Source organism: Lactuca virosa, chromosome 5, assembly GCF_052849685.1.
Source record: "Lactuca virosa cultivar CGN04683 chromosome 5, Lactuca_virosa_CGN04683_v6, whole genome shotgun sequence".
In the NCBI taxonomy this organism is placed as follows: domain Eukaryota; kingdom Viridiplantae; phylum Streptophyta; class Magnoliopsida; order Asterales; family Asteraceae; genus Lactuca; species Lactuca virosa.
This window is the reverse complement of record NC_136430.1, coordinates 320737647-321026004: the sequence shown is the minus strand read 5'-3', so window position 1 is coordinate 321026004 and position 288358 is coordinate 320737647. Positions and strand designations below refer to the sequence as shown.

The 288358-nt window shown below is 38.5% G+C and overlaps 2 protein-coding genes across 2 annotated transcripts; one reads left to right on the top strand and one right to left on the bottom strand.

Moving 5' to 3' along the window:
- Positions 1-143377: 143377 nt before the first annotated feature.
- Positions 143378-144167, bottom strand: LOC145115532 (basic form of pathogenesis-related protein 1-like). The gene has a single exon (XM_079051827.1). The coding sequence runs from the start codon at positions 144113-144115 to the stop codon at positions 143606-143608; it is 510 nt and encodes a 169-aa protein (XP_078907953.1). The 5' UTR covers positions 144116-144167; the 3' UTR covers positions 143378-143605.
- A 115896-nt stretch (positions 144168-260063) lies between these two features.
- Positions 260064-263424, top strand: LOC145115310 (DUF21 domain-containing protein At4g33700-like). Its single transcript, XM_079051582.1, has 11 exons — positions 260064-260518; positions 261160-261236; positions 261322-261405; positions 261519-261632; positions 261718-261804; positions 261999-262138; positions 262233-262320; positions 262468-262541; positions 262623-262750; positions 262880-263148; positions 263231-263424. Exons 1-11 carry the CDS (start codon positions 260341-260343, stop codon positions 263273-263275), a joined length of 1284 nt encoding a protein of 427 aa, XP_078907708.1. The 5' UTR covers positions 260064-260340; the 3' UTR covers positions 263276-263424.
- The last annotated feature ends 24934 nt before the right edge of the window (positions 263425-288358 follow it).

Genomic DNA, 288358 nt, shown 5'->3' with positions numbered 1-288358 from the left:
ATGAAGTATTAAGGTGCTTAAATAGGGTGCAAACCCTGAAAATTGGGGTTTCATTCCGGCAGCCCTACTCGTCGAGTTGAGGCTTCTCAACTCGTCGAGTAGACTTCAAGTCCCGCGTCCAAATATCTGTTTCTACTCGACGAGTTTGGGGCCTCCAACTCGTCGAGTCCCTTTGCAAAAATGAATGATTTAATTTAAAATACATACCAGGATCCGGACGTTACAATTCGGGTTGGGAGAAGTCATGAAAAGTCCAAGGAGCTGAGAGTGGTAATATTGTTATGATTATTTGTCTATTAATAAACTATAGTAATCTTAAGTTTTCTATTTGATTAAGAAAGGTGGCAACGAGATCCATATGATGAGATCCGTTACTATACTAATTGACAATGAGATAGTTGAGATAATTCTGATAGTGGTGTTGTATACAATTGGGAATGAGGATCGAGGATAACAAGGAGTGAGTACTTAGAGGGCAGTGTAATGATAACACTTTGAATATGTGGTGATGATTTATCTTTATATTAAACAAAATGGTGACTATGTGACTTGGAGTAGAGAGTTCGGGGAATTGCTCAAACAATGCATCACTAAATGATTGAATTGTTGTTGAGGTCTTGTCGACCTTACTAGAGGAGTTGCCTGGTGTCAGTAGGTGGATTGATGATAAGCTGATAAGTAGCTCTGATTGGTCGGTATTCATGTTTAAGGAGCGGATTACCGTTATGCATGGTATTAATAAGAGTGATGTGGCGACTCGAAAAGATAGACCTTAGCTTGGAGACGCAGCTGGGAAAGAGGAAGTGGGTGCGGGGCCCGACTCTACTGACAAGTATCTAGAAGTTTGACATTGTTTTGTCAAGAACCAAAGGTCAAAAGAATCACAGCCTTTGTGTTAATATTAGAAGACTCACGTGTCCCTACGCCGCAAGTTTAAATGTGGCTGGTACGAACGGAAGGGTCATGCTCGTCAGGGCTTTTCATTGGAGGTGGAGTTATGTCTTGGTTACATTAGGGTCAAATGCGGGTGTTTAACATTGGGAGTGGCACTGGTCCCGGTACCTGCGGTTTGCAAGAAATATGGATTATGTGTTCTTCGTGTTGTAAGTTGTTATTATATCCTCGTTATTATTGATAGGTTTTGATACAAAATATAAGTTTGTTTTTCACAAAAACCGCAACGAAAGACTTATAAAAATCAAAAGTTTATTTTTAGTTTATAACAAAAACAAACCGTCATGGATCCATTTATAGAGGTTAGAATGAAATAAAAATAAACAATGAGTTTTTAGAATGACAACCTTTAAAGCCTTTGAACCCACTTGGTTTTGGGGTGTTGATGAAAATAGCAAAAATTCAAGAGTATAATTTCTCTATGTGTATCCACCATCAAGAGAAAGAAACTTGGAATGCTAGTTCCTTCTTGTATTCTTGAGTATCTTAAGTCTTTAAGTGCTTAACTCAAATAAGCACTAAAGGAGACAACTCAATGAAGCTTTTAAACCACCAAACTAACTTTAAAAGAGAGAGAGAGAGAGTGAGAGAGAGAGAGAGAGAGAGAGAGAGAGAGATGAGGAAGATAAAGACAAGTTTCAGCCATGTGTTTTAATAGAGGGATTAAGACCAAAAACTAGCCAAAAAAACATGCAAGACACATCCTTTATATACCCCATGCAAAGTAAGGGCCTTATAATAAAGTACTCTAAAGTATTTGTAGCCTTTAGAAGCATGGGGAGACAAAGCATGGAGGTTGACAAAGAACCTCCATATTTGCTTAATAAATTCGGCCATACCTTTAATTGTAAGAAAGATTCTTCAATTTTATAAACTCAATGTTTATCAAATATAAACTTTGTTTTTAGGTAAAAGACAAAAATCCAACTAGTCCAAAAGGTTGTGCATGACTTATTAATACATACCATATGAAATAATAACTAGTTATACTCTCTTATAATTATTATTTTCACAAAACAATAATTATTCCTTAATTAAATACAAGAATTGATATTATTTATTAATAATCATATTAATAATAAATATATATGTATGTGCCAACTGTTGGGTTATGAGCAAATCGTCAATCCTATGTTGCACATGCAAACCCTAAAGCTTTGGATCTAGTTTTTTTCTATTTGTATATGCAATAATCATCCAAAGCTTGTAAACCCTAATCTATCATACAACAAAATCGAAATCTACAACTAATGAAGAGTTAGGATATTACCTTTGATTGTAGCTTGACGATCTTGAGCTTTTGAGAACCTAGCACCTTAAATGTGACACCTCTAGTAGATCACAAACACCAAAGCAATTGGAGAATGCAAGAGAGAGAGGGAGGAGGCTCAAAATCGGCTCTAGTAATCCTTAGAGGGTTGTGGTCGCTGAAAATTGGATGCCTAGGGGTTCTATATATAGGTGAGGGATTAGGGTTTCAGCCAAATACCTAATCTGGTTGCTTAAGCCCTAAGCAGCCCATAGGAACATTCCAGAACCCTAGCCTTGGACGAATTCTTATGGGCTATCCATAAGATTTTTCCCACCCCTATCTTTAGGGATCCTCAGCCCATATTGCAACTATCTCATAATTACAATATCAGTCCCCTTAATTCAATTAATCTCTTTTGACTACAAAATTAATTCTAAATTAATTCTTGACCAATATTAATTGAATAATATGATTTCTCTTTTAATAAATTATTCATATAATATATTAATAAACCATAATAACCTCTTTCTCCATTATTCATCCAGTCAAGTTGCTTTGGTGAAGGCAACCCAAAAGGACCATGCTACAACCGGGTCGAGTACATACCAAATATAGTTATGGCTTAGACACCTAATCCAACAGTCTCCCACTTGGATAAGTCTAATAACTATAAATGAAAGTACGACTTCAAAATCCAATTAGCAATCGTAGCTCTCAAAAGCTGCTGTTGAACTCTGACACGTCCTATAGATAAGGGATCGTATAGTCCTCCGTTCTCAAGATATCGTGTGGACAATCACATGGAACATAGTCATACTTATTTTCGAGCAGTTTGTTTCTCGATATCTGATTTGTCTGACATAGAAGTTAATTGAACACATCAATTCAGTCCTGACCGGGCCCGAAACATAAGTCAAAACAAAATCATCGAGGGGCCTAAGATATCGCTTTTAGCCACGTAGGATAAAAGGAACAGATAAACTTCGACTTATATGCTTGTACTATTTACTCATCAAATCGTACAAAACAATGTGTTTTATAACATCAAGTTACTGATCTGTTTACACATTATCAATGCACATCCGACTCGTAAACTGAAGGGTTTTGAGCATTCTAACACTCCTAAGTGTACATGCAACCCTAGAAAACCTTGGATCTACGTTTGTCTAAAATACATGCAAAATACTTTTTCCAAGGTTCATAAACCTATCTGGCTTACATGGGGAACTTTAATCATAAAAGATGGCTAGAATTACATACCTTGTAGTTGTTATGATTCCTTGAAAACCTTGAGAGCCTAGTACCCCAAGTGTGATGCCTCAAATGCTTCACACAACACCAAATGCTTCGGAATGACTTTAGAGAATATAAAACACTTGTAAAATTGGCTTGCCCTCACTTGTTCTTAGTGTATCCGATTTTGGTGAGTAACATAGTCTTTATATAGTGTGTCACATCTAGGGTTACACCATGTAAACCTGATGTGACATGAATCTTCATTTCCATGACCCATGAGTTTGTAACTCCCATGGAGCCTTATAAGTGTGTATATTACCATCCATGTCGGTCTTATTCTTGAAATCCGCTTGCACCCAACTGTCTTACGACCTGGTACATTGTCAACCAAGTTCCAAACTTGATTGTCATACATGGACTGTATCTCGCTGTCCATTGCCTCTTTCCATTTGGCAGACTCGGGCCTGCCATGGCTTCCGCATAGCTGTTAGGTTCATCCAGACTTACCAGTGTCTCATCACTGATAAGTTTCTCACCTTCCACAGTAATATGGAAACCATAGTAGTGCTCAGGTGTATTCCTAACCCTTGTGGAACGCCTCAGAGGTACAGACTTGTCAATTGGATCAACATGAGTTTCCTCCTCAGGTTGACTGCTAGGGTTTGAGGTTCCTTCACCACTTGACTCTTGAAGTTCTTCAAGGTCAATTTGCCTCCCACTGTTTCCTTGGCTTATGAACTCTCTTTCTCGAAAGACACCCCTCCTTGCTACACAGACCACATTCTCACTCGGTCTGTAGAAGAGGTAACCAAAGGATTTTTGTGGGTAGCCGATGAAAATACTGTTGGATTAGATGTCTAAGCCCATAACTATTAATGGTATGTACTTGACCCGACCCGGCATGGTCCATTTGGGTTGCACTTCACCGGCACAATTTATATGGATAGTCTTTTGAGAATAGTATATTTATGATTTATATTAATATATTATTAGTTCTAATATATTAATATGGAATCATATTATTTAATTAGTATTGATCAAGAATTAATTTAGAATTAATTAAGTGATCAAAAAGAACTAACTAAATATGGACTCTTATATATATATGGAATGGGCCAAGTTCATTTAGGTTGGGCTAAGCTTTCATGAATGGTCCATGGAGCTTTTAACCCATGGATCCTATGTAAATGAAAGGTCATGGGTATTAGGGTTTACATGGATGTAACCCTAATCCTCCATAATATATAAAGGGGTCCTTGGCTCACAAAATTGGCACAAGTGTGTGAAAATAAGAGTGGGCCGATTTTAGTGTGCATACATATTCTGTCAAGTTCTTCTAAGGTGTTTTGGTGATTTGTGATTCCATTTGAGGCTTCCACACTATTGGGGCTAAGCTCTTAAAGCTTGAAGACATCAAGCTACATCAAAAGGTATGTCATCTAACTAGAACTTTGTAGTATAGGTGCTTCATAATATGCTAGTTAGGATGAAACCTTGGAATAGTTAATATTTGCATGTATAATAGAGAAAACATAGATCCAAGGTTTATAGGGTTGCATGTACACCATAGGAGTGTTAGAATGCTCAAAACCCAACAGTGGTATCAGAGCCATGGGTTGTTTTCTGTTATATTGATGCAAATATTTTCAAGTTGGAAAAAAAAAGAAAAAAAAACATGACGTTTGTCAAATTTTAAGATAATTACTTGTTTTGTGAAAAACGAATTATTTGTAAAATTTGAATCATTTGTTATATGAGTTGAATTAGGTCAAATTTAGTAAAAGATAAAATGATATGATTATTTTATTAGTTTTAAAAGTTTGATCTAAATGTTTTAAGGAGTTACATATTTTGTCATAAAATTTTGGAGCTCAAAAGTTTTTTTAAAGTTGTGATCTTAAGGGTTTTTGAAAGTTCCATAAGTTATGGATATGAAAGTTTTTTTTTTAAAAAAAAAAAAAAATTTTGATTCAAAGTTTTTATGGAGTTACAAAATTTGGTGTTAATGTTTTAAAGAATTCCATAACTTGTTCTTAAGTTATGGAACATAGAAAGTTTCATCATAAAACACCATTAATTCCATAAGTTATGGAATCCAAAGGTTTTCAAGAATTACAAAACTTGCCGTCAAGTTTTGGAATTTGAGAAAAGTTTTTTATGAAAAAAAGAATTGAATTCTAAAACTCTTGGGTTCATAACTTAAACCATTAATTAAATGGTTTTAATTTTGAGTTTAATAATTGGAATTATGATGTTTTGTTGAATAGTTCAAATTAACTCTTATGGACTTTATTAATAGTTAATTAAAGCGTTTAATTAAAAGAGTATTATTAATCCATAAATATATGGTTTGAGTTTAATTAAATTAAAAGTCTAGTTTAATTAATAGATTAAACCACCAAGTATTTTAAATGTCTAAAATACACCCTTATACTATTATAATATTAAAAGTTTAATATATTATATGTATAAGAGCAAGTCGTCTTACCATTAGTAGGCCTCATTCACGAAGCCGGTCTATAAGGGGGGTATAAGGTTACTGCCTATAAAATGGCAGTTTAATGGGTGTCCACTCTCACCCACCGCTTCCTTGACTGGTGGAGGGTCGTTAGCCGAACAGGTAGGACAAGGACTATAATTCTCCCTTCATTAAAAGTATTAATGATAAATACTAAGTAACTAAACTTTTTATAAATTCCCAATCTTAGTTACTTAGGAAAATGTGAATAAGGTGCTAATCCATGAAATTACACTTTGCACTTTGTGTAAGCTGTTAGTGGAGCGTGTGTGGTTAACCGGCACACTAACCTGGACTTAACAAGGTAGGCAAAGGGTAACTTAATGTTTATCATAGTATCGTTGGAGCATGTGTGGTTAACCGGCACATCGATTGAGGGGTAAATATTAAGGGTACCAAGTATATTTGCATGGTTACTTCACACCTTGTTTTGTGATCCTCGGCATCCCAGTCACAAAACCTGAAGGGCACACTGGAGATTGAAACATGCCATTGAAAAGTTCAATGAATCTCAAAAGAATCTAGGAGTTTCAAAACCAATTAAAACCTAATAATACATTTCGTTTATCTTGGTGGAAATTGGTAAATCGTCATTCACCTACCTTCAAATATTTTATAGCTTGGATTACGACATCCCTCTTCCAAGTTATAAAATAGTTTGTTGGGTCCTAGCCTTAATATATCATATTGGGTGTTATATTAAGGACTTAAATCAACTTTACGTGAATTTCTCCCATTGTTGATGTCTGGTTTAGACAACAATGATCTTCCCAAACCAAGCTTTCCTAATGAATATAACTTCCCGAGTTTGGCTCATGGAAGTCATACTTCTCTTCCTCCACCGGGAGAGTTGGGTGTCAAAGTCTTGAGAAAGTTGGATGTTCAATCACTTTCTAAGTCACATAGTGAGTTCCTTTGGGACTACTATGAAACAGACTATGACATGAACCTTAATGATCATATCTATTTGCTTGGTGCTGCTGAATCAGCAATGATTTGGAACGATAGTAAAGAAAATTTGATTAGAAGATCAACTTCCCAAAAACTTTATGGACAGTGACAATGGTGACACTGGAAATCCAGAAAAAGCATTCTCTTCCCAATGGAAAGGGATTGGCAATAGTCAACCCGGTTGACCAAATGGTAAAGAGAAAGGCTAAGTCTGAGATAGTCCCATTACCAAAGGGTCCATATGTTTATTTTGCCAAAGGAAGGGGCGTTGATTGCAAAGCTGCCAAATTTACCTAAGGATGTTAAAGTCAATAAGTTTGACTCTACATTAGGTAGAGCCCATTATCTAACTATGTTAAGTTCTATTCTGAGATCCTCATTACATGATGTGACTGGGTCACATGTTGATGTTTTAAGAATCAAAGAATAGAGAGAAATCTTAAAGGAAGTATATGCTGATTCTGATCGCGAAGGTGGATTTCGATCGCATCATAATTTTGAGCAGTTGCTTAAGAAGTTATGATATATTGCTAAGGAATAGATAACAAAAATTTTCCATGTGGATTGTAAGGATAAGTTTTTCCGCAAAGTTTTAAAATAAAAGAAAATTGTTTAATTTTATTTATTTGAAGTATGCTTACAATGGCATTTGTGGAAAATTGTTGCTTATATGATTCCACTGACAGCAATATTGGAAAATGGATTTGATTCTTTCATTTGTGGTAGTGTCTAAATTTACCAAATCAGGAAAGTTCCTCATCACCCAAGTTTCAATTGGACCGAAACTTGGAATCATGCAAGTTGAATAGTATGATGAATGAGAACTTTCAAGCATTGGAAAATCAAGACTAATTACTTGTTCACATGGATGTGTGAGTCAAGTGAAGGACTAAAGGGATCGAGTACACATTCTTGTGCACTGGTCATGTCCACCACAAAGCTCGTTAAGACTATTTGATTTACTAAAGTTTAGTAAATATGGTTATACTTACAAGTTTAAGTATAATTCCGAAACATTGGAAAAGTCTCAATGTATGGCAGAACGAATGGGAATAATCAAATTAGGTAGAAAGATAAAAGTTTCTCAAATCTGAAAAGATGGGAGAGTACTTTAGTATCATGTTTGTGATCATCTTAATGATTTAGAAATCATATCACAATTAGTCCTCTAAAGGTCATCTTAGTGCATTCTTATGACTAAGAAGAGGAGTCATGAATTGTTGAAATGGTTAGATCAGGAAGATGAGTCATACTTCGTTCCAAAACAATTCTTAGAGTCATACTCCAAGATTGTAACTTGAGTGACATATCTTAAAGAAAGGTTTAAAACACTTGTCAAATGTAAGAGTAAAAGTGTCCTACTCTTGTACATTTGAAATTGGTAAGTTGTGATGTTTTGGATAAAACAAAGACCAACTAAGGCCAATTGTGTGAAGTGTTTGTCTTGATAAAGAATCCGCACTATCTCTTGAATATTTGGCAAGATAGTCTTATATGTCAAGAGGATAGTGGGAGTCTTAAAGATCCTAAAAAGAATTTCAAGAACTAATCAAGAATAAAACCTAAGGTTCTTCACTAGCACACGACTTGAGGTTTATAACCTATCGTGTTGACATATTCTGTGCCCATTCCAGTTAAAGTTGGCTTTGCATAGGAGTTCTGAAAGTTCTCAATTGGTTGCATAACAACTTGGAAGCAATGGCAGGCCCTGTACTGCCAGGTGGCAAGAAGTTAAGATTGCATAAGTTCAGTCCATATGAGTTTGGATTTGTCATTATCCTTGTCTTGTGACTATGGTTTTGACGATTCACATGGATAAGAACACATACACCATAAAATCTAAGGGTCATAAGGTTTCTCTCCGATTCATGAAAATGATGGTGAGGAAACACTTCCACCAAGTAGATTTGAAGCAGATGGCAAAAAGGTCTAAACAATTGAGACTATGATTACGACATCCCTTTTCATAGTTCTGAAATTGTTTAGACACACATGCATGCTATCTAAGGAAAGGTGTATGATTTTGATAAAGTTTTATCAAAGCATCTCGTATCAGAAATCTGAACTTTGGTAAGAAAGTCAATAAAGTATTGATTTCTAGAAGTCCAGCTGATTTCTGAGTACATGTCAAAGCTAGTGGGAGCATAAGTGTTATGATAATAATCATCATGTTAGTGGGAGCATGATAATTATTGTTAGTGTTGCAAGTTAGCAATGTTAATTATAGAAAACAAAAGTTTCAATTCGTGAGGCTACAGGGATTGAAAAAGTTGTTTTGCTATAATTAAGGGAGAGGATATACTTCATTTCAGTTCTAAAGGCTTAGATTGAGACCTTAATCATCTTTAGTCAATAATATATATATGAATTTCATGTTGGATTGGTTCAACTTAAGGAAATTCTATATATTGCGTTCTCAAAATTCGATTATGATTACGGCATCCCTCTTCATAGTCAAATTTTGAAAACATGGCAAATAAAAATATTGTAGCAAAACACTGGTCTGGAATCATGTCTTTATGTGAGACATAATGAATCGTGTACCATTTGCTTTGGGTACAGGATCGATTGCATGTGCTATAATATTTGTCATTTCTAAATTTTTCCAAATGCCCAGAGGCATTAAGAAGGGAAAAGGTCTAGAATTGGATATGACTAAAATGATTAAGCAATTGTCGAGGACAATCTGAGGTTTACCAAAGATTGGTTGCTCAGGGACAGTTGGAAGTATAGTGCTAATTTTGGAAGGACCATATTGACATATTCTGAAAAGAGGCATCTCTTATTCAGAAGTGATAGTCAAAATGAGAATATGGAGTTGTCTCCATAGGTGGAAGTTATCTGTGTAAGATTAGAAAACTTAATGCAAGAAGCATGTCCAAAGCAATGTACTTTGAATATGAGACTTAGTTTCCATGGAGTTGATCTCCATTGGAATACCTTATAATGACTGTTGACAAGTCTTTGTGACTTTGTACATATTCATTACAGGAGGGTCAGTGCATATAAGTTTAAAATCTAAACAGATTTCGATAAATGATAGGAATTTGAAATTCTCACATTTTTCGATAAGGATTTGGGAGTGTGAAATTAGAATCATTGAAATTATGTTCAATTGGTTTATTTCACAAAGTAAGGATCATAGACAAACATAGAGTGCATACTTGGTGTATGGCAAAGCTATTGTTTAAGAAAAACATAGTGTACATGCTTGGAGCATGGGACAACTAGTGTTTTTAATTCAAGTATAAAGTTGATAAAACCGAAACAATGAATAATGAGTAATCAGTATGGTGATAAATAAAAGTGTTTATTTATATTCATAGGGTTTGATACCATATTTGATTCATTTATTCTTGTGTTTCACTTTGCATGTTTTGACTTCCAGTATAACTAAGTCGCTCTTCCTGAATGATTAAGTTATTCAAACCATCCACAGTCGGTCATATGTTGGAAGTAGATATGAATCAAGACTGTCATGGGTTGGTTTGTAGAGGTCCAAGTTGGTGGACAAAGTGGTGCTACAACACTCATGAGTGCTCATAAGTTCTGAGTATTGGATTCAACCCGCGCTCATTTGAATCACTTCATGGATTTTATCAAGAGTGATCATGAGACGATAATATCTTATATTCTTCAAACCTAGAGATATGAGTTGTAATATGAGTTGGTTATACATTGATTGCACGAAAACGCATTTGGTAACTCGATGTTATAAAACGTGCCTTTGTGTATGATTCAACAAGTAGTAGAATAAGCCATATGAGTCGAAGTTTATCCATTCCTTTTACCTTCGGGATAAAAGCGATATCTGTGGGCCCCTCGATGATTTAGCGATGACACATGTGAGTGCTTGGCCAAGCCAGGATTGATTTGATTTGTTCAATCAGTCAGTCATCATAAATCGAAAATCGGGAAACAACAAATGGACAGAGAGAATGATTATAATCCATGTCTCAGTCCATATGATATCTAGAATGGAGGAATATATGATCCCTTATCTAATGGACACGTCATTGATTTGTTCAGAGTTCGACAGCGGCTTTAAGAGCTACGATTGCTAGTCGGGTTATGAAGTCGTACTTGCAATAATAGTTTTAGACTTATCCAAGTAGGAGACTGTTGGATTAGATGTCTAAGCCCATAACTATTAATGGTATGTACTTGACCCGACCCGGCATGGTCCATTTGGGTTGCACTTCACCGACACAATTGATATGGATAGTCTTTTGAGAATAGTATATTTATGATTTATATTAATATATTATTAGTTCTAATATATTAATATGGAATCATATTATTTAATTAGTATTGATCAAGAATTAATTTAGAATTAATTAAGTGATCAAAAAGAACTAACTAAATATGGACTCTTATATATATATGGAATGGGCCAAGTTCATTTAGGTTGGGCTAAGCTTTCATGAATGGTCCATGGAGCTTTTAACCCATGGATCCTATGTAAATGAAAGGTCATGGGTATTAGGGTTTACATGGATGTAACCCTAATCCTCCATAATATATAAAGGGGTCCTTGGCTCACAAAATTGGCACAAGTGTGTGAAAATAAGAGTGGGCCGATTTTAGTGTGCATACATATTCTGTCAAGTTCTTCTAAGGTGTTATGGTGATTTGTGATTCCATTTGAGGCTTCCACACTATTGGGGCTAAGCTCTTAAAGCTTGAAGACATCAAGCTACATCAAAAGGTATGTCATCTAACTAGAACTTTGTAGTATAGGTGCTTCATAATATGCTAGTTAGGATGAAACCTTGGAATAGTTAATATTTGCATGTATAATAGAGAAAACATAGATCCAAGGTTTATAGGGTTGCATGTACACCATAGGAGTGTTAGAATGCTCAAAACCCAACAAATACACCTCTCACTTCGAGGTTCGAGCTTGTCGTGAGTCTCGCGTCTCATGAAAGCTTCGCAACCCCAAATCTTGATGTGGGCTAGACTAGGAACTTTTCCAGTCCACATCTCGTGAGGTGTTTTGGCAACCTTCTTTGTAGGGACCAGATTAAGGATATGAGCGGCAGTCTCTAAGGCATACCCCCAGAATGAGATTGGTAGCGAAGCTCGACTCATCATGGAACGAACCATGTCCAACAAGGTTCGATTACGCCTCTCAGCTACACCATTCAACTATGCTGTCCTGGGAGGTGTCAATTGTGAGATAACCCCACATTCCCTAAGATAGTCGAGGAACTCTGTACTAAGATACTCACCACCACGATCGGATTGAAGCATCTTAATGTTCCTGCCCAATTGATTCTCAACTTCCTGTTTAAACTCTTTAAACCTTTCGAAAGTCTCTGACTTATGCTTGATTAAGTAGACATATCCATATCTACTATAATCATCTGTAAAAGTCACATAATAACGATTAGCATCCCTTGTGGCAGTTTTGAAGGGTCCACACACATCCGTGTGCACTAGATCCAACAAACCTTCACCCCTAGCACAAGAACCTGTGAAGGGTGACTTTGTCATTTTTCCAAGTAAGCATGATTCACAACTATCATTTGACCTTAGGTCAAATGACTCCAAGACTCCAGCCTTTTGGAGTTGGCCTATGTGTTTCTTGCTTACATGTCCAAGACGACAATGCCATAATGATGCTTTATCCAAGTTATTATCATTAGTAGAATCAATGCACAACACATTATTTCCTAAATTATCTACAACAGACACAGCTTCATACACACCATCACAAGGTAATGCTTTAAAATAAAACACATTATTAAAGAAAACATTTATTCCACCAACTTCATTATCAAAAGAAAAGGTAAAACCTTGTTTGTACAAAGAATGAAAGGAAATAACATTTCTTGCCATTTCAGGCGAATAACAACATTTATTCAAATCTAAAGTAAACCCACTACTTAGCAACAAAGTATAAACTCCAATCTTGGTGACAGGTGAAACTTTCCTATTCCCCATGATCAAGTTTATCTTTTCATGCTCCACATTCTCACTTGTTCTTAGTCCCTGCAAATCAGAACAATTATGAATACCACAACCGGTATCAAGGACCCAAGAGTTAGAATAGGGTGAGTTATTAGATAATATAGTGTAAATACCTGCATGGTTGGGTTTCACTTTCCCATCCTTCAAATCTTGCTGGTACTTTGGGCAGTTCCGCTTCCAGTGTGCCTTTTCATGGCAATAGAAGCATTCAGCCTCTTCTGGGTCAGCAGAAGGAGTGACAAAACCTTTCTTGGTTCCGCTTGAAGAGGAGCCATCAAGGGTCTTACCCTTGGTACCCTTCGAAGGGTTCTTCCTCTTCTTCCCTCTACCTTTCCCGATTGCCAGGACAGGTGCGGAGTTTGGAGTAGGAGTAGAAGTGGTAACAACCGTCTTACCTTTAAGACCTGATTCTACGGTCTTTAGGAGTCCTTGAAGTTTGCTAAGTGTAACTTCCTCCTTGTTCATGTGGTATGTCATGCGGAATTGATCATAACACGAAGGTAAGGAGTGCAAAATGATATCTATTGCTAACTCCTATGGGAAGTTCACATTCAACTTCATCAAACGATCCACAAACCTTTGCATTTTCTACATGTGGCCCGTGATGGGTTTACCATCTTTCATTCAGGTTGTTATCATGGAGGAGATGAATTCATATCGCTCTTGACGAGCACTCTGATGGTAGCGGTCCATCAAATCCTGGTGCATCTCAAAAGGATAGTAGTCCTCATAGGACTTTTGGAGCTCGGCTGTCATAGTGGCCATCATGATGTATGCCACTTTGGTAGCATCTCTTTCATGTGCCTCATATTCAGCAAACTCCTCAGGAGTAGCAGTTGGCTCGGGTACCTTAAGCTCCTTGTTGAGAACATATTCTTTGTTCTCGTATCGAGTGACCATCTTGATGTTTCTGATCCAATTTGTAAAGTTGGACCCATCAAAGATGACTGTTGAATCATGGAAAGTGACCCTCTTGAACTTCAGCTACCGCAGCCCACAAGGATCCGCAGTCAAGGTTTCATCAGCAGCCTCACCCGAAGTCATCATCAACCGCAGTCACTCCTAGCTACTAGATTACTTTACTTTGTCTACTTTTATTTGTAATACTCTCTATTGTCCAGTATGCCTTGCATGGCTACTCTTAGAGACGTGATCTAGTGTAATTCTTGAGACTCTATAAATAGAGCTCATTCTCACTTACTCAATACAACTTTTGATGCTATCATTTTCTATCTCTCTAAATTACGCATCTCTCCTTACTCTCAAAATTCACTAGAACATAACTGTATACAATCTCTCTTCGGAGCAAGTCACTTGTGACTTAATCACTAAGTTTGATATCACTTACTAACTTGGTCTGAATGCATTCCAAGTTATGAATCAACTTATGTGTATACTTGATACATCACCTGCTTTCATTTATGTTTCCTTACATTTCCGCAACTAACTTTCTAACCTTCTAACTCTAACTTATTAATATTATTGTTGAGCTTTTAGATCCTTCGAGATAAACTATTCCGCAATTATACTTGTTCTAACGTTTGTTCAAGTGTGTCTCAAAGTTTTTCTCTCAACAATTGGTATCAGAGCCATACTGGTTGCTTTTTGAAAAAACAAAACTCTGATTTTCAAAGGGCCTTCTATACCACTGAAGCTCATTTCTTATAAATTTTTTTTTAAAAAAAAAAACAAGGAAAAATGGCACAATCATTGTCTCTGAATGTTTCCAACAGTGTTGGTCGTTCAAATCGAGCCCCAATATTGGTGGCAAATGAATATCATCACTGGTCCCAGAGAATGGAAAGATATTTAAGAAGACTTGGTAGAGATGTATGGCGATCCGTAGAAGAAGGACCACATGTCCCAGTTCTTACACCAGTTCAAAATGACGGCGCCATAGCCAGACTAGGAGGAGGTCAACCAGTCATGAATCGTACCACTAAAGACGATCTCGATAAAATGGAAAATGATGTTGTTGCTTTTTATGAAATCTCTTGTGGAGTTGCTCCTGACAACTTCGACATTATCATAAATTGCAAATCAGCAAAAGAGATCTGGGAGGTTCTCAAAAACCTGTATGAAGGCTCAGAACAAGCTCAAGACAAGAAGCTCACAACTGCACTCAATGAGTTCAACAATTTCAAAGCTCATACTAGTGAAAGTTTGGAAGACTCCTTCAAAAGGTTCAACCTGATAGTCACCAAGTTATCCAATGCGGGCACCATCCGCAGTAACCATGAAACAAATCTTCAATTCCTTAATGGTTTGGGAAGACATTGGACTACTGCTAAGATGATAGTTCAAGGGGATAGAAAGATTCACTCTTTGTCTCTCTACAAGCTCTACGGGGAACTGTAAGCACAAGAATCCACCGTACTCAAAGACTGTGCTGACTTCGGAGGACCACTGGCTCTCATAGCACAAGCTCCACACAATCAATCCTACTCTCCCTCGTATGACACTACACCGCAGTCATACGAAGCTGACTCAGAGTATGATGATGAAGAAGAATTCCAGAAAGCAATTGCTCTTGTTAGCCAACAGTTCAACAGACTACCACCTTCTTCCTTTCGTAAGAATCAGCAGTTCAACAAACCTCCATTCAACCGTAACTTCAACCCACAAAATAACCATTCTCGTTATCCCAAAAGTTCTCATCCATCACCGCAATCTCAAAATACTCAACCAAAGGAGGCACCGCAGTCCATTCAAACCACTGACTCCGGCACTCCCTCAGAAGACAAAAGTGATGTTGTAATCTGTCACAAATGCAACAAAGAGAATCATTTTACAAAAGACTGCAAGGCCAATGTAGTGAACGACAGAGCATTGTACCTGAGAATGGCTCAAGAATTGGAAGAAAAGGAAAAGGCCAGGGCATACGTAGCTCATGTCAAAAGAGACCATCAAGTTTGGTCATCCGGAGATGAAGAAGAAGCCATCAGCAGTGTCAAAGGAAAAGGCAAAATCTGTATGCTGGCAACTGCGGATGATGATGGGTCTACAAAGATGGAAAAGAACAACTGCTACATGGCAAAGGATGGAACTCTAAGCATCGTCGAGCAGGTAAAACTCATGATTCAAACTCTAAATTATAGCATGCATGACTGTCAACTTTTCATAGACAATCTTTATGACACATGTGCTGCCGTCCTTACAGACTATAACAAAGCCTTAGATGAGAAGAACATTGCGTCCCAAGAGATGTTCCATGTAAGAGGACGCCTGGACAACAAAAGACTCAAAATGGCTATGTTAGAAAAGGACTTAGAGTTAGAGAAAGATGCAAGAATGTTAAGTGAAACACAACTAGAGATAGCTTTGAACCAAAGAGATTTAGCTCAGAGTGAGATTGTACGCCTAAATCTTTTAATTGAAAAATTGTTCAATGAAAGTGAAGCTATTGAAAATTTGGTGAATAATGGAACTGTGGACAATACATACAATTGGGGTTGGTCCAATGGATATCCTACCGCAAAGGATTCCTTACCCCGGTTTAACAAAGATCGACTGTATGTCCCTCCGGACTGAGAATTTCATTTCCCAGTCAATGACAAGACTTTTGCCGAAGATATCAGAACACACTTCGGTAGACTTCATGATCTAAGTAATAATTGTGTCATAGAGGAAATCGTGCCTGAGGTTTCGGGTCACACAAGTGATCTGACTCCTATCTGTGGCACAATCCATTCAAATTCTCAGACCTCATCCGTAGTTGATGAAGAAATTGTCATTGAGGGCCCCGAAGTCTCGAAAGACTTCCCATCTCTGCCCTCAGACCGCAGTGTCTCACACTGTAGTCAGAAGTCCCACAAAAGTCCCACTGAAGTCCCAACTCAGACTTACTCTGCGGTAGTCAAATCATCCTTATCGAAGTCCTCAATAAAAGGCTCTGTGACTCTCCAACCAATTCATCATGAATTACCCATATAGAACTTTGAAGTAGGTCAATGCTCTCAAAACCCTGAATCTTCAAGTTCAGATGAGTCAAGCCCTCGTCCTCAAAAAATTTCTAAATATTCCAGGAAACCACATCTGAACACCAATGACTGCGGTTCTCCAAAAACCTTAGCAAAAAAGGCTTTCAAAGAGGAAATTCGATCTCGAGGCACAAGTCGACAAAACTTTTCTAAAAACAAAAAACATATCAGATTTCCAAAATCTAAGAGTCCAGAAAAGTTTGTTTTCTCTCACTATTTTTCAAAAAACTCTCCAATCAAGAAAACATGCAAAAAGGAATGTACAGTTTCATCAGTCATTCCAAAGTCATCTGACACAACTCAAAAGAAAGAAAGGTCTTTTCTAAGCAATGGTTTTCAAATCTATTCCTCAGATGATCCGAAATGGAAGGGTATCTTGCCCACTCCAACACTTTTAAAGTCACATCAAAATTTAGACAAGGGGAAGGGTATTTTACCAAATCCAACAAAAAGGTCCAAAAGATCTACACGTGCTCAATCTTTTTCGAAACAAACTTTTTCAAAATCCAACAGCACCAATGTCAGATCTTACCAACCTCGGACCGGTCACAAGTCTACTCCATCGTTTAGACCGCTGACCAAACAAAGAGTCAGAGCACAAGACAAAATTTCAGCATGTCAATGTCAGTGTAGGTGTCAAAATCGCTCATCTCATGTCAAATCTAGTTCGTTTCAGAAACCTCGTAACTTTTCTAAAAAACACAACACTCCAAAAACTCACAAACACCAAGGACTAGGATTAAAAGTTGACACGAAACCAGTCCATGCATCATTCAGAAACTCATCTGTTGTCCCAGGCTCCAAACTAGTTTGGATGCCTAAACTAACTGTGTAATTCTCAGGCCTTGTGCAAGGAGGAACAAGAAGAAGAATGGTTAATCGACAGTGCCTGCTCCTTGCACATGACCGGAAGGTTAGAGTACCTTCGGGATTTCAGGCCAATTTGCAACGGGAAATGTCACATTCGGCAACAATGCGAATGGGATAATCCGAGGTTATGGTGTTCTTACTACAGGAAACTTCTCTATTCAAAAGGTTGCCTATGTAGAAAGCCTTAAACACAATCTCATCAGTGTTGGCCAACTATGTAAGGCAGGCCATCGTGTTGAATTTGATGACTAATTTTGCTATGTAATGACAAGCGATAGGAGCACTTGTTTGATCAAATCCAGATCCGAAGGTACTATGTATCCTCTGGACGTCTCTCTGATCATAGGTAAACCACATTTATGCTTCCTATCCAAAGTTGTATCCGAAGTCAACTGGCTTTGGCACCGCAAGCTAGCTCATCTCAACTTTTGATACATCAACAACTTGGTCACCGGAGAACTAGTCAGAGGTCTTCCAATCCTCAAGTTCAGCAATGATACTCTATGTCCTGCATGTGAATGTGGAAAGCAATCCAAAGCAAGTTACCCCATGGTGATTGACTCTTCAATTTCTGAACCACTAGAACTCCTGCACATTGATCTCTGCGGTCCATCCACCGTAGCCAGTCTCCACCACAAGAAATACATACTAGTTATAGTTGATGACTTCACACGGTTCACCTGGGTCTATTTCTTAAGACTCAAATCAGAAACACCGCAGATTCTCATCAATTTCATCAAGGAGATAGAACTCCAGATCAAGCTGCCAGTTCGACGCATCCGAAGTGATAATGGAACCGAGTTTACTAATCATCTCCTAAACAGTTTCTTGGTTTCAAAGGGTATCACTCACAACTTCTCCGCTCCCTACACACCGCAACAAAATGGGGTAGTAGAGCGAAGGAACCGCACTCTAGTAGAAGCAGCCAGATCCATGCTCAACTTCGCACACCTTCCTCTCTACTTCTGGGCCGAAGAAGTGGCCACCGCATGCTTTGTGCAGAATCGAAGTATTGTATGCAAGCGACTCAGCAAAACACCGTATGAGTGACTGAACAACCGCAAGCCAAACGTCCGCTTTTTTCATATCTTTGGGTGTAGATGATTTGTGATCAACAACAGAGATCATCTTAACAAGTTTGCATCGAAGTCTGATGAAGGCATCTTTCTTGGCTACTCCACTAACAAAGTTGCTTACAGGGTTCTCATTAGATGCACAAGGCTAATCATTGAAAGCTTCGATGTAAAATTTGATGATTATCACATCCGCAACACCGCTTCATCAACCGAAACAACAACAATCCTATAAAGTGATATTCCTGCCTCTTCGGGACCACTCAACCTAATTGAAGTAAACTATGACGATCTTTTCGACCTTGTTGAAACAACCAAGTTATCCGAAGTTCTTGTATCCCAGGAAGCTCAGCAACAGCATGCTGATGTATCTGATCCATCTCTATCCGAAGTAGCATCTCTCAATACTTCCACCTCGCCGGTTGAGGGGGAAAGCTCTACTCCGGATCAAGCAACAACCATCGAGGTTCCAGTACTAGAAGATGCAGATCCAATCCCTATCCGCAAAGATTTTCAACCATCAAACGTTTCTTCAGACTCGGATGATGACATCATAGAAAACATAGACACAAGAACAGACTCGAGGATTATCACACTCCCGTCCGCAATCCAGGGGAACCTTCTCAGGTTCAAAAGGAACTCCCGTCAGCAATCCAGGGGGAACCTTCACCATCTGCCCAAGAAAACTCTAATCCCACCTTCCCAGTTCAAGAAAATTCAGCAGGATGTTCTCAAGTCCAGGGGGAACTGCCATCTCCATCCGCAGAGTCTTCCAATATTGAAGACATTCCCTCTACCGCAGCTGCTGATCATCTGCAACCGCGTCTACATGTTTGGACGAAGGACCACCCACCAGGTCAAATCATCGGCAACCCATCCGCAGGTATCCGGACTCGATCTTCCAAGGACTTATCTGATCACTGTCACTACGCAACATTTATGTCCTCCGTCGAGCCCCGATTGATTAAAGAAGCATTACTAGAACCAGACTGGATATCCGCAATGCAAGAAGAGCTAGAAAAATTCAAAAGAAACAAAGTGTGGCAACTCGTACCAAAGCCGCAAGGTCACACTATTGTTGGTACGAGATGGGTGTACAAAAGTAAGTTGGATGAATCTGGTGCGGTCGTCAGAAACAAGGCAAGACTAGTTGCCAAAGGATATAGTCAACTTGAAGGTATTGACTATGATGAAACGTATGCTCCGGTAGCACGAATGGAAGCCATCCAAATCTTCTTAGCATATGCAGTTCACAAGAACATCAAGGTTCATCAAATGGATGTAAAAAGTGCTTTTCTCAACGGTGAATTAAAAGAGGAGGTTTATCTTCAGCAACCTCCGGGCTTTGAAAGTCTTGAATTCCCATACTACTGCTACAAGCTTGAAAAAGCAGTCTACGGTCTAAAGCAAGCCCCAAGAGCGTGGTACGAGACTCTCTCTGAATTTCTCGTCTCGTCCGGACACAAAAGAGGAGTGATTGATCCCACTCTATTTAGAAAAGAAAATGGTGATAATCTCATGCTGGTATAAATATATGTGGATGATATCATTTTCGGATCAACTGATCAAAAAATGGTGAATGAATTTGCTAAGCTCATGACCAACAAGTTCCAAATGAGCCTGAATAGAGAGATTAACTTCTTTCTAGGACTTCAAGTGAAACAAGTCCCTCAAGGGATATTCATTCATCAGGAGAAATACACCACAGAACTATTAAAGAAATATTTAATGGACAACTGTTCTTCGGCTAAGGTCCCCATGGCCTTCGGATATAAGATATCTGATGATCCCTCAGGTGAATCAGTGGATCATAAGACTTATAGAGGTTTAATCGGATCTTTGATGTACCTCACCGCAAGCCGTCCAGACATCGTCTTTGCAACAGGTGTATGAGCAAGGTACCAGGCTGACCCAAAAATGTCACATATGACCGCAGCCAAGCAAATTCTAAGATACTTAAAGGGTAGCAAGACTCTTGGCTTATGGTACCCCGCAGGCAATGACTTCAGCCTTCAAGCATTCACTGATGCGGATCACGCCGGATGTCGATTAGATAGAAAAAGCACCTCCGGTGGATGTCAATTTCTGGGTGGAAGACTCGTTAGCTGGTCATCAAGAAAACAAAATTGTGTGTCACTATCTACCGCAGAAGCTGAATATGTGGCCGCAGCCAGCTGTTGTTCACAAGTTTTATGGATGAAAACACAACTCATGGACTACGGATACAGAATGTTGCGGATACCAATTTATTGTGACTCTGAAAGTGCTATAGCAATTTCCCACAATCCAATTCAGCACTCCAAGACTAAGCATATTGAACTACCGTATCACTTCATCAAAGATCACATCCTGAAAGGTAACATTGAACTCATCTTTGTCCATACTCATGAAGAGATTACTGATGTTTTCACAAAGGCACTTGACTCTACAAAACTCAACAGTTTCTTACAAATGTTAGGAATGATGAATCCGGACCCACAATTCTTTTTGAATTGATAGGTACCGCAGGCCATCCTTGGTCTCTGTTGCGGTCCTAACTGAAGTTACTTATGATAGATGATTTGGTATATCCTGTGTACCGCAGTTTGTGTACCGGAACCATATATCATAGTTATCCTGCAATGGTCCTTACTGTTTGTTGTTACTAATTTTTTGTTCAAGTGTTCTCCTCAGTCATTCTACTGCAGTCATACATCCGATCCATCCGCAATGACATCCAATCCATCCACAATGAAGTCTCAATCCGCAACCACACTAATAGTTTCTCAACTGTTCTATTAATTCTTGGTTCATGGTGTGCTATTTAATGATCCTTTTTTAAATAAGAAAATCATTAACAAAAAAAAACATTCCTTGAGTAACTGTCCCATTCTCCTCTTTTTGAAAAACCTTGTGTCAGACCTATTTTAGGTATGATGACAAAAAGAGCGTTTTCCCATAAACTAATCCTTTTAACCTGTCCCTTCCTATTTCAATACGTCCAATCCGTTACAACTTCTCTTTTGTACAACGGATTAACTTCACCCTCAACACATGATCACAGACGTGACGTTTTACGTCTGACACTTCATTAATTGCAACCCCTTTTTAGTAAATATAAAAAAAATTAAACCTTTTCATAATCTGTGGCTGAGATTTCACCTTCCAAATCGCAGAAAAACTCCCAAACGTTTTACCTATTTTACTTTCACCAAGGGTAAAATCATTTACCTTTCAAATCCACTCCTATAAAATCCTTTCTTCTTCCCCAAGAACAGTTTACGCTCTCTGAATCTTAAACTTTCTCTCCATCTTTCTTGCACTCTGTTTCTGCAACCTTTCTCAAACTCTCAACAATGGTGAAAGCAGGCATCTCCAAGAAAATCTCCAAGTCTTCTGCCTCTGCAAACCCAACTGGGTCTGATTCTGAAACAAGAAATCATATGCCTTCGATTGCTTCAAGCAATTTTAGGGCTGTGTTCGAAGAGCATTCCTCCTACAATGCTCCGATCAAGCTAATGATCAAGTTCTTGACTAATCACCCTCTGTTTGGCCCCTTCGATGCATTCACAGATGTAATTCCTCTTTCAACCTTGTTCAAGTGTGCATTTTTTGCTTACAAACCCCTCGAGAATCCACAAGAAGTGCATCTGAACTTAGTCAACGATTCTTTGGTCATTCTGAACAAAGAAAATTTCTCAACGCCATTAATCTGCTGGTTCATCCTTCAACCAAGATTTTCACTCCTAGTATGGCCGACATTCTCTCAGCTCTCTACCAAATGGGTTACCAGAAAAAGATCAAAGGAATTGGCGAATTCAAGAAGAATCAACTGCCTGCGGTGTGGCAATTCGTTTGTCACTTCGTCATCCGCAGCCTGTCAGGCCGAACCGGAGGCACTGACAATATGGGTCTCAAGCTACTAGAGCTGGTATGGAGCATTTTCACTGGCCACGACGTTAACTACGGTCAGATTTTATGGGATGACTTCCTGCAGTACATTCCCAAAGAAAGCCCAAGGGAAAACCCTACCGAACTCACTTTTGCAAGGTTCTGGTCTCTGTGCATCTCAGATCTTCATGCGGATGCAGGAATTAGCATGGGCAACGACACCAACCTCTTAATTACTAAAGATCTCTAAAGGTACAATCCCTCCAAAGACCAATCTAACTTCGGACCTATAAGACGACTACCAGTCCACATTCTGACATCACTTGGTCTTGAAACCCCTGAAGTCACAGACCATATAGAGGCTACGGAAGGTATTAGCCCATATCTTTCTACCCCGCCTCTACAAGCCACAACCGCACTCACCAATCCTGGTAGTACCGCAGTCCCATCCTCCACCACTCTCTCCAATCTTTCAAACAGACGCAAACAGTTGGCCTCATCCCGTCAAGGTCCCCGCAACGTCTCCAAGAAACAAAGAACTCCAAAGAAAGATGCTCCCAAACAAGCTGACCCCTCAAAGAAGCGAAAGGTCATACAAACTAAGGCCTCAGATGACGAATCATCTGACCATCAGTCTCCCTCTTCCTCCAATGATTCTGATGATGACACCCAACCCATTGCCATTCTAAAGAAAAGAAAAACCAATCCCACAGACCATATGCGTGACCGGACTCATGCCGCAGCCTCTCAAAAGGCTCCGGTAGTCCTTGGGGTGGCCGCAGACCCATTCAATACCACTATCGAATTCCACTCAGACACAAAAAGTGTGTCTGTTTCACCTCATCGTGGAGACTCACCCCCAGTTCACTCCCAAGAGGATGACACTGGCTCTCGCCCTAAGGTCTCCAGGGATTCCCGACTTCATTTCTTTTCTCCTGAGGAGTTGAACTCCATCCTCTTGTCTGTAATCCAAACACTGCAAACACCTTCCCAACCGCAGGGCAATTCTTCCGCCCTTGCCAGAACTGAGCCGAGGCCAGACTTGACCACTGGTCAAGGAGACCGAGGAAGCTCAGGAAATCCTACTCTGCTTACATTTGTTACAGGTGGTTTAGGCACGGTGAGCACCAATGTGCAAGGATCCGTGAACCCGAAGGACACTTCAGTGCGATTCCAAGGACTTGACGGAGATGAATCGAATGATTCATGGTTACATTACACTCCGGTGTCTGAGTCCGATATCAAAAAGTATGATGCCTTCCGTAGGGCATTCCAAGCAAGGAAGGATCAACAAATCAAGCAACTGCAACAAAAGCAATAGGAAATTCAATCTGTAGCTAAATATTGGGCAGACGCAATCAACAATGCCAATACCGTAGCCACCATCCTGAAAGTACAAGAATGGATGACTGAAATGGCTGAAACAATCCGCAAGGCTCAGTCCACTCCTGATGGTGTAGGTGCCTCCAAAGTCCCTCCAACACCAACTCCAATTGTTCAAGAATGTCAAGAAGAAGGAACCGCAATCGAAGTCAGCTCAGCCCCACATTCAGCTTCGACGACTTTGATATGAATGAGGTAAATCAACCCCCTCCTTCTGATGATGATTTGATGATTTTCGATGAAGAAGAAGAATCGAGTGGTTCTCAACACTCAACCTCCAAGCCAAAAGCAAAGAAGAAGAAGAAGAAGAATGCAGTAACCAGAAAAGAATTCCTCAGTCTGCAAGCTAAAGTAGATCAAATCCTGGCTGCGGTAAAGCCCACTCAACCGCAACCAGAAGACATTCCAGGACCGCAGTCCTTAATTGAATGAATAGAAAGACTGGAAACACGTGAAAGATTGGCTGCTGAGCGTATCTCCCTGAAGGTTGAAATGGGAATCCGATCCCTGGATATAAGTCTCCAAGCTGACCACAAGCAGTTTATGGCCACTGTGGAGCGCCTCATCTCATAGGTATCCGCAATCAAAAAAGATCTTCAAAAGGCCATTGCGAACCAGTCCTCTCACTCCCAGACATTGATCGATGAGACTCACACTGCATATGAGTCCACTATCTCAGTCCTTCAATCCACCATCAACAGACTCCAACGCTCTCTTTCTTTAAACTTCCATGGTCCCGAAATTCTTCAACTCACAAAGGAGATTCACCGGTTGCTCTTCAACTCCACCATCCCAGACAATCAGCAACTGGCTGATGCTCTGAAAACCCAATTCTAGGAGGTATGTGCCAAGGTCGATGGTCTCAAACAATGGCTTGAGGAAGCTCTGGTGTTGCATTCCTCAAGAGGGGGAAGTGATGAAGAAGACCATCATTCTAACAGCATTTCCCATCATCAAAGTCCCCCCCCATCACAACTGAGAAAATTCCATCACCACATCAGTCACCACCGCATCAGTCTCCACCGCATCAATCTCCACAACAAAAGGAGATCACTCAAAAAGATCCCTCTCCTAAGCGACCAGAGACCCCTCCCTACTTCAAAAATCTTGCATCCAACCTGTCATCCGAACACTCAAATGACTCCCCCGCAACGCAACAAAAGAAAAAAGACTGGAAAGCAGCCAAGTTCGCGGAGCTCATCTGGAGATAAAACGGTTTCGACATTACTATGGATGAATCCTTAGTAAATTCTTGGATCTATCCCCACCGCAGACTCCTAGATGATGACTACAAACCATACCTTACCTATGTTGAACCCTCCTCTGATGGTTATTGGGATGTTCCAATCTGTCCCAATGCTAAATACTTCACAGTATTTGAGCCATTTAACCGCAACCTACCTAACCACTAGAGACTGCCTATGGAATTCGAAAGACTTAATCGATTCTATGCCAAACATGCTTCCTCCATAGAGAAAATCTGGTCTAATGATAGACCATCCGCATTCAAGAATTACAAGCCCCGGAAGTTCATGAAAGCTGAGTTCATCCAATACACTCTCACAAGAAGGAATCAAGACTATGTCCGCACCCAGGCTGACTTCCCATGCATGAACCCTGAAGAAGTCTTTCTGATAGCCAAGGTGTTCCTAAACAAATCCGAAAAACACGCAAAGATGAAGAGAGCACTTGAGAGGGCAAGTATTTTCTTAAAGGAAACTGTCTGCGACTTTGCCAAAATTGAAGCAGACATTCACCCCATCCTAGCCACAAAATTTGATCTTCCACCACTTGACCCCGCACCCATGATAACTGAAGGATTCCAAGAAAGATCCCTAGGTGCAACAAACTTCCCAGACCTCGGAGTCATCTTCAAACGGAAACTCAATGATACCAAATACTTCATTCTGTTGACTGCCGTGAACTGCCTTACAAGAAAGCAGATTGAAGTTTGTCGAACCGCAGTAGAAAGGTCAAAACACACAACTGCTGAAGTTAAGTTCGAGATTTTGAGAAGGATCACCTGGTTGGAAAATATCAGGAAATTTTGGTGGATACTGATCAAGTTTCTAAAGCTTGACAACTGAAGAGAAGTTAAAGAGGTCACTTAGGGGGAAATTATTGAATCATGAAAAGTGACCCTCTTGAACTTCAGCTACCGCAGCCCACAAGGATCTGCAGTCAAGGTTTCATCAGCAGCCTCACCCGAAGTCATCATCAACCGCAGTCACTCCTAGCTACTAGATTACTTTACTTTGTCTACTTTTATTTGTAATACTCTCTATTGTCCAGTATGCCTTGCATGGCTACTCTTAGAGACGTGATCTAGTGTAATTCTTGAGACTCTATAAATAGAGCTCATTCTCACTTACTCAATACAACTATTGATGCTATCATTTTCTATCTCTCTAAATTACGCATCTCTCCTTACTCTCAAAATTCACTAGAACATAAGTGTATACAATCTCTCTTCGGAGCAAGTCACTTGTGACTTAATCACTAAGTTTGATCTCACTTACTAACTTGGTCTGAATGCATTCCATGTTATGAATCAACTTATGTGTACACTTGATATATCACCTGCTGTCATTTATGTTTCCTTACATTTCCACAACTAACTTTCTAACCTTCTAACTCTAACTTATTAATATTATTGTTGAGCTCTTAGATCCTTCGAGATAAACTATTCCGCAATTATACTTGTTCTAACGTTTGTTCAAGTGTGTCTCAAAGTTTTTCTCTCAACAATGAATCTCCCACAAAGCTTCATCAGAGAAAAGGAGCCGGTAGGGTTTGAGCCAGGAGCAGCATTGTTGGTAGACATCTGAAGAAAAGACAAGTTTAGTTTAGATATAAAGATAGTCCTTAATAAAACACCCAAATATAATATTAAGGCTAGGATCCAATCACAATAGGTTATAACTTAGAAGAGGGATGCCGTAATCTAAGCTAAAACATATTTGAAAGGTAGGTGAACGACGATTCACCAATTTCCACCATGAAGACGAAATATAAATTATTGGGTTTTATTTGGTTTTTAGAAACTCCTAGATTCTTTTGAGATTCATTGAACTTTTCAATGGCATGTTTCAATCTCGAGTGTGCCCTTCATGTTTTGTGACTGGGATACCGAGGATCACAAAACAAGGTGTGAAGTAACCATGCAAATTACTTGGTACCCTTAATGTTTTTCACTTAATCGATGTGCCGGTTAACCACACGCGCTCCACCGACCTATGAAAAACCTTAAGTCACCCTTTGGCTACCTTGTTAAGTCCAAGTTAGTGTGCCGGTTAACCACACACGCTCCACTAACGACTTAATCAAAGTGCAAAGTGTAATTTCATGGGTTAGCACCTTATTCACATTTTCCTAAAGTAACTAAGATTGGGAATTTATAAAACATTTAGTTACTTTATAATAATCATTATACTTTTTAATGAGAATTTTTTTTAAGTCATTGTCCTACCCGTTTGGCTAACGACCCTCCACCAGTCAAGGAAGCGGTGGGTGAGAGTGGACACCCATTAAGCTGCCATTTTATAGGCAACTACCTTATACCCCCCTTATAGATCGGCTTCGTGAATGAGGCCTACTAACGGTAAAACGACTTGATCTTATACATATATATTATTAAACTTATAATATTATAAAGTATAAGGGTTGAATTTTAACTTTTAAAATTCTAGGGGTTGGAACTAAAGTTTATTAAGATGGCCTTACATGTTCCAAAACTTGAGGGCAAGTTTTGTAACTTTACAAAACCTTTCAATTCATAACTTATGAGTTATTAAAATGAAGACTCTTCATTTTTGTAACTTGTGTGTTCTTTTAATGGAATTAAACAAAGAGACTTTTTGTTATCCATAACTTGAGGACAAGTTATGGACTCCATTAAAACACATAAAGATCAGGAATTCAGCATTAATCAAGCAATTCCTATGATCTATCAAGAACTTATAAGAACATGAACAATCATATCAAAATTTCAAGAACATATGAACACATATAATCATATAATTTTGATATTAGCCATTGTAAATGGATTAGAACAATCATTACACCATCTAAAACAAGTTTAATAACACCAAAACAGTTTAGGGTAATGTTTCTAATCCATTTCCAGCAGCAAAAGTCGAAAATCTGCATTCTGAGGCTCCTACTCGTCGAGTGCACGAACCTACTCGACGAGTAGGATGAGTTTAGTCATGGACTCGGCGAGTTCATCATGCAGACAGCAAGAAAATCGATTTTTTTTTCACTATTTTGCATCAAGTATCAACAACCAAGCCTAGGCTCTGATACCACTGAAGGGTTTTGAGCATTCTAACACTCCAAAGTGTACATGCAACCCTAGAAAACCTTGGATCTATGTTTATCTAAAATACATGCAAAATACTTTTTCCAAGGTTCATAAACCTATCTAGCATACATGGGGAACTTTAATCATAAAAGATGGCTAGAATTACATACCTTGTAGTTGTTATGATTCCTTGAAAACCTTGAGAGCCTAGCACCCCAAGTGTGATGCCTCAAATGCTTCACACAACACCAAATGCTTTGGAATGACTTTAGAGAATATAAAACACTTGTAAAATTGGCTTGCCCTCACTTGTTCTTAGTGTAACCGATTTTGGTGAGTAACATAGTCTTTATATAGTGTGTCACATCTAGGGTTACACCATGTAAACCCTAATATGACATGACTCTTCATTTCCATTACCCATGGGTTTGTAACTCCCATGGAGCCTCCATTGAGCATCCAATGGGTTTAACCCAACTTGATAATCCATGGAGCCTTTTAGCCAACTATACAAGTTATGGATGATTTACATAATCAACCCATATATTTAATTAGTCATCTTTTGATCACTTAATTAATTCCAAATAAATTCTTGATCAATACTAATTAAATAATACTATTAATATATATTAGAACTTATAATATATTAATAAATCACAAGTGTTATTTCTCTCATTAAGTCTATCCAAATGCATGATGCCATGCAACCCAAATGGACCATGCCGACTCGGGTCAAGTACATACCAAAAATAGTTATGGATTTAGACACCTTATCCAACATAAAAAACAACTCATATATCTAGGTTTAAAGACTACATGATATTATCGTCTCACAATCACTCCTGATTAAATTCCATGAAGTGATTCATGTGAGCGCGGGTTTAATCCAATACTCAAATCTTATTTCAGAAGCACTCATGAACGTTGCAGCAAACCCTTTCTATGTCTAAGCGCTTATACAATCTACAAGCAAATTCATGACAGTCTTCTTTCATACTTACTTCCAACATATGATCGACTGTGGATAGTTTAAATAATCTTATTATTTAGGAAGTCAAAACATGCAAAGTGAAACAATAGAAAATAATCAACATAAGACAGTAACATTACTTATAAATAATACTCCTTTATTTAATCATCAAATGTTAATTACAATTTATCTATTACAAGTTTCTAAAAGCTATCTAATCACTAAAACTAATATCGTCCTTCAGCCCAATGCTCCTAGCGTGCTGCAAGTGCCTAACCCTACTCAGTCCCTTCGTAAGGGGATCTGTTGGATTATCTTCTGATGATACCCTCTTCACTATGAGGAGTACTCTTCTACCCGATGTCTAATGAAATGATATTTTCTGTCGATGTGCCAGGATCTACCATGATCCCTCGGTTCCTTGGTTAAGGAAACCGCACCTTCGTTATCGCAGAAAATCTCCATAGGCTCCTTTATAGCCTGTACAACTCCAAGGTCTCCAATGAAGTTCTTCAGCCATATTGCCTCCTTTGATGCTTCGCTCGCTGCTATGTACTCTGATTCGCATATTGAATCAGCTACAGTCTCCTGCTTGGAACTTTTCCATGTCATTGCTCCTTCATTCAGGGTAAAGACCCAGCCCGACTGAGAGCGGAAATTGTCTCGGTCGGCCTGAAAACTGGCGTCACTATACCCTCGCACTCTCAGTTCATCACTCCCACCAAGGATAAGAAACCAGTCCTTAGTCCTCCGCAGGTACTTAAGAATGTTCTTTACCTCATTCCAATGAGCTCTACCAGGATTCCCTTGATATCTGCTGACCATGCTCAAAGAGAAGGCCACATCAGGTCGAGTACATGTCATAACATACATGATTGAGCCAACTGCGGAAGCATAAGGTACTCTGCTCATCTCTGCTATCTCGACATCAGTACTCAGACTTTAAGTCTTACTCAACTTGGTATTGCTTTGTATTGGTAACTCCCCTTTCTTGGAATTCTCCACGCTAAAACGTTTTAACACTTTATCCAAGTAAGTACTTTGACTAGGTCCTATTAGTCTCTTACTCCTATTTCTCAATATCCTTATCCCTAGAATATAAGCAACTTCTCTGAGGTCCTTCATAGTGAACACTTCCCAAGCCAGGACTTAACCTCTTGCAAGGTTTGGACGTCGTTTCCTATGAGCAGTATGTCATCCACATAGAAAATGAGAAAGCTAACTATACTCCCACTGGCTTTGACATATACACAGGACTCATCGTCGCTTCTTGAAAAACCAAACTCTTTGACTTTTTCATCGAAACAAAGATTCCATCTGCGAGTTACTTGTTTCAATCCAAAGATGGATTTCTCAAGCTTACACACTCTATTAGGGTGCTTCGCATTGACAAAACCCTCTGGCTGACTCATGTAAACATCTTCAGCCAGCTTCCCATTAAGGAAAGCGGTTTTGACATTCATCTGCCATATTTCATAATCATGAAACGTAGCTATGGCTAGCATAACCGTTATAGACTTAATCTTCGCAACTGGTGAGAAGGTCTCATCATAGTCAACTCTGGGAGTTTGAGTAAAGCCGTTCGCAACCAATCACACCTTATACGTGTGTACTTTCCCATCCATGTCGGTCTTCTTCTTGAAAATCCATTTGCACCCAACCGTCTTACGACCTGGCACATTGTCAACCAAGTTCCAAACTTCATTGTCATACATGGACTGAATCTCGTTGTCCATATCCTCTTTCCATTTCGCAGACTCCGGGCCTGTCATGGCTTCCTTGTAGTTGTTAGGTTCACCCAAATTTATCAGTGTGCTATCACTGATAAATGTATCACCTTCAGTAGTAATATGGAACTCAGGTGGAACACTAACTCTACTGGAATGTCTAAGAGGTAAGGACTCGTCAATCGGTTCAACAGGAGTTTCCTCCTCGGGTTGAGCGCCAGTGTTAGAGGTTCCTTTATTGCTTGATTCTTGAAGCTCTTCAAGATCAATTTGCCTCCCACTGTCCTCTTGGCATATGAGTTCTCTTTCTCAGAAAACCCCTCTCCTCGCAACGAAGACAACATTATCCCTCAATCTATAGAAGAGATATCTAAAGGACTTTTGCGGATAGCCGATGCAAAATCCACCCCTCACTTCGAGGTTCGAGCTTGTCGTGAGTCTATCGTCTTACGAAAGCCTCACAACCCCAAACCTTGATATGTGCTAACAAGGTAATCTTCCCTGTCCACATCTCATGAGGTGTTTTGGAAACCTTCTTACTTGGGACTAGATTAAGGATATGGGCAGCAGTCTCTAAAGCATACCCCCAGAATGAGATAGGTAACGAAGCTTGACTCATCATGGAACGAACCATGTCCAATAAGGTTCGATTACGCCTCTCAGCCACACCATTCAATTGGGGTGTCCTAGGTGGAGTCAATTGCGAAACAATTATGCATTCTTTGAGTTAGTCATGGAATTCAATACTAAGGTACTCACCTCCTCGATCGGATCGGAGCATCTTAATTTTCCTGCCCAGTTGATTCTCCACTTCTTGCTTAAACTCCTTGAACTTTTCAAAGGTTTCTGACTTGTGCTTGCTTAAGTAAATATACCAATATCTGCTATAATCATTGGTAAAAGTCACATAAAAGCGGTTCACATCCCTTGTGGTGGATCTAAAGGGCCCACATACATCGGTATGTATGAGTTCCAATAAACCCTCACCTCTTTCACAAGTACCAGTGAGGGGTGACTTGGTCATCTTTCCAAGTAAACAAGATTAGCACGTGTCATCCGACTTGAGGTCGAATGACTCCAACACTCCATCCTTTTGGAGTAGGGCTATGCGTTTCTTGTTGACATGTCCAATACGAAAATGCCACAAGCATGATTTGTCCAAACCATTGGATGAATCAATGTGCAACACATTATTTCCTAAGTTATCTATAATATTCACAGTTTCATATACTCCATTACAAGGCAATGCTTCAAAATAGAAAGTACCATTCAAGAAAGCATTAATAGAACCAATTTCATTATTAAACGAAAATCTAAAACCTTGTCTGTACAAACCATGAAAAGAAATAATGTTTCTCGCCATTTCTGAGGAGTAGCAACAATCATTTAAATCTAATTCTAACCCACTATTGAGCACTAAAGAGTAAACTCCAATCTTGGTGACAGGAAACACTTTCCTATTCCCCATGATCAGGTTCATCTTCCCATGCTCCACATCCCTACTTCTTCTTAGACCCTGCAAATAAGAACAAATGTGAAAACCACATCCTGTATCAAGGACCCAATAAATAGCATGTGATGAGTTGTTAGATTGAATAGTATAAATACCTACGAAGGAGGGCTTTATCTTCCCGTCCTTGATGTCCTGCAGATACTTCGGGCAGCTTCATTTCCAATGTCCTTTGTCATGACAATAGAAGCACTCTGCTTCTTTTGGGTTGGAAGAGGGGGTAGCAGAACCAACTTTGGTCCAATTAGAAGAGGATCCATCATGGGGTTTACCCTTATGGCTCTTAGAAGGAGCCTTCCTCTTCTTTCCTTTCCCTTGCCCAATAGCTAAGACAGGGGCAGCAACAGTAGGAGCAGATGCAACAGATTTGCCTTTTAGACTACTCTCAGCAGTCCTTAGCAGGCCTTGAAGCTTTCTCAGAGTGACCTCCTCCTTGTTCATATGATAGGTCATATAAAACTAGTCGTAACAAGGAGGCAACGAGTGTAGAATGATATCTATGGCCAGCTCCTCGTCGAAGTTCACGTTCAACTTTAGCAAGCGGTCCACAAACCTTTGCATTTTCTGCATGTGGGCCGTGATGGACTCTCCGTCCTTTATTTTGGTAGTGATCATTGAGGCAATGATCCCGTACCTCTCCTACCTAGCACTTTGATGGTACCTTTCCATAAAATCTTGGTGCATCTCGTATGGATAGTAGTCCTCGTAGGACTTTTGGAGTTCAACAGTCGTTGTTGCGAGCATGATGTAATGACCCTTCGTAGCATCTCGCTCATGAGTTTCGTACGCAGCAATTTCCTCGGGAGTAGCAGTGTTCACGTTGAACTCCTTCAACTCCTTATCGAGAACATACTCTTTGTCCTCGTAGCGGGTGACCATGCGTATGTTGCGGATCTAATCATTGAAATTGGTTCCATCAAATATCACCCTTCCACACAAGTTTATGAGTGAGAATGAGCCAAAAGGGGTCGAGCCAGAAGCGTTGTTGTTTTGAGTAGACATCTGAAATAGAAAAAGAACAAAGGTTAGATTAGATAATAATCCCTAATTAAACACCCAAATGAGAAATTAGGGCTAGGACCCAACATGATTATTTACAATTCAGAAGAGGGATGACGTAATCTAATTGCAAATAATATGAAGGTAGGTAAATGAAGATTTACCAATTTCCACCATCAAAAACGAAAAAGGATTTTAAGTTTTAAATGAATTGAAATTCCTAGATTCTTTTGAGATTCATTGAACTTTTCAATGGCATGTTTAAATCTCGATTATGCCCTTCAAGTTTGTGACTGGGATACCGAGGATCACAAACAAGGTGTGAATAACCATGCAAATGTACTTGGTACTCTCTATGTCATTTACTACCTAATCATTGTGCCGGTTAACCACACACGCTCCATTGATATATGATAAACATCGAGCTACCCTTTGCCACCTTTGCTAGTCCCAAATTAGTGTGTCGGTTAACCACACACGCTCCACTAACGACTTGGCAAGGTGCAAAGTGTAATTTCATGGAATAGCATACATTTTCATATTTTTCCTAAAGTAACTAAGATTGGGAATTTATAAAAACATTTAGTTACTTTATATAATCATTATACTTATTAATGAGGAATTAGTTGCCCTATCCTACCAGTTCGGCTAACGACCATCCACCAATCAAGGAAGCGGTGGGTGAGAGTGAACACCCATTAAACCACCATTTTATAGGTAGTAACCTTATACCCCCTATAGATCGACTTCGTGAATGAGGCCTACTAACGGTAAGACTAGTTTATCTTATACATATATATGATTATTAATCTTATAATATTTTAATAGTATAAGGGTTGAATTTTAAACTTGTAAAATTCTAGGGTTTGGGATTTAAGTGTTTCAAAATTAAAACTTTTAATTAAAAATTTAAATCCCAAAACTTGAGGGCAAGTTTTGAAACTTCTCAAAACATTTTTTAGATCAAATTTGAAAAATAATTAAATAATCATATTATTAATCTTTATCACATAATTTGACCTAATCTATTTTCTTAACAAGATAATTCAAATTAAAATACAAATAATTAATCTTTATCATATAAAACAAGTAATTATCTTATTTATGACAATTATCTTTCAATTGCATTAGGATAATCAATACCATATTGAAAAAATCGAATTTTATCAGTCAAAAACGTTTTTGGTAATTATCCTAATTCAATTTCAGTCAAAATCCCAAAAAATCAGCCAACAGACGACCCGACTCAGCGAGTCATAGTCTGGACTCGTCGAGAAGCCCTGACTCGTTGAGTTCATCAAGTGACTCGGCGAGTTCATCATTCAAATGCAAAAAAAATTTACTTTTGAGATTTGAACAATTTAGCTATGCATCAAATACAAAAGAAAACCGACCTAGGCTCTGATACCACTGTTGGGTTATGAGCAAATCATCAATCCTATGGTGCGCATGAAAAACCTAAAGCTTTGGATCTAGTTTTTTTCTATTTGTATATGCAATAATCATCCAAAGCTTGTAAACCCTAATCTAGCATACAACAAAATCGAAATCTATATCTAATGAAGAGTTAGGATATTACCTTTGATTCTAGCTTGATGATCTTGAGCTTTTGAGAACCTAGCACCTCAAATGTGATGCCTCTAGTAGATCACAAACACCAAAGCAATTGGATAATGCAAGAGAGAGAGGGAGGAGGCTCAAAATCGGCTCTAGTAATCCTTCTAGGGTTGTCGTCGCCGAAAATTGGATGCCTAGGGGTTCTATATATAGGTGAGGGATTAGGGTTTCAGTCAAATACCTAATATGGTTGCTTAAGCCCTAAGCAGCCCATAGGAACATTCCAGAACCCTAGCCTTGGACGAATTCTTATGGGCTATCCATAAGATTTATCCCACCCCTATCTTTAGGGATCCTCATCCCATATTGCAACTATCTCATAATTACAATATCAGTCCCTTAATTCAATTAATCTCTTTTGACCACAAAATTAATTCTAAATTAATTCTTGACCAATATTAATTAAATAATATGATTTCTTTTTTTAATATATTATTCATATAATATATTAATAAACCATAATAATATATTTCTCCATTATTCATCCAGTCAAGTCGCTTTGGTGAAGGCAACCCAAAAGGACCATGCTACAACCGGGTCAAGTACATACCAAATATAGTTATGGCTTAGACACCTAATCCAACACCAACCTAATAAAGGTGTGACCTTATAGGATCATATATTATTAGCAATTTCACTCAATAATGATTCTTGGGTATATAGATTCAACAATCTCCTACTAGCACAAGATTAATTACAGACTAACATAGACACTAGTTGACGTGTAGGAACGGGCTACTGCCCCTAACAACATATGAAGGGTGCCATCTCATCAACAACCAATTACAGGAGCTATAAGCTATAAATGTTACTAAAGGTGTGGTATCAATTATTCCTTTGTCTCAAACATCATGATGAACATGAGATGTGGATTGCCATTAATCTCATTAAGTGTTCAATTTTTAGTAAGGTCTTAGATGTCTAACTCTCAATGAATAAGAGAGACAAATCCCATCTTGACTACATATTCCCAACAATGTCGTTCATGTCATACCCAACACTTCATGTCCCAAATATACATCTCAGGTCTAAGAATACAAAGATACAACCTTGATCAAAACATCACTCTAGAGTACGATCCATAAAGTGATTTTGATGTGGGTCAGGTCCAATAATTATTCTCCTAATCAAGTACCTATGAAGTTGGTAGCAACTCTTGCTATTTTCATCTCCATGAAAATCCACCAATAGACTCATATTAGTCTTTCCTCATAGATGTTCCTACAACTATGAACGACTATGGACAGTTAGAATAACTTAGTTATTTAAGGATTTAAACATGCTAATATAGAACACAATAACTATTTAATGAAAGACTCATTTCCAATATCTCAACTCATTACAAAATATGTTGCTTTTATTGTTCTAATATCAAAATACTAAATTTCAATCAAATACATCTACTTATATCAACAAGGCCCTGTAGTACTAGTTGGACTTTCATGATTTAGCTAATAAAGGATTTGAAAAACCTAATTTTTATAAACTTTGTTAATACAAACATTTTCAGTTTTATATATATAACTTATATATATATATATATATATATATATATATATATATATATATATATATATATAGAAAACTATTGAGAATGTATTAGATGTTTAAATATGACTTAGATACCAATACTTGCGTAATGGGATTACTCACAATAATAATGAACTATTCATTAAGCATCTTTGTATGTGGATCTCCAAACCACAATGTACTTAAACTATGATGTGTAACTGTAATTAAAATCTACATGGAATCACTTCACATGTAACTTTATCTTCATTAAAAATGAGGACACGCCCGATTGTGACTGAGAGTCATCTCAATCTATTTGGAAGTTCAACACCTGTGTAACATCTTTAAACATAGCTTTCTTTCAAATACTCTGTAGATTAGGAATATATCTCTAGTTATCGCAAGTACTTTAGAATGTTCCTATAAGCCACACAATTATTTGTTATCAGATTATACTGGCATTCGATATGCTTTAAGCATACAACTTATTTGGCCCTTATTCATAATTATGACATATATGATTAATCCAATTGCAGCAGCATATGGAAAACCAAGGTTCTAAATAACGTAAGGCGTGACTTGGCGACAATGTCAACCTCGAGCTTTTCCGAGCCTTGGCGAGTCACGTCGTTTCTAAGGCGTGACTTAAGGCAGCAATTTTGTATACAATTCATATTTTTATATGTATTTTCTACTATTGTTCATTTTTATACACATATATGAGTCTAGGCGGTGTTTTCGTAAACTTTGGCGGCACATACAAGCCTTGGAGTCATGGCGCTCCATGGCGGAGCTATGGCGAGCTTTTTAGAACCTTGTGGAAAACAATCATATTATCTAGTTTAAAAAGATTTGTACTAGGATTTTTCTCAAAATCATGTCATGTTGTATTCTACAAGATAACTCTCTTAGAGTCTGTAACACCCGCATATTTGGGCTAGTCAATTAAGATATAATAAATGTTAAAAATGATTTTTTTTATAGAAGATTATCTAGGATAAATAATCTTAACCAATGTAATAGTTAGGGTCAACAATTGTAACCTATTTGACGTAATAAATAAGAGTTATATGAATATTATGTGTTTCATTGTTATTATAATATAATAAAATAGGAAAAATCAGCCGAATCGCCTGTAAATCGTAAAAGTAAGTGCGCCAAAGCACACACACACACACACACACACACACACACATATATATATATATATATATATATATATATATATATATATATATATATATATATATATATATATATATATATATATATATATATATATATATATTATTTATAAAGTACACGTCTTTCCAATCCCGAAAATATAAATTTTGTAGAAATCCGACTCTGTATGAATTAGATATGATTTTTATAATATATATAAAAGTCAGCCGCGCACAAAGAATATGTGACGTAAAAAGCTACGAAGAGAATGGTTGAATTTTAGCTAAAGCCACCAAAATGAAAATCATAGTACTCTTTAAAATAACAATTTTGAGAAAAAGAATGCCAAAAACGGAGTCCTTACGAGAGAATTATGATTTTAGCAAAATCATTTAATTTTATAAAAATATGGACGAAAAAATAAAGTCAAAATTAACCGATGGAGTCTAAACGAAAGTTGTAGATCTTGTCGATAGCTACGCATGGATATAAAGAATGTCAAAAACGAAGTTTATATGAACGAGTTATAACTTAAAATAGCATATTTACGTATTAAAATAAAGTAAAAATCTTTAATACGTATACATATATATACATATGTATATATCACTAGAAATGTATCGACGATGCGGTCGTTATAAGACTAGTGTTGAGTACTTTCGACATTAGTTTGGTACAAATATTGTAAATATATTTAAAATAGTATTATAAAGGGGTGTTTAGTGTTTAAATAAATATAATGTCATTTAAGTAACTATAGATGGTGGTTTTTGAAAATTCAATTGCTATAAATAAGAGGCTCTAGGCTCTCATATTTCATGCACCATTCTCTTTATTCAAGAGTCTTTCTCTTCTTATCCCCGAGCATTTTGGTCCCTTGTGATTCAACTTCTCTTTATGTAGTTTTATTATAGTAAAGTGAGCACTGAAGCGCTATAAGAATCTTTTTAGAAAAAAAGATTCAACGATGAAGTTCTGACCACGGAGCTCTAAGTTTACACTAGAAACACTGTAAGTTGAGCTACACCAATTACGCTTTAAGTATAACTTATGTTTAAGTTCATTATCGTTATTATGAACCTATAAACAAGATTTATCAGTGATTCAAAGTCGTTATACGGATTGATCTACTTACGGGAGAGGTGTCTGAGAATGGTCACGTTGGCTTGGTTGGTGGGTTTCAGAAAAGCTATATGCCGAAATGGTCCTGCCTCCCAACTGTCCTGCCCGGCTGATCCTTACTTGACAGATCTTGAAGTAGACTTTGAGTTAATAATGAATCTACACTAATAATTAGTCGCAATAAATATTAGACTAAAACTTAGCGATAATAATACTAGGTTACGTCAAAGGAAAAGACAATTGCTAGAAACGAAGTGTTGTCCAAATTTCGAATCATCAAGTGAGTGCATAGTTACTTTCATCTTACCCATTGATATGAAGTATTTAATATTAATACATGATATATGTGCTTATTATCTGTGTTCCTGATATCTATGCTAGATGAACGATTTATACATGATTTACGTGATTTAAACTGTATGTGTATTTTTATACCTATAAATATATGGGGTAAAGATGGGTAGATGAATGATGAGAGATGAAAGATGATATAGATGATGAAAGGTAAAAGATGATGAGAAGCCTTGACTTTAAAGTTGATCCTGTCATCTAGTAGAGTATAGATGACGACCATAGACTATTCTAGACAGTCCCGTGGAATGCTATCAGGCTCTGTAGGTGTTTGTTAACGAAGTGTTCACCAAATATACTCTAAAAACCCTAGCAGCCGTGGACTTAGTGCCTTACAAATGAACATTAGCAGTTGTGCCTAATAGATAACATCCGTAGCTATGGACTTAGTGCTTGTTTGATAAACCCTGGCAGCGTGCACTTTGTGCCTATTCCTTAGGACAATCCTTAGGAATAAATAAATGAGAAATATATCATTCTTATGGTAGATCCTTAAGAATGAAGAAGATAATGGTGATGCGAAATTTGGTTAATTGTTTGATGATTAAACATAATAATTATATTATTGTGGGTTGAAAACCCTAGGTACTCACCAGGTTTCCAAATCTGGCCCACTCAGTTTATTGGATCACAGGTAGCAATACGAAAGATACATTTTGCTGAGAGATTCAAGGAGTTTTAAGCCATTAGTTTAATTGTTGTAAGGCTTGTAATATTTCGTTATACTTATGTTTCTGTATTGACGATGATATCCCAAATGTTTTAATATAAATAAAATACATTTCTTCGGAAATGTTTTGATAATAACATTATCATGTTTTTTGGAACAAATTCTGCAATATTATTCTTCAAAAGGATACTCTGATTTTTAAATAAGCATGGACAAATAAGTCTTTTTTGGCTGTGAAAATGGGGATGTCACAGAGTCCTTTATCTTAAGCTCTTTAAGATCCTTGACAATTAATGCAATTTTACTTAATCCTTTAAGTTTCCATGATCTATCTATATAGATCTTTATTCCAATAATTAGTATGCCGACTACGTATAAGACTAGGAATGTTACTACGCTCCCACTAACTTTGTACAAAACACAAGAGTCTTCTTGGTTTATAATAAAATCACACTATGTAATTATCTTATAAGAAAAAAGATTCATACTTTGAGACGTTAGCTTAGATCTTGGAAAGAATTTCATTCATGTATGTTTTCTCCTCTAAAAACTCACTTACTCTTTATAGTCAAACTATATTGAGGAAGATTAATCAAGCCCATACTTCATAATCATACATGAATGCAACTCCATGTGTTTTATTAGTTTCTAATAAACTATTGAGTTGATTCAACAACAGTTGAAAAGTTGCTAGTTTTAAACTATGATACATTTAGCTTATGGTTCTTTTGCTCTTAAAGTTCCATATTTCCCCCACTTAGAAAAAGAACTTTCCAAGCACTTGTCTTATGGAATGACAATTAGTGGGATTAGTAGAAACTTCATCTGTGACAACCGTCAAAAATTGAGTCAAGTCCAAGTCAAACAAAGTCAACAAGTCAAAACCAATCGACTCAAGTAACCCTTGTATATTAGGGTTTACACTATGTAATTACTGTACAATGCAATATTTTAATGAGAGAAACATCATTTGGAAAGTTCGTGTGTTGAATTTCCTAAGTCTCAAATGCAATAAACATTGAACCAAAACGATAAAACATTATTGCACACTCATCGGGAGTGTGTACGACACTAAAACACGGTTTAACGGGGTTTACGAACCTTGCGTTATGAAGCCGGACACTCAAATTAATCACAAACGAAACCTCTCTAAATCGTTTTCACTCTATCTCTTTCTATTTGAAATCTCTCCCAAATCTCTCTTAAAAGTTCCCATAACTTTTTGGAATCATTCGGGTCATCCCGACCCTTAACCGGGTCAAAAACCACTTGAAACGGGGTAAAAACGGGTAAAATAGCCTTAAGGACCCAAAACGGAAACTTCATGACCGAAGCCTCTCATCCGAAGGGATCAGGATCCGAAGCTCGCAGGATCCGAAGCTCTCAGGCTGAAGCCCCAGGACCGAAGTCCTTGTCCGAATCCGAAGTCTCGGCCCCCATCCGAGAGGTCTCGCAGACAGCCTATTTTTACCGGTTTTTCGACTACGATTTCGTTTTAACTCCGTTTTTCATTATTTTAACGTGGGATTTTCACCCAAAACTTTATTTTATAAACTAAGGCCCCAAAATATATAAATCCCCAGGGTTTTTATAAAAATATATTAAAAGAATTAGTGGTTGAACTAATTATTGAGGGAATATTTGCTTTTCCTTAATTTATGGAAAAAGCAAACCACCACCACCTCACTCTATGATCAGCCACTCTTTCCCACTACTCCTTGTCACCTTAGTGGACCTTTACACCCAATCTCCAGCTCTTCCCACGTTCTAAGAGCTGGAGGATTGATCCTCTCTCCTCATTCTCCATAAAGTCCTTTCATTCTACACTTAACAACCAAAGAACACTCTCCAAAATTCTCTCATCTTTTCTCTCAACTTCAAGGCTTTCTCCAGGGATTTATTTCTTCAATTAGTAAGTATCTTCATCATTCATATAATTATTACACTCCATTATACTCAAATCAATGATATCTTACACAAATTCCATCTTATTCGGTGTTAGATTCTCGAATCATCAAGACATCTTCTTAGTGTTCTTGGGTTGAATACTTCCTCTCTCTCACTTTCATCTACTGAAACCACATAAGGTGAGTTCATACCCCTACATTTACATGTTTTCTTAAGTTTTAAGGGGGGAATACAAGTAAAATCATCAAGAACACAATTAAACGTTTTCTAACAGATTACATGAGAAAAGATGGACTTTAATCACAGACTGTTTTGGTCAACTTAAATATTTTAGTTTTCAAAACTGTTCCAGGTGCAAGTCGTTCAAACTCTTAGCTTTAAAATGGCTACTTGTACATCTCCATATGATGTTTCTACAATTTATGGTGATTTTTACAAAACTGCCTATCATTTCAGAGGCAAACCCGGACCAGCCTGTGATTATGGACATTTTGACCTCTGTTAGAGATCACTAAAAATCATGATAAAATTTATGAACAAACTAGACTCATATTCCAAACTCTCATAATTTGTGGATTTGGATTTGGAGCTTTGATGATTTTTCTATAAATTTTCTAAAAACAGTAACAGAAACTGTATTCAACGAAAAGTTGCTGTCAATTTCATTTCACCTTGTAACATGTTGAGCAAGGTGTATATCTTTATGTGATTATATGTTATTGCAATATATGACATTTTATCTTAATATTTAGACACACATCAGTTTACAAATGGATTTGGACATATAAAATATAAAGAATAACAAGTGATTATAATCAAAGTACAACCGATACATTCAAACATTTAATAAACTATTTTGAATATAGTTTGCATACATTACTACGTACTACCCTTGGTTGATACACTATAATAGGTATAGTTTATGATACATTACATAACACATACATTTAAAAAGGGTACATTTATACAAAGGATATTTTCATTAACAAAGGTACGGCCATACGGTACCAAGTTTTCATAACACGTAATTCCGTTAATGACTTTGTGAGACATTTACTTCAAATTACCATTAAGTCCTGTATTGTAACCAGAATCTCCTTGAGGGAGAGTGTGATAGTTGTGTATAGATCTATATTGGGTTTGACAAACCCACACCTAAACTGCATGCAACAGTTAGACCGATAGGTCTGGGGTGACAAATGTCATAACATTTCCGACGCCTGAAGAACGTCGTTTTAGGCAACCTTGGTCATAGCATGGTTATAATAAACTCACATAAAGTATTAATAAACATTGGAATTTACGGGAAATTCATTAAAATTTAACGAGTTTATGTCGATTTAAACTTACATTATTTATTATAAGTAAGAAAAGTTACTTATACATTCCGGTCTTTGAATTTAAGACTACATATACATTTTAAGGAAAATATTGGATTTTCTAACACAAATACTACTTTTACAAACGAAAGGCTTTTAATAATACCAAACAAAAGCTTATGAACTCACCAACCTTTGTGTTGACACTTTTTCAAACAACTTGTATTCTCAGGAAATCATTAAACAGGTAACCAAGTGCTTTTGAGGATGGGGCGCTAAGGCGTCTACTATTTCATATTTTGTCAACATATTGTAATTGATTCGTAAACATGTAATTCATACAATGATGTAACTTTTTCAATTATATATATGTTGGTTGTGTTTGCTTCAATTACTATTACAATTGTTGTTATGATACTATACATGAAGTCCTCCACCCCTGGACGTTTCCGCCATCCTTGGTTTGGGGGTGTGACAGATTGGTATCAGAGCACAGTTTATAGTGAATTAAGTATATCACACCACATAAGATATACAAACTATAAACACAATTGGGACTAATAGTCTCTGATTTGTGCATTTTTCAAATAAATATACTCTTAGAAAATAAATGATTTTCTTGATTAAAGTATACATACATACATTACATGCTCGCATGGTATCATAACTAGCGAAAACATAAAGCAAAAGAAGAAGAGTTGAACATTTTGAGTATGCCTTAGTATATGTGGATTAAATCTGGGAAGGATATAGCCTGATCAACTATATATGTCCGGGAATTGACTTGCATATACCGGGGGATGGTCAGGATGGGCAACAAATCTAACAAACCTAATTACACACTACAAAGGATACTTTAATAACTCAAAACTAAACATTTACAAATACTATAAGAGTATTTTGTGTTACTATAATAAATTATCTGAGAATTAAATAGGTCTTTATTTATAGATCAATAGCTGCTAAGTGGATGCGCTAAGGTCATATGTAACTAAGATGCTATAGACTTAGAATTTATGTATCTTTGTTTCACTTCCTGTCCTTGTTTGGTTGTGGTCTTGGAGTTAGGGTCATCTATTCGAAGGACTATTATATCTTAATCACATATGACTGGTATGCACTTTGCAACTAATGAAGTAACCGATAAAGATCTTTTTAAAACATAAATATATTAATTATGTCCCGACTAAATTAGTATGTGTGAAACTTTTACAAACGGTCATATACTTGGAAACAAGGAAACTCAAATAAAATATTTTATACTTTCATTTTACCTCATAACCCAATGTATTGGGTCAATTAAAAGTATAAAATCGTATGTATCGTAAACATACCGGAAAACAACGTAATAATATACTTTATGTATAAAATATTTTCCTATAAATATACTTTTACTAAAAGAACATTGGTTTACAACTTATGACAGAACCATGCCGCCAAGGAAGGAGACTAGACTATCTAGCAGCACAGCACCACCCCCACTACCACTACCAACACCACCATCACCATCACCGACAGTTCCACCACCACTACCAACACCACCATCACCATCACCGACACCTCCACCACCATCACCATCACTGACACCTCCACCACCATCACCAACACCTCTGCCGCCGCTTCCACAATTTGATCCAACAATACTCCAAGCTGCAATAGCAGCAGCAGTAGCGGCAGCCGTGTCCCAAATTGTCTCTAATGGGAATGGTGGATCTGGGCCAGGTGTTACACCCTCTAACCAGGGCGACAGATGGGTGCGCACAAGAGAGTGTTCTTACAAAGACTTCACCAATGGCAAACCCGACAGTTTCAATGGGAGCGGGGGAGTCATCGCTTTAATGCAATGGTTTGAAAGGACCGAAGTAGTCTTTCAAGTGTGCTCTTGCCCCGAAGCGAACAAAGTTAAGTTCGCAGCCTTCACATTCATCGGTCGGGCCCTTACTTGGTGGAACTGACGGATTAGTTCACTTACTCTCGAAGTGGCTAGCTCCATAACCTGGGCAGAACTAAAAACCTTGATGATGAAGGAGTACTGCCCAAGAGGCGAAATTCAAAAGCTGGAACAAGAACTTTGGAACCTCAGGATGACGGGCTCCGACCTTGAAACCTACACCACCCGATTCAATGAATTGGCCCTCCTCTGCCCAGCAATGGTCACTCCAGAAGATAAGAAGGTGGAACGATACCTCTGGGGACTAACATCCCGGATTCACGATAGCGTACTAGCCTCGAAACCCACTACTTTTGCAAGTGCCAAAGAACTGGCACAACAACTTATCGACCATAGAGCCAGCCAAGGCACTATAGCGACCACCACTGATCAATCAAAAGGGGGAAACAACAAAAGGAAGTTTTGGAACCAAAAGAAGAGCCAACCAGCACAAGACCCCGCTAAGAAGCAACAAACTGTTGCTGTCTATGCTGCCACTACTGCTACCACTCCAGCACCACCGAAGCAATATGCTGGAACCCTACCCAAGTGCAACAAGTGCAACTTTCACCACAATGGTGCTTGTAGGGAGATGCACTGTAACAACTGCGACAGGAAGGGGCACACTGCTCGTTTCTGTAAAGCACCGGCTCGACCAATCAACCAAGTCGCCAGTACGGGGGCAACCCGAACCTGCTACAACTGTGGAGACGCAGGTCACTTCAAAAGAAACTGCCCCAAAGCACAAGCCCCTAATGCTGGTGGAGTAGGAAGAATCCTGGCAATAGGACATGGGGAAGCAGTTGAGGATCCCGCGGTGGTTACCGGTACGTTTCTCCTCAATAACTCTTATGCATGCGTACTATTCGATAGTGTAGCGGAGAGGAGTTTCGTGAGCCACCAATATAAACAATTACTTGAACAAAATGCCCAATCACTAAAGGATACTTATGTAGTAGAAATGGCAAATGGGAAAGTAGAACGCACTAGCGATATATACTCAGAGTGTACTCTCACTCTAGACAACCATACATTTAAAATTGACCTGATGCCGGTCACCATAAAAAGCTTCGACGTAATCATCGGGATGGATTGGTTAGTTCCTCACCGTGCCGACATTCTATGTTACGAAAGGGCCGTTCGCCTCAATCTACCAAATGACGAAACCCTTCTCATCTATGGTGACAAACCTAGTGCGAATTTACAAATCATCTCATGCATCAAAGCCCAAAAGTATCTCCGGAAGGAGTACCACGCCTTCTTGGCCCACGTAGTAGACAAGAAACAAGACGTGAAAGACATCAAAGACATCCCCGAAGTGTGTAACTTCCCGGATGTGTTCCCAGAAGATCTTCCTGGTGTACCACTCGCACGACAAGTCGATTTCAGAATTGACTTAATACCCGGAGCTACCCCCGTAGCCAGAGCTCCATACCGCCTCGCACCAACAGAAATGCAAGAGTTTTCCAGTCAGTTGAACGAGCTTTTAAGCAAAGGGTTCATCAGACCAAGCTTCTCACCTTGGGGAGCACCGGTCCTTTTTGTAAAGAAGAAGGACAGATCCTTTCGCATGTGCATCGACTATCGGGAACTAAACAAACTCACCATCAAGAACCGATATCCTCTACCCCGAATCGACGACCTTTTCGACCAACTCCAAGGAGCAAATTTCTTCTCAAAGATCGACCTAAGGTCACGTTACCATCAGCTACGAGTTCAAGAAGAAGATATTCCCAAAACTGCATTCAGAACTCGCTATGGGCACTACGAGTTTGTGGTGATGTCCTTCGGTTTAACAAACGCACCTGCGGTATTCATGGACCTAATTAATAGAGTGTGTCGACCCTGCCTAGACAAGTTTGTAATCGTATTCATCGACGATATCTTGATCTACTCGCGAAGCGAAGAAGAGCATCGCCTACATCTACGCCAAGTGCTAGAGACACTAAGAGCGGAGAAGCTTTATGCTAAGTTCTCTAAGTGTGAATTCTGGATTAGAGAAGTGGATTTCCTTGGCCATGTGGTAAGTGAGAAAGGCATACATGTGGATCCCTCCAAGATCAAGGCAATCGAGAATTGGTCAGCACCCAAGACGCCAACCGAAATTCGACAATTCCCTGGGCTTGCTGGCTACTACCGAAGATTTATACAAAACTTCTCCAAGATTGCGAAACCACTCACCACCTTGACGCAGAAAGGTGTGATATTCAAGTGGGAAAATAAACAAGAAACTGCTTTCCAAACGTTAAAACAAGCCCTATGCAGCGCACCGATCTTGTCTCTCCCAGAGGGAACCGAAGACTTCGTAGTGTACTGTGATGCTTCGAATCAAGGCCTCGGATGTGTGCTCATGCAGAGAGGGAAGGTTATCACGTATGCATCAAGACAGCTTAAGACGCACGAGGTTAATTATACTACGCACGACCTGGAATTAGGAGCAGTGGTATTCGCTTTGAAGATCTGGAGACACTACCTCTACGGCACGAAATGCACTATCTTCACTGATCACAAAAGTCTTCAGCATATCCTCAATCAAAAAGAGCTCAACATGCGACATAGGAGATGGGTAGAGTTGTTGAATGACTACGAGTGCGAAATTCGTTATCATCCGGGCAAGGCCAATGTAGTGGCTGATGCTCTAAGCAGGAAGGAGTACTCGGGCCGCCGAGTAAAATCCTTAACAATGACGATCCATTCCCACACGACCATACAAATCAAGGAAGCTCAACTAGAAGCTTTGAAACCAGAAAAGGTGGCAGGAGAGACATTAAGGGGAATGGATAAAAACTTAGAAGTCAAGGATGATGGAGTACGTTATCTCATGAATCGAATCTGGACACCGAAGTTCGGTGGACTCCGAGACGTCGTCATGAATGAAGCACACAAGACTCGATACTCCATCCATCCCGGGTCAGATAAGATGTATCTGGACCTCAAGAAATTATACTGGTGGCCGAACATGAAAGCTGAGATTGCTACCTATGTGAGCAAGTGTCTGACTTGCGCCATGGTCAAAATCGAATACCAGAAACCATCCGGGCTATTACAACAGCCGGATATACCTGAGTGGAAGTGGGAACGAATAACCATGGACTTCATAACGAAGCTGCCTAAGACATCGGGCGGGCTTGACACCATATGGGTAATCGTAGACAGATTGACCAAATCAGCACACTTCCTACCGATAAAAGAAACCGACAAGATGGAGAAGCTGACTAGAACGTACATCAAAGAGATTGTACGACTCCATGGTGTGCCGATATCCATTATCTCCGATAGAGATAGTAGATTTACCTCACGGTTTTGGCAGTCTCTACAAAAATCATTGGGAACTAGGCTTGACATGAGTACGGCCTACCACCCACAAACCGACGGACAGAACGAACGAACCATTCAAACGTTGGAAGACATGTTAAGAGCTTGTGTGATAGACTTCGGTAAAGCATGGGATACCCATCTACCGCTTATCGAATTCTCCTACTATAACAGCTATCATACTAGCATCAAAGTCGCTCCATTCGAAGCTCTTTACGGTCGCAAATGCAAATCACCCCTGTGTTGGGCTGAGGTGGGGGATACACAGCTAGCTAGAGGGCAAGTCTCTAATAGCACCCTCACTGGCCCTGAAATCATAAGGGAAACCACATAAAAGATCGTTCAAATTCGAGAAAGACTGAAAGCGTCCCGCGATCGGCAAAAGAGTTACGCAGACAAACGACGCAAACCCTTGGAATTCCAGGTGGGTGATCGTGTACTACTAAAAGTTTCCCCTTGGAAAGGAATGATACGATTCGGCAAACGCGGGAAACTAAATCCAAGGTACATCGGGCCATTCGAAATCCTTGCTAGGATTGGGCCAGTAGCATACAAACTTCGATTACCTCAGGAACTCGATAAAGTACATCCCACATTTCACGTGTCGAACCTAAAGAAGTGTTTGTCTGATGAGACACTCGTAATACCACTCGACGAAATCGAAGTTAACGAAAATCTCCACTTCGTGGAGGAACCAGTCGAAATCATGGATCGGGAAATCAAACGAACGAAACAAAGTCGTATTCCCATCGTGAAGGTCCGTTGGAACGCTAAACGAGGGCCTGAGTTCACCTGGGAACGCGAAGATCAAATGAAACAAAAATACCCACATCTTTTCCCAAACTCTTGATGTCCCAGTCAAATGCAAATTTCGGGACGAAATTCCTTCTAACGGGGGGATGATGTGACAACCGTCAAAAATTGAGTCAAGTCCAAGTCAAACAAAGTCAACAAGTCAAAACGAATCGACTCAAGTAACCCTTGTATATTAGGGTTTACACTATGTAATTACTGTACAATGCAATATTTTAATGAGAGAAACATCATTTGGAAAGTTCATGTGTTGAATTTCCTAAGTCTCAAATGCAATAAACATTGAACCAAAACGATAAAACATTATTGCACACTCATCGGGAGTGTGTACGACACTAAAACACGGTTTAACGGGGTTTACGAACCTTGCGTTATGAAGCCGGACACTCAAATTAATCACAAACGAAACCTCTCTAAATCGTTTTCACTCTATCTCTTTCTATTTGAAATCTCTCCCAAATCTCTCCCAAATCTCTCTTAAAAGTTCCCATAACTTTTTGGAATCATTCGGGTCATCCCGACCCTTAACCGGGTCAAAAACCACTTGAAACGTGGTAAAAACGGGTAAAATAGCCTTAAGGACCCAAAACGGAAACTTCATGACCGAAGCCTCTCATCCGAAGGGATCAGGATCCGAAGCTCGCAGGATCCGAAGCTCTCAGGCCGAAGCCCCAGGACCGAAGTCCTTGTCCGAATCCGAAGTCTCGGCCCCCATCCGAGAGGTCTCGCAGACAGCCTATTTTTACCGGTTTTTCGACTACGATTTCGTTTTAACTCCATTTTTCATTATTTTAACGTGGGATTTTCACCCAAAACTTTATTTTATAAACTAAGGCCCCAAAATATATAAATCCCCAGGGTTTTTATAAAAATATATTAAAAGAATTAGTGGTTGAACTAATTATTGAGGGAATATTTGCTTTTCCTTAATTTATGGCAAAAGCAAACCACCACCACCTCACTCTATGATCAGCCACTCTTTCCCACTACTCCTTGTCACCTTAGTGGACCTTTAAACCCAATCTCCAGCTCTTCCCACGTTCTAAGAGCTGGAGGATTGATCCTCTCTCCTTATTCTCCATAAAGTCCTTTCATTCTACACTTAACAACCAAAGAACACTCTCCAAAATTCTCTCATCTTTTCTCTCAACTTCAAGGCTTTCTCCAGGGATTTATTTCTTCAATTAGTAAGTATCTTCATCATTCATATAATTATTACACTCCATTATACTCAAATCAATGATATCTTATACAAATTCCATCTTATTCGGTGTTAGATTCTCGAATCATCAAGACATCTTCTTAGTGTTCTTGGGTTGAATACTTCCTCTCTCTCACTTTCATCTACTGAAACCACATAAGGTGAGTTCATACCCCTACATTTACATGTTTCTTAAGTTTTAAGGGGGGAATACAAGTAAAATCATCAAGAACACAATTAAACTTTTTCTAACAGATTACATCAGAAAAGATGGACTTTAATCACGGACTGTTTTGGTCAACTTAAATATTTTAGTTTTCAAAACTGTTCCAGGTGCAAGTCGTTCAAACTCTTAGCTTTAAAATGGCTACTTGCAAATCTCCATATGATGTTTCTACAATTTATGGTGATTTTTACAAAACTGCCTATCATTTCAGAGGCAAACCCGGACCAGCCTGTGATTATGGACATTTTGACCTCTGTTAGAGATCACTAAAAATCATGATAAAATTTATGAACAAACTAGACTCATATTCCAAACTCTCATAATTTGTGGATTTGGATTTGGAGCTTTGATGATTTTTCTATAAATTTTCTAAAAACAGTAACAGAAACTGTATCCAACGAAAAGTTGCTGTCAATTTCATTTCACCTTGTAACATGTTGAGCAAGGTGTATATCTTTATGTGATTATATGTTATTGCAATATATGACATTTTATCTTAATATTTAGACACATATCAGTTTACAAATGGATTTGTACATATAAAATATAAAGAATAACAAGTGATTATAATCAAAGTACAACCGATACATTCAAACATTTAATAAACTATTTTGAATATAGTTTGCATACATTACTACGTACTACCCTTGGTTGATAAACTATAATAGGTATAGTTTATGATACATTACATAACACATACATTTAAAAAGGGTACATTTATACAAAGGATATTTTCATTAACAAAGGTACGGCCATACGGTACCAAGTTTTCATAACATGTAATTTCGTTAATGACTTTGTGAGACATTTACTTCAAATTACCATTAAGTCCTGTATTGTAACCAGAGTCTCCTTGAGGGAGAGTGTGATAGTTGTGTATAGATCTATATTGGGTTTGACAAACCCACACCTAAACTGCATGCAACAGTTAGACCGATAGGTCTGGGGTGACAAATGTCATAACATTTCCGACGCCTGAAGAACGTCGTTTTAGGCAACCTTGGTCATAGCATGGTTATAATAAACTCACATAAAGTATTAATAAACATTGGAATTTACGGGAAATTCATTAAAATTTAACGAGTTTATGTCGATTTAAACTTACATTATTTATTATAAGTAAGAAAAGTTACTTATACATTCCGGTTTTTGAATTTAAGACTACATATACATTTTAAGGAAAATATTGGATTTTCTAACACAAATACTACTTTTACAAACGAAAGGCTTTTAATAATACCAAACAAAAGCTTATGAACTCACCAACCTTTGTGTTGACACTTTTTCAAACAACTTGTATTCTCAGGAAATCATTAAACAGGTAACCAAGTGCTTTTGAGGATGGGGCGCTAAGGCGTCTACTATTTCATATTTTGTCAACATATTGTAATTGATTCGTAAACATGTAATTCATACAATGATGTAACTTTTTCAATTATATATATGTTGGTTGTGTTTGCTTCAATTACTATTACAATTGTTGTTATGATACTATACATGAAGTCCTCCACCCCTGGACGTTTCCGCCATCCTTGGTTTGGGGGTGTGACATCATCCTAAAAAATCATTTAGGATAATCTATATAAATGTAGTTAGTAGATTCTAGAGTGGTTAAGCTTATTGTCAAACATAAGCTCTATAACCCCATACCTTTTAGATAAGGATAAACCATTACATCCTTAGTCTAATGAAATTATTTAATCTACTTGTTTGGTTGAAATATATATATATATATATATATATATATATATATATATATATATATATATATATATATATATATATATATTCAATATATATTTGTTGCAGTGAACATAATTTCAAAAAATTTATAAAGTAATTAGTTCTTTTAAAAACATTATATAATAGACTGAAAGGTCTATTTTTATCCTTTTCAAAAACTTGTACTATCTACATTCAGCTAGTGACCAGGTGACCCTATTCCACTAGAGAATACGACGGCTACCTCGTGAAGGGTTTTGAGCACTATAACAATCCGATGGTGCACATACAACCCTAGATGCTTTGGATCAAAGTTTTTCAAGTTATACATGCAAGATCATTTCATCCAAAGCATACACCCTAGATAGCATGCAATTTGAGATATACAACATAAAAACTAGTTAGATGAATACCTCTTTGTTGTAGCTTGTAGAACCTTGCCTTTCAAGAGCTTAGCACCTCAAATGTGATGCCTCAAATGTGTCACAAACACCAAATGCAAAAGGAGGCTTATGAGAGAGGTTAGGAATCACCAAAAAATCAGCTAGGGTTTGCTTCTAGGAAGAGTTGGCCGATTTTATGATGCTAAGGGGTTACTTTTATAGTGTGAAATTCCTAGGGTTTCATACATGTAAACCCTAATTCATCATGACCCTTCACATTTTGATGGCCCTTTAGACTAAACCCTAATGGACTCTCATATAGGTTTAGTCCATGCCTAATCAACATCGATCATTAGCCCAAACTATAAGTATCACTGATTTACCAAATCAGTCCCTGTAAATTTAACTAGTCTTTTTTTATCACTAAATTAATTCCAAATTAATTCTTGATCTATACAATTTAAATAATATGATTTCTCAATTAATATATTATTCATATAATATATTAATAAATCACAAATAACCTCTTTCTCAAATATCCATCCTATCAAATTGCTTCGGTGAAGGCAACCCAAAAGGACCATGCCTATCGGGTCAAATACATACCAATTATAGTTACGGGCTTAGACACCTAATCCAACAGTCTCCCACTTGGATAAGTCTAATAACTATAACTGCCAATGCAACTTCGAAATCCGATTAGCAATCGTAGCACTCAAAAGCACTTTCCAACTCTGATCAAGTCAATGAATCATCCTTTAGATAAGTGATCATATAATCCTCCGTTCTTCATGATATCGTGTGGACAAAGATATGGAATAAAGTCATACTCATTGTCCAACAGTTTGTTTCCCGATTTCTGATTTGTTTGACATAAAAGTTAATTAAACACATCTATTGAGTCCTGATCGGGCCCGACGCATAAGTCAAAACAAAATCATCAAGGGGCCCAAGATATCACTTTTAATCCTATTAGGATAAAATGAACAAATAAACTTCGACTTATATGCTTGTACCAATTACTTGTTAAATTATACACAACAATATGTTTTATAACATCAAGTTACTGATGCTTTTTCGTACTATCAATGCACAACCAACTCGCAATCAACAACTCATAGATCTTGGTTTGAAGACTATACGATATTATCGTCTCACAATCACTCGAGATGAATTTCATGAAGTGATTCATGTGAGCATGGGTTTAATCCAATACTCTAATTCTTATTTCAAGAGTACTCATGAACGTTGCAGCAAACCTTTGCTATGTCTAAGCACCTTAGACAATCTACAAGCCAATTCATGACAGTCTAACCTCATAGCTTACTTACAAAGTATGATTGACTGTGAATGGTTTGAATAATCATATTATTCTAGAAGTCAAAACATGCAAAAAGTAAAATATAAAATAACCAATTGACAGAAGATAGTAAACTTTACTTATAAATAAAACCCTTAATATTTAATCATCAAATGTCAATTATATTTATTTATTACAAGTTTTTAGCTGTCTATCTAATCACTAAAACTAATATCGTCCCTTAGGCTAATGCTCCTAACATACTGAAAATGCTTAGCCCTACTCAGTCCCTTCGTAAGGGGATCTGCTGGGTTATCCTCTGACGATAACCTCTTCACTACGAGGAGTCCCTCTTCTACTCGATGTCTTATGAAGTGATATTTTTTGTCGATGTACTTGGATCTGCCATGATCCCTAAGTTCCTTGGTTAAGGCGACCGCACCCTCGTTGTCACAGAAAATCTCCATAGGCTCCTTTACAGCTGGTACAACTCTAAGGTCATTGATGAAGTTCTTTATCCATATTCCCTCCTTCGACACTTCGCTTGCTGCTATGTACTCTGATTCGCATGTTGAATCAGCTACAGTCTCCTGTTTGGAACTTTTCCATGTTACTGCTCCTTCATTAAGGGTAAATACCCAGCCCGACTGAGAGCGGAAATTATCTCTGTCGGTCTGAAAGCTGGCGTCACTATACCCTGTCACTCTTAAGTCATCACTCCCACCGAGGGTAAGGACCCAGTCCTTAGTCCTCCGCGGGTACTTAAGAATGTTCTTTACTGCTATCAAGTGAGTTCTACCAGGATTCCCTTGATATCGACAAACCATGCTCAAAGCAAAAGCCACATCAGGGCGAGTACATTTCATAGCATACATGATCGAGCCAACGTCGGAAGCATATGGTACTCGACTCATTTTTGCTATTTTCGCATTGGTACTCGGACTCTGAGTCTTACTCAGTTTGGTATTGCCCTGGATAGGCAATTCTCCTTTCTTGGAATTCTCCTTGTTGAAACGTTTCAACACCTTGTCCAAGTATGTACTTTGACTAAGTCCTATTAGTCTTTTACTCCTATTTCTCAATATCCTTATCCCTAGAATGTAAGCAACTTCCCCGAGGTCCTTCACAGCGAAACACTTCCCAAGCCAGAACTTAACTTCCTGTAAGGTTGGAATGTCGTTTCCTATGAGTAGTATGTCATGCATATACAATAACAGAAAGATAATTATACTCCCATTAGCCTTGACCCTATACGCAGGACTCATCCTCGCTTCTCGAAAATCCAAACTCTTTGACTTTCTCATCGAAACAAAGATTCCATCTGCGAGATGCTTGCTTGAATCCATAAATGGATTTCTCAAGCTTACACACTCTATCAGGGTACTTCACATCTACAAAACCCTCTGGCTGACTCATGTAAACATATTCAGCCAACTTCCCATTAAGGAAAGTGGTTTTAACATCCATCTGCCATATTTCATAATCATGAAATGCAGCTATGGCTAGCATAACCCTTATAGATTTGATCTTTGCTACTGGTGAGAAGGTATCGTCATAGTCAACTCCAGGAGTTTGGGTAAAGCCATTCGCAACCAATCGCGCCTTAAATGTGTGTACTTTCCCATCCATGATGGTCTTCTTCTTGAAGATCCATTTGCACCCGACCGTCTTACGACCTGGTACATTGTCAACCAAGTTCCAAACTTGATTGTCATACATATACTGAATCTTGCTGTCCATCGCCTCTTTCTACTTCGCAGACTCTTGGCCCACCATGGCTTCCTTGTAGTTGTTAGGTTCATCCAAATTTACCAGTGTGCTATCTCTGATAAACATATCACCTTCGCTTGTTATATGAAAACCATACAACACAGGTGGAACACTAACTCTACTGGAACGTCTCAGAGGTAAGGACTAGTCAACTGGTTCAAAAGGAGACTCATCCTTAGGTTGATAACTAGTGTTAGAGGTTCCTTCATTGCTTAACTCTTGAAGCTCTTCGAGGTCAATTTGCCTCCCACTATCCTCTTGGCATATGAGTTCTCTTTCACGAAAGACACCCCTTCGTGCTACGAAGACCATGTTATCACTAGGTCTATAGAACAAATATCCAAAGGACTTCTTTGGGTAGCCGATGAAAATACACCGCTCACTACGAGGTTCGAGCTTGTCGTGAGTCTCTCATCTTACGAAAGCCTTGCAACCCTAAACCTTGGTATGTGCTAACGAGGGAACCTTCCCTGTCCACATCTCGTGAGGTGTTTTGGCAACCTTCTTAGTTGGGACTAGATTAAGGATATGGGCGGAAGTCTCTAAGGCATACCCCCAGAATGAGATAGGTAACGAAGATCGACTCATCATAGAACGAACCATATCCAACAAGGTTCGATTGCGCCTCCCAGCCGCACCATTAAGTTGCGGTGTCCTAGGCGGCGTCAACTGTGAAACAGTTCCACATTCCTTAAGATAGTCGTGGAAATCAATACTAAGATACTCACCACCTCGATCGGATCGGAGCATCTTTATTTTCCTGCCCAATTGATTCTCCACTTCTTGCTTAAACTCTTTGAACTTTTCAAAGGTTTCCGACTTGTGCTTGATTAAGTAGATATATCCATATCTGCTGTAATCGTCGGTAAAGGTTACATAGCAACGGTTAGCATCCCTTGTGGCGGATTTGAAGGGTCCACACACATCTGTCTGTATGAGATCCAACAAACCCTCACCTCTTTCACAAGTACCAGTGAAAGGTGACTTGGTCATCTTTCGAAGCAAACAACATCCGCACGTGTCATCCGACTTTAAGTCAAATGACTCCAACACTCCATCCTTTTGGAGTTGGGCTATGCGCTTCTTGTTGACATGTCCAAGACGACAATGCCACAAAGCGTTGCCTTGTCCAAACCATTGGACGAATCAATATGCAATACATTATTTCCTAAGTTGTCTACAACCATCACAGTGTCATATACACCATTACAAGGCAATGCTTCAAAATTAAACATATCATTATAAAAAGCATAAATAGAACCAATTTCATTGTTAAATGAAAATCTAAAACCTTGTTTATACAAACCATGAAAGGAAATAATGTTTCTCGCCATATCAGATGAATAGCAACAATTATTTAAATATAGTCCTAATCCATTACTAAGCAATAAAGAATAAACTCCAATCTTGGTGACATGCGACACTTTCCTATTCCCCATGATCAAGTTCATCTTCCCGTGCTCCACATCCCTACTTCTTTTTAGACCCTTTAAATCAGAACAAATGCGAAAACCACATCCTGTATCAAGGACCTAAGAATTAGCATGTGATGAGTTGTTAGATTGAACAGAGTAAATACATGCGAAGGTGGGCTTTATCTTCCCATCCTTAATGTCCTGCAAGTATTTAGGCCAACTTCGTTTCCAATGCCCTTTTTCATGACAATGGAAGCACTCTGCTTCCTTTGGATTGGATGAGGGAGTAGCAGATGCACCTTTGGACCCACTAGAAGAGGATCCATCACAAGAATTTCCCTTGTGATTGTTTGTAGGAGGTTTCCTTTTCTTCCCTTTACCATGTCCAATTGCCAGGACTGGGGCATCAGTAGTAGGAGTGGGTACAACAAACTTGCCTTTCAAACTTCTTTCAGCAGTTCTCAGAATGCCTTGAAGCTTTCTTAGAGTGATTTCCTCCTTGTTCATATGATAAGTCATTCGGAACTAATCATAACAAGAAGGTAAAGAGTGTAGGATAATGTCAATAGCCAACTCTTCGTCAAAATTGACATTCAACTTAAGCAAGCGGTCCACATATCTTTGTATCTTTTGCAAGTGGGACGTGATGGACTCTCCATCCTTTATCTTTGTTGTTATCATGGAGGCAATGATTTCATACATTTCTTATCGAGCACTCTGATGCTACCTTTCCATCAAATCTTGGTGCATCTCGAAAGGCCAGAAGTTCTCGTAGGACTTCTGAAGCTCAAAAGTCATAGTGGCTAGTATGATGCACGATACCTTTGTCGCATCCTTCTCATGAGCCCTATACTCAACCAATTGCTCAGGAGTAGCAGTTTCTTCATCAATCTCCTTTAGCTCATTATCGAGGACATATTCTTTTTCCTCGTATTAAATGGCCATGCGGATGTTACGAATCCAGTCGTTAAAGTTTGAGCCATCGAAGATTACCCTCCCACATAAGTTCATGAGGGAAAAAGAGCCAGAAGAGTTGGAGCCAGAAGCATTGTTTGAATTACACATCTGAAAAAGAAGAATAAGTTTTATTAGATAGAAAATCCTTAATATAAGACCCAAATGAAATATTAAGGCTAAGACCCAAACACAACAATTCACAACTTAGAAAAGGGATGCCGTAATCTAATTGTAAATTATTTGAAGGGAGGTAAATGACGATTTATCAATTTTCACCACCCAAAACCAAAATTTAAAAGAATTAAGTTATATGAAAATCCTAGATCTTTGAGATTCATTGAACCTTTTCAATGGCATGTCTAATCTTGATTATGCCCTTCAAGTTTGTGACTGGGATACCGAGGATCACAAACAAGGTTTGAATAACCATGCAAATGTGTTTGATACTCTTGATGTCATTTATCACCTAATCAATGTGCCGATTAACCACATACGCTCCATTGATCTATGAAAAACATCGAGAGTTGTAGGGTACAGTGATGCTAGCTTTCAGACTGACAGGGATAATTTCCGCTCTCAGTCGGGCTGGGTCTTTACTCTAAACGGAGGGGCAATTACTTGGAAAAGTTCCAAGCAGGAGACAGTGGCTGATTCCACTTGTGAATCAGAGTATATAGCAGCAAGCGAGGCAGCAAAGGAGGCTATATGGCTAAAGAACTTCATCAGAGACCTTGGAGTTGTACCAGCTATAAAGGAGCCAATGGAGATTTTCTGTGACAGCAATAGTGCGGTTGCCTTAGCCAAGGAACCAAGAGATCATGGGAGATCCAGACACATTGACAGAAAATATCACTTCATCAGACATCGAATAGAAGAAGGAATCCTCGTGGCAAAGAGGGTATCATCGGATGAGAACCCAGCAGATCCCCTCACGAAGGGACTGACTCGGGCTAAGCATCTCCAGCATGCTCGGAGCATAGGGCTGAAGGATGATATTAGTTTTAGTAGTTAGATAATCTTGAAAATTTTAAAATGTAATTGACATTTGATGATAAATAAAAGCTGTTATTTATGAGTAAAGTGTTGCTATCTCTTGTCAATCGTTTACTATTATTTCTTTTTGCATGTTTTGACTTCCAGAATAATTATGTTATGGTTTATATCATATTATTCAAACTCTCCACAGTCGGTCATATGTTGGAAGTAGATATGAATCAAGACTGTTATGGGTTGGCTTGTAGAGGTCTAAGATGTTAGACAAAGCGGGGCTACAGCACTCATGAGTGCTCATAAGTTCTGAGTATTGGATTCAACCCACGCTCACTTGTATCACTTCATGGAATTTATCTCGAGTGATCGTGAGACGGTAATATCATATAAGTCTTCAAACCTAGAGATATGATTTGTTGCCTATGAGTTGGTTATGCATTGATTGCACGGAAACACATTGGTAACTCGATGTTATAAACCGTGCCTTTGTGTGTAGTTCAACAAGTAGTAGAGCAAACATATGAGTCGAAGTTTATCTGTTCCTTCTAGGATTAGAAGCGATATCTGGGCCCCTCGATGATTTTGTTTTGACCTATGTACCGGGCCCGGTCAGAACTAAATTGATGTGTTCAGTTAAGTTCTATGTCAAACAAATCAGAAATCAGGAAACAAATGCTGGACAATAAGCAAGACCATGTTCCATGTATTTATCCGACTGATATCTAGAACAGAGGATTATATGATCACTTATCTAAAATGGCGCTTCATAGTTCAACAAAGTTTTAAGAGCTACGATTGCTGATCGGTTCCTGAAGTCATACTTGCAACTATAGTTATTAGACTCATCCAAGTGGGAGACTGTTGGATATAGTGTCTAAGTCCATAACTATATTTGGTATGTACTTGACCCAACCCGACATAGTCCATTTGGGTTGCACTTCACCCGAACAATTTATGGATAATCTTTTGAGAATAGTATAAGTTATGATTTATTAATATATTATAAGTTCTAATATATTAATATAAAATCTTATTATTTAATTAGTATTGATCTATAATTAATTTAGAGATCAAAAGTATGACTAATTAAATATGGGCTCTTGTATTTATATAGTGTGGGCTAATGCTTATTTGGAATGGGCTAGGCTTGCATGGAAAGTCCATGGATACTCCATGGAGCTTTAACCCATGGATCTCATGGAAATGAAAAGACATGGGTATTAGGGTTTACATGGATGTAACCCTAATCCACCACACTATATAAAGGAGGCTTTGGTTCTTGAAATTACACTAGTTGATGTGTGTAAACTAAGAGGGCCGATTTCAAGAAGTTTGTGACTATTCTCTCAAGTTTCCAAGTTTGTGGTGATTTGTGACTTCCATTTGAGGCATCCAAATTATTGGTGATAGGCTCTCAAACTCCAAACAATCAACTACTACTACAAGGTAAGTAATTCTACTAGTTTTATTTGATTCAAGTACCCCATGCCATGCTAGTTAGGATAAGAACCTTGGAAAAATAATTATTTGCATGTATCTTAGTCAAACATAGATCCAAGGTTTCTAGGGTTGTATGTACACCATAGGAGTGTTAGAATGCTCAAAACCCATCAGTGGTATCAGAGCCTGGTTTGTTTATTTGATACTTGGTGCAAAAAAAAAAAAAAAAAAAAAAAAAAAAAAAAAAAAAAACTTGGAAATCGAAGTTTTGTTCAAAAGCTCTTATCAAAATTTCAAGTTTTGTATATGTACTTACGATTCTTGAAATTTTTGATATGAACATTCATAAACATATGAGTTTAGAAGATCATAGAAATTATGTGCTAATAATTGATTAGATTAATTCTTGATCTTTATGTGTTTTAATGGAGTCCATAACTAGTTCTTAAGTTATGGATAACCAAAAGTCACATTTATAAATAACCATTAAAAGAACACATAAGTTACAAAAAATGAAGAGTCTTCATTTTTAATAACCATTAACTCATAAGTTATGAGAAATGAAAAGTTTTGAAAGTTTACAAAACTTGCCCTCAAGTTTTGGAACATGTAAAGTCATATTAAAAACTTTAGTTCCAACCCCTAGAATTTTAAAAGTTAAAATTCAACCCTTATACTTTATAATATTATAAGTTTAATAATATTTATATATGTATAAGATCAAGTCATCTTACCGCTAGTACGCCTCATTCACGAAGTCGGTCTATAAGGGGGGTATAAGGTTGTTGCCTATAAAATGGCAACTTAATGGGTGTCCACTTTCACCCACCGCTTCCTTGATCGGTGGAGGGTCGTTAACCGGACGGGTAGGACAAGGACTTATAAATTCTCATTAAAAGTATAATGATAATACTAAAGTAACTAAACTTTATTGAATTCCCAATCTTAATTATTTTAGGAAAATGTAAATAAGGTGCTAATCCATGAAATTACACTTTACACTTTGTTTAAGTCGTTAGTGGAGCGTGTGTGGTTAACCGGCACACTAACTTGAACTTAACAAGGTAGGTAAAGGGTGACTTAATGTTTATCATAGTATCGATGGAGCGTGTGTGGTTAACCGGCACATCGATTGAGGGGTAATACATTAAGGGTACCAAGTAATTTGCATGGTTACTTCACACCTTGTTTTGTGATCCTCGGCATCCCAGTCACAAAACTTGAAGGGCACACTCGAGATTGAAACATGCCATTGAAGAAAGTTCAATGAATCTCAAAGAATCTAGTAGTTTCTAAACCAATTAAAACCTAATTAAATATTTCGTTTTTCATGGTGGAAATTGGTGAATCGTCATTCACCTACCTTCAAATATCTTATAGCTTAGATTACGGCATCACTCTTCTAAGTTATAAAATATTGTGTTGGGTCCTAGCCTTAATATTACATTTGGGTGTTTTGTTAAGGACTATCTCTATATCTAATCTAATCTATTCCCTCTTCTTTTCAGATGTCTTCCAATAACAATGCTTCTGGCTCAAACCCTACTAGCTCCTTCTCTCTCATGAATCTTTGTGGGAGAGTCATCTTTGATGGGTCCAACTTTACAGATTGGATCAGAAACATCAGGATGGTCACTCGGTATGAGAACAAAGAATATGTTCTCGACAAGGAGCTGAAGGTGCCCGAGCCAACTGCTACTCCTGAAGAGCTTGCTGAATATGAGGTACATGAAAGAGATGCTACAAAAGTGGCATGCATCATGATGGCCACCATGACAGCCGAGCTCCAAAAGTCCTATGAGGACTATTATCCTTTTGAGATGCACCAGGACTTGATGGACCGCTTCCATCAAAGTGCTCGTCAAGAGCGATATGAAATAATCTCCTCCATGATAACAACCCGAATGAAGGATGGTGAACCCATCACGGGCCACATGCAGAAAATGCAAAGGTATGTGGACCGTTTATTGAAGCTGAATGTGAACTTCCCTGAGGAGTTAGCAATAGACATCATTTTGCACTCCTTGCCATCATGTTATGATCAATTCCGCATGACATATCACATGAACAAGGAAGAAGTCACCCTCAGCAAACTTCAAGGACTCTTGAAGACCGCCGAAAGTGGTCTAAAGGGTAATTCGGTTGTTACTACTCCTACTCCTACTCCAACTACGGCCAATGTCTTGGCAATCGGGCATGGCAAAGGGAAGAAGAGAAAGAACCCTTCTAAGGGAACCAAGGGTAAGACCCTTGAAGGCTCCTCTTCAAGCAAAACCAAGAAAGGTTTTGTCACTCCTTCTGCTAACCCTAATGAGGCTGAATGCTTCTATTGCCATGAAAAGTCGCACTGGAAGTGAAACTGCCCAAAGTACCAGCAAGATTTGAAGGATGGGAAAGTAAAACCCAACCATGCAGGTATATACACTATATTGTCTAATAACTCACCTCATTCTAAGTCTTGGGTCCTTGATACAGGTTGTGGTATTCACATATGTTGTGATTTGCAGGGACTAAAAAGAAGTGAGAATGTGGAGCAGGGAAAGATAAACTTGATCATGGGAAACAGGAAAGCTTCACCTGTCACCAAGATAGGAGTTTATTCCTTAGTGCTAAATAGTGGGTTTACATTAGATTTGAATAAATGTTATTATTCGCCAGAAATGGCAAGAAATGTTATTTCCTTTCATGATTTGTATAAACAAGGTTTTACCTTTTATTTTGATAATAATAATGGTAGTATTGATGCTTTCTTTAATAATGTTCTTTATTTTAAAGCATTACCTTGTGATGGCGTGTATGAAACTGTATCTGTTGTAGATAGTCTAGGAAGTAATGTATTGTGTATTAACTCTTCCACTAGCTTAGATAAAGCATCCTTATGGCATTGTCGTCTTGGACATGTAAGCAAGAAACGCATAAGCCAACTCCAAAAGGACGGAGTCTTGGAGTCATTTGACCTAAAGTCAGATGATAGTTGTGAATCTTGTTTGCTTGGTAAAATGACAAAGTCACCTTTTACTGGCACTTGTGCTAGGGGTGAAGGTTTGTTGGACCTCATACACACGGATGTGTGTGGACCATTCAGAACCGCCACAAGAGATGCTAATCGGTTCTATGTTACTTTTACTGATGATTTTAGTAGATATGGATATGTCTACCTAATCAAGCATAAGTCAGAAACCTTTGAAAAATTCAAAGAGTTTAAGCAAGAAGTGGAGAATCAGTTGGACAGGAACATTAAGATGCTTCGATCCGATCGTGGTGGTGAGTATCTTAGTACTGAGTTCCTTGACTATCTTAAGGAATGTGGGAATGTCTCACAATTGACACCTCCTAGGACACCACAGTTGAATGGTGTAGCTGAGAGGCGCAATCAGACCTTGTTGGACATGGTTCGTTCCATGATGAGTCGAGCTTCGCTACCAATCTCATTTTGGGGGTATGCCTTAGAGACTGCCGCCCATATCCTTAATCTAGTCCCTACAAAGAAGGTTGCCAAAACACCTCACGAGGTGTGGACTGGAAACGTTCCCAATCTAGACCACATCAAGATTTGGGGTTGCGAGGCTTTCGTGAGACGCGAGACTCATGATAAGCTCAAACCCCAAAGCGAAGGGTGTATTTTCATTGGCTACCCACAGAAATCCTTTGGTTACATCTTCTACAGACCCAGTGATAATGTGGTCTTTGTAGCAAAAAGAGGATTCTTTCGAGAGAGAGAATTCATGAGCCAAGGAGACAGTGGGAGGCAAATTGACCTTGAGGAAATTCAAGAGTCAAGTGGTGAAGGAACCTCAAACCCTAGCCCTCAACCTGAGGAGGAAACTCTTGTTGAGCCGACTGAAGAATCTATACCTCTGAGGCGTTCCACCAGAGTTAGGAATGCACCTGAGCATTATTATGGTTTTTATATTACTGCAGAAGGTGAGACACTTATCGGTGATAACACACTGGTAAATCTGGATGAGCCTAACAGCTACACGGAAGCCATGGCAGGCCCTGAGGCTGCTAAATGGAAAGAGCTATGGATAGCGAGATACAGTCCATGTAGCACAATCAAGTTTGGAACTTGGTTGACAATGTACCTGATCGTAAGATAGTTGGGTGCAAATGGATCTTCAAGAAGAAGACCGACATGGATGGTAATGTACACACTTATAAGGCACGACTGGTTGCAAAGGGTTTCTCACAAACTCCAGGAGTTGATTATGATGAGACCTTTTCACCAGTGGCCAAGATTAAGTCTATTAGGGTTCTGTTAGCCATTGCTGCATTTCATGATTATGAAATATGGCAAATGGATGTCAAAACCGCTTTCCTTAATGGAAATTTCGCTGGAGATGTTTACATGGTTCAGCCAGAGGGTTTTGTTAGTACAGAGTACCCCAGTAGAGTGTGTGAGCTCGAGAAATCCATTTATGGATTAAAACAGGCACCTCGCAGATGGAATCTTTGCTTTGATGAGAAAATCAAAGAATTTGGCTTTTCAAGGAGTGAAGATGAATCTTGTGTCTATATCAAGGCTAGTGGGAGTATAGTCAGCTTTTTGGTACTGTATGTGGATGACATACTACTCATAGGAAATGACATCCCAACCCTGCAGGAAGTAAAGTCCTGGATTGGGAAGTGTTTCGCTATGAAGGACCTTGGAGAAGCTGCCTATATCCTAGGGATAAGGATTTTGAGAAACAGGAGTAAAAGACTAATTGGACTTAGTCAAAGCACCTATGTGGACAAAGTGTTGAAAAGGTTCAACATGCATAACTCCAAGAAAGGAGAGTTACCCATCCAGAGTAACGCCAGATTGAGTAAGACACAAAGCCCTAGTACTGAGGCTGAGATAGCAGAAATGAGTCGAATACCTTATGCTTCAGTTGTAGGATCGATCATGTATGCTATGACGTGTACTCGACCTGATGTAGCCTTTGCTTTGAGCATGGTTAGCAGGTATCAGGGGAACCTTGGCAAGGCACACTTGACTGCAGTAAAGAATATCCTCAAGTACCTACGGAGGACTAAGGACTGGGTCCTTACCCTCGGTGGCAGTGAGGACTTGAGAGTTGTAGGGTACAGTGATGCTAGCTTTCAGACTGACAGGGATAATTTCCGCTCTCAGTCGGGCTGGGTCTTTACTCTAAACGGAGGGGCAATTACTTGGAAAAGTTCCAAGTAGGAGACAGTGGCTGATTCCACTTGTGAATCAGACTATATAGCAGCAAGCGTGGCAGCAAAGGAGGCTATATGGCTAAAGAACTTCATCAGAGACCTTGGAGTTGTACCAGCTATAAAGGAGCCAATGGAGATTTTCTGTGACAGCAATAGTGCGGTTGCCTTAGCCAAGGAACCAAGAGATCATGGGAGATCCAGACATATTGACAGAAAATATCACTTCATCAGACATCGAATAGAAGAAGGAATCCTCGTGGCAAAGAGGGTATCATCGGATGAGAACCCAGCAGATCCCCTCACGAAGGGACTGACTCGGGCTAAGCATCTCCAGCATGCTCGGAGCATAGGGCTGAAGGATGATATTAGTTTTAGTAGTTAGATAATCTTGAAAATTTTAAAATGTAATTGACATTTGATGATAAATAAAAGCTGTTATTTATGAGTAAAGTGTTGCTATCTCTTGTCAATCGTTTACTATTATTTCTTTTTGCATGTTTTGACTTCCAGAATAATTATGTTATGGTTTATATCATATTATTCAAACTCTCCACAGTCGGTCATATGTTGGAAGTAGATATGAATCAAGACTGTTATGGGTTGGCTTGTAGAGGTCTAAGATGTTAGACAAAGCGGGGCTACAGCACTCATGAGTGCTCATAAGTTCTGAGTATTGGATTCAACCCACGCTCACTTGTATCACTTCATGGAATTTATCTCGAGTGATCGTGAGACGGTAATATCATATAAGTCTTCAAACCTAGAGATATGATTTGTTGCCTATGAGTTGGTTATGCATTGATTGCATGAAAACACATTGGTAACTCGATGTTATAAACCGTTCCCGGTCAGAACTAAATTGATGTGTTCAGTTAAGTTTTATGTCAAACAAATCAGAAATCGGGAAACAAATGTTGGACAATAAGCAAGACCATGTTCCATGTATTTGTCCGACTGATATCTAGAACAGAGGATTATATGATCACTTATCTAAAATGGCGCTTCATAGTTCAACAAAGTTTTAAGAGCTACGATTGCTGATCAGTTCCTGAAGTCATACTTGCAACTATAGTTATTAGACTCATCCAAGTGGGAGACTGTTGGATATAGTGTCTAAGTCCATAACTATATTTGGTATGTACTTGACCCAACCCGGCATAGTCCATTTGGGTTGCACTTCACCCGAACAATTTATGGATAATCTTTTGAGAATAGTATAAGTTATGATTTATTAATATATTATAAGTTCTAATATATTAATATAAAATCATATTATTTAATTAGTATTGATCTATAATTAATTTAGAGATCAAAAGTATGACTAATTAAATATGGGCTCTTGTATTTATATAGTGTGGGCTAATGCTTATTTGGAATGGGCTAGGCTTGCATGGAAAGTTCATGGATACTCCATGGAGCTTTAACCCATGGATCTCATGGAAATGAAAAGACATGGGTATTAGGGTTTACATGGATGTAACCCTAATCCACCACACTATATAAAGGAGGCTTTGGTTCTTGAAATTACACTAGTTGATGTGTGTAAACTAAGAGGGCCGATTTCAAGAAGTTTGTGACTATTCTCTCAAGTTTCCAAGTTTGTGGTGATTTGTGACTTCCATTTGAGGCATCCACATTATTGGTGCTAGGCTCTCAAACTCCAAGCAATCAACTACTACTACAAGGTAAGTAATTCTACTAGTTTTATTTGATTCAAGTACCCCATGCCATGCTAGTTAGGATAAGAACCTTGGAAAAATAATTATTTGCATGTATCTTAGTCAAACATAGATCCAAGGTTTCTAGGGTTGCATGTACACCATAGGAGTGTTAGAATGCTCAAAACCCATCAGGCCCTTTGGACTAAACCCTAATGGACTCTCATATAGGTTTAGTCCATGCCTAATCAACATGGATCATTAGCTCAAACTATAAGTATCACTGCTTTACCAAACCAGTCCCTATAAATTTAACTAGTCTTTTTTATCGCTAAATTAATTCCAAATTAATTCTTGATCAATACCAATTAGATAATACGATTTGTCAATTAATATACTATTCATATAATATATTAATAAATCACAAATAACCTCTTTCTCAAATATTCATCCTATCAAATTGCTCCAGTGAAGGCAGCCCAAAAGGATCATGCTACTATCGGGTCAAGTACATGCCAATTATAGTTATGGGGTTAGACACCTAATCCAACACCTCGAACATTGTAAGGGTCGAATTATTGTAATTAGTCGAAATGTATTTTGAACTCTTCGAATATTTTGTAATATATTTTACTAGGGCGCTTTCATTCTAAGCTTAAGTGTCTAGGCCTTAGTATATTTTTTGTACGCTTTCTGTTCCCTATAAATAAGGATATTTTACTAGAGTTAGATAAGAGTTTTTACAGACCTGTCTATTTTCTCTGTAAACATTCAAAAGCGTAAATCAAGCTGAAACAAGATCATATTTACATCCGGTGTTCAATATCGCATTCTTACTTGAATTCATACTCTGATTAATTCAATACTCGATTCATTGGTTCATCAATTGGTATCAGAGCAGGAATCATATCCCTGATCTGATTTTCACGCTGTTCAAAAGGTTTTTGAATCAACTTTTTGATTCAAAAGTTTCCGCACTTTTTGAAAGTGAAAAATTGTCTAGATCTTAGTCTGTGATTCGATTCTGCATTTGAATTGTTGAATCGAGTGTTATTCTCATCAATTCGATTTGATTCATCTAGTTTGTTTTCAAATTCTCAAATCTTTTCAAACTTCTCAAAATCATCTTCCGTACAACAATGGCGAGTTTCAATCTCAATTCGATGACCTTGTTTTCTTATCTGTTAGGTTCATCAACCAAAATTCCAATGCTAATCCCTGAATACTATGATCAGTGGGCTGATCGTATGCAGGATTATCTGAATGGTCTTGATGAAGAATTATGGACATGTATCACTGGAAATGTCAATGTTCCAGTGAATGTTCAACCAATCGGATCTTCTACAACAAATTCTGGTGTTAATAATCAATCTGATCGTCTGAAGAAACTGGAGAAAAGGTGTTTGAGGGAACTGCGAGGTGCTTTACCTCCAGTTGTGTACAATTACATTAGGAGTTGTACAACTGCAAAGGAGGTCTGGAACAATCTGAAAGATAAGTGTCAAGGAAGTGAGAAGACGAAAATCAATTCAGTCAAACAGTGTTTAGTTGAGCTGAAAGATTTCAGACAAAAAGAAGGTGAAACAATTGAAGTCTACTATGATCGACTGAACGAGTTAATCTATCGTTGTAATCGCTATGGAATTACCAGGACTTCAATGGAATTCAATCTCATATTTGTGATGGGTCTTCGAAAAGAATGGAGAAGCGTAAGTATGATGGTGAAGAATCAGCAAAGTTTTGATACATCAACTCTCAATGATTTGTACAATCAGTTGAAAACACACGAAACTGAGGTAAATGAAATTGCTGAAGAAACGAAGCTGAATTTGGGAGGTCCAATGGAACTGGTATCAAAGATATCTGAGAAAGAAGCTGAAAATGATGATTCTGAGGAAGAAGAAGGATTCATCATGAATCGGATGATGAGGCAATAGCTTTTTACTCGAATAATCGTGTTAAGAAGTTTTTCAAAAAGCCGTTCAATCCGAAAACTAAGCTTGCTGAGGGAAAAGGAAGTGTTGTGAGTAAAACTGCTGATGAGGAGAAAAAGAAAGTTGAGAAGAAAGATTCGAAAATGTCTGAAGGAAAGATTGAGAAAAATTTGAAAGGTGATGCTGGAATAGATTGTCATTATTGCAACGGTGCAAATCATCTTGCAAATGACTGTATGCTTCGAAAGAAGGATGAGAGGAAGAATAAAGTCAAGGATGAGGCGTATTATGCAGAGAAGCTGGAAGAGGTTCGTGCGAAAGCTAAGAGTTTGTCATTAGTTGCAAAGGGTGAACATGAGGATGAAGATGGAACTTATCAAATCTGGTCATCTGGATCAGACGATGAAGAAATGCGAAATCCGACACATGGAGCGTTGTATGCGAAAATGGAGGAGGACTCAGATGATGAGGAATTTGAAGTGAAAGGACGATGCTTCGTATCCAAAGCGGCAGACAAATCTCCAATGACAACAAAGGTACGTAAAATTCTCGAATCTTTTAATATTCCTACTCATGCTTATGATTCTGAACTAATATCTTTTGATGAGACGGTTACTTACTTTGATTCAATTGTTGTGTCTGCTAGTAATGAGGCCAACAAATTGTCCATGGAGTTGTTAGAGACCAAAAAGAGATTAGACTTGAAAATAAGCAAAATTGAATGTTTGGAATTACAAATTACAAACATTATGTGTGATAGAGATACTTTAACGAGTGAAGTCAAACTTTTTCTAGCACAAAGAAACAATTACTGTAATTCTGCGAAAAGACTTTATGGCAAATTAACTGATTTACATCATTCAAGTGACATAAGTAAAGAGCAACATAGAAATTTACTACCTTTTCTAGCATTCGAAAGAGCTAAGGTAGATAATATTTCGTATGATTGTGAGCAAATAATAGCTGATTTTGACAAAGTTTCTGATGATAGATATAAATATGGAATTGTCAAAATTGATGAATGTCTTGATGCAAAAGAATTAGTTAACATCGTGAATGATACTTTGACTAAATCTGAACAAATTCAAATTTTGAAAAAGACTGAGAATTCAACATCTGATTCTCAATCTAATTTTGCTGATATTGAAGATAATTCTGACAATATTAGTGAAATTAGTGAACTTGAAGATGTTGATTGTTCTCAGTTGTCTGTTATTAATGTTGCATCAACATCTAAAGGGAAAGAAAAAGTTAAGGATTTGATGGTTGAAAATGAAACCGATATACCCTCAACTTCGAAAGTTAGTGATATGAACTTCGTGGATCTCAAAGACAGTCAAACTGATGATAGTGATGATGAAGATGAAGAGAAAATTTCAAAAGAAAAGAAATCTTCAAAGGAAGTAGAAAATCCACGAATAGTGGTTGATCAGGTGTATGGTGATACACAAAAGTTCGAAAAAGTGATGAGTGAAAAAGGTGAACACTATCTTGAAATGAATACAGTGGTTTATCCAAATTTCAAGTGTACAGATGATGTCATTTTTCGAAATCAAGTTTTCGTAACTACTGGAAATATTGAGAAAATTAAACCAGAATTAAAGAAGTTAGTTGAAGAGGATAATTCAAAAACAACTGATGAAGGTTTTTTCGCAAATCAAAGCATAGTTGAAAACAACTTAACAAAGAATTCGTATGTTTTCCAACGTCAAAAACCACAAAGAAAATGGGTTGAAAAATCAAAAATTGAAAAAGAGAATTCAAAACAAGTTGAAAAGGAATGTGAAAAAGTTGTCAAATTAAACTCCAAGGAATTCAAAGATCAAATTGACAAATTTTCGAAGGAAAACAACATTTCAAAAAGACAAGCAAGAAAGAAAATATTTTGGCAAAATGTTGAGTCTCAAAAGGTGTCTGAATCACAATCACCCAAAAATGTTTTCAAAGCTAAAAATTCATCTTTTTCAACAAAACCTCAACATTCATCTCAATCAAATCATTCAAAGTCTGAAGTGAATAAACAACCAAGGTTTTCGAATGTTTCAGAAACTAATATTCCAAGAAAATTTTCAAATAACTCAAATCCAAATCAAAAATTCTTTCAACGTCAACATTTTAAATCAAAAGTTGATACATCATATGCTAAATCTTTTATAACAAATCCAAAAGTTGATTTTGTTCCTAAAAAGCCAAATTTTCCAAATCAAACGAAGAAAGAAACTATGAAAAGTTCACGAGAAAAAGGAATGACTTCAAGGAAGAACATTGATCATTGGCTTGAAGGCAAAGGAAAGATGTATCAATCGAATACATTTTCAAAGGAGCAAATTCACGAAGCATATGAGAAGTATGTGAATACTTCATCGAATGGCAGTTCATCTTCTAAGGATTCGAACATTTCAGTCAAAGCTTGGAAACCAGTAATAAAAGCAAAGAATGTTCATTCACAAACTCAGAATTCGAAGGGTAATGTCAGTGAACATTCGAAACCATCAAAAACTTATGTTTCGGTTCCTTTAAATGAAGATGTAAACTTAATTGATAGTCTCAAAACAAAAGTTTGTGATTTGGTTAAAAGTTCTTCATTGCATTCGAAATTGAAATCTAATTTCCAAGGACCCAAAAAGCCTTGGGTACCTAAATTTTTCCATTGAATGTAGGTACTATGTGACGAGCAATATGATAACATGTGGTACATCGATAGTGGTTGCTCTCGTCACATGACTGGGAAGAAGGAGAATTTACGTGATTTTCGAAGTCTCAAAAATGCTGGAGTAGTGAAGTTTGGGAACAATAAAAAATGTCAAGTCAAAGGATATGGGAAGATCACGAATGGACAATTCACAGTGAATCGTGTGGCGTATGTTGAAGATCTTCAACATAACTTGATAAGTGTTTCTCAACTTGTTGTGGGCACTGGCAATCAAGTTCTTTTTAACGAAGAAGGAAGTATTATTTCGAATGTCAACACAAAAGAGGTGTTACTGAAATCCAAAAGGAAAGGTGACATGTTCACTTTGGACATCAATCCGATAGTAGGGAAACCTGCTATATGTCTTCTTTCGAAAGCAACATCAGACTTAAGTTGGCTTTGGTATCGAAGACTATCTCATCTCAATTTTCGAAACATCAATAAACTTGTGGTACAAGATCTGGTAAGAGGTTTACCTGTACTTAAATTTGACAATGATTCTTTATGTGCAGCTTGTGAAGTTGGCAAGCAACATAAACAAGCTCATCCAATTACGATTGATTCGAAAATAGTTGCACCTTTGGAACTCTTACATATTGATTTGTGTGGTCCTTCAACTGTTTTCACTCTCAACAAGAAAAGGTACATTTTAGTGATTGTTGATGATTTTTCCAGATTTACGTGGGTTTATTTTCTCAGGCTTAAATCTGAAGTTGCACAAATCATGATTGACTTTATCAAAAAGATGGAAACAACATTGAAGAAAATTGTTCGAAAAATTAAGATTGATCATGGAACTGAATTTAAGAACAATGTTCTTGATTCATTTTTGGTGAACAAAGGAATTTCGCATAACTTTTCATCTCCATACACACCACAAAAAAATAGTGTTGTTGAACGAAGAAATAGGTCTCTATGCGAAGCGGCAAGGACTATGTTGGCATATGCGAATCTTCCACAATACCTTTGGGCTGAAGCAGTATCCACCGCATGTTTCACTCAAAACAGATCTTTCATTCATCGTCGCTTTAACATAACTCCATATGAAATTCTCAACAATCGAAAACCTAACGTCAAATTTTTTCATGTTTTCGGATGCAGATGCTTTATTATGAATCTCAAGGATAATCTTACGAAATTTCAAGCTAAAGCAGATGAAGGGATTTTCTTGGGATATTCGCATAATTCAGTCGCATATCGTGTGTTGAACAAACGAACACGAAACGTTGAAGAAACTTTTAATCTTACATTTTATGATTACTACATTAAACAAACTTCCTCACAGTTTGAAAATCATCCTATTCTGAAAGACATACAAGATGAATCTGAATCGTCACAAACATTCGATATTGATTATGACTTAATTTTTGGAATTTCAGATCATGTTGTTGATGCTGAAATAAAAGCAAATGATAATCATCTCTCTGAACTAACAAAGCTTAATGATTATTCGACATCAACTTCTCCAGAGAAATGAGAAAGTATGCAAAATAATCCAGTGGAGGGGGAGCAATTGGATTCGAATACTATAGTTGAGGGAGAGCATTCTTTCGAGGGGGAGAGTGAAAGAATGAATGCTGATGTTGAGGGGGAGCATAATGTTGAGGGAGAGCATTTAGAAAACATTGAGAATAATAATGATTTTGATGATGTTTGTTCGATTGCAGGTTCAGAGAATGAAGATATATACGAAGATGCACCTTTGGAATTTGATCCAGCATATCCGCCAATGGAAAAGTGGACAAGAGATCATCCGAAGGATCAAGTAATTAGGAATCCACAAGAGGGAGTTTTAACAAGAGCTCAAATTCGTGCAAAGAATGAGGTATTGAATACTCATCAAGAATTTTGCATGTTCAATGTTTTCATCTCTAAAATTGAACCAAAAACAGTTAAGATTGCAATGGAACACTCAGATTGGGTTGTTGCAATGCAATCTGAATTGTCTGAATTTGAACGAAACAAGGTTTGGAGATTAATTCCTAAACCTGAAAATGTTTCGATTGTCGGGTTAAAATGGATTTTCAAAAACAAAACCGACAAAGATGGAAATATTGTTCGAAACAAAGCCAGACTTGTTGTTAAAGGATATTCACAACAAGAAGGAATCGACTATGAAGAAACTTTTGCCCCTGTCGCAAGACTCGAGGCGGTTCGTATATTTCTGGCTTATGCAGGTCACAAAGATTTTGATGTTTATCAAATGGACGTGAATTGTGCATTTCTAAATGGATAGCTTGAAGAAACTGTTTACGTGGAACAGCCCCCAGGTTTTATTAACGAAGAATTTCCAAATCATGTTTATATTTTAGATAAGGCAGTTTATGGTTTGAAACAAGCACCACGAGCATGGTATGCAACTCTTACTTCATTTTTGAAACAATCTAAATTTAAACAAGGATCTGTTGATCCCACATTATTTCGAAAGAAAGTTGGGAATCATCTAATGCTTGTTCAAATTTATGTTGATGATATTATTTTTGGCTCAACTTACCCTGCTTTATCTAGAGAATTCGAAGATTTGATGAAAAGTAAGTTCGAAATGAGCATGATGGGAAAAATCAATAATTTTCTTGGTTTGAATATTCGTCAAAACAGAGAAGGAATTTTTATTAATCAAGAAAAATATAGGAAGAATCTGTTGGAAAAGTTTGGATTGACGAATAGCACGAAGTTACGAGTTCCAATGGCAACTGGCATAAAGTTGACACCTTCGTTAGATAAACCTGCAGTTGACCTAACTCTTTACAGGAGCATGATTGGTTCATTACTTTATCTTACAACAAGTAGACCTGATATCATGTTTTCTGTGTGTAATTGTGCTAGGTATCAGTCAAATCCACGAGAACCACATCTCACTGCTGTGAATAATATATTTCGTTATCTTAAAGGAACAATTTCGTTAGGATTGTGGTATCCTTCGAACACTGGGTTCTTTGTACAAGCATATTCGGATGCAGACCTGGGTGGTTGTAATCTTGATCGAAAAAGCACAAGTGGTGGATGTCAATTTCTCGATGGCAAATTGGTGAGCTGGCAGTCGAAAAAGCAAACATGTGTCTCAATATCAACAGCTGAAGCAGAATATGTGGCTGCTGCTGCTTGCACTTCACAAATTATATGGATTCAAAGTCAATTGTGTGATTATGCAATTAATATGAAAAAGATTCCATTGTATTGTGATTCTCAAAGTGCAATAAGAATTTGTCGTAATCCTGTGCAGCATTCGAAGACTAAACATATAGCACTTCGTTATCATTTCATCAAGGATCACGTGGAGGATGGGAATATTGAAGTACATTTCGTGAAAACAACTGATCAGTCTGCTGATATTTTCACGAAACCTTTAGATGAAAAATCCCTTGTGAGAATTATAGAGGGACTTGGAATGATCGATGGAAATTCTGTTCCATGTGAAAAAGAAGAATGATGCATGATAAGGACTGATTCAGAGGCGCTGAATGAAAGACAAAGCAATATCCGTCAGCATTCAGAGGTTACTATTCATAGTCAACGCTTCGACCCCTTCGAATTCGTAAATTTGTCACTTATTTTAAGGGTTGATTCAGAGGTTACTGTTCATAGTCAACGCTTCGACCCCTTCGAAAATTCAAAAATCCAAAAAGATTTTCGTTTGTTTTGTCATTTAATATTCGAAAATTCAAAAATCCAAAAAGATTTTCGTTTGTTTTGTCATTTAATTTCGAAAATTCAAAAATCCAAAAAGATTTTCGTTTGTTCTGTCTTTATTTTTGAAAATTCAAAACAACAAAAATATTTTGATTCTTATTTCTTTTTAGAACTTTGTTACAGACAATCTTGAAGACACAAACTGGGTTATGCTTTGCAGTTCTAGGGTCAGGTACATTTTTTTCGTATGAATCGATAATTTTTTCATCATTTGAACTAGTTAAGTTGTCCCTAGAAGCATGCTGCTGCATGTTGTCCAAAAGCCTCAATTGACTCAATGTGTGTGTACGAAAGCCTTAATGAAATTTGTCATACGAAAATTTCTTCCCAATCAAGCTTATATTCACATTAGTCTCTGAGCTACCTGACTCTTCTCAAAATGAGTTAAGAGTTTACTGTTTGGTCCACACATAACAGAGGTACTTTTCGTGTCTTACATCAATCTTTTTCATCCATAAAGTTCTTACATGATCACACATGAAGACATATGTCCGAGAGGTCTCTGATCAAACCCATCGAGACTTAGACATATCAAAAATCTGTGTTTATGATCTGACATCATGAGACCGTGATGAAAGTTAAACCCAATTTTCACTACACTTTTAAGGCATTGACGGGGAACAATGTTCCAGATTTTCACGAAACTTTTGTTTCAGTACCAAAATTCGAAACTCCAAATCATATTCATTTCGAATAAGTGGTCTTGATCAAACATTCGAAACCCATGATGTTTGTTACCCAACAAGATCGAGAACAAATTTTTTTTAATGAATATGATTTCCGTGTGAGTTTCATTTGAAAATCCAAGTCACTTAAAATTTTTCAAAACATACTTGTCAATGACTTCACTGGTTAAACAAGTAATTTCTGTTATAATTTATCACCGTATGTTTAGGTTGATATGTAACGAAATTTTTTCCCTACCCACGAAGCATTATAAAAGAAGCCCTTTGATACTTATCAACAAGTATTCTATTGTAATTCACGGGAAACCACATAAGCTATTGATCATTTCTCTTAATGATTAATGAAGTAATCTTTGCCCGGGATTTCATCTGCTTTTGTGTCAATTGTTTGACATCACAATATCCTAAATTTTTCTAATCTTTGTTGCTCATCTACATTCTTTGGAACACTGCACTCACGAAATCCTTGAGGTTCTGAGTAATACCAACTCAGGCTGATGATTTCGAAAATCTGGCATATGACTTCGCTTTTCATCCCAAAAGTGAAAGAGCCTTGCTTACATTTGAAGGGTTCTGACGGTTACAATATTCTTGGGGATTACAAGACAGGCTGTTTATAAATGATGTATGGTATTCTGTCCGTTTTTCAAGGCGATGTGACAGCTACTTTTTGACGCATGGCTACTTTTACGCAGTAATGGTCCGATTTTCAAGGTGCCATGTCAGATATCATTAAATACCTATCCCACTTCAAATTCAAACTTCAGGGTTACATATAAAAGGGGATTCAAGGGTTCATTATTCGTTTACGCGATCAAAAAGCAAAATTACCCAAAATTCTCTGATCATCAAAATCTTCAAACCCTAACAATGGCGACTTCTGCTCATGTTGATTCTCATACCACTGAAGATGTCTCTTCATTACCAATAATGAAGATTCAACCAACAAACTATCACTTGGAGGGTGATGTTTCTCAATATCCAGAAGAACTGAAGATGCTCATCGTTGCTTTGAAGAACTCTGTGTTGTCAAAGGCGATGTTCAGTTCATTTTCTGTTCCAATGTCATGGCTGTCTCAAGTAGGATCTACTGCTACATATAACAAGGCTTCTGATACGATTACTTTTTATCTGGTGAACGACAAAAAGGTCAGGCTATCCAAGAAACTCTTCTGTCAAATTCTTGATATTCCGAATACACCTCCATATGTTGCTTTCACATTCCCCCAAATCGTTAACATGTTTAATGAGATGGGATATCAGCCTCCATTGTCCAAAATAAGTGATTTTAAGAAATTTGGTCTTCCACAACTATGGAATTTCTTATTTGGAATCTTTCTACGATGTTTAACTGGGAGAAGAGTTGGTCTTGATAAAGGAAGAATGGAAGTTTATGCAATGGTTGCTGGAATCTACTATGATCTTCAAGTGGATTATTCTACACAATTATGGAAGGAATTCCAAAAGGGTGTAGAACATACGAATGTTATTCATGGTATTTCGTGTGCAAGGTACTAGAGCCTAATTTTGCAATACTTTTATGAAAAGGAAGGGATTTTGGTTCCCATTGATGAAGAAAGAGCCATTTTCCAATCGTAGCACTATCCGAAGGATGTCACAGATAGTGCGGAAGTTTTTCCATCAGTTGCTCGTATTCCTGATGCAATGCTTAAAACAGTTGATCCTTCGAATTCTGTTTTGGTGGCATATTTGAAGACTATTGATTCTACAATTGAAACTGGCATATTATTGGGAGGAGATGATAAGAAATCCAAGAAGACGAAAAAGCCAGAGACAGAGATCAAATCTTCGAAATCTCTCAAAAAGAAGCCTGAAACAGTTGAGGTATCTGTTGATGAAACTCAAGTGATTGAGCCCATTATTGAAGAAACACAAGAGAATGTAGCCATTCCTTCGAAGACTGGTATGTTTCGAAGAATCAAAATGAAGTCAACCCATAAACGCAAGTCTCCTATCCATAAAGTGATTCGAAAACCTTAAATCACTCATCAAGGTGTTTTGATTAGAGAAGTGCCAGTACCTGTTTCTCCGGTGTCTAAGAAACGAAGGGCTGAGGATATGGCAAAACAGTTATCAAAGAAGAAGAAGAAGAAGACTCGAAAACTTGTAATTTCTACTGAGTCAACAGAAGATGATGAGGAACGAATTCCAGAAACCCCAGAGATAACTCCTGAGCAGACAATCATCATACCACCCGAAGATTCGGTTGCCAAATCAGTTTCTAAGGAGGTACGAACTTCAGGCATCCCTGCACACGTATCTGATACAGATGCAAATGTCAATATGGGTGATGGAGATGCGAAGAATGAAGATCAAGGTAAATCTACTTCTGCTCCATTTGAAAGCATTGTTTCTTTGTCACAATCCACAATTCCAACTTCTTCAACCACTGATTCTCCTACATTCGAACACATTATCAATCAACCATTCACTTCAATTTTTTCTTCTCAATCCACTGATACACCCAAACCAACTTCGAATGTTCAAGAACCCATTTTTATGGAGACAGAAACTGATACAGAGGGGTTTGGAGGTACCTTTGAAGAATTGGAATTTCATGAAGAAGAAGAACAGTTTCCAGATCATATGCTAATGACCATGAAGCAGTTTAAAATTTTGAATCAGAAGTTGAATTCGATAATTCAATCTCAAGCTGATCTGGGGGTGGTTCATCTGTTTCTAGTTTGGAGGTTGATTCACTGTTGAAAATGCTCGAATCCAGAGTTGTGAGCAAAGTCTCTGACATGATTACTGATTCTGAATCTCGAATTTTGGAGAAGGTTGATTATAATGATCAAAATAATGAACTTCGGATCAAATCTCAAACTTCAATGTTTACCAGTGATGTGAAAAATTTGAAGAATGTCACAAAGGAAAGGCCTGTTCTTTTTGTGCAAGAAGTGAAGAAGGTCAGGGAGGATGTAAATTTGCAGATTCACGAACTTCGTGAAGACATGCAAAAAGAAGTTGCTACTGTTCAACAAGATTATGCATCCTTGAATCAAAAGGTTGATATAATTTGTGATGCAGTCACAAGATTTGTTAAATTGTATGAAAATTTGAGTCCGCAACTTACTCAACTTTCAACATCCGAAAGAACAAGCTTTGAGGAACTGATAACTTTGCTCAAGGAGTTAAACGAAATTTATGACAGGCCGGTTTCTTCTTCCTTGATCACTCCTGAATTTTTATCACAGAAGTTTATCCAATTCGAAGCCATTCTCAACAAACAACTTGCTCCACTCTTTCGCATATCAAGTCTTCTTCCAACAACGCATGCCCCGCCTGTTTTCACAAGGGTGCAAGGGGGAGAAAGAAAAACTAGTGAGTCGAAGACTAGTGGTGAAGATGCGAAAGTTGTAGGAAAAGTATTTTCTTCGAAGATCCCAACAACAAAGCCAGTTATTGTGTCTGCTGGGATGGTTACTTCAACAGTTGTTACAACGCTACCTATTACAAGACCTTTTACGAAAGGAATTGTAATTGGTAAATCTACAGAGACTTGTGAAAGTGGTTCTAAACCAAAAGAGGCAATTGACAATCCAGCCATGAAAGATAAAGGGAAATCGATTGTAGTGGAAAAATCGAAAGAAGAAAAGAAGGCTGCAGCTGAAGCTGAAATTGAAAAACTCAGGATGATTCCAAGCATTATGGTTCAGCGTGCTGGTGATCCGAAGGAAATGGACAAAGGTGATCCTGCCAAACACTACAATTATGAAACAATCGAGGCCAAGGTAGCGTATAATCACATGTATTCGTTTGAGAAGAAGCCAAAACAGAGTTATTTGGTTACGAATACTTATACAAGCCAGCTGGATTTTCCGATAAACGAAATGATGTTCATCATGCCTCAGTTCAAGGCTGAAGGAAATTTTAAAGAAAAAGATGAAGGTATACACATGAAAATTCGTTTTCATGCTGTTCTTGCAAAAGCCCCTGAGGAAGTGTGGTCACTGGTTAAAATCAAGAAAGTGATTAGTATGAAAAAGGATGTGATATTCGAAAACACAGTCCAAAATTTCAAGTATGTGGTTGCCAGGGCAAATGGAAATATTTGCGAATTCACTGTTGCATATTTTCCATTAATTAACTTGTATGATCTTATACAAGTTGCATTACTTTTGAAAGACAAATCATTTTCATACCTTCAAAACACAGAACCCGATGAATTCAAGCTTGGAGTAGCTCACATCAAGATTTTTATCGAAAACTATTATGAGTGCTTGGCACTAACAGATGTTGAATTAGCTACTGCCAAAGGAATGGAAATTAAAGCTCTGATGGCTCCAACGAAGACTCAAGTAGAATTGAAAAAGTATGCTGATGGTGAAATCTGCTTGAAGCCTTTTGGAATGGTATTCGCAGGAAAAGACAAAGCTGGAAAAGCTAAACGGTTCTTATTCCAAGCAAGCGAAGTGGAGAGATATTCAACATCTCAATATACGAACTTGATTGTTCGTATGAATCATTGCAAGAAAAACAATGAAGGAGATAAGAAATAGCTGAAGAAGATTATCTCCTGGTACACGGAGATTCGAAGAGTGTTACTGTATTCTATCACGCTTCTTACGAATTGAAGACTTCGACTATGATTACAAAGGGGGAGATTGTAAGGGTCGAATTGTTGTAATTAGTCGAAATGTATTTTGAACTCTTCGAATATTTTGTAATATATTTTACTAGGGCGCTTTCATTCTAAGCTTAAGTGTCTAGGCCTTAGTATATTTTTTGTATGCTTTATGTTCCCTATAAATAGGGATATTTTACTAGAGTTAGATAAGAGTTTTTACAGACCTGTCTATTTTCTCTGTAAACATTCGAAAGCGTAAATCAAGCTGAAACAAGATCATATTTACATCCGGTGTTCAATCTCGCATTCTTACTTGAATTCATACTCTGATTAATTCAATACTCGATTCATTGGTTCATCAAACATCAAAAGATAGATCAAAGTGACCAGGTTATCTTGTGCCACAAGAACCATACTAATGACAAGTGAGTGTTTTTGACGGAATGAGTTGTGAATTAATTCCACAACTCCTAAGATGTTCCAAGAATACTTGGTTTACAAAACTCATTTTCTTTATCACAACTAAAGGTCAATGATGATCTCATTAATTTGTATTTCAATCTTCACTATGAAACAATTTGAGCAAATCAAAGGTTTCAACAATAACGAATAAGAATCGTCAGTGAGATTGCTTAAGTATCTATCACCTATTCATGGATTGAAAAGATTACATACATCACTTATTTATAATCCTTTGACGAACCTTTTGTTCTTTAACTACTAATAGATAAAGACACTTTCGAATCATCTTCCCATATAAATAGGATTCACATATATCAAATTAATTAAGCTCATTTTCCTTAAAAAAATTCATCCTTTTGAAGTTGGTATATGTGTTTCATATTTATATAGTCATGATGATAATGATATAGATAAGTTTCAATCAAATATCAGTTGATTATATATGTGTTATGATTAGAACTATCAATTTAACGAAATATTATATATTTACTTCATAAATGACATTATGAGAAAATATTCTTTAATACAGAATACATCGTTTCAGATCATAAATGTGAACATCCATTAAACGATACGTAAATGTAGATTTATTCATAAATTACAACTGTTACACATTCGTATAAGAATAGGTACACAACATCTACTTTTTAAATGAAGACTATTACATCACTTGTTATATCTTCAGCACGAAGTACATTCATTTGTAATCAGTTGATTACTTCTTCCAATCATCAACATATAATATTAATTATTAGTGTCACATGAAGTATAACATACTCAAGTGAATGCTAGAAAAATAAGTAGTTCTATCATACAAACATTTGAAGTCTTGGTTAAGCCAGACTTCCTCAACTTGGTGAGATAAGAAGAGTAGTTCCACTTTTAATGTCCAATTTCTGCACAATAAAGACAACATTAAATCACTTAGATCCTTTATTGATTCCCGGGTTTATGTTTTATTTCCCTTAACTGAACTATAAGTCTATTTGAGTATACAATCTCTTAGACTTCCATTATTTCATGCTTAAATAGACTTGAAGCATTTTCTACTATTTTAATTGAATATCTGCTTCACTTGATGAAACATCTGACATGTTTCATAATTAACCAAGACTTTCTGCAAGTCAAGGTTAATTACCCCAGTACGATGCGAGACACATCAATGTCATCACAATAATACTTCCATCAAAGTATCATGATCAGATTGAGTGGTTTGTAGAGGTTGTTCAGGTATGGGATCTTTCAATATATATAATTTCTATTTATCCTTAAGGTAGAACGTCAAGGTATTATACATGTTATAGAAATTATAACCATAAAATTGTAACACCCATAAAAATTGAGCCAAATTAAAACATTTTAATTCATTTCAAAACCATTAAGTCCATACATCTCGTTTTCAAAATAGTTTATTATCAGAGTTTTTCCCCAGAACCATATCTCACAAATCATAAAACATGAGGAGCGGTACGATCACGCCTTCGCCTTGCCACGATCTCCTGAAGTACCTGAAACATAACACTACAACTGTAAGCCCGAAAGCTTAGTGAGTTACCCCCAAAATACCAACCACACATAATCATACTCATAACATATCACAAATAGAACAGCCACGCACATCGGGTCTACTGTGTGACTGGTCCGCCCGCTCCGGGCCTTCAGTCCACCTGGTCCATCCTCCGAGTCTAGTCATATACATCGAGTTTACAGTGTGATTGGTCCGCCCGCACCGGGCCTTCAATCCACCTGGTCCACTCTCTGAGTCTACAGTATGACTGGTCCGCCCGTACCGGGCCTTCAGTCGGCCTGGTCCACTCTCCGAGCCTCGGCACGTCTGGTCCGCCGTCTTGGGGCCTTCAGCCTATCCGGACCGCTCGCTGGGCCTTCGGAACATCCGGTCCGCCCTGGGTATGTTGGCCTACAGCACAAAGCAGGACCCGCCTCAACCCAACCCCAGTCCAACAACCATGTGCACATAAACATATAATCATATACAATCCTCAACCAGACAAACAGTCTAACAGATCACATAGCATATCAATATCCTAACCAGGATTCCGACCTAACCGGTCACTAGCATAACATTACCCTATATCCCGGGTACCGACCTTAACTAGGTCTCTAACACATACCATCCTAACTACCAGGATGCAAACATAGCAAAGCAATATCATAACAACAACTACCCGGATTCCCATCCGATAAAGGGTCGGCCTTGGTGCCGTAGACCCTGTCGATATAGTGAGGATAACTCACCTTGTGGCTGCCGAAATCCTGCAAATCTCTGACTGCTGACTCGCCGGGAATCCCAACTATCACATGCAAATCATCACATTAGAATCCATCATGACTTTCTAGGCCAAGGGCCTACAACACTCATTAAGTCCATCATCCTCTTATTGAGCCAAGACCCAAAACCAAATTCTCATGCAAAGCCCAACATTGGCCCAATTTACTAAATTGGGCCTACCTCACCAAATGGGCCTAGATCCAAGGTCCATAATAATTAGTGAGTCCAAATTACTCCATCCATAATGTCCAGTCACAGCCCAAGCTCTATTAGCCCAATAACAGCCCAATCTCTTAAGGCCCAAAATGAAAACTCAACAGAGGGAGTACGCTGGGCGTACCCTTCTTGGTACGCTGGGCGTACAACGATGCTCGCGGATTGGAATCGGGACACAGACCAACTACGCTGGGCGTACTCCCATTTACGCGGGGCGTAACCTCGCTGAACTACAACTCCACATAAGATCTTAATGGCTTAAGCTCTTAAGCCCAAACTTCAGATCCATAGACCAAATATGCCTAGGATTCATAAAGTCTCAAACTTTATTACTTGGGACGTCCATAAAGCTTTTAACCCAAGGTCTTAATCCATTAAGACCTTCCTACTTCTTATATGGGACAACCAAAGCCATTGGGACCTCATTTTTCTTACTCAAGACCTCTCCAATGGTCTGAAAGGACAACTCATCTTAACCAAAACACGTCATACATCAAGATGAGGTTTTTGGGACAAGAATGGTGTCAAAACTTCACAACCAAATAGATCTATACAATAACATTGTCAAGCCAGAGACTTTTTACCTCAAAAGGGCTCCAGAAGATGATGCCTCTCCACATCTACGAGCTCCAGTCACCCCACTCCTTCTTTGACAACTTCCTCTTTCTTCTTCTTGGCTCTCCTTTGCCAAAACAAGCTTTCCAAGGTCAAACACACCCAACAATGGAGGTGGGACGGCTATCTAGGGTTTCTGAGAGTAAGAGGGCAGATATGGAGGCTAGGGTTGGAACCATAATGTTCCTTATATAGTGGCTGGCCCTAAAATTAGGGTTTTAAGACTCTGAGCATACGTTGGGCGTACGCGTCCTTGCACCTGCGGTCATTCACCCTATTACGCTGGGCGTAACCCAGCCTACGCTGGGCGTACCCACGCGTGTCCCAAAGGCATGCATGGCCTTCCTCGTCAACTCTTCCCATTAAGGGCTATAAATGTCAATATCTTCAAAGTGTCATAACTCCTTTATTCTAAGCCCGTTCCCGACGAACTTTATATCCACGCGAAGGTGGCGAGAAGCCCTACGCTTCTATCAACATACCCCGGTCCGAAACCTTCCCGAATGAAACTCATTGCCCACAAAAGACCGAAACGCCCTTACTCTTGATCTCGGAAATTCATAAATAAGTACTTTTCGAACGGGGCGTTACAAAAATGTTACTATTTCTTGAAAACTCAACAAGAGAGAGAGGGAGAGAGAGAGAGAGAGAGAGATTTTGCAAGGCGTAAGAGTATTAACAGTTATTAACAGAATTTAACAAAGTTTCATTTAGTATTTTCAATATTAAGTCTTTAAAAACTAATACCTTTTTATTGTTTCCTAAAACATTAATTTATTAAACTATAGGATCCAAATAACGGAACAAGTAAATGGTTAGGTGACCTTTATCCCATTAACTTAATCAAACTCGGTAGATAGCGATTACCAATTGCATATGCTATGTAACTCCTAGATTATGGGATCCTAAACAACTGTTGTTTAAGTAGACATGTTTATCCCATCTATGCCTCGAACCTCTCATGCTTAGGTGACCTTTATCACACAAGATTCCGATCAAGTCATCCTACTTGAAACAACTTGTATCATTGTAACTAAGTAGTGACAAGGTGACCCTTTAGAAACCAGAAACTACAAAACTACCCCGAACATCATAAGACAATCTTAATGACCAGGTAATCATGTGACACTAAGACCATACAAATGATAACGAGTGTTCTTCAAAAGGACGGAAATGACTTGCATTTTTAGAAAAGGTTTTATATATGTTTTACAATTATAGTTTATAAAAACATGGTCTCATGAATATTGCATGCATCCAACAATTCATGTACCATTTTGTAAAATTCATATCACTTGTTATGAGGTTCTTTAGGTGTCAAATAAAACTTCATTTTATTTGATATTAGCCGTGATCAATTATAAACTAAAATCCGGTATTTTAAAGTTTAGTCGTAGATCGGTTTTAAGAACCGATAATAGTCTTAATAAAATTTCATTTTATACTTAAGACTTGGAGTTTTGGATGAGTTCTAAAATCACAATTTTAAATCTCCTTTTAACAATTCAAATCTTATGACTTCATGAATTTGTAGAATGAACTCATTTTATTTTATAAACTCAATTTTATACATCTTATGATAAAAGCATATTTTGATAAACCAAAACTTGGATGATGATACTTATGTTTTAAATCGCATGTGGCATGTATAAAACATAATATCAACATGTTGCATTATGTTTAAAACACTAATATCATATAGTAAGTTTCAACGCAAAAAATAATCATTAGTTTTATTATTTGTTGTTATAACGATATAAACCGATTTTAGTCGTTTTAATAAAAACCCTTTATTTATTATAAAGACATGAAATTTATATAATGTTTAAACAGCTTTTAGACCATTTCAAATATTTTAAAGTTGGGTATATATAAGTTTTACGATAAAACTTTTTTCAACAAAAAATTGATTTTTTAACCGGTAAATCGGTAACCGGTAAAAACGTTTTATAAATGTCCATTTATAAACATATTATGTTATCTTTTAAATATTTCTTACTCAAACTCCAAGTGCTATTATCTTATGTTAAAATGTTATTTAGTTTGTAAAAACCATTTTCATACACAAAACATAACATAAAAATAAATATCACATGCGTGCATTTTAATGTGTATAAATCAAGTCATGTCTACTAATCATATTTGTGAGCCGTCACAAAAGTTATTAAGTCTTTCTTAAAGGACTTAAGGGACACTTCAAAATGTCTTCAAGCTCCCATTCGCCAAGTCAACTCATGCATGCAAACGAACCTCAAATCTTCATGTTGTAAAAGTTGTTGCATTTAAACCATTAAGACTATAATTAAACCAAAAAAACAAAAATAGAAGTTTATGGTTGGGATTATGGTCTCAACTGGTTAAGGCCTTGTTTGATAATAAGCTGATCGGGTCCAGTCAACACTTTTTGGCTAACTCGGTCCGGTCAGCCTGTTTGATAAAGTTGAAAATGGGCTAATTCGGTCAGCATTTAATGGCCCATCTACTTACCCGGTCCATGTTTTAAAAGTAGCTGACCCAAAAAATGACCGATGTTCCCTGATAAAAAGAACGCATCTCTTCGTCTATTGTTGTTCTCCCTTCGTTCTTCCACACAAGCTTCTTGACGCAGTTCCTCCCTCCCACCACTCCGAAGCCACCGTCTGAAGCAGATCCGCCGGCCTCCGCGTCTCGGCAGTGCCAACATCCGCCTATCTCCAGCGCTGATCAAGCTTCATACCCCTTCTCGTTCTCTCTTCTCTGATCCTTTCCCCTCTCGATTTAGGTAAATAGCATTTTTTTGCTGCTTTTTGTTTTGACTGAGTTTTTTTTTTGTGCTCGATTATTAGTTGTTTTATGTTTTCAGTTGGATATTTTTCATATTATCGTTTGTTATTGATGAAACTCTTGGGGTTTTGGGGTTGGTGATCACAAATCAGGAAAACTGATAACTTTGAACTAGATTCAAGTATGAAGCCAAAACAAGAATTTGATGAAAATGAATGATTATTTGCATATTTTGCCTATAAAGTTTCAATATCAAGAAATGTGAAGTCACGATTGCTTCATTTAATTTAACATAGCACTAGATTCATCGCATATTGGACCTTTTGATACAATGTATTGAATTGTTTTGTGGCCCTATTTTATGTGAGTATATTTCATGGCTATACTTTGATGTAATCATAAATTGCATGTATTTTTTATTATAAAACCTGTCACATAACATTTTTTATCATAATAGGTTCTCATGGTGCAAGAGAATGGTGAAAAAGACTATTAAAGATGGAATTGTGATGCAAGTATGAAATATGACAAAAAAGAAGTTTAATTACGATGTATTTTAGTTTTTTGCTAAGGAATTGGTGAAAAATGCTCTTAATGATGCAATATATTTTATTTTTCTTTTTTCATACATGCACTACGTAGCAATGTACTTTAGTTTTTTGGTTAGTTTCTTTGTGAAACCTACATTCGATGGAAATGTACTTTTTTGGATTTTCTTGTTCTTTTTTAAACAAATAAATAGCATTGTCATAACCGTACTATGATGGATTTGCTTGCGGCGATGTTCTTCAGGCGTCGAAGGGTTATGATATTTGTCACCCCGCGGACTGTAGCTAACAGTCAGGGCGTGGTATCATCAGTCTCATATAGATCTATACACACTTATCACGTTCTCACAACAGAGACTCTAGTTATAAAACAGGGCTTTCTAGTGGTACCTTGGCAGGTATAGTGAAGACGAATGACTCACATATTCTCAATTAAGTCACGTATTTTGAAATATATATGAATGATTTCTGAAATGATTACCCTTTCTACAGTGTTGACAAAGGCATAATAATGAGTTGTATTTTCTTGTATAAACATGATGTTATAGTTGAAATGGTTACCCTTGGCATGATGTAGTATGCAGATATATAAACAAAACATATTTCTATTTATAAAATATATTGTATCCCATGAGGGTAAAGTTGTGATGTGTGATGTTTTGCATGTTAACGACTTCATATGATAGTTATAACAATAGTATGAAAAGTATAGCAAAAGATTAATGTTTTCACACGAGTTTAACCGTGTGTTTACTTGTATTCTCCCCCCTAAAAGTGTTTAAAAAGCATTTACAAAACATTTAAAAGTGTTGTGATAGGGGCATGAACTCACTTGGTAGAAGTGACGGGTGATGAAAATGATGCTTTACACGGACATAACTTCGACCGGAAAAAAGTCGATTTCTTGGAAATCTCAGGGCTTCGAACTTCCTTCAAAGCTTGGATATGAAACCAGGGCATCGGGGTAGCTTCGAGAGGTTAAACACAGAGCAATTATAGGAGAGAGGATAGAAATGAACAGCCAAACTCGGAACCCTCGACTTCTATTTATAGGCTGTAAATTAAGGGTTCACTTCGTGAACCTCATGTTCACGTCGTGGCCTTGGTCTTATCCCTTTTGTAGACTCGACGTTTGATAGCCCGGCCCTGACACACATCAATCACCAGCTCACGTCGTGAGATTCAGTCTCACGTCGTGAGTTTCTGACAGTGTGGGGTTTCGTGCCCCGAACTTCAGAAATTCATATCTCTCGCATACAAGCTCCGATTTCGACTTTCTTTATATCCACGCGTAGGTGAGATTATGCTCTACAACTTTCGTTTAGACTCTGTCGGCTAATTTTGAATTTATTTTTAATACTGTATTTTTAACAGGCCGGGACTGGAAAAGTTCGTTAAAAATCCATAACTCCTTCATCCGACGTCCGATTTCGTCTGTCTTTTTACCGTTGCATTTATATTGTTGAGGTCTTCGATTCTCGTTTAGGTTGCGTTGATTAAAAGTCGATCGACCTCTATTTCGAGTTTTTAGCTGTCTACTGCTATATCCGAAACTTAGAAAAATCATAACTTCCTCCTATGAAGTCAGATTTGGACGTTCTTTTTATGTACGTTTACGGTTTAATGATATCTACGGCTTTCATTTAGATACCTAAGGCTGAAAAGTATTTTATTGGAATTTCGTGTTTTACGCTTAACAGTGTTTTGCCGGTTTTGTTGCGGATTTTCGATTGGTCATAACTTCTTCGTTATAACTCGGATTTTTGTGTTCTTTATATTTTTGAAAACCTTGATACGATATCTACCACTTACTACATTCACATTGAGATTTTTGAACATTTCATTTTTGACGTTATTCTTATTATATTAAGATAGGTTACCATACTTGACTTTGGATCGTTACATTGATTCGAAATATCGGGTTGTTACATCATCCCCCCGTTAGAGGGAATTTCGTCCCGAAATTATTTACAAGGTAAGTGTCTATGGACTACGGAAGAGATGCGGGTACTTTTGTTGCATCTGATCTTCTCGCTCCCAAGTGAATTCAGGTCCCCGCTTAGCATTCCAGCAAACCTTCACTATTGGTATGCGACTTTGCTTTGTTCGTTTGATTTCCCTATCTATGATTTCGACGGGTTCTTCCACAAAGTTCAGATTTTCGTTCAACTCGATTTCCTCGAGTGGAATTACAAGGGTTTCATCAGATAGACACTTCTTTAGATTAGACACGTGAAACATAGGATGTACGTTGTTAAGTTCGAGTGGTAGTTGGAGTCTATAAGCTACTGGACCAATCCTCGCAGTAACTTCGAAGGGTCCAATCTACCTCGGGTTTAGTTTTCCATGCTTCCCAAAGTGTATCATGCCCTTCCAGGGTGAGACCTGAGGGTTTTTGGTGTTCTACTTTGATCTTGGCACAAGTTAAGAACTTGCCAATGTAGGTAGCAATCTCTGCTTTCATGTTTGGCCACCAATAGAGTTGTTTGAGATCCAGATACATCTTATATGAACCTGGGTGTACGGAGTATCGAGTCTTGTGAGCTTCATTCATGACCAACTCTCTGAATCCACCAAATTTCGGTGTCCAGATTCGATTCATGAGATAACCAACTCCGTCACTCTTGATTTCCAAATTCTTGTCCATTCCTCTAAGTGCTTCATCTGTCATGTTTTCTAGTTTCAAGGCTTCTAGTTGGGCTTCCTTGATTTGTGTTGACAGGCGTGAATGGATTGTCATGGTTAGCGCTTTCACTCTTCGACCAGAGTACTCCTTTCGACTTAGGGCATCCGCCACCACATTGGCTTTACCTAGATGATAGCGAATCTCACATTCGTAGTCGTTGAGTAATTCAACCCAACGTTGTTGTCTTATATTTAGCTCCTTCTGGTCGAATATGTGTTGAAGGCTCTTGTGGTCTGTGAAGATGGTGAGCTTTGTTTCGTATAGGTTGTGCCTCCAAATCTTCAGGGCGAACACTACTGCCCCAAGCTCTAGGTCATGAGTGATGCAGCTGACGTCGTGTGTTTTTAGCTGTCGTGAGGCGTAAGCAATAACCTTTCCTCGTTGCATCAGCACACAACCCAACCCTTGATTGGACGCATCGCAGTATACTACGAAGTCTTCTGTCCCTTCTGGGAGAGACAAAATGGGTGCGCTGCATAGGGCTTGCTTCAGGGTTTGAAATGCAGCATCCTGTTTTTCTCCCCAGTTGAAAGATACTCCCTTTTGTGTCAGGGAGGTAAGGGGTTTTGCGATGCTGGAGAAATTTTGTATGAACCTGTGGTAATAGACAACAAGTCCTAGGAATTGGCAAATTTCGGTTCGCATCTTCAGTGCTGACCAATTTTTGATAGCCTTGATTTTGGAAGGGTCCACGTGAATTCCCTCTTTGCTGACCACGTGACCTAGGAAGTCCACTTTCCTAATCCAAAATTCGCACTTCGAGAACTTTGTGTAAAGCTTCTCTGCTCGTAGTGTCTCCAAGACTTGTCTGAGGTGCTGACCATGTTCTTCTTTACTCCTTGAATAAATGAGTATGTCATCTATGAATACGATCACAAATTTGTCCAGGAACGAACGACATACCCTATTCATTAAGTCCATGAACACGGTGGGTGCATTGGTTAGTCCGAAAGGCATCACTACAAATTCATAGTGACCGTATCTTGTTCGGAAAGTCGTCTTAGGAATATCACTTTCCAGGACTCGTAGTTGGTGATATCCCGATCTCAGATCGATCTTCGAAAAGAAATTTTCCCCTTGGAGTTGATCGAACAAATCGTCTATTCGTGGCAGGTGATACCGGTTCTTAATGGTGAGTTTTCTTAGCTCTCGGTAGTCGATGCACATTCTAAACGATCTGTATTTCTTCTTCACGAACATCACTGGTGCTCCCCAAGGTGAGAAGCTTGGTCTGATGAATCCTTTGATGAAGACCATTTCGGTCTTCTCGAACCATTGCATAAGTGCAATGACTCCTCCTACCCCACTGAATGTCTTTGGCTTTGCATTTGAAAATTCTTTGTATGTGCATTCCCTGGTATGACCATGGCCAGTGCCACGATTCAAGTGGTCGGTAATGCTTCCCCTTCCGCCAGCGCCGTTAGAGTTTGTTTGAATAAGAGCAGCTGCTACTGCTGCAGTGATAGCATCATGTACCATGACGGGATCATATTGTGGAGGTAGTGGCGGTGGTGGCGGTGTTGTATTGTTGACGCGTCTGCCAGATCTGCGAGGAGGCATCTTGCTGCCAAAGAATTAACAATGAAAGACAATAAGTCTTTGATGATTGAAAGTCGAGTGTTAAAAAGTTTAACTATTTTAGATTCTTTATGTATTAAGATTCGACTTAACAGTGATTTGTGTTCGATTCATAGTAGTAGTTTATGTAATAACAGATAAACTTATGAATTTGAGTGATATCCAAGGAATTAACACACAAAGCAATTACTTTAATAGATATCCATAGCGCGAATACATCGTAATGTTGGAAAATTTGACCTTATCTACCGGTCTACAGCATCGAAAGTTAATAAAAGTAAAACATTTAGCTGTGGTCCTAGTCTATAACAAAATTTGGGGTTGTGCAAGCACTACTTGCGATGCGTACTGTGCTTAGAGCTAGACTCTGCTTCCGAGTGTTTGGATCCCATTAGTCGCCTCTCAAGGAGGACTTGTAGCTCCCTCATTTCTCTTATTTCAGTGAGGGTTGCATCCATTTGGCCCTAGAGTGTCCCGATGTGGAGTCGTGTCTCATCATGTAGTTCGTCTAGGCGACATATATCGGAAGCATTGCTCTGTGCTGCTGCATTGATTTCTCGAATTCGGGTCATCGAGATCCTTGACTGGTCGATTTGGTTAGCCATTTTATCCACGATGACAGGGAGTGCCCTGTCAGCTGAACCTCCATTGCTAACGTCGTAGAAGTCTAGACACATCCCGTATGGATGGTGCACTCCTTGTTGTCGGCTCCATTGGTGAATGAGGTTTCCCCACATGGGGGTTGGTCCTTGAAAACCTCTCCTGATTGCAGGAGGTCGGACGGTTGGTGGGGGATTATACACTTCGGGCTCTGTATCAGTCCCCTCTGACTCTTCTTTTTCTTCTTCTTCCATGGGTTCCTCTTCTTCTTCCTCTTCATCCACTATTTCCTCGGGATCCTCTTCTGGATCATCTTCCACCCAGCCTTCGTTACCTTGGTTCGGGTAGTAGGGGTCCCGTGGTAAGTGAAAACCGGCCATTGAGTCTGTACGAGAATAGGGATATGAGAATTGTCTAAATACTAAAGCATATAAATTTGATCATCAAGGTTAAACTATTGCATTTACAAAATACTCCTATAGTATTCTAAATGTTATGTTTGATTCTAAAGATTAATGTTTGGTAAGTTTTAGACTTGTCGTCCACTGCAACTATTCCCTGACGTATGTTAGTCGGCTCTCGGATAAATATAGTTAATCACGCTATATTTATCCCAGTCTCGATTACATATTCCAATGCATACTTGTAGTGTACAACTCATCTATAATACTTATATATTGTTTTCCTTTTGATACTGTTATTGTTATGAAATGTATGCATGTATACTTTTTAATAAAATTTATATTTTTAAAAGTATGTCTCTTAATCAGAATGTTTTTGCCCAGTTATGTTTATAGTTGTATATCGAAAATAAACGGTTTTGATATACTTAGTTCACTATAAACAATGCTCTGATACCAATCTGTCACACCCCCAAACCTGAATGACGGAAACATTCGGGGGCGGAGGACGTCATGTACAGTATCATAACAATTGAATAGTAAAGAAAGTACACACCACCATAGCATATATTTGAAAAGTTTACATGATTGTATCTATTACATGTTTCAAAAGTCAAATACAATATGATGTTCCAAACGATGTTACTAATGCCAGAGCATTAGTCCCCAAAAGCATTTGCTAACCTCGTTTAGCGATTCCCTGAGAATACAAGTTATTTCAAAGAAAAAGTGTCAACATTTAAGTTGGCGAGCTCATAAGTAGTTATTTGAGTAAATGCATGCCATTCGAAATTTTGCGTTTGTTTTCCAGAAAATCTGATATTTTCTTATAAAATGAGTTATGAATCGATGTTGTATAAAAATGAATGTATTGAACCAGGAAAAACCTATATTTTCCTAAAAGTGAGAAGTAGTCTCAAATGCCCCAAGACTGTTTTTTTGTAAGTAAATATGTCATAATTAAAATAATGATGCATAGTTTTATTAGTAAACATAACTATAAGAAGTTTGTAATTTCACGTAAAAATAACTGTAATATTACTTTTCCCGCAAAAACATAATACCATAATTATTGTCTATCCTGTGAGTTTTCATAACCGTACTATGATGGATTTGCTTGTGGCGACGTTCTTCAGGCGTCGAAGCGTTATGATATTTGTCACCCCGCGGACTGTAGCTAACAGTCAGGACGCGGGATCATCAGTCCCGTATAGATCTATACACACTTATCACGTTCTCACAACAAAGACTCTGGTTATAAAACAGGGCTTTCTTGTAACGCCCCGATTCTTAGGTATTAAATTTTGTTATAAGATCTCTTTGAATCCAAGGTCTACTCGACGAGTCGGTTGCCTTGACTCGTCGAGTAGCAGCGGGTTGGTCCACGTGTTTAAGTGACCTACTCACCGCGTCCGAGGAGGGACTCGACGAGTAGGAGCTGGAGGATGAAACCCTAATTTCTGGGGGTTTTCACCCTATTTAAGGGATCATTTGGCCTCCACAGCCTCCCCTCTACAGTCCCTTGTCATCTCAAACCCTAACTTTCTGTGTGTGTGCTTTCTTGGTGTGATAAGCTTAAAGAAGGATTTTGGTGGGAAAAACACTTGAGGAAAACAAGAGGCTAGAAGCAAGGAAAGTGTGGGGGGATCAGAAATCTACCTCAGTTAGCATCATTTGAAGGTATCAAGTCGTCACCTTTACCTCTTGTCTTTCTAGATCTCATTTGGGTGAGGTTTAGGGTTGTTTTGGCTTGGTTATGATGATATTGTGGTGTATGAGCTAGATCTGGAGTTGCAACTTCATATCTGGACCCTTCATGGGTTCTAGGTTCATAAAGTTTAGAGCTTGGTCATGATTGAAGCCTTCCTTCAATGTAAAACTCCATTGTTAGCTTGGATTCGTCATTATGAGTCATTAGAGCCTTGCATGCACGTAAAGTTTGCAACTTTACGTGATAAACATGCCGTGGGAAGCTGGATCTGCAATATGGAGCCTTTGCATGACTTAAAAAGCATCTGTATGGTTAAAGGATTGAAGGGACTCGGCGAGTCGCAAGGTCGACTCGGCGAGTCATATGAAGATAGTCATGTACTCGACGAGTTGGATGAACAACTCGGCGAGTCCGATAAAGATGGCCTTGGGCTCGGCGAGTCAGATGTATGACTCGGCGAGTCGGCTAGGGTTTTTCCACAACCCTTTGATACGCATGAACTCGGCGAGTTGCGAGGAAACTCGACGAGTCAGTCAAGGATTTCACGACATCTTGAGTTCAGGAAGGACTCGACGAGTCGGTGAGCTACACTCGACAAGTCGAGTCAACATGGACTATTGACTTTGACTGTGGACTTTGACTTTGACCAAGAGTTGACCAGATAGCTTTTGAGGGTATTTTGGTAATTTGGAGATTTATGAAAAAGGGTTTTATGGTAACTATAGGTGGTGGAGTTCGTGTTGGTGATTCGGGAGTTGAGCCTTCTAGTTTCAGACGACAGTTGCGAGGTGAGTTATCCTCACTATACTCAAGGGTCTAAGGCACCAAGACCTGCCCTTTTGATTGTTATATGGTTATGATATGCTAGTATGATCTGTTGGATCGGTATCCTAGAGGGTAGGATAATATTTTATGATATGCGGTATGACCTGTTAGATCGGCATCCTGGTAGAGAGGATGGTGTTATGTGCTATGTGGTATGATCCGTTAGATCAAGTATTGTCTATAGACTGTTATGTGATTGTTTGTTATATGTACACATGTTTGTTTGGCGGTTGCGGCTTATCTGCTTTGTGCGAAAGCCAATAGACCTGGGCATTCCAACATGTTGGTTGTGGGCCGTGAGTATTCCATCCCGAGGATGACTGGACTCATAGTATGTAGGCATTCCAACATGTTGGTTGTGGGCCTGGGGTATTCCATCCCGAGGATGATTGGACCCATAGTATGTTGGCATTCCAACCGGATGGTTGAGGGCCTGGGGTATTCCAACCTAATGGTTGACTGGACCCATAGTATGTTGTTTATGATTATATGTGTATTGTTGCGGGTATGGGTATTTTTGGGGAACTCACTAAGCTTTCGGGCTTACAGTTTCAGTTTATTGTTTCAGGTACATCAGGGGATCGTGGCAAGGCAAAGGCGTGATCGTACAGCTCCTCACTTTTTATAACTTTGTTTCAGGGATACTCTGATATGATACATTTTGAAAACAAGTTTTGTAATGATTAATGGTTTTGGAAATGTTTTAAAAGTTTTAAATTGGCTTGAATTTTATGGGTGTTACAAGTTGGTATCAGAGTCTTGGTTTGAGGGAATTGGAGGAACATGCGTGTGAATCCAGTCTCAAATCAAGGAAAGGTTTTCAAAATGATTTCTAAAATGGTTTTCAAAATAAGTAAATGAGGATGCAGGATGTACGATCAGTCGGAGAGTAGCCCCCAAAATACCATACAGTTATTTGATTATGTGATATGTTAGAACAGCATGCTAGTGTTAGGCTAGGGATCTTCACGAATTGCATTATAGAATTGTCTGATTGTATGATGCCTGATAGCCTAGGATTTTCCTTATATGAAATTGACATCATTACTGTAGTTGCTTAGTGTATGCATCACGGCCGTACATAATTAAGATCTTATAGCCTGAGAATGTTTGATTTAGCCTTATGTTCTATTCTGGTCTGATTGGGAGCTTAGGGTAGGATTGGATATTCGAAAGTCTATATGGTCCAGCGTTATGTATGGCTAGCATACACTACTGCTGCAGGGTTGGTGGAAGTTTCATGGATGGGTGAGTTGTGTGGGACCGGTAGGTCTGTTGTGAGACGGTTAGCTTTCCTCTAGGAGTGAGGATTGAGTGCTCGCTATGTTTATGTATATTGTTAGGGTGTTGTGGTGATACTTGAGACAAATATGGGTAGGTGTGGAAGGTAGTATGGGCCCGTACTACTGAAAGCACAGGACCCATACGCGTAGCAAGGAAGTCACAACCCCTAGGGATTAGTCGGGAGTTGGTTCCCGGTTATTTATGCGGATTGTCTGATATCTTCCTGTTATGTTTCAGAATGGCAGTTACGAGGCATTTTACGATGGGGTCCGGATCAGGATCAGGATAGGGTGATCAGGAGGCCCCAGTGGCACCTGAGATTATCGGCCAGGAAGGGCCAATGTTGACAGAGGATCGGGTCAGGGAGATCATCCGCGAGGAGGTGGTCGAGATTTTCCGGGGTTAGATTCTGGAGTTGTTCGGGACTATTAAGTCCGCTATGATGGAGTATTTCGACGACAGATATGCAGCCCTCGCTGAGACAGCTGTCGCTGCAGCCACCGCGGCTGTAACAGCGGCAGGAGGGGGAGCGGGGCGAATTTTTCAGTACAGGGACTTCGATAACACGAAGCCCCCTACTTTTGATGGGACTCAGGATCCCATCAAGGCTATGAGGTGGATCTCAGATGTGGAGGGGTGTTTCTTCACCTTCTCATGTCCTACTGACCAGAAGGTCAGGTGTGCTCTGAACCTGCTAAGGTCTGGGGCCAAGGACTGGTGGAGACTTGCGACTGGGTCGTACACTGATGACCAGAGAGCTGCTGTTACTTGGGAGCAGTTCAGGGACATGTTCCGCACCCGTTACATTCTGCGGGTCGAGCGGGAACGTTTGGCACATGAGTTTTTGAGTTTGAGACAGGATGGGGAGTCGGTGACGGAGATCACCCGTATGTTCACTGAGAGGGCGATGTTTTGCCCGGAGTTTGCTTCCGAGCAGGCTCAGATGACCCGTTATCTGAGCATGCTCAAGACTGACTTTCGTCGGTTTGTTGCCACCCAGCGATGTGATACTCTTCTAGAGTTGCAGGAGGCCGCTAGACGGCGTGAGTTGGAGATTGAGCTGCAGTTGAGGTAGCAGCGGCAGGCCCCAGCACAGTCACAGCCGGTGCCAAAGCGGTCCAAGACCGCTGATACTAGGACTGGGGGACAGCCAGGCCGCACTTGTGGAAAGTGCGGGAAGGCTCATTCAGGGATGTGCCGGACAGGGAGTGGGTTCTACCGATGTGGCAAGCAGGGCCATTTGGCCAGAGATTGCAGGCAGCCGACTCCGACTTCCGGAGTCAGGCTTTGCTATCATTGTGAGCAAGTGGGCCATATGAAGGTCCAATGTCCTCTACTAGCCACCAAGCCGGCTCAGGTTCCAGCGCCGACTACCTTGAGGATTACGGATGGGAGACCAGTCGGGGCGGAGCCTCCGAAGGCTCAGGGTCGTGCCTTCCAGCTTAAAGCCGAGGAGGTCAGGGCAGCACCGGATGTGGTTGCTGGTATGTTTCTATCCTTACGCCCATTGGTTATATCTGTTGTATGCTTATCTGTTATACTTGTGATTCGGTACGTTCCTAGTGAACTCCTTACCTGCACTGGTTTTATTTGACTCGGGGGCGAGTCGGTCTTTTGTATCTCAGACATTTATTAGGGAGTTCAGAGTGCCGGTAGGCGAGCTACAGTGTCCGTTGCAAGTTTCTATCGCCAACGAACACGGGGTTTCTGCTTCTTCGATCTACCGAGGGTGCGAGATAGAGATCTTCGGGGTACCTTTTCCGATAGACTTGATTCCGTTCCCCATGGGGGATGTATGCGTGATTGTGGGGATGGACTGGCTCAGTCATTTCGGTGCCATGATTGATTGCGAGGGTCAGCGGGTAGTGGTTCGAACCCCAAGTGGGGGAGAGTTGATTATATATGGCGAGGGCACCAGATCGGGGTCAGGGTTTTGTTCAGCCGCCAGGGCTCGGCAGTATATTCAGCACGGGGGTGCAGGTTACCTAGCGTATGTATTGGATACGCGAGCCAGGGATCAGATTTCGGTTTCCGATGTTCCTGTGGTCAGGGAGTTTGTAGATGTGTTTCCGGAGGAGTTGCCAGGGATACCTTCGGAGAGGCAGGTCAAGTTTCGGATCGACCTGGTGCCTAGTGCGGCCCCTATTGCCAAGGCGTCGTACCGATTGGCGCCACCTGAGATGCAGGAGCTGTCGTCACAGTTGCAGGAACTGTTGGGCAAGCAGTTCATCCGACCTAGCAGTTCTCAATGGGGAGCACCGATTCTCTTTGTCCGGAAGAAGGACGGTTCGCACCGGATGTGCATTGATTACCGGGAGTTGAATAAGTTAACGGTGAAGAACCGTTACCCACTCCCGAGGATAGATGATCTCTTCGATCAGTTGCAGGGCGCATCTTGGTTTTCCAAGATAGACTTGAGGTATGGGTATCATCAGGTCAGGGTCAGAGAGGAGGACGTGGAGACGACCGCGTTCCGAACTTGTTATGGACATTACTAGTTCGTGGTGATGTCGTTTGGGCTCACCAACGGGCCAACAGTGTTCATGGACCTGATGAATCGGGTCTGCAGACCGATACTCGATCGCTCGGTCATAGTGTTTATAGATGATATCTTGGTGTATTCCAAGACCCGAGAGCAGCATGAGGAGCATCTACGGGAGTTATTGGGAGTTCTGAGACGAGAACGGCTGTACGCCAAGTTCTCGAAGTGTAAGTTTTAGCTACAAGAGGTCCATTTCCTCGGACATCTCGTTAACCAGGAGGGGATTTTTGTCGATCCGGCCAAAATCGAGGCGGTTATGCAGTGGGAGGTTCTGAAATCTCCCTCAGACATCATGATCTTTTTGGGATTGGCAGGGTACTACCGGAGATTCATACAGGATTTCTCCAATATTGCAGTACCCCTCACTCTTCTGACGAGGAAGGAGGTGGATTTCCGGTGGGGCCCTGAGCAGCAGAGGGCGTTTGAGACCTTCCAACAGCGGTTGTGCGAGGCCCCAGTCTTGACACTCCAGGAGGGAGTTGAGGATTTTGTGGTGTTCTGTGATGCATCCATCACAGGTTTAGGGGCGGTCCTCATGCAGAGAGGACGAGTGATAGCCTACGCATCGCGGCAGCTGAAGCCGCATGAGACGCGATACCCTACGCATGATTTGGAGCTGGGAGCGGTGGTGTTCGCCCTCAAGATATGGAGACATTACCTTTATGGGGTCCGTTGTACCATTTACACGGATCACAAGAGCTTGAGATATATCATGGATCAGCCGAACCTGAACATGAGGCAGCGTAGGTGGCTGGATATAGTCAAGGACTACGACTGCGAGATCCTTTACCATCCTGGTAAAGCGAATGTGGTTGCGGATGCTTTGAGCCGCAACTCAGCTGGGTCTTCCACCCCCGCGGTATGTATGAGGATAGCGGTGGATTCTCCGCTTGTGACTTTGATCAGAGATGCCCAGGTTGAGGGCATGCGCCCGGAGAATTGGAAGCTGGAGAGGATCAAGGGTGAGAATACCCGGTTTGTGCAGGATAGTCGGGGATTAGTGACCCGATGCGGTCGGGTCTGGGATCCGATGTCTGGTGGGGTCAGCCAGACGGTCATGGAGGAGGCTCATAAGTCTCATTTTTCTATTCACCCGGGGGGCACCAAGATGTATCGATACCTGAGTTTGAGTTACTGGTGGCCATGTATGAAGCGAAAAATCGCTTGGTATGTCGAGAGGTCCTTGACCTGCAGGATGGTCAAGGCCGAACACCAGAGGCCGCATGGTAAGCTGCAGCCTCTAGAGATTCCCATGTGGAAATGGGAACAGATCACGATGGATTTCATTACCAAGCTGCCGAGCACGGCGAAGGGATTTGATGTTATATGGGTCATCATGGATCGATTGACCAAGAGCGCCCATTTCTTGGCGATTCGGGAGAATTCGTCGGCCGAGAAGTTAGCCGACATGTACGTTCGCGAGATCGTGTCTCGCCATGGGGTTCCCATTTCCATTGTCTCTGATCGGGATATCAGGTTTACCTACCGTTTCTGGCAGAAGTTCCACGAGGAGCTGGGCACGCGGTTGCACTTCAGCACAGCATTCCATCCGCAGAATGACGGTCAAAGCGAGCGGACCATTCAGACCCTCGAGGACATGTTGAAGGAGTGTGTCATTGACTTCGGTGGGAGCTGGGATTCCCACCTACCGCTTGCCGAGTTCGCCTACAACAACAGTTATCATTCCAACATTGGTGGCCCGTCTTTCGAGCTGTTGTATGGACGGAGATGTCGCACCCCAGTTTGTTGGGGTGAGGTGGGACACAGGGTGATGGGGCGGATGGAGGTAGTCTTTCAGACTACTGAGAAGATTCAGCAGATAAGGCAGCGATTGCAGACCGCTCAGAGTCGGCAGAAGAGTTACGCCGACAGCCGTCGATCTGAGTTAGAATTTCAGGTGGGTGATATGGTTCTCCTGAAGGTCTCACCCTGGAAGGGTGTGATCCGCTTCAGGAAGAGGGGGAAATTGGGTCCCCGTTACATTGGGCCGTTCAGGATCATTGCCAGGGTTGGCAAGGTGGCTTACAGGCTAGAGCTACCGGAGGAGCTTAGTCAGATCCACAGCACTTTCCACGTTTCGCAGTTGCGTCACTGGATGATATTCAGGCCGATGAACGTCTGAATTATGTGGAGAGGCCCGTGGCCATTCTGGAGAGGAAGATGAAAGTTCTGCGGAACAAGGAGATACCTTTGGTGAAGGTACAGTGGGAGCATTGTAGGGGGTCCGAGTGGACGTGGGAGCCAGAGGAAGAGATGCGGGAGCACTATCCGGAACTGTTCGTCGCGGCAGACTTCGAGGACGAAGTCTAGTTCAAGTGGGGGAGAATTGTAACGCCCCGATTCTCAGGTATTAAATTTTGTTATAAGATCTCTTTGAATTCAAGGTCTACTCGACGATTCGGTTGCCTTGACTCGTCGAGTAGCAGCGGGTTGGTCCACGTGTTTAAGTGACCTACTCGCCGCGTCCGAGGAGGGACTCGACGAGTAGGAGCTGGAGGATGAAACCCTAATTTCCGGGGTTTTTCACCCTATTTAAGGGATCATTTGGCCTCCATATCCTCCCCTTTACAGTCCCTTGTCATCTCAAACCCTAACTTTGTGTGTGTGTGCTTTCTTGGTGTGATAAGCTTAAATAAGGATTTTGGTGGGAAAAACACTTGAGGAAAACAAGAGGCTAGAAGCAAGGAAAGTGTGGGGGTCAGAAATCTACCTCGGTTAGTATCATTTGAAGGTATCAAGTCGTCACCTTTACCTCTTGTCTTTCTAGATCTCATTTGGGTGAGGTTTAGGGTTGTTTTGGCTTGGTTATGATGATATTGTGGTGTATGAGCTAGATCTGGAGTTGCAACTGTTGGGTTATGAGCATTCTAACACTCCTAAGTGTACATGCAACCCTAAATACCTTGGATCTATGTTTTCTCTATTATACATACAATTATGAACATCCAAGGTATTATCCTAATCTAGCATACAAAATAATAAATATAACAAGATAGAATACATACCTCTTTGATGTAGAATGTCTTCATGAAGCTTGAGTGCCTAGTGCCCCAAGTGTGACACCTCAAATGGTTCACACAACACCAAATACACTTGGAATAACTTGAGAGAAACTTGAACACTCCTTGAAATCGTCTAGCCCTCACACTCACACATTAGTGCACGATTTCTTGAGCCATGGGATTCTTTTATATGGTGGCTATTAGGGTTACACCATGTAACTCATAACTTTACCCATTCCTTATGCTCGATGGATTTTAACCTCCATGGAGTATCCATGGGTCACCCCATGGACTTAGTCCAACATAAGGAATCTTGGATCACAAGCCCACATATATAAGAATGAATGATTTACACAATCAACCCATATATTTAATTAGTCTCCTTTTGATCACTTAATTAATTCTAAATTAATTCTTGATCAATACTAATTAAATAACCTTATTAATATATTAGAACTTATAATATATTAACCAACCTTCAGTGTTATTTCTCTCATTATAGTCTATCCAAATGCATGATGCCATGCAACCCAAATGGACCATGCCGGGTCGGGTCAAGTCTTACCAATTATAGTTATGGACTTAGACATTAATCCAACAGTCTCCCACTTGGATAAGTCTAAAACTATTATTGCGTATGACTTCAGGAACCGATCAGCAATCGTAGCTCTCAAAAGCTTCTGTCGAACTCTTACCTTGTCGATGAACTCTGACCTTTGTCAATGACTTGTCCATTAGATAAGGGATCATATATTCCTCCATTCTAGATATCATATGGACTGAGACATGGATTATCAATCATTCTCTCTCTCCATTTGTTGTTTCCCGATTTCCGATTCATGATGACTGACTGATTGAACAAATCAAATCAGTCCTGGCTTGGCCAAGCACTCACATGTATCATCTTTAAATCATCGAGGGGCCCACAGATATCGCTTTTATCGCGAAGGTAAAAGGAATGGATAAACTTCGACTCATATGGCTTGTTCTACTACTTGTTGAATCATACACAAAGGCACGTTTTATAACATCGAGTTACCAATGCGTTTTCATGCAATCAATGTATAACCAACTCATAGTAACAACTCATATCTCTAGGTTTGAAGAATATAAGATATTATCGTCTCATGATCACTCGTGATAAAATCCATGAAGTGATTCAAATGAGCGCGGGTTGAATCCAATACTCAGAACTTATGAGCACTCATGAGTGTTGTAGCACCACTTTGTCCACCAACTTGGACCTCTACAAACCAACCCATGACAGTCTTGATTCATATCTACTTACAACATATGACCGACTGTGGATGGTTTGAATAACTTAATCATTCAGGAAGAGCGACTTAGTTATTCTGGAAGTCAAAACATGCAAAGTGAAACACAAGAATAAATGAATCAAATATGGTATCAAACCCTATGAATATAAATAAACACTTTTATTTATCACCATACTTATTACTCATTATTCATTGTTTCGGTTTTATCAACTTTATACTTGAATTTAAAACAATAGTTGTCCCATGCTCCAAGCATGTACACTATGTTTTCTAAACACTAGTCATGCCATACACCAAGTATGCATACTATGTTTGTCTATGATCTTTACTTTGTAAAATAGATCAATTGAACATCACTCCAATGATCCTCTTTTCACAATCCCAAATCCTTACTGCAAATGCAAGAATTCCAAATTCATGCCATTTACTGAAATCTGTTACATTCTAAACTTATATGCATTGATCCTCTTAATGATTATGCACAAAGTAAGAAAGACTTGACAACAATCATTACAGAGCATTCCAAAGGAGATCAGCTCCTTGGAAACATCCTTCTTTCATTAAGTTTCCTAATCTTACACAGATTGAATAATTTCTAACTTTGAAACATTTCCATATTCCATTTTGACTATCACTTCTGAACAAGAGTTGCCTCCTTACAGATTATGTCAATATGGTCCTTCCAGAATTAACATTATACTTCCAACTGTCCTTGAGCAACCAATCTTTGGTAAACCTTAGATTGTCCTCGACAATTGCTTAATCATTTTAGTCATATCCAATTCTAGACCTTTTCCCTTCATAATGCCCCAGGCATTTGGAAAATTTTAGAAAGGATGGATATAGCACATGTAATCGATCCTATATCCGAAGCATATGGGACACGATTCATGATGTCTCACATAAAGACTAAACCAGTCTTTTGCTATAATATTTCCATTTCAATTTGCCAAGTTCTCAAAATTCAGATTATGAAAAGGGATGCCGTAATCATAATCGAATTTTAGAACGCAAATAATGGACCCATATATAGAATTTCCTTATGTTGAGCCATTCCAACATGAAATTCATATATATATCCTTGATTAAATACGATTAAAATCTCAATCTAAGCTTTTAGAATTGAAATGAAGTATAATTTCATCTCCCTTAATTATAGCAAAACAACTTTTTCAACCCCTGCAACCTCACGAATTGAAACTTTTGTTTTCTATAATTAACATTGCTAACTTGCAACCTTTGTCATAATTATCATGCTCCCACTAACATGATGATTATTAGCATAACACTTATGCTCCCACTAGCTTTGACATGTATTCAGAAATCAGCTGACTTTCTTACCAAAGTTCAGATTTCTGATACTAGATTGTTTTGATAAAACTTTATCAAAATCATACACCTCTCTTAGATAGCTCACATGTGTGTCTAAACAATTTTAGAACTATGAAAAGGGATGTCGTAAGCATAGTCTCAATTGTTTAGACCTTTGCCACTTCTCACAAGTCCATGTTAGTGTGCCGGTAAACCACACACGCTCCACTAACGACTTTGAGAATACAAATATCACAATTGCTATCTAGCTAAAATCTACTTAGTGAAAGTGTTTCCTCACCATCATTTTCATGAATCGGAGAGAAACCTTATGACACTTAGATTTAATAGTGTATGTGTTCTTATCCATGTGAATTTGTCAAAACCATAATCACAAGACAAGGTTAGTGACAAATCCAAACTCATATTGATTAAACTTGTGCAATCTTAAATTCTTGCCATTTGGCAGCTCAGGTGCCTGCCATTGCTTCCAAGTAGTTGTGCAACCAATTGAGAACTCTCAGAACTCGTATGCAAAGCCAACTTGAATAGGCACACAAATTTCAACACGATAGGTTATAAACCTCAAGTCGTGTGCTAGTGAAGGACTTTAGGTTTTATTCTTGATTAAGTCTTGAAACTTTCAAGAGCTTTAAGACTCCCACTGTCCTCTTGACATATAAGACTCCCTTGTCAAATATTCAAGAGATAGTGCGGATTCTTTATCAAGACCAACACTTTACACAATTGGCCTAAGTTGGTCTCTGTTTTATCCAAAACATCACAACTTACCAATTTCAAATGTACAAGAGTAGATAACCTTTTACTCTTACATTTGACTAGTGTTAACAAACCCTCTTTAAGATATGTCACTCAAGTTACAATCTTGGAGTATGACTCTAAGAATTGTTTTGGAACGAAGTATGACTCATCTTTTTGATTTAACCATTTCAACAATTCATGACTCCTCTTCTTAGTCATAAGAATGCACTAAGATGACTTTAAAGGACCAATTGTGATATGGTATCTTAATCATTAAGATGATCATAAACATGATACTAAAGTACTCTCCCATCTTTTCAGATTTGAGAAACTTTTATCTTTCTGCCATACTTTGATTCTTCTTATTCGTTCTGTCTCACATTGAAACTTCTCCAATGCTACAGACTTATACTTAAACTTATAAGTATAATCATATTTACTGAACTTAAGTAAATCATGACAAATAGTCTTCTTGATCTTTTGTGGTGGACTTGACCAGTGCACAAGAATGTGTACTCGATCACTTAGTCCTTTCCTTATTCACATAAGGAATTAGTCTTAATTTTCCAAGCTGAAAGTTCTTATTCATCATACTATACAACTTGCATGATTCCAAGTTTCGGTCCAATTGAACCTTGGGTGATGAGAATCTTTCCTTATTTGGTAATATTAGACACTACCACAACCGAAAGAATCAAATCCATTTTTCCAATATTGCTATCAATGGAATCTTATAAGCAACAACTTTTCACAAATGCCATTGTAAGGATACTTAAAATAAATAAAATCAAAACCTTTTTCTTTTATTTTAAAACTTTGCAGAAAAACTTATCCTTACAATCCATATGAAAACCTTGTTGTTATCTATTCATAAGCAATATAAATATCATAACTCTTAAGTAATAGCCCAAAATTCTGATCACCGAACCATGCGATTGAAATCCATCTTCGCGATCAGAATCAGCATGTACTTAATAGAGTTAGACAATGGACTTTACCTGAAGTAGAGCCAAACTTATTGACTTTAACATCCTTAGGTAAATTTGGCAGCTTCGTAACCAATGCCCCTTCCTTTGGCAATAGTTACCTATGGACCCTTGATAATGGGACTATCTCAGACTTCGCCTCTCTCTTTACCATTGGGTCAACCGAGTTGACTATGGCCGATCCCTTTCCATTGGGAAGAGAGAGCTTTACTGGATATCCAATGTCATCATTGTCAATGTCCATAGCATTTTAGGAAGTTGATCTTAGCAAATAGATAAGATCATTAAGGGTCTTGTCTTAGTCTGTTTCATAGGATTCCCAAAAGAACTCACTATGTGACTTAGAAAGTAGTTGAGCCACCAACTTTCTCAAGACTTTGACACCCAACTCTCCCGGCTTGTCAATATGTGACTACATCTCCAAGATGTGATCACACCTAGACCTTGCCTTGCCAATAGGGCTTGAGTGACCTTAAACTTTTTAGGAACTTGTGGGTTAGGGAGAATAATTAGAGGAGGTGAAAGAAGTATGATATCCATGGGACATCATCTTCATTTAGGAAAGCTTGTTTCAAGAGATTTGGGAAGATCATAAATGTCTAGACCAGACATCTTTTTGGGAGATATTCAAGATAGTTGATTTAAAGTCCTTAATATGACACCCAATATGAAATATTAAGGCTAGGACCCAACAAACTATTTTATAACTTAGAAGAGGGATGCCGTAATCCAAGCTATAAAATATTTGAAGGTAGGTGAATGACGATTCACCAATTTCCACCATGAAAAACGAAATAATTTATTAGGTTTTAATAGGATTTGAAAGTCCTAGATCTTTGAGATTCATTGAACTGTTCAAAGGCATGTTTCAATCTCGAGTGTGCCCTTCAGGTTTTGTGACTGGGATGTCGAGGATCACAAAACAAGGTGTGAATAACCATGCAAATATACTTGGTACCCTTAATATTTACCCCTTAATCAGTGTGTCGGTTAACCACACACGCTCCACCGATACTATGATAAATATTAAGTTACCCTTTGCCTACCTTGTTAAGTCCAGGTTAGTGTGCCGGTTAACCACACACGCTCCACTAACGACTTAAGCAAAGTGCAAAGTGTAATTTCATGGGTTAGCACCAAATTCACATTTTTCTAAGTAACTAAGATTGGGTATTAATAAGAGTTTAGTTACTTAGTATTTATCATTAATACTTTTAATGAAAGGAGAATTATAGTCCTTGTCCTACCCGTTCGGCTAACGACCCTCCACCAGTCAAGGAAGCGGTGGGTGAGAGTGGACACCCATTAAACTGCCATTTTATAGGCAGTAACCTTATACCCCCCTTATAGACCGGCTTCGTGAATGAGGCCTACTAACGGTAAGACTGACTTTACTCTTATACATATATATAAATATTATTAACTTATAATATTATAAAGTATAAGGGTTGAATTTTAACTTTTAAAATTCTAAGGGCTAACTTGGAATTAAAGTATTCATAAGTGAAAACTTTTCAAATTCCAAAACTTGAGGGCAAGTTTTGAAACTATTCAAAACTAATTAATTCCATAACTTATGAGTTTAAAGTAGTTTTAATTAAAAAAAAAACTCTTCAAGTTCCATAACTTGAGGACAAGTTATGGAAGACTTTAAACTAATTAATAAAAAAAAAACTTTTTTTATTGTAACTTATGGAACTAATTAAGGTTACACTTTTTTTTTTATAATGAAGAGACTCTTGAACCTCCATAACTTGAGGACAAGTTATGGAGTCATAAAACCATTTAATTAGAACTAGACTCTTCATTTTGTAACCTTTGCCAACTTTTATGAGTTTTATGATTCTTAAATGTGACTTTTCATATAACTTGAGGACAAGTTACAAAAACACACTTTGGAATCAACTCTTAGATTAAAATGGATTGAAAATAACTATTTCACTCAACTTTTCTATTAATCTAAGAACCTCATAAGAACAAGATAATTCAAATCATCAATCTTCAAGAAATTAGCATGAACATACAAACTAATACAAATCTTGAAATTATGACAATTATCTTAGAAATTGGATTAGCATGAACATTACCACATCAAAAACAAGTTTATAAGTCCAAAAACATCTTAGGGTAATGTTCCTAGTCCAATTCCAGCCAAAACAATCGAATATATGCATCCAACTCGATTTTTTCAGCTACTTTTGCAAGTATAACAAGAAAACAAGCCTAGGCTCTAATACCACTGTTGGGTTATGAGCATTCTAACACTCCTAAGTGTACATGCAACCCTAAATACCTTGGATCTATGTTTTCTCTATTATACATACAATTATGAACATCCAAGGTATTATCCTAATCTAGCATACAAAATAATAAATATAACAAGATAGAATACATACCTCTTTGATGTAGAATGTCTTCATGAAGCTTGAGTGCCTAGTGCCCCAAGTGTGACACCTCAAATGGTTCACACAACACCAAATACACTTGGAATAACTTGAGAGAAACTTGAACACTCCTTGAAATCGTCTAGCCCTCACACTCACACATTAGTGCACGATTTCTTGAGCCATGGGATTCTTTTATATGGTGGCTATTAGGGTTACACCATGTAACTCATAACTTTACCCATTCCTTATGCTCCATGGATTTTAACCTCCATGGAGTATCCATGGGTCACCCCATGGACTTAGTCCAACATAAGGAATCTTGGATCACAAGCCCACATATATAAGAATGAATGATTTACACAATCAACCCATATATTTAATTAGTCTCCTTTTGATCACTTAAATAATTCCAAATTAATTCTTGATCAATACTAATTAAATAACCTTATTAATATATTAGAACTTATAATATATTAACCAACCTTAAGTGTTATTTCTCTCATTATAGTCTATCCAAATGCATGATGCCATGCAACCCAAATGGACCATGCCGGGTCGGGTCAAGTCTTACCAATTATAGTTATGGACTTAGACATTAATCCAACAGCAACTTCATATCTGGACCCTTCTTGGGTTCTAGGTTCCTAAAGTTTAGAGCTTGGTCATGATTGAAGCCTTCCTTGAGTGTAAAACTCCATTGTAAGATTGGATTCGTCATTATGAGTCATTAGAGCCTTGCATGCACGTAAATTTTGCAACTTTACGTGATAAACATGCCTTGGGAAGCTGGATCTGCAATATGGAGCCTTTGCATGACTTAAAAAGCATCTGTATGGTTAAAGGATTGAAGGGACTCGGCGAGTCGCAAGGTCGACTCGGCGAGTCATATGAAGATAGTCATGTACTCGATGAGTTGGATGAAAAACTCGGCGAGTCCAATGAAGATGGCCTTGGGCTCAACGAGTCAGGTGTATGACTCAGCGAGTCGGCTAGGGATTTTCCACAACCCTTTGATACGCGTGAACTCGGCGAGTTGCGAGGAAACTCGACGAGTCAATCAAGGATTTCGCGACATCTCGAGTTCAGGAAGGACTCGACGAGTCGGTGAGCTACACTCGACGAGTCGAGTCAACATGGACTGTTGACTTTGACTTTGACCAAGAGTTGACCAGATAGCTTTTGAGGGTATTTTGGTAATTTGGAGATTTACGAAAAGGGTTTTATGGTAACTATAGGTGGTGGAGTTCGTGTTGGTGATCCGGGAGTTGAGCCTTCTAGTTTCAGACAACAGTTGCGAGGTGAGTTATCCTCACTATACTCAAGGGTCTAAGGCACCACGGCTGGCCCTTTGGATTGTTATATGGTTATGATATGCTAGTATGATCTATTGGATCGGTATCCTAGAGGGTAGGATAATATTTTATGATATTCGGTATGACATGTTATGTGATTGTTTGTTATATGTACACATGTTTGTTTGGCGGTTGCGGCTTATCTGCTTTGTGTGAAAGCCAATAGACCTGGGCATTCCAACATGTTGGTTGTGGGCCGTGAGTATTCCATCTCGAGGATGACTGGACTCATAGTATGTAGGCATTCCAACATGTTGGTTGTGGGCCTGGGGTATTCCATCCCGAGGATGATTGGACCCATAGTATGTTGGCATTCCAACCGGATGGTTGAGGGCCTGGGGTATTCCAACCTGATGGTTGACTGGACCAATAGTATGTTGTTTATGATTATATGTGTATTCTTGCGGGTGTGGGTATTTTGGGGGAACTCACTAAGCTTTTGGGCTTATAGTTTCAGTTTATTGTTTCAGGTACATCAGGGGATCGTAGCAAGGCAAAGGCTTGATCGTACAGCTCCTCACTTTTTATAACTTTGTTTCTGGGATACTCTGATATGATACATTTTGAAAACAACTTTTGTAATGATTAATGGTTTTGGAAATGTTTTAAAAGTTTTAAATTGGCTTGAATTTTATGGGTGTTACATTTCTAGTGGTACCTTGACAGGTATAGTGAAGACGAATGACTCACATATTCTCAATTAAGTCACGTATTTTGAAATATATATGAATGATTTCTGAAATGATTACCCTTTCTACAGTGTTGACAAAGGCATAATAATGAGTTGTCTTTTCTTGTATAAACATGATGTTATAGTTGAAATGGTTACCCTTGGTATGATGTAGTATGCAGATATATAAATAAAACATATTTCTATTTATAAAATATATTGTATCCCATGAGGGTAAAGTTGTGATGTGTGATGTTTTGCATGTTAACGACTTCATATGATAGTTATCATAATAGTATGAAAAGTATAGCAAAAGATTGATGTTTTCACACGAGTTTAACCGTGTGTTTACTTGTATTCTCCCCCTAAAAGTGTTTAAAAAGCATTTACAAAACATTTAAAAGTGTTGTGATAGGGGCATGAACTCACTTGGTAGAAGTGAAGGGTTGATAAAAATGATGCTTTACACGGACAGCACTTCAACCGGAAAGAAGTTGATTTCTTGGAAATCTCGGGGCTTCGAACTTCCTTCAGAGCTTGGATATGAAACCGGGGCGTCGGGGTAGCTTCGAGAGGTTAAACACAGAGCAATTGTAGGAGAGAGGATAGAAATGAGCAGCCAAACTCGGAACCCTCGACTTCTATTTATAGGCTGTAAATGCAGGGTTCACGTCGTGAACCTCATGTTTACGTCGTGGCCTTGGTCTTATCCCTTCCGTAGACTCGACGTTTGATAGTCCGGCCATCGTGAGATTCAGTCTCACGTCGTGAGTTTCTGACAGTGTAGGGTTTCGTGCCCCGAACTTTAGAAATTCATATCTCTCGCATACGAGCTCCGATTTTGACGTTCTTTATATCCACGCGTAGGTGAGATTATGCTCTACAACTTTCGTTTAGACTCTGTCGGCTAATTTTGATGTTATTTTTAATATTGTATTTTTAAGAGGATGGGAGTGGAAAAGTCCGTCAAAAATCCATAACTCCTTCATCCGACGTCCGATTCCGTCTGTCTTTTACCGTTGCATTTCTATTGTTGAGGTCTTCGATTCTCGTTTAGGTTGCGTTGATTAAAAGTTGAGCGATCTCTATTTCGAGTTTTTAGCTGTCTACTGTTATACCCGAAACTTAGAAAAATCATAACTTCCTCCTATGAAGTCAGATTTGGACGTTCTTTTTATGTACGTTTACGGTTTAATGATATCTACGGCTTTCATTTAGATACCAAAGGCTGAAAAGTATTTTATTGAAATTTCGTGTTTTACGCTTAACAGTGTTTTGCCGGTTTTGTTGCGGATTTTCGATTGGTCATAACTTCTTCGTTATAACTCGGATTTTTGTGTTCTTTATATTTTTGAAAACCTTGATATGATATCTACCACTTAATACATTCACATTGAGATTTTTGAACATTTCATTTTTGACGTTATTCTTATTATATTAAGATAGGTTACCATACTTGACTTTGGATCGTTACATTGATTCTAAATATCGGGTTGTTACATGCGCCACGCAGCACACGCGCAGAGGTTTTGTAGTCTGAAGTCTTTTAAAAAACAAACTGATGCAAGAGGGAATGTGTTGCGCGTGTGCTGCGCCGCACAGCAAAAAGTGGTTTGAAGAGGTTTTTCTAAAAAAACAAATAGCACCTAAGGCAATTGAAATGCTAGTCTCTTCTTGTATTTTTAAGTGTCTTAAGCCTTTAAGTGCTTAACTCAAATAAGCACTAAATGAGACAACTCAAGAAAGCTTTTAAACCACCAAACTATCTTCAAAAGAGAGAGGAGGATGAGAAAGACAAGTTTCGGCCATGTCTTCTAAGAGAGGGATTAAGACCAAAAATTAGTCAAAAAACATAAAAGACACATCCTTTATATACCCCATGCAAAATAATGGTCTAATAATAAAATACTCTAGATTATTTGTAGCTTTTAGAAGCATGGGGAGACAAAGCTTCAAGGTTGACAAACAACCTCCATATTTGTTTAATAAATTCGACCATTCCTTTAAATATAAGAAAGATTCTTCAATTTTATAAACTCAAAGTTTATAAAATATAAACTTTGTCATTAGGTAAAAAACAAAAGAATTCAACTAGTCCAAAAGGTTGTGCATGCTTTATTAATTCATACCATATGAAATAATAACTAGTTATACTCTTTTATAATTATTATTTTCACAAAACAATAATTATTCCCTAATTAAATACAATAATTGATATTAATTATTAATATTCATATTAATAATAAATATATAAATGTTTTAACTTGCTCAAGTTGTGACCCTATAGGCTATAAGATCATATATTATTAGCAATGTCCTCAATAATGTTTCTTGGTCATATAGATTCAACAATTATGAATGACTAATTTCATATCATATATAGTGCGACTAAGTTTAAGAAGTTCCATAAGTAAGTCTACGTAGCCTTGCAATTCGTTACTTGACTGCCTTAGTGGTTGTTGATGGTTGTACTGCCACTCGTCTATATCGTATGCTTTGGGATCGGGTGGGTTGTGATATATGGAGTCTACTTCATTCTCTTGTGGTTGAGGTCGGCGATGATAGGATGGTGAAGGTTACATATAGTTATCAAGGGTGCACATGGAGGTTTTTGGCTAGTGGTTAATGATCAATTTATTTTGATAGTTATGCAGGAACTATGTGTGATAACATAAATATATGGATTGGCACGTTGGTACGACAATTATTTGTCGTAATAAATAGGTACGTGTTCGAACCCAAAATATGTTTACTCCTTATGAAACCATTTTTATATTATTTAAGGGCTCAAATATGTTTTAACTTGTTTCCGCAAATACATGAGTATTGCTGGTTATAAAGGCATTTATCTTTAAATATTATTAAAAGAGAAACTTTGTGACATCACTTTCAACAATCAGGGTCATTGATTGTGTTTCATTCATATCTTTTCCACCTTTAGATCGTTATGCTGACATCATCATTTGGTCAACCTTTTTTTTGGTCCACCAATTTTATGAAATCTATTAATGACAATTACTTTTAACATTAGGAAATCTATTAATGACAAATAAATCTAACCAAAAATAAAATTAAATTTAAAATTAGAAAATCTATTAATGACAATTAAATATCACCAAAAATAAAATACTTTCAAAATTAGGAAATCTATTAATGACAATTAAATCTCACCAAAATAAACTTATTTTTAAAATTAGAAAATTTATTAATGACATCATCATTTGGTCAACCCCACCCCTCATTACCCGTTTCTTTTGTTCTGGTTTGAAAATCACTAACACATGCATTATTTTCTTTTCAATTTATTGCAGGGAAGAAAATATGAAGATCAATGGTGCTGAAAGATACATAAGAAAGATTCTCCCACTAATTTCAATGATGTGTACGTCTTCTTTCACAACGATTCAATCGATTCTCTCTTCTACGACCTCGAATCCAGATACAATTTCTCGTCCCGTGTCTCTATGCGCAGACAATCCATAATCTTATCTCTTTGATTCCTCCTTATGTAACCTCGAATCCCTTTCATGTTATGATTACAATCGCAAGCACTCATCTATTTCGTCTCCTTCCCTTTCTTCATATGTCTTGCGTTTCACCTTAGGGCTCTCCTTCTTCCAGTCAGTTATTTGTTTCTCCGCACAACGACTTATAATTGATTTGTTATGTTTTGATTACTAGTGTTTATTTCTCAATTTTGATGAAAAAAACCTAATTTCTACACTTGCTTTCAGGAATTAAGGGAATCGCCGCTCCTTCTCCGCCTCCCCCTTTCTATCTGTTGCAGAAACTAGAAAGACGACATACACACACAGTTAACGCATTCATCTTTTTGATTTATTCATAGGTTTGTTTTCTACACCATTCCAACCTCTTGCTTTGCATTTTATACGATTTTTGTTACTGTTTTCTTCTTTTCCCTCATTTTTTTCACCATTTTCTGTTTATATATATATATATATATATATATATATATATATATATATATATATAGCTTTTGTGTGCTTACTTTTTTTTTCAGGGCTATCTTGATGTTGATTTTGGGTTTTTGTTGAACACAATTATGATATGTGTTCTTGATGTCAACCTCAAGAACATCTAACACCATCTTGCAAATACCATTTTTTATGGTATCAGCAGATGAAGATAAATAAAAAAGGGAATAAAAAAAGGAGTCGAATTGCATCAAGTAGCAATTCAATCTTCAAATATGTTTCTTGCTAGATTTTTTTTGTTGTTAGTGATGGAACAAGTAATATGATAATTAACTATATCTCTTTTTTGTATTTGCTTTTAGTTGTAGAAAACGATAGAATAGACAGAGAAGTTGTCGTCAAAAGATATTAGGTGAGTTATTAGTTCTAGAGTCATATTGATTGAGTAGTTGGTAAAATAATATAAAAAAGTGGTCAACATTTATCTGTATGATCATAAAAATAGAAGTGATCAAATAATTTTATAATTTTGCCTCTAAAATAAAATGAAACTTTTCTTTTGAACTAAAAAAGAGTGTCGAAAAACTCCCAAAATAAGACGTCCAACACTCAGATGAACACGCTTATTAAAAAAAAATAAAAAATGCTTTTAGTTTTTACTGAATTTTTAATATATTTTTCTTTTATGTAGATACAAACCGGTTTCTTTCATGTTGATCCTCATTCTAGAAACCTTGCAATTGGCTCGGATGAATCATGAATCATTAATCATTAATATACTATGATTTTGGTATGATGAGGGAGATTAAATCCTTGACCAGAAAACGATTGATAGATCTTTTCATGCAATTTATGAAAAAGTTGCAAAAAAAGGTATGAAATTTTTTATTTATTTTTCTAATACTGTAAAGCAGGGACACTATAATGTAGTTTTTTAGGTACTCGAATAGAATTTATATTTGGATTAAGATTAAAAAGTATTATGTTATCATTATAGATTATGAACAATTTCATAAGTCTTGAAGAGCTTCAACCCATTGGAGACATGCCGTCAATATGTAAAAGTTGAGAGAAGAAGTGTGAGAAGAATATTTGAAGCTCTGGAGCATTTGAGGTTATTAGGTATGTATTGTATGTAGTTCTTTAGTTTATATTCATATCCTTAAGCCGTTATTAGATGCTTAAGCTATTGAGAAAAAAACAAATTGTAATGACCGTGTACTATCAAAGTTTATCATCGGGAAGATTTGGGATTTTTATGTATAGAAGGTTGATTATCAAAACAGAATATATCCACTTCCAAGAATTTATAAAATTTATATATTTTTTTAGTATAACCAACGAAAGAATGGTGTTTTTCCATCAAGTTCCATTTGTCCTTATTTCTTACTTTCTTAGATAATATACCATCGAGGTAATGGGATACAATCCCCTTCACTGGAATAAAAAAACCAACCGTGGGACACTATACTTGGGAATCTTTGTAGTTAGGTCACTCTTAAGATTCTTACATTTGAAGACCAAACGTGTTCTAACCTTATTCCATAATATGCATGCTTTCTAAAAGTGCAATTCTTATCTGATTTATATGGTTGTATAACTTTGTATTTTTTAACAGAAGCAAGAATCGCACATGATGAGAGCCGAAGTATGTGTAAAAGGGATATGAAAGTGGATGTTACCCAAAAATGGATGTTGGAAAATCAATTCCATATCCTTCACTTGCATTAACCAATATATTTTCTTTCCAAGATCCAATATAGTTAAGTTGGATGCATATGTTGTAAAAAAGGATCTCAGGTTTGGCTTATTTATTTGTTTTTAATTTCCTTATAGGTAAATTGACATTTGCATTATTAAAATAATGTCTGTGTGAAGTAAGTATGAACAAAGAGCATTTCTTTTTTGCAGCCATCTAAAGTTTGGTAACTGACCCTTTTACACTTCTTTTTAGGGCGTTTTATTTTCATTTTTTGTAAAATCTTTTAACTTTTCCACTATAGGATTATTGATTATGGACTGCACATCTATACGAATTATTCTAACTTCTTGACAGCTCAATACGAAGTCACCTCATAGGAATTCGACATTCAAAAAGCTTTTTAACTTGCCACCAAAGGAATTTCTCATCGGTGATTTTGTCATGATCTCCATGAGAAAATTAGCCCTTTAGGTATGCCCGAACGGTTGGATTTGATTACGGACTGCACATCTACACGAACTGGTTACTTATTATAGTTTCCAATTTCATTTTTGAAGACTAGACTCTTCCTATATTCAAGAACTGTTGAGTTTTATGCCAACTTATTGGTACACAAAACAAGGTTATCATTGAAACTACTTTTTTATTCTTTTATTTGTTCTTTTAGTGTATGATACAAAATTAGATGAGTTAGGCCAATGTTATGAGCTATCATTTTAGGGTTTTATACCAATTGTAGCCTTGTACTCAGAATTTTTTCATACAACGAAATTATGTTGTTTTTCCTTTTGTTTAATCCCAAAAAGAACTTAAATGAAAATGAAAAATAACAGATAATTCAACTACAAAGACAACTTATAACATTTCAGATTCTAGAGAACATTTGACAGTTTTCATATAGGTCACACTTGTGTTCTCCAGGTTAAAGTTTTTTGCAAACTCAAGAAAAAGGAGTATTTTGCCCCTTGATTAAAATTGACTTATATTTGGAGATATGTATAAATTGATAATAATACCCTTAATAAATGTTATGATAAATATGATGGGTTTTAGGTAAAACAAATAAACTAGAAAACAATTCCTAAGTTCACATGCAACCTACTTTGGATCTATGTTTTAACTATTGAACATATAACTTTGAATTTCAAAACAAGAACCCTAGAGGAGGATGCTATTTTCGAAAATAACTAATTAGGGTTTAAGAGTTACATACCTTTCAATTGTTATAGTAAACAATTGATAATCCTCTTGAACTTGATCTTCTTGGAAGCCTAGCACCACAAATGTAATGCCTCTAATGGAATCACACCCAAGAACTAGCAAGAAGGAAACTAGAAGGAGAGAGAGAGAGAGAGAGAGAGAGAGAGAGAGAGAGTAGGGTATGCAATTTCGGCCCTAGGGTTTCACCAAAGTAAGAGTGGCCAATTTTGGGAGCCATGAGGCTCCTTATATAGCTGAGGGATCTAGGGTTTAGGGAAAACCCTAATACTCCTTTGTTTGGGGCCTAAGCTTATCCAAGGGCCTTATCCAAGCCCCGTGGACGAAATCCTTAGGGTTTCCCCTATAGATTTCATCCACCTCCTTCCAAGGAGGTTCTGGAGCCTTCCACTCAACTATTTGATAATTGCAAACTAGTCCCTACACTTTATAATTAATACAATTAACCCCAAATTTAATTCTAATTAATTTATGGGTAACTATTAATTAAACCTTATGATTTCTAATTAATATATTAATCTTTTAACATATTAATAAATCATTTATATTAATTTATTAATCTTATAATAAATCAATATCTCTCCTTTCATAATTTCCTTGTCCAGTTGCTAGGTTTGAGGGCAACCCAAAAGGACTGTGATGCTATCAATTCAAGTACATACCAATTATAGTTATGGGCTTAGACACCTAATCCAACAGTCTCCCACTTAGATAAGTCTGTAACTATAATTGCTAGTATGACTTCTAAATTTGACCAGCAAATTGTAGCTTCCAAAAGCTGCTGCTGAACTCTGACCCAGTCAGTTACATGTCCTTAGATAAGTGATCATATAATCCTTCGTTCTGCAACATATCCCCATACATAATACATGGAATGTAATCAATATCTTTGTCCAGAATCTATGTTTCTCGAATTTTTATTTGTGATGATGTAGGACTTCTAATTGAACACATCAATTTAGTCCTGGCTGGGCCCAACACATAAGTCAACACCAAATCATCGAGGGGCCCACAGATATCGCTTTTCCGGTTAGGGAAAAAGGAACAAATAAACGTTGAATCATATGCTTGTATCTTTTACTCATCAAACCATACATGACAATCCGTTTTATAACACCAAGTTACTGATGCGTTTTCGTATCACCAATGTATAACCGAATTTGCAAATTACAACTCATATATCTTCGTTTCAAAATTATAAGATATTATCGTCTCAGTATTACTCGTGATGAATTCCATGAAGTAATACTCTGAGCGAGGGTTTATCCAATACTCAAATCTCAATTTCTGAGTACTCATGAATCATTGCAGCAATTCTATTGCTATGTCTTTCCTTAGACAATCTGCAATCCAATTCATGACAATCTTAATTCACTACATACTTCAAAAAGTACGAGCGACTGTGGAGTTTGAATAATCATATTATTCAGGAAGTAAAACATGCAAAATATGAAACACAATAATAAACAATTGACAAAAGGTAGTAACCAAACTTATAAACAATACTTTATTATTTAATCACCAAAAGTCAATTACATTTACTTTGTTACAAGTTTCAGAACAAAAACTAATCTAACTACTAAAACTAATATCATCTCTCAGTCCAATGCTCCGAGCATGCTGAATATGCTTAAACCTACTCAGACCCTTTGTGAGGGGGTCTGTTGGGTTGTCTTCAGATGATACCCTCTTTACCACAAGATGGCCTTCTTCTACTCTATGTCTTATGAAATGGTACTTTTTGTCGATATGTCTAGTTTTACCATGATCTATGGGTTCCTTTGTTAAGGCAACCGCTCCTTCACTATCGCAGAACAGTTCCATAGGCTCCTAGATGGTTGGAACAACTCTGAGATCTCCGATGAAGTTCCTCAACCAAGCTGCTTCTTTCGACGCTTCACTCGCTGCTATGTACTCTGATTCACAAGTAGAATCAGCCACCGTATCTTGCTTGGAACTTTTCCAAGTAATTGCTCCTCCATTCAGTAAAAATACCCAGCCTGATTGAGAACGAAAGTTATCTCTATCCGTTTGAAAGTTGGCATCACTGTAACCATCTATTCTCAAATTATCTTTGCCACCAAGTACAAGGACCCAGTCCTTTGTCCTTCGCAAATACTTGAGTATATTCTTAACCGCTATCCAATGAGCTCTACCCGGGTTTCCCTAATAGCGACTGACCATGCTCAAAGCAAATGCCACATCAGGGCGAGTACATGTCATAGCGTACATGATTGATCCGACAGCGGAAGCATAAGGTACACGACTCATGTCAGCTATTTCATCATCTGTACTCGGGCATTGAGTCTTATTCAATTTGGTATTGCTCTGGATAGGTAGCTCTCCCTTTTTGGAATTTTCCATACTAAACCTCTTTAGTACCTTATCCAAGTATGTGCTCTGACTAAGTCCAATTAGTCTCTTCTTTCTATATCTCAATATTCTAATCCCAAGAATATAGGCAGCTTCTCCAAGGTCTTTCATGGCAAAACACTTTCCAAGCCAAGACTTAACTTCTTTCAAGGTTGGAACGTCGTTACCAATGAGTAATATGTCATCGACATATAATACCATAAAAGTTACTATACTCCCACTAGCCTTGATATATACACAAAACTCATCTTCACTTCTAGAGAAACCAAACTCTTTGACTTTCTCAAGGAAGCAAAGATCCCAGCTGCGAGATGCTTGTTTCAATCCATAAATGGATTTCTCAAGCTTGCACACTCTATTGGGAAACTTTGCATCAACAAAACCCTCTGGCTGATTCATGTAAACATCCTCAGCCAACTTCCCGTTAAGGAAAGCAGTCTTGACATCCATCTGCCAGATTTCATAGTCATGAAAGGCAGCTATGGCGAGGAATATCCTAATAGATTTAATCTTAGCTACTGGCGAAAAGGTCTCATCATAGTCAACCCCTGGGGTTTGAGTGAAACCTTTTGCAACCAGTCGAGCCTTGAATGTATGCACATTCCCATCCATGTCTGTCTTCTTCTTGAAGATCCATTTGCACCCAACTGTCTTACGACCTGGTGCACTATCAACCAAATTCCAAACTTGGTTGTCATACATGGACTTAATCTCGCTGTCCATTGCCTCTTTCCACTTGGAAGCCTCTGGGCCTGCCATTTCTTCCTTGTAAGTAACTGGTTCATCTAAATTTACCAGTGTCCTATCACTGATGAATGTGTCACCATCTGAAGTAATATGAAAACCATACAACTCAGGTGGTACACTCACCCTAGTGGATCTTCGAAGAGGTAATGAGTTATCAACTGGTTCAACATGAACTGTTTCCTCTGGTTGAGTGCTAGTGTCATCTAAGGTTCCTTCATTGGCTAACTCTTGCATTTCTTCAAGGTCAATGGTGCTCCCACTGTCCTCTTTGAATATGAGCTCTCTTTCTAGAAAGACTCCTTTCGTGCTACAAAGACCACGTTTTCACTAGGTCTGTAGAACAAATATCCAAAAGACTGTTTTGGGTAATCAATGAAAACATATTTCTCACTTCTAGCTGCTAGCTTGTCGTGAGTCTCTTGTCTTACGAAAGCTTCACAACCCCAGACTTTAATATGTGCTAACGAGGGAACTTTCCCCGTCCACATTTCGTGAGGTGTTTTGGCAACCTTCTTTGTAGGGACAAGATTGAGGATGTGGGTGGCTGTCTCTAAGGCATACCCCCGGAAGTGAATAGGAAGCGAAGCACGACTCATCATAGAACGAACCATGTCTAACAAGGTTCGATTACGCCTCTCAGCTACACCATTTAACTGTGGTGTCCTAGGAGGAGTTAATTGTGAGACTATCCCACATTCTTTTAGATAGTCGTTGAACTCAATACTAAGATACTCTCCACCTCTATCGGATCTAAGTATCTTTATTTTCCTGCCCAATTGATTTTCGACCTCATGTTTAAACTCATTGAACTTTTCAAAGGTTTTTGACTTATGTTTGATTAAGTATATATAGCCATATCTACTATAATCATCAGTGAAAGTCACATAGAATCGATTAGCATCTCATGTGGTTGATCTGAAGGGTCCACACACATCTGTATGTATGAGGTCCAACAAACCTTCACCTCTTTCACAAGACCCTGTGAATGGTGATTTTGTCATCTTTCCCAAAAGACAAGATTCACACATATCATCTGATTTTAGGTCAAATGATTCCAACACTCCATCCTTTTGGAGTTGGGCTGTGTGTTTCTTGTTAATGTGTCCAACACGACAATGCCACAAGAATGCCTTGTCTACACTATTAGACAAGTCAATATTAAACACACTATTTCCTAAGCTATCAACACAAGTCACTGTTTCATACACACCATCACAAGGTAAAGCTTCAAACACAAAGATGCCATTCTTATAAACAGAAATTGAACCATTCAAATCATTAAAGGAATACTTAAAACCTTGTCTGAACAATGCATGAAATGAAATAATGTTTCTCGTCATCTCAGACGAATAGCAACAATTCAATAAATCTAATCTAACATCATTATTAAGAAAAAGTTGATAAACTCTGATCTTGGTTACTGGTGAAGACTTTATGTTTCCCATGATCAAGTTTATCCTCCCTCGCTCAACCTCCTCACTTTCTTTTAGCCCCTTCAAATCAGAACAGATGTGAAAACCACATCCTGTATCAAGGACCCATGAACGAGAAGATAATGAGTTATTAGAAGAAATAGTGTAAATACCTGCCGAAGATGGCTTCACTTTGACATCTTTGATATCCTGCAGATATTTTGGGCAGCTTCTCTTCCAGTGCCCTTTTTCATTGCAATAAAAGCAATCTGCATCTTTTGGATCAGAAACATGGGGAATGGTAGCATTGGGCTTAGCCTTTGGGCCATTACTAGATGACCCAGCTTGACCCTTGTTCTTCCAGTTTTGCTTAGGAGGACCTTTCCTCTTTTTCCCCTTTCCCTGTCCAATAGCCAAGACAGGGGCACTTGCACGAGTGGAGGCTATACTTTTACCCTTCATCCCTGCTTCAGCTGTCTGCAACAAATTGTGCAATTGGGCCAGTGTTTGCTCAGTGTTGTTCAAATGGTAAGTTAGGATAAACTGACCATAACAATCAGGTAATGAGTTCAAGACCATGTCAATGGCCAATTCCTCATCAAATTGAATGTTGAGCTTGACCAAACGCTCTATGTAGCGTTGCATTCTTTGCACATGACTAACAACCGAATCCCCTTCCTTCATCTTGCAAGCTATGAGTGACTTGACTACCTCAAACTTTTCTTGACGAGCTCGCTTACGGTATTTCTCCATAAGGTCCTTGTTCATCTCAAAGGGCCAGTAGTCCTCATAGTACCTCAGCAGTTCTGGGGACATGGTTGCGACCATGATGCATGCCACTTTGGTGGCATCGTCATAGTGCTTCTTGTAGGCAGCATATTCTTCAGGAGTAGCTTTAGATTCATCAATTTCTTTGAGCTCCTTTTCAAGGACATATTCTTTGTCCTCAAAACGGAGCGCCATCTTGATGTTTCGCATCCAATCGTTATAGTTAGAGCCATCCATAATGACTTTGGAGCAAATGTTGAGCAAAGAGAAGTTGTGGTTGGAGGATGATGAAGCAGAAATGTTTCCAGGAGTAGACATCTGAAAAGAAAGAAATTTTTAGTTAGATTTCAAGATACCTCAATATAATAATCCAAAGATATAATATCAAGGTTAGGATCCAACTATGAAGATTCACAACTTGGAAATGGGATGCCGAGATCCAAGTGTAAATTTCATAAAGGTAGGTGAATGACGATTCACCAATTCCACCATTAGACGAAACAAACGAAGTGAAATTCCTAATTCCTTTTGAGATACATTGAAACTATTCAATGGCATGTTTTAATCTCGGATTATGTTCTTCTATTTGTGAGTGGGATACCGAGGATCACAAACAAGATGTGAATAACCATGCAAATGTGCTTGGTAACCTCATTGTCTTTATCATTAACTATTGATGTGCCGGTAAACCACACACGCTCCACCAAAATGATAATTATGAGATACTCATTACTACTCTTTATTAGTGCCTATTAGTGTGCTGCTAATCCACACACGCTCCACTAACGACCAATAAAGCATAATGTGCAATTTCATGGATTAGCATACTTTTCACATTTTTCCTAAAGTAACTAGAGTTGGGATTTTTGTAAAATAATGTTCTAGTACTTTCTTTAATAACATTATACTTTTAAAGAGATTTAGTTGTCCTATCAAATCCGTTTTGCTAACGACCCTCCACTAATGAAGGAAGCGGTGGGTGAGAGTGGACACTCATTCAACTACCATTTTATAGGCGTACTAGCGATTTGACTGACCATATTCTTATACATATATAATATTTAACTTTTAATTATAATACATATATAAGGTGTGTTTTAAACTTTTAAAACCTTAAGGTTTATATATAAATTTCGAAAACTAAGTCATTAATTTTAAATTTAAAAATAAACCAAATAACCAGATTTAATATTTATCTATTAATTAACTTTTAATTAATTTATTAAATCTTGTAAGGATTATCTAATTAAATTAAACAATTAATTTAATCCTAATCCATATCCCTTCTAGATTTCGAAAATATGGGGATAGGATAATTTCCTTATTTTTCTCAATTATCCAATAAGGCAACAATTATCCAAAAACAAGAAACCCTAAATTACCATGTAAATTTCGAAAATCAAGGGAGGAGGCTACGGTTTTTCAAAACCCTAACCCTAATTTCGATTAGGGTTCATGGAGGCTAGGGTTTTTCGAAAACCCTTTGATCCAAAACCCTAAAAATCGAAAATTTTGGCCTTTGGGGTTTAATAGCTATAAACCCTAATTTGCAATTCAAACATTATAGCAATTCAATTTAAAACAAACAATCGCTCTGATACCACTGATGAGTTTTAGGTAAAACAAATAAACTAGAAAACAATTCCTAAGTTCACATGCAACCTACTTTGGATCTATGTTTTAACTATTGAACATATAACTTTGAATTTCAAAACAAGAACCCTAGAGGATGAGGCTATTTTCGAAAATAACTAATTACGGTTTAAGAGTTACATACCTTTCAATTGTTATAGTAAACAATTGATAATCCTCTTGAACTTGATCTTCTTGGAAGCCTAGCACCACAAATGTAATGCCTCTAATGGAATCACACCCAAGAACTAGCAAGAAGGAAACTAGAAGGAGAGAGAGAGAGAGAGAGAGAGAGAGAGTAAGGTATGCAATTTCGGCCCTAGGGTTTCACCAAAGTAAGAGTGGCCAATTTTGGGAGCCAGGAGGCTCCTTATATAGCTGAGGGATCTAGGGTTTAGGGAAAACCCTAATACTCCTTTGATTGGGGCCTAAGCTTATCCAAGGGCCTTATCCAAGCCCCTTGGACAAAATCCTTAGGGTTTCCCCTATAGATTTCGTCCACCTCCTTCCAAGGAGGTTCTGGAGCCTTCCACTCAACTATTTGATAATTGCAAACTAGTCCATGCACTTTATATTAATACAATTAACCCCAAAATTAATTCTAATTAATTTCTGGCTAACTATTAATTAAACCTTGTGATTTCTAATTAATATATTAATCTTTTAACATATTAATAAATCATTTATATTAATTTATTAATCTTATAATAAATCAATATCTCTCATTTCATAATTTCCTTGTCCAGTTGCTAGGTTTGAGGGCAACCCAAAAGGACTGTGCTGCTATCAATTCAAGTACATACCAATTATAGTTATGGGCTTAGACACCTAATCCAACAAAATACAAACAAACACAAGGGTGTTGTCGTAACTTGAGTTAAAAATCGATTTACTTACATGATTCTTGAAAAAGCATTTATGTTATTTGCTAATGTCCAATGATCGTCAACATCAGTCTTTGGTAACTTCATCATCTTAGAAAGTTGAACAATAACATCAGAGGGGAGAGGAGTGTAAACATCATATATGTCTGGAACTAAGAAAATCAATGGCTGCAATAAAAAATGCAAAAGAGCTTGAAGGAATAATTCTTTTTGAAAGGTTAATTTTTTTTAAATAACATGTTGCAATGAGTCAAATGTAATTCCCACGAGTGTTTGAGGACCCTCCTACACCAATCATATTATTATTATTACAAATCAATAAAACATTAAATCGAAGAAAATATAAAATGTTGTAATTTTTTTTAAAAAAAATGAACTTACCGGAAGATCATTAACAAATCGGCTAATAGCACTAAAAGCTCCAAATGTAGCACCAATTTGTATTGCATTAATTGATACATCAACAAGAAAGAAAAAAGACAACTGACATTGATTTCCGAACCTAAGAAGAGTATAAATTAAAAAGATATAGTATTAAAGGTACTCATATGTGACAAGGTCGTCCAACTAATAAAACAAAAAAACGTTGTTTACAAAGAGGTCTTTCGTCGGTTATAGATATTCAAGCATTTCATTGTTTTTTTCAATGTTACTAATAAAACTAATTTTATTTCTGTTACTTTCTTTTTAATTATTGTGCCAACTTTTTATACTTTTATATGTATTTTTTATATGTTCCCCGCGTTTTACGCGAGTCATAATCTAGTTATAGTATAAACAAAATTGTTTTAAGGCATTTATTATAGTAAAAGCAAAATTTTTTACTCCTTATGAATCCATTTTTATATTATTTAAGGGCTCAAAATATGTTATACCTATAGAGTTGTAAACAAATTATATACTCAGCAAATTATTCTATCGAACATTTTTTTTTATGTTTATTTATTTAATAAATAAATAAACATTGAACATTATATTTTATTTAGTTAGTTAAATCCATGTACATTATTTTTTTATTTAGTTAGTTAAATCCATGTACACGAATAATAGTCTTATGTGTTTATGTGTTCATTTATGTTCGTCAACTTTTATTATTATTATTATTATTATTATTATGTGTGTCGTTTAAACTTAACTAATTTTTCTATATTGAATGAGTTACAAATAACTTTGTCTAACGATGGTCGTGATCGAAATAATATGGTTGTTAAAACTCATATAAAATTTTATTAGTAAATTTACGTGTTGATAAACTGGGAAACGTTTTTCGATAAATCAATATACTTTATTATTCGGTTAACTTGTTTTGGCAAAAACATAATTCTTGTTATTCTTACTATTTATGAAGCCCACAATCAACGTTATCTAAGGCCCAAATTTAATATGTTATAACTTATATTCTTATAACAGGCCGTGAAATAAACATTATCAGGGGTTCTAACGCACTAACTTGTGAGGATAAAATGTAACCAACTTGGTCATGTCATAACTACGAAAGACCAAGATTATATGCACAAAGACAAAACGATTCGAGGTTTTACTGCTTATTTGACATAGTGCTTATACCTATTTGTATATTCGGTAAATACACAAAAACAAAAGGATTCGAGGTTTTACTGTTTATTTGCCAAAGTGCATATACCTATTTGTATATTCGGTAAATACATGTAGTATCATACTTTATAAATCCCGAAGCATGTTTAGATCTTAGACAAAATAAGAACGAAAAAAGAAATGGAAAAACATATATGAGCATATATTTCTTACATCCATCCAATTTTCATAATCATTTGACCAGTCACTTTAAAAATATATTTTGTGATGAACCATGCACCATTATTGCATTGAACCATTGCACAACAAAGAAGAACTTAATTGTGTCAAACAACTCGAGTATAATACCCACACCTCTTTTACGGAGCACAGTGTTTGAATTATAATCGTAAATGGTCTTCTCACCAACCTACGTGATCACAACATCTGCACCATCAGTCTCACCCAAAGGCAAAATTGTATTTTGCGAAACATAGTTTAGATATAGGGAAAATGACACAACGGCCCAATAATGTATTTTGACTTTACCCTTTCAGTTACTAAACTTTTTTCTTGCATTTTAAACGAACAAAATATTTATTGTCGGGTCGATTTGGTCCTTTAGAAAGAATTGAAGGGGTCAGCCAGTAAAATCTTTGCCACATCATTTAAAATTTCCACGTGTTACGGTTGATTGTGTTTAGTTAGGGTTTTTAATGAGGTACCGACAACAGTTCTCCCACTCTTTCCGTCTTCATTAAATCTTTCTATCGACTATCTTGATTCAACCATGGCTCTCTATATCGCTGTTGATGTGCATTTTCAAGGAATTTGAAAGGTACCCCATATGATACATTGATGGTACTACGCAGAGACTAGAGAACATTGATTTCATAGGCATGGACAAGAACAAGTGCTACTCGTTTATGGAAAGAGTCACAGGAGAAAAATGTGAGAAACTGTACTACTGTCTTCCTGATATCGATTTTCCAAAAGGTTTGAGGTTAATTAGGAATGAACTTGATTATTCCACTTTTATAGCCATTGCGTATGAAGGTGGTGTCATACTCCCACTGTATGAAGACCATTTTGGTACTATTAACATGCATGAGTGTTTCGATGAAGAAAGAGAAGATGTTGTTGATACTAATTATGAAGAAGTTGTTGATAATGCCCACAATGATGGTGAAACAGATGAGACAGGGCATATAGATGACAATGGCAACCCTCATTTTTTCAAAAAAGATAATGAGGCAGAGTGTGAGATTAGTGACAATGTAGGTGAAGGCGAACCTGTGTGAGAAAAAGATCGATCTAATGTGCAGGGGCAAGGTTTCAGAACTCAAACCTTGAGTGAATGCTTAAGATCAATGTCTGCTTGCTAATAGATGTTCAACTCAAGCCTGGAGAGACCAGTCAAGTCTTAGATAATATATTCAACAAATGATCAAGTCATTAAATGAGGAATGAGAATGAATGATCAAGGTAAAGCTAATAAATGAAGAACAAGAATAATGTTTTAAATAAACTCAGTGAGATGCCAAAAGTTGAGTGAAAGATCCGTAGTTGACTTGTATTGAATGCTCCTATAAATAGGAGTGAAGGATACAACGAATTAACTAGAATACTTACATAGGACCGGATAAAAGAAATGTCCCTGACATTCTGATTGTCTAAATACAACAAAAGACTAAGTCCTATGAAATGTCACATCAATACAAAGACAAAATAAATAAATGCACGGAGACAAAATAGAGTTGCTCCGGATCAGCATCCATTCCGGACATGAGATTCATTCCGGAATGCCTTCAGCTTCGCATCTTCTTCTTTCCTGGTCTGGACAGATTCCAGACCACTCTTCACATTTTACTCTGGACCATTTGTTCCGGAATGCAAGTACTTCCGAATCCAGACTTAGGATAGCTAGAGGTTCACTTTCAGGTTCCAACAATCTCCCCCTAAGTGAACTTAGCAATCCATCCAATTACACTGCTTCTTCTTTGATGAATGAGAAAGATCGGAACAGCCATTCTCTAACTTCAATGTACCAGGTCAATTGACTCACAAACTTTTCTTTGACTTGTTCCGGAGCTTTAGACTTTGATGCACGAGAGATGAACTTCCGGAGTGCTTTGGTCGGGACTAGGTGTTTGTCAAGGACACGGAAAAATTCCTTCTTGTTTGTCTTCTTGGTTGTGTAGACAAACCCTAGAACCGGGTCATCAATTGGACCATCTTCAAGCATATCAGCTTCCGGAAGAACATAGGTGATCTTCGCAACGTAGTCTTCAGTTCCGTAGAGATGAGCCAGCTCATAGTCACATCTGCAAAATTCCGCGAAAGTGAGCAGCAAGAGTCAGAATGTCGTTCCGATTCATGGAAGGGAAGTCCGCATCAGAAAGGGTTCGGTAGTTAGGCTTGTTTTAGAAGACGTGAAATCGAAATAATGGGCAGTTGAGTTCGAATTTCACTAGGATTTTTCTTGCAAATCCATAGACTTTGGTGATTCTCTTTCTAGTCCATACTTCCTTAAGTGGTTGAGCATTCTTGGAGTAGAATGTCTCAAGCCTTTCTCTTTCAGTCTGGAGTCCGGATCATCATTTGGGTAAAGAGGAGCAAACTTGATGTAATACTTGTTGTATGGAGAGAGAGGAAGATCGAGCTGTTCGAAATCGTTGGTAGGAACATCGTAGTACATACACGGAACGATTTCGTGATCCTGGAGAATGCCTTCATGGAAAAGAGGAGAGATGTCACACATCAGATCAGGATTATCCTTAAGAGCTTGGATCCGGATGCTGTCCTCTAATGCCTTGTTGATTTCCTCCTGAGACCATCCTTGTTTTTGCTTGAGAGGAGGTCCGGAGTGGAAGGCTTGTTGTTCAGCAGCCATTGGCATTTTGCCTTTGTTTCTTTTTAGAGCGTCCATCATGAGCTTCATGTTTTCATCCACCACAAATTCCGGAGTGGGATTCGGAAGAGGATCTTCCGGAATCTCATCAGGGATCCGAAGTGGAGAGCCCTGGTCTATTGGAGCAATTTTTGGAGCCGGAATAGGTGGGAGCATAGAAGGAGTGGTTCGGAAGGCTTCAGCTGTGAGGAGAGATTTGGCCTTGGCCATTTGAATGGCCTTTTGAAGAGCATTTGGTAAAGAGGATGGCCAAGAGGTTGCGGACCATATTCTCTTCTCTTCCTCAGACAACACCTTTGGAAATATTTTCTTTGGAGCTTCAAGGCCTAGAAATCCGTTGGTGACATATTTTTCTTTGTCGCTGTCTTCTTCATCATCAGAGGAAATTCCTAGAAGTCCGGACACAACCTGGACTTCATCGTCGGAATTCAAGTCTTCATCTCGGAGTGTGAACTCCGAGGCAGGTTTCCACGGTTGACTTGGACCTTCTCCCCCTCTTGCATCGGTGGATCTTGGAACCGGTGCAAGTACTAGAGCATCCTTTAGATCGTCAAATTTGGAGAAGACTTTCTGAAGGCCCGTTTTGAGTTGAAGAGTGAGGGTATCGTGTGCTTCAGAAGTGGGAGCTTGGGCAGCAAGGTGATCGAACAAATGACTGAGAATAGCTATCATCTCATCAAACTTCCGATTCGGAACATCAACGATGTTCCAAATGGAGCGAAGAAGCTTGATGAGGACTTGTTGAATGATCAGGTTCATTTCATCCTTCTTCTTGATCTACTTCTCCAGCCTTTGGATTTGTTTCTCATGGCGAATGTGGGTCTGCTTAATCAGATCGTTGGTAGCAGACACCAAGTCGTCATGGACTTTGAGCATGGAGGTAATGGTGTTGAGATAGTGATCAACCAAAATATCATATTTAGTTTCAAATTCCTCGATGGAGTGCTTAAGCCGGAGGGAAATTAGTTGGTCCATTTGGGCTTCTCGTTCCGCAACTGAAGGTCCGGACTGTTGTGAGAGAGACTGAAGGATGGCATCAAGTTTAGAATCCAGTCCGGAAACCTTCTGATCCAGCTTTGTGTTGAGCTCTGTTACGGATGTTTCGATTGAGGAGACCTTCTTCATCGTATCTGACACATTGGTTTAAATGTCAAGGAGAGCAAAGGGGTCAATGTGATCACCAGCAGAGGATTCTGAGTCAGAATCTGAGTGTTGCGGAGGAGCTTGATGTGATGAAGTATGTGTGGAGGGACCAGGTTTGGTGATAACATCATCTTCATGTAGTTTGGAGCTGGGTTCACCATCCGGAGTGGTTGAAGAAGATGATCCAAAGTCAAAAACAGACTTGGAAGTTGATGGCTTGGATTGAAAACCGATGGATGACATGAAGTTAGGGTCCGGAACAGAATTGCCTTCATCAGTGATCATAAACTCTTCGGAGATTTCTTCATCAGAAACAGTTCGGAATACGTTGGTGTGAGTGGTGATGGGAGGTTGTTCCGAAGCAAGTTCCCGATTGGCATCATCATCTCTAGGAGGAACATACTGAAGATTGCTTTGATGAGCTCTGTTGTACATTGAAGCGAGAGTGGCCTCCACTTGAGCTCTAGTCAGATCCGGACGTCTCGAAACAGCCATGTTAACATAATCTTCCCATTGAGGATCGTTAGCACATGGTCGTCATGTACACCTTCCGGGTATCAGACCAGTTAGGGCATCCGGAGTCGGAGGGACTGCTCCAACTCCGGAGTGCTTAGGGTCCGGAAAAGGGGTTCCGGAGTGTGTGCTTGTGTGAGAAACGATAGGGATATCAAATGAGACTTGTGGGTGTGTTCTAGGGCGCTTCAAGGAACTATTGTCAACACCAGCATCACCTTTTTGAGAAGGTGAGGGTGGATTATGTGGAGACTCCCCGTGAGTGTGTGCAGGTGATGTTGAAACATTGAGGGGTACCTCCGATGAGTGGGTAGGAGGGGTGTTCGGATGGCCAAAGTCAGCCTGAATGTCATGAGCATCTTCCTTTGGAGAGGAAGAGCTGACTTTGGTTCTCTTTTTAGGCTTTGGCTTGGTGGGAGAACTCTTTCTTTTGGCAGATTTCTTAACCTTAGGTACGGACGTGTTAGGATTGGCCTCTTCCGAAGTGGGCTCAACTGAGACTGGGGCATGTTGTGTTGGGTCAAGCACAACCGAAGTCTCTAAGTGTTGTTTCAGATAAAGGGAATCGAAAGGGATTAAGGCCAACATGTGGTCCGGAAGTCGTCTAACCGGACCAAAAGAGGATTGGTCCGGAATTCTATAGGCCTTGACAACTTTGAATGAAACACATACCTCCGGAGAAATTGCGGAGACCGGAATTGGTTTGGAAAGCTCGTTGAAGATTTTTTGAATCGTCAGTGCCCAAAATCTAGGGCTCGAAATTTCGTTGTCCTTCCTCTTGTTGGCAAATTTGCAGAAATATTGCCATAGGACCTCCGGAAGATCAACCGCGTTGTCACGTCCGGAGTAAATGCTGTAGACAACATGAAGCCCGTCCTTGCTAAGTGTATCAGCTCCTCCGTGCTTGCCGGATAACCCTCGAATGATAAAGTGTATCAGCACCGTCCATAGCCCTGAGACGGCTGATTTCTTGAAGTCTTTGGCTCTGTAATCTTGATTGTAGCCAATGTGATTCAGAAAGTTCTGAAACTCTTCAGTGATTGGTTCTTGGACTGTGAATCCTTTAGGATTTGGTTTAACACCAATTGCCTTGAGAAAAGTGGATTTGTAGATGGGAACGATTCGATCTCCAATGATATGCGTCTCCAATACACCGTCGATTTCTTTGATTCTGGTGAAAGCTTTGTGGAGATAATGAAGAGGAAGAGGTGGTTCATGAATTTTTGTGAGAGGGATGGAGATGGGATGATTTGCGATGAACTCCACCATAACACGAACCGATTCATCGTAATCTTCAGGGTTTAGGGAAAACAGTTGTGTAGTGTCCCTTAGAAACGGTTCAGTTGATGAAGATGAACCCTTTGATCGTTTCTTCTTGGCAATGGATTTCTTGGGAGTTGAAGCGGGTGGAGCAGTTTTTGGTGGGGAAGGAGGGGAAGCCATTGTTGCAGGGTGATGAGAGCTTGATGAACACGAAGAACTCAAAGAGAAATTAAGGGATTTAAAGGAGTATTGGGCGCGTAAAGAGGTAAAAGGGGGTTTTGATTGGTATTTATAGGTAAGGGAAGTAGGTCGGGTTAGTAGGGTAATAATGAGGATCCGAAGGTGAAACGGGTTGCATTAAATGAGAAAATGCTTTAGGGGGCTGAGTTGACCTGGGAGGTAAAAGGTGAGGTTGTTTGTGGCTAAAAATGGAAAACCCAAACCGGCGATTCGATGGATACTTTATGGGGGCGTGCAATCGTGTCATGAAAATCGAGGAAGATAGGATAGGATCTTCAAGAAAAGTAACCGTTGAAACAAAAACGTTTCACCTTATTATCCTTTGGAATTCCGGATGAGCGGTTCCGGACAGAGTATGATCCGGAGGATAAGGAGTTGTGTTCCGGAACATGCTTGTTTTGAAAAGAGGTCCGAAATGAGAAATAATCCGGAGCGAGTTTCGATTCCGGAGTCGAAAATTTAGTGTCATTTCAAAAAAAGATGTGTGATTCCGGAACAGAAATTCAGTTTGATTTGAAAAGGTTGGTGATTCCGGAGCAGAAATTCTGGAATAGAAATTCAAGAATTTCCGGAGTGAATTCGAAAGAGTTTCTGGAACATGATTGGGAAAGCATTCCAGAGTGAGATTTTAAATAAAATTCCGGAGCAAGATTTGTAAAGCATTCCGGGGTGAGATTTGAGAAATCTTCCAGAGTGAATTTTGAAATTCCGAAGTGCCGAATGCAATACCTTTTCCGGAGTGGAATTCCGGGATGCCAATATGAAGTATATTCCGAGATGAAAATTTGAGCACTATGACAATGTGGACTTTAAATAGCAAACAACCAGGACGAACTGTACAGCTTAAAACTCAAGTGATGGTCAGAAATAAAGACAAGTAAAATGATCCTATGTATTTAGAGAGAAAGTGGTTCCGAGATGAAAAATTTAGATCGAAACTAATTTTCTTTCGAATACGTCTATCAAAGAGAACAAGTCTCTTGAAAGAACTGAGGATCTGGTATCATCATACCCATTTTGTTCAGAAAACCATTGAATTTGATTTCGTCTAATGCCTTGGTAAAGACATCAGCAATCTCATCGTCATATGGAACAAAAATGAGTTCAATGTTACCATTTAGAACATGATATTTTATGAAATGGTACCTTATATCAATGTGCTTAGTCATTGAGTGTTGAATTGGATTGTGGGAAATCGCAATGGCACTTTGAGAGTCACAATAGACAGGAATGCGTTGAAAGCGGTAACCATAATCCAAGAGTTGAGATTTCATCCACAGAACCTAAGATGTACAGCTGGCAGCATCGATGTATTCTGCTTCGGCTGTAGAGAGTGTAATGCAGTTTTGTTTCTTGGATGACCAACTGACCAAACGACCACCTAAGAATTGACAGCCACCTGAAGTGTTTTTTCTATCAAGTTGAAGACCACCATAGTTTGAATCTGAATAGGCTTGAAGTAGGAAGCTCTCATTTGTTGGGTACTAGATTTCGAGACTCTTTGTACCTTTAAGGTATCGGAAGATTTGTTTTACAGCCAAGAGATGAGACATCTTTGGGTTGACTTGAAATCTGGCACATAAGCATGTTGAAAACATGATATCCGGACGACTTGCTATGAGATAGAGCAGGGATCCAATCATTCTGCAGTATTTCTTTTCATCAATAGAAACACCTGAAGGGTCGGCAAAGATCTTGTGTCCGAAGCCCATTGGTACCTTGGCTGAGGCACAGGTGTCCATTGAGTATTTCTTGAGGAGTTCCGAAATGTACTTCTCTTGGTGAATGAAGATTCCTCTGTTAGTATGTTTGACTTGAAGGCCAAGAAAGAAGCTTAACTCCCGATTCATGCTCATTTGGAATCGATTGATCATAAGTTTAGCAAAGTCAACAACCATAGATGAATCTGTAGATCCAAAAATGATGTCGTCCACATAAATTTGTACCAGCATGAGATGCTTTCCATTTGATCTTCGGAATAGGGTAGGATCTAGAATTCCTCTTTGGAAACCGGAGCGTTTGAGAAAATCAGTGAGGGTCTCGTACCATGCCCGAGGAGCCTGCTTGAGTCCGTAGACAGCCTTCTGGAGTTTGTAACAGTAGTTCGGAAAGGATAGATTAATAAAACCAGGGGGCTGTTGAAGGTACACTTCAGTGTAAAGTTCACCGTTAAGAAAAGCACTCTTAACATCCATTTGGTAAACTTTAAAGCCTTTGTGAGCAGCATAAGCAAGAAAGATTCTGATGGCTTCAAGACGTGCAACAGGGGCAAAGGTCTCATCGTAGTCAAGCCCTTCAGTTTGTGTAAATCCTTTTGCCACCAATCTAGCTTTATTTCGAATAATAACTCCTGCGCCATCTAGCTTTTTGCGAAATACCCATCGTGTACCGACAATGGGATGATTCTGAGGAGGAGGCACGAGAGTCCAAACTTCATTTCGGTCAAATTCTGCCAGTTCTTCTTGCATGGATGTAATCCAATCAGCATGCTCTAATGCGTCCTTAATGGATTTGGGTTCAACCATGGATATAAATGCCGAGAAATGGCATTCATTTTAGATACGTGTAGCAGAACGAGTCTGTACACCAGCATTGGGGTTTCCGATTACTTGGTTCGGAGGATGATCCTTTGTCCAAACATGTAATCTTGGGAGTTCTTGTGCAGCCGTCGATCCGATATCAACAGTGGAATTAATTTTCTCCCCTTGAATGGTTTGAATGTGAGGATGATGCTCCCCTTGAACTTCTGAACCAGAGAGATTGACATCATCATCAGAAGGGAACTCAAAGAAGTTTTCATTTTCATCAATGTTGAGAGGATTGGAATCATCGAAATCAGCAGCTGCATCTTGGAAGCCATCCACATTTGATTCAAGAGAGGGATGCGCATTCACCCCCTCAACCTGAGAAGGTTGAAATGGTTCGGAATCAAATGGAAGGAGGCTTGGGATCGGACCGGAGACGTTATGCGAGACAGGGGCTTCCGAAGAATAGATTGGAATGAGAGTTGGCCTTGTTCGAGATTATGAATCAAGATCGGTTTCGGAAGGACCAAAGAGAGTTTCAAAATCAACTTCAATAATTGTTTGGGAATTCGGACATCCTGGCGGAGGAGCATCGGAATCCATAATGTGAGTTGTAATGTGAGTTGGGCCAGAATTCCGAACGAAGTTGTCATCGAAAGTAATGTCAAAGCTTTCTTCCAGAACACGAGTTCTCCGATTAAGAACTCTGTAAGCTTTTGATTTTAAGGAGTACCCAAGGAAGATGGCTTCATTAGCTTTAGTTTGGAACTTGGTAAGCTGATCACGATTGTTCTTGATGAAGCATCTGCATCCGAAGACATGCAAAAACGAGATTGTTGGCTTCCGACCGTTCATTGCTTCATATGGTGTCATGTTGAGCCGTCGATTGATGATACTTCGATTTTGAGTGAAACAGGCAGTAGATACGGCTTCAGCCCAAAGATAGAGTGGTAGATTTGCGAAATTCAGCATGGATCGAGCGGCTTCAACTAGAGTTCGATTACATCTTTCGACAACACCGTTTTGTTGTGGAGTATAAGGAGCTTAGAAGTTGTGGTCGATTCCTTTTTCAGTGAGAAATTTCTCAATGGTGGAATTAGTGAATTCCGATCCATTATAACTTCGGATTCTCCTAACTGGGAGTTTGATAAGAACTTCTATGCCTTTGATAAAATTTATGAGCTCTGAGGCTGTTTCGGATTTCAGCCTTAGGAAGAAGACCCAAGTGAACCTTGTAAAATCATCAACAATCACAAGAATGTATTTCTTATGATGAAGACTTTATACAGTGGATGGTCCACAAAGATCAATATGTAGAAGCTCCAATGGTTCCGAAATGGATTTTTCGATGATAACAGGATGGCCCTTCTTTGATTGCTAACCACACTCACAAGCAGCACGCAAATGATCATTTTCGAATTTGAGAAGAGGTAAACCTCTCACCATTTCGTCGGATACAAGATCATTCATGTACCGAAAGTTTAGATGAGCGAGCCTTCGGTGCCATAACCAGCTGACATCAGGAATAGCTTTCGTGAGAAGGCAGAGTTGTGGTTTGCCAACAATCATGTTGATGTCGAGCGGGTACATGTTCTTGTTGCGAAGTGACTTGATTAAACACTCTTTCTGGTATTAAGTCATTACGTAGCTGTACTTTTTGCAAAATTCCACACGTCGATTTGAATAAGTGAGCTGAGCAACACTTATCAAATTATGTTTTAGATCAGCTACATAAGCCACATGTGAGATAGAGAAGTTTCCATTGGTGAGGATCCCATAACCACGTATTTGAGAGTTGGAGTTGTTGCCATATGTCATGTAACCAACATTTGGAGAAAGCTTTAGATCTCGCAGAAAATCTTTCTGCCCCGTCATGTGCATGGAGCAAGCACTATCAAAATACCATATTGTTTCTTGCTCCGAAGCACAAAGTGCCTGCAAAATTAGTGAGTAATGGAGTTTTTAGGCTCCGAATTAGACTTTGGGATGTAGGCACGGGCTTTGGACTTTGATTGTGACTTAGGAGCAACTTTGTGTTTCTGGGTGGTAATCTTTGAATTCTTTGGAAATAGACAGAAGGCTAATGTCTTTTCATTTATCCAGTAGTCATATTCAATGACTTGAAGGTTCCGAACGGTCTTCTTCGGACCTTTGACTTCCGGATTGTTGGTAACATTTGTAACCTCCGGAATTGTTGTTTCATCAATGGGAGTTTTGACTTTCCACAAAAGATTTTTCTTTGAAGATTTTGAAAAAGATGTTTTCTTTGCATTTGTGGATTTGCTTGATGACACATTGGTTTTTGAAAGATTGTGTTTAAAAATTGTGCCATCAGATTTTGCAATAAAAACAGATGAAACAGTCCGAGGAGACGTGTTTTGGACTGTCGTGGCATTCACACGAGATTTAGGCTGAGTAGAACTGTCTACTTTCTTGGGTTCTACACGACTAGGAGATTCAAAAGGTCTTTTGAGGATCTTAGTGGGAACAAAGGAGTTTTGACTATGGGTTGATGCATGAGAATTCCGGTATAAACTTGGTTTGGAGTTTGCAATGAACCTGGAATTTTGTCTAGCCTTAACTTCCTTTTTATGTGCATTTCGAGCTTCTACTTTGGGATCTACAATATCCTTCCTATTCAGCATTGGTTTTCTCTTAGGATGAGACGAGGATTTTGAGGTTTGTCCTACGGATGGATTCCTAATCTCAGGAGCAATGGGAACCAATTTAGTTTTTGAGACGACTAAGGAATCCGATTCGCAAGAATCAGAGGACACACAGCTTGAAACTTCAACTTTATCATCTAAAGATGCCCATACAAACTCGGGGGTAGTAGTTTCAGTTGTCACCGGAATGATTTCTTCAATCACACAATTGTTCACATGATTACTTCTATGAACATAATCTACGCAATTTGTAAGATTGTGATGAAAATTTGTGGTCCGATTCAGGTCCAGGTTTATCAGATGCGGAAGTGGCGTGGAATCAGGACACTTGACAACAGTTGGTTTGAACTCAGGAATTAGGGACTCAAAATGGTCTGTAGTCTCAGGAAGTGGAGACAAGGGAGAAACAGGGGTGTCCGAATGTTTGATGTTCGGAACCTCTCCCATGAATGTCAAATTTTGCAATTCCTTCAGGGGACTAACAATTGGTTTCGGAAACTCGCTTCCGAAACCAAGTTGCTTTAGACCATGGATGACGAAAATTATGAGTCATCCGAATGTCCGCTTCAAGCATGTCTACAGAATTATGCAAATCATCTATCTTTGCATTGAGACGTTTTTTTTATCAGAAATTAAAACATTTCGTTCAGAATAGGTGATTTCACATTTATCTTTCAAAATGATACATTCATCGTTTGACATTACAAGCTCATGCTCTAAAGACTCGATTTTCAACTTTTTATCCTCAGAACGTAACCTAAGACGATTTATTTCACAGTCCTTCTTCTCACTGGCTTCTATGGCAGACTCATAGGCTTTATAAATGGTTCTCATATCTGTTTGGATTTGGGTCAGATAAGGTTCACAAAGAGACAAATCAAAATTATTATCAGAGATCATAGATTTTACCTGCTGAACGATGCTTCGACCGGGTGGATTATTGGTGGCCATATAGCAGTAGTAAGGTTCAGCAACATCATCTTCATCTTCCGACCCAGAAGACCAATATCTATCATCACATTCAACCGTTTGTCTTGCCATCAGACACATGTTCCTTCCAGTTACCATATCGTCATCATCCCCGTATGACCAATATCCTTCAACATCTCTTGTAACCGTAGTTACAAAGGCTTTTTCGCTTTCAGCCATCTCTTGTGCTCTTCGGACGTAGTAAGCTGAATCCTTGATTTTTGGTTTCTGTGGAGCATCAGCCAGACAATCTTTAGCAAAATGGTTTGCATGTCCACACTTATGACACACAACTTTTGGTTTGTCCGATTTGGAACTCTGAGAGGGTTCCGGAGTAGAGTTTGGTTTAGTGATGTTTGGTTTGTATGCAGGAGGATTTTCTGAAGTTGGTTTAGGTTCCGGAGCTGAGTATGGTTGAAGATTGTTCTGGTGAGGAGCATGGAATCGGTTTTGGTATGGTTTGTAAGAAGGATTGAAAGGGCGTTTGTACTTCATTGAGAGTAGAGCGAACTCCTGTTGGAAACGGAGTTCAGAGTCCATGGCTTCGGAATCATCAACAGGATAGATTTGTGTGGGTAAGATGGGTGCGGATGTTTGAACAGATGGAACAATAGGTTTAAAGGGATCTAAAGAAGATGAGTTCGGAATGGTTGATTCGAAAGAACTGACAAGGGCAAGAGGATCTCCGGAGAGTTCCCTTATGGTTTGAGCAACATTTGACTCATGTCCTTGAAGTTCATCAAAAAGTTGATAGAGCTTCAACTTTTTCAAGGAACCATTGCTTTGGAGACAAGATTTTACATTTTCCCATCCTTTATCGAGACTGTTTATGAATTTGAGATTGTACTCCAAAGGAGTTCGGACAATCCCATGAGCAGTCATGTTGTTAACCACGATTCGGTAACGGTTGTAGGCTGAGGCCACTGATTCACCAGGAGTGGTAGTGAAAGTATCGAAGTCGTTGACAACTGAGGTGAGGCGCTTGTCTTTCATATTTTCCGAACCTTCAATCAGGTCCTGAAGAGTATCCCAAATCTCTTTGGCTGATTTGCATAGCTTGATGTGCTCGAAGAGTGAAGGAGCAACACCAAACACCATTTCTGAGAAAGCAACTTGATCAGCATGCAACTTCTCGATATCATCTGTAGTTAGAGGAGTTGGGCGAGTTCCATCTTCTAGCATGAGCTGAGCAGTTGCATCTCTTACAACTGTTCTTACAGGAACATGAGGACCTTCTTTGACGGATCTCCAGATTTCTTCACCTTTATCTTTGGCAAGTAAAAATATTTCCATTCTAACTTTCCAATGATCATATTCTTCCACAACTAGTAATGGGGCACGTGTAGGGCCACCCACACTATTTGCAATTTGCATTGAAATCATTTGCTGAGGACTAGAAGCAACCATTGAAGTTAAGATATCTTCAAGTTAAAGTGGTATATAGAAGAACTTTTATCCTTAACACAGAAATAGTTGAAATACCAAGGTAATTTCAAACCAACTATAATCTGATCTTATGGATTCAAAGGACAACCACTCAAGCTCTAATACCAATTGTGAGAACAAGATCGATCTAATGCGCATGGACAAGGTTTGAGAACTCAAACCTTGAGTGAATGCTTAAGATCAATGTCTGCTTGCTAATAGATGTTCAAGTCAAGCTTGGAAAGACCAGTCAAGTCTTAGATAATATATTCAACAAATGATCAAGTCATTAAATGAGGAATGAGAATGAATGATCAAGGTAAAGCTAATAAATGAAGAACAAGAAGAATGTTTTAAATAAACTCAGTGAGATGCCAAAAGTTTAGTGAAAGATCCGTAGTTGACTTGTATTGAATGCTCCTATAAATAGGAGTGAAGGATACAGCGAATTAACTAGAATACTTACATAGGACTGGACAAAAGAAATATTCCTAACATTCTGATTGTCTAAATACAACAAAAGACTAAGTCCTATGAAATGTCACATCAATACAAAGACAAACTAAATAAATGCACGAAGAAAAAATAGAGTTGCTCCGGATCAGCATCCATTCCGTACATGAGAGTCATTCTGGAATGCCTTTAGCTTCGCATCTTCTTCTTTCCTGGTCCGGACAGATTCCGGACCACTCTTCACATTTCACTCCGGACCATTTGTTCCGGAATGCAAATACTTCAGAATCCGGACTTAGGATTGCTAGATGTTCACTTTCAGGTTCCAACAACCTGTTAATGATGACATGAGGGAGAATGGAGATGATGAGGCTGATGTTGTTACTAATTTGCCAAATATATTCAATGAAGAGCAACCCTGGAAGGAGCAACAACATGTGTTAGGTATGAAGTTTGAGAATCCAAAACAACTCAAGTTGCTAATGGTTATCAACAATGTTTTAAGAAATGACAGTAGAAGGTTGTTAGTTAAATGTTGTGATGAAAGTTGTACATTTAGGCTTTGGGGTCATGGATGAGTGATGATAATTCTTTCCAGATAAAGTTTCTAATAATTGATCATAATTGTTCTAGGAATTTCAAATTTGGGTCAATTGTCACTTACATATGGATAGGAAGCCATTTCACCCAAGAATTTGTAAACAATCAGAAGATGAGTGTTAGGCTGTTTAGAGAGTAGGTCAAAAACACATTTAGGATTGAAGTGAGTATGAGTCAATGTAGGAGAGCCAAGAAATTTGCTTTTACTCTAGTTGAAGGTACACTTGCAGACAACTATGTGAGGCGACGTTACAGAAGGCATTTTTGGCTTAGTTATGATATGCTTTGCTTTGCGAATTTAGAGCAACAAAGTTACTGGCAGTGATTGTTTTAAGGCACCAACATCCTTTTTATACCCACTTCGGGTAATGAAGAGCCGAAACTTGCTCTCTAAGGGTGATACTCTAAACGACGTTGTATGGTCAACTTCAGTTGTGTACTACTGGTTTATGTTGCGTCATGTCTAAACGGCGTTGTTTCCTCCATATCATAACACAGCTGGCTTGATTTTGTGACGTGGCATTTGTGACCGGTAAAAATAAGTAAAAGGGACTAAGTGAACAGGTCTCTAACACATTTTGTTCCCTTAAAAGGCAAGAAAAAAAGTTTAGTGACCGAAAGGGTAAAGTCAAAATACATTATTGAGCCGTCATTTTCCCTTAGATCTATCTTGATAGATTAGTTAAATTTTTAAAAATATTTAAAAAAAAATAACCATTTGAGAAGTTTTTAATAAATGGTTAAAGCTAGTTGCGGCAAAGATAATTAGTCACACTGTGTGTTTTACAACTCACTAGTAACCGGAAGCTGTAGTTTTTATTTATTCATATATGTTTGACAAAAATAACCGTTAGCTTTTAAACATTTAAAATTAGTAAAAAACTAAAAGTTAATAGTTCTGAAAAGCTACTTGAACAAGTTTTTGAATTCAAAATTTTTATTTGAAATAAAAGTTAAAAACTCATGCTCTCCAAGAAAAAAAAACTAAAGCTATAATTTAAAAAGTCTCAAAAACTCTATATCAAATACGTTCATACAGAAATTGCAGTTACACTTAAATAACAAAAATCGACTACAATCGTATTTGTAAATATTATACCGACTTATTCTTTAATTATCATGTTATAAATAACAAAAGTGTGACACAAGAATCAATACACTTCACATCTTCAAGATCATCCTAATGGGTAGTTAAAACTGATTTTTCACCTTGCGGATATAACTTACACATAAATAGATATTACATAATTATAAATCAATGCTCTTGAACAAGGGCATCTATCCATATATATATCTGGTATAACACTAAATTCAATATGGGCGTTGACCCTCATAATTTCCTGGGGGATCATAGCTACATATAACGAACCACCAACCATTATGACACTTAAGTTTAGCACAACCAAGATGAATAGAATCACGCCAAACAACTTGTGTGTAGTGAAGGCATTCATCACCAACACACGAGTTCGATCCGTACTCATAGTATTGTTTCTCCCCGACCCACAAGTTAACAGCATCGGTTGCACTAAACTCATCACCATAACCTTCAGCTAGGTTTTCCCCAAAAGGTCCTTCTGAGTGACGCAAGTCACAGTCACCAAGTCTTTGGTATGCATACCCATGAGCATAGGCTGCAAGGGTCATGTTCCATGTAAGAGGTCGCACCCTGACCTGAGCTCGTGCTTTGTTGTGTGGAACAAGGAAGTATGAGCTTAGGTCTTGGTTGTGAGGAACAATGCCTAGTGCAATTGACAGATGTGTGAAGTATGAGAGCACGAAGAGAAAAATGGCTAGTGGGTTTATCCTGAAGAGCTCCATTAATTTCTAATAGTGTTTTGGTGCAAATGAAGCGTAATAACATGGGCAATACTTGTTGCTCTTTATATTGAATTAATATTATATTATGTTTTTGTTCTTTAATTTAAATTTCTTTCATAGAGAGGAGTCCCACTTGTATATGAGAGTAATATAACAAAACAGTGCTTTTTCATTTACTTTAAAATGATTTAATTTGGAGATTTTATTATTATTAGCCGGCCCAATTGTCAAAATTTAGAATGTTAGCTATAGATAAAATGGGTCATGTGTGTCGGATGCGGTAAGAGTTCATCCGAAGTGCACTAAAGTGAAGTTTTTCAAAACAAAAAGTTAGATTAGTATTTAAAAGCAAAGTTTATGTAATCATATGCAATATATTAATTATTTATAGTTTATAAAAAAAAGACACAAGAAAATCATGAATCAAGTTATTCGGGGTCGAATTATTTAGATTCCACATTAAAAATTTATTAGTTTTGACATGTTATTCAATTTTCAGTTTTGGTGCTCCTAACTAAATTAAAACCGTACCATGTGTTATGATTGAGAAGATAGTTTAATAGTACTTGTACTTTAAAAATTATCATATTTACAAGAGTTCAAATGTCTTATCATTTTGTATATAATTTTCAAATATGCGACACTACAATTTTGCATGATCATCGTATTTAATGATTTCCATCAAGTTGCTATTAGAATACAAATAAAAAAAATGATGATTTAGACAAGCAAACAACAAAAGTTCACATGCATATAAGAATACTTCCAGGGTATTATATATAAAAGATACATCCTGCAAATAAGGAAAGTCAATACTATCCAAGAACCACACAAAACACACACACACACTATATATATATATATATATATATATATATATTTGTTGATTTAAAATAAATAGAAATAAAATTTATAATAAACAAATATTTTTTTTAATTCAACAAAATTTTTATATATATTTCGAAATTAATATTTAAAAAAATAAAAAAAATGCATTTTTTTATGCATATTAATATTTTTTTTTTAGAAAATTCACATTTTTTTCAAAAAAAATATTTATACATATGCACATTCACAATATATATATATATATATATATATATATATATATATATATATATATATATATATATATATATATATATATATATATATTGGAATGCCTTAGATGAAACAAATAATGATCTTCTGTATTATTATTTTTTTGAAACATATTATGTACAAAAAAAAATCTCATTTTAAGATGGTTTTTAGAATTAGTTAGGTTCTAATTTGAACTTTACTCTTTTTCTCTCTCACTCTTTCTCTCCCTTTATATATATATATATATATATATATATATATATATATATATATATATATATATATATATATATATATATATATATATATATATATCGCAAGATTGAAAAAAATGAAAAGTCAAAATTTAAATTTATTTCTCGTCAAAATTCAGCGAGATGATATTGTATGTTCGTAATTATTTACGAGATATTGTTAATTTTCGACGAATATTTAAATGTTTGAAGGTTGAATGGAAAAAGGAAAATAGTATGATTTTTCCGCAAACACGCGCCTATCATGGACCCAACTCTACTCTCATGCCACTTGTCAACTTCATATTGGTTCTTGCTTTTTTTTTTTGTAATTACTTCGTTTTTTGAAAATATTAAATTTCTTTAAATTTAATTTTCTACCAAATTAATATAGTAAAACAAATTTAAAAAAAAAATTATGTTTATTAAAACCCAAAAATTAAAAATATTTTTTCAAAAATTATAAAAATTTAAGATATTCTTCTTACTTAGCATGCTAGTGATTTTCTAAAAAGAAATTTTTAAAATTATGTCTTTTAAATGGTCATAATTTAATTTCAAGGAATATTAGTTTTTAAACATATCTAAATTCAGAAAATCAAATTAAATAGTTCTTCGTCATACAGTTTCATTGAGTTTGTAATAAAAATGAAAAGTATAGTTTTTAAGGGTACCTACGTTTTTTGGGGGAATCCAAAATTTTTATAAAAAATAAGAGGTAAAAAATTTAGATTTCCTAATTATAAATCTTTTTAAATATTTCCTATATATTATATATTATACACTTTTTAAATAGATTTTTTTTGAAAATAAGGTTGCTTAGATATCACATGTTATTTTACAAGATTACATGTTTTTAAAATAGTATTGTTAAAAATAAATATGATCCAAAATAAGATGATTCAACATATCCATTATCTAAAAAAGTTATAATACAAAACTTGATTAAATTGAATATATATAATCCAAAATCATATGATTCAAATATGATATTGTACAATATACTATTATTCAAAATGATATAATATAAAATTTTATGATCCAAAAAAATTGATATCTAAAAATATTATATTGCATAATGTCTTATGATTTAAAACTTTTATAATTCTTATAAATAAATAAAAAACTCAAACCGATATTTAGTCCAAAAAAACTAGTACTAAAAACATTAAAAAACAAAATAAATAATAATAATAATAGTAATAACAATAAACAAAATAAAAAAACAAAAACAAAAAGCATATTTTTATATAAAAAATACAATTTGGAAAATATACATAAGAACTTAAAAACTCTTGGAACCATACTTAAATTAGAATTTTTGTTTTTCTACATAACAATTAAAAAAAACACATCAAAATAGTCTTATATGTGCGATTAAGAGATTCGTTAGATATTTTTTGGCAAAAATGATTTTTTTTCATATAGATATAACGTATGTGTGTATACGCATACAATATATACAAACTAGAGGAGGCCCACCCGCACCATTGGCGCTGGTTTGAAGGTCAGAGAGAGATGGGTTGGTGTTGTTTGGGAGAACACAAGAAATAGCAACATAGTTTCATTGATTTATTTATTACATCATCATACTTTCATTTCTTTTGAGACCACCATCAAGAACTTTCTACACGACTGTATGCTTTACAAAGTAACATTTGGTCACCAGGTCCCCTTCATATCTTGATATGTACTATAAAACAAAAAAATGTTTATCAATCACTTAATCTCAAGCTTTGTGTGTTGAATCAAAGAAAGACACAAACACCAAATAGTGAAAATAACCTCCCAGGTACCTATCTTGAGAAGTGATGCTAGAAAGTTTGAAGCCTTTAACTTATTAGTAGAAGTAGAAGCAACAAAAGTGGTTTTAATCACACATAATTTCCTTTCAAGTGTTAATCACACATGATTTCCTTTTTTATAAAAAAAGTCAACGCTATTCTATGAAGAGGAGTTCCCTTCAGCAAGTCTTCAAGGGAATAGTCATCTTATTCTAGCTTCAAGGGAATATTCAACGCTATTCTATGAGAAGATGAAGATGTTGCTAAAGAAATTTATTGACTATTCACCTCTCCAATCCTTTCTAGAAACAGTCTCGACAACAGACAACTTCGCTGAGGTATCAACTTGGCTGAGGAATCTATCATTAAAGACATTCTTTACGAAATGACTATGTGTATGATCTCTATTTAAACTATAGCTTACCTACACAAATGATGCATCATTTGAAGCCAGAAAATGAAGTAAAGTATCTTCTATTTTAATATGTTATGTAATGATTACGTTGCAATAAGAACAAAGTTAACAGGGTCGATCCTTTATTTATGCAACAAAGTTAATACTGTTTTTATAGATATATTAAAAGAAGTGAATTTCTTATCAATATTGGGGTTTAGAATTCTCAAAACAATCTAAAGCTCATAATTCAATGTTAAAGGGAATCATCTCCAGTTGGTAAAACTCACCAAACGAAACGTATCTTTAGTGCCATTGGGAAAAAGTACAACTGGAATAAAGGTTCAGGTTGTTGTACCAAGAGCATATGAGACATCCTAAAAATATAGTCAAAAAAATTCGTTTTAATTCATTAGTAAAAACCATCAATATCATCCATCACATAAAAGTTATAAACCATGTATCTCAAAAATATCATATATCTGTCAATGTATCAAAATCATATGTCAAAAATCAGAGTAAATCCTCTCAGGCTAAAAACTGTGGTGTGTGTCATGCAGTCATTCCGAGCTCTTCCCCTTACTAGCGGAAGTACCTGAAACCAAAACTAAAAACTGTAAGCACGAAGTTTAGTGAGTCTCCCCAACTACCACATACCATACACATATCACATAAACATATCTTGGGCCCCGCCCCTGCTACATCGAGTCAAGCTCGTCATTGGCTTTCCCAGCATCGAACCCTATTCGGCATTGGGCCCCACCCGGCATCGAGCCTCGCCCGAAATCGAGCACATCTCGGAATAAATGTGAACATAATCAAATAATACACATAAACCTAAACATATATCATTAACATTTAAACATTCCTCGGGCCCCGCCCGGCATCGGACCGTAATCCGGAAACATACTAACATTCCTCGGGACCGCCCCGACATCGGACCGAAGTCCGAAAACATACAAGTACAAACACATGCAAGAATCACAAAGACATTAAGCATACAAGCATTCTTCGGGACCGCCCCGACATCAGATCGAAATCCGGAAAAGCATATAAACCTACATCGGGCCCCGCCCGGCATCGAATCCTAGTCCGGAACTACTACTAACTAAACGGGCCGACCTTGGTGCCTTAGACCCGTTCCTACTGGAGGAAACTCACCTCGTATGCTAGCTGTGAAATCTCTTGTGAGGAATCTCTGACGAATGCTCCAACGACTCCCCGACTATCAATTTCAAAATAACACTTAATCAAAATCTCATAATCCTTCTTAGGGTAAAATGACCATTTTACCCCTGGTCAAAGTCAACATCCTGGTCAAATTCAAAGTCAAGGTCAACTCCCAGTCGACTCAACTCCTCGAGTTACCTCCTAACTCGACGAGTTCCTATACTACTCAGACTTGTGATCAATCGAGTCAACTCGTCAAGTACCTTCACAGACTCGTCGAGTTCTACCTGGCATAGAATCGGGACAACCCGACTTCAACTCGTCGAGTCCCTTTCTGGACTCGCCGAGTTCCCCTGTTTGTTTGGGCTATCATAGTGGATTAAGCCCATACACTTCATACCGAAGCTTCATACTTCACATAAACCCTGAAAATGTCCTTTTAAGGGTAAAGTTTCTAACTTTACCCATTAATACCTCTTCTTAAAGGGTTTAGCTCAAACCGTAATTCCTTGGGACCTAGAACTTGGTCCTTAAGCCATTCATACACCTAACTAAAGCTTTCAACCTCAGATCTAAACCCCTAACACTACTTGGACACGTAAAGTTCCCACCTTTTTCCACATGCATGGCCTTTTGGGGCTAAAAAGGCCAATATGACACTCTATGGCTTAAATGGGGGCTCCAATGGCATAAAGTTTGCACCTTTATGTCATAGCAGCCCCTCTAGGTCCTAGATCTGGAAGAATACCCACTGGGGTCGATCATTCTCCGCAAGCTATCATTCTTGGACCAAAACCCTCATAAAAATGGACATAAAGAGATCTAAATAACTAATAGCCAAGATAGAAACTTGATTACCAGAAAATGTATCAAATGGTGTGTAGTTTCTGGATCTACTCTTTCCCCCTTGAGCCCTTTATCTTCTTCTTCTTCCACAAGCTTCAAAAGTACACAAATATCACTCAAAATGGCTCACACTCTCAAATAAGGCTCTAGGGTTTCGTAGATTAGGGTTTGGGACATGGAGGCTGGAAATGAGGCCAAGGGGTGGGTGTTAAGGAGCTTAAGTAGGGTGCAAAACCCCGAATTTAGGGTTTCACTCTGGCCGATCTACTCGCCGAGTCGAGGGCTCTTGACTGGTCGAGTAGATAGCTTAAACCCCGCGTATATTCTGCCCTCTACTCGACGAGTTAGGGCCACCAACTCGTCGAGTTACCCTTTCAAAATAAATAAATTAATGAGTTAAATGCATACCCGGAACCAGGCGTTACAGCATACCAAATTTACCATTAAAACTCAAAATTTCAAACATTTAGTGGTGAGTTTTAGTAAAAAAGGCTTCATTAACAATTCTTTAAGAGTATCTGGTTTGTAGTAGCTTCAATAACTGCAATGGGGAGAGTAATGATCCAATCCAAACAAAACCCATGAAGTCACAAATGGAATGTAATTATCAAAAATCAAGAAATCAAAGAATCAAGTTGAAGTAAGAAGTAAGACTGAAGCCCTAACCCGATAAATTTTCCTTTAAGACTCATGCTTGTAACAAACGCTTCCCTGGGATGGTCCTGAAAAAGTCCATACAAACAACATTTTTCAATACCCAAATCCAAAGATAATATAAGGTTATATATAGATGATGATAATAAAAAATATTTAAAAAATATCAATATTTGTTACCAAATTCAAGTAAATAATACTAACTTCCTTTCCTCAATGGAAAAGAGATTGAGTTCCTCAGTAATTTCGACTGTAACAATACCAGCCAACTAAATGACAACAGTATGTGATGTATATGAATGTTAATCGAGATAAAAGGGGTTGAACAAATAAAATTCAAAATCAAACGAATACCCAAAACTGGAAAATAAAATTTAAATCAAACTCAGACTCTTTGGCATCTCCCAGGAATACATCAAAGATAACGAGAAGGTTATGTAAACAACGACCTAGCTAATGGTCGCTACCCTGTATAAGTGCTAGGCTTGGTACCTTGCCCTCGCGGCCTCGCATTTAGACACTGATGCTCTAGCGCCAAGGTCCAACTCAGAACGAGAAGATTCGGTCTATAACAAGCCAAAACAGTACCAAACGCTCCCCAGAGCGACAAGTGTAGCACTCAGAGTGATGCCCTTCAGTAGGGCTGCACAAATAACAGATAACCACTAGCAGTGCATGATCCGCCAAGAGGACGCCTCCGCGTGCTGTTGGCCCAGACAAGACAAAAGGTATTGTCGGGGACATGTTCCTACGACGACATGTATAAAAGAAACCCTTCTTCTCCAGAAGAAGGGATCGCCTCATTCTCTACCTTAAACTAAACCCTAATTCTCTCATCCAATTACTGACTAGACTGTCAGAGCTTCATTTCGGGACCCCCTCTCGGACGACGACTGACGTTGGTTATTTCTTTGTTGTGATTCTAAGGCTTAAACAGGACGGAGCTACCCCCAAACGACGTTAAGCTCAAAGCACATATCACAACATTTGGCGTCTTCCAAGCGTGTACTGAAAGTTACACAACCTTGATACGACCCTAGATGTCGGAGATGACGAGAAAGGAACCTGCGGTGTCTGGTGGAGGTGAAACGAGTCCACTCAGACCAATATCGTCGCTAGATGGCACAAAACCACTCAAGTCAAACGGATAAGCCTCCACCCACATGCCAATAACGCAGACATCAGGTCCAATAACGGGAACTGCAACAGTGGCACTCACCGCCCTATGGCGACCGTCACCCGTCATAACAAAGTTGTTGGTTACAACCACGACCTTAATGCCTCAGTCAACAACGACTCAGAAGTCGCAACGACTGACTCAACAGTCACAACTGTCGACTCAGTAGTCACAACCGACAGTTACTCAGCCGTAATTGCTACCACAGCAGGCGGGGAAGAACACTTGTTCCCCAGGGATCATACTGTCCTCCACACAATACTCAATTTCAAGCTATCAGTTCTCTCCAGTATTAGGAATGTCGCACATCCCACTTTGCGCTCAACAACCTCTGATGTTCAACCCCTATTTCCAGCAATCGCATAGATCCATCCCCCAAACACCGTCGTCACAAGATTCTAACCTCCACTTGTCATCGGCGCAACAACTCAATACCTATGCTCAACAGCCTCAGGGGTCAAATCCGAACATGCTCCAGCAACCAGAACCAAGCTCACAACTGCAGCAAAGCACGCAATCAATGTCCCATCAGCAACCATACATCTCGCAACTAGTGATGTACAACCAAGCGTACGGGAACCCGTATTACGCTCAAAAATTTATGATGTACGGTGGTTTTCCATACTCTCGCATGGAAAACCCGGTGAGAAGCACCAGTTCTACTTTTTTCCAGGAGCTCTTGCAGTATGAGATCCCACACTCGATGATTATACCAAACATCCCCAAGTATTACGGTACAACAAACCCCGACGAGCATATCGACACCCATGAGTGGACGATGACATCACTGAGGATGGACAAGCGGTTCATTTTCACGTATTTCCTTGTTGCGTTGTCAGGAAACGCCAAAAAATGTTTCAAGGCGCTGCGATCGGGCAGCATCTCGAGTTTCGAGCTGTTACGATAACTTTTCCTCAACAATTTCATGCAACCGAGGAAGGGAAGGGGAGATGCGAACTCCATAATGGAACGCAAGCAAAAGGAAGGAGAATCCATATGGGCATATTACGATAGATTCACGCCGGCGACGTTCAACATCCCGGGACATGAAGAGTTCTTTGAAACTGTCACATTCGCCCAAGGTCTACTCCCCAACCCTTTGTCAAAGAAGATGTAGGGGACAGTACCCCAGTCGAGAGACGCGCTCAAATACAGAGTCGAGAAATACCTCCAACAAATCGAGGGTAAGGAAAGGAAGGAAGCGAACCTAAAGGTCGTCGCAAATGTGTACATCAAGCAAGAAGAAGCAAACCCCCGTGTAAGCCCCAACCACCGAGACAACCATGACAGGAGCCATGATAAGCATAACCGGCACTCGAGGCACCCATTATGCGTATTTCATCCATTTGGTAAAGATGAGCCCCGAAGCCATCGAGCCGAGGTACATGCTATTAAGAAAACACCTCAAAAGGCGGACAAAGATAACGGGAAGTACTATGAGTATCACAAGAGGAAAACTCACGATATCGGTGAGTGCACGGTGCTGAAGAAAGAAGTAGAAGAAAAACAGCTAACATGTGACCTCTCGACAATCGCAAAGGACTTGAGATCCTAGTTTGACTCCGACCAGAGAAACTCTCGAGATTGGAAAGATGCTGGCAAGCGCCAAGTTAAGGAAGAGATCCTTACCATCATGAGGCCCCGTAATAGAAGGGAGTGTTGCGAAACAGATAACGACATTGAGGTACTCCCTAAAAAAATCCTCAATATTAGTTTTTCGTCAAAAGATCCTAGGATACCGGGCTGGAACCCCAGGGATCCGCTCTTGATAATTGTCTGCACACGTTAAATACAAATCAACCGTGTCTACATAGACAACAGCAGTGGTATCGACATCCTTTACGAGCACTGCTTCCAACAATTGCCGACCTCCTGGAAGGAAAGCTTAACACTTACGACCGTCGGTCCCCTCACAGGGTTTATAGGGCATAGCTTATGGCCGCTAGGTACCATACATATCCCTCTTACTATAACCAGTCATGACGGGAGAGATAGGGTCATATGCACGATAAAGTTTTCAGTTGTACGCTCCCCGGTAGAGCACGACATCCTGCTCGGGCGTCGTGCGCTTTTCCAAATACGGATCAGCCACTATCGTTCCCTTTAGCTCGCACGTGTGCTGTTACTATCAGGCCCTCGCTACCCCAGGGCTAGTCCAAACCTCAATCGATGAACAAAAAAGGGGAGAAAGTATGCGAGAAGAGAAAGACAACAAAACCTGAAGCCATAACGCTAGTAGGCATAAGCACCCCCAAGAACCGATCTCCCCTAGCTGGGTCACAAACCGAATGGAAACAAGAAAGCATGCAAAGTCACAGCGAGAGTGCATCAACTACCTTGTCCCGAGTGAGACAACCCTACTCTACGATATCGCAGGAACGCAAATGACGCCAAGTCTAGGCAGTTCATTCCAAATGAGGGGAGAGGCTAATCGTTGGATGACCAAGTAGAAACCATCTCGAATCAGAGAAAGATTCAAAAGCCCCTCATAGAGAATGAAACAACAAACAAAGAAGGATTTGGATCAGGCCTCTACCTAGAACAAGAAGCCGGAGTAGAACTCTCTCCGACCCTCGGTGTGTCTATACCTACCACCAACGGGGTTGATGTCACCCACATGGCTAGAGATTAGAAGGGCCAAAGATACCAAAACACAGAGCAAAAATTGTCGTGATTGAGCGGGGATTTCAAGGTCGAACAGACCTTCCGAGTGAAAGTTACGAGTACCAACGCTCCGAACAGGTTGCCGTCAGCATCCTTCGACCACCAATTCAAGAAGGTACCAACTGAAGCCCTCTGTGGGAAGAGACATCAACAAAAAAACAGATCATCACCACCATGGAAATTCACAATCGGCTCAAACGGTCGCTGGATCACTCCTCGTATGGGCCTCTTCCAAGCGATCTCCCAGATGACAAGAAGGTCAGTGCCAAAGTTGTGTGACTCGCAATAAGGAAGGTGCAGCTAGGAAAAGAAAGATAACTGACCTTAGAAAGGAATCAAGCAAGCAAAACCAGGTCACGAGGAGGCTTGAGAATCATTATTGGAAGTATGCCTCACCCAGGAGCACGTCAGCCCAACGTACGCAAAGACGAGATCGAACTCCCAAAAAATGTTGCTAAGGAATGTACAAAATAACAAGTTCTCATTTCTTTTCTAATCCAACACGCCATAACTCTGACCAATAGCCATTGGTCACCCGGTCAATCGGCCATAGACGCCACCCTCGTCACCCTAAGAGGAGCCAGGTTCCCTCTGGTCACCTCCAACCGTTTCATTAAGCGGGCAAGAGATAAGCATTCATTGGGATCAAAAAGAATTTGGGTCGGAGAACCGTCAGTAACGTCTCAGCTACATCACCAGGCCCCAATACCTGATGTTGGAGGAGTACCCTTCAATCTGACATGAGGCGCAAAAGCAATATTGCCACTTGAAATTGCAAACAGACCGTTTCAAGTGCCAAACTTTGATGCAAACACCAACAAGGTGAAGCAACATCCAAACATAAACATACTTAACAAGAAACACGAGACTGTTAGACTCCGCCAAGCCGCCCATAAGGGAAACGCCAAAAAATCACCACACTTGGTGTATGCGAGTGGAAAGCTCCAAAGCAGAAGACTGGGAATCGGAAAAGAATGGGTTTAGCCATGCACGACTTTAGATCAAGCTGAACGCCGCTAGGGAATGCTTGAGCAGGACCACAAACGCACACCAAGATGGAGTTTGCGTCCTAGGAGTTCAGGACGGAGGAGTCACTCCCTGGACCTAGAGTGCGTGCAGTTCACACCACCACCCATAGAGCAAGGAAAAAGGGCCAGATAAGGCGCATCCGAGGCAAGGGTAACATGATCAAACTCCGAATGGATAATCACACCCCAGCAAGCCAGCCCAGGAGCTAGGCCTTGGTTTATGTTATGATGTAGTCATCTCTTTTTCTTTACTCATTAAACAATATAGATGTTTCTGAAACATTATCAATGAAGTAAAAGGAAGTTGATTATCAAAACAAAAAAACTATCAGAACATTTTTTACTATTCGAGATTGATATCATTTACATAAGAGGTTGTACACATTTACCAAATGGTAACAAGGGCTGATCATCTACATCATTTGAGCGAAACCGTTGTGAGAATGCAACCATAGGCATCAAAGGTTCATAACCTTTCCCTAAGCATGTCAATTCAGCCCAAAAGGCCACAAATCTCGACCATGACATGAATAAAGGCCTCAAAGGCTCATAACATTTCCATTGAAAGAAATAATACATGAGTCCTAAATGCCTCAAGGTGACGATCTCGGTTTGGCGTAGATGATTAGGGCCGGAGTGCAACTCTCCAAGACTCGGGACTTAGAACAAAGTCCTATAAGGGTAATCAGTAAACCTTAGCTAAAAAGGACACCCTAACAAAGAAAACTAGACAAAAATCCCCAATCTAGAAACCATGGTCTATGACCTAAAGAAAGGGCAAATTACGAGCTCCCAACGTGAGCTCCCGGGATAAGCCCAAAGGACCCTAAACAAATATGAGTCCTAGAGTCATAAGTTGGGCAAATCTAGTAACATGGCTAAATCGCCAACCCAAACATTCGTCCATCGAGCAAGAAGACCTAATTCCTTACGAAACAAGAAAGAGGTGACCTGTAACAGCCCAAAAACCCGGTAGAAATTTTAATTTTTAAAAATAGGAGTACATAAATAATTTGTTCCCAAAAATCCATTACATCATTTTGTATCAAATATCATAGTATCAAACCAGCTAAATGTGGAAAGTGCTGGAACGTGAATGTTGTGCCATCAAGACGAGCCCTTCGCTTTTGTACCGGAAGTACCTGAAACACCCAAATAAACTGTAAGCAAAAGCTTAGTGAGTTCCCAAAATATCACATAACATACAACTACGGAATACCATGCAACATACATAAGCTGCCATGGGCTACCCCCATGGTCTTTACTTGGAATGTCATGGGCTACCCCCATGGTCTGACATCCGAGTGCCATGGGCTACCCCCATGGTCTTTAACTGAAAAGTCATGGGCTACCCCCATAGTCTAATATCCAGGTGCCATGGGCTACCCCATGGTCTTCATATAAGTGTCACGGGCTACCCCCGGGGTCTTCATACCGTCAATACATAGCAATAACAATCCTCATATCAGGTAATGGGCCGGCATTGGTGCCTTCGACCCATTCATATAGTGAGAAGACTCACGTCAATCTGCTGAAAACAATAGCTACTCGACTACCAATCCAAAATCTCACACTATATAAATATACAAATAACCCTAATTAGGATTATGACACAACCTAGTCAAGGGCCCAAAATCCTAAGTCTAAGTCCCTCCATTATGGCCCAAAAGTGTTTCTTTCATTCATGGGCCTATCATCAAAGTCCAAAACTATAATGGGCCACAAGGCCCAAAAGGCCCAATCATGCTAACAATGGCTCAATAACAAATTTGGGGCCCACTACACTAGAAAGTCCAGGCAGAAAATCAATTAGGGCCCAAAAGGCTCAAAGATCCGTCGGAAGCCCAAGACCCACTGGAAGCGTTACGCCCATCGTACCTCTTCCGTACGCTTAGCGTACTAAGCTTATGGGTTGTACACGCAGCGTACAACCTAGTATGCCCAACGTACAAGCTGCCTTGCGTCAAACTCCATTAAGTGCTTAATGCACAAAGACACCTTGTCCAAATCCTAGATCTTGGTTGTTTTTAAGTTCCTAAGGCATAAAGTTGGCAACTTTATGCCCTTACTTGCCATATATGATCCCCAACAACCCATTTTATCTCATTAAGACATTTCCGAAGGTCTTAACTCATGCATGGAGCCATAGAAGTCATCAAGTTAACATTTTTATGCTATAACCATGCCAAAGAACCTCAGATCTAACCTTCCTAACCTCTAGAGTTTCCCAAACTCATAAGATAGGATTTATGGACTCAAAACTGGACTTCTAGAAAACCTTGACTCGACTAACAAAGAGGATTAGCAAGATGCAAGCTTTTTACCTTCAAAATCTCTCCAAGATACTCTAGATGCAAAATCCTCAAGCTCTTCCCACGTTCAAAGCTTGGACACCATCTCCTTCTTCTTGCAAATCCACTAAAATGGCCACCAAAATCACCTTTAGGCTCAAAACTCACACTCTCTTGCAAATATGGGGTTTAAGGACGAAAATAGGCTATGGAGATTGTTTAGGTTTTGGTCCTAATGATATAAGTGTGTTTAAATAGGTTCCATTCCATGAAATTAGGGTTTTGGTCATTGGCCTCGTACGCCCCGCGTACATGCGCGTACGCCCCGCATACGAGCCTCATCCCCCCGATGCATGCAGAAGCGTACGGTAAGCGTACACATATGTACGCCCAACGTACGAAGGGTCCATATTTGCCAAAAATGAAATATTTCAAGGGCATAATTGGAATACCTGGATTTTTGAATGTTACAACTCTTCCCCACTTGAATTAGACTTCGTCCTTGAAGTCTGCTAACGCAAATAGATCCGGGTAATGCTCTCTCTTCTCATCCTCCGGCTCCCAAGTCCATTCGGAGCCCTTCTAATGCTGCCATTGCACCTTTACTAGCTTCACCACCTTATTACGAAGAGCTTTAATTTTTCTATCTAGGACTGTAATGGGCTTCTCAACATAGTTCAGGCTCTCATCCACCTGTATATCATCCAATGAAATAACTACAACCTCATCTGCTACACACTTCCGTAGCTGAGATACGTGGAAGTTGTTATGGATCGGACTGAGCTCATCAGGGAGATCCAACCGATCAGCTACTTTGCCAACTTGGGCAAAAATCCTGAATGGACCAATGAATCGGGGACCCAGCTTTCCCTTCTTCCGAAATCGGATGACACCTTTCCAAGGTGACACCTTCAGCAAAATAAAATCCCCCACTTGAAACTCAAGATCCGAACGGATACGATCAACATAGCTTTTCTGATGACTCTGCGCGACTCGCAGCATGTCGCGCACCTGCTGAATCAACTCAGTGGTCGTAAGCACCACTTCGGTTCTTCCCATGACTCGATGGCCAACCTCCCCCCAACAAACTAGAATCCTACACCTTCGTCCATACAACATCTCGAATGCAGGTCAATCAATACTAGCATGATAACTGTTGTTGTATGAGAACTCTGCTAGTGGGAGGTAAGTATCCTAACTCCCTCTGAAGTCTAGAACGCATGCCCGGAGAATATGCTCAAGTGTCTGGATCGTCCGCTCACTCTGCCCATCAGTCTGTGGGTGATAAGATGTGCTGAAAAGCAACAGAGTGCCTAACTTCTCATGAAACTTCCTCCAGAACCTAGAGGTGAATTGCACATCGCGGTCCGAGACCACAGATACCGGCACTCTGTGCCTGACTACCACTTCCCGCACATAGATATCCGCTAATTTTTCGGCAGATATACTCTCAGCAATCGGAATAAAATGAGCACTCTTGGTTAGCCTATCCATAATAACCCAAATAGAATCAACACTCCGCGTCGTCCTGGGTAAGTTCATGATAAAATCCATGGTGATCTGCTCCCATTTCCACATGGGGATGGGTAACGGCTGGACCTTTTCGTGAGGCCTCTGATGCTCGGCTTTGACCTTCCTGTAGGTCAAACACCACTCAACAAACCAAGCAACTTCCCGCTTCATGCAGGGCCACCAATAGCTCAATCACAGGTCTCGGTACATCTTCGTGGCCCCAAAATGGATAGAAAACTTGGACCTATGCGCCTCCTCCAAAATGTTCTGCCTCACTCCTCCAAATGTTGGAACCCAAACCCTACCATAGTAAGTAAATAACCCCCGACTGTCTCTGAAAAATAATGGAATCTGCCCCCTAATCCACTCAGTCTTCCAATTTTCCTTTTTCAATCCTTCTATTTGTGCCCCTTGATCATATCCATCAATGGTGAGGTAACCTTCATCCTCAAGCAAACATCTCGGAATAGAGCACTTGCCAACTTACGGCTCAAAGCATCGGCCACCACATTGGCCTTCCCAGGATGATACAAAATACTGCAGTCATAATCTTTCACCACGTCTAACCACCTCCCCTGCTGCATATTCAAGTTCGGCTGATCCATCAAATACTTCAAACTCTTATGATCGGTGAAAATGGTGCATTAGACCCCGTATAAGTAATGCCTCCAAATCTTGAGGGCAAATACCACCGCCCCCAATTCCAAGTCAAGAGTGGGGTAATTCACCTCATGAGGCTTCAGCTGCCTCGAGGCGTAAGCAATCACGTGTCCCCACTGCATAAGGAAAACTCCCAAACGTGAAATAGAAGCGTCACAATATACCACAAAATCATCCAATCCCTCGGGTAACGCCAGAATCGGGGCCTCACACAATTTCTATCTCAAAGTCTCGAAGGCCAATTATTGATTTGGACCCCAATGAAAGGTCACATTTTTCTTGGTCAGACGAGTCAAAGGCACTGCAATCTTGGAGAAGTCCTGAATAAATCTCCGATAGTACCCCGCAAGGCCAGAGAAACTTCAGATCTCGGATGCGTTCTTTAGAACCTCCCAACGCATCGATGCCTCAATCTTGGCTGGGTCCACCAAGATACCCTCTTGGTTGATGATGTGCCCCAGAAACTGCACCTCACGCAACCAAAACTCGCATTTGGAGAATTTGGCATATAGCCTCTCCCCCCTCAAGATCTCTAACACCTCCCACAAATGTTGCTCGTGCTGCTCCTTGGTCTTGGAGTAGACCATGATTTCATCAATAAAAACAATCACGACCGATCCAACATCAGTATGTACACCCGGTTCATGATATCCATGAACGCTGTTGGTGCATTCGTGAGCCCGAATGGCATCACCACGAACTCGTAATGACCATAACGAGTTCTGAAAGTCGTCTTCTGAATATCCTCATCTAATGATATCCTGGCCGAAGATCGATCTTGGAAAACCAAGATTCACCCTGAAGCTGGTCAAATAAGTCGTCGATCCTTAGAAGTGGGTGATGGTTCTTCACCTTCAGCTTGTTTATTTCCCGATAATCAATACACATCATGTGAGACCCATCCTTCTTTTTCACGAACAGGATCGGTGCTCCCCACGGGGAACTGCTCGGACGAATAAAACCCCTGTCTAGCAGCTCCTGCAGCTGCGTAGACAACTCCTGCATCTCAGGCGGAGCTAGACGATATGTTGCCTTGGCTATCGGAGCCGCACCATGCATCAAATCAATCTGGAACTCGACATGCCCCTCGGGAGGCACTCCCGACAACTTTTGGAAAAACATCAAGAAAGCCCCGCACAATAGGTACCCCGATCAACTCTGTCGCGGTCTCCACCCTCAAATCTGAAACATAAGCTAGAAACCCGTCACAACCCTGCTGAAGAAGCCTCCTAGCCCGTGCAGCTGAGTAGAGAGTTGATCCATGTGAGGCTCTCTCACCATGAATGACCAGTTCTCCCCCACTTGGGGTTCGAACCCTCACTAACTTCTGCTATTAATCTATCACAGCCCCATTGGGCACCAACCAGTCCATCCCAACGATCACCTTCAATCCTCTGAAGGGGATCGGTACCAAGTCGATAGGAAACCTCTCGTCGAACATGTTCAGAATACTCCTCATAAATACCCTCACAGCGCTCACAGTGCGGTCATCTGTAATCTCCACATCAAGATGGGAATCCAAAGTCCCCGGAGCATCACGAAACTTCTTTTTGAGTGCAAGGACCCCCGAATCAAAAATAACATGAGTCATCAATCCATTGACCAAAACAATCCCTATACAAGATCATAACAACATAAGCATAACAATAAAATAAATAAGATATGAATAGGTCACATACCAGTCACGACGTCCGGTGCAACTCAGGCCTCCTCTATGGTCAGCTAAAATGCTCTGCTCTTCACTGCAGGAGCCTCCACTGTAACCTAGCGGCTATCCGTGATCCTCAATGTGGCGGGCGCAGGTGCCACCACTGCTCCTCTAGACAACCTTGTGCAATCGTCCTTTTTATGGCCAGTCTGGTTGCAGTGAAAACAAATCAAACCCTTCGTGGGGCACTCCCTGTTCATGTGGCCAGGCTGGCCACAACCATAACATACCGATCATGTTACCCGACAGGCTCCACTGTGCGACTTGCCGCGCTTGGCACAACACCCCGACCCTGCTGACCTCTACTGGGAGGATCGGAGGTCTTAGGCTTTTTAGCCTGACCCACTGCCGCCTAAACCTGCTCCGACTTCTGCTTCTTCTAGAGCTCCAACTCAATTTCCCGTTCCTCGGCCTTCTTAACCATATCATTAAAGGTTTCGCACCCTGAAAAGCTCACAGTCTCCCGAATATCATCCCTTAGCATGGCATGATATCTCGTCGTCTTGATCTCCTCATCCGCAGCATACTGCGGTACCAACAGTGCGCTCTCTCTCTCTCTCTCTCTCTCTCTCTCTCTCTCTCTCTCTCTCTCTCTCTCTCTCTCTCTCTCTCTCTCTCTCTCTCTCTCTCTCTCTCTTTCTGAACCTGGCGGTGATCTCCGCCACAGACTCCGTTGTCTGGTGAAGGTCCTAGAACTCCCTCACCAACCGCTTCACCTTAATGGCCGGTGCAAACTCCCGATCAAACCTCCGCACCAACTCCTCCTATGTCATCTTAGCCACACCTACCGATCCTACCTCGCGGGTAATCTCTTCCCACCAGTCTCGCACCCGATCCCTCAGCATACAGGACGTGAACCCCACCTTTGCCGCCTCGGGGAAAAAGCTCGTGCGCTGGGCGTTCTCCATGTCAGCAACCCCACGACGACTAGCGATGGGGTCCTTAACCCCAAAGAACTCAGGCACACCTCAAGCCTTAAACTCCCGTAATGAGGGAGTTCGAGTCCCAATCTGACCCGCAACAATCTCGGCTTGAAAAGACCTGAGCCGCTCCTCCATAATCTCCATGACCCCCTCCTTGACGGTACCAAAGATCACCGGGGTAGCGTCAAGAATGTCGCGAGGAACCTCAGTTGTGATAAGCTCGCGCAGCCTCTCATCAATCGGCTCTGCACCAGAGCCTGAACCTGATCTTGATCCTGATCCCGAACCTGAACCTCCTCGTGTAATCATCACCATCCTCAACTGAAAAATACAACATAAAGAGCAATCGATAAGGAAGTTTGAAGGGATTCCTTCTCACCGGATTCCTCAGAGCTTTTGGGTACAGGTCATGTGCTTTCAGTAGTACGGGCCCAATACTACCTTCCACACCTACCTGTACCTTACCCAAGGCCATACATGATACTAGGGGTGAGCGGGGTGCGGTTCGGTGCGGTTATTGGTCAAAACCTCACCACTAACCGCAAATGAGGTTAATCCATTTTTAAAACCGCTTGGTGCGGTTATTTTTGTGGTGCGGTTAGACGGTTATTTTTTGCGGTGCGGTTTTGTTGTTTTGTGTTTCGGTTATTAAGCGCATTGATTTGGTGCGGTTATTTTTGTGGATTTTAACCGCACTTTAGAGTTTAAACAGCTTTAAGAGTTTAAACATAATAAAAAACCATAAGTTATAAGACAATTAACTTCAATTACAAACAACTAATATCTTAAAAACTTTAAATCACTAGTAATTAATAATAAACATCTTAAAATTGTCAAATTTCACCATTTTCCAAAGTTAAACATAAGAAAAAACCAACACTTTTGTCTTCTAAAATTTTATCTTTCTTTCATCCATGAAACTTGTCTTATTTTTAATATTTAATATATTAATAATTAATAAAAAAATTATATATAATATATGCGGTGCGGTGCGGTTTTTTTTTTGAGGTTTTTGAAAACTAATAACCGCACCGCACCGCAAATTTGCGGTTTTTGAAAAACAAAAAACCACACCATCGGTTTTTATTGCGGTTGCGGTTAATCGGTTACAGTTTATGCGGTTAATTTTAGTTGCGGTGCGGTTTTTGCTCACCTCTACATGATACCTCTAATTCACCCAACCACAGATAAACATGACCCACAAAACTCATCACAAAATCAGATCCTAGACTATTCTAGGATTTCTCAATCCTCACCGAACCAGAAACCTAATTCAATCATCGTAGGTTGCGCTATGCATGCAAGTTATACATAAATAGAATCACATAGTCTGTCAAATAAAGCTTCTACCCTAAGACTACAACCAAACAAAGAATAAGAAATAAGGCAGGATCCGTCATTCTAGGGCTATGCAATCCTAAACATATACAACTTTGAAAGCCTACACTTAGCAAATAACAGAGCCAACATCAATTCCAAGAAATATATATTCCTAGCATGGTTAATACATTGGGAAATACTTACTTGAGCTCGGCTGATTTAGCGCGTTTCACTTTCCTTTTTACTTAAGAAACCATCTTCATAAAAACTTAACTTTTGTTTCTTCTGAAAAAGGTTTACCGTTTCCTCAGTTTGAGTTATGACACACCCGAGAGTGTGCCTGAATCCCTCAAACTAAGGGTCTGATACCAACTTGTAACAGCCCAAAAACGTGGTAAAATTTTTCATTTTTGAAAATAGGATTACATAAATAATTTGTTCCCAAAAATCCATTACATCATATTGTATCAAATATCAGATTATCAAAACAGATAAATGCAGAAAGTGTTGGAGAGTGAATGTTGCGCCATCAAGCCGAACCTTTCCCTTATGTACCGGAAGTACCTGAAACACCCAAATAAACTATAAGCAAAGCTTAGTGAGTTCCCAAAATATCACATAACATACAACTATGGAATATCATGCAACATACATAAGCTGCCATGGACTACCCCCATGGTCTTTACCTGGAATGCCATGGGCTACCCCCATGGTCTGACATCCAAGTGCCATGGGCTACCCCTATGGTTTTTACCTGAAAAGCCATGGGCTACCCCCATAGTCTGATATCCAGGTGCCATGGGCTACCCCCATGATCTTCACATAAGTACCACGGGCTACCCCCGAGGTCTTCATACAGTCAATGCATAACAATAACAATCCTTATATCAGGTAATGGGCCGACATTGGTGCCTTCGACCCATTGATATAGTGAGAAGACTCACCTCAGTCTGCTGAAAACAATAGATGCTCGACTACCAATCCAAAATCTCACACTGTATAAATATACAAATAACCTTAATTAGGATTATGACGCAAAGGCCAAAAATTGTGATTTTTTTATTTTTTGAAATTGCAACCCGCTACTCCACTATTGCCTGAAAAATGATTTTTTACCCTCTTTAATAATGAAAAACCACTTGGAAACTTAAAAATGAAGAAAACACGATGAAAAATTGAGAAATGACAAAAATACCCCCGGGTTGCCTCCCGGTTAGCCGCCCCTTTTTAATGTCGTTGGCTCGACTTGGACCCCATCTATTTGTCAATCTTGGTACTTTGGATCCATTACTTCCTCCACTTCTTCATTTTTGACTTGAAATCCTTCATAATAAGGCTTCAAACGATGACCATTTACCTTAAAGATCTTCCCAGTTTTTTCACTTGTGATTTCTATTGCACCATGCTCAAAAACATTAGTTACAACAAATGGTCCCACCCAACGGGACCTTAATTTACCAGGAATCAATTTAAAACGAGAATGGTAAAGTAGTACCTTTTGACCTTTTTGAAATACATTGCGTGTAATCATCTTGTCATGGTATGCTTTGGTCCTTTCTTTGTAAAGAACCTCATTCTCATAGGCTTCATTACGGATGTCGTCAAGTTCTTCTATGTCCAACTTCCTCTTCTTTCCCGATTCACTTAGATCCATCTTGAACTGCTTGATCGCCCAATAGGCTCTATGCTCCAACCCAACGGGTAATCGACATGGATTTCCAAAAACAATGCGGTATGGAGACATTCCAATTGGAGTTTTGTATGCAGTGCGGTACGCCCACAAAGCATCATCAAGGCGTGTACTCCAATCTTTCCTTGTTGTATTCACGGTTTTCCCCAAAATACCCTTGATTTGTCGATTGCTCACTTCGGCTTGTCCATTTGTTTGTGGGTGGTATGATGTGGAAACTTTATGAGTAACACCATATTTCTTCAAAACACTCCCGAGCATACGATTGCAAAAATGTGTACCACGATCACTGATCAAGGCCTTTGCAACACCAAATCTGGAAAAGATGTTAGCCTTCAAGAAATCTATCACAATTTTTGAATCGTTGGTACGGGTAGCCTTTGCTTCCACCCACTTGGAAACATAATCCACAGCCAAAAGAATATAAATAAAACCCGAAGATGATGGAAAAGGTCCCATGAAATCAATGCCCCAAACATCAAAAATTTCACAAAGTAAAATGGGATTTAGGGGCATTTGATTCTTTGAGCTTAAAGGGCCCATCCGTTGACATTTATCACAGCTTGAACAAAAGACATAAGAGTCATGGAAAATACTTGGCCAGTAGAATCCACTCTCTAATACTTTTCTTGCAGTTCTTTGAGGACCAAAATGCCCTCCACAAGCATAAGAGTGACAGAATGCTAAGATAGAGGGTACCTCATGTTGATCAACACATCGTCTAATCATTTGATCAGCACAATATTTCCACAAATATGGCTCATCCCAAACGTACCTCTTGGCTTCTTTCTTGATCTTGTCTTTTTGCCATCGAGTCAAATCTGGTGGAAATTGATTTGTGACAATGTAGTTCACAATATCGGCATACCATGGAGCAACTTTTGCTGAAAATAGGTTCTCATCGGGAAATGCATCATGAATGGGAGTCGATTCATCGGGAGAAACAATCCTGCTAAGATGATCAGCTACAAGGTTTGACTTTCCGCTCTTGTCCTTGATTTCAATATCAAACTCTTGTAAGAGTAATACCCATCGAATGAGTCTAGGCTTCGAATCCTTCTTTGCAAGTAGATACCTAATTGCTGCATGATCAGAATAAACAATGACTTTAGAACCTAAAAAATATTGACGAAATTTCTCTAAAGCAAAGACAATAGATAGCAATTCTTTCTCAGTTGTTGAGTAATTGGCTTGTGCACTATCAAGTGTTTTTGAAGCATAATAAATGACATGAGTAACTCGGTCTTTTCTTTGCCCCAACACTGCACCAACTGCATGATTGCTAGCATCACACATGATTTCAAAAGGCAAACTCCAATCCGGTGATTGAAGTATTGGTGCTGATATTAACAACTTCTTCAACTGATCAAAATCTTGTTTGCACTCCTTGGAAAATTCGAATTCTGCATCTTTTTGTAGGAGCTCACACATGGGACGAGATATCTTGGAAAAATCTTTGATGAATCTTCTATAAAATCCTGCATGACCAAGAAATGAGCGTACCTCACGAACACAAGTGGGATAAGGTAAAGATTTAATGACTTCTATTTTTGCTTTGTCTACCTCTAACCCCTTAGAAGACACAACATGACCAAGTATGAGACCTTTATCAACCATAAAATGACACTTTTCATAATTCAAAACAAGGTTGGTCTCAATACATCTTTGCAAATAAAATTTCAAATTGGCCAAACATTTATGAAAAGAATTACCATAAACTGTGAAATCGTCCATAAAAACATCAATGATATCCTCAACATACTCCGAAAAAATACTTACCATGCACCTTTGAAAAGTTGCGGGAGCATTGCAAAGTCCAAAAGGCATCCGTCTATATGCAAATGTTCCGAAGGGACATGTGAAAGTGGTTTTTTCTTGATCCTCGGGTGCAACGGGTATTTGATGAAAACCGGAATACCCATCCAAGCAACAATAGTGTGTTTTTCCCGCTAATCTTTCCAACATTTGATCAATGAAGGGAAGTGGGAAATGCTCTTTCCGGGTTGAGGAATTGAGTCTTCTATAATCAATGAAAACTCTCCACCTGTTTTGCACACGGGTGGGGACTAACTCACCTTGGTCATTCTTTGTAACGATAATACCTGTCTTCTTGGGTACAACTTGGACTGGACTTACCCACTTGCTATCCGATATAGGATAGATCATCCCCGCATTCAACAACTTTAAAATCTCTTTTTTCTCAACCTCCATCATTGGAGGATTCAAACGCCTTTGAGCTTCTCGGGAAGGTTTGTAATCTTCCTCCATAAGGATCTTGTGCATGCAAAGTGAAGGACTTAGCCCTTTGATGTCGGCTATAGTCCACCCAATAGCTTCCTTATACTCCTTCAAGGTGGTGACAAACTCTTCTTCTTCTTTTGTTGATAACTTTGTGGAGATGATCACTGGTAAAGTCTCTTTCTCTCCAAGATACGCGTACTTGAGATGCTCGGGTAAAGTTTTGAGTTCCAATTCCGGTGGTTGATAGATTTGATGAAGAAGCTTCGGATTGTTGTTTCTTTAAAAGTTTGGCTTGCTTCCTTCTTTGTTTTGCAGATTTCTCTATCTCCAAATCAACTGGTAAAGGTGTACCTGTGCGAAAAGATCTTGGCATAAACAATTAGTACTACCGTATCCCCGACAACGGCGCCAATTTGTTTGGCTGTCAAACCAAGAAATAATGGGATAAAATAATAACAATAAAACTCAAATCACTGCTACTTCATACACTAAAGATAGTATAGAGTAAGCAGGGTTGGTCCACAAGAATACGGGACTCCTTATTTAGCCATATTCTCACACATTATACAAACAATATTAAAATAGGGGATTATGTTTAAACTAAAATTGAAATTCATAAAGAAATAATATTGAAAACAAAATACAGTAAAAGAAATACATTTCTGATTCTGATTCCTATATATGTATTATGTTGAAAGATGTAATAGTTATAACTCATGTTTAATCTAGGTTGGTAATTTAGATATTAATAAACTCTAATATCTAAGTTGACAAAAGTGTTTTATTCAAAACATGTTCTTCAAATAAAACATCATTTAATTGATTCAATTCAAATAAGTTCTTGCATCAAATCATTAAATGACATTGAGTTCTTGCAACAATTACCAACAATGTTCAACATTCCTCTTAAGCTTGGGATATGAACATTTAATCTTTGATTACACTTATTTTGATCTAAATACAACCAATCAAGTGCATGTTACTAACATCAAATCATAAAACATATACGAATTTTATAATTTGATTAACTAGATTGATAAGAACCCTAATTCATTGATCAAGTGAAAAAGAGAACCAATCAAACACATAATTAAGATCAAATCAAAGATTACTAGATGTTAAACATAAGTCAAGTGTAAATTACAACCTAACAACAAATACTTAAGAATTCAGAATCAGAAATGATAAAGAAATCAGCCACACATGTCTAAATTAAACTACAAATTCAACAAGTTTAAATCCTCAATTTGACTTACAAAATGCAAATTAAGGTGTTTCCAAATGTTAATCAACTTCCAAAATCTCCCCAAAATCCTTTCTCTTCTCCCAAAATACGACTTAACTTCCTCTGGAACTGGTTGTCTCTCTTTTACAAAGGATGAAACTGTTTTAAAACTGACGACACGTTTACACGGCCCGTGTAAACTAACACTGACCATTTACACGGCCGTGTAAACTCTAGAAGTAAAATGCTTAAATCTGCCATGCCTTCGAAGTACACTGCTGTTGAATATGTGTTTACACGGTCCGTGTAAACTCAAGGATTTCATTTACACGGCCGTGTAAACCTTTGTAAAGCCAAAATCTTTATTTCTTCATAACTTCCTCCTCGATGCTCCAATAGTCCCGAAACTTTGTTCACATCTTTTATTCATCACCTCAACTAAGATCCTACCTTCAAAAGTCCCTGAAATATCACAAAAGTGTGTGAATAGAATTTCATCATGAAAAATCCCGAAAAATATGCAAAATGCATGAGTTTAAACCTATATGCATTGCACTTTTATGGATTAAAACTACAAAATGAATGCATGAAATGCACCTAACAAGGGCCCAAAATCCTAAGTCCATGTACCTCCATTATAGCCCAAGAGTCTTTCCTTTATTAATGGGCCTATCATCAAAGTCCAAAACTATAGTGGGCCACAAAGCCCAAAGGCCCAATCAAGCCAACAATGGCCCAATAGATAATTTGAGGCCCACTACACCGGCAAGTCCAGGCCCAAAGTCAATTAGGGCCCAAAAGTCTCAAAGATCTGTCGGAGGCCCAAAGACCCACTGGAAGCATTCGCCCATCGTAACTCTTCAGTACGCTTAGCGTACTAAGCTTATGGGGCTGTACGCCCAACGTACAAGCTGCCTTGCGTCAAACTCATTGAAGTGCTTAATGCATAAAGACACCTTGTCTAAATCCTAGATCTTGGTTTCTTTTAAGGTCCTAAGGCATAAAGTTGGCAAATTTATGCCCTTACTTGCCATATATGATCCCAACAACCTATTCTATCTCATTAAGACCTTTTGAAAGGTCTTAACTCATGCATGGAGCCATAGAAGTCATCAAGTTAACATTTTTATGCTATAACCAAGCCAAAGAACCTCAAATCTAACCTTCCTAACCTCTAGAGTTTCCCAAACTCACAAGAGAGGATTTATGGACTCAAAAGTGGACTTCTAGAAAACCCTAACTCAACTAACAAAAAGGATTAACAAGATGCAAGCTTTTTACCTTCAAAATCTCTCCAAGATACTCTAGATGCAGAATCCTCGAGCTCTTCCCACGTTCAAAGCTTGGACACTGCCTCCTTCTTCTTGCAAATCCACTAAAATGGCCACCAAATCGCCTTTAGGCTCAAAACTCACACTCTCTTGCAAATATTGGGTTTAAGGACGAAAAGAGGCTATGGAGGTTGTTTAGGGTTTGGTCCAAATGATATAAGTGTGTTTAAATAGGTTCCATGCAATGAAATTAGAGTTTTTGTCATTGGCCTCGTATGCCCCGCGTACATGCTCGTACGCCCCGCGTACGGACCTTAGCCCCCTGATGCATGCACAAGCGTACACTAAGCGTACACATATGTACACCCAACGTATGGAGGGTCCATATTTTCCAAAAGTGAAATAATTCAAGGTCATAAACGGAATACCTGGATATTTGAATATTACATGACCCCCTAAGTCCAACATAAACCTGGGGGAAGAATCGCCTCAATAAGGAAAAATTAGGGCATATGCACACCGGTGGCCAACATAAACCACGTGGGATTAAAAGTGTTGTGACAAGCTCTTCAGAGAATTGGTCGTTTGTTGACGAGTTGCTATTGGAGGTTTACCTGAGAACACAACACATAAGAATCGTTAAAGGACGACCGGGGGTTCTCCCGGGACGTCACTCCGACGATCAAGTTAGCTTTATTTCTGAGAGAGATTTAGGTAAAATTGTATAGGGAAGAAGATGATCCCCTTCCTTGGGCAGGAAGGGATCCTTTTATACATGTTCCTATTGGAATGGGGTGACTCTCCCTATGTGGGAATGAGACGTGGAACTTTCCTACTGGGAGAAGTACGCTCACGACGTCTAACAGCCAGGTGACGTCAGTTATGGGCGTCATCAAGCTCTTTGTCATGACCTGATTATTCATGAGAGATTGAGAGGATCACGAGGAATATTCTTTCTTGTGGGGGAAAGTGAGTTGTCATCCTGGTGCTGGCCTGTCCGGGCTAAGACTGAGACCCGGCCAAGACCCTGGCGAGATAACGTCTCGTCAGTGCTTTCCGTCAGATTTAGCGTGGTCGCATACAAGAACGTTAACAACTCTCTTAGACCAGTAAGCTTCTGCGTTGGGGACGTAGCAGAGTCGTTCTAGTCTAGTCATCATGAGACAGTTCACTGCTCTTTTTGTAGCATTTAAACCCTTGTTTCTCCAGGCATTTCCTCCTTACTCTCTGACCTTCTCACTTTGCTTCTTTGCTCTAAAGAACCATTTCGATCTTTCCTTGCATTCTTCCATGGCTGTCGCTTATCCTTTAGGATGGGAACTCACTGCTGAGGAATGGGAATCCTTCCAGTTCTGGTTTGGGTTTGTCCCTGAACATGGGGTTCAAATTCCTCTCCCTGATGCATCGCTCTATAGTCCCACTGAGGGCAAGGTCGGCATTCTGATTGCTTTGTTCGATGCGGGTCTACGCTTACCCACTATAGACTTTTTCAACCTGATCATTCGCGAATATGGGTTTTCTGTGAGGGAACTGACCCCAATCGCCATAAACAAGATTGTGGGCTTTGAGCTTCTCTGTTGAACCCTAGGTTACCAGCCGATTGTCCCTGCGTTCAAGCACTTTTTCAATGCTTCCACCCAATCTGGGACTCGGACCCTTTCTCTCCGACGAGGAGTCCCTACCCTCATCCATGATCAAAAATCCAAAAAGAATTGGCAGGAGAAGTTTTTGTGGGTGAACAGTAACCTTGTGGTGCTTAGCTATCCTAAGACCAAGGCGTATGCAAACCGTGCTCCAACGCTCTTTGGTGCTGAAAAAGAGTTGGCAGATGCCCTAGGGAAGGTTAACATCTATGGTGAGGACTGGCTTGACTGCTTCTTGGTTGCTGGTGGCATGAGCGCCGCTTAGAGGGCTCGTTGGAAAATGCCTGAGTTTTTCGTCGAGAGAGAAGGTATGATGCTTCTTCTTCTACTTTCCCTCCCCCCCTTTTTTTACTCGGCAAAGTACTTTGAAATCGGTAATTTTGTTAACTGTTGTTACCTTTGTTTTTTCAGGTGTGGAGGAGATTATCGACGGGTTTTGAGCATTCTAACACTCCTATGGTGTACATGCAACCCTATAAACCTTGGATCTATGTTTTCTCTATTATACATGCAAATATTCAATATTCCAAGGTTTCATCCTAACTAGCATAATATGAAGTATATACAATACAAGAATCTAGTAGAATGACATACCTCTTTGTTGTAGCTTGATTCCATGGAGCTTAAGAGCCTAGTGCCCCAAGTGTGACACCTCAAATGGCTCACACAACACCACTAACAACTTGGAATAACTTGAGAGAAAAGTTCTTATGCTCAAAATCGGCTAGCCCTCTCATATGAATCCATAGGAATCCCCTTAGGGTCGATTTCTTGAGATATGGGGTCTTTATATATTGTGGCTACTAGGGTTACACCATGTAACTCATGACTCTCCATATTCTTCATGCTTCATGGGTTAAACCTCCATAGAGTATCCATGGGTTAGCCCATGGGTTTAGCCCAACATGAAGAACTATGGATCATAAGCCCACATATATAAAAATGAATGATTTACACAATCAATCCCCATATATTTAATTAGTCTCTTTTGATCACAAAATTAATTCCAAATTAATTCTTGATCAATAGTAATTAAATAATATGATTTCAGATTAATATATTAGAACTTATAATATATTAATAAATCATAAATATCCTTTTCTCACAAAAGTCTATCCAAATTGTTCCGATGCCATGCAACCCAAATTGACTATGCCAAATCGGGTCAAGTACATACCAATTATAGTTATGGACTTAGACACTAATCCAACAGTCTCCCACTTGGATAAGTCTAATAACTATTATTACAAGTATGACTCTGCAACCTGACTAGCAATCGTAGCTCTTAAAAGCCGATGTCGAACTCTGAACAAATCAATGACGCGTCCATTAGATAAGGGATCATATATTCCTCCATTCTAGATATCATATGGACTGAGACATGGATTATAATCATTCTCTCTGTCCATCTGTTGTTTCCCCATTTCCGATTTATGACAACCGACTAATTGAACAAATCAAATCAGTCCAGGCCCGGCCGAGCACTTACGTTTGTCATCACTAAATCATCAAAGGGCCCACAGATATCGCTTTTATCCCTCCAAGGGTAAAAGGAATAGATAAACTTCGATCCAAATGTTCGCTTGTACTTACTCATCAAATTACACACAACAATATGTTTTATAACAACCAAGTTACTGGTGCGTTTACATATGTCAATGTGCAACCGACTCGCAACTACAACTCACACGTCTCCGTTCGAAGAATATAAGATATTATCGTCTCATGATCACTCGTGATAAAATCCATGAAGTGATTCAAATGAGCGTGGGTTTAATCCAATACTCGAATCTCATTCCATGAGCACTCATTAATGTTGCAGCAACTTTTGCTATGTCTAAATACTTTAGACATCTACAAGCCCAATTCATGACAGTCTTGATTCATACCTACTTCCAAAGTATGATTGACTGTGGAGAGTTTGAATAACCTAGTTATTCGGGAAGTCAAAACATGCAAAGTCAAACACAAGAATAATCGAATCCAATATGGTCTCAGAACTTATGAATATAAATAAAACACCTTTTATTTATCACCATATTTATTACACATTATTCATTTGTATAATGTTTCGAATAATCAACTTAATACTTGAACTGAAACAATAGTCATGCCATGCTCCAAGCATGCACACTATGTTTGTCCAAACGATAGTTATGCCATACTCCAAGTATGCACACTATGTTTCTCTATGATCCTTACTTTGTGAAATACATCAATTGAACATGATTCCAATGATGCTCATTTCACAATCCTAAATCCTTACCGCAAATGTAATAATACAAGATTCTTTGCCATTTACTGAAATCTGTTTGATTCTAAACTTATATGCATTGATCCTCTTGTAATGACTATGCACAAAAGTCACAAAGACTTGGCAACAGACATTTACAAAGTATTCCAATGGAAAGCAATTCCATGGAAACGAAGTCTCACATTCAAAGTGCATTCCTTTGAACATCCTTCTTGCATTAAGTTTCCTAATCTTACACAGATGTAAAGAATAACTTCCACTTATGGAAACATTTCCATATTCCCATTTTTTACTATCACTTCTAAACAAGTGTTGCCTCTTTTCAGAATATGTCAATAAGGTCCTTCCAAAATTAACACTATACTTCCAACTGTCCATGAGCAACCAATATTTGTTAAACCTCAGATTCTCCTCGACAATTGCTTAATCATTTTAGTCATATCCAGTTCTATTCCTTTTATCCTCTTAATGCCCTAGGCATTTGGAAAATTTAGAACGGATGAATATTATAGCACATAAAATCGATCCTATATCCGAAGCATATGGGACACGATTCATGATGTTTCACATAAAGGCATGATACTAGACCAGTCTTTTGCTACAATATTTCTTATAATTTGCCATGTTCTCATAATTCGAATTATGAATAGGTATGTCGTAATCATAATCGAATTTTAGAACGCAAATAATGTAATTATGACTAAATTTGATTAAAATCTCACAATATAAGCTTTTAGAATTCGAAAGAAGTATAATTTCCTCTCCCTTAATTATTGCAAAACAACTTTTCAAACCCTGCAAAGTACATTTTGCAAATTGAAACTTTGTTTTCTATAATTAACATTGCTAACTTGCAATACTTAACATAATAATCATGCTCCCACTAACATGATAATTATTAGCATAACACTTATGCTCCCACTAGCTTTGACATGTATCCAGAAATCAGCTGGACTTCTAGAAATCAATACTTTATTGACTTTCTTACCAAAGTTCAGATTTCTGATACGAGATGCTTTGATAAGACTATATCAATATCATACACCTTTCCTTAAATAGCTCACATGTGTGTCTAAACAATTTTAGAACTATGAAAACGAATGTCGTAATCATAGTCTCAATTGTTTAGACCTTTGCCATTTCTCACAAGTCCATGTTAGTGTGCCGGTTAACCACACATTCTCCACTAACGACTTTGAGAATGCAAATATCACAATTTCTATCTACTTAAAATCTACTTAGTGAAAACATTTCCTCACCATCATCTTCGTGAATCGGAGAGAAAGCTTATGACACTTCGATTTTATGGTGTATGTGTTCCTATCCATGTGAATTTGTCAAAAACATAACCATAAGAGGAGGTCAGTGACAAATCCAAACTCATATGGACTGAACTTGTTCAATCTTAACTTCTTGCCACCTGGCAGCACAAGGGCCTACCATTGCTTCCAAGTAGTTATGCAAACAATTGAGAACTTCATAGAACTCACATGCATAGTCAAATTTAACTGGAATGGGCACAGAAACAAGAATATGTCAACACGATGGGCTACAAACCTAAAGTCGTGTGCTAGTGATAAACAACAGTTTTATTCTTGATTAGTTCTTGAAATTTTTCAAGATCTTTAAGACTCTCACTGACCTCTTGACATATAAGATTCTCTTGTCAAGAACCATTCCTTGACAAAGCAAATATTCAAGAGTTAGTGCGGATTCTTATCAAGACAAACACTTCAAACAATTGGCCTTAGTTGGTCTTTGTTTTATCCAAAACATCACGACTTACGAATTTCAAATGTATAAGATTAAGAAAACATTTTACTCTACATTTGACAAGTGTTATAAACCTTCTTAAGATTATGTCACTCAAGTTACAATCTTGGAGTATTACTCTAAGACTCAAATTTGGAACGAAGTATGATTCATCTTTTTGATTTAACCATTCCAACAATTCGTGGTTCCTCTTCTTAGTCATACGAATGCACTAAGATGTCCTTAGAGGATCAATTGTGATATGGTTTCATAATCACTAAGATAATCATAAAACACGATACTAAATTACTCTCCCATCTTTTCAGATTGAAGAAACTTTTATCTTTCTGCCGAATTTGATTCTTCTCATTCGTCCTGCCATACATTGAGACTTTTCCAATGTTTCAGAATTATACTTAAACTTGTAAGCACAACCATATTTACTAAACTTTAGTAAATCATGACGAATAGCCTTATCGATCTTTGTGGTGGACCTGACCAACGCACAACCAAGTGTACCCGATCTTATAGTCCTTCACTTGACTCACACGAACACGTGAACAAGGAATTAGTCTTAATTTCCCAAAGATGAAAAATTCTCATTCATCATACAATACAAGTTGCATGATTCCAAGTTTCTATCCAACTGAAACTTGGGTGATGAGAATCTTTCCTTATTTGGTAAATGACACTACCACAAACGAAAGAATCAAATCCATTTTCCAATATTGCTATTAATGGAATCATATAAACAACAATTTTTCACAAATGCCTTTGTAAGGATATTTAAAATAAATAAAATTAAAACCTTTTATTTTAAAACTTGTGGAAAAACTTATCCTTACAATGCAAATGCACATGAAAACAATGTTGTTATTTATTCCTAGGCAATCTATCCCAACTCTTAAGCAACAACTCAAAATTCTGATCACTGAACCATGCGATCGAAATCCATCTTCGCGATCAGAATCAACATATTCTTCCTTTAAGCTTCCTCTCTTTTCTTTGATTCTTAAAGCATCAAAATGCGACCTAGTCACATCATGTAATAAGAATCTCAAAATAGGAACTTAATAGAGTTAGATAGTGGACTTTACCCGAAGTAGAGTCAAACCTTTTTTACTTTACCATCCTTATGATCTTTCAGGTAAATAGGGCAGTTTCGTAACCAATGCCCCTTTCTTTGGCAATAGAAACATATGAAATCTTTGGGAATGGTACACAGGACTATCTCAGACTCAACCTTTCTCTTTACCATTTGGTCAACCGAGTTGACTATGGCCGATCCCTTTCCATTGGGAAGTGAAAGCTTTTCTGGATTTCCAATGTTACCATTGTCAATGTCCATGGAAGTTTGGGAAGTAGATCTTCTAATCAAATTTGCTTTACCAGTGCTCCAAATCATTGTTGATTCAGCAGCATCGAGCAAATAGGTAAGATCATTAAGAGTCATGTCATGGTCTGTCATATAGTAGTCCTAAAGGAACTCACTATGTGACTTAAGAAGTGACTGAAGAACCTAGTTAACAACCAACTTCCTCAAGACTTTTGACAGCCAAATCTCCTGGCCTGTCTATATATGATTTCATGTCTAAGATGTGAGCACACACAGACTTTGCTTGCCAACAGGGCTTGAGTGACCTTGAACTTGTGGGTTAGGGAGAATAATTGGAGGAGGTGGAGGGAGAGAAGTATGATTTCCATGATCCAATCGTGGAACATCATCTTCATTAGGAAAGCTTATTCCAAGGGATTTGGGAAGATCATAGTTGTCTGAACCAGACATCTACAATGGGTGAAATTCAAGTTAGTTGATTTAAGTCCTTAATATAACACCCAATATGAAATATTAAGGCTAGGACCCAACACAATATTTTATAACTTGGAAGAGGGATGTCGTAATCCAACCTATAAAATATTTGAAGGTAGGTAAATGACGATTTACCAGTTTCCACCACAAAAAACGAAAAATAATTTTAGGTCTTAAGTGAATTGAAACTCCTAGATCCGTTGAGATTCATTGAACTTTTCAATGGCATGTTTAAATCTCGATTGTGCCCTCTCAAGTTTGTGACTGGGATGCCGAGGATCACAAACAAGGTGTGAATAACCATGCAAATTAACTTGGTACCCTTAATTTTTTATCACCTAATCGATGTGCCGGTTACCCACACGCGCTCCACCAATCTATGATAAACATTAAGTTACCCTTTTCCATTCTTACTAGTCCATGTTAGTGTGCCGGTTACCCACACACGCTCCACCAACGACTTGGTAAGGTACAAAGTGTAATTTCATGGGTTAGCACCAAATTCACATTTTCCTAAAGTAATTAAGATTGGGAATTTAATAAGGTTTAGTTACTTTATATTTATCATTATACTTTTAATGAAAGGAGAATTAATGTCTTGTCAAACCCGTTCGGCTAACGACCCTCCACCAGTCAAGGAAGCGGTGGGTGAGAGTGGACATCCATTAAACTGCCATTTTATAGGCAGTAACCTTATATCCCCCTTATAGACCGACTTCGTGAATGAGGCCTACTAACGGTAAGACTGACTTTGTTCTTATACATATATATATATATATATATATATATATATATATATATATATATATATATATATATATATATATATATATATATATATATATATATATATATATATATATATATATATATATATATATCTATATATATATATATATATATATATATATAACTATTAACTATTAATATTATAATAGTATAAGGGTTGAATTTTAACTTTTAAAATTCTAAGGGTTTAACTTGGAATTAAAGTATTCATGGGGGGAAACTTTACAAATTCCAAAACTTGGGGGCAATTTTTAAACAATTCAAAAAACTTTTGGTTTCCATAACATATGAGTTTAAAGTAGTTTTAATGAAAAAACTCTTCAAGTTCCATAACTTGAGGACAAGTTATGGAAGACTTTAAAACATTTAAAAAATGAGACTCTTCATTTTCATAACTTTTGGAAATCTTATGAGTTTTAAAAATCATAAATGAGACTTTTCATATAACTTGAGGACAAGTTACAAAAACACATATTATGAACAACTTTTAGATCAATTTGGATCGAAAACAAATTATCACATAATTTTTCTATTAATCTAAACTAACTCATAAGAACAAGATAATGCATATCATCAATCTTCAAGAAATTAGCCTAAAAATATAAACTAATACAAATCTTGAAATTATGACAATTATCTTTTGAAATTGGATTAGCATGAACATTACCACATCAAAAACAGGTTTATAAGTTCAAAAACAACTTAGGGTAATGTTCATATTCCAATTCCAGCCAAAAAAACTCAAAAATTTGCTGTCAGGGGCTCCAACTCGTCGAGTACATGATCTAACTCGGCGAGTTGGTCAGATTTGTACTTGGACTCGGTGAGTCCATCAGTGGACTCGGCGAATCCAAGGCAAAATGCATGCTACTCGACGAGTCTGTCAGTGGACTCGGCGAGTACTATCCAGACAGCCAAAAAATCGATTTTTTCAGCAATTTGCATCAAGTATAATTGAAAACAAGCCTTGGCTCTGATACCACTGATGGGTTTTGAGCATTATAACACTCCTATGGTGTACATGCAACCCTATAAACCTTGGATCTATGTTTTCTCTATTATACATGCAAATATTCAATATTCCAAGGTTTCATCCTAACTAGCATAATATGAAGTATATACAATACAAGAATCTAGTAGAATGACATACCTCTTTGTTGTAGCTTGATTCCATGGAGCTTAAGAGCCTAGTGCCCCAAGTGTGACACCTAAAATGTCTCACACAACACCACCGACAACTTGTAATAACTTGAGAGAAAAGTTCTTATGCTCAAAATCGGCTAGCCCTCTCATATGAATCCATAGGAATCCCCTTAGGGTCGATTTCTTGAGCTATGGGGTCTTTATATATTGTGGCTACTAGGGTTACACCATGTAACTCATGACTCTCCATATTCTTCATGCTCCATGGGTTAAAACCTCCATGGAGTATCCATGGGTTACCCCATGGGTTTAGCCTAACATGAAGAACTATGGATCATAAGCCCACATATATAAGAATGAATGATTTACACAATCAATCCCCATATATTTAATTAGTCTCTTTTGATCACAAAATTAATTCCAAATTAATTCTTGATCAATACTAATTAAATAATATGATTTCATATTAATATATTAGAACTTATAATATATTAATAAATCATAAATATCGATTTCTCACAAAAGTCTATCCAAATTGTTCTGATGCCATGCAACCCAAATGGACCATGCCAAATCGGGTCAAGTACACACCAAGTATAGTTATGGACATAGAAACTAATCCAACAATTATCTCCTTAGAGAGAGCTCTACGAGGTTTATTAGACGGTAATCTTGAGTGCCGCGACATCGACCTTGTAGAGACTCTCCCGCCACCTGTTTCCGGTCGGGGTATCGGGGCTATATCTGAGTCTCCCGTCGGTTCAGTAGATGATGTTGGCGCTGGCGAGGAGCTGGATCTGTAGGAAGTCATTGTTACCGGTTCTTCTCAGAAGGATCGTGTCCCTTCCGGTTCCCCAAGGAGTCTCCGACGTGTCAAGAGGCGATTCGCTTTGCTGGAAACCTTTTCCGACGGTAGCGTTGAGACGGCTAGCACCGAGCCCCCACTTCGCAAGAAACATAACTTGAGTTTCTTGCTAGGGGGTCCAAAGGTTACACCAGTGTCCCCAATGAAAGTTCTTCGAAACTGCTGGAGGGGGCACACAATAGGGCGACTGAACTGCCCGATAATAAAGAGAAGAAAACTACCAATGTGACTGACCCCGATCCTGCTGTTTAGAGAGCCAACGCGAAAGCTGGATCTGTGCCTTCTCGTGGTCATGTGTCAACTTCTCCTGGTAAGACAGGAGTTGTTCCTCCTCCTTTTAGGGTCTCACTCGGGGATCTATAGGCCGTCTTGGAGCTTAACCCCTATGACCTTGTATCCGACCACGACACTGCTCTTGAGTGGTATCAGCATGCTTTTCCGCCCGCCACAACTGAAGCTTTGACCATTCTAGCGGATGAGCACATGGCTGACGGTCTTCGTTATTTGGAATGGCAACGGGGCGGGTTTGGGGCGGGGCATGGTTTCCCAAACCCGAACCGGATTTCTAAATGTGTCCCCAAACCCGACCCGATACCCGACGGGTTTCTTATCGGGGCGCCCCGTCGGGGTTGAAACTATCCCTGAACCCGACCCTAAACCCGAAACCCAATAACTACCCGGAAACCTGACCAAAAAATCTGAAATATGGCAGAAGAAAAAGGAAAAACTACAAATACGTAATGATAAATTAAGACGTTGCATAGGCTTAAAATACCAAATAAGTTCTTAAATCATTTAACCAAATAAAAATTACTAATAGTCTAATATTGTAACAACAACCAACCAACCAAAACACCAAAGTACAAAATATGAAAAACTAATTCATCACAATAATGCAATACCACTTAACATTAAAACAAACTCAAAATCAAACAAAATCATCCAAACTTGTTGTCCCTCTTTCTTTAGTGTTTTCCTACAAAATATTAAACAAACTCAAAATCAAACAAAATCATGGAAACTATATAAAATTAATATTCTTAGAAGTGTCGTTTTACCTCTTCCACATCATAATCAAATTCAACAGAACAAGAATATGTCTCGGTCTCTTCAGAACAAGTTGTTATATATAATAAAATATAAATGAAATTTAACAAAAATATTATTAATATGCAAAAAAGATTCATAATTTCATATAATTAATATAAAATAGTATAATACCTCGAATTTCATTCAACAACCAAATTTGAGCACACATTAAAACCTCCAATGTCTTTGGATGAAGTCGACTACGATGAGGACTTACTAATCCTCCACTAGTGTTGAAAGCTGATTCTGAGGCAATAGTGGAAACAGGAATATCTAATATATCTTTAGTTATCCTTTGTAGTGTCAGGTACTTAATCCCATTTGTTTTCCACCACGCCAACAAATCAAGTTCCATGTCTTTAGGTAACAATTTCTCCTTCAAGTAGTTATCCAACTCACTCATACCTCCTGATTCATCATCATCTCTAGTCATAGAAGCAATATCTGATAAGAGCTTTTTGAATCCAACACGATGACCAGAAGACATACTAGAACCAAATGAAGATGAACTGCGAATTGAACCACCATAAACACCTAATGTTTAGTATAAAAATGTTAATAATTTAAGATAATGTTCTATTTATTATATAAACAATAAGAAGAATACAATACCTTGACCATTGCTTTTTTTAGATGCATTACTTGACTCGTACTCTTGAAACAAAGTTTTGACAAACCCCTCCAAAATTTGAAATTCAATCTTTGCCTTTTCTTCTCCATAAAGCACATGCAAAAGTAACTCCATAAACTTTAACTTGTATCATGGATCTAAAACCGCTGCCATTCCCATTATCCCATGAATTACAGACCAATACTTATTGAACTTAGAAACCATTTGGTCAGCCATCTCCCTAATCTCCTCAATAGGAGATTTCGTCCATTCACGCAAAGAATACCCAATCTCACATATCAAAGGAAAAAAAACATTAGTTGTAAGATACTTTGAACCAGAGAACATAACAGTCACCTCATAAAAAAGTTTTAATCTTTCACAAATCTCACTAGCCAACTCCAATTCCTTGTCTATAGGAAAACATGTATACTTCGGGTCTCTTGTCTTTATCCGATCGAAAACTTCTTTGTAGCTTATAGCAACACTCATCAAGAATGTAGAGTTTCGCCGCGTCTTGCAGTCAAGTATCAACTTCTTTGAGTATGGTATTCCCAACTGTTCTGCTGCTGTCACAGAATTTTGCTCCCTCTTTGTTAATGCATACCAAAATTTAGCACTCTCTCTGATTCTCTCAATCTCAAATTTATTAAGAGATAAGCCATCTTGGACAATAAGATTTAGAATATGCGTGCAACAACACATATAAAACAAATCACCATTCATCATTAGTGATTTTAGAGGAAGCTTCTCTAATAATATCCTGATAATTGCATCATTTGTGGAGAAATTATCCTGTAACACCTGTTCCAAGCATTACTTAAATTATTTATTTAATTTTAAGGTTTTGTGCAAGGACTCGACGAGTTGAGAGTTTAACTCGTCGAGTAGGAGCCTTATGGGTTGATGCGGGATTGAGACCTACTCAACGAGTCGGAAGGCCAACTCGGCGAGTAGGAGCAGTAAAGAGAAACCCTAATATTTAGGGTTTGAACCCTATTTCAAGAACATATCCTGCCTCTTATGGCCTCCTTTAACACCCTATCAGCCAGAGAAAGCCCTAGATCGACCTTGCACCCTCTTGAGTGAAAGAAAGAGCATTTGTGAGCAATTTTGAGGTGATTGTGAAGAACTTTAGAGCTTGAAGAAGAAGGATATAGGAGAGGAACAGTAGATCCAACATCTACATCATTTTTGCCAGCATCCTAAGGTCTAAATTCTTGATCTTGAGCTTTAGTTACTTAGATCTCCTTTCTTGGAAGTAAATGGCCATTCTTAGTGAAAAATGGAGTCAAACTTGGATCTGGATTTATCACAAGGATATGGTTCCAAATCTGGATCTCTTTAGGTCCCAAATGCCATAAAGTTGCTTCCTTTATGCAGTTTAGTCACTTCTCATGCACAAAAACCTTGTAAGAAGCCTAGTTTTGAAGTTATAGCCTTGAAGGACCTTGCATGCACGTAAAGTTTGCAAATTTACGTGGTATCTGCATTAGGAGAGCTTGGATATGGAGTTTGGGACCTTAGATCCCACTGAAAAGGGCTGAACTTGTTGAAGACTGAAGGAACTCGTCGAGTCTCTTATCTGACTCGACGAGTCAAGTAGGGTTTACACGTTTTCGGGTATCCCAAGGGATTTCGGTCCCATGAGTTTTCGGTTCCATGAGTTTTCGGTTGTCATGATTTTTCGGTTGACATTGGGTTTTCGGTTTCATGGGTTTTCGGTCGGACTCGGCGAGTTACACAGGTAACTCGGTGAGTGGATGAATTACTCAGATTACTCGACAAGTTGCTGGATGCACTCGACGAGTTGAGGTCAACATGGACTGTTGACCTTGACCGGTGACCTTGACTTTGACCAGGGTTGACTTTAAGGGTAATTATGGGATTATGACAAGTTAATCACATAATGACTATAGGCAGCTGAGCGGGAGTAGCACATGGGATATATCTTATTCTAGCTTGTTAGTTCAGCATCCGAGAGGCGAGTCTTCTCACCCTACCAATGGGTCTAAGGCACCAAGGCTGACCCATTCTATGATATGTGGTATAGATGTTGTGTAGTGATATGTGACTTGTTGTGTAGAGATATGCGGTATGATTGCAAGATATGTTGGGTATTATGCTAGTTATATTTGTGATGCTTGCAGGGAAGACCATGGGGGAGCCCATGGCGCTTGAATGTAAAACCATGTGGGGGATCCAATGGCTTTTCAAGTAAAGACCAAGGGAAGAGCCCATGGCACTTGGATGTAAGACCATGTGGGGGAGCCCATGGCTTTCCAGCTAAAGACCATGGGGGAGCCCATGACACCTAGGTGTAAGACCATGTGGGGAGCCCATGACATCCTGGAGTAAGACCTTGAGAGGAGCCCATGGCATCCTTATATGTTTGTATGCATGGCTTATGTAGTAGAGATAGCTTTTATAGGTAATATGATATGTTTTATGTGGACTATGTGTGGGGTATGCTCTGGGGGACTCACTAAGCATTAGTTTACAGTTTGTGGATTTGTTTCAGGTACATCTGATCCAAAGGGCAAGGGCAAGGCTTGATGGTGCGTCGTGCACTCTCTCAGACACTTTTATGGGGCCTTCTGATGTTTTCAAATAAAATTGTAAATGATATGAGTTTTGAAAACAATTGTATCTGGATTTCATGGTTTATGGGGATGTGTTTTGATTAATTAAAAATGAAAATTTTCTTTTGAAAATTGGGTCATTACAAGGTGGTATCAAAGCATTGGCTTGAGGGATTCGAGCACACTTTCGGGTGTGTCAGGACTCAAACAAAGGAAATGGTAAAATTGTTTACAAAATAAAAGCTAAAAACTTTTAAGGAATGGAAAAGATGAGAGTGCAACGTGCGTGATCAGCCGAGCCAAGTAAGTAATTTCCCCAATATGTTAGCCATGTTATACTGATATTTGAGCTTTGATAATCGTATGGATTTTGCTATGTGTATGCTTTCTAAATTGTATACGGTTAGGAGCTTATAGCCTTAGAATGATTGATTTGGCCTTATTTCCTGTTCCTTGTCTGGTTGTGGTCCTAGGGTAGAATCTTTTATTCGAAAGTCTATTTGATCCTTTTTCTGTGTATAATTTGCATGCATAAAGGCAAACTGTTATGTTTGGTCTGATTGAGACGAGTAGAGAAAATCTTAGGACAGCCTAAGATTTGAGATATGCGGTAGTCTGTGGGATATGGTTGTTTTCGGACGAATTGGAGTTATCAGGTAGAGCCTTGGGGAAAGGTACAGGTAGGTGTGGAAGGTAGTATTGGGCCTATACTACTGAAAGTACAGGACCTGTACCCGAACCAATGCTAGATCCGACAGCTCTAAGGAGGACCGATGTGGGAAGATCCCCTGTATAGATATCTTGATTATTATCGGTTATGACATTTCAGTTCAGCATGGTGGTGACACGATTTGGGATAGGGGGATCAGGATCGGGATCAGGATCTGGATCCGGGTCGGTCAGTGGTGCAGAGCCCATTGATGAGAGGCTGCGCGAGATCATTGCAGCTGAGGTTATGAAGGGCATCCTTAACGCGACCCCAATGATCTTTGGGACAGTCAAGGAGGGGATAATGGAGATCATGGAGGAGAAGCTCAGGTTATTCAGAGCTGAGATTGTTGTGGGCCAGATTGGGGCCCGAACTCCCTCGTTTCGGGAGTTCAAGGCGTGTGGAGCACCAGAGATTTTCCGGGTCAGGGACCCCATTGTGAGCCGACGCTGGGTGGCGGATATCAAGAACGCCCAACGCACGAGATCTTGCCCGGATGCGGCGAAGGTGGTTTTGCTTCATGTATGCTGAGAGACAGAGCCCGAGACTGGTGGGGGGAGGTGACCAGCCAGGTGGGACCAGCCGGAGTAGCTGAGATGACGTGGGCCGAGTTTGTTCGGCGATTTAATCTGGAGTTTGCACCACCCATTGAGGTGCAAAGGATGGTGAGGGAGTTCCAGGAGCTCCGGCAGACCACCGATACTGTGGCGGAAATCACCACCAAGTTTCGGGAACGAGCATTGTTGATCCCACAGTATGCTATCGAAGAGGACATGTGGAGGATTAGATATCACTCCATGCTGAGGGATGATATACGGGAGTTTGTGAGCTTTACAGGGTGTAAAACCCTGAATGAGATGGAGGAGAAGGCCCGTGAGAGGGAAATGGAGTTGGACTTCCGCACTAAGTGGAATTCGGAGCAGGCACAGGCAACAGTGGGTCAGGCTAAGAAACCTAAGACCTCAGACACTTCCAACAGGGGCCAGCAGGGCCGATGCCGGTGTGCCAAGTGCGGTAAGCCGCATAGTGGAGCCTGTCGGGTTACAGGCTCAGGTTGTTACGCATGTGGCCAACAGGGTCACTTGAGCAGGGATTTCCCTAAGAAGGGCTTGATTTGTTTTCACTGCAACCAGACCGGCCACAAGCGGGCCGATTGTCCGAAGTTTCAGGTAGGGGCGGACCAGTGGCGGCTCCTGCGCCCGCCACGATGAGGATTACTGATGGCCGCTCTGCTAAGGCGGATGCTCCAGCGGTGAAGAGCCGCACGTTTAAGTTGACTACCGAGGAGGCTCGGGCAACGTCAGACATTGTGGCTGGTACGTGTTTATTCTTCTCTACTCTATGTTTATTTGCATTGCTTATGTGTACATTGTGCTCGTATAGGGACCTTTTTGGTCAAAGGTATGTCAGCCCATGTGTTGTTTGATTCGGGTGCTACTCGATCGTTCGTATCTCTTACGCTTAGCAAGAAGTTCCGGCAGGCGCCGGGAACTTTGGATTCCCTGCTCGAGGTAGAGATTGCGGATGACCGCACTGTGAGTGCGACAAGGGTGTATCAGGACTGTGTCCTAAATTTGTTAGGAGAGAGATTTTGTGTTGATTTGGCCCCGATACCATTGCAAGGGTTGAAGGTGATTGTTAGGATGGATTGGTTGGGGGCCAATGGGGCCATAATCGACTGCGAGCGCCAGTTAGTGAGGGTTTGAACCCCAAGTGGGGGAGAACTTGTGATACATGGTGAGAGGGCCTCGTAGGGACCAACCCTCTGTTCGGCTACGAGGGAAAGGAGATTTCTGCAGCAGGGATGTATGATATTTCTGGCCTATATCTCAGGTACGAGAGTTGAGACCACGACAGATGTGGGCAGTGTGCCAGTTGTACAGGAATTTCGGGATGTTTTTCCCAAAGAGTTACCAGGAGTGCCTCCGGAGAGGCAGGTGGAGTTTCGTATTAATTTGGTGTTGGGAGTCGCTCCGATAGCGAAGGCACCATTCCGATTAGTATCGCCCGAGATGCAGGAGATATCTACGCAGCTTCAGGAGCTGCTAGACCGAGGGTTTATCCGCCCGATCAGTTCCCCGTGGGGAGCTCCGATTCTGTTTGTAAAGAAGAAGGATGGATCACACAGGATGTGCATTGATTATCGAGAGCTGAGCAAACTAACGGTGAAGAACCGTTATCCGTTACCGAGGATCGATGATTTGTTCGATCAGCTGCAGGGTGCGTCTTGGTTTTCCAAGATTGATCTTCGGTCGGTATATCATCAGATGAGGATTCGAGATGAGGACATACCGAAGACAGCTTTTAGGACTCGGTATGGGAATTATGAGTTTGTGGTGATGCCATTTGGGCTTACCAATGCCCCAGCAGCTTTCATGGATCTCATGAACAGGGTGTGTAGACCGATGCTGGATCGGTCGGTGATCGTTTTTATTGATGACATACTGGTCTATTCTAAGACGAAGGAGCAGCACGAGCAGCATCTGAGGGAAGTATTAGAGACCCTGAGGGTGAAGAGGCTATATGCCAATTTCTCCAAATGTGATTTCTGGCTGCGGGAGGTACAGTTTTTGGGGCACATCATCAACCATGAGGGTATTTCAGTTGATCCAGCTAAGGTGGAGGCTGTGATGTGGTGGGAAGTACCGAAAAATGATTCCGAGATCCGTAGTTTCTTGGGTCTAGCGGGCTATTATCGGAGATTCATCCAGGATTTCTCCAAGATTGATGTGCCCTTGACCCTCTTGACCAAGAAGAATTTGACATTTCGATTGGGTGCGGATCAGCAGATAGCTTTTGAGGCCCTGAGACGGAGGTTATGCGAGGCTCCGATCCTAGTATTACCCGAGGGGTTATATGATTTGGTGGTGTACTGTGACGCATCAGTTTCAGGGTTAGGTGCGGTGTTGATGCAGATGTGGCATGTGATAGCTTACACCTCGAGGCAGTTGAAGTCTCATGAGGCAAATTACCCCTCTCATAATCTAGAATTGGGGGCAGTGGTGTTTTCCCTCAAGATTTGGAGGCACTACTTGTATGGAGTGAAGTGCACCATATATACTGATCACAAGAGTTTGAAGTATTTGATGGATCAGCAGAACCTCAACATATGACAGAGGAGATGGTTAGACGTATTGAAGGACTACGATTGTGAGATCCTATACCATCCCGGGAAGGCCAATATGGTGGCCAATGCTTTGAGCCGCAAGACGGAAGGTTCCTCGATTGGGAACGTTTGTTTGAGAATGACTGGGATCTCTCCGTTGTTGGATATGATCAAGGAGGCTCAGGTTGAGGGGGTAAAGAAGGAGAATTGGAAGATAGAGTGGATTTGGGGGCAGTATCCTTTGTTTGTTGAGGATAGTCGTGGCCTTTTGACGCAGTGTGGCCGGGTATGGGTACCGGTGACTGGGGGAGTGAGGCAGAAGATATTGGAGGAGGCGCACAAGTCCAAGTTCTCTATACATCCAGGGGCTACAAAAATGTATAGAGATTTGAGACTGAGTTACTGGTGGCCCTACATGAAGCGGGAGATCGCCTGGTTTGTAGAGCGGTGCTTTACCTGCAGGAAGGTCAAGGCCGAGTATCAGCGGCCTCATGGCAAGGTTCAGTCGCTACCCATTCCCATATGGAAGTGGGAAGAGATCACTATGGACTTCATTACAAAGTTACCAAGGACGACAAGGGGTGTGGACGCCATATGGGTGATCGTAGACAGACTAACGAAGAGTGCCCACTTTATTCCGATCCCTGAGAGTATATCTGCCGAGAAGTTGGCGGATATTTATGTGCGACAGGTGGTGGCTAGGCACGGGGTGCCAGTGTCGATAGTCTCTGACAGGGATGTTCGGTTTACATCTATGTTCTGGAAGAAATTCCACGATGAAATGGGCACTCAATTGCATTTTACCATGGCGTATCACCCCTAGACAGATGGCCAGAGCGAGAGGACGATCCAGACACTGGAGGATATGCTGCGAGCATGTGTGTTGAATTTTAGAGGGAGTTGGGATACGTACCTTCCACTGGCAGAGTTTTTATATAATAACAGTTACCATGCCAGCATCGACCGACCTCTATTTGAAATGTTGTATAGTAGGAGATGCAGGACTTCGGTTTGTTGGGACGAGGTTGGACATCGAGTCATGGGGAGCACTGAGGTAGTGCTGAAGACTACCGGACTGATTCAACAGGTGCGTGACCGGATGTGGGTCGCACAGAGTTGTCAGAAAAGTTATGCCGACAGACGGCGATCGGATCTTGAGTTCCAGGTGGGGGACTTTGTGCTACTAAAGGTGTCGCCATGGAAAGGAGTCATAAGGTTTCGGAGAAGGGGCAAGCTAGGGCCGCGATACATTGGACCGTTTAGGATTACGTCCTGGGTGGGCAAGGTGGCCTATCGTTTGGATCTTCCGGATGAGCTAAGCCAAATTCACAACACCTTCCATGTATCACAGCTTAGGAAGTGTGTCACGGACGAGGCCGCAGTCATCTCTCTGGACGACATCTAGGTGGATGAAAGCCTGAACTACATTAATAAGCTTGTGGCGATCCTAGATAGGAAGACCAAGGTTCTACGAAACAAGGAAGTTAAGCTGGTAAAGGTGCAATGGCAGCACCGAAGGGGCTCCGACTGGACTTGGGAGCCGGAGGACAAGATGCGAGACCACTACCCGGATTTAATTGGGTCGGCAGACTTCGAGGACGAAGTCTAGTTCAAGTGGGGGAGATTTGTAACACATTTTCCAAGCATTACTTAAATTATTTATTTAAGTTTAAGGTTTTGTGCATGGACTTGGTGAGTTAGGAGTTTAACTCGTTGAGTAGGAGCCATATGGGTTGACGCGGGATCGAGACCTACTCGACGAGTCGGAAGGCCGACTCAACGAGTAGGAGCTGTAAAGAGAAACCCTAATTTTTAGGGTTTGCACCCTATTTAAAGAACATATCCCGCCTCTTGTGGCCTCCTTTAGCACCCCATCAGCCAGGGAAAGACCTAGATCGACCTTGCACCCTCTTGAGTGAAAGACATAGCATTTGTGAGTAATTTTGAGGTGATTGTGAAGAACTTTAGAGCTTGAAGAAGAAGGACATAGGAGAGGAATAGTAGATCCAGCATCTACATCATTTTTGCCAGCATCCTAAGGTATAAAGTCTTGATCTTGATCTTTAGTTACTTAGATCTCCTTTCTTGGAAGTAAATGGCCATTCTTGGTGCAAAATGGAGTCAAAATTGGATCTGGACTTATCACAAGGATATGGTTCCAGATCTGGACCTCTTTAGTTCCCAAATGCCATAAAGTTGCTTCCTTTATGCAGTTTAGTCAATTCCCATGCACAAAAACCTTGTAAGAAGCCTAGTTTTGAAGTTATAGCCTTGAAGGACCTTGCATGCACGTAAAGTTTGCAATTTTAAATGGTATCTGCATTAGGAGAGCTTGGATGTGGAGTTTGGGACCTTAGATCCCATTGAAAAGGGTTGAACTTGTTGAAGGCTGAAGGAACTCGTCGAGTCCCTTAGCTGACTCGACGAGCCAATTAGGGTTTACACGTTTTAGGGTATCCCGAGGGATTTCGATCCCATGAGTTTTCGATTGTCACAAGTTTTTCGTTGACATTGGGTTTTCGGTTTCATGGGTTTTCGGTCGGACTCGGAGAGTTACACAGTTTACTCGACGAGTGGATGAATTACTCAGATTACTCGACGAGTTGTTGGATGCACTCGACGAGTTGAGGTCAAAATGGACGGTTGACCTTGACCGGTGACCTTGACTTTGACCAGGGTTGATCAGGGTTGACTTTAAGGGCAATTATGGGATTATGACAAGTTAATCACATAATTACTATAGGCAGCTGAGCAGGAGTAGCACATGGGATATATCTGATTCTAGCTTGTTAGTTCAGCATCCGAGAGGCGAGTCTTCTCACCATACCAATGGGTCTAAGGCACCAAGGCTGGCCCATTCTATGATATGTGGTATACATGTTGTGTAGTGATATGTGACTTGTTGTGTAGAGATATGTGGTATGATTGCAAGATATGTTGGGTATTATGCTAGTTATATTTGTGATGCTTGCAGGGAAGACCATGGGGGGGAGCCCATCGCTTGAATGTAAGACCATGTAAGGGAGCCTATGGGTTTTCAAGTAAAGACCATGGCAGGAGCACATAACACTTGGATGTAAGACCATGTGAGGGGAGCCCATGGCTTTCCAGCTAAACACCATGGGGGAGCCCATAGCACCTAGGTGTAAGACCATGTGGGGGAGCCCTTGGCATCCTGGAGTAAGACCTTGGGAGGAGCCAATGGAATCCTTATATGTTTGTATGCATGGCTTATGTGGTAGAGATAGCTTTTATAGCTAATATGATATGTGTTACGTGGACAGTGTGTGGGGTATGCTCTGGGGGACTCACTAAGCATTAGCTTACAGTTTGTGGATTTGTTTTAGGTACATCTCAGCCCAAGAACAAGGACAAGGGCAAGGCATGATGGTGCGGTGTGCACTCTCTCAGACACTTTTATAGGACCTTCTGATGTTTTGAAATAAAATTGTAAATAATATGAGTTTTGAAAACAATTGTATCTGGATTTCATGGTTTATGGGGATGTGTTTGGTTAATTAAAAATAAAAAATTTCTTTTGAAAATTGGCTCGTTACATATCCACAGTAAGAGTTGACACTTTTCTATCAAGATTCCAATCACACAAAGTAACATAAAGTATGTCGGCAAGAACATCAGATGTATGCAGACAAGGCACGTAAATAAACCTGTTCAAGAATATATATATATATATATATATATATATATATATATATATATATATATATATATATATATATATATATATTATCACACCCCTGAACCGAGTAAACGGCGGAAACGTCCGGGGGTGGATGATGTCATGTACAGTATCATAACAATTGTATAATAGAGATCAAAGCATTACAAACATTGTATTGATAATTTAATATTTACATTGTATTTGAATCATTGTTTGACTCCAAAAGCATACAACAAAATATTAGATGTAACAATACTAAGCTCCGTCTTCACAAAATCTAAGTGGATACCTGTCTACTGATCTCCTGAGAATACAAGTGGTTTTGAAAAAGAGTGTCAAAAATTAAGTTGGTGAGTTCATAAGTATTTTGTATGAGAAATATGTGACTTTGTTTCGTGACAATGATAGTATGTTCTTCCAGAAAATCCAATATTTTCTTTTATATGTAATGCAGTCTTAAATGTTCCAATACCAAAATGTATAAGTATTGTTGTACCCTGTAGTAGTATAGTGTAGTTTTATATCTTTATAAAACTGTTTGAATGTATGTTTCCAGAATTGTAAACTATATTGTACTGAAAAATAATATAATGTAGTTTTTTTAAATAAATAAAACCATTTGAAGACGTGTATGCATTCGTAAACTAAACGTATTGTTAATACCCATTGTGAGTTATTATAACCATGCTAATGACCTAGATTGCCTGCTACGACGTTCTTCAGGCGTCGGAATGGTACGACATTTGTCACCCCAGACCTGACGGTCTAACTGTAGCTAACAGTTTAGGTGCAGGATTGTCTGTCCCGTATACATCTATACATAAGTGTCACGCTCTCCCTCCAAGAGATTCTGGTTATAATACAGGGACATTAGTATGTACAGTGGTAAGTACGGTGAAGGAATGTCTCACAAAGCCGCATTAAAGGTTTACGTGTAGTATAATGAATAGCCATTTTGTAATGTAAAAGTATTATCCTTCCTTAGTAGTTATGTAGAGTAAAAATAATTATGCCTTTAAATAATTATTTTTCGTATTTTATCCCGACTTGGTAAAATAGAGTGTATGTCTCATACACTTACGGCCATAGAGGGCTTCAAACGGAGCAACTTTGATGCTAGTGTGATAGTTGTTATTGTACGAGAATTCGACGAGTGGTAAATAAGTATCCCAAGCTTTACCAAAGTCTATCACACAAGCTTTCAACATGTCTTCTAGCGTCTGAATGGTTCTCTCGCTTTGCCCATCAGTCTGAGGATGGTACGCTGTACTCATGTCGACTTTGGTTGCCAAGGACTTTTGCAGTGATTGCCAAAACCGTGAAGTAAATCTATTATCTCTGTCAGAGATAATTGATATTGGTACACCATGCAATCGTACTATCTCTTTAATGTGCGTCCTGGTTAGCTTCTCCATCTTGTCGGTTTCTTTTATTGGCAGGAAGTGTGCGGATTTGGTTAATCTGTCAACGATTACCCAAATGGTGTCAAGACCACCCGTTGTCTTGGGCAACTTGGTTATGAAATCCATGGTTATCCTCTCCCACTTCCATTCGGGTATTTCTGATTGTTGTAGTAAACCCGAAGGCTTCTGGTATTCTACTTTGACCTTAGCGTAAGTCAGAAACTTGCCCACATAGGTAGCGATTTCTGCCTTCATGTTTGGCCACCAATAAAGTTTCTTGAGGTCCAGGTACATCTTGTCGGAACCGGGATGAACAGAATATCTAGTCTTGTGAGCTTCGTTCATGACTACTTCTCTGTACCCACCGAACTTCGTTGTCCAGATCCGATTCATGAGGTAACGAACTTTGTCATCCTTAACTTCCAGGTTCTTATCCATTCCTCTTAAGGATTCTCCTGCCACATTCTCGGGTTTCAAGGCTTCCAGCTGAGCCTCTTTGATCTGTGTGGACAGGTGTGAATGGATAGTCATGCTTAATGACTTTACTCGGCGGCCCGAGTACTCTTTTCGACTAAGGGCATCTGCTACTACATTGGCTTTGCCTGGATGATAGCGAATTTCACACTCGTAATCATTTAGTAGTTCTACCCATCATCGTTGCCTCATGTTGAGTTCCTTCTAACCGAAGATGCGCTGGAGACTCTTATGGTCCGTGAAGATCGTGCACTTTATACCATAAAGGTAGTGCCTCCAGATCTTGAGAGCAAAAACTACTGCTCCCAGCTCGAGGTCATGCGTGGTATAGTTAACTTCGTGGTTCTTAAGTTGTCTCGAAGCATAGGAAAAGACTTTTCCTCGTTGCATAAGTACATAGCCTAGCCTTGCTTGGATACATCGTAGTAAACCACGAAATCTTCCGTCCCTTCTGGGAGAGACAAGATCGAAGCGCTGCATAGGGCTTGCTTTAGTGTTTGGAAAGCAGTTTCCTGCTTCTTCTCCCAGTTGAAGGTTACACCTTTATGAGTCAGGGTGGTGAGTGGCTTTGCGATTTTGGAGAAGTTTTGTATGAACCTCCTGTAGTAGCCAGCGAGGCCAAAGAATTGACGAATTACAGTTGGAGTTTTTGGTGTCGCCTAATTTTCGATTGCTTTGATTTTGGAGGGATCTACATGAATTCCTTCCTCGCTGACCACGTGACCTATGAAATCGACCTTTCGAATCCAGAATTCGCATTTCAAGAATTTCGCATACAACTTATATGCCCTTAATGTTTCCAAGACTTGTCGTAGGTGCTGACTGTGTTCTTCCTTACTTCGTGAGTAAACTAATATGTTGTCGATGAAAACTATTACGAATTTGTCTAAGTAAGGTCGGCATACCCGATTCATCAGGTCCATGAACACCGCGGGTGCGTTTGTTAATCCGAAGGGCATCACTACAAACTCGTAATGACCGTAGCGAGTTCTGAATGCGGTCTTGGGAATATCTTCCTCCTGGACTCGCAGTTGATGGTATTTGGATCTTAGGTCGATCTTTGAGAAGAAAATTGCTCCTTGTAATTGGTCGAAGAGGTCGTCGATTCGAGGCAAAGGGTATCGGTTTTTGATGGTGAGCTTATTTAGTTCCCGGTAGTCTATGCACATATGGAACGATCCATCATTCTTATTCACGAACAAGACCGGTGCTCCCTAAGGAGAGAATCTTGGTCTGATGAATCCTTTGTTTAGCAGTTCGTTCAGTTGACTGGATAGTTCATGCATTTCTGTTGGTGCCAAACGGTATGAGGATTTGGCTACGGGGGTAGCTCCGGGAATCAAGTTGATTCTGAACTCAACTTGGCGTTCGGGTGGTACTCCTAGGAGATCTTCGGGGAATATGTCGGGGAAGTTACAGACTTCGGGGATATCTTTTATGTTTTTCACTTCTTGTTTCTTATCTACCACGTAGGCTAGAAAGGCATAGTATTCTGTGCGAAGATACTTTTGAGCCTTGACACAAGAAATGATCTGAAGGTTCGTATTGGGTTTGTCGCCATAAATGACAAGGGTTTCGTTACTTGGCAGATTAAGGCGAATGGATTTTTCATAACACAGGATATCGGCATGGTGAGGACTTAACCAATCCATGCCAATAATGACGTCGAAACTTTTTATTGTGACCGGCATTAGGTCGATTTGGAAAGAATACTTGTTTAGAGTGAGGGTACATCCTATGTATATATCATTACTGTTTTCTACCTTTCCATTTGCCATTTCTATGGTGAATGTGTCTTTTAGTGATTGGGGATTTTGTTTAAGTAAGTGTTTAAATTTGTGACTCACGAAACTTTTCTCTGCACCACTATCGAAAAGTATGCATGCATATGAATTGTTGAGGAGGAACGTACCGGTAACCACAGTAGGATCATTCACGGCCTCATCATGCTCCATCGTTAAGACTCTTCCTACACTTCCGACATTCCTCACTTTTGGGCAATCCCTCTTGAAATGCCCTGTTTCACCGCATCCATAGCAGGCGTGGCTCACTCCAACATTGGCAGTTTGGGTGGTTTGTTGCGTAGGTACCTTGCAGATGCGGGCAATGTGCCCCTTCCTGTTGTAATTATTGAAGTTCATCTCTCGACATGCTCCATAATGATGAAAGCTGCATTTTTTGCATTTTGAGAGAGTGTCAGCATATGGTTTGGCGGGTGCTGGAGTAGTAGGAACAGTAGCAGCGTGAATTGCCACAGTTTGTTGCTTCCTTGTGGGCTCTTGTGACGACTGGCCCTTCCTTTTATTCCAAAACTTCTTTTTGTTGCCACTTTCTTTGGGTTGTTCGGGAATGGTTGTCATGAAGCCCTGGTGGACTCCATGATCCACGAGTGTTTGTGCCAGACGCTTGGCACTGTCAAAAGTAGATGAGTTGGTTGATATTACATTCCCTTGAATCTGGGGGGATAGTCCCCAGATGTATCGTTCCACCTTTTTACTCTCCGAGGTGACCATCCCGGGACATAGTATTGATAGGTCACTAAATCTAGCGGTGTAAGCTGTAATGTCAGAGTCCTTCATCGTCAGGTTCCAGAGCTCTTGCTCTAGCTTTTGCACCTCGCCCCTCGGGCAGTATTCTGCTAGCATCAGAATTTTTAAGTCTTCCCAGCTCATGGCGTTAGCCACTGGGAGAGTCAATAACTGACATAACCATTCCACCATGAGAGGGCTCTATCCATGAATGTGCATTCTGCGAATTTGACTTTGCTTCCCTCTGGGCACGCACATATTTCGAACACTGATTCTGTCTTTTCGAACAATCGTGTTAGAGCAATGACACCTCCAGTGCCATCAAAAGACTTTGGTTTGCAGTTGGAGAAGTCTTTGTAGGAACATTCCCTCGGATGTCCCTGGCTATCTCCCTGGCTAGTGTTAGTAGTACCGCCACCCGAACCACTGGCACCGTTCGTGCTGATTTGCGTCATGGTAGCTGCCACAACGGCTGTTACCGCAGCTTGGAAAACTGTAGTGTCCATCTGAGGAGGTGGTGGCGGTGTTGGATTTGGTGGTGTGTAGTTGAAACTCCTGATAGATTTACGTGGTGGCATCTTTTTGCCATAAGGTATAAAGATGTTTTCAAATTAGAACATCTTAACTATAGGTCTATTTATGTCGACTGTATATAAGAATAACAGTATGAAAGACAGATAAATAGCCTACTTGTATTATCTTATAATATCATAAAATACTCCTATAGTATTTTAAACTTTATTTTGGTTCTAGAGTTTCCTTGTATGGAGTGTTGGTAAGTTTTAGACTAGTTGTTCACCACGATCATTCCCAAACACATGTTGGTCGTATCTGAAATAAATATAGTTGATCAGGCTATATTTATCCCGGATATGATTGCATAACTATCTAGGCTTAACCGCAACGTCCAACTTATCTAAATACTTTTATATGGTTCTTACTATGATATTGTTTCTGGTATGTATGCATGTATGTATACTTTTATAAAAATATTTTATATTTTAAAAGTATACTTTTAGTCAGAGAGTTTTAGCCTCATTGTTTTTATAGTTGTATATCTTATACGGTTTGATATACTTAATTCACTATAAACAATGCTCTATTACCAATCTGTCACACCCCCGAACTAAGTAAATGGCAGAAAAGTCCGGGGGTGGATGACGTCATGTACAATATCATAACAATTGTATAATAGAGATCAAAGCATTACAAACATTGTATTGATAATTTAATATTTACATTGTATTTGAATCATTGTTTGACTCCAAAAGCATACAACAAAATATAAGACGTAACAATACTAAGCTTCGTCTTCACAAAACCTGAGTGAATACCTGTCTACAGATCTCCTGAGAATACAAGTGGTTTTGAAAAAGAGTGTCAACAATTAAGTTGGTGAGTTCATAAGCATTTTGTATGAGAAATATGTGACTTTGTTCCGTGACAATGATAATATGTTCTTCCAGAAAATCCAATATTTTCTTTTATATGTAATGTAGTCTTAAATGTTCCAAGACCAAAATGTGTAAGTATTGTTGTACCCTGTAGTAGTATAGTGTAGTTTTATATATTTATAAAATTGTTTGAATGTATGTTTCCAGAATTGTAAACTATATTGTACTGAAAAATAATATAATGTAGTTTTTTTAAATAAATAAAACCATTTGAAGACGTGTATGCATTCGTAAACTAAACGTATTCTTCATACTCATTGTAAGTTAGTATAACCATGTTAATGACTTAGATGTCCTGCTACGACGTTCTTCAGGCGTCGGAATGGTACGACATTTGTCACCCCAGACCTGCCGGTCTAACTATAGCTAACATTTTAGGTGCAGGATTGTCAGTCCCGTATAGATCTATACACAAGTGACACGCTCTCCCTCCAAGAGATTCTGGTTATAATACATGGACTTTACTATGTACTGTGGTAAGTACGGTGAAGGAATGTCTCACAAATCCGCATTAAAGGTTTATGTGTAGTATAATGAAAAGCCATTTTGTAATGTAAAAGTATTATCCTTCCTTAGTAGTTACGTAGTGTGAAAATAATTGTCTTTAAATAATTATTTTTCATATTGTATCTCGACTTGGTAAAATAGAGTGTATGTCCCATAAACTATACCTATTATAGTTTATAAAAATGTTTCGTGGAAGTAAAGTATCCTTTGTATGCTATTATCAATTTACCATGATAATGAAATGAAATAATTATATATGTATATTTATATAATTATACCCTTTTTGCTCGACATGTTACAAAAGGGTTAAAATTTTATCGTAATCAGATTTGTATCCATACGCATATTTATATTTTATAAAAATATAAATGTAACAGTTTGTATATTAACACAATTTTTCTTGTGTTATACTTGTATTCCCCCCTAAAACATATAAAAATCGTGAAAATTGTAGGGGTATCAACTCACCTCGAGTGTGCGTTCTTGGTTGAATACTAAGTGATAGCGATGATCCTCGGGTTAGAACACGCGAAGCTATTCGTATCTTAATTTGTTTTTAAACACATAATACATGTGTAATTTATATAAACTAACCATTTAAATGTTGTGTAAACACTAAATTAGGTAAGAAGACTTACAAAGCTTCCTAGAAATGAAGCTATATAAGTTAGCTTTCTGGGAGATCTCTTGAAGATTTAAAGGTGTTCTTGAATGTTTTATGAAGATTTGAAGACGTATGTATGGGTTTTGAAAGGAAATGTGGAAGTTTTTGAAGTGAAAATGAGATTTATGCATGAGGATTTCGGTTATACATATATATATATATATTAGGATAAAATTGATTTGACACTTGCATTGAAATGTGTATTTTATCACTTTGAAATGTGTGCCACCGTTTAAAAATTAGAGATCTCGGCTTATCCTCCAAACCGAAATCCTTTGATTTCGGTCTAAATGAGAAACCTAGAACCAAGGGTTCTCGGTCTAGAGGGTCTTCGGTCAAAGAGGTTCTCAGTGGGTGGTTCTCGGTTATGGCTTAGATCTCGGTCCTATTTGTTCCATAAAAGAGGATTTCGGTTTTAGTGGGATTTTGATTCCAAAAACCGAAAACCTTAAAAGAAATATTACTTTTCCTTATTTAATTTAAACCATTTAATTATTTGACTTATGTTTCAATTTCTTTGACTTTTATTGACTTTCTTTGACTTTTATTGACCCGAAATAATATATATATATATATATATATATATATATATATATATATATATATATATATATATATATATAAATTGTAGTTAAATAAGTATAATATACCTCATAATTCTGCTTTGCAAGTTCCAATTTTGATCTACAAAATGTGTTGTGATTGCCATGAACCCTTTTTTATGATTAGATGTCCACATATCGGTAGTAACTGCAATTCTGCTTTTGTTCTTTGCTAACAAACTCATAGTTTTATCCCTTTCGTAATCATAACTACTTTTGATGTCGCCCTTGATGGTGTTTCGACAAGGAACCTTAAACAAAGGTTGAAGACCTCCCACAAACTTCTTAAATCCATGATGCTCTACAATTGAAAGCGGATACTCGTGCACAATAATCATTACATCCAAATCCTTCCTTGAAGTATCAACATTAAATGTATAATGTGAAACATGCGTTTTAGTACCATCTACTTTCTTTTTTTCTTGCACTAAGATAGATTGGCGAATATCTGTAAAAGGTTTGTGTATACAACGTTTATAATGTGCAAGTAAATGTTTTGTGTCATTCTTGTTATCTGCACCCAATACTTTAGGGAAATAGTTACATTTTACTTTAACTTCACCATTCAATTTTAATTTTTTAAAATGAGACCATGCTGGTGAACGTGTTGCCCTTTTCGAACCAGCCACTTCATCTCCATCTTCATCAAAAAATGTATCATTAATATTTTTCCCATCTTGTTGATCCACATAATCAGTATTTTGTTGTTTAGAACCCGAACCTCCCACATCTTGACTACTTGCTGTTGGAGCATGATTTTGACTGTTTGAATTCATATTTCCTGAAAAATAACAACCAATGTAATATCAGATTCAACAATTCTAAACAGATCAGGTTTCAACAGCACAAAAATCATATTCAACAGTTCAAGTAAGCACAAATTCTAAATAAGAAAATCAAAAATCGGTTTCAAGAGTACAAATTAGAAAAAAGTCAGATCCTAACAGTTCACATAAGCTCAAATTCGAAATTAGAAAATCAGAAATCGATTTCAAGAGTACAAATTAGCACAAAATCAGTTTAACAGTACAAACAAGCTCAAATTTGAAATTAGAACAATAAGAAATTAGTTTCAACAGTGCATTTGAAGGGTGAAATGTCAACTAGTGGCTTGTTATTTCACTATATATCAACAGAACCTATGATCATTTTCAAGAAAGAATGAAGAGAAAGAAGGATGCGATCGATTAAAGAAGAAAAGAGCTCCCATTTCGACTGTAATAATGATATCATTATCTGCGATTTTTTCTTGTGTGTGGCGTCGATCGAAGAGAAAGAAGAGTTGTATGATTCGATTTTTTCTTGTGCATGGCTTTGATCGATTAAAGAAGAGAAGGGTCGATGCTTGCTGGATGATGGTCGCAGCTTGCTATTGATTGACGATGGTGTACTCGACTTCGATGAAAATGAATGATGAAAACGATCGACCGGAAGAGAAGCGTGAATGCGTCGGCTGGAACCTAGAAGAGAAGCATGAATGCATGATTTTAGGGTTAGTCTTCCAGGGGCTGAAGTATAATATTATATATATATATATATATATATATATATATATATATATATATATATATATATGCGGGTCGGGGCGGACACATCCCACTCCCTGCCCCGAACCCAAAAAAATACCCGATACCCGATAAGAGTGACCCGACCCGACTCGAAAACTTTGGGAATCGGGTTTACCCGTCGGGTTCGGTTTTTTTTCCATCCCTATTCGTTATGCCGCCACCCAAGTTTCGTCTTACTTGGCATCGGCAGCCGAGCGCATTTCCGACATAGAGGCTATCCAGTCCTATTCGGACAAGATGAGCATTGAATGTGCGGATTTGAAGGCTCAGGTGGCAACGATGGAGGCTGATAACCGCAACTGGGAGGCATAACAAGAGCTTGTGTTGTGCGAGAAGGCGAGCCTGGAAGAATATGTGGCAAGGCTTGATGGGGAGGTGAAGTGCTTAACTGATAGTGTAGGGGCCCTGACCTTGGAGAACACTAGCTTGAGCGAACAAACGGCGGAGTTGGAGGCAGACCTGGTTGGGTAAAGCGCTGCAAGGGGTGTGTTGGAGGAGGACATTGTGTGGATCCTTCGTGATGGGCTCTGCCAGATTGTGGACAAGGTGATCGAAAGCCCCCACTTCCTCAAGGGCTTGGTGCACATGCAGGATGCTTGCGTGGCAGCGGGTATGGAGCAGGAGAAGGGAGCTTTGAGAGAACTGGTGGTTGCTAGGAAGTTCGGCCCAGAAGTGGAGGTGGATGTGGCCACCAAGACTCGGGAGATGGAGGATGCCATTGCAACGTTCACGGAGACAGATTTTGTTGGCTATCTTCGTCTTGGCAACATAGATTTGGCTGGGCTCCGTGTTCTCTGCCAGGATGCTCAAAGTGATGAGTCGGGTCCTGGCCCAAATTCTCCACCTGGTGATGGTACTGCCCCTACTCACGATTAGTGTCATTTGTTTGATTTGGTTTATGCAGCTTTTGTGAACAATGTTTTTTTTGTCTTTTATGCCCTTCGTGGCAGCTTAAAAGTCTGGGAGTCCGGCAACTGACAATGTTTATTTTTATTTTATGAATATGAATGTTTCTTGTTATCATATATATATTTTTGATTGTTTCGTAAATGATTTATGTTGGCCATCACGTAGTATTTATGCAGGGCTTGCTTAAATCCCTGGTATGAGTTCTTTTACTTGTGAACTTTTTGAGTTTTGCTCATGCTGGTCTTTGAAAAATCTATTCTAAATTCCTGCTTAATGACCCTAGGTGTAGCCGAGATCGTCATCTTGAGGCTCACCTGGTTGTTCTTTTCTTATCAGTGGAAGGTTATAACTCTTCTACACTTATGTTACATGTTCTATTGTACGTTTGTTTTTGGGAACGTTTGCTATAATATGTGTGGTGAACATGTTTTGGGGGAAAGGTTATGAACCTTTTTAACCGACTGGCTGCCTTCTTGTAATGATTTCGCTCATGTGACGTTGGATGATCAATCCTTGTTGTCACATGGTAAATGTACACAACCTCTTTATTTTATTTTTCAAGCTTGAAAATAAGGAGCATATGAATTGCTCTTTCTCTTTTTTTTTCTTTCTAATTCATCTATTGTTAGAGTGTCACAAAACTGGAAATAGTAAACTAATTCTTATTGATTAACTAGACGAATTGTCGCGCGTTGCGCGTCGCATGTTAAAAATATATTGTTAGAATATAATTTTCAGACACCTTTTAGTTAATTCGATTCATCAATTTAGGTTCTTTTATTATTATTATATTTTTTGTTTTCCTTTTAACTATGTTAAAAAATATATATTGAATTTTTTTTAAACATTATTTGATATTTTACTTTAGGTTTTAAATTTTACACTAAATTTTTAAGCTTATTTGATATATTAATGTAGGTTATTTATTTAACTATATATTGAAGTTAACAAATTAAGTATATCGTATTGATAAGTCACAAATTCTTCCATTTATGATAATGTTTACAATTAAAAGCATATTTAAGTTAATAAATTAAGCATATTGTATGGAAATATGAAAAGTTGGGAGTTTCAAATGAATGTGGTGAAAGAAAAAATGTTTCCTTTATAATATAGTATCATGATATGATATGATATGATGATTATAGTTTTAATTTTTAAGTCATTGTGATATATACAATTATTTGATAATTTTATAAACCGTTTAAAATTGTGTAAATTATATATCAAATGTATGATAATATATATATATATATATATATATATATATATATATATATATATATATATACATATAACGGGTAACAAATGTATGAACAAAAATATGAACTACAACTTTTAGTAACATAAAAATACATAAACATCTATTATAACATTTGTATTAAAAAATATATATATATATACAACGAATAATATAAAATATGAAAAATAAACACTACAACTTTTAATAACATAAAAACACTAAAACATTTATTATAACATTTATATTAACTTTTCATATTAAAATCACAAATCTCTTCAAATACATTAATGTTTTTAATGAGCAAAACTTTACAACCTTATAAAGGAAAGGAAAATAAAAAGTTATTAGTGATTACTAATTAATAATCATAAGTTAAAAACTCTTGAGTTGTAACTAATAAATATATATATATATATTAGAACACTATTGAGTTATAGTGTGAGTTTCAAATGAATACGCTATTTGGAAATGTGTATTTATTATTATTATTATTATTATTATTATTATTATTATTATTATATTCGTCTAAATAATTGGTTTTGATGCATTATTTTAATCTCTTCAATTATTAAACATAAAGATATTTAATTATAAATTTATAACATACATAGGTGCATATATATATGTTAAACAAATCACATAAAATATATATTTTCGTCAATGTCATATGTAATTCTTGTCGTAGTAATATGGATAAATTACTTTTATATGAAGAACATATCATGATAAGTCATCATAATTACATATCAAATGTTAAAAATTATGTTATCTTTTAAATATTATCTTGTAAATATGTTGTGTAGGATAACCCAACAAAAAAATAATAGAAAATAAACATAATCAAAATATAAAAACTACAATCAAATAAATAAGAACATTGGGTGGTTGAATATATAAATAAAAAATGTTACATAAATATACGTTTAAATCAAAAGAAAAAACTAACATTCGTCTACTTTGCTCTAACAAAAAAAAACCTATATCCGTATTCTGAATCTTCTTTCTTTATTTAACACCATTCAACCATAGAAACTTGATGACAATTCTTCACTAACCTGCAATCAAAATGTTTTTCTTGAAAAAGTAGAATGAGAAAGATATTCCAAGCAAAACATTGATGTTTGGAGAGTCACATTCAAGATTGAGGAATACATACAAATCACATATAAAGATCAAATGAGAAATTGAATATAAAGAAAGAATAGAAAAGCTTTATTTGTTTTGGTTGAAAGAAAAAATCATATTACAATTACCATCGATGTGACATAACCCATTTCTTCAAATCATCATATTTGGATCGTGAATGCTTCAACTATATGAAAACTTTTGAATCATAATATCTTCAACCAAATGACTACTTGTTGTAAGAAAAATATACTAATATAACTACATATATAATGAAGGTGAAAGGGTGTGGGGGTTTCAAATGCATGAGGTGTTGAACTTATAGAGTGTGTGATTTTCTTGGAATGGGATTATGTGTGATTAATTACTTTGAAGGTGAAAGGGTGTGGGGGTTTCAAATGCATGAGGTGTTGGCAAATTTTTATGGGGGTTTCAAATGCATGAGATTCAAGAAAAAATGCTAACTTTATAAGTATGTATGATTTTACATTCCAAGACTAATAATCAATGCCTTTTCTAACATTTAATTTATCTTTGACACTCGTTTAAGAGTAGAAATGGCGCAGGCTCTGCGCATTCCAAGTTCTTGGTATTGCACGCCCGTCTTGGGCTTCTAGTACGTAAGCGCCATTCTTATGGGCTTCTACAATTTTGTATGGTCTCTCCCAAGCGACGTTGAGTTTTCCTAATGATTCGGCGTGGCTGGACTCGTTTTTCCTTAACACCCATTCTCCAATTTTAAAGTTCTTGACCGGAACATGGCGGTTGTAATAGTTCTTGGTACGCGATTTGTACAATGCTTGGCGCATCTGTGAAGCCTCGCATTTTTCATCTAGCATGTCAAAGTCCTGGCGTCGCCCTGCTTCCTTGGCTATTTCCTCGAAACTCTCTGTTCGCAGTGAGCCAGCTACTATTTCCAATGGGAGGACTGCTTCCGTCCCATAGGTAAGGCTGAATGGCGTTTCTCCCGTGCTCGACCTTGCGGTGGTACGATATGACCACAGCACCGTCAGGAGCTCGTCTACCCACGAACACTTTGATATGAGTAACCTTTTCTTTAAACCATTAACTATGGTTTTGTTTGATATCTCGGTTTGTCCATTGGCCTAAGGGTGCACCAGGGACGTGAACCGGCGGTGGATCTTCTTGTTTTCACACCACTTGTAACATCCCAATTTCCAAGCCCAATTTTTTTTTTTAAATTTAGTAATTCTCAACATAGTTTACCAAAACATTTCCCATGCCATAACATTTGCAAACAAAACCATAACAATGTGTCTGAAATCATAATGTCAAAGTAAAAATCAATCAGAGTACAATCCCAGAAAACTCCATGCGGAAATCATATGTGTGTGTGATGCGCTGCTACACTGCCGGCTCCTTCCCCTTAGACGAAGAGGTACCTGAAACCAAAACTAAAACTGTAAGCACAAAGCTTAGTGAGTTCCCCCATCATACCACATACCATACAGACATATCGCATACATACTGCCAGGCAATTCTGGGGTGCCCGACCTACCCAGTACGGCCATTCTGGGGTGCCGACCTACCCGTGTCAAGCCATTCTGGGGTGCTGACCTACCCATGTCAAGCCATTCTGGGGTGCTGACCTACCCTTCGGTCCTACCAACCGAACCTCGGGGACTATTCCACCCCCTACTGCTACTATCACATATATCATAACGTAAACATACTGTCAGACGTTTCTGGGGTGTCCGACCTACCCTTCGGTCCTAACAACCGAACTTGGGGACTATTCCCTCCCTACTACCACTATCACATATAACATATCATGCCAGCATATAAACATATCATCACATACTGTCAAACATATCTGGGGTGTCTGACCTACCGTCCGGTCCTAACAACCGAACTCTACTACTGTCACATATAACATATCATGCCAGCATATAACATATCAGGTAGTAGAAAACCTAGATGATATCACAAAGACGATCATATAACATACAATTCCTACTGGTGGGCCGGCATTGTGGCCGTAGACCCACAACTACTGGAAGGTAACTCACCTCGAACGAGTAGCTGCTGATAATCTGTGCGGGAAATCTTTGTCTGCTGCTGCTCCGGAAATCCTCCGACTATAATCCCCACAAAACACTTAATCAGAGTCTGATATCTATTCTTAGGGTAAAATAACCATTTTACCCCTGACCAAGTCCAAGTCAAAGTCAAAGTCAACTTCCAGTTGACCCGACTCGCCGAGTTGGGCCGCCAACTCGTCGAGTCCCTATCTCTTCCACTGTCCTCATTCACGTCTCTACTCGTCGAGTTGGGCCGCCAACTCGTCGAGTCCCTATCTCTTCAACTGTCCTCATTCACGACTCTACTCGTCGAGTTTAGCAACGACTCGACGAGTTCTCCTTCTAACACCACCCCTGATGAACCTTCATCCGACTCGCCGAGTTGTATGAGCAACTCGTCGAGTCCATCTTCATTCTATGAACACGTCCTGTCCTCGACTCACCGAGTTGTATGAACAACTCGTCGAGTTCATCTTCAAAAGTTGGGAGATTGCCTTGGACTCGCCGAGTCGACTCATGCACTCGCCGAGTCCTATGAACTCCAGGACTATGGCTTATCCCGATACGTTTGGGTCACTCTCCTGGACCCTCTAAAACCCTTCTTTCACTCAATTGGGTCACTTGGACCATAACAGAAAAGAAGTCAAGCCTCGGACTCGCCGAGTCCCAAAGATAACTCGCCGAGTCGATACAGCCCCAAGTCTATTCCTTCGATTTCTGGTGTACAAATCTTGTCCAAATGATAGATCTAGGCCCCTAAACTCGATCTAGCACGTAAAGTTACGAACTTTACGTGCATGCATGGGACTTTGAGCCAAAAAGGCTCTAAAAGAGGCTCTTAAGTTGCATGGGGGCTTCCATGGGTGCAAAAGCAACCCTTTTCTGCCTTGTAACTCTTCCATGGGCCTAGATCCGAAGCCTCAACCCCCAACCATGCTTGCAATCATGGTTGGTTACCAAGAATGGCTTATAAAAGCCCTAAATCTCCCCAAAAAGGGATCAAAAGAATAAGCAAGCAAGGTACAGACTTTATACCTTTCAAACACTGCAAATGATGCACCAAACTCGAATCCTTCAGCCTCCTCTTGATCCTTCTATGCTCTTCCTTCTTCCTTGTGGTCAAAACCCACAAAATCACTCAAAAGCCTTAGATCTTGCACCAAAACGCTTAGGGTTTGCTATGGAGGGTTTCTGGGAGCATAAAGGGGCGATGGAGGCTGTATAAGGTTGTTTAAATAGGGTGCAAACCCTCAGATTAGGGTTTTGTCCAGACAGAGCCTACTCGTCGAGTCCAGGACCCGACTCGACGAGTCCCATACTTAAATCCCGCGTCTCATCCCGCTTCTACTCGGCGAGTTGGGCCTTCAACTCGCCGAGTCCCAGGCCAAAAATGCAAATTTACTTAAATAAAATACATACCAGGAACCAGGTGCTACAAATCTCCCCCACTTATTTTAGACTTCGTCCTCGAAGTCTGCTGCTCGTTTGTGAGAACCCGAAATTTCTATTCTGTACAACCATTCACTTCAATAGGAGTCAAAACTGTTTCTGCTAATTTTCAAACTTTTTGGAATAAGTTTAAGTGTTTTAAAGCTTAGCACTTCAAAGAACAACAGGAGAGAGGATGCCCTAAGTTCATTGTGCATCATTTTCGCAAAAACTCCAAGAGTAAAGAGTTTTCGGCCCAAATGGTGTTTGGACCGAAAACCCCCATGAGTATATATATGACACTTGGCCATATTTTTCACTTTTTCACTCTTTCAAGAACAAGAACCGAAATCCTCTCAAGTACCATCCGATTTTTCCTTCTAGATCTTTAAAATGTAAGTGTTTCTTACCCTATTTAGTTGATCTCTTCCATTATCTAGTGATCTTACATGATTTCATCCGTGAAATCATTCCATTTTCTTAGATCTTCAAGTGTTCTTCATTTCACAAAGAACACCAAGAACACACACTAGTGTTTTGGGCCGAAAACACCCTTCTTTGCTTCCATATTGTAAGTATCTATCTCTTATACTTGTTATCTAGTAAGGATACTCGATTTAGGGCTTTGAATACATCCTTTTCTCAAGAACAAAAGTGTTTTCGGTCTAAGTGCATCTCCTTAGACCGAAAACCCTTATTAAGGGTGCAAAATGACTTTAAGCCTTTCCTAATACTTAGTATTGAGTCTAGAACACTTCATTGATTGTTGAAAGCCCTTGAAAATCACCTTATGCACCAAAAATCATGAGTTTTTGGTCTTAAACTCAGGGACCGAAAACCCTAAAAACCGATAACCATATGGACCGAAAACCTCTTTGGACCGAAAACTCCTTTAAGTGACTATACAACCCTTGGTACTTCTAGCACTTGAATCAAAGTGTTTTCCATGTCCTAGGGTGTCTTAACTTGGTTAAATAGTTGTTAAATGACTAATTGGATACATATATGTGTTATTATATGTTAAATAGGATCCGTGTGTGTGCTCAAGTCTTCACTTGACACTTAGCATCCTATCCCATTCCGTTCATCCAAACCACTCACTACAGGTGAGTTCATACCCCTTAATTAACCTTTTAAATGTTTTTAAATGCTTTTATGGGGGGGAATACAAGTTGAACAATTATAGTTATTATATCAATCACATGTGATTAATAACTACCAAACAAGTGGATTTCTTACTTTTCAAACTGTGTTACCAAACTGTTTTACTTCAAACTATCTTACAAACTCTTTTACATACCAAATGCTTTTATCAAACTCTTTTACATGATAAAGACTTTTACTTAAATTCTTTTAACTTATATTATCTATATAGATATAGTTATATAAGTAGGATTGAAAGGACTTAGGACTGATAGCTCACCTTACTTCCTGTTCCTTGTTTGGTTGTGGACTTAGGGCATTCAGGTTATTTGTCCGAAGGTCGTTTGAATCCTAGTTATATATCATGTATATGTGTGTAGATATAAAAGGTTACTTCTTTCATTCAGTTCAATGCCTTTGGGTAGCAAAGGTATACAAACATGTTCATATACACAAACAACATTACTAGTAAACTATAATAGGTATAGTTTAGGAAGATACTATTACTAGAACAATGAAACATACAATGAGTCAGTTCATTCATGAGTAATACATAGTGATGAGAAACAAACATAATACATAGTGATGAGAAACAAACATAATACATAGTGATGAGAAACAAACATAATACATAGTGATGAGAAACAAACATAATACATAGTGATGAGAAACAAACATAATACACAGTGATGAGAAACAAACATAATACATAGTGATGAGAAACAAACATAATACACAGTGATGAGAAACAAAACATACAAGCTAGACAGAGAAAGAACACACAATACAGCTAGCACATATATATACATATACATTACATACAGTTATGTGAGCCACTTAACGGGGGACATGGCACTACCTGTCATGACCCGTTTTGTATCTAGAATCTCCTTAATTGGGGAGCGTATGAGTTTGTGTATAGATCTATACTGGATTGACTATCCTACACTCTACGGGTGCCAAACGTCATTTCTTACGACGTCTTACATCGTCGTTTTACTATAGAGTCGGTAGCAGGATACAGGCCGATCACATGGTACTTTAAATAACAAATAGTTTAAAGTAATTAGTACAGTAGTAGTTACTTAATACAACACTACAGTACTAATTCATTTTCCCTTTACATTTACCTTCTGATATTCACACAATGAACAATAATGTAAGAACTATATTTTTGGTTAATAATAGTCAGATTTGGGAAAATACACACTCTTACAAGAGACACACACAGATAGTAGATGCCTTGGTAGAAGGCTACTTTTAGTAGGAAACATAGGGTTTTCTAGGAGAGTTCAAACAATTACAAACTTTTACAAAACTTATACATTACAGACTTACAAACACTTTCATACAAATACAGACACTAATATACTTATGATCTCACCAGCTTTAAAGCTGATAAACTCTTTCAAAATAACTTGTATTCTCAGGTCACCAGTAGACAGGTACCGGTGCCAGGTTCTGAGAAGATGGAGCTCGTTCAAGACTCATCTTTTATTTTTGATGTATATTTTTGGTGTCTATATAACTTGACAGAACACACTTGTATGAAATTATATTATTAATGTAATGGATGATGTTGTTGGTTGTTTACTACTTTGCATTGTTGTGATACTGAACATGACGTCATCCACCCCCGAACGTTTCCGCCGTTCCAGTTTTGGGGTGTGACAGATTGGTGTCAGAGCATTGTTTATAGTGAATCGAGTGTATCAACCCATAAAAGATATACGAACTATAAACACAGCGGGATTAAAATACTCTGATAAAGAGTTTATACTTTTAAATAATAAAATATTTAACTAAGTATACATACCTGCATTCATACTAAAATCAGTGTCACTAGGACAGAACAAAAGTATTACGATTGTTGGACAGCACAAGTAGACTTAGAGACATATGGTCAACCCTGGGAAGATGTAGCCTGATCAACTACATTATCCGAGGAGTGATTAGCATGTGCCTAAGTATGGTTGTGAGGTTGCAACAAGTCTAAAAACTTACCAACACTTCTACAACAAGAATAGTAGAACAGAACATAAACTTAAAATACTATAGGAGTATTTTGTGTTACTATTAATTACTTATCTGAGAACTAAAGGTCTTTATTAAGTATGTCAATAGTTGCGGAATGGATACGCTAAGGTTATAGGTAACTAGGATGGCATAGACTTAGAATCTGTGATATTTGCTCTACTTCCTGTTCCTTGTTTGGTTGTGGGCTTAGAGTTAGGGTCACTTATTCGAAGGTCTATCCTGTCTAGGTTACCTATGACTAGTATGCATTACGCAAATGTTGGAGTAACTGATAAAGATCATCTTATAATTATCTAGTTAGTTCGTCTATTAATCATTTCCTTATCCCTTTTCTCGCGTAGATATAATGGTTGGATTCCATATCCCCGGAGACCCGTACTATCCCAACAACGGCAATGCAGGATGGCTGGGAGAAGAGCCAGAAGATGATCACCCAATCCCTTTGGATGATCACGAAGCTGAAGGCTTTTCTGATGGTTCTGACTCAGAGCCTGAAGTCAACAACCTACCCCCAGCTGCTCAAGACCCAAACCATCGTCCAACATTTCAAGGACCCACTCCTCTGTGGGCCACAAACTTGAATAGATGGAGTCAGGAACAGGGTCAACCCATACCCTACAATGGAGACAGAAGTTTCTACAACCTCACTGAGGGAGGTTCAGCTGACAGGGTCCTACCCATAATGGTCCGTAGGATTTCTCAGAACACTGAGCAAGGTCGAGCAGCTATTGACCGAGTAGTGGAGATTGATGCCAACTCTGGAGTTAACACAGTCCGCATTCGCCAACTAGAGTCTGCTCATGAAAGGACTCAGGTCCGCAATGCAGTTCTACAGAGGGAAATTGCTGAAACCCAAGCTGAAGTCAGGGAACTTCGAGCTCAGCAAGCAAGATCTGATAGGCGCGTGAGAGACATAGAGCGTCTACTATCGGATTCAAGAACTCACTCTATTAGTTCTCGTCGCCGATAGAGTCTTATCGACTTCTCTTTTGGATATAACCTAGTTTGTGTAAAAACTCTAGTCTAATTTCCTATCTTTGTAAGTCTTAGACCCGTTAGGTCTTGATTAGGTAGTAGTCTGTCAAAATTTTCCATCTTGGTTGATGTAAGACCTACTTCTAGGTCATTTTTCCCGAACTCATTACATCTGTAATTCCAGTATTATTTACAGATATCTAATCTCATGGAAATTATATCCAAATACTTTCGTTTACAATCAATCGTGTTATTCATTTGTGCTGTTGGACTATGGAGAGTTAGTCCATGAGTCATTCTTATCTACTTCCTATTAAATTCTTATCAATATCTTCAACTTTCTAAACTTATAGTTAAAAGATGCCTCCACGTAAATCGACAAGACGCGATCCTCCCGCACCAACACCACCTGCTCCTCAATTCGACACGGCAGCCCTGAATGCTGCTGTAGCTGCGGCGGTAGCTACGGCCATGGCACAATATCATTCTTCTGGTTCCATTGGAGGAGGAACCCCTGTCCTATCTACTCATGGTGAAATCCCTGTGCGCTCCAGAGAGTGCTCCTACAAGGACTTCACAAACTGCAAGCCATTGTCCTTTAAGGGGACTGGCAGAGTCATTGCCCTTTCGCAATGGTTCGAAAAGACAGAGTCGGTCTTTGAGATCTGCTCATGCTCGGAGGGAAGCAAGGTCAAGTTTGCTGCTTGCACCTTCGAGTCAAAAGCCCTGACATGGTGGAATAGCCATGTCAAGTCACTATCCCTTATAGTGGCAAATGCTATGGGCTGGGAAGCTCTGAGAGAGCTGATGGTTGAGGAGTACTGCCCGAGGGGCGAAATCCAAAAGTTGGAGGAAGAACTGTAGAGCCTAACCATGAAGGACTCCAACATAGTCTCCTACACCGCCAGGTTCTGTGAACTGGTGGCCCTCAGTCCCAACATGGTTCCTACAGAGGGGAAGAAGATTGAAAGGTACATATGGGGGCTGGTGCCTCCATTCCAGGGAAATGTTTTGGCTTCAAACCCCACTACATTTGATAGTGCCAAGCGATTGGCACATCGGCTCATAGACCACGGGATTCGTACCCCGGCCGCAGCAACAACCCTGGCCATCTCAGAACCCGTCAGAACCGCTGATTCCAAGCGGAAGTTTTGGGATGAAAAGAGAAAGACAAAGGCTGCCAAAAAGCAGCAGGTCGTGGCAGTTCATGCTGCGATAGCACCTGCCGCTACTGCTCCGGTAAAGCAGTACGCTGGAAGTTTGCCCAAGTGCAACAAGTGCAACTTCCACCACGTAGGAGCCTGCCGGGAAATGCAGTGTTTGAACTGCAACAGGAAGGGGCACACTGCCCGTTTCTGTAAAGCTCCGACGAGGCCAATCACCCAAGTCCCGGGCGCTAGTGTGAGCAAAACTTGCTACGGTTGTGGCGAGGTGGGCCACTACAAAAGGAACTGCCTGAAGGCAGGGAATGCCGGTGGAGTGGCAAGAGTTCTGGCCATAGGCCACGAGGAAGCGGTTGCCGACCTCACAGTGGTCACTGGTACGTTTCTCCTCGATAACTCTTACGCATGCATTCTGTTTGATAGTGGAGCGGAGAGGAGTTTCGTGAACCAAAACTTTGCTCATTTACTTAAGCAAAAATCACGAGCACTTAAAGAACCATTCACTGTAGAAATGGCTAATGGAAAGACAGAGAGCATTAGCAGTATATTCATAGGGTGTACCCTAACACTTGATAACCATTCGTTTTCGATCGACCTCATGCCGGTTTCTATTAAAAGTTTCGACGTCATTATCGGCATGGATTGGTTGAGTCTTCATCGTGCCGACATCATGTGTTACGAAAAGGCTGTATGCCTTAATCTGCCATCTGGCGAAACCCTAGTAGTTTATGGCGACAAACCCGGCACGAACCTTCGTATCATTTCGAGCATTCAAGCTCAGAAATTCTTGGTAAAGGAATGTCGCGCATTCCTTGCTCATGTGGTCGATGTGAGCCAAGAAACGAAAGACATTCAGAACATTCCAGTAGTACGCGACTTTCCCGACATCTTTCCGGAAGAACTCCCAGGATTAACTCCGCAACGTCAAGTCGAGTTTCGAATCGACTTAGTTCCAGGGGCTACCCCCGTAGCCAAATCGCCCTATCGGCTAGCACCTGCAGAGATGCAAGAACTGTCCTGTCAACTTAACGAACTGCTCAACAAGGGCTTTATAAGACCAAGCTTCTTACCCTGGGGAGCTCCAGTCTTGTTCGTCAAGAAGAAAGACGGATCGTTTCGTATGTGCATCGACTATAGGGAGCTCAACAAACTGACCATCAAAAATCGTTATCCTTTGCCTCGGATTAACGATTTATTCGAGCAACTTCAAGGGGCGAACTTCTTTTCAAAAATCGACTTAAGGTCCGGATATCACCAACTACGAGTGCTAGGGGAGGATGTTCCGAAGACAGCCTTCCAAACTCGTTATGGGCACTACGAATTCGTAGTGATGCCGTTCGGATTAACAAACGCACCTGCGGTATTCATGGACTTAATGAATAGGGTGTGTCGTCCTTACTTGGATCAGTTCGTCATCGTCTTCATCGATGACATACTTATCTACTCTCGTAGTAAGGAGGAGCATAGTCAACATCTGCGACTAGTCTTAGAAACCCTTCGTTCAGAGAAGCTCTATGCGAAGTTCTCGAAATGCGAATTTTGGATCCGACGAGTCGAATTCTTAGGGCACGTGGTTAGCGAAGAGGGAATACACGTGGACCCTTCCAAAATTAAAGCCATTGAGAACTGGTCAGCACCGAAGACGCCTACAGAAATTCGTCAATTTCTAGGTCTCGCTGGCTACTATCGCAGGTTCATTCAGAACTTCTCCCGCATTGCGAAACCTCTTACAACATTGACCCAGAAGGGCGTGGCCTTTGACTGGGAAGAGAAGCAGGAGAGAGCGTTCCAAACACTCAAAAGAGCCTTGTTCACCGCACCAATACTATCCCTCCCCGAAGGGATAGAAGACTTCGTTGTCTATTGCGATGCGTCGAATCAAGGACTCGGATGTGTTCTGATGCAGCGAGGTAAGGTCATCGCCTACGCCTCGAGACAGCTGAAGACACATGAGGTCAACTACACTACCCACGATCTTGAACTAGGAGCAGTTGTGTTTGCTCTGAAGATCTGGAGACACTACCTGTATGGTACAAAGAGCACGATCTTTACAGATCACAAAAGCCTACAACACATATTCGACCAGAAAGAGCTCAACATGAGACAACGACGGTGGGTCGAGCTACTCAGTGATTACGAATGCGAAATTCGTTATCATCCGGGTAAAGCCAACGTCATAGCTGACGCCCTAAGTCGGAAAGAATATTCTGGTCGTAGAGTCAAATCATTGACTATGACTATCCATTCGCACTTGTCCACACAAATTAAGGAGGCTCAGCTCGACGCTTTGAAACCTGAAAATGTGACGGGTGAATCCCTGAGATGGATGGATAAGAACTTGGAGGTTAAGGGTGGCGGAGCTTATTTTCTCATGAATCGGATCTGGACCCCGAAACTTGGTGGTTTCAGAGACTTGGTCATGAACGAGGCGCACAACACTCGTTATTCCGTCCACCCGGGTTCAGATAAGATGTATCTGGATCTTAAAAAGTTATACTGGTGGCCTAACATGAAAGCAGAGATTGTTACCTTCGTAAGTAAATGCCTTACTTGCGCCAAGGTCAAGGTCGAATACTAGAAACCCTCAGGTCTAATACAACAGCCAGAGATACCGGAATGGAAGTGGGAGCGGATCACTATGGATTTCTTAACCAAGTTGCCCAAGACAACGGGTGGACTTGATACCATATGGGTCATCGTCGATAGATTGACCAAGTCCGCACACTTCCTGCCTATCAAGGAAACAGACAAGATGGAGAAGCTTACAAGAACTTACATTAGGGAGATTATACGACTGCACGGTGTTCCCATATCCATTATCTCAGACAGAGATAGTAGATTCACCTCGAGGTTCTGGCAGTCGTTACAAAGTTCCCTAGGAACTAGGCTGGACATGAGTACAGCCTACCATCCACAGACAGACGGGCAAAGTGAGAGGACTATCCAAACCTTGGAAGATATGTTGCGAGCCTGTGTGATCGACTTTGGGAAAGCATGGGATACTCATTTACCCCTTGTAGAATTTTCCTACAACAATAGTTATCACACGAGCATAAAGGCTGCTCCATTCGAGGCCCTCTATAGCCGAAAGTGCAGATCCCCTCTGTGCTGGGCTGAGGTGGGGGATACCCAGTTAGCTAAAGGACAAATTCCTGAAAGCACTCTCACAGGTCCGGAGATCATTCGGGAAACGACAGAGAAGATCGTTCAGATACGTGAACGATTGAAAGCCTCTGCAGACCGACAGAAAAGCTACGCTGATAAACGAAGGAAACCGTTGGAATTCCAGGTGGGCGACCGTGTTCTATTGAAGGTCTCACCCTGGAAGGGCTTGATACGCTTCGGAAAGCGTGGAAAGCTAAATCCAAGATACATAGGGCCTTTCGAGATTCTTGCTAGAATCGGCCCTGTAGCCTACAAACTTAACTTACCACGCGAACTCAGTAACGTACATTCTACTTTCCACGTCTCGAACTTGAAAAAGTGTATGTCCGACGAGACTCTTGTAATCCCACTCGACGAGATCGAGATCAACGAGAGCCTCAACTTCGTGGAAGAACCAGTAGAGATCATGGACCGTGAGGTCAAGCAAACGAAACAAAGCCGCATCCCGATAGTGAAGGTTCGCTGGAACGCCAAGCGAGGACCTGAATTCACTTGGGAGCAAGATGATCAGATGAAACTGAAATATCCTCATCTTTTCACTTTGTTATTTGTAACTACTTATTTGCTTAAACTCTAATTTCGGGACGAAATTCCTTCTAACGAGGGGATGATGTGACAACCCGAAATTTCTATTATGTACAACCATTCACTTCAATAGGAGTCAAAACTGTTTCTGCTAATTTTCAAGCTTTTTGGAATAAGTTTAAGTGTTTTAAAGCTTAGCACTTCAAAGAACAACAGGAGATAGGATGCCCTAAGTTCATTGTGCATCATTTTCGCAAAAACTCCAAGAGTAAAGAGTTTTCGGCCCAAATGGTGTTTGGACCGAAAACCCCCATGAGTATATATATGACACTTGGCCATATTTTTCACTTTTTCACTCTTTCAAGAACAAGAACCGAAATCCTCTCAAGTACCATCCGATTTTTCCTTCTAGATCTTTAAAATGTAAGTGTTTCTTACCCTATTTAGTTGATCTCTTCCATTATCTAGTGATCTTACATGATTTCATCCGTGAAATCATTCCATTTTCTTAGATCTTCAAGTGTTCTTCATTTCACCAAGAACACACACTAGTGTTTTGGGTCGAAAACACCCTTCTTTGCTTCCATATTGTAAGTATCTATCTCTTATACTTGTTATCTAGTAAGGATACTCGATTTAGGGCTTTGAAAACATCCTTTTCTCAAGAACAAAAGTGTTTTCGGTCTAAGTGCATCTCCTTAGACCGAAAACCCTTATTAAGGGTGCAAAATGACTTTAAGCCTTTCCTAATACTTAGTATTGAGTCTAGAACCCTTCATTGATTGTTGAAAGCCCTTGAAAATCACCTTATGCACCAAAAATCATGAGTTTTCGGTCTTAAACTCAGGGACCGAAAACCCTAAAAACCGAAAACCATATGGACCGAAAACCTCTTTGGACCGAAAACTCCTTTAAGTGACTATACAACCCTTAGATGCAACCCTTGGTACTTCTAGCACTTGAATCAAAGTGTTTTCCATGTCCTAGGGTGTCTTAACTTGGTTAAATAGTTGTTAAATGACTAATTGGATACATATATGTGTTATTATATGTTAAATAGGATCCGTGTGTGTGCTCAAGTCTTCACTTGACACTTAGCATCCTATCCTATTCCGTTCATCCAAACCACTCACTACAGGTGAGTTCATACCCCTTAATTAACCTTTTAAATGTTTTTAAATGCTTTTATGGGGGGAATACAAGTTGAACAATTATAGTTATTATATCAATCACATGTGATTAATAACTACCAAACAAGTGGATTTCTTACTTTTCAAACTGTGTTACCAAACTGTTTTACTTCAAACTGTCTTACAAACTCTTTTACATACCAAATGCTTTTATCAAACTCTTTTACATGATAAAGACTTTTACTTAAATTCTTTTAACTTATATTATGTGTATCTATATAGATATAGTTATATAAGTAGGATTGAAAGGACTTAGGACTGATAGCTCACCTTACTTCCTGTTCCTTGTTTGGTTGTGGACTTAGGGCATTCAGGTTATTTGTCCGAAGGTCGTTTGAATCCTAGTTATATATCATGTATATGTGTGTAGATATAAAAGGTTACTTCTTTCATTCAGTTCAATGCCTTTGGGTAGCAAAGGTATACAAACATGTTCATATACACAAACAACATTACTAGTAAAAACTATAATAGGTATAGTTTAGGAAGATACTATTACTAGAACAATGAAACATACAATGAGTCAGTTCATTCATGAGTAATACATAGTGATGAGAAACAAACATAATACATAGTGATGAGAAACAAACATAATACATAGTGATGAGAAACAAACATAATACATAGTGATGAGAAACAAAAATAATACACAGTGATGAGAAACAAAACATACAAGCTAGACAGAGAAAGAACACACAATACAGCTAGCACATACATATACATATACATTACATACAGTTATGTGAGCCACTTAACGGGGGACATGGCACTACCTGTCATGACCCGTTTTGTATCCAGAATCTCCTTAATTGGGGAGCGTATGAGTTTGTGTATAGATCTATACTGGATTGACTATCCTACACCTTGCTGCTCGCTACGGTGGGACTTGCAAGTCTATGGGTGCCAAACGTCATTTCTTACGACGTCTTACATCGTCGTTTTACTATAGAGTCGGTAGCAGGATACAGGCCGATCACATGGTACTTTAAATAACAAATAGTTTAAAGTAATTAGTACAGCAGTAGTTACTTAATACAACACTACAGTACTAATTCATTTTCCCTTTACATTTACCTTGTGATATTCACACAATGAACAATAATGTAAGAACTATATTTTTGGTTAATAATAGTCAGATTTGGGAAAATACACTCTTACAAGAGACACACACACAGATAGTAGATGCCTTGGTAGAAGGCTACTTTTAGTAGGAAACATAGGGTTTTCTAGGAGAGTTCAAACAATTACAAACTTTTACAAAACTTATACATTACAGACTTACAAACACTTTCATACAAATACAGACACTAATATACTTATGATCTCACCAGCATTAAAGCTGATAAACTCTTTCAAAATAACTTGTATTCTCAGGTCACTAGTAGACAGGTACCGGTGCCAGGTTCTGAGAAGATGGAGCTCGTTCAAGACTCATCTTTTATTTTTGATGTATAATTTTGGTGTCTATATAACTTGACAGAACACACTTGTATAAAATTATATTATTAATGCAATGGATGATGTTGTTGCTTGTTACTACTTTGCATTGTTGTGATACTGAACATGACGTCCTCCACCCCCGAACGTTTCCGTCGTTCCGGTTTTGGGGTGTGACATCGTTCCTGGAAAAGCTCTGGGTAATGCTCCATCATCTCATCCACCAGCTCCCAAGTCCATTCTGAGCCCTTCCGATGCTGCCATTGCACCTTTACCAGCTCGACCCTCTTGTTCCTCAGATCCTTCGACTTCCGGTCGAGAATCGCTACAGGCCGCTCGATGTAATTCAGGCTGTCATCGACCTGAATATCCTCTAATGGTACCACTGCCGAATCATCCACCAAACATTTCCGTAACTGGGAGACGTGAAAAGTGCTATGAATCTGACTGAGTTCGACTGGAAAATCCAACCTATATGCCACCTTGCCCACCCGGGCTATAACCCTGAAGGGTCCAATATACCTGGGACCCAACTTGCCCCGCTTCCTTAATCGGATGACGCCCTTCCATGGCGACACCTTCAGGAGAACCATATCCCCGACCTGAAACTCCAAGTCCGATCGGCGCTTGTCGGCATAACTTTTCTGCCAACTCTGAGCAGTCTGAAGTCTGCTCCGAACCTGCTGAATCATCTCTGTCTTCTTGAGCACCACTTCGGTGCTCCCCATGACCCTCTGGCCAACCTCACCCCAACATATCGGGGTTCTGCACTTCCTCCCGTATAACATCTCGAAGGGAGGACGGTCAATACTCGCATGATAGCTATTATTATACGAGAACTCCGCCAACGGAAGGTAGGTATCCCAGCTACCTCCGAAGTCTAAAACACATGCCCGCAGCATATCCTCTAGCGTCTGGATGGTCCGCTCGCTCTGACCATCCGTCTGTGGGTGAAAGGCGGTGCTAAAATGCAGACGAGTACCCAGCTCGTCATGAAACTTCTTCCAAAACCTGGAAGTGAACCGTACATCCCTGTCGGAAATCACTAAAACTAGCACTCCGTGCCGAGCTACCACCTCTCGGATATAGATGTCGGCCAAATTTTCGGCCGAAATGCTCTCCTGGATCGGTATGAAATGGGCACTCTTGGTCAACCGATCCACGATTACCTAAATCGAATCCACTCCCCGTGCAGTCTTGGGAAGCTTGGTAATGAAATCCACGGTAATATCTTCCCATTTCCACAAGGGAATATCTAACAGCTACATCTTGTCGTGTGGCCTCTGGTGCTCGGCCTTGACCTTCCTGCAGGTCAAACACCGCTCCACATACCATGCTACGTCCCGCTTCATGCAGGGCCACCAATAATCAGGACGAAGATCTCTATACATCTTCGTCGCTCCGGGATGGATAGAAAATCTAGATTTGTGTGCCTCCTCCATCAGGATCTGGCGCACGCCTCCATGATAAGGGACCCACACCCTACGGTGAAGAGTCAATAACCCTCAGCTATCACAGTCGAAGGAGGAAACCTGACCCACTATACGCTCGCTCTTCCGATGTTCCTCCTTCACAGCCTCCTGCTGAGCCTCCCGGATCCGCTCCAACAGTGGAGTCACCACTGTCATCCTCAGACAGATGTCCCTGATTGGCGCTACCTTGCGGCTAAGCACATCGGCCACGACATTGGCCTTCCCCGGGTGGTAGAGGATCTCGCAATCATAATCCTTAACCACATCAAGCCACCGACGCTGCCTCATGTTCAGGTTCGGCTGATCCATGAGGTACCTCAAACTCTTGTGGTCCGTGTAAATGGTACAACGAACACCATAGAGGTAATGACGCCAAATCTTGAGGGCAAAAACAACAGCCCTCAGCTCCAAATCATGCTTCGGGTAATTCGCCTCGTGAGGCTTCAGCTGCCTCGAAGCGTATGCAATAACATGCCCTCTCTGCATTAGTACCGCGCCCAAACCTAAGATGGATGCATCACAATATACCACAAAATCCTCCATGCCCTCTGGCAGGGCTAAGATTGGCGCCTCGCACAATCTTTGTCTCAGTGTCTCGAATGCGGCCTGCTGCTCATGCCCCCAGCGAAAGACCACGGCTTTCCTCGTCAGCCTGGTCAGGGGCACGGCTATCTTGGAGAAGTCCTGAAAGAATCTCCGATAGTAGCCTGCCAATCCCAGAAAGCTCCGAATCTCAAATGGAGACCTCGGAACTTCCCACCTCATCACGGCCTCAACCTTGGCCGGGTCCACCGATATCCCGTTCTGGTTGACAAGGTGTCCGAGAAACTACACCTCGCGCAACCAGAACTCACACTTGGAGAACTTAGCATACAAGCTCTCCCTTCTCAAAGTCTCCAGAACCTCTTGCAGATGCTCATCATGCTGCTCTCGCGTCTTGGAGTAAACCAAGATATCATCAATAAAGACTATCATAGACCGGTCTAACATCGGTCTACACACGCGGTTCATGAGGTCCATGAACGCGGCAGGAGCATTGGTGAGCCCGAAAGGCATCACCACAAACTCATAGTGGTCATAACGCGTCCGGAACGCAGTTTTCTGTACATCCTCCTCTCTGAACCTCATCTGATGATATCCTGATCGCAAATCAATCTTAGAGAACCAAGATGCTCCCTGCAGCTGGTCAAAGAGGTCATCAATCCTCGGGAGTAGGTAACGGTTCTTCACCGTTACCTTATTCAGCTCCCTATAATCTATACACATCCGATGCGACACGTCCTTCTTCTTCACAAATAGAATCGGGGCTCCCCAGGGTGAACTGCTCGGTCTAATGAAACCCTTGTCTAACAACTCCTGTAGCTGTGTAGACAACTCCTGCATCTCAGGAGGAGCCAACCGATACGGTGCCTTGGCTATCGGAGCCGCACCAGGGACTAGTTCAATCCTGAACTCTACCTGCCTCTCCGAAGGTATCCCAGGCAACTCCTGGGGGAATACGTCCGCAAACTCTCGTACCATGGGCACATCGCTCACCGTTGCCTTACCCATCTCCCGGGTATCCATCACGTAGGCAACAAATCATGCGCAACCCTGCTGAAGGTAACGCCTAGATCTCGCTGCTGAACATAAAGCTGGTCCCTGCTGTGGCCTCTCGCCCTGAATCACCAGCTCTCCCCCACTTGGGGTCCTGATCCGCACCAACTGCTGCGCACAGTCAATCACTGCCCCATTGGGGCTTATCCAATCCATACCGATAATAACCTTGTTCCCCCGCAAAGGTATGGGAACCAGATCTACCAGATAACGCTCTTCAAACAGTCGCAGGACGCAATCTCGGTAGACCTCTGATGCTCGCACTGACCGGTCGTCCACAATCTCGACCTCAAGGGGGCAATCCAACATGCCCGAAGACTTAGGAAACTTCTTGCTAAGCGCAAGAGAGACAAATAATCGGGTAGCACCCGAATCAACCAATACCTGAACTGGGATACCGTTCACATGGAACGATCCTAAACAGAGCACATACATAACATATCAAGATCACAGCGCCATAACATAAAAGCATAAGAAAGGAATCATACTCGTCACTACATCAGGTGCAGCGTGTGCCTCCTCGGCTGTCAACTGAAATGCTCAGCTCCGCACCACTGGAGCCTCTGTCTTGGCCTTCCGGCCATCTGCAACCTGCGTTGTCGTTGAAACCAGCGCCGCTGTTGGCGCTGCTGCTAACGCTGCTGTCAATCACGGGCAATTGGCCTTTTTGTGGCCCCTCTGATTGCAATGGAAGCAAATCAGGTCTGTCATCTGTACTGTGCGGATGGGGGCAGTACAATCACTGCCAAAGTGCCCCGTCTTGCCGCACTTGTAGCAGCCTGACGATCCTGCTCTACAAGCTCCCTCATACGGCCTGCCGCACTTCCTGCAGCGGCTCTGGCCCGGCTGGCCCTTCGACCTAACGTCGGATCCCTTGGGTTTCTTCCCCGAAACCCCTGTAACCTGCTCAGACTCAGCTTTCTTCTTCCTCACATACTCCAAATCGAGCTCCCTCTCCGGCGCCCTAGCAATCATGGACTCCACGGTCGGGCAGGCAGAGTAGCTGACATGCTCCCGAATATCAGCCCTCAACATATCATGGTAGCGGGTCTTCCGCATCTCCTCATCCCCCGCATACTGGGGTACCAACAATTCTCTCTCCCGGAACTTGGCGGTGATCTCCGCCACAGTCTCTGTAGTCTGCCTCATATCCAAAAACTCTCTGGCCAGCTGCTGAAGCTCTACAGCCGGCGCAAACTCATCTCTGAATCTGGTCACGAAATCTGACCACGTCATAGCCTCGACAGTTGGGGCTCCCAATGAGTCACCAATCGACTCCCACCAGTCTCTAGCTCTATCCCTCAAACATCCGCAGCAAAGTGGACCTTCAACCCTTCCGGGCAGAAGCTCGTCAACTGCGCAGACTCAATGTCTGCGATCCATCTCCTGGCAGCGATGGGGTCTTTCACCCCGTGATAATCCGGCGCACCACTCCCACGGAAGTCCTTAAAGGACAGTGTGCGTGTAGTCGTCTGGCTAGATGACATATCACTCCTGAATGCCTGGAGGCGATCCTTCATCAGCTCAACAATCCCCTCCTTGATCGACCCGAAAATGACCGGGGTCGACTCAAGAATGCCTCTCGTGATCTCAGACGCGATGAACTCGCGCATCCCGTCATCAACCTGCTCGGATCCTGCACCCGAGCCTGATCCTGATCCTGATCCGGAACCTCCTGCTCCATGTCGCGTGGTCACCATACTGAAAAATACACGCATAAATGTCAGTATCATACATACTCTCGAGAGGTCTAACACACTCTCCAAGGTTCTCGGTTCCGTCTCAACCTTCCTTGATTCGAGTACGGATCCTCTGCTTCCAGTAGTACGGGCCCATACTACCTTCCACATCTATCTGTACTTTCCTCAAGGACTGTCTCGACTTTGCCAAGTCCCTTAACCATTATCCCTTTCCAACTGGTCTCAACCCAGGCTTTCCTAGGGTACTCTCCGACCAACTCTCCGCCATCAGCTGCACTAGGAGTCCCCACTTCCCTTCCCTAACTAGCTTGCGAGTACTGTTACATATCCGCCCACTAGTTAGTTAAAGTTAGCCAGGACCCCTTAAGCACAAAGCAAACAGCATTCGTGCATCGAGTGACCGCATCAGGCATAACCTAATCAGGCTATCCTACTGCTGACTAAACAGTCCTAGCATACAGCTCGTACAACAGGCATATAAAGAATCCTTCCTAGATCCTTAGCCCTAATCTAGCATGCAGTTCTCAGAATCATATATATCAGGCATACAAGGCATCCTCCTAGATCCTTAGCCCTAATCTAGCATGCAGTTCTCAGAATCATATATCATATAACTTATTATAACAAGTATGGGTATCTTGGGGAAAACTTACTTGAGCTCGGCTGGTCGCACGCATCACACACCTTGTTCTTTCTCAAAACCTTTTGACTCAGATTTTAGAAAACCATTTTCTTTGTAAAAAAAATCTTTTAAATCCCTCGGTTTGAGTCCAGACACCCCCGAGGGTGTGTCCGAATCCCTCAAACCAAGGCTCTGATACCAACTTGTAACATCCCAATTTCCAAGCCCAATTTTTTTTTTAATTTAGTAATTCTCAACATAGTTTAACAAAACATTTCCCATGCCATAACATTTGCAAACAAAACCATAACAATGTGTCTGAAATCATAATGTCAAAGTAAAAATCAATCAGAGTACAATCCCAGAAAACTCCATGCGGAAATCATATGTGTGTGTGATGCGCTGCTACATTGTCGGCTCCTTCCCCTTAGACGAAGAGGTACCTGAAACCAAAAATAAAACTGTAAACACAAAGCTTAGTGAGTTCCCCCATCATACCACATACCATACAGACATATCGCATACATACTGTCGGGCAATTCTGGGGTGCCCGACCTACCTAGTACGGCCATTCTGGGGTGCCGACCTACCCGTGTCAAGCCATTCTGGGGTGCTGACCTACCCATGTCAAGCCATTCTGAGGTGCTGACCTACCCTTCGGTCCTACCAACCGAACCTCGGGGACTATTCCACCCCCTACTGCTACTATCACATATATCATAACGTAAACATACTGTCAGACGTTTCTGGGGTGTCCGACCTACCTTTCGGTCCTAACAACCGAACTTGGGGACTATTCCCTCCCTACTACCACTATCACATATAACATATCATGCCAGCATATAAACATATCATCACATACTGTCAGACATATCTGGGGTGTCTGACCTACCCTCCGGTCCTAACAACCGAACTCTACTACTGTCTCATATAACATATCATGCCAGCATATAACATATCAGGTAGTAGCAAACCTAGATGGTATCACAAAGACGATCATCTAACATATAATTCCTACTGGTGGGCCGGCATTGTGGCCGTATACCCACAACTACTGGAAGGTAACTCACCTCAAACGAGTAGCTGCTGATAATCTGTGCGGGAAATCTCTGTCTGCTGCTGCTCCGGAAATCCTCCGACTATAATCCCCACAAAACACTTAATCAGAGTCTGATATCTATTCTTAGGGTAAAATAACCATTTTACCCCTGACCAAGTCCAAGTCAAAGTCAAAGTCAACTTCCAATTGACCCGACTCCCCGAGTTGGGCCGCCAACTCGTCGAGTCCCTATCTCTTCCACTGTCCTCATTCACGTCTCTACTCGTCGAGTTGGGCCGCCAACTCGTCGAGTCCATATCTCTTCAACTGTCCTCATTCACGACTCTACTCGTCGAGTTTAGCAACGACTCGACGAGTTCTCCTTCTAACACCACCCCTAATGAACCTTCATCCGACTCGCCGAGTTGTATGAACAACTCGTCGACTCCATCTTCATCCTATGAACACGTTCTGTCCTCGACTCGCCGAGTTGTATGAACAACTCGTCGAGTTCATCTTCAAAAGTTGGGAGATTGCCTTGGACTCGCCGAGTCGACTCATGCACTCGCCGAGTCCTATGAACTCCAGGACTATGGCTTATCCCGATACGTTTGGGGCACTCTCCTGGACCCTCTAAAACCCTTCTTTCACTCAACTGGGTCTCTTGGACCATAACAGAAAAGAAGTCAAGCCTCGTACTCCCCGAGTCCCAAGGATGACTCGCCGAGTCGATACAGTCCCAAGTCTATTCCTTCGATTTCTGGTGTACAACTCTTGTCCAAATGATATATCTAGGCCCCTAAACTCGATCTAGCACGTAAAGTTACGAACTTTACGTGCATGCATGGGACTTTGAGCCAAAAAGGCTCTAAAAGAGGCTCTTAAGTTGCATAGGGGCTTCCATGGGTGCAAAAGCAGCCCTTTTCTGCCTTGTAACTCTTCCATGGGCCTAGATCTGAAGCCTCAACCCCCAACCATGCTTGCAATCATGGTTGGTTACCAAGAATGGCTTATAAAAGCCCTAAATCTCCCCAAAAAGGGATCAAACGAATAAGCAAGCAAGGTACAGACTTTATACCTTTCAAACACTGCAAATGATGCACCAAACTCGAATCCTTCAGCCTCCTCTTGATCCTTCTATGCTCTTCCTTCTTCCTTGTGGTCAAAACCCACACAATCACTCAAAAGCCTTAGATCTTGCACCAAAACGCTTAGGGTTTGCTATGGAGGGTTTCTGGGAGCATAAAGGGGCGATGGAGGCTGTATAAGGTTGTTTAAATAGGGTGCAAACCCTCAGATTAGGGTTTTGTCCAGACAAAGCCTACTCGTCGAGTCCAGGACCCGACTCGACGAGTCCCATACTTAAATCTCGCGTCTCATCCCGCTTCTACTCGACGAGTTGGGCCTTCAACTCGCCGAGTCCCAGGCCAAAAATGCAAATTTACTTAAATAAAATACATACTAGGAACCAGGTGCTACACCACTCCTTGAAGGGGTTCCCTTCAAATTGTGTGTCATTGTCACTTATGAGAACTTTGGGTGTGCCAAAGCGAGCCAATATATTTTTGATCATGAACTTTATCATTTGCTTTCCCGAGACGGTGGTGAGCAGTTCCGCCTCTATCCACTTTGTAAAATAATCCATAGTAACTAACAAGAATTTCACACCCCCTGGCGCTAGTGGGAATGGTCCCACTATGTCAATCCCCCACTGATGGAAGGGCCAGGGGCTGGTGATGCTGGTCAACGGCATGGCCGGTTGATTCTGGAAAGGAGCGAATGTCTGGCATTCTTTACATTTCTTGGTTAGGGTTGCTGCCTCGTTGTATATGTCTAGCCAATATACTCCTAGGTAGAGTATTTTGCCCGTGAGTGCTCGAGCCCCTTCGTGCGCTGCCGTGTCTCCGGAATGAATTTCCTCCAGGAGCGCCTGTCCTTCTGTCTTAGAGATGCACTATATCCATGGGCTTAAATTCCCTCTTCGATACAGTTGGTTGTCTCTAATTGCGAAATATGACGCCCTGACCTTGACTTTTCTCGCTTCTGCCGAGTCGTCTGGGAGTACACCGTGGCGCAAGTAATCGACGTATGTTTTGGTCCATTCTGGGGTAGCCGAGACTATATTAACCTTTTGGTTATCAATGCTTCTCTTTGGGAGCACTTCGACTAACACTTCTTTGTTAGGTGATCAAAGGAAGTTGAGGCTAGCTTGTTGAGAGCGTCCGCCCTCGTATTTTTTCCACGGGAGATTTGCTTTATTGAAAGGTTTTTAAACGTGCTTGTTAAGCTGCGAACTGCATCTAGGTACTTCTGCATCCTTGGATCTTTGGCTTTATATGTTATGTTTATTTTGTTCGTGATGAGTAACGAATCACTGAGAGCTGCTAATTGCTTTGCACCAACCTTCCTTGCTAACCTCAGGCCTGCTAGGAGTGCTTCATATTCTGATTCGTTATTAGATACTTGGAAATCGAATCGCAGTGCGTAAGTGATTTCTTCGCCTTTGGGGCTTTGAAGGATCAGGAATGCGCCTAATCCTTCCTTACTTGTTGCGCCTTCGGTGTATAATTTCCAAAGCTCTTTAGTGGCTTCAGGCTCCAATGGGTCGACGAAGATTATCGTTGGTGTTCTCTTGATAGTATCTGGGATTTCGACTAGGAAATCTGCGAGGGCCTGGGCCTTGATACTAGTTCGGGGGTGGTAATTGATATCGTGTTTGCCTAATTCTATGGCCCACTTGACCAGGCGTCCAGAATTTTCCGGCCTTAGCAGAACTTGCTTTATCGGGTAGCTGGTTAGGACATCCACCTTGTGAGCTTGGAAATACCGCCGTAGCCGCCTTGCAGCGTACACTAGGGTGAGGACCAGTTTCTCTAAGACTGTGTAATTAACCTATGGCCCTTACAAGGCCCTACTTACAAAGTGGATGGGGACCTGTTTTCCTTCCCTTTCCACCGTCAACATAGAGGAGATAGCTTCTTTCGATGCTGCTAGGTACATCTGTAGCGTTTCTCCTGGTAGCGGGCAAGCGAGGGCCGGTAGCTGGTGTAAGGCATCTTTCAGTCGTTGTAATGCTTCGTATGCTCTTTCTGTCCATTTGAATTGCTTTTTATCTAAGCACCCTTTGAGGGTTTGGCATAGGGGAAGCACCTTTCTGCTGATTTGGCAATAAATCTTCCTAATGCCGTTAGCCGACCATTGATTTCTTATACACCTTTGAGGTTGTGGGGAGTTTTCAACTCGAGAAGCTCTGGTCTACAACAAGCCAAAAAGTATCAATTGCTCCCCAAAGCGACAAGTGTAGCATTCAGAGCACTACCCTTCGGTAGTGCTGCACCAATAGCAGATAACCACTAGTAGTGCATGATCCATCAATAGGATGCCTCTACGTCCTGTTGGCCTAGACAAGACAAAAGGTACTGTCGGGGACATGCTCCCACGACGACAGGTATAAAAGAAACCTTTCTTCTCTAGAAGAAAGGATCGCCTCATTCTCTACCTTAAACTAAACCCTAATTCTCTCATCCAATTACCGATTAGACTGTCGGAGCTTTGTTACGGGACTCCCTCCCGGACGACCACTGACATCGGTTCATTCTTTGTTATGATTCTCAAGCTTAACCAGGACGGAGCTACCCCAAACGGTGTTAAGCTCGAAGCACATATCACAACAATGTATCATACCAAAACAAGGCTTTATCACCATATTTGACCATTAATTTAAATATATCCATAGTAGCCAAGTTATGTATTTGTAATTCTTTTTTAATACTCGCGATATTGTTCCATACTCTACTACTGTATTTTTTTTTTTTTGCAAGATGATCATAAGGCATTCCAGATAAGTAATAATTCCTTTTATGACTAAAATGGTGGCCAAACATCTTTGACAACCTCGAAATTGTATGTTTCCCCATTTTCAATGATTTTGATGTCCTCATTGATCCATTTTTTCTTCGATGTTAATACTCCTACCTTTCCCATCGAAAGATCTCTTATGTTCTGGATGTTATCAAATGGATTAATGACTCTCCTGAATCTACTAGCAATTAGAGAAAAGTTGTCCTCATCCCAGGATTTCAGTGGTACTCCTAAAATTTTACTCAATGTCGTTCTTTCATATTGAAGTTCCTTGTGATCACCATAGATAATCCACTTGAACCAGTCTTTCCATCTATCTTTGTCCTTTAAGAATTCATTGGCTTCAACAGAATATTCGAAACTTAGAGCAATCCTTAACCCACCATGATATTTCGTACCTTCACTCATGAGAAAAGTTGTTGGTAAGCTACCAATGTGGTCTAGGCTATGTGCCTCATCAATTAGAACACTCATTCGCAACCATTCGTTCATCTGGCATTTGGGTTAAGAGCAATAGAGGGTGTGTTTTTAGATTGAATGTCACTGTTACCTACAATAACCTGTGCAAATGATCTCGTATCTCTGAATCTGGTCGAAATTAGGAAGGATTGGGGAGCAGCTCATCGACGATTGTGAGGATTGGAGTTTTGAAATGATTTCATCTGGTGTGTTCATACGTTTACAAACAACTGTATGTCACATCACTTGATACCTTGAGTGAATCTTCTAGGGCTTTCACATCATTCACTCCTAAAAATCTTATGAATGCAAAATTCTTCCTACGATAATCATTTTTCCTCTATGTAGAAGCCAATTATTTGTCCATATCTAGTAAATGGTATTCTCAACTCATATTTTCTAGTGCCATCTGGGAATCCTGCCACATATAAACTGATTTAGTCGGGGTTATTGTGTTTAGGAAGCTGCTTTCTTCGTTGGACTTCTGTCCACTCGCCTCTGGGGTGATGACCTCTCATCTCCATAGTTGATTGCTGATTTCTATTTACAATTTTATATGTGTGGTATATGATTATTGATAATAAAATGTTTTTTTTTTAATTATAACTAATTTAAGATGTATTCTTTAATTTTTTTTTCTTGTTGATACATTTAATATCCTTAAGGAAAAAATTAAATTCAAATTAATTCATTCTTGAAGAAATTGACAACGTATACAATAATCATTAATCCATTTATCATTATTCATAAATACTAAAATGAGCCAAGGTAATCAGTAAATTTATTCAAAGTTCAATTATGAAAACAACCTTTTTTCGAAAAAATACAAGGCAATGTTGCCCACTAAGACGTTCACTTCACATGTCGAGTGGAGTAATAATTTTCTTCATATCCCATCTTCTATGGCGTTGATTATTGCAACCTTACCGTAGCTTTAAATTTCACATGATTACCCTTCAATTCAAACCACCAAGGCACCTACAAGAATTTCTACTCTCGTTCCAAAGTCAAGCCACGCTTTTTCCAATCACCGTGAAAGCTCCGCTTAATTACTTTGTGGTTGAATTCTAAGTCCTTAAGTTCTAATCATGATTTTAAAAAAAATTGATGCATACAGTACAAATGTTGATGTGTGGCTTGATTATGTCAGCACTAGTATGAATAAAAGTAAGATGACACCAACGACAAATTTGCCGAAGTAATCCATAGCTCGGAATTTGACGAAATTCGCACACAACATGTAAAATGAGCAGCTTAAGAGAACTCATCGTTTCGACATAACTTGTGGTGTTTTTCGGCCATTCGGGATTGTTTAAGGGCTTCAAAATGCGTTTTTTCTGGTTTTTTTATTTATTTCAACAACTTTTTTTCTTGAATTTTTATTTAGATAATTAATTGAGGATCTTTTCCTAATCAATTAAGATCTCTTAGGTTAAGGATGAAAGTTTATCTTATCCTCCTTAAGATTTCGTTTCCATTGTTTGATTGTTTTTTTATTATTAATTAAGAACCAATTTTAAAGTTATATTTTTTTTGTTTGTATTTTTGTTGGTTGTATTGTCATTATTGAGAGAGAGAGAGAGAGAGAGAGAGAGAGAGAGAGAGAGAGAGAGAGAGAGAGAGAGAGAGAGAGAGAGAGAGAGAGAGAGAGAGAGAGAGAGAGAGAGAGAGAGTCCCTCAATCTCTCTTGTTCTACGTGTGAAGATCACACCAGTGGTGATGGTAGAAGGTAGAGGTGAGAAAAAACCGCACCACAACTAAAATTAATCGTATAAACCGCAACCGCAATAAAAACCGATGGTGAGGTTTTCTGTTTTTTAAAAAACCGCAAATTTGCGATGCGGTGCGGTTATTAGTTTTTAAAAACCGCACCGCACCGCATATATTGTATAATTTTTTTTTTAAATTATTAATATATTAAATATTAAAAATAAGATAAGTTTCATAGATGAAATAAAAATAAAATTCTAGGAGACAAAATGTTGATTTTTTGTTATGTTTAACTTTGGAAAATGGTGAAATTTGACAATTTTAAGATGTTTATTGTTAATTACTAGTGATTTGATGTTTTTAAGATATTAGTCTTTTGTGATTTAAGTTAATTGTCTTATACCTTATGGTTTTTTATTATTACAAGTAATATGTTTAAACTAGGCCTGTAGAAAAAACCCGAAACCCGTTCTACCCACCCGACCTGTTCCGAATTCGGGTAGAATGGGTCGGGTAGAACGGGTAACGGGTATGAACATTCGGGTAATAGGTTAACCCAATAATAATATAGGTCGGGTTTTAGGTATGAATAATTATTTTCGGGTATACCCGAATACCCGAATTCGTTTTTTAAATAATACCAAATATACAATACAGTCACATACGCACACTTCAAATAAAACAAAATCTTTCGTTTCCTTCTTATGAACGACGGCTCGACAGTCGACGCAAACTTGCAAAGGGAATACGACGCTGAAGCTGAAGTCCTGAACCGTCATCACAATTCTCAGTTTCTCTCTATCGCACGTAATGGAATTAAAAAAGTACATAACCTATTATAATGATTTGTATTGTTATTATAGATGTACTTGTTAATTGTATGAAGTATTTTCCTACCCAATTCTTTATTAAACAAACCAACATGTAAAAAAAATATATCAATAAGTGTCATTTAAGAAATTTTCGGGTATACCCGATAATTACCCGACCCGGCCTGACCTCAAACCCGAATACCCGAAACCCGAAAACCCGAATTACAATATAGGTCGGGTATCGGGTATTATTTTCTTAAGGAAATACCCGTTCTACCCGACCCGTTCTACCAGAAACCCGAAAATTTTACCCGTTCGACACCCCTAGTTTGAACTCTTAAAACTGTTTGAACTCTAAACTGTGGTTAAAAACCACAAAAAATAATTGCACCAAATCCATGCGGTTAATAACCGAAACACAAAAAAACAAAACCGCACCGCAAAAATAACCGCCTAACCGCACCGCAAAAAATAACCGCACCAAGCGGTTTTGAAAATGGATTAACCGCATTTGCGGTTAGTGGTGAGATGTTGACCAATAATCGCGCCAAATCGCACCGCGCTCACCCCTAGTAGAAGGGTATTGTGTTGATGTGGTTAGCTTTACCCCATATGATATGCCTATTGGCCTTATGGACAAGGGCGGAGCCACCCTAGGACCAGGGTAGGCCCAAGCCCACCCTCACTTTTTTTTTTCCAAAATAAGATATAATACTTATTGATATATGCTATTTTTTCTCTGTAACTTGTATTCTTCTTTCATTTTTCATTTGGTTTTTTCATTAATTAGTTTTTATCTTTTATATATATATATATATATATATATATATATATATATATATATATATATATATATATATATATATATATATATATATATATATGTTTAGGTTCTATGGAAAACAAAAAAACCCTAAAAATTATAAAAATGCATAAAAAAATACTTAGAGATCACAAAACTTTTTTTTGAATTTTTTTATCAAAAAATCGCAGCGTTTAACATAAAATCGCTGAAATTTTTTTTGAAAAAAAAAATTTTTACAAAAAAAAAAAAAAATGATTTTTTATTTTTTTTTTCAGCGAAATTGTCAAAAAGGCTGCGATTTTTTGATAAAAAAATTCAAAAAAAAGTTTTGTAATGTTTAAGTATTTTTTTATGCATTTTTATGATTTTTAGGGTTTTTTTACTTCCAAATAACCCTTCCCTATATATATATATATATATATATATATATATATATATATATATATATATATATATATATATATATATATATATAAAGGACCACCCTAAATTTTTTTTTTTGGCTTCGCCCTTGCTTATGGATATGACAGTTCATAATTTCAAAACGACATTCTCCCTCTTGAATTATTTATATAGACGTTTCAATTCTATCTTTATATTGTTTTAGTTCGATAAATCATTTTCTAATGTAATTTTTTTGTAATAAAAATAAATCAGTTATAAATAGCATTATCTTGTTACATAATAAAAATAAATTTGTAACAAATTATCTATAATAAGGTGAAACGATTTGTTGTTTTTGTTATGAAAGTTTAATACATAAGATAAAAATGAAAAGTAATATATTTCTATTTTTTTTTTAAAACATGTTAATAAACTCAGAACAATTTAAATAAATCATCTCTATTTATTTCTTTGTAAATAATAGATACAATCTATATCGAAACTTTATCGAAAAAAATATCATAATTGTAATATTGTTTTGATAACAATTAGTTATATTCTTACTCAAACAAACGGAACATTTTATATTATAGCTTGATTTTTTTTCTTAAATAACTTAAAATTGAAAACGTTGTATTATTTTCATCTTAAAATACCATATGATTAACTTTTTAATAATATTTTTATTCATTATAGGCAATGAGAACTAAGAATTTTGATACAGATACAAAAATAATCGAAGGGATAATGACTTAAGAAGGTAATATATTTTTCGATTTGTACACATTTGGTCACTGAGTTTTTTTTTTGTCCACATTTACCCCTTCAACTTGTTAAACTGTATACATTCAGTCCTTATGACCGGCTACTCCTGGTTACCCGGTAAAAATGACTTAATAGGGTAATATATTTCTCACTTTGTACACATTTAGTCCTTTTTTTTTGGCAAAATAAGTCATTTTTTTGTACTCATTCAGTACTTATGAATGATTTTTTAGTTTTTTCTCACAAAATCTTACATGGGACATTCATTAATGAGGTGTATGAGGCTTTTGATGCTTATATCCATCGCGATCTCGACTACTTGGTTGCTTAGGTCATGTGTTCTGAACGTCATAACTTCTTCATATAATCTCGGATTTTAACGATCCTTATATCAATGCGTTCATATTTTAGTCTACTACAACTTTCATTTAGATTACTCCCATTAAAAAATAATATATTTTTACTTACGATTTTTATATCCATACGCGGTGGCGGATTTAGTATGGTCCCGGTGTTGCACAGACAACACCTGTTTTTTCTGTTCGCAGTGGAAAATTTTTCGCTTTTTTTTTTACGTTTATACCTATTTTCCATGTATCGGCAACACCTATTTCATCTCGGCAACACCTACTATGTATTATTGCGTCTTCCCCTGTCTATACGTTTTTTATGAATGCATGTATATATGTTTTTTTATAAAATCGTTAGTAAAAATATATTACATTTTAACGGGAGTAATCTTAATGAAAGTTGTAGTAGACTCAAAAAATGAACACGTGGATAAAGATCATTAAAATCTGATATCGTATGAAGAAGTTACGATGTTCAAAATACAAGACCTAAGTCAAACCACAAGACTTACGCAACCAAGCAGTCGAGATCGCATTGGACATAAGCATCAACAACCCCAAGCACCTCATCAATGATTGTCTCACGTAAGATGTCGTGAAAAAAACCTAAAGAAATCATTCATAAGTACTGAATGAGTACAAAAAAAGGACTTATTTTGAAACAAAAAAAATGTTAAGGACTAAATATGTACAAAAATATTAAGGACTAAATGTGTACAAAATGAAAAATATATTACCCTATCAAGTCATTTTTCCCGGCTAACCTGGAGTAACAGGTCATAAGGACTAAATGTGTACAGTTTAATAAGTTTAAGGGGTAAATGTGGACGAAAAAAAAACTCAGTGACCAAATGTGTACAAATCGAATAATATGTTACCCTTTTAAGTCATTATCCCATAATCGAATTCAAAATAGTTTTTGTATAAAACTGCGTTCAACAAATCAAGTAACACCTTATCATATAAAATTATATGCATTACACATTTCAAACAATACATATCATATAAAAGTATGAAAATCAATATCGAAAGTCAATAATCAATAAAGAAACAACAACTTTATCAAACAAATCAAAAGCATAACTTCATAATAATAATTCAACTTAAACAAATTTTCGTACTTCTCAAAAGCAATTAAAGTATTCTCTAAAAGCATAAATAGTTATTATAAATAAAACAAAATATATTTAGGGCTTGTTTGATATGTCTTTTATTGAGTCTAATAACAGGTTGAGTATGACTCAATCAAATTCAGATGAGTCAATCAAATTCAGACTGTTTGATACCACAATTAGGAATCCAGATTTAATCATATAGTTTTTGATATGTCTTTTACTGGATTTATTAGAGATTAGTATTACTCAATTAAATCCGACTCTATTAAGGACTATTAAACAACCTCTTAAAACAATAAAAAAATGTTATTAGGTTTAAAACTTCAATAAACCAATCTCAAATAAACCTGAACCTATATATATATATATATATATATATATATATATATATATATATGTGTGTGTGTGTGTGTGTGTGTGTGTGTGTTAGATGTTTAGCTCTCAACTTTACCTTAACCAAACCTTAAAAAACATCTATTAGTTCAAAAAACGCTTTTAAATCAAACATTGGATTCGACTTCCGTTGGTGTTGGAGATTCATCAAACAATCTTACTGATGTTAGCATCAAAGAAACAAATAGAAATCCGGCTATTTGGTGCAATTTTGATTTGTGTGTAATGTTGAGCGGTATAAAAAAAGCGCGATGCAAGAAATGTGGTGCTTTTTAATGAAGATGAGAATTCAAAATTGAAAACTCATATGGATGGGCTGCGGTGAAATTTGGGTCGGGACATAATCAAACAACAATGGCGAATGATGCAACATTGTGGAGTTACGATTTGGCAAAAGTTCGGGATAGAATGACGAAGTTCGTGATTCAAGAATGCTTGCCTTTTGACCACTTTGACAACAAACGATTGACTTTACTCTTCCAAGATACTCTCTAACCACGATATTGCCATGTGAGTCGTACTTCTATTAGACGTGATTGTATTGACGATTTGAATGTTTTGTTTTTTTATGTTTGAAGTTGTATTATGTATTTCCAATATAAAAAACAAAAAAGGTTGAAAATTTCTCCAAAAAATGTGTTGATTCAAGTTGAACAATTTTGTACATACATTATGTTTTTGTACATATACAAAAACATCAAATTTAAAACCAAAAAAAAAATTACATCAAAAGATATGTATATTATTAAACAAGAAAAAAAAATGGAATTTTTTTGACCTTTTTGCATATATATGGGGGTTATTTTCATAAAAAAACCCTATATTTTGATTTTTTTTTTCTTTCTAGACTTAAAACTTTTTTCTTTTCCAAAAAAGACCCAACTTTTACCTATTACTTGTTATTTTAGACCCTAGCAGGTTACTAAAAGGGAAATTAAGTATTTTTATCTCATAAAAAACCCTACATTTTGTGTTTTTTTTCAGTTTAGACCTAAAATGTTTTTTTTTTCAAAATAAACTCAACTTTAGTATTGGTTACAAACTTTAACACTAGTTGTATAAGGTACTTAACTACACCGATTTAATGAAGCTTAACTTCGTTCATACATAAAAACGTGATTATATCCTTTCAAATTAAAATGAAATCCTAAATTTTATTTTGGTAATTATTATGATTATCCTTAAGAATCAATAACAGTGATATACAAACACCATGTATTAATCTAAACACCATGTATACATAAGATATATTAATAAAATGAGGTAGTAGGTCAACTATTCAATTTTCTTTTCTCTACAACAAAATTTTATAGTTTTGTCAGTTTTGCTCATTCACCACATTCCAACCATTGTTAATAATGTCAACCATCGTATTTTGATATTTAAGTGTGCGGTATCATTCTTGTTATTTGGATTTTCAACTTATGCTCAAATGGTTTCATTCCCAAAATATAGTTTTATGTATTCATAATGATGTTAACATTTTTTAAGAAAGTCTTAAACTTAAATCTCATATATATGAACAAAACTAATACGAATGTTTAGGATTAATATTTGGGGCTAATGTCATAAAAACCCTCAAGTTTTCAGGGTTTTGTCGGTTTTGCCCAAAGTTGAATTTTATATCCGTTTTTACCCTAACATTTTCCAAAAAATGTTCGGTTTTACCCTTTTACCGGTGATAACAGGTTACCATTATATTAACTTCGCAAAAAAAACCCTTAAGTTTACAGTTTTTTTACGTTTTACCCGTAAGTTTATAAAATTTTAACACTTTTACCCTATGTATTTTTTTTTTCATATTATACGTATTCAAGCAGAAAAATCATACTTATAAACGAAAAAAATTTAATTAAATATTGTATTTACATTTTTTAATGTTAATTCTTTATATATATATATATATATATATATATATATGTGTGTGTGTGTGTGTGTGTGTGTATGGATTTTTTTTCTTGGATAAACCATTTAAGATGTAAAAAAACAAATTAATATGTTTTTAGAACTACAAATATTTATTTTTATGTATTTAAAAATATACATATCAATAAAAAAAAACTTGTTCATTCATAAACATGTTTATATAAGTATATACATATATTTTTAGAAGTGTAAATATGTATTTTGATATATGTTTTTTTAAAGTATAAATATATTTTTAGAAGTATAGATACATATTAATATATAAAATGTAAAAATATGTATTTATACTTCTAAAAACTCTATCTATAAAAACACATATTCATAATTCTAAAAATATTATTTATCTTTTTAAATGGTATAATCATGCAAAAACACAAACACACACAAACAAATATATATATATATATATATATATATATATATATATATATATAACATTAAAAAAATATAAATACAATATTTAATTAAATATTTTTTCGTATATAAATACGATTTTTCTGCATAAATATGTATATTATGAAAAAAATATACTTAGGGTAAAAGTGTAAAAAAAATTATAAACTTAAGGGTAAAAACGCAAAAAAAAATGGTAAACTTAAGGGTTTTTTTGCGAATTTAATATAATGGTAACCTGGAAAACCTGTTATCACCGGTAAAAGGGTAAAATCGAACATTTTTACGAAAATGTTTGGGTAAAAACGGACATAAATTTCAACTTTGAGCAAAACCGACAAAACCCTGTAAACTTGAGGGTTTTTATGACATTATGTATTTATTTGATATAATTATAACATATTATTAAATAATGGGCTAATGCTACAAAATATTCTATGGCTTTGGCTTAGGAGTATGATAGTAAGTACGTTTGTTAACTGTTCTAAAAAAATTGATTAAAAAATTCGGCCAAAAAAATAATATAGAAAAGTGATAGAGAGAAATATGTACAAACTCATCAAATAAGTATTATATGATATTTTTTTTCTACAAATAAAAAAATTAGTTATTATGCTAAAAGATTCTTCTTAGCCATGTATTATCCATGATACCAAAAAATATCAAATTAACATTAAACTTTTTATTAGCGGTAATAATAACATTTTATATAAACAATATATCAAGTTTAATGATATATATATATATATATATATATATATATATATATATATCCAAGATAAAGTTTAATTATATTTTTTAGACAAAAATAAAATTTTACAATTCTTTTAGGTTATATTCGCTCAAAAGATAATAGATTAGATAACATTTTTAGTGTATACATGTATACTTTCTTTTTCGATGTAGTCAACAAGTACCTTATATATTTGGTTTTAAAGATTAGAACCAATTTTAAAGTTGAGTTTTTTTTTGAAAAAAAAAACATTTTAGGTCTAAAGTGGAAACAACTACAAAATATAGGGTCTTTTATGAAACAAAAATACGTAATTTACCTATTGGTGACCTGCTAGGGTCTGAAATAACAAGTATCACATAAAACTTGGGTCTTTTCGAAAAAGAAAATTTTTTTAGGTCTAAAGAGAAAAAAAGTCAGAATATAGGGTCTTTTATGGAAATAATCTTATATATGGACGTGTATGTGTGTATCCCTTCCCCTTCCCCCTCCCCCCCCCCCCCCACCCTACCACACAAAAAAAACAAAAAACAAAAAACAAAAAAAAAAACTACTGTGAATTCCTTTTTTTTAATGGTTAAATACAATAAAAAGCAATAGAATCTAAACAAAAAAACTCATTCTTATTTTACACTTATTAGCCCCAAAAAAAAAATCTTATATGCATCGAACCGGTTTATATAAGTTCGGATTTTTTTGGGGCTGGACTGGTTTGGAACCGAACCAGTTTTGACTTAGTTGACCAAAACCAAACCGGTTTTCAGAACCGGTCCGATTCAAAAAAAAAAAAAATACCGGTTTGTGCATGCCTAATTGTGCCACACAAGAAAAATAGAAAAGACCAATTTCCAAATTCTAACTAAAACAGCCCAAGAGTGATGAGCCCAACATACATATTCTAATTTAGAGCCATGTCTGCCACTAATTAGTCATTTCTTTGGCACCTCTTAAAAGTCAGAATGGAATCATGGATACAACCTTGAAAGTTGGGTGTGCAACTACATTTATAATTTTTTTGTAATTTAATATTCTCTCCTTTTCAAAATTATTGTATACACACAAAAAAACACAATTATTAAGAAAACATTAATTATCATTAATTTTATTAAATGAAATGATAGTTATACCTTTTTGTTGGATTTAATTCTATGGTAATTGCATTTAATTTTGTTGTAGCTTAACTAATAGTGAAGAGTATTTTAATAAAAATGATATTTATTTTTAGAACTAGACAATTATTTTGGGACAAACCAAAAAGAAAACATGGACTATTAATTTGGGACGGAGGGAGTATATACTAGTGGGTATTCCCACGCTTCGCGTAGGGCGGAGGTTACCGTTTTGTTTTAAGTGTGTGTTTATGTTAATTTTGATAATTTTTCAAAGTCAAAACCAAAGTCGTAATCTTTCCGGTTTATCTATTTTTTCTGCTAAGTTGTCGGTCCTCTTTATTGGATGTTTCATTATGGGGAAACATGTAAGGAAAACATGAATTTAGACGTCAAATAAAAAAAATGTTAAAAATGAACCATGGATAAAAAGAAGGGTTTTATATAGTAAATGGCAACATAGTGTTTAAGATATTTACTGTTACTTGTTTATATAATTGAGTTTCTAAAGTATAATATTGTAATATAAAATGTTTAAAATTAAACCATTTGTGAATGAAATCTACCATCGTCACCCTTGGCAACAATGTCAATCTAGAAAGATTTAAAAAAAAAATAATAAAAAAAAAAAAAAGAGTTAAGAGTAATTAAAAAATGTATGATATAAAATCAAAAACTATTTCAACCTTGTGTATAGATATGATTGATGGGGATTCCTTTTTTCGCTGACAAAGAGATAACCGATATGCCAACATAAAGTTCTATAAACTCACTTAAAATCACTTTCATAACAACTTAACAATGACACCTTACCTTGATAAAAATGTGTTTGTTACCTGTGGCAGGAACAACAACCGGTAAGATATGTCCACCATAGTTATGATGTTTTTGTCAGGAAAATTTTGAAGTATCATGTTTATAAGTATAAATGTAAATTTGTATAACAAATAAATGAAAATAACATGGTATAAAAACAAATAAATTAAAGTACATTGTATCTTTCGCATGAGTCAGAATGGCCCGGGATCAAGTAAATTCTATACATCGATCGTTAGCATTGTACTTTCATTTCTTTCTTTTACTACATTGCACTTTTTAAACATCTCCCCAATCACAGGAATGTCATCCAAATTTAAAACAATTTTTACAAATGTAAGTGTGTGAAAATTTTAAAGTTTCATATCTTAATAAAAGAAATGTAGTACAATGCAATATATAGGTAGATTTTTTTTTAAAATACAATGTCTTGATGAGAAAAAAAATTGTAACAACAATGTTCTAGTAGAAGAAATGAATTTAGGATGTTATTAGCAACAAATAATGAATGGACGTTACTAATTCATGCATTAATCCCAATTATATATGTTGTAACCATACCTGCACAGTGACAATGTTAGGATTCTCGCAACTCTTTCCTTACAATATCCGCTTGGCTTTCCACCTTCTTTTAAAAGCAACACCCTACAAGCCAGATTTTTCAATGTATAATGCTCTAATAAGAAATAATTGGAAGTACAATGCTATTTTTTGCATTGATTTTTCAAATTAAAATACATTAATATGGAAGAAAATAAGAAACAGTGAAAGTAAAATGTTATAGCAGAAAGAAAATAAAGTAGGACATTTATAAAAGACTAACCAATTTGTGCATCAGAATCCCCAACTTCCCATGCTAAAGATTTCCAAGAAGATGAACAATCAGTAGTTTATAAAAAAGTACTACAAATAAGGCAAGTGAAATGTCAGCAAAAAAACGGAAATGTAGCTCATGCTATTTTTCCAGAAAGATCCTGAAAATACAAATAACTATGTTAAATTAAGATAAATATTAGAGAAGGATAACTACTACCGTTTTTAAGAAGCTGTTAATTCTATGAAAGTAGGAAATATTCCTGCAGTCTTTGCCCTTTTTACCTCTGTAATTTCATATAATCAGATAGAAAAATGACAACAAGAGAGACGGAAAGCAAATTTAGTAATCCTATCTAATAAAATTTAAATGAAGGAAATAGTAACTCAGAGTTCATGATATACCTTTGCCTCAAATCCAAAAGATAAAACGAAAACATAATATATTCGTTTTTTTTTTTTTTTTTTTTGCCGCTTAGAGGAATAAAAAAAATGTAAATATATGCTTTTCTTGCCTTTTATAGTATTCTATAGGTTTTACAAACATAACAAAAGAACGAATTAGTTTTTTTAACTATTTTTTTATCAAACAGTGTTTTGTTTAAATTTTAATGGTAATCATAAAAAGAAAACCAACGGATTATCACACATGTTTAAAAAATACGTTATATTTTCTTATTATTTTAACAAAAAAAATGACAATTGTTCATTCAAATATTGTATTTAAACTTCTTATAAACAACACTGTTCTGTGATCCCTATTTTTTCAATACAAGACAGTATTTAATCGAAGTTCCAACTAATAAAAAAAAAATGGGGGTAAAATTGTTATTTCATAAGGTTTAACATCCTTTCTTTGATGATGTACTTCTACAAAAAGTCGATTTGAAACAAAAGTTGCTTACCACTTGTAGAGGTCCATTATAATTGCCAATATAGTGAAGAGAATTGAATTGATTTCAATATGTGTAAACTCACGAATATACAACAGCATATATACAGGAGAAGAGTTGTTGAATGAGAGATATTCTCTCTTATTCAAACTCTAAGACTATTTTGACTAAAAGACTAAATCAACATACAATTATTATAATTCTAAAATATACACGTGCTATTACCCCCTGGCAAGCTCAAGAAGCTTGGGTCTTAGAAATTGCATACGTGCTTTTCCCAGTGCTTTAGTGAAGACGTCCGCTAGTTGATCGGCAGATGAAACTTGAGAAATTTTGAGTTGTCCAGTTTCCACTTGTTCACGAATAAAGTGAAAATCTAAAGCTATGTGTTTTGAACGAGTGCTTATCACTGGATTCTTTGTCATGAAGATTGCTCCTACATTATCACATAGGAGTAATGGTGGAGCTGTGATAGGAACTTGAAGATCAGCAACCAATTGTTTGAGCCAAAGAAGTTCAGCAGTTGTATATGCTAGTGACCGGTACTCCGCTTCAGTACTAGAACGTGTCACCACCCTTTGCTTGCGTGACGTCCAACTGATGAGATTAGTTCCATGAAAGATAGCATAGCCATATTGAGAACGACTGTCATCGAGATCAGAATTCCACCCGGAGTCAGAAAAAGCATGTAATCCTTTGGCATACGTAGCTTTGAAAAGTAGGCAATAATGTTTGGTGCCATTTAGGTAACGGAGAATACGTTTGACAGCTTGCCAATGGCGAAATGTTGGAGAATGCATATATTGACAGACACGGTTTACGGAATAGGAAATATCAGGTCTCGTGATGGTGGCATATTGCAAGGAACCCACAATCTGTCTGTAAAGCTTTGGATCCGAGAATGGATCACCCTCTTTGATGAGACGAGTGTTTGGATAAGAAGGTGTGGTAACTGGAGACGACAATGACAAGTTGCTTCTGTTTAGAATGTCTGTAATATAGGACTCCCGAGATAACATCAGTCCGGACTTGGTTTTCTGAATTTGCAAGCCAAGAAAGTAATGTAAATCACCCATGTCTTTCAGAGAGAACATAGAGTGAAGATGACCAATAAAGTTTGAAAGAATAGAGTCATTTGTTCCTGTTACAATCAGATCATCAACATATACTAGAACATAGATGGTGACTGTTGGTGTAGCATAAACAAAGAGAGAGGTGTCAGATTGACAAGCACGAAAACCATTGGTGACAAGATAGGTTTTTAATTTTGTGAACCAAGCTCTGGGTGCCTGTTTGAGGCCATATAACACCTTATGCAACTTACATACATGATTGGGATGCGTTGGATCTTCAAATCCTTTTGGTTGTTTCATATACACCACTTCAGATAAATCACCATTTAGGAATGCATTATTGATGTCCAATTGGCGTATTCTCCACCCTTAGAAAGAGCAGTAGACAGTACTAACCGAATTGTTGTGGGTTTGATTACTGGACTAAAGGTGTCAAAGTAATCGATAACTGCCTCTTGACTAAATCCCTGAGCCACCAATCTCGCCTTATGTCTTTCAATTGTGCCATCCGATCTTTTCTTTAGCCTGTAAATCCACTTACAACCAACAATGTTAGAGTTAGTGGGGCATGGAACAAGAGACCAGGTGTTGTTGTTGAGCAGCGCATCATATTTAGCCTTCATGGCATCACGCCAACACTTGGATTTGTTTGCTTGAGAGAAAGTGCTTGGCTTAATATTAACAGGTTGTGGCGTGCTAGCAAGAAGAGCTTTTGGTTTGAGTGAGTTTGTGCGAGCCCTGGTTACCATGGGATGCTGAGTGGTATCAGATGGACGAAAAATTGAGGTTGTCGCATCAGTACGAGCTCTGGAAGAAACAGGCGAATGTTGATAAGTGGGACTGTTGGAGGAGGAGATGACTGGCGTTAGGGTAGATGGCGAGCTAGGCTGTGGAGTGGGATTTGGACTGTTTAGAGTTGGATCAGGCCCAGTGGGTGACAATGGCATGGTTGGGCCAGATTCAATTGGGCCAGCAGGTACGGAAGGCGTCGATCGGTTGATATTGGCTAAAACCTGGGGAAGATTTTCAGCTTGTTGAGAGTTATTGTGTGAGACTGGAGAGGTCGAATGAGTGTAAGGGAATTTGTCTTCGTCAAATACAACATGTCTAGAAATATAGATTTTGGAAGTTTGTTGATGAAAACAAATGTAGCCCTTGTGTGAGGCACTGTATCCCAAGAAACTGCACGGTTTGGACCTAAATTCGAATTTGTGGGAGTTGTATGGACGAATATAGGGGTAGCCTAGACATCCAAATGTTTTAAGAAAATCATAGTCGGGAATTTTGTGGTAAAGTTTTTGGTATGGAGACTCAAATGTAAGGAGTGGTGTTATGGTTCTATTATGCAGATAAGTTGCGGTTTTGAAAGCATGTTCCCAAAATAAGTTTGGAAGAGAAGATTGGGCTAATAATGTGAGTCCCTTTTCAACTATGATTCGATTGCGTCTTTCAATTGCCCCGTTTTGTTCCTGTGTGTGAGGACAGGACACACGATGTATGATACCATGAGTTTTAAGAAAGGTGGAAACATTCCTATACTCACCTCCCCAATCGGTTTGCATGCGCTTAATATCACACTCGAATTGAGTTTTAATCATGGTACGAAACTCAATAAATGTTTGATATACTTGTGATTCGTGTGATAAAAAATAGACTCGTACAAATTTCGAATAATCATCCATGAATAACACAAAATAATGATGACCATTAAAAGACAAAACAGGAGCTGGTCCCCAAACATAAGAATAAATTAGTTCAAAAGGTTTAGATGAAGTAACATGAGAAGTATGAAGATGCAATCTATGACTTTTTCCTAATTGACATGAGTCACAAACATTAGGAAATTTATTGGAAGAAACAGGAAGATTAAATGTAGAGACTAGGCGACGTAAGATGGATTCATGTGGATGAGCCAACCGCTTATGCCATCCATGTAAAGAAGTGAGGCTGGTGTGAAAGACTTTTGGAGATGAACGAAAATGATGAAGTGGTAACCGGTAGAGACCATCCTTTTTATCCCATTGGAGCAGAGTTTGACCCTGCAATGTCTTAACAAAACAAGATTTAGGCCAAAAAGTAACATAGACATCATTGTCATTGGTTAACTTGGAGACACTAAGAAGCGATTTAGTGAGTCCAGGAACAACAAGAACATTAGGCATTTTAAGATTTGGTAAAGAAGAAGAGCCAGTATGAGAGATGGATAAGTAATTACCATTTCCTACTTGGACTTTGTCATCACCAGAGTAGGGATCAACAATATTGAGCTTTGAGATATCAGGAGTCACATGGTCAGTGGCCCCTGTATCCGCATACCAGGATAGGTGAAACACAGTAGAGGAGCTTTGATGTTGGGTTAAGTTGGCTTGGCGAGGATTGATCCTGGGATTTGGGCGCCTTGATGGATAATCGGTCTAGTTTCCCCTCTGCCAACAATTAATGGCCTCATGGAATGGCTTGCTGCACAGTTGACAGGTGACACGTTTCTTTCTTGAATCTGAGTTACGAGTAGAGTAGGAAGAACTGGACCCTTGAGTCGAACTGGCATGTGACTTGTAGTTTGAGCGGTTGACCGTGAGTGCAGCGGGACTTGAGGGTAGATTAGCTGAGGCAAGGCGGAGGTGTTCTTGCTCAAGTCGGGCCTACTCCTGAAGTAAGTAACCAATAAGATCATCAACCGTAAGTGCCTCCGATTTCATCATGAAAGTAGTGATAAAACTGCCATAGGAGGAATCTAGGCCATTTAGAATGTAGCCTATGAGGTCTTCATCATTAATTAGATGAAGATTCTCTGCTAGTGAATCAGAGATGGACCATTTTCGCTCGATATATTCAAGCATGGTCACTGATCCCTTAGTAAGGGTTTGTAACTGGACTTTGAGTTGCATACGAAAAGCCCTTGTTTGAGCTTGAAAAAGTTTTTCAATAGTTTTCCAAGCAGCATGAGAAGAGGTAGAGCGAGCAACAAGGGAAGAGGCATGATCAGCAAGAGTCGATTTGAGCCATAACAGCACAAATCTGTCTCTTTTCTTCCAGACGGCATACTCCCGATTTGGGGCGGTGGTGGCGGGTGCAGCGGGAACAGCAAGAGAGGTGGCTGTGGCTGGCGCCGCTGTAACAGTTGGGATGTTAGTCATCTCGGAGGGAGGTTTAGGGTTTAAGACAAAATCCTCCAAATCAAAAGCTTCAAGAGCCGAAACAATGGTGGTACGCCAAAGAGAGTAATTCTTGTGATCCAATTTGATTGTGATAGCAGGGATCTGGAAATTTAGGGTAGAGGCGGTGGTAGTAGCGAGATTGAGGAGATTAGGCGCTCCGGATGCCATAGTGACTGAGAAATGAAAAAAAAATAAAGAAGAAGAGGATTATGAATCGAGACTGAGCTCTGATACCATATAATGAAGAGAATTGAATTGATTTCAATATGTGTAAACTCACGAATATACAACAACATATATACAGGAGAAGAGTTGTTGAATGAGAGATATTCTCTCCTATTCAAACGCTAAGACTATTTTGACTAAAAGACTAAATCAAAATACAATTATTATAATTCTAAAATATACATGTGCTATTAGCCAACAACTCTTTATGTTGATAAATTTAACACCGACATTAGCGATGAGCACATACAACATTTCCTAGGAGTCCAATTTTTAACATCCTAACAAATTTTATATGGTTAATGTAACGACGTCTTATAGTGGTGGGGAGATTGTCCAACCACCCATCTGTCTTTCTCCCAGTACCGCTTATGCCTCTGTCAAAGAAAAAAACAACAATTCAAGAGCCAGATAACAACTCTAGTTGATGCCATCAGATGAGGAAAATACAAACAAAGCAGAAGGTGTTATCTACCTGTAGCAGGTTTCCTTCATCTCATTATGGTTGTTCGATTGAGTTCTTCATTCCATCATCTAAGCTTTCACCTTTCAGAAAACACCTAATTAAACCTTCAATAAAACCCCAAAATCGAAGGAATTATTGATTTGTTTAACCTCAATTTTTCACTACATTGAATGAAGTTTGATTTATTAAATGTGTAATACGTGTAAAGCTAATAATCTAAAGAAGAATTGGTTACCACGTTAGCAAGATAGATAAATATGGCATCCCATTGATTAAGACTTGTGCAGTTGTAGCTACATCATTTAAGAAAAACCTGATTGATTATATATATATATATATATATATATATATATATATATATATATATATATATATATATATATATACTAGGTGTAAGACCCATGTATTACATGGGTTAATAAAAAAAAATTAAATATGAAGGTCTAAATATTTAAGAACTTTGGATTTATAAGAAAATAAAAAAAATAATAAATTATTAAAAGTGATTTTTTTATCTTTTAAATTTAAATAAATAAACAAAGTAAACTAATGAGTTTTAATTTGAGAATTTTGAAATAAGAAGATAAGTCCATTAATGAAATTGATATTCATTTATTACTACATTTATTGTAATTATTACACTAAAATAGTATATGAAATTTATTAAAATAGGAAAACCCATAAAATGATATATGGAAAAGAAATTAATTCAAAATAACCACAAAATGACATTTGGCAAATTGAATTAGAGTATGACATGTGGCAAAAAAAATATTCATTTATTAGTATATATATATATATATATATATATATATATATATATATATATATATATATATATATTTGCAAACTTAAAATTTGAAAACATTTTGCTGAAAGAGCAATGGAGGAAGTACGTACATATCATTGTCATAGATTGAAGCCTTAACAACATTTTTCCGTTGAAGAAATAGTTCAACTAATTGTCCCATCTGCCAAAGAAACATATTAATTTTAAAATATTTCGATGAAAAACAACATATATTTAAAGAATTTGATTAAAATGTTACAAAAAATGAAACAAAAGCATAATGCAGGTCTCTAATAACTAAATCTTCCATCCCTCCATTTTCAACTGTTTCATCACTACAACCATCTCTCTTAAAGCACAATAAACTCAATCACCCAAATTTGTAGCGTCCAAAAACATTGAAATTTTTTTTTGGTTGTTATCTAACAACTATCAAGAAATATTATATGATCATGCAATAAACCCTTAAGCAAATTAGAAGATTGGTTTATAGTGGTTTCACTTAGGCATTTTATCAAGCAGATGGTGATCTTTAAAAATATAATTGTTTTTTTCACATAATGCAACGTGCAACACAAGTTCAATCGGATTTTTGTATAGCAATTATTAAAGAAGGCTACAAAATCAAACAACAATAAACCAATCAGATAAACTATTAGACAGTGATTGGTGTGCTAAATATGTCACTGATTGTAATTATCAATTAGTGTTATTAGACATCTAGTTTACTATAATTAGATTGAATATGACTCTATATATACAACTCCTCTTTGTATAGTAACATATCAATACATAATTTATAGAATTGTTATACAAATTTTGTTACGATATCAGAGCCAATCATCTAACCTAAAGGCAGCCGCCACCTCTCTTTTTATTTTTTTCCTATTCCTGCAAATCGGTCAACAATGGCCATTACAGCCTTCACCATAGTGGAGAAAACTAGTCACTAACTCTCACAGGTTTGGATTTACCTTAAGTTTTGCCAATTATGGATATTGGAAAATAATTATCCAACCCTTGCTCATCACAAATGGTCTTTTTGGCTATATCGATGGATCTATTTCTTGTCCATCTAAAACCACTGCAACGATACCAGCCCCTCAACATGTCTTGGATTTAGTATTATGTGATGTTTGGGGACCTACTCTTGATACTTCCTTTTATGTTTACTGTTATTTTTTACTTTGTGTTGATCATTATATTAGATATATGTGGCTATTTCCCATAAAACAAAAATATGAAGTCCTCAACTCATTTAACCAGTTTCATACAATGGCTGAAAGACACTTTCAAACTAAACTCAAATCGGTTCAAATAGATTGGGGAGGGGAGTTTCGAAACTTATCCTCTTTTTTACAACTCTTGGAATCATACACCATCCCTCTTGCCCTCATACAAGTGAACAAAATGGATTTCTAGATAGGCGACACTGCTATGTGGTGGAAACCGGTCTCACCCTCTTGGCTCAATCTGGTGTTCTGACGCATTTTTGGAACTTTGACTTTAAGACTGATACGTATTTGATAAACTGCATGCCCTATCGTACTTCATCCAATATCTCTCTTTTTGAACATCTACTTAACCACAAACCCGATTTCTCTTTCTTACATGTCTTCGGGTGTCAATTTTTCCCTCACCTTCGTCCATATAATCCACAGAAGATGGATTTCCGCTCTCTACCTTGTATATTTCTAGGGTATAACTTATCTCATCACGGGTATCATTGCCTAGATCCTACTACATATCACATTTATGTTGCCTGACACGTACGGTTTGATGAAGCACATTTTCCTCTTCTCCAAATATCATCACTTACACCCCCTACGCCTCACCTGGTCCATATTTCTCATCCTATCCATCACCTAACCCACTTAACTCAAGCCCAACCGAAACACCTACCCCATCTACAACCCAAAATACAATCGACCCTAACCAAACAACCTCCTCTCCTTCTTTTCCAGTACACAACACTGACATTCCTACCACCAACACCTCATCACCTCCTAATAACCATTCATGACCACCTCTGCAACACATCTATAGCCACCGAAAAACCACCCAACCCACTACTACTACTCAACATCCTACAAATACCTCCACAACCAAAAGTTAACCACATACACAACCTCTAAAACTTCGTCAAAACCCTAAGCATAAAACTCCATACAATGCTTCTGCCTTTAACACCTCCACGAACTCTTCCCTTACCGAACCCTCCAACTTTGATATTGTCAATCGAAGTCCTCAATGGCGTAGTACCATGACTGATGAATTCACTGCCTTGATGAGAAACATCGCATGGATTGTAACACCCTAGATCCAGGTATTTTCCATTTGTACCCTTAGTATGAAATTTATTTGAAAATTGGTCCCTTGGCTCCTTAAGTGAAAAACATGTGAGTGCCTAATATGTTGGGCGTACTTCAGCTTACACCAGGCATAAGTGGCTGAGGGTCAAACCCTAATTTTTAGGGTTTGAGCGCTATTTAAACATCATTATCTCTTCAAGACCGCTTTCCTCATCAACCTCCATCTCCCATATTGCCCCTTGCTAACCCTAATCTGTTGTGTGAGCATTTTGAGCTTGAAAGTGTGCTTTTGGTGATCTTGAAGGAAGAAGAAAGAAGTTGAATCAACTTGGAAGCTCAAGGCATCTTGGATGCAGAAGTATCTTGCCCTCAAGCATCATTTGAAGGTACAAAGTTCAGATCTTGATGCATGTTTGCTTTGGATCTTGCTAGTTCTTCAGTTTTTATGCTTTTAGTCCCATAATCTTGGCATCCATGAGTATGGCTTACTCTAACCCATAATGGTTGTCCTTCCATACGTTTTTAGGTGCTTACAACCATAAAAGTCATAGCAGAGTTGAAATCATTTTTATTATTGATTTTCGTTTAGTTTATATCACTGCAAATTTTAGTTTTTTTTAGTTAATTCAAAACCCCTTTTATATTTTTTGTTTCTTGACTAGATTGTGCCTGATGTAAAAATGCACTGACCGTTAGGTTGTGTCCCTAAGGATTCGACCGTGCTTCCCTGTGCTATATTTTTAGTGCAACCAACAGTGATAAATTTAATTGCTTAATACGTACGCGACAACGTGTTAACACATACAAATGGGCCTAATCCAACATATTAATGAGCCCAACCCAACATGCAAATGGGGCCAGCCCAACATGCATACCAATGGGCCCAACCCAACACACAATGCAAGAGTCACAAAGACAGCTAGCATCCTACACGATATAGTAAGAAGACTCACCTGTCTCACGAAATCAGCTAAACCACAGCTCACTGCTACGCAACAGATGCTACCACACTCCTATCAAAACATACAAGGTCCAGCCTTAGCTTACACACTAAATCCACCAATCTTGACCAAAAGTCAACCCAGGTCAACAAGTTAACGATCAAAGTCAAAGTCAGATGCCAACAATATCAACCACTAAACCTCACCTCATGACCAACCCTTGGTAACGTCATGAGAACACACTCAATCCAACTCAAACTCATCACGCTCCAACCCAGCCAACTCAGCACGAAGAACCCACAACAAGTATCATGGTGTGAACCTTCCTTGATCACTCGTGAGAACAACCAGACAAGATAGTCACGAAGACTTCAATCTTCGCGTCGTGACGTCCTCAATGTCACGTTGTGACCACAGTATGAGGTAACAACTTAATAGTTTGAGTCCTTAATCCATTCAGTCTTCAACTCCCACTTTCCATAAAGCTTTAAGGGACTCCAAAGGTTCATAAAAATGAAAACTTTATGGACATGCATGCTCCATGAATGTCCTCTATCCAATCTATGTCAAAAGCCAAGAAAATGACCCAAAACTCATGTAAGGGTCCAATACACAACCAAATTCTAGATCTGAACCATATAACACTCAAATGGCTTCAAGGATCCATAAATTTACCAACTTTATGGAATCCCAACACTTCAACTTGCTCATACATGAAGATAAAGGGACAAGGACTTAGATATAGCAACTTAAAAGCATAAAGTTTGAATCTTGGACATTTACAAGGGCCCAGAAAGTGCACACGAGGATGATGATGAGGTTTCCTTCCTAAATCAACATACTTGGCGTCACGAGTTTGAGGGTTTCAGGAATGAAGAGGTAGGACCAAAATTTTTCTAGGGTTTGAGTAAAACTCATCTAATAAATTCGTCCATATGTCTCTCTATTTATAGGGAAGGATAGAAAAAACCTATAAGATAATTATCTAGTCACCTAATAATTATCCATATATATGGTAATTATCTGACTGCTTAAATTGTTTATTTTATCCTTCAAATATTCCAGAACTTCTAGATTTCATTTAATTAATTAAAGACTATTGATTAATCAACAAATCAAGTCCTTATAATTTTCCGATTGTCATTTATGGCTTATTTATGTCATTGCGTGTAACCCAAAAGGTCCTTAATATCTACTCTAATAAATGACGATTTTTTTTGTCACTTGTCATACTCTCATTCAACTTGTCAAATTTCATTTTCTGGTTATTTTGAATTAAATTTTATTCCACATGTCATTTTATGGTTTTTCTATTTTATTAATTCTACATAGTATTTAAATGCAATAATAAATGTATATTAATTTCCTTAATGAATTTTCCTTTTAGTTTCAAAATTACTAAATTAAAGCTTCATTAATTTCCTTTATTTATTTATCTAGATTATTTGTTTAAATTTAGAGAAAAAAACACTTTAATTTTTATAATTCAATATTTTTCTTATTTTTCTTATAAATTCAAACTTCTCAAATGTATAGAATTTTATATTTAGTTTTTTCTTTTAAATAAACCTAAATAATACATGGGTCTCATACCTAGTTAATAGTAATATTACCAATTGTTTTAACTGTGTTGTAACGATGGGCACCATTCTCCATCAATAGTTTGGGAAGTTGATCTAAAAAAGGATTCGTCTCGTAGTAGCCCCCGTCCACACGAGATACATCAACCCAAAATAATTTGTCCTACCAATTTTTAGGTGAGTTCTTTGGCTTAGGAACAAGCACATTGATGTTTCTCCTGACATAGATAGTGTAATTATCACCAGACGCTGTAAACCTAAAGTAGTGATTGAAAACATAAATTTTAGGGAGAACGACCTGATAATGATATATCATCTCAAATGCCACTAACTTATTCACAACTTTAGGGGTAAGACGATGAAGGCTACACCCATTTTCATAATAACTTCATCCGCACAATCGATAACCGGTAGCCAAAAACTAGCATCAAAAGTCTTCATGTAAACCCCAACGTTACTGGTAAGAGGAGACGCGAATAAAGCACCATACTTTGGGAAGAGAACTCCATCTTATAGTTAAAAGTTGTACTGCTCTTGGAGAGCATGGAATTGATCGATGGTCGGATCAACCCCGATGATGGAAGAAATGATGTTACAAAGAATAATTTTCAGATAGAGGAAAAGAAAAAAAATTGCAAATGGGGAAAAATGGAAACAAATCAAGAAACAAAAGGGATATAAGGAAAGGATCAGGTGGGTGGGAAATTCAAAAAGATTGCCATAATGGTGTAATTGACACCCTTTGATAATCGGTCATGTTAGTTGCAGTTCGAAGCGATTCATGGGCTAAGATCCCGATACATGATACGACTATAAGTCAAGAATATCAAAGCTAGGCTACACCAACGCTATGACTACCAGCATGGGGGACTTGATAACGTATCCCCATAATAAGTCATGAACTTAACGAAATGAACCCAAGTCAATGCCCTGACAGCACCAGTGTTATCAAGCTGTCATTATTCTTGACAATTAGTTTGTCTAGTAGTTATTCTACCAAGAAACCATGCTTCATGCCATTGAACCTGCATAAGAATGGATGCATCTCATCCGTATAATCGCCTTTCAACAAAAGCAACAATCTTAGACAACAAAAGTTGTACAAGTTGTGCCCATGCCACTACCAATGTTCCTTCTACTGTCACAACTAGCATTTTAGCTGGGAAATTCTAGTCTCATGTAAACATCCTCTACTGTGATACTTGTAACCCTAGTTTGATATTATAACCTATGCTCATGCAATGACATCAAACTTAATCAACATTCTACAATAAAGCTCAAAATCTTGTACGATACATCTCCTATAGTCAATTATGTGTTGAAAACCCTAAAAATCTCGATTCAAGTTAATATGAACTAGGATTCTCTTATTGAGCCTAATGGACCAATAAACCTTCAACTTGACTATCTTGGGCCTAGGAACCCTAATTGGGCTCTAATTGGACCCACATTCATGAAACTTTAGCATTTTGGACCATGTGAACCTAGAATAATACATCTTATCTCTAATGGGCCTTGTTTGGCCATAAATGATTTCATTTGCCATAATGGGCCGTAACCTCTTTAATTGGGCTTCATTGGGCCGAGAACCTTAATAAGGAGCCCAATGGGCCGAAAAATATTATTGGGCTTCATAAAATTCAAGCAAAGCCAAGGTTGGGCCCAAATCATTTCATTCTTATCCCTCTAGCCCAAATTATCGGCCCATTATGCATTAAACAAAAAAAGAGAGAAAAAGAGGATTACTTTGCAAGTGACACCTAATGTTTGCATGGTGGGTATCCATGCAAACATCACCTCAATCTCTTTTCCCTTTCTTCTTTTACCTCTCGGCCGAAACCCTCCCCTCACCTCCCTCATTTTCACTCACAAACTCTCCCAAAAATCTCTCAAGAACTCCTCCTTCCTCCTCCAAATTTTCGAGATTTTGGGTGTGCTTTCAAGAGGATTTTTCATCAAGATCATCATACTTGGTAAGTTCTCACTTGAATCTATGCTTTAACTTCTAAGATTTCATCAAAAATCTTTTCTTAACCCATATCAATTCATGATCTAACTATCTAGAACCATCTAAGTTCAAAAATCTTCTCAAGGAGCTTGCTAGGGCCGAGAATCACATCATCTCTTTCCATCTCTTCATCAAACCGAGAACTTCAAGCAAAGTGAGTTTCATACCCCTTGTTTTTCGGTTTTGCCATGTTTTGGAGGAGGATACAAGTTTCTATGTGTTAGATCTATGTATTTGTGCATGTTTATGTGTGTTTTCTAAGTTATATGTTGTGATTGTGTGAAGAACTTCATAGATCTTGACAATATTTGGAAACTACAACACTTTATACAACTTACTATAAAGATAAATGTGTCAAACATGTGAAGATTCATAAGAAACTAGACAAAATCTTGAAAAGGGGCCATTTTTGACAAATAAACAAAAAATGAGACCTTCTTGACATTTACGGTTTTTGCAAGGGGTCAAAAGAGTCATTTTATTTTAAAAACTGGATCTTTATGATATTTATGACATTTAAGGGGCCAAAAGTGTAATTTTCGCAATATGGGCCATATCATGGGCCTTTACGGTTATTGGGCCCAAAATGTAAAAATTATGATTTTTGTGGACCAAAATGTCATTCTATACAAATTTGAGCCAAAAATGAAAATCTACGGTTTTATGGGCTGAAAATCACAACTTATACAAATTTGGGCCTAAAATGTTATTTATACAAAAATTTGGGCCGAAGATGTCGTTTTTATCAAAAATGGGCTAAAAATGTAAATTCTTATAATAACGGGCTGAAAACATAAATATATAAATATTTGGGCCAAAAATGTCAATTTATATATATATATATATATATATATATATATATATATATATATATATATATATATATATATATATATATATATATGGGCCGAAAATGTTATTTTTACAAAACTTGGGCCTAAAATGTCATTTTATTTAAAAAGGGACTAAAAATGTAAATTTTTATATTAATGGGTCGAATACATCAATTTATGGTTACTTGGGCCAAAAATTTCAACTTACATACAATTGGACTAAAGATGCAAATTTATGTGCTAATTTGACATAAATTATGTATTACGTGTTTAATGGGCCTTAGTGGCCCATATACATGCTATTTGGACATAAACTATGTATTACATAGTTAACGGGCCTTAGTGGCCCATATACATGCTTATTGGACCCAAACTATACATTACATGTTTACTGGGCCATATTGGGCTTACTACATGTCTTTTGGGCCTTTCATTTACATACTCGTTGGATATTTATTAAAAACTTAGAATATACAAGCAAACATTGTATAACATAATACAATAATCGCGTAAACTCAGTCAAGGTTGCTAGTGAGACATGTCGGTTGACACCTCTAGAGTGTATGATTGTAGCCTGTAGTTATAACTAGAGTCTCCTGGAGGGAGAGCGAGAGTTTGTGTATAGATCTATACGGGGTGACACCCAACACCTGAGCTGTTCGCTACAGTTAGACTAGGCCAGTCTAGGGTGACAAACCTTACCGTAAATCAAGTCGGCGCCTAAGGACGCCACGGCAGGCGAATTCGTCATAATCAAGTATGGTTAAAACGGCTCACTTTGAAATCCTCTCCAACATAATTTTATGGAATACCTATAAAATCTTGTGGATACAAAAGCATACATATACTGTTATTCGGTATTAGGGTTGAGACCACGACACTTTTATAAACAGAAAATATAGGATTTTCTGGGGTAATACACCGTTAAACAATATCTTTTACGTACTACAGAAAATTCAGGGTTTTACCTGGATTACATTTTTTTATACATTCCAAATACTGGAAGCACACATGCATAAATACTTGATTTCGATACATCACGTTCAAAACATTTTATTTTAGAAAATATCGGATTTTCTGGAAGTTTTACAAATAATTCAAAACCTTTCATTCAAATATGCTTATGAACTCACCAACATTATATATGTTGACGTTTTTAAAATAACTTGTATTCTCAGGAAATCGTTAAGCGGAAAGGTCAGCAAGAAATGTGGAATTTGTTATATTTTGTTATCATCATACATTTAATATATTGGACATGTAATTTATGATACTGTACTTGATGTAAACAATGATGGTTGTATTTTGATATGTATGATGATGGTGTTGTCTTGTTTCAATTATATACATTGTGACGATATTACAAGACGAAGTCACGCGCAAGCCCCCATACGTTTCCGTCGTCTGGTTCAGGGGTGTGACATCTACACCAATCACAAAGCAAAAGAAAGAAGATATGGTTGACTAATGAGTGTCATTGTTGGGTTTATATTCAAAAATAGTTTCAAAACTACAAGTTTAGCAACATAATCATTTTAAAATAAATAATTATAAAACCATTTTATACACACCAATGATCATCTTGCAATCAAAGGAAAGATTAAAACAAGCGTAGAAGGAAAAAGAACTACAACCTTTGAAGACTTTGATTCCTCTCGGGAGGTTGGAAGTTGAGGAAGATAACAAAAGACTCAAAGTAGAGCTTTTGTGGAAGTATCCACCAAACAAGTATTAGCCACCAAAGATGCTACTTTTCTATTGTATTAGGTACTTCTTAAGCCACTAACAATTAATATCAAATTAGTCTTAAGGAGAAGCACTTAAAAGGACATTAAATCTACACTACACCATACAAGAAAAGGGAAGGAAAGAGCCATAAAACCTACGTCTTTTAGAGAAAAAAAGAAGCAGAAAGAAGTAACCAAATGACTAGCTTTCATTCTCTTTATATACTTACATGCATGTACCATGGACCTTACTTGCAATTAATGAAAGCATGACACGAAATAAGAAGCATGGAAATGTAAGAGGTTGCTTCACAAGCAAAACTCACCCATAGTTGGGGACCCACAGTTTTGACTAGTAAAGTCAAAACTATGATGTATTTCATTCCTTCTTATTTATGTAACATATGTACGCAATATACAAATGAAATTTAACTAGTCCAAAATATTATACACAACTTATTTAATCATACCTTATGAGTAACTAGTAGTTTTATCTCTTGGAAAATATTATTTTCCATAAAATAATAATTTCCTAATTAAATACAAGAGTTGATAATGTTTATTAGTAATCAAATTCTAGTAAATAATCAATAAGTGTCTACTTGATATAAGATGTGACCTTATATGATCATATGTTATTAACAAATATCATTTTATAATGATTATTAAACATACAAATATTTCCATCACCGTCCCTCGTCAGAACTGTCATTGTTGTCCCTTAGGGATACCTCACTGATCCTTACTATAAAACGGTCAACATGCCTCAGGACCAGATCCTTATGATACACTTTTCTCACCAATACTAACTTGATTTTCGAAATGCCCTCCCGAGACATCCTCTTAGGAAGCGACTGCCGTTGTTCCTTTTCTCTGATTGTGATAACAGATCCCCATTTAAGCTCCTATCATTCGGAGACCATCCTTGGAGCACATATCACATCAACCCAATTTCCCATTTTGCATTGCATCAAATTCCTCTCAATACAAAGACATACACAAAAACACATGAATGTATTCAAATATGTGTAAATCCCATTATATTGTGGAATGCACGAATTGCATGATAATTCATAAAATACGATAAAATGAGATAAAAAAGCATGATGAAAACATGCATGAAAGTGGACCTTACATATGTGTTTGCTAAGACTAATACAAGATATAACCCTATGATATTGCTACTTGGCGACTCCGTCCCCAACCCCTCTCCTTTGCGATTTCATATATTTGTTGCATGTTGAAAAAGTTTATCCGTGCTTTGTATTTTGTTTCATCTTACAAAGACGAAAGATAAGGAACGATGAACGAGAGGGCTAGTCTACTTTTGTTCAACCTTATTCCACCGTTCTAGATAGGTCACATTCGGATAATCTTTTCTCTTCAAGGTCTATGTCAAAGTATCAAACACCATGAATCCATGACCATATAAAACCATCATGTTTTATTAGATGCTACCAATTATATTGCATTATTGTAGTTTACTCTTTAATGGACAACACATTCCATCGTCCTTTTTTCTTGGCCCTAAAAGGACAAATAAACTTTAAATCATTTATGAACAAAATAATGGTCGTGACCCGTGTGTCACCATCCAGCAGTGATCTGTTCATTACCAGAATCCCCAATCACCACACGATTCTCTTCTCTTTCTGGCTCTCATTCAATCGCTCGACATGTCATCATGCGGTCACCATATCTTCCTTTCTGTCAACCTTTATTCGTCTCAGATTTACTTCTCAATTGCACCCGTTGATCTCCGTATTGTTAAATTTGATTTAGAAGGGCGGGAGTTAGGGTTTCGGTAACAAATTATGATAGGAAAGCATTAAGAAGAACCAAATTGATTCTACTGTATGACGATCGAATACTCATGTTGTGAACCCCAGTTCTTTATTCATATTGGGATAGTAGTGTTGTTAGTTTTGTTTGCCGGATTGATGTCGGGGCTTACTTTAGGGCTCATGTCGTTGAGTCTTGTTGATTTGGAAGTTCTTGCTAAATCTGGGACTCCTAAAGACCGTATATACGCAGGTATTTGGTTCGATTCTTGCGTTTTCTGTTAATTTTTTGTTTTTACCTGTGTATTAATTGCTTGTGATAGTTCGTTTTTTTTTCTTGTAATTGGTACACATTTGTGCGATTTAGTGTATGCTTTTTCTGGATTTTTGTTTCTGTGCTCTTCTTATTAGCATACACCCTTCTAATTTGAGGAACTCCTGTTAGAAATAGGTCCGAATCAATTTTACTTCTGGCAATTGAAGGTGAACTTCTGTTCACCCCTTTTATTAATGCACTGATTCAGTGTGGTAGTGGTAGGTTTTATACACTTGGTGTTCTAATATGGTAGACAACATCACACTGTTTTCTAAAAGATATAATCTATAAGAAGAAAGATATAGGAAGTTGGGGATGGGTGTTCCCCTTTATAAAGTAATGTGCATATACTTAAAATAATTACAAATTAAAAACAACAAAGATTTTTAAAACAAGAAAACACAATCATGATACATTGAATAAATTAATGATTAAACTATATTAGCCAGATAAAGAGAAACTACTTATTTGAAAGGGAAATAAAGAAACACGTACACTTCTAGCATTGGGATACAAGAGTCCAAATTTTCTTGTTCACTTTAATAACCCTAATGAGTATTAATTCATTGTCCCAACAGAGAAGATACTACCAGTGGTTAAAAAACAGCATCTATTACTCTGCACACTTCTCATTTGCAATGCTGCAGCAATGGAGGTAATTTTAGTTATAATTCTTTCAAACAAATTGTTATAATTTATAAAAGCATTACAAGTTTTACAAAAGTTATCATCTTTCTCAGGCTCTCCCAATTTTCCTGGATAGTCTGATCACAGCTTGGGGTGCTATTCTCATTTCAGTGACATTAATACTTCTATTTGGTGAGGTGAGTAAGCAATTAGGTGATTAATGTTGAAACCTGAAACCAACATTCTTTTTATCACTTTCACTGATCATTATTACCATTTATTATTTACTAATTACTACTACCATTCACAGATCATACCACAATCTGTTTGTACAAGGCATGGACTTGCTATTGGTGCAACTGTATCTCCATTTGTGCGTGTTCTTGTTTGGATTTGCTTTCCTGTTGCATATCCTATAAGCAAGGTGATTCACTATGTCTTCTATATCATGTAATAGTCCACTAGTGGTCAAACTTGTGATCTTTGACTATATTTCCCAAATTGATCAGTTACTAGACTATCTTCTGGGGCATGAACATGTTGCTCTTTTCCGAAGAGCAGAGTTGAAAACACTTGTTAATTTTCATGGGAATGAGGTATGTGTCTTTATTTTTTCTTGAGTAGATTAATGATTACAAAAATGGTTAAGATTGATCAAAATTGCAAGAGGAAACATTTTGGGACCAAAATTACAAAAAAGAGCGATACTCAGGGACCATTTTTGTAATTTATCCGTTTATTTTTGTTTCAAGTTTCATAATTTGTTGTGTATCTGTATCCTTGAAAACAGGCTGGTAAAGGTGGAGAACTAACACATGATGAGACAACAATAATTGCAGGAGCACTTGAACTCACAGAAAAAACAGCCAGTGATGCCATGACTCCTATATCTGATACCTTTTCCATTGATATTAATGCCAAACTTGACAGGTTTGGTTTACTAATTTTCACAACAACCTTATTTATTTATTTTTTTAATCACTAAAACTTAAAAACATCTCTGATCATTCATTACAATTTACAGGGAATTGATGAATATCATTTTGGAGAAAGGGCATAGCAGGATACCTGTCTACTATGAGCAACCAACAAATATAATTGGACTTATTCTGGTACTATTCTATTATTTATTTCAACTCTTCCATGATGCTTACTTAATAATACAACAAATCATGCAAGTTTATTGGTTTAATTTATATACTTGCAAAAGATTATGATTAACCTTATATAGTTTATACCTTTTGTTTTTGGTATTTTAGGTGAAAAATTTGTTGACTATACATACAGATGAGGAAGTCCCAGTTAAGAGTGTCACCATTCGCAGGATTCCCAAGTATGTTATAAATGTTTAAATGATTTAAAAAAAAAAAAGTTTCTAATTCAAGAATATATATGTATATATTTTTTGTTGTAGGGTTGCAGAATCTCTTCCATTATATGACATCTTGAATGAATTTCAGAAAGGTCACAGTCACATGGCTGTTGTTGTGAGACAATGTATTAAGACACCACAGGAGCCTGGAATGAAGACCCCATTATCTGGTAATTTTTTTTTTATTATTATTATTATAAAGATGAGGAGTGAGGAGGGCATTTATGTCTTTTGCACAGACGAGAGATTCTATCCATATCAGTGTCAGTGTCTAACAAACATGTGTTGTGTTGCAATAGAGAAAGGTGTGAAGGAAGTGCGAGTGGATGTTGATGGAGATCATAAAACTCCTTTAGAAAAATCTTTACAGTCAAAAAGATCATTCAAGCAGTGGAAGAGTTTTCCAAGCAGGGGCAGTAATTCTTTCAAAGGAAACTTCAGCAGTAAAAAATGGAATAAGGAAATGTATTCAGACATCTTGGATATAGATGGAAAACCACTTCCAGTCCCTGATGAAGAAGCTGTTGGTGTAATAACAATGGAAGATGTAATTGAAGAACTTTTACAGGTAAATTCTCTAATATGATATAACCCTCTTTTTTTTTTTCCATAGCAGTGTACATTTTGACAAGGGCTTTTTTGTCATTTAGGAGGAAATCTTCGATGAGACAGATCACCATTTTGAAGAGTCATGATTAAGGCTTGTAGTTTCCACTTGGAAAATGTTTGTAATCTACGGATTTGATTACCCAAAAAAGTCATGTATGTGTTTATATCGATGTTGTTTAGCATGTATGCATCGTGGGTAATTGTTGATAATGAAAGATTTTTGCATTAGGTGTTACTTAAAGTGTTCATGCTTAAAAGTGAGGATTCATTTGATGTATTTTAAAGAGGATTATGACTTAATCAAAGGGGATTGATTATTCAGTGATAATCATAAACCATCTTCCATTTTAATTATTTAAGTCTATAGTTGTAATTAAATACTGAAAACTATAACTTGTGAGTTAATTCCAAAGATTCTTTTATTAAATTAAAGAGACCTCGTACAAGAGTATTATAGTGTCAAACTGAACAAAATTTAGTGGTATGTTTTCTCAAAAGTGGGGCCTTGATGTCGTCAAAGCACAAATTAAAAGACACAAAGAAGAAACAAAAAGTACAATCTTGGAACCATACCACGCCCATCTTTCCAATTTCCAAAGCCTTTTTCTTAAGAAAACAAGTAAATAGTTAATGGTCCCTCTAATTAGGGTTGTAAACAAACCGAACGAACATGAATGAAGACTTGTTTATTTGTGTTCGTTTAAGTTAGCCGAACAAACGAACGAACATGAACGGATAAACAAACGAGTTTTGTTGTTCGTGCTCGTCTGTTTAACAAATTATGTTCATGTTTTTTCGTTTATGTTCGTTACTATGTTAAACGAACAAAAATAAACAAACATAATTAAACATATATCAACATAAACAAACATATAATCTAATAATTTAATCAACCACAATGAACATAAAAAGAACTTAAATGAACGAAGATAAACGAACTTTCACAAACATAATTGAACGAACAAGACCATTGTTCATGTTTGTTCGTTTAACTAAATGAACGAGAATTTGCGTTCATGTTCGTTCAGTTATTAAAGAAACGCACATAAACGAACTACCTGCCGAACGGTTCAATAACAGTTCGATGAACGTTCAGTTCGTTTACAGCCTTACCTCCAATTAAAAATAAAATGACATCTTCAGAAAAGTCCCAATATTTTGGGACAGTTAACGAAATAGTCCTAAATTATATTTTTTTTACAAAACAAAAATCCTAAAAACCAGTAAAAGGTTGCATTCTGATCATTTTTTCCTGATTCAGCCGGTAAAAAATAAACTTGAGACTATTTTGTAAACTAATCCAAGATATTCGGACTATTTCGTAAAGTGACCTAAAGTATTATGACTTTTCTGTAAAAAACATTTATTTTTATATTTTTATTATTTTATTGAAACCTCAAATAAATATATTATCTTTAGAATTGGTTATTATTAATATTATTAAATAAATACATATATAAATATATTTTAAATACATATTTATACATATAAAAAATGTATTTATACGTAAAAAATACGTATAAATATAATAACTACATATGAAAAACGTATTTATATATTTTTATACCTTAAAATGTTTTAAAGTTCTTTTTTCATTTAAACATATTTATAATTTGTTGAGAAAAGAATTGGATGATGATAGAACATATCGGTACAACGAACATAACATATCATTCTTCAGTATGGTGGATCGGGTCATGCTTAAGTATGGTGGACAAGAAATATATGGTAGATAGACGACCATACTCAAGATGCCTAAGTGTGGTGGATAGACGATCATACTCAGACCAGACCTTGCTTAAGTATGGTGGATAGACGGTCATACTCAACATGCTTAACTGACACAATTTATACAAATGATTTGATCAGATAAAGTAACCAAAAGTATGTCTCTCCAGGAAAGAGAATATCGGAGATCAATCTTCAAAATATTCAAGGTCAGGAGTGTCTTCACATCAATCTTCATCACCATCTTTACATAAGCCCAAACAATCTACGTATCATCAAAAACTTATCTTTACATGTATAAAAACGTTTAAATAAAAAAAAGTTTAAAAATGTTATATATATATATATATATATATATATATATATATATATATATATATATATATATATGATCAAATGAGAACATCTAAAAGGTTGAGAACGCGAAAACAGATCTGGACCATCTAAATATTCAAATCTAAGGCTATTATCAGACAGACCATGGGTTATTATTGGTATTATAGTGCAACTCTTAAAAAGTCAAATGGGTATCATGGCAATTGCACCTTTAGCCCATTCCTATAATTTCTCAATCTCTCTCATATTTCCTTTCAAAATTCTTCTCTGCCTCTTCATATCTCTTTCTCTCCATACCTAGGGTTAAGTCAATAATAAACCGCCTCCATCAATTGTGCCTTCTTCTCGATCCAACATCTCCGATTTCGACAAAAATGGCGGACCACCACTGCCATCATCATCGTTCCAAAGCACAACCACTACCAACGACCACCTTCGAACAACCAACGCCACCCAAGAACCGCCATTCACGTCCGTCACACCTATCGTCTACCTTATCTGCCTCCCAGATCGATATTCATAACCATCATCGACGTCCCATTTATTGTGTTTCTTTCGACCGTATTTTCTACCACCACCTCTGTTTATCTTCTTCTTATTTTTGTTTTATGAAATTATGGTTTCGGTAACCATTGAATGTGGGCTACTAAGGATTTTCTATCTGGATTGTAAGTCAATGAGGTTAATGAAAAATTTAGGGTTTTGCTAACCTACAGGTACCTATTTTTCTTGATTCTTATATTGTTTTTAGGTTTTATTTTTGTGTGATATGCAGAGTAAAATACGAGCAGTATCTTTTAAATATCTTAATTTGAGGTTTGGATTGGATCAACTGCTAGGTTTAAATGATTGTTATTGATAAATTCTCGTTTATTGAGTCTACAATATAGTTAAATATACTAAAACCAATTTGTAACAACCCAAAAACACAGATAAAATTTTTGGTTTTAAATTCATTCAAAACATACGATAGTCATATCAAAACAGTCGAAAGTGTATCATAACAACATTTTATCAGAGTACCAATTCCCAAAATCACATAATGCGGAAAATCATAGGTGGATGCAGTGCGATCAGGTCAGGCCCTTCCCCTTCGAGCTGGAAGTAGCTGAAACATAAACTGAAAACCGTAAGCACAAAGCTTAGTAAGTTCCCCCAAAATACCCCATACCATACAAACATACAGTCAAGCATATCTGGGTGCTTGCAATCCCCTTCAGTCTATTTCAACCGGATACAATCAAGAATATCTGGGTGCTTGCAATCCCATTCGGTCTATTTCAACCGGATACAGTCAACCATATATGGGTGCTTCCAAAATTTAACAGTACGAGGAGATTATACTGTTAAATGTCCACGTAAAATTCATAACTTCTACATACGGACTCCGTTTTCGTCTGTCTTTTTACCGTTGAGTTCCTATTAATGAGATCTTCAATTCTCATTTAGGCCGCGTAGGCCAAAAACCGCTCGATCTAAAATTCGAGTTTCGGGCTGTGTACTGCTAAGCTAAATCTTAGAAAATTCATAACTTCCTCATACGAAGTCAGATTTGGGCGTTCTTTTTATGCACACTCTCGGTTTAACGTATTCTACGACTTTCGTTTAGATCGCTAAGGCTAAAAGTCGCTCTATCGTAAATTCACTGTTTACGTTTCCCGGTATCGTGCCGATTCCGTCGTGAAACTTCGACGGGTCATAACTTCTTCGTTATAACTCGGATTTCGGCGTTCTTTACATCCCCGAAATCCTTGTTTCGACAACTACAACTTTATGTAAAGATATCGGGCTTATCTCACACTTTAATTTTGATGCTTATTTTTATTCTTTATTAATTATACCTTTATAATTAAATTATAAGCACAAAAATACACATAATTCACATAGTATTCAAATATTTCATCTTTATTACTTCAAAAAGTGTTACAATAGTTGACCTAGACTATTACATCGTCTAAAAATGCTTAGCCACGAAACCCGGGCGTTACAGACGTCGTCCGGGAGGTGATCCCGAAATGAAGCTCCGACGGTCAAGTTAGTGGATCCCTTTGAGAAAAGCTATTATATGGAGAGTATGAGACTGGGATTTAAGAGTCGATCCCTTCTCTTGGGGGAGAAGGGACCTTTTTATACATGTGTTCAGGGGAATAGATCCCCGAAAGTATCTTCTACTTTTACAAGCATGGCAGGATGAGGAGGCCTTCGATTGGCAGATCGTGTCCCGCGGGTGGCTATTTGCTATTAGTGCAGAACTGCCAGTTGGCAGATCACCGAGCACAACACCTGTTGCCCTGGGGAAACTGGTATTCCTTTTTCTTATCTGGAGCGGGAGTTTCTCTCTTAAAAGGGGGCCAATCCCGAGGCCAGATCGTCGGTGCTAGAACGCGGGGTCTTATGGACAATGGTTTGCTCCCGGCTCTTGTTGGGTAGTGGGTTTTTGATGGGCTGTTTCTGAGTTGACGACTCTGTTATCTTTTGACGTTACTATGGGTGAGATACGTCAACAACTCCCCTAGGCTAGTGGACGTCAGCGTTTGCTCGTGTTAGCGAGGTCATTATAGCCTTAGGCCTGGACAAGTGTTCATCGATGGTGGTTTCTGCTACCTATTGACGTGACAGAATCGTACGAGTCATCGGTTTCATCATTATAACTGTTCGGGTTTCCCGCCTGCATTTAAAACCATCCTTATCTGATCTGCTTTCCTTTTTCCTTTGCTTCTTCTTTCCTTCAATATTGCTTCTTTCTTTCCGTTCCTTCCGCATTTCTTCTTCTTCGTTTCTGTTTCGCCTTTGTTACCAGACCATGGCATCACTGAACACGGGTGTCGCACCATCTTCCTAAGAGTTTTCCGGGCTGCAGGAGCGATTCGGTTTTATCCCCGATCATGGGGTCGAGTTTCCACACAGGGGAGCCGTCATCTCCCGACCACCAGAGGGTAAGGTCGGAGTTCCTATTCCCATCTTCGAGGCAGGGCTCTGGTTGCCATCGAATAACTTTTTTGATGAGATCATGTGTCACTACGGTTTCACTGTCGACAACCTTACCCCCAAAACTGTTAACAAGATAGTTGGCTTTGAGATGGCATGTCAGGCTCTGGGTGTGCTTCCCCAACTGTGGGCTTTCAAGTACTTCTTTAATTCATCGACTCAATATGGTATTCACACGTTTTCTCAATGCAGAGGTGTTCATGCTTTCATCGTGAACCAGAAGGCGCCAAAGAAGAATTGACAGGATAAGTGGCTCTGGGTGAATCAGGATTTAGTCGGTTACGGTTATCCCCGTAGATCCAACTTTTCTGACCGGATTCCTACTCTTGGGGGGGGGGGGGAGGCTAGTGAGCAGGTTGCCAATGCTCTGAAGAGCATTTCTTTCAACGGGGATGACTGGGAGGACCGTATGCTGGCCATTGTGGGTTCGAGTGCAACTTGGAGGACTCAAGGAATGATACCTTAATTTTTCGTTGTGAATGATGGTAAGCGCTTCTCTTTCCTCCCCATTTGTTTTGCTTTCCTTCAGTTGCATTTGTGTTTTGTAGTGTGGCATGACCCATTGTTTCCTCTTTTTCCGCACTCTGGTCCTTCGTTGTGTGACAAAATTTTGGAAGTCTAAGCGGTATTCAACCTCGCTTGGTGTTCATGCTGACTATCCTCGATGTTTTTGGTGTAGTAATGTTGTTGTTATCACGCCCTTCTCCCCTCAGGATGTTTGTGTAGGGGTGGTGACTTTTCCCCTATCCTGGATTTGGGTGGTGTTTATCCTTTCGCGTTTGACCGTGTGGGTGGTAATTACTGTTGTCTGCCGTCTTCTTGGAATGTGCACAGTAGCCCAGGCGACGATTGCCCATTGTTGCGTTTCCCGTGGGTTGAGGGTGGTCATTGTTGCCGAGCCGTTAGTTGTCCTGAATTTTACTATACCATGTATTGTTGATGTGATGGCTTGGATCCGGAAAAGGGCTGGCCACCCAAGGATCATATCATCGTCGGACCTGTGTTTTACTACTGAGAATTCGATTATCCTTGTTACCTTTTCCTTCCCTTCGTGGCTGAGTATTGTCAATGGGAGGCTTATGGTCCCGAGCGGCCACAACTTGTGTCCTGTGAAGCCGACGAGTGGGGCTCAGGTAGGTGGTTTTAGATTCTTTTTCCAAGATGTCGGGAGTCGTTCGAAGTAGTGCTCATAGAGGACGTCGATGTTGCTGCCACCGTCGACCAAGGCTCGCCAAATATGATGTTCTTGGATGTAGTAGGAGATTATGATTGGGTCTGTGGGGTCCCAGTCGGGTGCTCGCGAGTCTTCCGGTGAGAAAATTATGTTCAAAGTATCGCCAAGTACAACAACGATGCTATTGTTTTCCGATCGGTGCCTGGCTCTGTTCTGGGGCTTCGTGATTGTGAAGATCTCTTCCTTTTTGACTGGTTGTTTATTTGCTTCCTTCCGGGTTCACCCGTGTTTTTGTTCGGCTTTGATTTTTGATCGTAGGGTCTTCGCGATCTTTGTGAGGTCTCCATTTAATTGCTTGTCCGCTACTTCTCTTTTGAGGATCGTGCATTCCCCGGTGTCGTGGATTTTGTTCCTATGGTATTCTCAATGCTTCCCTTTTTTTCCACAGTATGTACTTCCGCCCTATGGCTCCTGGGTTCGTCCTTGACGAATGGGCGGAACCTACAGGATGAATGTCTTAAATGTCTGTTATGCTTGTCGTGATTTGTTCAAAGCTGGAGATACTTCCCAGACGTAGTGCCTTGAACCATTTGCTAGCATTTCCTAACAGCGTGACCGAGAAGTAGATGCAGGTAAACCACTTGTCCATCCGTAGTGATTCCATTGTCCATTCGTAGGTATCTATGTGCTCATCAGGATCTATCGTGCCGTCATACTTTGGAATGTTTGGGATCATGGCAGAATGCGGTATTTATAATTTAAGAGCTCTTGGCAGAATGCCGAGCTGATGCTTGTGGCCGGGCTGTCCATGTGTGGGTAGGTGGACGCCCCGCCGGCCATCACCTGCTGTAGGTGGTATGGGCTGTTGTACCCTTTTCCATACCCGTATTGGTACCCCTGGTTGTACATGGTTACTTGTGGCATGTATGGTGCCTGCATGGAGTATGTGTGCTCTGTTGGCCCTGTAGTATGTGAGCTTATCCCATGCACTGGTGTGCCTTGACTGTTGTGACTTTGCGACTGCATTGTTTGGGGATATGCACCGTGGTAGTGGTATGAGTATGGTTGAACGCTGGTTGTTGTGCAAATAGCGGGATGTGCGACATGCTGGCCATCGGGGAAAACTGATGACCTGTGGATGGCAGTTGTGTAGTGGGTAGAATGGTAGCGGTGGACCAGGTGCTGGTCCCCACCTGTCGCAGTGGTGGCGAAGGTCGATTTTCTATTGGTTGTGATTGGTTGGTCGGTGCTCTTTGAAGCGCTGTGGTGGGTGTCGTGGTCGGGTGTTCCGCTGCGACAGGCGGCGATCTCCATAAACTGGCAATGAACTCTGCCGCGGACCCAGCTACCAGCGCTATCAGTGTTTGTTTGAGCAGTTGACTTTCCAGTGTCGATGGACCGCTCCCGTCGAGGGACTGCATTGGTTTCACTGGGCTGGTGTCACCACCGTCTGGCCGTATGGGTCCTTTGTCTGTCATCTCCGGCGCGTAACGTCTTTAGATGGGTAGTGCAGTACTAAGTGCACGGCCAGATGGAGCCAACTGTTGTGATATGTCTCCGACTTAACTCCGTCTCCTTGAGTGGTGAAAAATATAAGCCTGAAAATCACAGCAAAGAAAAGAAGATCGCCAGACGTTGTCCGGTAGGTGATCCCGGAACGAAGCTCCGACGGTCAAGTTACTGGATCCCTTTGAGAAAAGGTATTATATGGAGAGTATGAGACTAGGAGAGTCGATCCCTTCTCTTGGGGGAGAAGGGAACTTCTTATACCTGTGGAACATATCCCTGACAATATCTTCTACTTTTTCAGGCGTGACAGGACGAGGCGACCTTCGATTGGTAGATTGTGCCCCGCGGGTGGCTATTTACTATTGGTGCAGAATTACCAGTTGGAAGATCACCGAGCACTACACCTTTCGTCCTGGGGCAACTGGTATTCCTTTGTCTTATCTGGAATAGGAGTTTCTCTCCTAAAAAGGGGCTAATCCCGAGGCCAGATCGCCGGTGCTAGAACGCGGGGTCTTATGGACAATGGTTTGCTCTGGGGCTCTTGTTGGGTAGTGGGTTTTTGATGGGTCGTTCTTGAGTTGATGGCTCCATTATCTTTTGACATTACTTTGGGTGAGATATATCAACAAACCCCAACTCCAAATCATGCGTAAGGTAGTTCGCCTCATGAGGCTTCAGCTGCCTCGAAGCATAAGCAATAACACGACCCCTCTACATCAGAACTGCACCCAAAACCGTGATCGACGCATCACATAAAACCATAAAATCCTCAACGCCCTCAAGTAGGGTCAGAATCGACGCCTCACATAGTCTCTGTCTCAGGGTCTCAAAAGTTGTTTGCTGCTCAGGCCCCTAACGAAAAGTGACAGTCTTTTTGTCAATCGAGTCAGAGGAACCGCTACCTTGGAGTAATCCTGAATGAATCTCCAAAAGTAACATGCCAACCCAAGGAAACTCCGAATCTCAGATGGAGACCTCAGAACCTCCCATCTCATCATAGCCTCGACCTTGGCCGGATTGACCAGAATACCGTTCTGGTTGACAAGGTGTCCCAGAAACAACACCTTTCGCAACCATTACTCACACTTGGAGAACTTTGTATACAATCTCTCCCTCCTTAGAGTCTCTAATACCTCCCTCAACTGCTCCTCATGCAGCTTCTGGGTCTTGGAATAGACCAGGATATCATCAATAAACATGATCATAGATCGATCCAACATCGGTTTGCATACGCGGTTCATGAGGTCCATGAACGCATCTAGAGCATTGGTGAGCCCAAAGGGCATCAGCACGAACTCGTAATGACCATAACGAGTCTGTAAGGCCATCTTCTGCACATCGTCCTCTCTGACCCTCATCTGATGATAACCCGAACGTAGATCGATCTTGGAAAACCAGGATGCACCTTGAAGCTGGTCAAACAAATCATCAATCCTCGGGAGTGGATAATGGTTCTTCACCGTTAGCTTATTCATCTCTCGGTAGTCAATACACATCCTATGTGACCCATCCTTATTCTTCACAAATAGGATCGATGCTCCCCAAGGCGAACTACTCGGCCGAATGAACCCTTTGTCTAACAGTGTTGGGTTTTGTGTACTATAAAACTCCTATGGTGCACATACAACCCTAATAGCTTTGGATCTAAGTTTTCTCTAGTTATACATGCAACAAAAATTATCACAAGCATGAAACCTATCTAGCATACAAATTTGGTACATGAATCATAAAACTAGTTAGAAGAATACCTCTTATTTGTAGCTTATAGTTGTTGGCCTTTCAAGAGCTTAGAACCTCAAGTGTGATGCCTCAAACAAGTCACAATCACCATGAACAAATGGAGGACTTTGAGAGAGAGGCTAGAACCACCAAAATCGGCTAGGGTTCTCTTAGAACCCTTGGGGTAGTGAATTTGGAGCTAAGGGGTTCCTTTTATAGTGTGGAATTCCTAGGGTTTCAACTTGTAAACCCTAATTCATTCCTTGGGCCTTTAATCCAATAATCCATATGATAAGCCTTATGGACTAACACTTCATGGACTCTCACATAAACTTAGTCCATCACTAATCAATCATGGATCATTGGCCCAAACTATATGTATTACTGATTTACTTAATCAGTCCCCTTAATTTAATTAATCTCTTTTGATCACTAAATTAATTCCAAATTAATTCTTGACCAATATTGATTAAATAATATGATCTCTCAATTAATATATTATACTTATAATATATTAATAAATCACAAATAACCTCTTTCTCAAATGTCCATCGTGTCAAATTGTTCTGGTGAAGGCAACCTGAAATGGACCATGCTACTCTCGGGTCAAGTACATACCAATTATAGTTATGGGCTTAGACACCTAATCCATCAGTCTCCCACTTGGATAAGTCTAATAACTATAACTGCAAGTACGACTTCAAAACCCGACTAGCAATCGTAGCTCTCAAAAGCCGTTGTTGAACTCTGATCTTATCAGTAACACGTCCATTAGATAAGGGATCATATATTCATCCATTGTAGATATCGTATGAACTGAGACATGGATTATAATCATTCTCTCTGTTCATGTGTTGTTTCCCGATTTCCGATTTATGACGACTGACTAATTAAACAAATCAAATCAGTCCAGGCTTGGCCAAGCACTTAGGGTTGTCATCACTAAATCATCGAGGGGCCCATAGATATCGCTTTTATCCCTCTTAGGGTAAAAGGAACGGATAAACTTCGACTCATATGCTTGCTCTATTTACTCATCCAATCACACACAACAATAAATTTTATAACACCAAGTTACTGGTGCATTTACATATCATCAATGTGCAACCGACTTGTAAAATGCAACTCATATCTCTCCGTTTCAAGAATATAAGATATTATCATCTCACAATCACCCGTGATAAAATCTATGAAGTGATTCAGATGAGCGTGGGTTTAATCCAATACTTAAATCTTATTACAGTAGTACTCATGAACACTGCATCAAACTTGTGCTATGTCTAACACTTTAGACAATCTACAGGCGAATTCATGAACGTGTTACTTCATTACCTACTTCCAAAGTATGATTGACTGTGGATGTTTGAATAATCTTATTATTCGGGAAGTCAAAACATGCGAAGTGAAACACAAGAATAATCGAATCCAATATGGTCTCAAAACTTTTGAATATAAATAAAACACCTTTTATTTAATCACCATATCGATTACACATTATTCATTGTATAATGTTTCGACTGATCAACTTAATACTTGAATTAAAACAATAGCCATCCCATGCTCCAAGCATACATACTATGTTTACCTATGCTCCTTACTTTGTGAAATAGATCAATTGTAAACATTTCCAATGACACTCATTTCACAATTCCAAATCCTTATCGTAAGTGTAAGAATACCAAGTCCTTGCCACTTACTGTAATCTTAGATTCTAAGCTTATATGCAGTGATCCTTTTGTAATGACTATGTACACAAGTCACAGAGACTTTGCCAACTACAAAACTTTTCATTGGAGATTGTTACAAGACAATTCCATAGATATGAAGTCTCATATTCAAAGCACATTCCTTTGAACATTCTTCTTTCATAAAAGTTTCTAACTTACTCATAGACTCTTGATATCCAACTCCCATTATGGAAACTTTTCCATAATTGCCATATGACTATCCATTCTTAATAGAATCCTATCTATTCAGAATTATATCAATATGGTCCATTCATTACTATACTTCCAACTGTCCTTAAGCAACCAATGCTTAGTGAACCTCAGATCGCCCTTGACAGTTGTTTAATAACTTTAGTCATATCCGGTTCTTGTCCTATTTCCCTCTTAATGCCCTAGGCATTTGGAAAATTAAAACACGTGAATATTATAGCATATGCAATTGATCCTATATTTGAAGCATATAGGACACGATTCATAATGTCTCACATAAAGACATGATATCTGACCAGTCTTTTGCTATAATATTTCCATATATAGAACTTCCATGTTGAAACATTCCAATATGGTAATCATATATATATATATATATATATATATATATATATATATATATATATATATATATATCTAAACTTTTAGATTCGAAATAAAGTATAAGTATCCTCTCCCTTATTATAGCGAAACAACTTTTCAAACTTTGCCACTTTGAAAATTCTTAACCTTTGTTTCCTATAACCAGTATTGCTAACTTGCAACACCTCACATAATAATCATGCTACCACTATCATGATAATTATATTCTTACTAGCATAACACTTATGCTCCCACTAGCTTTAACATGTATCTAGAAATCAGATGGACTTCTAGAAATCAATACTTATTGACTTTCTTACCAAAGTTCAGATTTCTGATACGAGGTGCTTCGATAGGCCTTTATCCAAGCTCATACACCTTTTATTAGAAAGCTCGTGTGTGTCTAAACTATTTCAGAACTTACAGCAGTAAGTCCTGAATGTTCAAACTATTCGTCATTTCTCACAATTCGAACTATAAAGAGGGATGCCGTAATCATAATCGAATTTTAGAACGCAATTAATACAACTTCTATCTCCTTAAAATCTACTTGGTGAAAGCGTTTCCTCATAATCATTTTCATGAATAGGAGAGAAACCTTATGTCACTTAGATTTTATGGTGTATGTGTTCCTATCCATGTGAAACTTTCATTTCCAAACATTATCATTAGATAAGGTCTATGGCAGATTCAAACTCATATGGACTGAACTTGTTCAATCTTAATTTCTTGCCACTTGGCAGCACAAGGGCCTACCATGTCTTCCAAGTTGTTTAGCAGATCACCCTTACTGATCAATGTGCTTTGCCTTAAGCAAACAATTGAGAACTCATAGAACTCACATGCATAGTTAACTTTATCTGGAATGAGCACAGAAACAAGAATATGTCAACACGATAGGTTACAAACCTTAAGTCGCAAGCTAGTGATATACAATAGGTTTACTCTTGATTAGTTCTTGTAAGCTATTCAAGATCTTTTAAGACTCCCACCGACCTCTTGACATATAAGACTCTCTTGTCAAGAAACATTCCTTGACAAACAAATATCCAAGAGTTAGTGCAGATTCTTATCAAGAATGACACTTCATACAATTGGTTTTAGTTGGTCTTTGTCTTATCCAAAACATCACAACTACCAATTTGAAATATGAAAGAATTAGAAAACATTTCTATCCCATATTTCATGATGTGTTATAAACCTTCTTAAGATATGTCACTCAAGTTGCAATCTTGGAGTATGAATCTAAGACTCGATTTTGGAACGAAGTATGACTCACCTTAATTGATTTAACCTTTTCATCAATTCCTGATTCCTCTTCTTAGCCATAAAAGTGCACTAAGGTGTCCTTAGAGGATCAATTGTGATATGGTTTTCATAATCATTAAGATGATCATAAAACACGATACTAAAGTCCTCTCCTTTCCTTTCAGATCGTAGAAACTTTTATCTTTCTACCTAATTTGATTCTTCTTATTCGTTCTGCCATACATTGAAACCTTTTCAATTTCTCAGAATTATACTTAATATTGTAAGCATAATCATATTCACTAAACTTTTAGTAAATGATGAAGAATAGTCTTATTGTTCTTTATGGTGGACCTGACCAGTGCACAACCAAGTGTACCCGATCCCCTAGTCCTTCACTTGAATCACATATACATGTCAACAAGGAATTAATCTTAATTTCCCAAGGACGAAGGTTCTCATTCATCATACAATACAAGTTGCATGATTCCAAGTTTTTGTTCAATTGAAACTTGGTGATGAGAATCTTTCCTTATTTGGTAAAGTTAGACACTACCACAAACGAAAGAATCAAATCCATATTGCTAAAAATAGAAACATACAAACATCAATTTTGACAAATGCCATTGCAAGGAAATATAAAATAAGATAAAATCAAAATTTTTCATTATTTATAAAATGCGGAAAATCTTGTCCTTACAATGAGATTACAAATGAAAACTATGTTACTAAATATTCCTAAGCAATCTATCATAACTCCTAAGCAGCAGCTCAAAATTCTGATCATCGAATCATGCGATCGAAATTCATCTCTTCGCGATCAGACTCAGCCTGCTCTTTATTTAAGCTTCCTTTCTCTTCTTCGATCCTACAAAACATCAAAATGTAATATTATCACATCATGTATTAAGAATCTAGAAATAGGAACTTAATAGAGTTAGATAGTGGACTTACTTGAAGCAGAGTCAAACACTTTGACTTTAGCATCCTTGCGATCCTTCAGGTAAATATGGTAGCTTCGCATCCAATGCCCCTTCTCTTGGCAATAGAAACAAACAGACTCTTTTGGAATGGCACACGGGACAATCTCAGACTTAGTCTTTCCCTTTCCATTGGGAAGAGAAGACTTTTCTGGACTTCCAATGTTTCCATTGTCAATGTCCATGGAAGTTTGGGAAGTAGATCTTCCAGTTAAATTTCCTTTAGCAGTGTGCCAAATCATTGCCGGTTCAGCAGCAATTAGCAAATAGGTAAGATCAATAAGGGTCATGTCGTGATCTGTCATATAGTAGTCTTTAACAAACTGACTATATGACTTAGAAAGTGATTGAAGAACCAAGTCAACAACTAACTTCCTCGAGACAACGAAACCTAACACTCCCAGCTTGTCAATGTGTGACTTCATCTCTAAGACATGTGCACACACAGACCTTCCATCTTGGTGTTTGCTTGCCAATTGGGTTTGAGTGACCTTGAACTTTTCAAGTCACGAACATGTGGGTGAGGGAGAATAATTGGAGGAGGTGGAGGAAAAGAAGTTCCACTACAGCACGAAGAAGGGATTAATCTTTCACCTCGATCGTCTTGTGGAAAATCATCTTTATAAGGAAAGCCTTTTCCAAAAGGATAAGGTAGACCATAGTTGTCAGAACTAGACATCTACAAGGGAGAAATTCAAGTTAGTTGATTTAAGTCCTTAATATAACACCCAAAATGAAATATCTAGGACCCAACACAATATTCTACAATTCGGAAGAGGGATGCTGTAATCTAATTGTAAAATATTCGAAGGTAGGTAAATGGCGATTTACCGATTTCCACCATGAAAAACGAAAAAGAACATTAGGTTTTAAATGAGTTGAAATTCCTAGATTCTTTGAGATTCATTGAACTTTTTCAATGGCATGTTTAATCTTGATTATGCCCTTCAAGTTTGTGACTGGGATACCGAGGATCACAAACAAGGTGTGAATAACCATGCAAATTAGCTTGGTACTATCGAAGTCATTTATCACTTAATCAATGTGCCAGTTAACCACACACACTCCATTGATCTATGACAAACTACAAGCTACCCATTGCCATCCTTCATTAGTCCCATATTAGTGTGCCGGTTAACCACACATGCTCCACTAACGACTAATAAGGTGCAATGTGCAATTTCATGGGTTAGCATCAAATTCACATTTTTCCTAAGTAACTAAGATTGGAAATTTATAAAAGGTTTAGTTACTTAATATTTCATCATACTTTTAATGAGGATTTAAATGTTCTGTCAAACTCGTTCGGCTAACGACCCTCCATTAGTCAAGAGTGCGGTGGGTAAGAGTGAATACCCATTCAATCGCCATTTTATAGGCAATTTCCTTAAACACCCCTTATAGACTAGCTTCGTGAATGAGGCCTACTAACGGTAAGACTGACTTTTAACTTATACATATATAATATATTAAACTTTAATTGTATATAGTATAAGGGTGTATTTTACACATTTAAAATACTTGGTGGTTTAAACTATTAATAAATTATACTCTTAATTTAATTAACTTTTTTTTTGGAAGAGACCGAAGGTAATTTAATTAACTTTAAACCATATGATTATGGATTTATCAATTCTCTTTTAATTACACACTTTAATCAATTTAATAAAGTCCATAAGGTGTAATTGAACTATTCAAAGCATCTAGGTTATTAAAAATTCAAAATTAAAAACTATTTAATTAATTTTTAAGTTATGAAGCCAAAAGATGCACCTTTTTTGAAACCTTTCAATTACTAGATGTTTTAAAATTCAATATTTCAAATTAAAACATTTTAATTAAACTTTCAAAACTCTTGAATTCCAAACTTGATGGAAAGTTTTGTAACTCCTTAAAAACTTTTGAGTTCCAAAACATGATGACAAGTTTTATAACTCTCTTTAGTCATAAAAAGAGACTTTTCAAGTTCCATAATTTAAGGGCAAGTTATGATACTCTTCAAATCCATTTAGTTCAAATTTTAAACTAATAAAATAATCATATAATTTTATCTTTTACTAATTTGAACTAATTCAATTCATATGACTAGATAATTTCAAATTCTACAAATAATTAGTTTTTCACAAAATCAAGTAATTATCTTAGAATTTGACAATCATCATGTTATTGGATGGGGATAATCATTACCATACCAACAAAATCAAATTTTATGAACCAAAACATTTTGTGGTAATGATCCTAATCCAAAACAGGCCAAAAAAAACTCGAAAATTCTGCCAAGAGACTGCCTAACTCGTCGAGTCAGGGCATGGACTCGACGAGTTCATCCCCAGATGATCCAACTCGGCGAGTCCACTCATGGGACTTGTCGAGTCCAACAGTCAGATAGCAAGAAATTGAAAATTTTCAGCTTGAAAATTAGCCATGCATCAAATATAATAGAAAACTACCCATGGCTCTGATACTACTGTTGAGTTTTGTGTACTATAACACTCCTATGGTGCACATACAACCCTAATAGCTTTGGATCTTAGTTTTCTCTAGTTATACATGCAATAAAAATTATCCAAAGCATGAAACCTATCTAGCATACAAATTTGGTACATGAATCATAAAATTAGTTAGAAGAATACCTCTTATTTATAGCTTGTAGTTGTTGGCCTTTCAAGAGCTTAGCACCTCAAGTGTGATGCCTCAAACAAGTCACAAACACAATGAAGAAATGGAGGACTTTGAGAGAGAGGCTAGAACCACCAAAATCGGCTAGGGTTCTCTTAGGATCCTTGGGGTAGTGAATTTGGAGCTAAGGGGTTCCTTTTATAGTGTGGAATTCCTAGGTTTCAACTTGTAAACCCTAACTCATTCCTTGGGCCTTTAATCCAATAATCTATATGGTAAGCCTTATAGACTAACACTTCATGGAATCTCACATAAATTTAGTCCATCACTAATCAATCATGGATCATTGGCCCAAACTATATGTATTACTGATTTACTTAATCAGTCCCCTTAATTTAATTAATCTCTTTTGATCACTACATTAATTCCAAATTAATTCTTGACCAATATTAATTAAATAATATGATTTCTCAATTAATATATTATACTTATAATATATTAATAAGTCACAAATAACCTCTTTCTCAAATGTCCATCGTGTCAAATTGTTCTGGTGAAGGCAACCCGAAATGGACCATGCTACTCTCGGGTCAAGTACATACCAATTATAGTTATGGGCTTAGACACCTAATCCAACAAACAACTCTTGTAGCTGCGTAGATAACTCCTGCATCTCTGGAGGTCCTAACTGATAAGGTGCCTTGGCTATCGGAGCCGCACTGGGAATCAAGTCAATCTGAAACTCCACTTGCCTCTCCCGAGGCACTCCAGGAAAATCATCAGGGAACACATCCGAATATTCCCAAACGACCGACACATCATCCACAGTCGCCTTACCCTTCTACCGGGTATCCATGACATAGGCGACAAATCTATGACAACCTTGCTGAAGATAGAGCCTGGCCCTGGCTGGTAAACATAGAACCGGCCCGCGCTGAGCGCCCGTTCCTGGACCACTAACTCTCCTCCACTTGGGGTCCGAACACGTACCATCTGACGCTCGCAATCAATCACTGCCCCATTGGGTCTCAACCATTCCTTACCTTGTTCCCACATAATAGAATAGGAACCAAGTCAACCGAATACCGGTCGCTGAACAACTCCAGGACACAACCCCGATGAACCTTAGATACTCGCACAGGACGACCATCAACAATCTTAACCTATAATGGACAATCCAGCTCCCCTGGAGCACCGACAAACCTCTTGTTGAGCACCAGAGATATGAAAGATTGGATAGCCCCCGAATCAAACAATATCAAGGCAGAGATACCCGTCACCACATCTGGTGCTGCACAAGCCTCCTCGGCTGTCAGTTGAAAAGCCTTGCTCCTCACAACAGGCGCATCCACCTTTCCCTGGCGACCATCAGTAATCCGTAGGGTTGTTGGAACAGGTGTTGCTACTAGTCTTCCTGATGCTAAGCTCGGGTAGTTGGCCTTCTTGTGGCCCCTCTGATTGCAATGGAAGCAAATCATATCTGATGTCTGGGTGGTAATGATAGTAGCAATGCAATCCTTGCTAAAATTCCCTGTCTTGCCACACTTGTAGCAACCTGAACCACCCGCTATGCAGGCCCCATCAGGCATCCTGCTGCATTTTCCACAGTGGCTCCGAACCTGATGACCCTTCGACCTAGAATCGAAACCCCTGGGTTTCTTCGCCGAAACCCCAATCGTCTGCCCATGCTCCGTCTTCCTCTTCCGTATGTGCTCCAAATCAATCTGTCGTTACCGCACCCTGGATATCATGTCATCCAGATTCGGACAACCAGAAAAACTAACAAACTCCATGATATCAGATCTCAACATGTCATGGTATCGGGTCGTCCTCATCTCCTCATCCGCCACATACTGGGGTACCAACAAAGCTCTCTCTTGGAACTTGGCGGTGATCTCTGCCACAGTCTCAGTTGTCTGTTTAATGTCCAGAAACTCCTTAGCTAACTGTGTCACCTTAACAACTGGTACAAACTCTGCTCGAAACCGGGTCACAAAATCTGTCCAGGTCATGGACTCAATGGCTGTGGCTCCCAAAGTATAACCGACCTCCTCCCACCAATCTTATGCTCGCTCCCTCATACATCTTGCAGCGAACCTCACCTTTGACCCCTCGGGGCAAAAGCTCGTCATCTGGGCACACTCAATGTTAGCTATCCAACGCCTGGCTGCAATGGGGTCCTTCACCAAAGAAATCTGGTGCCCCACATCCCCTGAAATCCTTAAAGGAGAGAGTACGGGCCCCAGAATGGCTAGTGGCCAGATCAGCCCTGAAGATCCAAAGGTGATCCTCCATCAGCTTGATGATACCCTCATTGATCGACCCGAACATCACCGGGTCGCATCAAGGATTCCTCTAGTAACATCTGATGCAATGAACTAGCATTGCCTCTCATTAATTGGTTCGGTGCCCGTGCCCGAACCAGATCCAAATCCTGAACCTCCTGCTCCATGACGTGTCACCACCATACTGAAACATAACCACATAAACAATTAGTAAACACACGATAAGGTTCACACTCTCGAGCTCCTTAGATTCATCGTGGTCTTCCTGGTCTCGGGTATAAATCCTGTGCTTCCAGTAGTACGGGCCCAATACTACCTTCCACACCTATTTATACCGTCCTCCAGGACTACCTTAACTCCTCCAAGTCACTCCTTCCTATCTAGAACACTCCTCATACTATAAGGCATCCTAAGCATCAATACATCTCCGAGGGACTACTTAGGGTTCCCTTCCTTACCCCTTTATGCTATCAGCTGTAGAAGGAACTTCTACTAATACCATTTAACTACTACATGAACACAATTACATACTATCGGTACTAGATAATTCTTCGAATGAAAGGTCCCACACTACAAAAGTTGGACTCAAACAAGAGTTGCGCAATAGAGTTAAACCTATCCTTTTAAGATTATCCAATATCAATGATATGTAACCCAACGCATTCACCCACTAGTTAGCTGGTACAAATAGAATTTCCTAAAGCACAAAGCATGAAACATTCGAGCATCAAGCAATTCAAATCAGAACATAACCTATACATGCTATCGTATCAAATAACTGATCTGATACTAGCATGTGAATCTATAAGCTCATACAAATAGGCACATAAAGGCATCTCTCCTACCATTCTATCATTCAATCCTGAGAAGATCCTTAGCCCCTAATCTAACATGCAATTCTCATCTCATAGCATAAAAAATATAACATGTATGGGTATTTTGGGAAGACTTACTTTAGCTCGGCTGATTGCACGCATCACATCCCTTTTCTTTTATTAAAATCCCTTAATTAAAATGTTTATCTTTATGGAAAATCTACCAAATAATCGATCTGAGTTCAGGCACACCCGAGAGTATTCCCGAATCCCTTAAACCAAGGCTCTGATACCAACTTGTAACCACCCAAAAATACAGATAAATTTTTTGTTTTTAAATTCATTCAAAACATACGATAATCATATCAAAACAGTCGAAAGTGTATCATAGCAACATTTTATCAGAGTACCAATTCCCATAATCACATAATGCGGAAAATCATAGGTGGATGCAGTGCGATCAGCACTGACCCTTTCCCTTCGAGATGGAAGTACCTGAAACATACACTAAAAACCGTAAGCACAGAGCTTATTAGTTCCCCCAAAATACCCCATACCATACAAACATACAGTCAAGCATATATGGGTGCTTGCAATCCCCTTTGGTCTATTTCAACCAGATATAGTCAAGCATATATGGGTCCTTGAAATCCCCTTCGATCTATTTCAACCGGATACAGTCAAGCATATCTGGGTGCTTGCAATCCCCTTTGGTCTATTTCAACCGATATCGGGTCTATTTCACCCTACCACTACCGCATAATATCATAACAAAATAATCACAGAGCCATCAAGCAAATACAAGCATAATTGACAATTGTCACGAAGACATCATCATACTACATCATAAAATAGTGGCAGGCATTGGTGCCTTCGACCTACGGATACAATAAAGGAAACTCACCTCAGACTGAAGGTATCATATCACACTCGCGTGGCTGACTCGCGAAATCCTCTCTCTAAATCACAAGTATAAAACGCTAATTAGAAATTTGGTCAATAATCCAACCTAAGAGTCCAAATCCTAAATCATGTCCCTAAGGGAAAAAGTCACTTATTCCATGCCTTATTGGGCCTAGCCCATCAAGGACCAAATGTTGCTAGTCACGAAGCCCAATCATAAACTATGTCCAAAATGGGCCCAAACCTCAAAGGCCCATCACAAAAAAGCATATAGCCCAACTAGGGCCCAAAAATCCCTATGTCCCACACGACCTAAATAAAGCCAAGCTGAATCTGGTGAGTACGCTCAGCGTCCCCATCAGTACGCCCGACGTACTCACATTCCTCGCACCCGTCGAGACTTCAGAGGCGCACACGCATCGTACCTCAAGGTACTCCCGACTTACGCCTCAGTAGGCCAAAATATCTTCTATGGTCTTAATCAGTTAAGACCCCATGCCCAAATTTTAGATCTAGGCTTTTTTAAGTGCATTAAGCCATAAAGTTGCCAACTTTATCCTTTTTCATGTCTTAATAGGGAAAATCTTGGATTAAAACACATTATCCTCATGAAACCACTTTCAATCCTTGCATGATTGAACTTAATCCATCAAGACTCTATTTTTATGCTTAAGGGACGTTAGAAACACTAGGATCTAGCATTATAACCTTATGGAGTAGCTTATACTCTCAAGAAATACCTCAAGGACCATTTTATGATGAAATAAGCCCTAAACTACAAACTAACACATGGAGTCATCAAGGTAGAAGATTTTTACCTTCAACAAGCTAGAAATGATGAGAAACCCATGGATCCACAAGCTCTTTCTGATCCAATGCACCTTCACAACTCTTCTTCTTCTTCTCTAAGCACCAGACACACGAAAAACACACACACAAGCTTAAACTTTAGGGAAAATGGATTAGGGTTTCGAGATATGACTTAAGAGACAATGGAGGATTAAAAGGTGATGAACTTGAATGACTTAATGAGCTTAAATAGGATGCAAACCCTAAAAATTAGGGTTTGTTCCTGGCTTGAGTACGCCCTGCGTAAGCATGGGTACGCCCGACGTACGTAGGGGTTATCTCGATCCGTACATGTAGAAGGAGTACGCCGTGCGTACCTTGAGTACGACCAACATGCTCTTGTCTGGTCCAAAATCAAATGAAATAATTGCAAGAATTTACCTGGCGAATCCGGGCGTTACATAATTATTATAAAAATTCTAAATTACGTTTTTGATTTAATTTAAAGAAAATGGTAGGGACATTTTGGTCCTCAATTTTCGTTTAAGTTTTTTGAACATGGTATTAATATATGTGAATCTAGTTTTATTCATTTATGAATGTGACTATGTGAATCTATCAATAAATATTCAGTTTTAATATCAAATTAATACAATGTCAAATGTATCATTTGCGGTTAATCATCAATGAATACTCCATGATTTTATACATTAATGATTTATGTTTTGAACATGTGTAATTTAGAGCTTGATGTTTGGAATAAGAATAACTGTAAATCATGGAAATCGATAGCTTGATCGAGGGCGCCCCTCTTCGTTTCTATATGTAATGAAATGATGAATTCTTAAACATTTTTGATATCAATTCATGAACAAAAACAAAAGAAAAATCCAGTCATGACATTTTAATTTATGAATATGTCACTAATTGATAAAATTAAATCATAAAATTAGTAACTTGTTGTATATTTTTAGTCGATTGTATAATCAATATAAATTAGTTTGATATTAATTTATAAATATGAATCACATAAAACAAGATAAAATCATTTGAAATTGATAAAGTGTTTTTTTAATCTTTCATTAATGGTGTAAAGAAAATAAAAAAATCATTTTCAGTAACAGTCAATTAGAATCCCAAAAATTTAAGAAAATATCATTTTATTTTGTTTTTTATAATTTAATTAAAATACAAACATACCTGTATGCCCTTATATATTGATTGGTTCAGAACGTTTATCACGTTTTCAACATTTTAGATGTTTTCATTTGATCATTTCTCTCTCTCTCTCTCTCTCTATATATATATATATATATATATATATATATATATATAATACTATGTTATATAGCATATTAGTCATATCTTGAATTTTAAAAGATATAAGTTACAAAGTTTTTTATACAAATCAAATATGCATAAATAATTTATTAATATTTTTCAAAAGTTTGAAAACTTGAATTAAAAAAAGTAATTAAAAAACTCAATTTAGAGGAAAATGAAAATTTTATAATATTAAACTCATGTATACAAATTAATTTAAATTTCTTAAACTAGACATTAATATTAATTAATTCACATCAATAGTATAAATAGACAATATAAATATACGGTATAAAATTAATAATAAAATCTAATAATTATTTCTCCGTAAGAAACTATTCGCAAAAGAGTTATATATATATATATATATATATATATATATATATATATATATATATATATATATATATATATATATAGTTCATGTGTATTTATTATATTTATAAGTATTTTCTATGTATAAATATGCATTAAAATTATATTTATATATGTATTTATTTAATAATATTAATAATAACAAATTTAAAAAAATAATATATTTATTTGAGTTTTCAATAAAATAGTAAAAAAAAAAGTAAAAATAAAAATAAACTTTTTTTTACAGAAAAGTCCAAATATTTTGGGTTAATATACGAAATAGTCCTAATATTGTGGGAAAGTTTACGAAATAGTACGAAATTAATTTGTTATCGGCTGAACCGAGAAAAATGTTAGAATGCAACATTTTACCGGTTTTTAGGACTTTTTGTAAAAAAAAGTGAATTAATTTGGGACTATTTCGTAAACTGGATCAAAATATCAGAACTTTTCTGAAGATTTCCCCAAAAATTAAAAGACGAAACTATAAAAATGTTCCTTGTGGTATGTATTTTTTTTTTCAGGATTGTTTTTTGGATTAGTGGTCATTTTGAGCTAGTTTGCTTGTGGTTTTGCTCCTTCAGAAAACTTGTAACATTCGAGTTTAGTGGTATGTTCCTTTTTAACCCCTATAGTGAATTATTTTCATTGTAGTCCCTAGCCGGGTACGCTGGGCGTACTGGCTCGTTTGGTGGTTGCAGAGGCGCCCACGTACATGGGGCGTACGCTAAGCATGGACAAACATTACTTTTTAGGGTTTGTGCCCTATTTAAACAACTTATGTTGCCTTGGTGGTATCTTTTGGTCAGCCTCCACTCCCCTAAACCCTAAGAATGAAACCCTAAGTGCCATTTGTGAGTTTTGAGCTTGGAAGTGAGTTTTGGTGTGTTTTTGGTGATTTGAAGGAAGAAGAACACTTGGAGGTTGCTTTGGTGTGGCTTGACATTATAGATGCAGAACCATCATCAAATCTGCAAGCTATTTGAGCGCGAGGATTTGTCCGAATCAGCAGTCCGAGCGTTTATCCGAGATATTCAGCAGATTGAGGTGAGTTTCCTCACTGTGTTTGGCGGGCCGAAGGCACCAATGCCTGCCCATGGTTTATTATGATTAGGATGCTAGTTGTCTGTGTGACTCTGCATGTATGATATCTGTTATGTATACCGGGCGGGGCCTGATGATTATCTTGTAAGCTATTTATCTTTGTGATTCTTGCATGCATTTATGTGTTTGTATGTATACCGGGCGGGGCCCAATATTTACTGACATATCTGTTCCGAGCGGGGCTCGATGCTAGGCGGGGCCCATTATGTGTTTGATATGTATGGTATGTGGTGTTTTGGGGAACTCACTAAGCTTCGTGCTTATAGTTTTCAGTTTATGTTTTAGGTACTTTAGGATCGAAAGGGAAGAGCTTGGGGTGATCGCATCGCACACACTATGATTATTCCGCATTTTGTTTGACTCTGATGTATTTGGATGTTTGATTAAATTTTGATTCTATTATGGTTCCGTTAACATGTTTTTGAAAGATGGTTTTAGTAAACTAAAAATAAAATTTTTGGTCTTAAATTTTGGGACATTACAAGTTGGTATTAGAGCCTTGGTTCGAGGGATTCAGGCATACTCTCGGGTTTGTCTGAACTCAAACTGAGGGTTTGGTAGATTTTTCAAAAAAAAAGTTTATAAAATAGCTTTCTAATAAAAGAAAAGGGGTATGGTGCATGCAATCGACCGAGCTCATGTAAGTTTTCCCAAAATACCCATACATATTTTATGATATGCTTTGATTTGTGAATATATGAATCGCATGTTAGTAAGGGCTAAGAATCTGCTCAGGATCTACATGATAGAATGCTAGTAGAGATGCCTTTATATGCCTAGTGTATGAGCTTGTAAACTTGCATGCTAGTACTAATCAGTCAGTGATATGATGGCCTATTTAGGTTATGCTTGTTCCGATTACTTGATGCTCGAATGGTGCTTGCTTTGTGATTTTAGGAGTTTCCATTAACTTCAGCTAACTAGTAAACGAATATGCTAAGTTACATATTGTTGAGAATAAATAATTTTATAAGGTTAGGTTTTAACTCTAT

Excerpts from the sequence above, each read along its gene's own strand:
- LOC145115532 (XM_079051827.1), bottom strand. The coding sequence starts at position 144,115 with ATGGAGCTCTTCAGGATAAACCCACTAGCCATTTTTCTCTTCGTGCTC.
- LOC145115310 (XM_079051582.1), top strand. The coding sequence starts at position 260,341 with ATGACGATCGAATACTCATGTTGTGAACCCCAGTTCTTTATTCATATT. Across the intron at positions 261,406-261,518 it reads TAATACTTCTATTTGGTGAG|ATCATACCACAATCTGTTTG; the intron begins GTGAGTAAGCAA and ends TACCATTCACAG. Across the intron at positions 262,139-262,232 it reads ATTAATGCCAAACTTGACAG|GGAATTGATGAATATCATTT; the intron begins GTTTGGTTTACT and ends TACAATTTACAG.